This window comes from Mustelus asterias, chromosome 20 (assembly GCF_964213995.1).
Source record: "Mustelus asterias chromosome 20, sMusAst1.hap1.1, whole genome shotgun sequence".
In the NCBI taxonomy this organism is placed as follows: Eukaryota; Metazoa; Chordata; class Chondrichthyes; order Carcharhiniformes; family Triakidae; genus Mustelus; species Mustelus asterias.
In genome coordinates this window covers 6760742-7049099 of record NC_135820.1, presented here as the reverse complement: position 1 = coordinate 7049099, position 288358 = coordinate 6760742, and the positions used below count along the sequence as shown (strand labels likewise).

General features: G+C 45.6%; 1 protein-coding gene across 1 annotated transcript; it reads left to right on the top strand.

Moving 5' to 3' along the window:
- The first annotated feature begins 49636 nt into the window (after positions 1 to 49636).
- LOC144508750 (protein capicua homolog) lies at positions 49637 to 278985 on the top strand. The gene is made up of 3 exons (XM_078237060.1): positions 49637 to 49812; positions 275848 to 278703; positions 278867 to 278985. The coding sequence occupies exons 2-3, from the start codon at positions 275874 to 275876 to the stop codon at positions 278983 to 278985; spliced, it is 2949 nt and encodes a 982-aa protein (XP_078093186.1). The 5' UTR covers positions 49637 to 49812; positions 275848 to 275873.
- The last annotated feature ends 9373 nt before the right edge of the window (positions 278986 to 288358 follow it).

The window sequence follows — 288358 nt, the reverse complement described above, 5'->3', positions numbered from 1 at the left end:
GATCACTATATCAGTGTAAAGTATATTATATTAGTGTAAGGATCACTATATCAGTGTAAAGTGTAATATATTAGTGTAGAGATCACTATATCAGTGTAAAGTGTATTATATTGGTGTAGAGATCAATATATCAGTGTAAAGTGTATTATATTAGTGTAAGGATCACTATATCAGTGTAAAGTGTATTATATTAGTGTCGAGTTCACTATATCAGTGTAAAGTGTATTATATTAGTGCAGAGATCACTATATCAGTATAAAGTGTATTATATTAGTGTCAGGATCACTATATCAGTGGAAAGTGTATTATATTAGTGCAGAGAACACTATATCAGTGTAAAGTGTATTATATTAGTGTCGAGATCACTATATCAGTGTCGAGTGTATTATATTAGTGTAGAGATCACTATATCAGTGTAAGGTGTATTATATTAGTGTAAAGATCACTATATCAGTATAAAGTGTATTATTCTCGTGTAACGATCACTACATCAGTGTAAAGTGTATTATATGAGTGTAAGGATCACTATATCAGTGTAAAATGTATTATATTCGTGTAAGGATCACTATATCAGTGTAAAGTGTATCATATCAGTGTAAAGATCACCATATCAGTGTAAAGTGTATTATATTAGTGTAAAAATCACTATATCAGTGTAAAGTGTATTATCTTAGTGTAACGAACACGATATCAATGTAAAGGGTATTATATTAGTGTAGGGATGTGTATATCAGTATAAAGTGTGTTATATTAGTGTAAAGATCACTATATCAGTGTACAATGTATTATATTAGTGTAAGGATCACTATATCAGTGCAAAGTGTATTATATTAGTGTAGGGATGTGTAAATCAGTATAAAATGAATTATATTAGTGTAAAGATCACTATATCAGTGTAAGTGTATTATATTAGTATAAGGATCACTATATTAGTGTAAAGTGTATTATATTAGTGTAAAGATCACCATATCAGTGTAAAGTGTATTATATTTGTGTTGAGATCACTATATCAGTGTAAAGTGTATTATATTAGTGCAGGGATCACGATATCAGTGCAAAGTGTATTACATGAGTGTCGAGATCTCTATATCAGTGTAAAGTGTATTATATTAGTGTCGAGTTCACTATATCAGTGTACAGTGTATTACATTAGTGCAGAGATCACTATATCAGTGTAAAGTGTATTATATTAGTGTAAAGATCACTACATCAGTGTAAAGTGTATTATATTTGTGTAGAGATCACTATATCAGTGTACAGTGTACTATATTAGTGTAAGGATCACTATATCAGTGTAAAGTGTATTATATTAGTGTAAGTATCACTATATCAGTGTAAAGTGTTTTATATTAGTGTGGAGATCACTATATCAGTGTAAAGTGCATTACATTAGTGTAAGGATCACTATATCAGTGTAAAGTGTATTATATTAGTGTAGAGATCACTATATCAGTGTACAGTGTACTATATTAGTGTAAGGATCACTATATCAGTGTAAAGTGTATTATATTAGTGTAAGTATCACTATATCAGTGTAAAGTGTATTATATTAGTGTAAGGATCACTATATCAGTGTAAAGTGTATTATATTAGTGTAGGGATGTGTAAATCAGTATAAAATGTATTATATTAGTGTAAAGATCACTATATCAGTGTAAAGTGTATTATATTAGTGTAAGGATCACTATATCAGTGTAAAGTGCATTATATTAGTGTAGGGATCACTCTATCCATTTAAAGCGTATTATATTAGTGTAAAGATCACCATATCAGTGTAAAGTGTATTATATTTGTGTCGAGATCACTATATCAGTGTAAAGTGTATTATATTAGTGCAGGGATCACTATATCAGTGCAAAGTGTATTACATGAGTGTAAGGATCACCATATCAGTGTAAAGTGTATTATATTAGTGTCAGGATCACTATATCAGTGTAAAGTGTATTATATTAGTGCAGAGATCACTATATCAGTGTAAAGTGTATTATATTAGTGTAAAGATCACGATATCAGTGTAAAATGTCTTATATTAATGCAGGGGTCACCATATCAGTGTAAAGTGTGATATATGAGTGTAAGGATCACTATATCAGTGCAAAGGGTATTACATGAGTGTCAGGATCACTATATCAGTGTAAAGTGTATTATATTAGTGTCAGGATCACTATATCAGTGTAAAGTGTATTATATTAGTGCAGAGATCACTATATCAGTGTAAAGTGTATTATATTAGTGTAAGGTTCACTATATCAGTGTAAAGTGTATTATATTAGTGTCGAGACCACTATATCAGTGTAAAGTGTATTATATTATTGTAGAGATCTCTATATCAGTGTAAAGTGTATTATATTAGTGTCGAGTTCTCTATATCAGTGTAAAGTGTATTATATTAGTGTCGAGTTCACTATATCAGTGTAAAGTGTGTTATATTATTGCAGAGATCACTACGTCAGTGTAAAGTGTATTATATTAGTGTAGAGATCACTATATCAGTGTACAATGTACTATATTAGTGTAAGGATCACTATATCAGTGTAAAGTGTATTATATTAGTGTAAGTATCACTATATCAGTGTAAAGTGTATTATATTAGTGTAAGGATCACTATATCAGTGTAAAGTGTATTATATTAGTGTCGCGATCACTATATCAGTGTACAGTGTATTATATTAGTGTAAGGATCACGATATCGGTGTAAAGTGTATTATATTAGTGTAAAGTGTTTTATATTAGTGTAGTGATCACTATATCAGTGTAAAGTGTATTATATTAGTGTAAAGTGTTTTATATTAGTGTAGTGATCACTATATCAGTGTAAAGTGCATTATATTAATGTAAGGATCACTATATCAGTGTAAAGTGTATTATATTAGTGTCGCGATCACTATATCAGTGTACAGTGTATTATATTAGTGTAAGGATCAGTATATCAGTGTAAAGTGTATTATATTAGTGTAGAGATCACTATATCATTTGAATGTGTATTATATTAGTGTAAGGATCACTATATCAGTGTAAAGTGTATTACATTAGTGTAAGGATCACTATGATATCGTGATCCTTACAATAATATAATGCACATTTCACTGATATAGTGAACCTTACACTAATATAATTACACTATCAGTGTTAAGTGTATTATATTAGTGTAGAGATCACTATATCAGTGTAAAGTGTATTATATGAGTGTAAGGATCACTATATCAGTGTAAAGTGTATTACATTAGTGTAAGGATCACTATGATATAGTGATCCTTACAATAATATAATGCACATTTCACTGATATAGTGAACCTTACACTAATATAATTACACTATCAGTGTTAAGTGTATTATATTAGTGTAGAGATCACTATATCAGTGTAAAGTGTATTATATTAGTGTAAAGATCACGATATCAGTGTAAAGCTTATTATATTAGTGTAGGGATCACTATATCCATGTAAAGTTTGTCATATCAGTGTAAAGATCACCATATCAGTGTAAAGTGTATTATATTAGTGTAACGATCACGATATCAATGTAAAGTGTATTATATTAGTGTAGGGATGAGTATATCAGTATAAAGTGTATTATATTAGTGTAAAGATCACTATATCAGTGTAAAGTGTATTACATTAGTGTAAGGATCACTCTATCAGTGTAAAGTGTATTATATTAGTGTAAGGATCACCATATCAGTGTAAAGTGTATTATATTAGTGTAAAGATCAGTATATCAGTGTAAAGCTTATTATATTAGTGTAGGGATCACTATATCCGTGTAAAGTGTATCATATCAGTGTAAAGATCACCATATCAGTGTAAAGTGTATTATATTAATGCAGGGATCACTATATCAGTGTAAAGTGTATTATATTAGTGTAGAGATCACTATATCAGTGTAAAGTGTATGATATTAGATTAAGGATCACTATATCAGTGTAAAGTGTATTATATTAGTGTAAGGATGGCTATATCAGTGTAAAGTGTATTCTATTAGTGTCGAGATCACTCTATCAGTGTCGAGTGTATTACATTAGTGTAGAGATCACTATATCAGTGTAAAGTGTATTATATTAGTGCAGAGATCGCTATATCAGTGTAAAGTGTATTATATTTGTGAAAGGATCACTACATCAGTGTAAAGTGTATTATATTAGTGTAGAGATCACTATATCAGTGTACAGTGTACTATATTAGTGTAAGGATCACTATATCAGTGTAAAGTGTATTATATTAGTGTAAGTATCACTATATCAGTGTAAAGTGTATTGTATTAGTGTAAGGATCACTATATCAGTGTAAAGTGTATTATATTAGTGTAGGGATGTGTAAATCAGGATAAAATGTATTATATTAGTGTAGAGATCACTATATCAGTGTAAGGTGTACTATATTAGTGTAAGGATCACTATATCAGTGTAAAGTGTATTATATTCGTGTCGAGATCACTATATCAGTGTAAAGTGGCTTATGTTAGTGTAAGGATCACTATATCAGTGTAAAGTATATTATATTCGTGTAGAGATCACTATGTCAGTGTAAAGTGTATTATATTAGTGTAAGGATCACTATATCAGTGTAAAGTGTATTATATTAGTGTAAAGTGTATTATATTAGTGTAAAGTGTTTTATATTAGTGTAGAGATCACTATATCAGTGTAAAGTGCATTACATTAGTGTAAGGATCACTATATCAGTGTAAAGTGTATTATATTAGTGTAGAGATCACTATATCAGTGTACAGTGTACTATATTAGTGTAAGGATCACTATATCAGTGTAAAGTGTATTATATTAGTGTAGGGATGTGTAAATCAGTATAAAATGTATTATATTAGTGTAAAGATCACTATATCAGTGTAAAGTGTATTATATTAGTGTAAGGATCACTATATCAGTGTAAAGTGCATTATATTAGTGTAGGGATCACTCTATCCATTTAAAGCGTATTATATTAGTGTAAAGATCACCATATCAGTGTAAAGTGTATTATATTTGTGTCGAGATCACTATATCAGTGTAAAGTGTATTATATTAGTGCAGGGATCACTATATCAGTGCAAAGTGTATTACATGAGTGTAAGGATCACCATATCAGTGTAAAGTGTATTATATTAGTGTCAGGATCACTATATCAGTGTAAAGTGTATTATATTAGTGCAGAGATCACTATATCAGTGTAAAGTGTATTATATTAGTGTAAAGATCACGATATCAGTGTAAAATGTCTTATATTAATGCAGGGGTCACCATATCAGTGTAAAGTGTGATATATGAGTGTAAGGATCACTATATCAGTGCAAAGTGTATTACATGAGTGTCAGGATCACTATATCAGTGTAAAGTGTATTATATTAGTGTCAGGATCACTATATCAGTGTAAAGTGTATTATATTAGTGCAGAGATCACTATATCAGTGTAAAGTGTATTATATTAGTGTAAGGTTCACTATATCAGTGTAAAGTGTATTATATTAGTGTCGAGACCACTATATCAGTGTAAAGTGTATTATATTATTGTAGAGATCTCTATATCAGTGTAAAGTGTATTATATTAGTGTCGAGTTCTCTATATCAGTGTAAAGTGTATTATATTAGTGTCGAGTTCACTATATCAGTGTAAAGTGTGTTATATTATTGCAGAGATCACTACGTCAGTGTAAAGTGTATTATATTAGTGTAGAGATCACTATATCAGTGTACAATGTACTATATTAGTGTAAGGATCACTATATCAGTGTAAAGTGTATTATATTAGTGTAAGTATCACTATATCAGTGTAAAGTGTATTATATTAGTGTAAGGATCACTATATCAGTGTACAGTGTATTATATTAGTGTAAGGATCACGATATCGGTGTAAAGTGTATTATATTAGTGTAAAGTGTTTTATATTAGTGTAGTGATCACTATATCAGTGTAAAGTGTATTATATTAGTGTAAAGTGTTTTATATTAGTGTAGTGATCACTATATCAGTGTAAAGTGCATTATATTAATGTAAGGATCACTATATCAGTGTAAAGTGTATTATATTAGTGTCGCGATCACTATATCAGTGTACAGTGTATTATATTAGTGTAAGGATCACGATATCAGTGTAAAGTGTATTATATTAGTGTAAAGTGTTTTATATTAGTGTAGTGATCACTATATCAGTGTAAAGTGCATTATATTAATGTAAGGATCACTATATCAGTGTAAAGTGTATTATATTAGTGTCGCGATCACGATATCAGTGGACAGTGTATTATATTAGTGTAAGGATCAGTATATCAGTGTAAAGTGTATTATATTAGTGTAGAGATCACTATATCATTTGAATGTGTATTATATTAGTGTAAGGATCACTATATCAGTGTAAAGTGTATTACATTAGTGTAAGGATCACTATGATATAGTGATCCTTACAATAATATAATGCACATTTCACTGATATAGTGAACCTTACACTAATATAATTACACTATCAGTGTTAAGTGTATTATATTAGTGTAGAGATCACTATATCAGTGTAAAGTGTATTATATTAGTGTAAGGATCACTATATCAGTGTAAAGTGTATTACATTAGTGTAAGGATCACTATGATATAGTGATCCTTACAATAATATAATGCACATTTCACTGATATAGTGAACCTTACACTAATATAATTACACTATCAGTGTTAAGTGTATTATATTAGTGTAGAGATCACTATATCAGTGTAAAGTGTATTATATTAGTGTAAAGATCACGATATCAGTGTAAATCTTATTATATTAGTGTAGGGATCACTATATCCATGTAAAGTTTGTCATATCAGTGTAAAGATCACCATATCAGTGTAAAGTGTATTATATTAGTGTAACGATCACGATATCAATGTAAAGTGTATTATATTAGTGTAGGGATGAGTATATCAGTATAAAGTGTATTATATTAGTGTAAAGATCACTATATCAGTGTAAAGTGTATTACATTAGTGTAAGGATCACTCTATCAGTGTAAAGTGTATTATATTAGTGTAAGGATCACCATATCAGTGTAAAGTGTATTATATTAGTGTAAAGATCAGTATATCAGTGTAAAGCATATTATATTAGTGTAGGGATCACTATATCCGTGTAAAGTGTATCATATCAGTGTAAAGATCACCATATCAGTGTAAAGTGTATTATATTAATGCAGGGATCACTATATCAGTGTAAAGTGTATTATATTAGTGTAGAGATCACTATATCAGTGTAAAGTGTATGATATTAGATTAAGGATCACTATATCAGTGTAAAGTGTATTATATTAGTGTAAGGATGGCTATATCAGTGTAAAGTGTATTCTATTAGTGTCGAGATCACTCTATCAGTGTCGAGTGTATTACATTAGTGTAGAGATCACTATATCAGTGTAAAGTGTATTATATTAGTGCAGAGATCGCTATATCAGTGTAAAGTGTATTATATTTGTGTAAGGATCACTACATCAGTGTAAAGTGTATTATATTAGTGTAGAGATCACTATATCAGTGTAAGGTGTACTATATTAGTGTAAGGATCACTATATCAGTGTAAAGTGTATTATATTCGTGTAGAGATCACTACGTCAGTGTAAAGTGTATTATATTAGTGTAAGGATCACTATATCAGTGTAAAGTGTATTATATTAGTGTAAAGATCACAATATCAGTCTAAAATGTATTATATTTAGCAGGGACCACTATATCAGTGTAAAGTGTATTATATTAGTGTAAGGTTCACTATATCAGTGTAAAGTGTATTATATTAGTGTCGAGACCACTATATCAGTGTAAAGTGTATTATATTATTGTAGAGATCTCTATATCAGTGTAAAGTGTATTATATTAGTGTCGAGTTCTCTATATCAGTGTAAAGTGTATTATATTAGTGTCGAGTTCACTATATCAGTGTAAAGTGTGTTATATTATTGCAGAGATCACTACGTCAGTGTAAAGTGTATTATATTAGTGTAGAGATCACTATATCAGTGTACAATGTACTATATTAGTGTAAGGATCACTATATCAGTGTAAAGTGTATTATATTAGTGTAAGTATCACTATATCAGTGTAAAGTGTATTATATTAGTGTAAGGATCACTATATCAGTGTACAGTGTATTATATTAGTGTAAGGATCACGATATCGGTGTAAAGTGTATTATATTAGTGTAAAGTGTTTTATATTAGTGTAGTGATCACTATATCAGTGTAAAGTGTATTATATTAGTGTAAAGTGTTTTATATTAGTGTAGTGATCACTATATCAGTGTAAAGTGCATTATATTAATGTAAGGATCACTATATCAGTGTAAAGTGTATTATATTAGTGTCGCGATCACTATATCAGTGTACAGTGTATTATATTAGTGTAAGGATCACGATATCAGTGTAAAGTGTATTATATTAGTGTAAAGTGTTTTATATTAGTGTAGTGATCACTATATCAGTGTAAAGTGCATTATATTAATGTAAGGATCACTATATCAGTGTAAAGTGTATTATATTAGTGTCGCGATCACGATATCAGTGGACAGTGTATTATATTAGTGTAAGGATCAGTATATCAGTGTAAAGTGTATTATATTAGTGTAGAGATCACTATATCATTTGAATGTGTATTATATTAGTGTAAGGATCACTATATCAGTGTAAAGTGTATTACATTAGTGTAAGGATCACTATGATATAGTGATCCTTACAATAATATAATGCACATTTCACTGATATAGTGAACCTTACACTAATATAATTACACTATCAGTGTTAAGTGTATTATATTAGTGTAGAGATCACTATATCAGTGTAAAGTGTATTATATTAGTGTAAGGATCACTATATCAGTGTAAAGTGTATTACATTAGTGTAAGGATCACTATGATATAGTGATCCTTACAATAATATAATGCACATTTCACTGATATAGTGAACCTTACACTAATATAATTACACTATCAGTGTTAAGTGTATTATATTAGTGTAGAGATCACTATATCAGTGTAAAGTGTATTATATTAGTGTAAAGATCACGATATCAGTGTAAATCTTATTATATTAGTGTAGGGATCACTATATCCATGTAAAGTTTGTCATATCAGTGTAAAGATCACCATATCAGTGTAAAGTGTATTATATTAGTGTAACGATCACGATATCAATGTAAAGTGTATTATATTAGTGTAGGGATGAGTATATCAGTATAAAGTGTATTATATTAGTGTAAAGATCACTATATCAGTGTAAAGTGTATTACATTAGTGTAAGGATCACTCTATCAGTGTAAAGTGTATTATATTAGTGTAAGGATCACCATATCAGTGTAAAGTGTATTATATTAGTGTAAAGATCAGTATATCAGTGTAAAGCTTATTATATTAGTGTAGGGATCACTATATCCGTGTAAAGTGTATCATATCAGTGTAAAGATCACCATATCAGTGTAAAGTGTATTATATTAATGCAGGGATCACTATATCAGTGTAAAGTGTATTATATTAGTGTAGAGATCACTATATCAGTGTAAAGTGTATGATATTAGATTAAGGATCACTATATCAGTGTAAAGTGTATTATATTAGTGTAAGGATGGCTATATCAGTGTAAAGTGTATTCTATTAGTGTCGAGATCACTCTATCAGTGTCGAGTGTATTACATTAGTGTAGAGATCACTATATCAGTGTAAAGTGTATTATATTAGTGCAGAGATCGCTATATCAGTGTAAAGTGTATTATATTTGTGTAAGGATCACTACATCAGTGTAAAGTGTATTATATTAGTGTAGAGATCACTATATCAGTGTAAGGTGTACTATATTAGTGTAAGGATCACTATATCAGTGTAAAGTGTATTATATTCGTGTAGAGATCACTACGTCAGTGTAAAGTGTATTATATTAGTGTAAGGATCACTATATCAGTGTAAAGTGTATTATATTAGTGTAAAGATCACAATATCAGTCTAAAATGTATTATATTTAGCAGGGACCACTATATCAGTGTAAAGTGTATTATATTAGTGGAAAGATCACGATATCAGTGTAAAATGTATTATATTAATGCAGGGGTCACCATATCAGTGTAAAGTGTATTATATTAGTGTAAGGATCACTACATCAGTGTAAAGTGTATTATATTAGTGCAGAGATCACTATATCAGTGTAAAGTGTATTATATTAGTGTAAGGATCACTATATCAGTGTAAAGTGTATTATATTAGTGTCGAGATCACTATATCAGTGTAAAGTGTATTATATTATTGTAGAGATCTCTATATCAGTGTAAAGTGTATTATATTAGTGTCGAGATCTCTATATCAGTGTAAAGTGTGTTATATTAGTGTCGAGTTCACTATATCAGTGTAAAGTGTATTATATTAGTGCAGAGATCACTATATCAGTGTAAAGTGTACTATATTAGTGTAAGGATCACTACATCAGTGTAAAGTGTATTATATTAGTGTAGAGATCACTATATCAGTGTAAGGCGTACTATATTAGTGTAAGGATCACTATATCAGTGTAAAGTGTATTATTTTTGTGTCGAGATCACTATATCAGTGTAAAATGTATTATATTAGTGTAAGGATCACTATATCAGTGTAAAATGTGTTATATTAGTGTCGAGTTCACTATATCAGTGTAAAGTGTATTATATTAGTGCAGAGATCACTATATCAGTGTAAAGTGTACTATATTAGTGTAAGGATCACTACATCAGTGTAAAGTGTATTATATTAGTGTAAGGCGTACTATATTAGTGTAAGGATCACTATATCATTTGAATGTGTATTATATTAGTGTAAGGATCACTATATCAGTGTAAAGTGTATTACATTAGTGTAAGGATCACTATGATATCGTGATCCTTACAATAATATAATGCACATTTCACTGATATAGTGAACCTTACACTAATATAATTACACTATCAGTGTTAAGTGTATTATATTAGTGTAGAGATCACTATATCAGTGTAAAGTGTATTATATTAGTGTAAGGATCACTATATCAGTGTAAAGTGTTTTACATTAGTGTAAGGATCACTATGATATAGTGATCCTTACAATAATATAATGCACATTTCACTGATATAGTGAACCTTACACTAATATAATTACACTATCAGTGTTAAGTGTATTATATTAGTGTAGAGATCACTATATCAGTGTAAAGTGTATTATATTAGTGTAAAGATCACGATATCAGTGTAAAGCTTATTATATTAGTGTAGGGATCACTATATCCATGTAAAGTTTGTCATATCAGTGTAAAGATCACCATATCAGTGTAAAGTGTATTATATTAGTGTAACGATCACGATATCAATGTAAAGTGTATTATATTAGTGTAGGGATGAGTATATCAGTATAAAGTGTATTATATTAGTGTAAAGATCACTATATCAGTGTAAAGTGTATTACATTAGTGTAAGGATCACTCTATCAGTGTAAAGTGTATTATATTAGTGTAAGGATCACCATATCAGTGTAAAGTGTATTATATTAGTGTAAAGATCAGTATATCAGTGTAAAGCTTATTATATTAGTGTAGGGATCACTATATCCGTGTAAAGTGTATCATATCAGTGTAAAGATCACCATATCAGTGTAAAGTGTATTATATTAATGCAGGGATCACTATATCAGTGTAAAGTGTATTATATTAGTGTAGAGATCACTATATCAGTGTAAAGTGTATGATATTAGATTAAGGATCACTATATCAGTGTAAAGTGTATTATATTAGTGTAAGGATGGCTATATCAGTGTAAAGTATATTCTATTAGTGTCGAGATCACTCTATCAGTGTCGAGTGTATTACATTAGTGTAGAGATCACTATATCAGTGTAAAGTGTATTATATTAGTGCAGAGATCGCTATATCAGTGTAAAGTGTATTATATTTGTGTAAGGATCACTACATCAGTGTAAAGTGTATTATATTAGTGTAGAGATCACTATATCAGTGTAAGGTGTACTATATTAGTGTAAGGATCACTATATCAGTGTAAAGTGTATTATATTCGTGTAGAGATCACTACGTCAGTGTAAAGTGTATTATATTAGTGTAAGGATCACTATATCAGTGTAAAGTGTATTATATTAGTGTAAAGATCACAATATCAGTCTAAAATGTATTATATTTAGCAGGGACCACTATATCAGTGTAAAGTGTATTATATTAGTGTAAAGATCACGATATCAGTGTAAAATGTATTATATTAATGCAGGGGTCACCATATCAGTGTAAAGTGTATTATATGAGTGTAAGGATAACTATATCAGTGCGAAGTGTATTACATGAGTGTAAGGATCACTATATCAGTGTAAAGTGTATTATATTAGTCTCAGGATCACTATATCAGTGTAAAGTGTATTATATTAGTGCAGAGATCACTATATCAGTGTAAAGTGTATTATATTAGTGTAAGGATCACTATATCAGTGTAAAGTGTATTATATTAGTGTCGAGATCACTATATCAGTGTAAAGTGTATTATATTATTGTAGAGATCTCTATATCAGTGTAAAGTGTATTATATTAGTGTCGAGATCTCTATATCAGTGTAAAGTGTGTTATATTAGTGTCGAGTTCACTATATCAGTGTAAAGTGTATTATATTAGTGCAGAGATCACTATATCAGTGTAAAGTGTACTATATTAGTGTAAGGATCACTACATCAGTGTAAAGTGTATTATATTAGTGTAGAGATCACTATATCAGTGTAAGGCGTACTATATTAGTGTAAGGATCACTATATCAGTGTAAAGTGTATTATTTTTGTGTCGAGATCACTATATCAGTGTAAAATGTATTATATTAGTGTAAGGATCACTATATCAGTGTAAAATGTGTTATATTAGTGTCGAGTTCACTATATCAGTGTAAAGTGTATTATATTAGTGCAGAGATCACTATATCAGTGTAAAGTGTACTATATTAGTGTAAGGATCACTACATCAGTGTAAAGTGTATTATATTAGTGTAGAGATCACTATATCAGTGTAAGGCGTACTATATTAGTGTAAGGATCACTATATCAGTGTAAAGTGTATTATTTTTGTGTCGAGATCACTATATCAGTGTAAAATGTATTATATTAGTGTAAGGATCACTATATCAGTGTAAAGTGTATTATATTAGTGTAAGGATCACTATGACATAGTGATCCTTACAATAATATAATGCACATTACACTGATATAGTGAACCTTACACTAATATAATTACACTATCAGTGTTAAGTGTATTATATTAGTGTAAGGATCACTCTATCAGTGTAAAGTGTATTATATTAGTGTAAGGATCACCATATCAGTGTAAAGTGTATTATATTAGTGTAGAGATCACTATATCAGTGTAAAGTGTGTTATATTAGTGTAAAGATCAGTATATCAGTGTAAAGCTTATTATATTAGTGTAGGGATCACTATATCCGTGGAAAGTGTATCATATCAGTGTAAAGATCACCATATCAGTGTAAAGTGTATTATATTAGTGTAACGATCACGATATCAATGTAAAGTGTATTATATTAGTGTAGGGATGAGTATATCAGTATAAAGTGTATTATATTAGTGTAAAGATCACTATATCAGTGTAAAGTGTATTATATTAGTGTAGAGATCACTATATCAGTGTAAAGTGTATTATATTAGTGTAAAGATCAGTATATCAGTGTAAAGCTTATTATATTAGTGTAGGGATCACTATATCAGTGTAAAGTGTATTATATTGGTGTAGAGATCAATATATCAGTGTAAAGTGTATTATATTAGTGTAAGGATCACTATATCAGTGTAAAGCGAATTATATTAGTGTAAGGATCACTATAACAGTGTAAAGTGTATTATATTGGTGTGAGGATCACTATATCAGTGTAAAGAGTATTATATTAGTGTAACGATCACTATATGAGTGTAAAGTGTATTATATTAGTGCAAGTATCACTATATGAGTGTAAAGTGTATTATATTGGTGTGAGGATCACTATATCAGTGTAAAGAGTATTATATTAGTGTAAGGATCGCTATATCAGTGTAAAGTGTATTATATTGGTGTGAGGATCACTATATCAGTGTAAAGAGTATGTTAGTGTAAGGATCACTATATCAGTGTAAAGTGCATTATATGAGTGTAAGGATCACTATATCAGTGTAAAGTGTATTATATTAGTGTAGAGATCACTATATCAGTGTAAAGTATATTATATTAGTGTAAGGATCACTATATCAGTGTAAAGTGTAATATATTAGTGTAGAGATCACTATATCAGTGTAAAGTGTATTATATTGGTGTCGAGATCAATATATCAGTGTAAAGTGTATTATATTAGTGTAAGGATCACTTTATCAGTGTAAAGTGTATTATATTAGTGTCGAGTTCACTATATCAGTGTAAAGTGTATTATATTAGTGCAGAGATCACTATATCAGTATAAAGTGTATTATATTAGTGTCAGGATCACTATATCAGTGTAAAGTGTATTATATTAGTGCAGAGAACACTATATCAGTGTAAAGTGTATTATATTAGTGTCGAGATCACTATATCAGTGTCGAGTGTATTATATTAGTGTAGAGATCACTATATCAGTGTAAGGTGTATTATATTAGTGTAAAGATCACTATATCAGTATAAAGTGTAGTATTCTCGTGTAAGGATCACTACATCAGTGTAAAGTGTATTATATTCGTGTAAGGATCACTATATCAGTGTAAAATGTATTATATTCGTGTAAGGATCACTATATCAGTGTAAAGTGTATCATATCAGTGTAAAGATCACCATATCAGTGTAAAGTGTATTATATTAGTGTAAAAATCACTATATCAGTGTAAAGTGTATTATCTTAGTGTAACGATCACGATATCAATGTAAAGGGTATTATATTAGTGTAGGGATGTGTATATCAGTATAAAGTGTGTTATATTAGTGTAAAGATCACTATATCAGTGTAAAATGTATTATATTAGTGTAAGGATCACTATATCCGTGCAAAGTGTATTATATTAGTGTAGGGATGTGTAAATCAGTATAAAATGTATTATATTAGTGTAAAGATCACTATATCAGTGTAAGTGTATTATATTAGTATAAGGATCACTATATTAGTGTAAAGTGTATTATATTAGTGTAAAGATCACCATATCAGTGTAAAGTGTATTATATTTGTGTTGAGATCACTATATCAGTGTAAAGTGTATTATATTAGTGCAGGGATCACTATACCAGTGCAAAGTGTATTACATGAGTGTCGAGATCTCTATATCAGTGTAAAGTGTATTATATTAGTGTCGAGTTCACTATATCAGTGTACAGTGTATTATATTAGTGCAGAGATCACTATATCAGTGTAAAGTGTATTATATTAGTGTAAAGATCACTACATCAGTGTAAAGTGTATTATATTTGTGTAGAGATCACTATATCAGTGTACAGTGTACTATATTAGTGTAAGGATCACTATATCAGTGTAAAGTGTATTATATTAGTGTAAGTATCACTATATCAGTGTAAAGTGTATTGTATTAGTGTAAGGATCACTATATCAGTGTAAAGTGTATTATATTAGTGTAGGGATGTGTAAATCAGTATAAAATGTATTATATTAGTGTAGAGATCACTATATCAGTGTAAGGTGTACTATATTAGTGTAAGGATCACTATATCAGTGTAAAGTGTATTATATTCGTGTCGAGATCACTATATCAGTGTAAAGTGGCTTATGTTAGTGTAAGGATCACTATATCAGTGTAAAGTATATTATATTCGTGTAGAGATCACTATGTCAGTGTAAAGTGTATTATATTAGTGTAAGGATCACTATATCAGTGTAAAGTGTATTATATTAGTGTAAAGTGTATTATATTAGTGTAAAGTGTTTTATATTAGTGTGGAGATCACTATATCAGTGTAAAGTGCATTACATTAGTGTAAGGATCACTATATCAGTGTAAAGTGTATTATATTAGTGTAAAGTGTATTATATTAGTGTAAAGTGTTTTATATTAGTGTAGAGATCACTATATCAGTGTAAAGTGCATTACATTAGTGTAAGGATCACTATATCAGTGTAAAGTGTATTATATTAGTGTAGAGATCACTATATCAGTGTACAGTGTACTATATTAGTGTAAGGATCACTATATCAGTGTAAAGTGTATTATATTAGTGTAAGTATCACTATATCAGTGTAAAGTGTATTATATTAGTGTAAGGATCACTATATCAGTGTAAAGTGTATTATATTAGTGTAGGGATGTGTAAATCAGTATAAAATGTATTATATTAGTGTAAAGATCACTATATCAGTGTAAAGTGTATTATATTAGTGTAAGGATCACTATATCAGTGTAAAGTGCATTATATTAGTGTAGGGATCACTCTATCCATTTAAAGCGTATTATATTAGTGTAAAGATCACCATATCAGTGTAAAGTGTATTATATTTGTGTCGAGATCACTATATCAGTGTAAAGTGTATTATATTAGTGCAGGGATCACTATATCAGTGCAAAGTGTATTACATGAGTGTAAGGATCACCATATCAGTGTAAAGTGTATTATATTAGTGTCAGGATCACTATATCAGTGTAAAGTGTATTATATTAGTGCAGAGATCACTATATCAGTGTAAAGTGTATTATATTAGTGTAAAGATCACGATATCAGTGTAAAATGTCTTATATTAATGCAGGGGTCACCATATCAGTGTAAAGTGTGATATATGAGTGTAAGGATCACTATATCAGTGCAAAGTGTATTACATGAGTGTCAGGATCACTATATCAGTGTAAAGTGTATTATATTAGTGTCAGGATCACTATATCAGTGTAAAGTGTATTATATTAGTGCAGAGATCACTATATCAGTGTAAAGTGTATTATATTAGTGTAAGGTTCACTATATCAGTGTAAAGTGTATTATATTAGTGTCGAGACCACTATATCAGTGTAAAGTGTATTATATTATTGTAGAGATCTCTATATCAGTGTAAAGTGTATTATATTAGTTTCGAGTTCACTATATCAGTGTAAAGTGTGTTATATTATTGCAGAGATCACTACGTCAGTGTAAAGTGTATTATATTAGTGTAGAGATCACTATATCAGTGTACAATGTACTATATTAGTGTAAGGATCACTATATCAGTGTAAAGTGTATTATATTAGTGTAAGTATCACTATATCAGTGTAAAGTGTATTATATTAGTGTAAGGATCACTATATCAGTGTAAAGTGTATTATATTAGTGTCGCGATCACTATATCAGTGTACAGTGTATTATATTAGTGTAAGGATCACGATATCAGTGTAAAGTGTATTATATTAGTGTAAAGTGTTTTATATTAGTGTAGTGATCACTATATCAGTGTAAAGTGCATTATATTAATGTAAGGATCACTATATCAGTGTAAAGTGTATTATATTAGTGTCGCGATCACTATATCAGTGTACAGTGTATTATATTAGTGTAAGGATCAGTATATCAGTGTAAAGTGTATTATATTAGTGTAGAGATCACTATATCATTTGAATGTGTATTATATTAGTGTAAGGATCACTATATCAGTGTAAAGTGTATTACATTAGTGTAAGGATCACTATGATATAGTGATCCTTACAATAATATAATGCACATTTCACTGATATAGTGAACCTTACACTAATATAATTACACTATCAGTGTTAAGTGTATTATATTAGTGTAGAGATCACTATATCAGTGTAAAGTGTATTATATTAGTGTAAGGATCACTATATCAGTGTAAAGTGTATTACATTAGTGTAAGGATCACTATGATATAGTGATCCTTACAATAATATAATGCACATTTCACTGATATAGTGAACCTTACACTAATATAATTACACTATCAGTGTTAAGTGTATTATATTAGTGTAGAGATCACTATATCAGTGTAAAGTGTATTATATTAGTGTAAAGATCACGATATCAGTGTAAAGCTTATTATATTAGTGTAGGGATCACTATATCCATGTAAAGTTTGTCATATCAGTGTAAAGATCACCATATCAGTGTAAAGTGTATTATATTAGTGTAACGATCACGATATCAATGTAAAGTGTATTATATTAGTGTAGGGATGAGTATATCAGTATAATGTGTATTATATTAGTGTAAAGATCACTATATCAGTGTAAAGTGTATTACATTAGTGTAAGGATCACTCTATCAGTGTAAAGTGTATTATATTAGTGTAAGGATCACCATATCAGTGTAAAGTGTATTATATTAGTGTAAAGATCAGTATATCAGTGTAAAGCTTATTATATTAGTGTAGGGATCACTATATCCGTGTAAAGTGTATCATATCAGTGTAAAGATCACCATATCAGTGTAAAGTGTATTATATTAATGCAGGGATCACTATATCAGTGTAAAGTGTATTATATTAGTGTAGAGATCACTATATCAGTGTAAAGTGTATGATATTAGATTAAGGATCACTATATCAGTGTAAAGTGTATTATATTAGTGTAAGGATGGCTATATCAGTGTAAAGTGTATTATATTAGTGTCGAGATCACTCTATCAGTGTCGAGTGTATTACATTAGTGTAGAGATCACTATATCAGTGTAAAGTGTATTATATTAGTGCAGAGATCGCTATATCAGTGTAAAGTGTATTATATTTGTGTAAGGATCACTACATCAGTGTAAAGTGTATTATATTAGTGTAGAGATCACTATATCAGTGTAAGGTGTACTATATTAGTGTAAGGATCACTATATCAGTGTAAAGTGTATTATATTCGTGTAGAGATCACTACGTCAGTGTAAAGTGTATTATATTAGTGTAAGGATCACTATATCAGTGTAAAGTGTATTATATTAGTGTAAAGATCACAATATCAGTCTAAAATGTATTATATTTAGCAGGGACCACTATATCAGTGTAAAGTGTATTATATTAGTGTAAAGATCACGATATCAGTGTAAAATGTATTATATTAATGCAGGGGTCACCATATCAGTGTAAAGTGTATTATATGAGTGTAAGGATAACTATATCAGTGCGAAGTGTATTACATGAGTGTAAGGATCACTATATCAGTGTAAAGTGTATTATATTAGTCTCAGGATCACTATATCAGTGTAAAGTGTATTATATTAGTGCAGAGATCACTATATCAGTGTAAAGTGTATTATATTAGTGTAAGGATCACTATATCAGTGTAAAGTGTATTATATTAGTGTCGAGATCACTATATCAGTGTAAAGTGTATTATATTATTGTAGAGATCTCTATATCAGTGTAAAGTGTATTATATTAGTGTCGAGATCTCTATATCAGTGTAAAGTGTGTTATATTAGTGTCGAGTTCACTATATCAGTGTAAAGTGTATTATATTAGTGCAGAGATCACTATATCAATGTAAAGTGTACTATATTAGTGTAAGGATCACTACATCAGTGTAAAGTGTATTATATTAGTGTAGAGATCACTATATCAGTGTAAGGCGTACTATATTAGTGTAAGGATCACTATATCAGTGTAAAGTGTATTATTTTTGTGTCGAGATCACTATATCAGTGTAAAATGTATTATATTAGTGTAAGGATCACTATATCAGTGTAAAGTGTATTATATTAGTGTAAGGATCACTATGATATAGTGATCCTCACAATAATATAATGCACATTACACTGATATAGTGAACCTTACACTAATATAATTACACTATCAGTGTAAAGTGTATTATATTAGTGTAAGGATCACTCTATCAGTGTAAAGTGTATTATATTAGTGTAAGGATCACCATATCAGTGTAAAGTGTATTATATTAGTGTAGAGATCACTATATCAGTGTAAAGTGTATTATATTAGTGTAAAGATCAGTATATCAGTGTAAAGCTTATTATATTAGTGTAGGGATCACTATATCCGTGTAAAGTGTATCATATCAGTGTAAAGATCACCATATCAGTGTAAAGTGTATTATATTAGTGTAACGATCACGATATCAATGTAAAGTGTATTATATTAGTGTAAAGATCACTATATCAGTGTAAAGTGTATTATATTAGTGTAAGGATCACCATATCAGTGTAAAGTGTATTATATTAGTGTAGAGATCACTATATCAGTGTAAAGTGTATTATATTAGTGTAAAGATCAGTATATCAGTGTAAAGCTTATTATATTAGTGCAGGGATCACTATATCCGTGTAAAGTGTATCATATCAGTGTAAAGATCACCATATCAGTGTAAAGTGTATCATATCAGTGTAAAGATCACCATATCAGTGTAAAGTGTATTATATTAGTGTAACGATCACGATATCAATGTAAAGTGTATTATATTAGTGTAAAGATCACTATATCAGTGTAAAGTGTATTATATTAGTGTAAGGATCACTCTATCAGTGTAAAGTGTATTATATTAGTGTAAGGATCACCATATCAGTGTAAAGTGTATTATATTAGTGTAGAGATCACTATATCAGTGTAAAGTGTATTATATTAGTGTAAAGATCAGTATATCAGTGTAAAGCTTATTATATTAGTGTAGGGATCACTATATCAGTGTAAAGTGTATTATATTGGTGTAGAGATCAATATATCAGTGTAAAGTGTATTATATTAGTGTAAGGATCACTATATCAGTGTAAAGTGTATTCTATTAGTGTAGAGATTACTGTATCAGTGTAAAGTGTATTATATTGGTGTGAGCATCACTATATCAGTGTAAAGTATATTATATTCGTGTAAGGATCACTATATGAGTGTAAAGTGTATTATATTAGTGCAAGTATCACTATATGAGTGTAAAGTGTATTATATTAGTGCAAGTATCACTATATGAGTGTAAAGTGTATTATATTGGTGTGAGGATCACTATATCAGTGTAAAGAGTATTATATTAGTGTAAGGATCGCTATATCAGTGTAAAGTGTATTATATTGGTGTGAGGATCACTATATCAGTGTAAAGAGTATATTAGTGTAAGGATCACTATATCAGTGTAAAGTGCATTATATTAGTGTAAGGATCACTATATCAGTGTAAAGTGTATTATATTAGTGTAGAGATCACTATATCAGTGTACAGTGTACTATATTAGTGTAAGGATCACTATATCAGTGTAAAGTGTATTATATTAGTGTAAGTATCACTATATCAGTGTAAAGTGTATTATATTAGTGTAAGGATCACTATATCAGTGTAAAGTGTATTATATTAGTGTAGAGATCACTATATCAGTGTAAAGTGTATTATATTAGTGTAAGGATCACTATATCAGTGTAAAGTATATTATATTAGTGTAAGGATCACTATATCAGTGTAAAGTGTATTATATTAGTGTTAGGATCACTATGTCAGTGTAAAGTGTATTATGTTCGTGTAAGGATCACTCTATCAGTGTAAAGTGTATTATATTAGTGTCGAGATCACTGTATCAGTGTAAAGTATATTATATTAGTGTAAGGATCACTATATCAGTGTAAAGCGTAATATATTAGTGTAGAGATCACTATATCAGTGTAAAGTGTATTGTATTGGTGTAGAGATCAATATATCAGTGTAAAGTGTATTATATTAGTGTAAGGATCACTATATCAGTGTAAAGTGTATTATATTAGTGTAGAGATCACTATATCAGTGTAAAGTGTATTATATTGGTGTGAGCATCACTATATCAGTGTAAAGTATATTATATTCGTGTAAGGATCACTATATGAGTGTAAAGTGTATTATATTAGTGCAAGTATCACTATATGAGTGTAAAGTGAATTATATTAGTGTAAGGATCACTATATCAGTGTAAAGTGTATTATATTGGTGTGAGGATCACTATATCAGTGTAAAGAGTATTATATTAGTGTAAGGATCACTATATGAGTGTAAAGTGTATTATATTAGTGCAAGTATCACAACATGAGTGTAAAGTGTATTATATTGGTGTGAGGATCACTATATCAGTCTAAAGAGTATTATATTAGTGTAAGGATCACTATATCAGTGTAAAGCTTATTATGTTAGTGTAGGGATCACTATATCCATGTAAAGTTTGTCATATCAGTGTAAAGATCACCATATCAGTGTAAAGTGTATTATATTAGTGTAACGATCACGATATCAATGTAAAGTGTATTATATTAGTGTAGGGATGAGTATATCAGTATAATGTGTATTATATTAGTGTAAAGATCACTATATCAGTGTAAAGTGTATTACATTAGTGTAAGGATCACTCTATCAGTGTAAAGTGTATTATATTAGTGTAAGGATCACCATATCAGTGTAAAGTGTATTATATTAGTGTAAAGATCAGTATATCAGTGTAAAGCTTATTATATTAGTGTAGGGATCACTATATCCGTGTAAAGTGTATCATATCAGTGTAAAGATCACCATATCAGTGTAAAGTGTATTATATTAATGCAGGGATCACTATATCAGTGTAAAGTGTATTATATTAGTGTAGAGATCACTATATCAGTGTAAAGTGTATGATATTAGATTAAGGATCACTATATCAGTGTAAAGTGTATTATATTAGTGTAAGGATGGCTATATCAGTGTAAAGTGTATTATATTAGTGTCGAGATCACTCTATCAGTGTCGAGTGTATTACATTAGTGTAGAGATCACTATATCAGTGTAAAGTGTATTATATTAGTGCAGAGATCGCTATATCAGTGTAAAGTGTATTATATTTGTGTAAGGATCACTACATCAGTGTAAAGTGTATTATATTAGTGTAGAGATCACTATATCAGTGTAAGGTGTACTATATTAGTGTAAGGATCACTATATCAGTGTAAAGTGTATTATATTCGTGTAGAGATCACTACGTCAGTGTAAAGTGTATTATATTAGTGTAAGGATCACTATATCAGTGTAAAGTGTATTATATTAGTGTAAAGATCACAATATCAGTCTAAAATGTATTATATTTAGCAGGGACCACTATATCAGTGTAAAGTGTATTATATTAGTGTAAAGATCACGATATCAGTGTAAAATGTATTATATTAATGCAGGGGTCACCATATCAGTGTAAAGTGTATTATATGAGTGTAAGGATAACTATATCAGTGCGAAGTGTATTACATGAGTGTAAGGATCACTATATCAGTGTAAAGTGTATTATATTAGTCTCAGGATCACTATATCAGTGTAAAGTGTATTATATTAGTGCAGAGATCACTATATCAGTGTAAAGTGTATTATATTAGTGTAAGGATCACTATATCAGTGTAAAGTGTATTATATTAGTGTCGAGATCACTATATCAGTGTAAAGTGTATTATATTATTGTAGAGATCTCTATATCAGTGTAAAGTGTATTATATTAGTGTCGAGATCTCTATATCAGTGTAAAGTGTGTTATATTAGTGTCGAGTTCACTATATCAGTGTAAAGTGTATTATATTAGTGCAGAGATCACTATATCAATGTAAAGTGTACTATATTAGTGTAAGGATCACTACATCAGTGTAAAGTGTATTATATTAGTGTAGAGATCACTATATCAGTGTAAGGCGTACTATATTAGTGTAAGGATCACTATATCAGTGTAAAGTGTATTATTTTTGTGTCGAGATCACTATATCAGTGTAAAATGTATTATATTAGTGTAAGGATCACTATATCAGTGTAAAGTGTATTATATTAGTGTAAGGATCACTATGATATAGTGATCCTCACAATAATATAATGCACATTACACTGATATAGTGAACCTTACACTAATATAATTACACTATCAGTGTAAAGTGTATTATATTAGTGTAAGGATCACTCTATCAGTGTAAAGTGTATTATATTAGTGTAAGGATCACCATATCAGTGTAAAGTGTATTATATTAGTGTAGAGATCACTATATCAGTGTAAAGTGTATTATATTAGTGTAAAGATCAGTATATCAGTGTAAAGCTTATTATATTAGTGTAGGGATCACTATATCCGTGTAAAGTGTATCATATCAGTGTAAAGATCACCATATCAGTGTAAAGTGTATTATATTAGTGTAACGATCACGATATCAATGTAAAGTGTATTATATTAGTGTAAAGATCACTATATCAGTGTAAAGTGTATTATATTAGTGTAAGGATCACCATATCAGTGTAAAGTGTATTATATTAGTGTAGAGATCACTATATCAGTGTAAAGTGTATTATATTAGTGTAAAGATCAGTATATCAGTGTAAAGCTTATTATATTAGTGCAGGGATCACTATATCCGTGTAAAGTGTATCATATCAGTGTAAAGATCACCATATCAGTGTAAAGTGTATCATATCAGTGTAAAGATCACCATATCAGTGTAAAGTGTATTATATTAGTGTAACGATCACGATATCAATGTAAAGTGTATTATATTAGTGTAAAGATCACTATATCAGTGTAAAGTGTATTATATTAGTGTAAGGATCACTCTATCAGTGTAAAGTGTATTATATTAGTGTAAGGATCACCATATCAGAGTAAAGTGTATTATATTAGTGTAGAGATCACTATATCAGTGTAAAGTGTATTATATTAGTGTAAAGATCAGTATATCAGTGTAAAGCTTATTATATTAGTGTAGGGATCACTATATCAGTGTAAAGTGTATTATATTGGTGTAGAGATCAATATATCAGTGTAAAGTGTATTATATTAGTGTAAGGATCACTATATCAGTGTAAAGTGTATTCTATTAGTGTAGAGATTACTGTATCAGTGTAAAGTGTATTATATTGGTGTGAGCATCACTATATCAGTGTAAAGTATATTATATTCGTGTAAGGATCACTATATGAGTGTAAAGTGTATTATATTAGTGCAAGTATCACTATATGAGTGTAAAGTGTATTATATTAGTGCAAGTATCACTATATGAGTGTAAAGTGTATTATATTGGTGTGAGGATCACTATATCAGTGTAAAGAGTATTATATTAGTGTAAGGATCGCTATATCAGTGTAAAGTGTATTATATTGGTGTGAGGATCACTATATCAGTGTAAAGAGTATATTAGTGTAAGGATCACTATATCAGTGTAAAGTGCATTATATTAGTGTAAGGATCACTATATCAGTGTAAAGTGTATTATATTAGTGTAGAGATCACTATATCAGTGTACAGTGTACTATATTAGTGTAAGGATCACTATATCAGTGTAAAGTGTATTATATTAGTGTAAGTATCACTATATCAGTGTAAAGTGTATTATATTAGTGTAAGGATCACTATATCAGTGTAAAGTGTATTATATTAGTGTAGAGATCACTATATCAGTGTAAAGTGTATTATATTAGTGTAAGGATCACTATATCAGTGTAAAGTATATTATATTAGTGTAAGGATCACTATATCAGTGTAAAGTGTATTATATTAGTGTTAGGATCACTATGTCAGTGTAAAGTGTATTATGTTCGTGTAAGGATCACTCTATCAGTGTAAAGTGTATTATATTAGTGTCGAGATCACTGTATCAGTGTAAAGTATATTATATTAGTGTAAGGATCACTATATCAGTGTAAAGCGTAATATATTAGTGTAGAGATCACTATATCAGTGTAAAGTGTATTGTATTGGTGTAGAGATCAATATATCAGTGTAAAGTGTATTATATTAGTGTAAGGATCACTATATCAGTGTAAAGTGTATTATATTAGTGTAGAGATCACTATATCAGTGTAAAGTGTATTATATTGGTGTGAGCATCACTATATCAGTGTAAAGTATATTATATTCGTGTAAGGATCACTATATGAGTGTAAAGTGTATTATATTAGTGCAAGTATCACTATATGAGTGTAAAGTGAATTATATTAGTGTAAGGATCACTATATCAGTGTAAAGTGTATTATCTTGGTGTGAGGATCACTATATCAGTGTAAAGAGTATTATATTAGTGTAAGGATCACTATATGAGTGTAAAGTGTATTATATTAGTGCAAGTATCACAACATGAGTGTAAAGTGTATTATATTGGTGTGAGGATCACTATATCAGTCTAAAGAATATTATATTAGTGTAAGGATCACTATATCAGTGTAAAGTGTATTATATTGGTGTGAGGATCACTATATCAGTGCAAAGAGTATATTAGTGTAAGGATCACTATATCAGTGTAAAGTGTATTATATTGGTGTGAGGATCACTATATTAGTGCAAAGAGTATATTAGTGTAAGGATCACTATATCAGTGTAAAGTGTATTATATTGGTGTGAGGATCACTATATCAGTGTAAAGAGTATTATATTAGTGTAAGGATCACTATATGAGTGTAAAGTGTATTATATTAGTGCAAGTATCACAACATGAGTGTAAAGTGTATTATATTGGTGTGAGGATCACTATATCAGTCTAAAGAGTATTATATTAGTGTAAGGATCACTATATCAGTGTAAAGTGTATTATATTGGTGTGAGGATCACTATATCAGTGCAAAGAGTATATTAGTGTAAGGATCACTATATCAGTGTAAAGTGTATTATATTGGTGTGAGGATCAGTATATTAGTGCAAAGAGTATATTAGTGTAAGGATCACTATATCAGTGTAAAGTGCATTATATTAATGTAAGGATCACTATATCAGTGTAAAGTGTATTATATTAGTGTCGCGATCACTATATCAGTGTACAGTGTATTATATTAGTGTAAGGATCACGATATCAGTGTAAAGTGTATTATATTAGTGTAAAGTGTTTTATATTAGTGTAGTGATCACTATATCAGTGTAAAGTGCATTATATTAATGTAAGGATCACTATATCAGTGTAAAGTGTATTATATTAGTGTCGCGATCACGATATCAGTGGACAGTGTATTATATTAGTGTAAGGATCAGTATATCAGTGTAAAGTGTATTATATTAGTGTAGAGATCACTATATCATTTGAATGTGTATTATATTAGTGTAAGGATCACTATATCAGTGTAAAGTGTATTACATTAGTGTAAGGATCACTATGATATAGTGATCCTTACAATAATATAATGCACATTTCACTGATATAGTGAACCTTACACTAATATAATTACACTATCAGTGTTAAGTGTATTATATTAGTGTAGAGATCACTATATCAGTGTAAAGTGTATTATATTAGTGTAAGGATCACTATATCAGTGTAAAGTGTATTACATTAGTGTAAGGATCACTATGATATAGTGATCCTTACAATAATATAATGCACATTTCACTGATATAGTGAACCTTACACTAATATAATTACACTATCAGTGTTAAGTGTATTATATTAGTGTAGAGATCACTATATCAGTGTAAAGTGTATTATATTAGTGTAAAGATCACGATATCAGTGTAAATCTTATTATATTAGTGTAGGGATCACTATATCCATGTAAAGTTTGTCATATCAGTGTAAAGATCACCATATCAGTGTAAAGTGTATTATATTAGTGTAACGATCACGATATCAATGTAAAGTGTATTATATTAGTGTAGGGATGAGTATATCAGTATAAAGTGTATTATATTAGTGTAAAGATCACTATATCAGTGTAAAGTGTATTACATTAGTGTAAGGATCACTCTATCAGTGTAAAGTGTATTATATTAGTGTAAGGATCACCATATCAGTGTAAAGTGTATTATATTAGTGTAAAGATCAGTATATCAGTGTAAAGCTTATTATATTAGTGTAGGGATCACTATATCCGTGTAAAGTGTATCATATCAGTGTAAAGATCACCATATCAGTGTAAAGTGTATTATATTAATGCAGGGATCACTATATCAGTGTAAAGTGTATTATATTAGTGTAGAGATCACTATATCAGTGTAAAGTGTATGATATTAGATTAAGGATCACTATATCAGTGTAAAGTGTATTATATTAGTGTAAGGATGGCTATATCAGTGTAAAGTGTATTCTATTAGTGTCGAGATCACTCTATCAGTGTCGAGTGTATTACATTAGTGTAGAGATCACTATATCAGTGTAAAGTGTATTATATTAGTGCAGAGATCGCTATATCAGTGTAAAGTGTATTATATTTGTGTAAGGATCACTACATCAGTGTAAAGTGTATTATATTAGTGTAGAGATCACTATATCAGTGTAAGGTGTACTATATTAGTGTAAGGATCACTATATCAGTGTAAAGTGTATTATATTCGTGTAGAGATCACTACGTCAGTGTAAAGTGTATTATATTAGTGTAAGGATCACTATATCAGTGTAAAGTGTATTATATTAGTGTAAAGATCACAATATCAGTCTAAAATGTATTATATTTAGCAGGGACCACTATATCAGTGTAAAGTGTATTATATTAGTGGAAAGATCACGATATCAGTGTAAAATGTATTATATTAATGCAGGGGTCACCATATCAGTGTAAAGTGTATTATATTAGTGTAAGGATCACTACATCAGTGTAAAGTGTATTATATTAGTGCAGAGATCACTATATCAGTGTAAAGTGTATTATATTAGTGTAAGGATCACTATATCAGTGTAAAGTGTATTATATTAGTGTCGAGATCACTATATCAGTGTAAAGTGTATTATATTATTGTAGAGATCTCTATATCAGTGTAAAGTGTATTATATTAGTGTCGAGATCTCTATATCAGTGTAAAGTGTGTTATATTAGTGTCGAGTTCACTATATCAGTGTAAAGTGTATTATATTAGTGCAGAGATCACTATATCAGTGTAAAGTGTACTATATTAGTGTAAGGATCACTACATCAGTGTAAAGTGTATTATATTAGTGTAGAGATCACTATATCAGTGTAAGGCGTACTATATTAGTGTAAGGATCACTATATCAGTGTAAAGTGTATTATTTTTGTGTCGAGATCACTATATCAGTGTAAAATGTATTATATTAGTGTAAGGATCACTATATCAGTGTAAAATGTGTTATATTAGTGTCGAGTTCACTATATCAGTGTAAAGTGTATTATATTAGTGCAGAGATCACTATATCAGTGTAAAGTGTACTATATTAGTGTAAGGATCACTACATCAGTGTAAAGTGTATTATATTAGTGTAAGGCGTACTATATTAGTGTAAGGATCACTATATCATTTGAATGTGTATTATATTAGTGTAAGGATCACTATATCAGTGTAAAGTGTATTACATTAGTGTAAGGATCACTATGATATCGTGATCCTTACAATAATATAATGCACATTTCACTGATATAGTGAACCTTACACTAATATAATTACACTATCAGTGTTAAGTGTATTATATTAGTGTAGAGATCACTATATCAGTGTAAAGTGTATTATATTAGTGTAAGGATCACTATATCAGTGTAAAGTGTTTTACATTAGTGTAAGGATCACTATGATATAGTGATCCTTACAATAATATAATGCACATTTCACTGATATAGTGAACCTTACACTAATATAATTACACTATCAGTGTTAAGTGTATTATATTAGTGTAGAGATCACTATATCAGTGTAAAGTGTATTATATTAGTGTAAAGATCACGATATCAGTGTAAAGCTTATTATATTAGTGTAGGGATCACTATATCCATGTAAAGTTTGTCATATCAGTGTAAAGATCACCATATCAGTGTAAAGTGTATTATATTAGTGTAACGATCACGATATCAATGTAAAGTGTATTATATTAGTGTAGGGATGAGTATATCAGTATAAAGTGTATTATATTAGTGTAAAGATCACTATATCAGTGTAAAGTGTATTACATTAGTGTAAGGATCACTCTATCAGTGTAAAGTGTATTATATTAGTGTAAGGATCACCATATCAGTGTAAAGTGTATTATATTAGTGTAAAGATCAGTATATCAGTGTAAAGCTTATTATATTAGTGTAGGGATCACTATATCCGTGTAAAGTGTATCATATCAGTGTAAAGATCACCATATCAGTGTAAAGTGTATTATATTAATGCAGGGATCACTATATCAGTGTAAAGTGTATTATATTAGTGTAGAGATCACTATATCAGTGTAAAGTGTATGATATTAGATTAAGGATCACTATATCAGTGTAAAGTGTATTATATTAGTGTAAGGATGGCTATATCAGTGTAAAGTATATTCTATTAGTGTCGAGATCACTCTATCAGTGTCGAGTGTATTACATTAGTGTAGAGATCACTATATCAGTGTAAAGTGTATTATATTAGTGCAGAGATCGCTATATCAGTGTAAAGTGTATTATATTTGTGTAAGGATCACTACATCAGTGTAAAGTGTATTATATTAGTGTAGAGATCACTATATCAGTGTAAGGTGTACTATATTAGTGTAAGGATCACTATATCAGTGTAAAGTGTATTATATTCGTGTAGAGATCACTACGTCAGTGTAAAGTGTATTATATTAGTGTAAGGATCACTATATCAGTGTAAAGTGTATTATATTAGTGTAAAGATCACAATATCAGTCTAAAATGTATTATATTTAGCAGGGACCACTATATCAGTGTAAAGTGTATTATATTAGTGTAAAGATCACGATATCAGTGTAAAATGTATTATATTAATGCAGGGGTCACCATATCAGTGTAAAGTGTATTATATGAGTGTAAGGATAACTATATCAGTGCGAAGTGTATTACATGAGTGTAAGGATCACTATATCAGTGTAAAGTGTATTATATTAGTCTCAGGATCACTATATCAGTGTAAAGTGTATTATATTAGTGCAGAGATCACTATATCAGTGTAAAGTGTATTATATTAGTGTAAGGATCACTATATCAGTGTAAAGTGTATTATATTAGTGTCGAGATCACTATATCAGTGTAAAGTGTATTATATTATTGTAGAGATCTCTATATCAGTGTAAAGTGTATTATATTAGTGTCGAGATCTCTATATCAGTGTAAAGTGTGTTATATTAGTGTCGAGTTCACTATATCAGTGTAAAGTGTATTATATTAGTGCAGAGATCACTATATCAGTGTAAAGTGTACTATATTAGTGTAAGGATCACTACATCAGTGTAAAGTGTATTATATTAGTGTAGAGATCACTATATCAGTGTAAGGCGTACTATATTAGTGTAAGGATCACTATATCAGTGTAAAGTGTATTATTTTTGTGTCGAGATCACTATATCAGTGTAAAATGTATTATATTAGTGTAAGGATCACTATATCAGTGTAAAATGTGTTATATTAGTGTCGAGTTCACTATATCAGTGTAAAGTGTATTATATTAGTGCAGAGATCACTATATCAGTGTAAAGTGTACTATATTAGTGTAAGGATCACTACATCAGTGTAAAGTGTATTATATTAGTGTAGAGATCACTATATCAGTGTAAGGCGTACTATATTAGTGTAAGGATCACTATATCAGTGTAAAGTGTATTATTTTTGTGTCGAGATCACTATATCAGTGTAAAATGTATTATATTAGTGTAAGGATCACTATATCAGTGTAAAGTGTATTATATTAGTGTAAGGATCACTATGATATAGTGATCCTTACAATAATATAATGCACATTACACTGATATAGTGAACCTTACACTAATATAATTACACTATCAGTGTTAAGTGTATTATATTAGTGTAAGGATCACTCTATCAGTGTAAAGTGTATTATATTAGTGTAAGGATCACCATATCAGTGTAAAGTGTATTATATTAGTGTAGAGATCACTATATCAGTGTAAAGTGTGTTATATTAGTGTAAAGATCAGTATATCAGTGTAAAGCTTATTATATTAGTGTAGGGATCACTATATCCGTGGAAAGTGTATCATATCAGTGTAAAGATCACCATATCAGTGTAAAGTGTATTATATTAGTGTAACGATCACGATATCAATGTAAAGTGTATTATATTAGTGTAGGGATGAGTATATCAGTATAAAGTGTATTATATTAGTGTAAAGATCACTATATCAGTGTAAAGTGTATTATATTAGTGTAGAGATCACTATATCAGTGTAAAGTGTATTATATTAGTGTAAAGATCAGTATATCAGTGTAAAGCTTATTATATTAGTGTAGGGATCACTATATCAGTGTAAAGTGTATTATATTGGTGTAGAGATCAATATATCAGTGTAAAGTGTATTATATTAGTGTAAGGATCACTATATCAGTGTAAAGCGAATTATATTAGTGTAAGGATCACTATAACAGTGTAAAGTGTATTATATTGGTGTGAGGATCACTATATCAGTGTAAAGAGTATTATATTAGTGTAACGATCACTATATGAGTGTAAAGTGTATTATATTAGTGCAAGTATCACTATATGAGTGTAAAGTGTATTATATTGGTGTGAGGATCACTATATCAGTGTAAAGAGTATTATATTAGTGTAAGGATCGCTATATCAGTGTAAAGTGTATTATATTGGTGTGAGGATCACTATATCAGTGTAAAGAGTATATTAGTGTAAGGATCACTATATCAGTGTAAAGTGCATTATATGAGTGTAAGGATCACTATATCAGTGTAAAGTGTATTATATTAGTGTAGAGATCACTATATCAGTGTAAAGTATATTATATTAGTGTAAGGATCACTATATCAGTGTAAAGTGTAATATATTAGTGTAGAGATCACTATATCAGTGTAAAGTGTATTATATTGGTGTCGAGATCAATATATCAGTGTAAAGTGTATTATATTAGTGTAAGGATCACTTTATCAGTGTAAAGTGTATTATATTAGTGTCGAGTTCACTATATCAGTGTAAAGTGTATTATATTAGTGCAGAGATCACTATATCAGTATAAAGTGTATTATATTAGTGTCAGGATCACTATATCAGTGTAAAGTGTATTATAGTAGTGCAGAGAACACTATATCAGTGTAAAGTGTATTATATTAGTGTCGAGATCACTATATCAGTGTCGAGTGTATTATATTAGTGTAGAGATCACTATATCAGTGTAAGGTGTATTATATTAGTGTAAAGATCACTATATCAGTATAAAGTGTATTATTCTCGTGTAAGGATCACTACATCAGTGTAAAGTGTATTATATTCGTGTAAGGATCACTATATCAGTGTAAAATGTATTATATTCGTGTAAGGATCACTATATCAGTGTAAAGTGTATCATATCAGTGTAAAGATCACCATATCAGTGTAAAGTGTATTATATTAGTGTAAAAATCACTATATCAGTGTAAAGTGTATTATCTTAGTGTAACGATCACGATATCAATGTAAAGGGTATTATATTAGTGTAGGGATGTGTATATCAGTATAAAGTGTGTTATATTAGTGTAAAGATCACTATATCAGTGTAAAATGTATTATATTAGTGTAAGGATCACTATATCCGTGCAAAGTGTATTATATTAGTGTAGGGATGTGTAAATCAGTATAAAATGTATTATATTAGTGTAAAGATCACTATATCAGTGTAAGTGTATTATATTAGTATAAGGATCACTATATTAGTGTAAAGTGTATTATATTAGTGTAAAGATCACCATATCAGTGTAAAGTGTATTATATTTGTGTTGAGATCACTATATCAGTGTAAAGTGTATTATATTAGTGCAGGGATCACTATACCAGTGCAAAGTGTATTACATGAGTGTCGAGATCTCTATATCAGTGTAAAGTGTATTATATTAGTGTCGAGTTCACTATATCAGTGTACAGTGTATTATATTAGTGCAGAGATCACTATATCAGTGTAAAGTGTATTATATTAGTGTAAAGATCACTACATCAGTGTAAAGTGTATTATATTTGTGTAGAGATCACTATATCAGTGTACAGTGTACTATATTAGTGTAAGGATCACTATATCAGTGTAAAGTGTATTATATTAGTGTAAGTATCACTATATCAGTGTAAAGTGTATTGTATTAGTGTAAGGATCACTATATCAGTGTAAAGTGTATTATATTAGTGTAGGGATGTGTAAATCAGTATAAAATGTATTATATTAGTGTAGAGATCACTATATCAGTGTAAGGTGTACTATATTAGTGTAAGGATCACTATATCAGTGTAAAGTGTATTATATTCGTGTCGAGATCACTATATCAGTGTAAAGTGGCTTATGTTAGTGTAAGGATCACTATATCAGTGTAAAGTATATTATATTCGTGTAGAGATCACTATGTCAGTGTAAAGTGTATTATATTAGTGTAAGGATCACTATATCAGTGTAAAGTGTATTATATTAGTGTAAAGTGTATTATATTAGTGTAAAGTGTTTTATATTAGTGTGGAGATCACTATATCAGTGTAAAGTGCATTACATTAGTGTAAGGATCACTATATCAGTGTAAAGTGTATTATATTAGTGTAAAGTGTATTATATTAGTGTAAAGTGTTTTATATTAGTGTAGAGATCACTATATCAGTGTAAAGTGCATTACATTAGTGTAAGGATCACTATATCAGTGTAAAGTGTATTATATTAGTGTAGAGATCACTATATCAGTGTACAGTGTACTATATTAGTGTAAGGATCACTATATCAGTGTAAAGTGTATTATATTAGTGTAAGTATCACTATATCAGTGTAAAGTGTATTATATTAGTGTAAGGATCACTATATCAGTGTAAAGTGTATTATATTAGTGTAGGGATGTGTAAATCAGTATAAAATGTATTATATTAGTGTAAAGATCACTATATCAGTGTAAAGTGTATTATATTAGTGTAAGGATCACTATATCAGTGTAAAGTGCATTATATTAGTGTAGGGATCACTCTATCCATTTAAAGCGTATTATATTAGTGTAAAGATCACCATATCAGTGTAAAGTGTATTATATTTGTGTCGAGATCACTATATCAGTGTAAAGTGTATTATATTAGTGCAGGGATCACTATATCAGTGCAAAGTGTATTACATGAGTGTAAGGATCACCATATCAGTGTAAAGTGTATTATATTAGTGTCAGGATCACTATATCAGTGTAAAGTGTATTATATTAGTGCAGAGATCACTATATCAGTGTAAAGTGTATTATATTAGTGTAAAGATCACGATATCAGTGTAAAATGTCTTATATTAATGCAGGGGTCACCATATCAGTGTAAAGTGTGATATATGAGTGTAAGGATCACTATATCAGTGCAAAGTGTATTACATGAGTGTCAGGATCACTATATCAGTGTAAAGTGTATTATATTAGTGTCAGGATCACTATATCAGTGTAAAGTGTATTATATTAGTGCAGAGATCACTATATCAGTGTAAAGTGTATTATATTAGTGTAAGGTTCACTATATCAGTGTAAAGTGTATTATATTAGTGTCGAGACCACTATATCAGTGTAAAGTGTATTATATTATTGTAGAGATCTCTATATCAGTGTAAAGTGTATTATATTAGTTTCGAGTTCACTATATCAGTGTAAAGTGTGTTATATTATTGCAGAGATCACTACGTCAGTGTAAAGTGTATTATATTAGTGTAGAGATCACTATATCAGTGTACAATGTACTATATTAGTGTAAGGATCACTATATCAGTGTAAAGTGTATTATATTAGTGTAAATATCACTATATCAGTGTAAAGTGTATTATATTAGTGTAAGGATCACTATATCAGTGTAAAGTGTATTATATTAGTGTCGCGATCACTATATCAGTGTACAGTGTATTATATTAGTGTAAGGATCACGATATCAGTGTAAAGTGTATTATATTAGTGTAAAGTGTTTTATATTAGTGTAGTGATCACTATATCAGTGTAAAGTGCATTATATTAATGTAAGGATCACTATATCAGTGTAAAGTGTATTATATTAGTGTCGCGATCACTATATCAGTGTACAGTGTATTATATTAGTGTAAGGATCAGTATATCAGTGTAAAGTGTATTATATTAGTGTAGAGATCACTATATCATTTGAATGTGTATTATATTAGTGTAAGGATCACTATATCAGTGTAAAGTGTATTACATTAGTGTAAGGATCACTATGATATAGTGATCCTTACAATAATATAATGCACATTTCACTGATATAGTGAACCTTACACTAATATAATTACACTATCAGTGTTAAGTGTATTATATTAGTGTAGAGATCACTATATCAGTGTAAAGTGTATTATATTAGTGTAAGGATCACTATATCAGTGTAAAGTGTATTACATTAGTGTAAGGATCACTATGATATAGTGATCCTTACAATAATATAATGCACATTTCACTGATATAGTGAACCTTACACTAATATAATTACACTATCAGTGTTAAGTGTATTATATTAGTGTAGAGATCACTATATCAGTGTAAAGTGTATTATATTAGTGTAAAGATCACGATATCAGTGTAAAGCTTATTATATTAGTGTAGGGATCACTATATCCATGTAAAGTTTGTCATATCAGTGTAAAGATCACCATATCAGTGTAAAGTGTATTATATTAGTGTAACGATCACGATATCAATGTAAAGTGTATTATATTAGTGTAGGGATGAGTATATCAGTATAATGTGTATTATATTAGTGTAAAGATCACTATATCAGTGTAAAGTGTATTACATTAGTGTAAGGATCACTCTATCAGTGTAAAGTGTATTATATTAGTGTAAGGATCACCATATCAGTGTAAAGTGTATTATATTAGTGTAAAGATCAGTATATCAGTGTAAAGCTTATTATATTAGTGTAGGGATCACTATATCCGTGTAAAGTGTATCATATCAGTGTAAAGATCACCATATCAGTGTAAAGTGTATTATATTAATGCAGGGATCACTATATCAGTGTAAAGTGTATTATATTAGTGTAGAGATCACTATATCAGTGTAAAGTGTATGATATTAGATTAAGGATCACTATATCAGTGTAAAGTGTATTATATTAGTGTAAGGATGGCTATATCAGTGTAAAGTGTATTATATTAGTGTCGAGATCACTCTATCAGTGTCGAGTGTATTACATTAGTGTAGAGATCACTATATCAGTGTAAAGTGTATTATATTAGTGCAGAGATCGCTATATCAGTGTAAAGTGTATTATATTTGTGTAAGGATCACTACATCAGTGTAAAGTGTATTATATTAGTGTAGAGATCACTATATCAGTGTAAGGTGTACTATATTAGTGTAAGGATCACTATATCAGTGTAAAGTGTATTATATTCGTGTAGAGATCACTACGTCAGTGTAAAGTGTATTATATTAGTGTAAGGATCACTATATCAGTGTAAAGTGTATTATATTAGTGTAAAGATCACAATATCAGTCTAAAATGTATTATATTTAGCAGGGACCACTATATCAGTGTAAAGTGTATTATATTAGTGTAAAGATCACGATATCAGTGTAAAATGTATTATATTAATGCAGGGGTCACCATATCAGTGTAAAGTGTATTATATGAGTGTAAGGATAACTATATCAGTGCGAAGTGTATTACATGAGTGTAAGGATCACTATATCAGTGTAAAGTGTATTATATTAGTCTCAGGATCACTATATCAGTGTAAAGTGTATTATATTAGTGCAGAGATCACTATATCAGTGTAAAGTGTATTATATTAGTGTAAGGATCACTATATCAGTGTAAAGTGTATTATATTAGTGTCGAGATCACTATATCAGTGTAAAGTGTATTATATTATTGTAGAGATCTCTATATCAGTGTAAAGTGTATTATATTAGTGTCGAGATCTCTATATCAGTGTAAAGTGTGTTATATTAGTGTCGAGTTCACTATATCAGTGTAAAGTGTATTATATTAGTGCAGAGATCACTATATCAATGTAAAGTGTACTATATTAGTGTAAGGATCACTACATCAGTGTAAAGTGTATTATATTAGTGTAGAGATCACTATATCAGTGTAAGGCGTACTATATTAGTGTAAGGATCACTATATCAGTGTAAAGTGTATTATTTTTGTGTCGAGATCACTATATCAGTGTAAAATGTATTATATTAGTGTAAGGATCACTATATCAGTGTAAAGTGTATTATATTAGTGTAAGGATCACTATGATATAGTGATCCTCACAATAATATAATGCACATTACACTGATATAGTGAACCTTACACTAATATAATTACACTATCAGTGTAAAGTGTATTATATTAGTGTAAGGATCACTCTATCAGTGTAAAGTGTATTATATTAGTGTAAGGATCACCATATCAGTGTAAAGTGTATTATATTAGTGTAGAGATCACTATATCAGTGTAAAGTGTATTATATTAGTGTAAAGATCAGTATATCAGTGTAAAGCTTATTATATTAGTGTAGGGATCACTATATCCGTGTAAAGTGTATCATATCAGTGTAAAGATCACCATATCAGTGTAAAGTGTATTATATTAGTGTAACGATCACGATATCAATGTAAAGTGTATTATATTAGTGTAAAGATCACTATATCAGTGTAAAGTGTATTATATTAGTGTAAGGATCACCATATCAGTGTAAAGTGTATTATATTAGTGTAGAGATCACTATATCAGTGTAAAGTGTATTATATTAGTGTAAAGATCAGTATATCAGTGTAAAGCTTATTATATTAGTGCAGGGATCACTATATCCGTGTAAAGTGTATCATATCAGTGTAAAGATCACCATATCAGTGTAAAGTGTATCATATCAGTGTAAAGATCACCATATCAGTGTAAAGTGTATTATATTAGTGTAACGATCACGATATCAATGTAAAGTGTATTATATTAGTGTAAAGATCACTATATCAGTGTAAAGTGTATTATATTAGTGTAAGGATCACTCTATCAGTGTAAAGTGTATTATATTAGTGTAAGGATCACCATATCAGTGTAAAGTGTATTATATTAGTGTAGAGATCACTATATCAGTGTAAAGTGTATTATATTAGTGTAAAGATCAGTATATCAGTGTAAAGCTTATTATATTAGTGTAGGGATCACTATATCAGTGTAAAGTGTATTATATTGGTGTAGAGATCAATATATCAGTGTAAAGTGTATTATATTAGTGTAAGGATCACTATATCAGTGTAAAGTGTATTCTATTAGTGTAGAGATTACTGTATCAGTGTAAAGTGTATTATATTGGTGTGAGCATCACTATATCAGTGTAAAGTATATTATATTCGTGTAAGGATCACTATATGAGTGTAAAGTGTATTATATTAGTGCAAGTATCACTATATGAGTGTAAAGTGTATTATATTAGTGCAAGTATCACTATATGAGTGTAAAGTGTATTATATTGGTGTGAGGATCACTATATCAGTGTAAAGAGTATTATATTAGTGTAAGGATCGCTATATCAGTGTAAAGTGTATTATATTGGTGTGAGGATCACTATATCAGTGTAAAGAGTATATTAGTGTAAGGATCACTATATCAGTGTAAAGTGCATTATATTAGTGTAAGGATCACTATATCAGTGTAAAGTGTATTATATTAGTGTAGAGATCACTATATCAGTGTACAGTGTACGATATTAGTGTAAGGATCACTATATCAGTGTAAAGTGTATTATATTAGTGTAAGTATCACTATATCAGTGTAAAGTGTATTATATTAGTGTAAGGATCACTATATCAGTGTAAAGTGTATTATATTAGTGTAGAGATCACTATATCAGTGTAAAGTGTATTATATTAGTGTAAGGATCACTATATCAGTGTAAAGTATATTATATTAGTGTAAGGATCACTATATCAGTGTAAAGTGTATTATATTAGTGTTAGGATCACTATGTCAGTGTAAAGTGTATTATGTTCGTGTAAGGATCACTCTATCAGTGTAAAGTGTATTATATTAGTGTCGAGATCACTGTATCAGTGTAAAGTATATTATATTAGTGTAAGGATCACTATATCAGTGTAAAGCGTAATATATTAGTGTAGAGATCACTATATCAGTGTAAAGTGTATTGTATTGGTGTAGAGATCAATATATCAGTGTAAAGTGTATTATATTAGTGTAAGGATCACTATATCAGTGTAAAGTGTATTATATTAGTGTAGAGATCACTATATCAGTGTAAAGTGTATTATATTGGTGTGAGCATCACTATATCAGTGTAAAGTATATTATATTCGTGTAAGGATCACTATATGAGTGTAAAGTGTATTATATTAGTGCAAGTATCACTATATGAGTGTAAAGTGAATTATATTAGTGTAAGGATCACTATATCAGTGTAAAGTGTATTATATTGGTGTGAGGATCACTATATCAGTGTAAAGAGTATTATATTAGTGTAAGGATCACTATATGAGTGTAAAGTGTATTATATTAGTGCAAGTATCACAACATGAGTGTAAAGTGTATTATATTGGTGTGAGGATCACTATATCAGTCTAAAGAGTATTATATTAGTGTAAGGATCACTATATCAGTGTAAAGCTTATTATGTTAGTGTAGGGATCACTATATCCATGTAAAGTTTGTCATATCAGTGTAAAGATCACCATATCAGTGTAAAGTGTATTATATTAGTGTAACGATCACGATATCAATGTAAAGTGTATTATATTAGTGTAGGGATGAGTATATCAGTATAATGTGTATTATATTAGTGTAAAGATCACTATATCAGTGTAAAGTGTATTACATTAGTGTAAGGATCACTCTATCAGTGTAAAGTGTATTATATTAGTGTAAGGATCACCATATCAGTGTAAAGTGTATTATATTAGTGTAAAGATCAGTATATCAGTGTAAAGCTTATTATATTAGTGTAGGGATCACTATATCCGTGTAAAGTGTATCATATCAGTGTAAAGATCACCATATCAGTGTAAAGTGTATTATATTAATGCAGGGATCACTATATCAGTGTAAAGTGTATTATATTAGTGTAGAGATCACTATATCAGTGTAAAGTGTATGATATTAGATTAAGGATCACTATATCAGTGTAAAGTGTATTATATTAGTGTAAGGATGGCTATATCAGTGTAAAGTGTATTATATTAGTGTCGAGATCACTCTATCAGTGTCGAGTGTATTACATTAGTGTAGAGATCACTATATCAGTGTAAAGTGTATTATATTAGTGCAGAGATCGCTATATCAGTGTAAAGTGTATTATATTTGTGTAAGGATCACTACATCAGTGTAAAGTGTATTATATTAGTGTAGAGATCACTATATCAGTGTAAGGTGTACTATATTAGTGTAAGGATCACTATATCAGTGTAAAGTGTATTATATTCGTGTAGAGATCACTACGTCAGTGTAAAGTGTATTATATTAGTGTAAGGATCACTATATCAGTGTAAAGTGTATTATATTAGTGTAAAGATCACAATATCAGTCTAAAATGTATTATATTTAGCAGGGACCACTATATCAGTGTAAAGTGTATTATATTAGTGTAAAGATCACGATATCAGTGTAAAATGTATTATATTAATGCAGGGGTCACCATATCAGTGTAAAGTGTATTATATGAGTGTAAGGATAACTATATCAGTGCGAAGTGTATTACATGAGTGTAAGGATCACTATATCAGTGTAAAGTGTATTATATTAGTCTCAGGATCACTATATCAGTGTAAAGTGTATTATATTAGTGCAGAGATCACTATATCAGTGTAAAGTGTATTATATTAGTGTAAGGATCACTATATCAGTGTAAAGTGTATTATATTAGTGTCGAGATCACTATATCAGTGTAAAGTGTATTATATTATTGTAGAGATCTCTATATCAGTGTAAAGTGTATTATATTAGTGTCGAGATCTCTATATCAGTGTAAAGTGTGTTATATTAGTGTCGAGTTCACTATATCAGTGTAAAGTGTATTATATTAGTGCAGAGATCACTATATCAATGTAAAGTGTACTATATTAGTGTAAGGATCACTACATCAGTGTAAAGTGTATTATATTAGTGTAGAGATCACTATATCAGTGTAAGGCGTACTATATTAGTGTAAGGATCACTATATCAGTGTAAAGTGTATTATTTTTGTGTCGAGATCACTATATCAGTGTAAAATGTATTATATTAGTGTAAGGATCACTATATCAGTGTAAAGTGTATTATATTAGTGTAAGGATCACTATGATATAGTGATCCTCACAATAATATAATGCACATTACACTGATATAGTGAACCTTACACTAATATAATTACACTATCAGTGTAAAGTGTATTATATTAGTGTAAGGATCACTCTATCAGTGTAAAGTGTATTATATTAGTGTAAGGATCACCATATCAGTGTAAAGTGTATTATATTAGTGTAGAGATCACTATATCAGTGTAAAGTGTATTATATTAGTGTAAAGATCAGTATATCAGTGTAAAGCTTATTATATTAGTGTAGGGATCACTATATCCGTGTAAAGTGTATCATATCAGTGTAAAGATCACCATATCAGTGTAAAGTGTATTATATTAGTGTAACGATCACGATATCAATGTAAAGTGTATTATATTAGTGTAAAGATCACTATATCAGTGTAAAGTGTATTATATTAGTGTAAGGATCACCATATCAGTGTAAAGTGTATTATATTAGTGTAGAGATCACTATATCAGTGTAAAGTGTATTATATTAGTGTAAAGATCAGTATATCAGTGTAAAGCTTATTATATTAGTGCAGGGATCACTATATCCGTGTAAAGTGTATCATATCAGTGTAAAGATCACCATATCAGTGTAAAGTGTATCATATCAGTGTAAAGATCACCATATCAGTGTAAAGTGTATTATATTAGTGTAACGATCACGATATCAATGTAAAGTGTATTATATTAGTGTAAAGATCACTATATCAGTGTAAAGTGTATTATATTAGTGTAAGGATCACTCTATCAGTGTAAAGTGTATTATATTAGTGTAAGGATCACCATATCAGTGTAAAGTGTATTATATTAGTGTAGAGATCACTATATCAGTGTAAAGTGTATTATATTAGTGTAAAGATCAGTATATCAGTGTAAAGCTTATTATATTAGTGTAGGGATCACTATATCAGTGTAAAGTGTATTATATTGGTGTAGAGATCAATATATCAGTGTAAAGTGTATTATATTAGTGTAAGGATCACTATATCAGTGTAAAGTGTATTCTATTAGTGTAGAGATTACTGTATCAGTGTAAAGTGTATTATATTGGTGTGAGCATCACTATATCAGTGTAAAGTATATTATATTCGTGTAAGGATCACTATATGAGTGTAAAGTGTATTATATTAGTGCAAGTATCACTATATGAGTGTAAAGTGTATTATATTAGTGCAAGTATCACTATATGAGTGTAAAGTGTATTATATTGGTGTGAGGATCACTATATCAGTGTAAAGAGTATTATATTAGTGTAAGGATCGCTATATCAGTGTAAAGTGTATTATATTGGTGTGAGGATCACTATATCAGTGTAAAGAGTATATTAGTGTAAGGATCACTATATCAGTGTAAAGTGCATTATATTAGTGTAAGGATCACTATATCAGTGTAAAGTGTATTATATTAGTGTAGAGATCACTATATCAGTGTACAGTGTACTATATTAGTGTAAGGATCACTATATCAGTGTAAAGTGTATTATATTAGTGTAAGTATCACTATATCAGTGTAAAGTGTATTATATTAGTGTAAGGATCACTATATCAGTGTAAAGTGTATTATATTAGTGTAGAGATCACTATATCAGTGTAAAGTGTATTATATTAGTGTAAGGATCACTATATCAGTGTAAAGTATATTATATTAGTGTAAGGATCACTATATCAGTGTAAAGTGTATTATATTAGTGTTAGGATCACTATGTCAGTGTAAAGTGTATTATGTTCGTGTAAGGATCACTCTATCAGTGTAAAGTGTATTATATTAGTGTCGAGATCACTGTATCAGTGTAAAGTATATTATATTAGTGTAAGGATCACTATATCAGTGTAAAGCGTAATATATTAGTGTAGAGATCACTATATCAGTGTAAAGTGTATTGTATTGGTGTAGAGATCAATATATCAGTGTAAAGTGTATTATATTAGTGTAAGGATCACTATATCAGTGTAAAGTGTATTATATTAGTGTAGAGATCACTATATCAGTGTAAAGTGTATTATATTGGTGTGAGCATCACTATATCAGTGTAAAGTATATTATATTCGTGTAAGGATCACTATATGAGTGTAAAGTGTATTATATTAGTGCAAGTATCACTATATGAGTGTAAAGTGAATTATATTAGTGTAAGGATCACTATATCAGTGTAAAGTGTATTATATTGGTGTGAGGATCACTATATCAGTGTAAAGAGTATTATATTAGTGTAAGGATCACTATATGAGTGTAAAGTGTATTATATTAGTGCAAGTATCACAACATGAGTGTAAAGTGTATTATATTGGTGTGAGGATCACTATATCAGTCTAAAGAGTATTATATTAGTGTAAGGATCACTATATCAGTGTAAAGTGTATTATATTGGTGTGAGGATCACTATATCAGTGCAAAGAGTATATTAGTGTAAGGATCACTATATCAGTGTAAAGTGTATTATATTGGTGTGAGGATCACTATATTAGTGCAAAGAGTATATTAGTGTAAGGATCACTATATGAGTGTAAAGTGTATTATATTAGTGCAAGTATCACAACATGAGTGTAAAGTGTATTATATTGGTGTGAGGATCACTATATCAGTCTAAAGAGTATTATATTAGTGTAAGGATCACTATATCAGTGTAAAGTGTATTATATTGGTGTGAGGATCACTATATCAGTGCAAAGAGTATATTAGTGTAAGGATCACTATATCAGTGTAAAGTGTATTATATTGGTGTGAGGATCACTATATTAGTGCAAAGAGTATATTAGTGTAAGGATCACTATATCAGTGTAAAGTGTATTATATTGGTGTGAGGATCACTATATCAGTGTAAAGTGTATTATATTAGTGTAGGGATGAGTATATCAGTATAATGTGTATTATATTAGTGTAAAGATCACTATATCAGTGTAAAGTGTATTACATTAGTGTAAGGATCACTCTATCAGTGTAAAGTGTATTATATTAGTGTAAGGATCACCATATCAGTGTAAAGTGTATTATATTAGTGTAAAGATCAGTATATCAGTGTAAAGCTTATTATATTAGTGTAGGGATCACTATATCCGTGTAAAGTGTATCATATCAGTGTAAAGATCACCATATCAGTGTAAAGTGTATTATATTAATGCAGGGATCACTATATCAGTGTAAAGTGTATTATATTAGTGTAGAGATCACTATATCAGTGTAAAGTGTATGATATTAGATTAAGGATCACTATATCAGTGTAAAGTGTATTATATTAGTGTAAGGATGGCTATATCAGTGTAAAGTGTATTATATTAGTGTCGAGATCACTCTATCAGTGTCGAGTGTATTACATTAGTGTAGAGATCACTATATCAGTGTAAAGTGTATTATATTAGTGCAGAGATCGCTATATCAGTGTAAAGTGTATTATATTTGTGTAAGGATCACTACATCAGTGTAAAGTGTATTATATTAGTGTAGAGATCACTATATCAGTGTAAGGTGTACTATATTAGTGTAAGGATCACTATATCAGTGTAAAGTGTATTATATTCGTGTAGAGATCACTACGTCAGTGTAAAGTGTATTATATTAGTGTAAGGATCACTATATCAGTGTAAAGTGTATTATATTAGTGTAAAGATCACAATATCAGTCTAAAATGTATTATATTTAGCAGGGACCACTATATCAGTGTAAAGTGTATTATATTAGTGTAAAGATCACGATATCAGTGTAAAATGTATTATATTAATGCAGGGGTCACCATATCAGTGTAAAGTGTATTATATGAGTGTAAGGATAACTATATCAGTGCGAAGTGTATTACATGAGTGTAAGGATCACTATATCAGTGTAAAGTGTATTATATTAGTCTCAGGATCACTATATCAGTGTAAAGTGTATTATATTAGTGCAGAGATCACTATATCAGTGTAAAGTGTATTATATTAGTGTAAGGATCACTATATCAGTGTAAAGTGTATTATATTAGTGTCGAGATCACTATATCAGTGTAAAGTGTATTATATTATTGTAGAGATCTCTATATCAGTGTAAAGTGTATTATATTAGTGTCGAGATCTCTATATCAGTGTAAAGTGTGTTATATTAGTGTCGAGTTCACTATATCAGTGTAAAGTGTATTATATTAGTGCAGAGATCACTATATCAATGTAAAGTGTACTATATTAGTGTAAGGATCACTACATCAGTGTAAAGTGTATTATATTAGTGTAGAGATCACTATATCAGTGTAAGGCGTACTATATTAGTGTAAGGATCACTATATCAGTGTAAAGTGTATTATTTTTGTGTCGAGATCACTATATCAGTGTAAAATGTATTATATTAGTGTAAGGATCACTATATCAGTGTAAAGTGTATTATATTAGTGTAAGGATCACTATGATATAGTGATCCTCACAATAATATAATGCACATTACACTGATATAGTGAACCTTACACTAATATAATTACACTATCAGTGTAAAGTGTATTATATTAGTGTAAGGATCACTCTATCAGTGTAAAGTGTATTATATTAGTGTAAGGATCACCATATCAGTGTAAAGTGTATTATATTAGTGTAGAGATCACTATATCAGTGTAAAGTGTATTATATTAGTGTAAAGATCAGTATATCAGTGTAAAGGTTATTATATTAGTGTAGGGATCACTATATCCGTGTAAAGTGTATCATATCAGTGTAAAGATCACCATATCAGTGTAAAGTGTATTATATTAGTGTAACGATCACGATATCAATGTAAAGTGTATTATATTAGTGTAAAGATCACTATATCAGTGTAAAGTGTATTATATTAGTGTAAGGATCACCATATCAGTGTAAAGTGTATTATATTAGTGTAGAGATCACTATATCAGTGTAAAGTGTATTATATTAGTGTAAAGATCAGTATATCAGTGTAAAGCTTATTATATTAGTGCAGGGATCACTATATCCGTGTAAAGTGTATCATATCAGTGTAAAGATCACCATATCAGTGTAAAGTGTATCATATCAGTGTAAAGATCACCATATCAGTGTAAAGTGTATTATATTAGTGTAACGATCACGATATCAATGTAAAGTGTATTATATTAGTGTAAAGATCACTATATCAGTGTAAAGTGTATTATATTAGTGTAAGGATCACTCTATCAGTGTAAAGTGTATTATATTAGTGTAAGGATCACCATATCAGTGTAAAGTGTATTATATTAGTGTAGAGATCACTATATCAGTGTAAAGTGTATTATATTAGTGTAAAGATCAGTATATCAGTGTAAAGCTTATTATATTAGTGTAGGGATCACTATATCAGTGTAAAGTGTATTATATTGGTGTAGAGATCAATATATCAGTGTAAAGTGTATTATATTAGTGTAAGGATCACTATATCAGTGTAAAGTGTATTCTATTAGTGTAGAGATTACTGTATCAGTGTAAAGTGTATTATATTGGTGTGAGCATCACTATATCAGTGTAAAGTATATTATATTCGTGTAAGGATCACTATATGAGTGTAAAGTGTATTATATTAGTGCAAGTATCACTATATGAGTGTAAAGTGTATTATATTAGTGCAAGTATCACTATATGAGTGTAAAGTGTATTATATTGGTGTGAGGATCACTATATCAGTGTAAAGAGTATTATATTAGTGTAAGGATCGCTATATCAGTGTAAAGTGTATTATATTGGTGTGAGGATCACTATATCAGTGTAAAGAGTATATTAGTGTAAGGATCACTATATCAGTGTAAAGTGCATTATATTAGTGTAAGGATCACTATATCAGTGTAAAGTGTATTATATTAGTGTAGAGATCACTATATCAGTGTACAGTGTACTATATTAGTGTAAGGATCACTATATCAGTGTAAAGTGTATTATATTAGTGTAAGTATCACTATATCAGTGTAAAGTGTATTATATTAGTGTAAGGATCACTATATCAGTGTAAAGTGTATTATATTAGTGTAGAGATCACTATATCAGTGTAAAGTGTATTATATTAGTGTAAGGATCACTATATCAGTGTAAAGTATATTATATTAGTGTAAGGATCACTATATCAGTGTAAAGTGTATTATATTAGTGTTAGGATCACTATGTCAGTGTAAAGTGTATTATGTTCGTGTAAGGATCACTCTATCAGTGTAAAGTGTATTATATTAGTGTCGAGATCACTGTATCAGTGTAAAGTATATTATATTAGTGTAAGGATCACTATATCAGTGTAAAGCGTAATATATTAGTGTAGAGATCACTATATCAGTGTAAAGTGTATTGTATTGGTGTAGAGATCAATATATCAGTGTAAAGTGTATTATATTAGTGTAAGGATCACTATATCAGTGTAAAGTGTATTATATTAGTGTAGAGATCACTATATCAGTGTAAAGTGTATTATATTGGTGTGAGCATCACTATATCAGTGTAAAGTATATTATATTCGTGTAAGGATCACTATATGAGTGTAAAGTGTATTATATTAGTGCAAGTATCACTATATGAGTGTAAAGTGAATTATATTAGTGTAAGGATCACTATATCAGTGTTATTATATTAGTGTAAGGATCACTATATCAGTGTAAAGTGTATTATATTGGTGTGAGGATCACTATGTCAGTGTAAAGTGTATTATATTGGTGTGAGGATCACTATGTCAGTGTCCTGTCTGAGTTGCCTCACACCCTGCGCTGCAGAGAGCCGGCCCTCTGCACCCTGACGTCACGGGCTGGCTCTGAATCCCTCCCCCCCGGACTTTCCCAACCCGGAGACTGAGCGCTGACCTCAGCAGCGCTGCGCTGCTATTGGGTGAGCCCCGCGGGTCCCGGCCAATGAGGCTGCGGGGGTGTGGGGGTGCCCTCCCATTGGCTAACACCCGGCGCCTGGCAACCGCTCGCGCTTCCTCTGTCGGGTGACGTCACCTGGCAACTGGGGCCGCCGTCACGGGAACCGGCGGATGGGCGGGGCGCGGGCCGCTGATTGGCTCAGCCTTGTTGCTAGGCCCTGTGGCCGGCTCAATCAGCGAGTGCGGAGCAGGTCAAAGGCGAGAGCATTAAAAAAAATTGGGGAAAGAGGGGAGGAGGATTCATAATAAGTCGCCCGGAACCGACGTGAAGTGATGTAAGATGCCATTCCCTCCCTTTCCCTCACTCACTAGCTTCTCTCCCGGCGGGGGGAGGGGGATGTTCTAGTGTTTTCTCTCCCGAGGAGATGGAGGCCCGGTGCACGCCGGGAGTTGTAGTGCTGCGCCTCGAGTTGCATCCGGGGGTCTCTCCGTTTGTGACGTAATGACGGGACTCCAACCCCCGGCATCCCCTGCACATTCCGGCGCCTCCTCCTTCCCCGGCAGCTGTGCGCAGGCGCGGAGGCCAGCAGGTAAACAAGTGCTAACGGCCACGCCCCTCCACCTACTAGTGCTGTCTGATTGGTCTGAGCGCCGGCCCCGCCCCCTCCGTAGTGCTCTCTGATTGGTGTCAGCGCCGGCTTTCCCCCCCCCTCACACCTTGATCCCATTGGCCGGGGTGTGGGGCTGCCGCCTTTCTCCATTGGCTACAACCGCCTGTCAGTCAGTGCGGGCATTGCCCCCTTGCGTCTCTCTGATTGGTTTAGTTCGCCGGAGGTCCCGCCCACCCTCGCCCCATTGGTCGGCCGACGGGGATGCCCCCCTCCCCCATTGGTCAGGGCGTCCTGTCAGTCAGGGGCGGGGGGAGCCCGGGGATTGGTCGGCGCCCCAGCTGGGCCAGTTCCATTCACCATTTTGGAGCCTGGGCTTCCCACAGTGAGAGAGAGAGAGAGAGGGGCAGGGGCAGAGAGTGAGTGTGTGGGGGGAGCCTGACAGAGTACAGCCGCTGTGGACAACTGGCAGCACCAACACCCCCCACCCACCAACACCCAGCCCCCAACACCAACCACACAGCCCGGTGAGTACCTGTCAGCCTGGTCAAAGCCAGCCTTACTCAGCACTACTACGGGGGGGGGGGGGGGGGAGGCTGGCACTACTACTGTGGGGGGGGGAGAGGCTGGCACTACTACAGGGGGGGAGGCTGACACTGCAGAGGGGGGAGGCTGGCACTACTACAGGAGGGGGGGGGGGGGGAGGCTGGCACTACTACAGGGGGGAGGCTGGCACTACCATGGGGGAGGCTGGCACTACAGGGGGGGGGAGAGGCTGGCACTACAGGGGGGGAGAGGCTGGCACTACAGGGGGGGGAGAGGCTGGCACTACAGGGGGGGGAGAGGCTGGCACTACAGGGGGGGGAGAGGCTGGCACTACAGGGGGGGAGAGGCTGGCACTACAGGGGGGGAGGCTGGCACTACAGGGGGGGAGGCTGGCACTACAGGGGGGGGAGGCTGGCACTACAGGGGGGGGAGGCTGGCACTACAGGGGGGGAGGCTGGCACTACCATGGGGGAGGCTGGCACTACCATGGGGGAGGCTGGCACTACCATGGGGGAGGCTGGCACTACCATGGGGGGGAGGCTGGCACTACCATGGGGGAGAGGCTGGCACTACCATGGGGGAGAGGCTGGCACTACCATGGGGGAGAGGCTGGCACTACCATGGGGGAGAGGCTGGCACTACCATGGGGGAGAGGCTGGCACTACCATGGGGGAGAGGCTGGCACTACCATGGGGGAGAGGCTGGCACTACTGAGGGCGGAGGCTGGCACTACCGGGGGGAGAGGCTGGCACTACAGGGGGGGGGAGAGGCTGGCACTACAGGGGGGGGAGAGGCTGGCACTACAGGGGGGGGAGAGGCTGGCACTACAGGGGGGGAGGCTGGCACTACAGGGGGAGGCTGGCACTACAGGGGGAGGCTGGCACTACAGGGGGAGGCTGGCACTACAGGGGGAGGCTGGCACTACAGGGGGAGGCTGGCACTACAGGGGGAGGCTGGCACTACCATGGGGGAGGCTGGCACTACCATGGGGGAGGCTGGCACTACCATGGGGGAGGCTGGCACTACCATGGGGGAGGCTGGCACTACCATGGGGGAGGCTGGCACTACCATGGGGGAGGCTGGCACTACCATGAGGGAGGCTGGCACTACCATGGGGGAGGCTGGCACTACCATGGGGGAGGGTGGCACTACCATGGGGGAGGCTGGCACTACAGGGGGGCGGAGGCTGGCACTACTACACGGGGGCGGAGGCTGGCACTACTGGGGGCGAGGCTGGCACTACTGGGAGGGTAGGCTGGCACTACTGGGGAGATAGGCTGGCACTACTGGGGGGGTAGGCTGGCACTACTGGGGGGTAGGCTGGCACTACTGGGGGGTAGGCTGGCACTACTGGGGGAGTAGGCTGGCACTACTGGGGGAGTAGGCTGGCACTACTGGGGGGTAGGCTGGCACTACTGGGGGGTAGGATGGCACTACTGGGGCGTAGGCTGGCACTACTGGGGGGGAAGGCTGGCACTACTGGGGGGGAAGGCTGGCACTACTGGGGGGGAAGGCTGGCACTACCGGGGGGAGGCTGGCACTACCATGAGGGAGGCTGGCACTACTGGGGGGTAGGCTGGCACTACTGGGGGGTAGGCTGGCACTACTGGGGGCGAGGCTGGCACTACTGGGGGCGAGGCTGGCACTACTGGGGGCGAGGCTGGCACTACTGGGGGGTAGGCTGGCACGACTGGGGGCGAGGCTGGCACTACCATGGGCGAGGCTGGAACTGCAGAGGGGGGAGGCTGGCACTAATATGGGGGGGGAGAGGCTGGCACTACAGGGGCGGAGTCTGGCACTACTACAGGGACGGAGGTTGGCGCCACGACGGGGGGAGGCTGACATGCCCGGGAGAAGCTGGCAGCACCGTTGGGGAGACTGCATGACTCCGGGGCAGAGACTGGCACTGCGGGGGCAAACTGGCACACAGTACAGAGGTGGAATGGCACAGTGGTTCGCGTTGTTTCCTCACGGCACCAGGGACCCGGGTTCAATTCTGACCTTGGGTCACTGTCTGTGTGGAGTTTTGCACATTCTTCCCGTGTCTGTGGGGTTTTCCAACTGGTGCTCCGGTTTCCCCTCTCAGTCTGAAAACCATGTTGGTTAGGGTGCATTGGCAGTGCTAAATTCTTCCTCAGTGTACCCGAACAGGTGCTGGAGTGTGGCGACGCGGGGATTTTCACAGTAACTTCATTGCAGTGTTAATGTAAGCCGACTTGTGACACTAATAAATAAACTTAAAACTTTTTATTTCCTACACCTTGGGAGCCTCGTACTATAGGGGCAAACTGACACGTACTATGGGGGCAAACCGACAGGTGCTATAGGGGCAAACTGACACGTACGATGGGGGCAAACCGACATGTACAACAGGGGCAAACTGACACGTACTATAGGGGCAAACTGTCACGTACAACAGGGGCAAACTGACACGTACTATAGGGGCAAACTGACACGAACTATAGGGGCAAACTGACACGTACTATAGGGGCAAACTGACACGTACTATAGGGGCAAACTGACACGTACTATAGGGACAAACTGACACGTCCTATAGGGGCAAACTGACACGTACTATAGGGGCAAACTGACACGTACTATAGGGGCAAACTGACACGTGCTATAGGGGCAAACCGACACGTACTATGGGGGAAAACCTGACACATACTATAGGGGCAAACTGACACGTCCTATAGGGGCAAACTGACACGTCCTATAGGGGCAAACTGAAACGTACTATAGGGGCAAACTGACACGTGCTATAGGGGCAAACTGACACATACTATGGGGGAAAACCTGACACAAACTATAGGGGCAAACTGACGTATACTGTAGGGGCAAACTGACACGTCCTATAGGGGCAAACTGACACGTCCTATAGGGGCAAACTGGCACGTACTATAGGGGCAAACTGACACGTACTATAGGGGCAAACTGACAGGTACTATAGGGGCAAACTGACAGGTACTATAGGGGCAAACTGACAGGTACTATAGGGGCAAACTGACACGTACTATAGGGGCAAAATGACACGTACTATAGGGGCAAACTGACACGTACTATAGGGGCAAACTGACACGTACTATAGGGGCAAACTGGCACGTACTATAGGGGCAAACTGATACGTACTATAGGGGCAAACTGACAGGTACTATAGGGGCAAACTGACAGGTACTATAGGGGCAAACTGACACGTACTATAGGGGCAAACTGACACGTACTATAGGGGCAAACTGACACGTACTATAGGAGCAAACTGACACGTACTATAGGGGCACACCGACACGTACTATGGGGGAAAACCTGACACATACTATAGGGGCAAACTGACGCGTCCTATAGGGGCAAACTGACACGTGCTATAGGGGCAAACCGACACGTACTATGGGGGAAAACCTGACACATACTACAGGGGCAAACTGACGCGTCCTATAGGGGCAAACTGACACGTCCTATAGGGGCAAACTGACGCGTCCTATAGGGGCAAACTGACACATCCTATAGGGGCAAACTGACACGTCCTATACAGGCAAACTGACACGTCCTATAGGGGCAAACTGACGCGTCCTATAGGGGCAAACTGACACGTCCTATAGGGGCAAACTGACACGTCCTATACGGGCAAACTGACACGTACTATAGGGGCAAACTGACACATACTATCGGGGCAAACTGACACGTACTATAGGGGCAAACTGACACGTACGATAGGGGCAAACTGACACGTACTATAGGGGCAAACTGACACGTACTATAGGGGCAAACTGACACGTACTATAGGGGCAAACTGACACGTACTATAGGGGCAAACTGACACATACTATAGGGGCAAACAGACACGTACTATAGGGGCAAACTGACACGTACTATAGGGGCAAACTGACACGTACTATAGGGGCAAACTGACACGTACTATAGGGACAAACTGACACGTCCTATAGGGGCAAACTGACACGTACTATAGGGGCAAACTGACACGTACTATAGGGGCAAACTGACACGTGCTATAGGGGCAAACCGACACGTACTATGGGGGAAAACCTGACACATACTATAGGGGCAAACTGACACGTCCTATAGGGGCAAACTGACACGTCCTATAGGGGCAAACTGAAACGTACTATAGGGGCAAACTGACACGTGCTATAGGGGCAAACTGACACGTACTATGGGGGAAAACCTGACACAAACTATAGGGGCAAACTGACGTATACTGCAGGGGCAAACTGACACGTCCTATAGGGGCAAACTGACACGTCCTATAGGGGCAAACTGGCACGTACTATAGGGGCAAACTGACACGTACTATAGGGGCAAACTGACAGGTACTATAGGGGCAAACTGACAGGTACTATAGGGGCAAACTGACAGGTACTATAGGGGCAAACTGACACGTGCTATAGGGGCAAAATGACACGTACTATAGGGGCACACTGACACGTACTATAGGGGCAAACTGACACGTACTATAGGGGCAAACTGGCACGTACTATAGGGGCAAACTGATACGTACTATAGGGGCAAACTGACAGGTACTATAGGGGCAAACTGACAGGTACTATAGGGGCAAACTGACACGTACTATAGGGGCAAACTGACACGTACTATAGGGGCAAACTGACACGTACTATAGGAGCAAACTGACACGTACTATAGGGGCAAACCGACACGTACTATGGGGGAAAACCTGACACATACTATAGGGGCAAACTGACGCGTCCTATAGGGGCAAACTGACACGTGCTATAGGGGCAAACCGACACGTACTATGGGGGAAAACCTGACACATACTACAGGGGCAAACTGACACATCCTATAGGGGCAAACTGACACGTCCTATACGGGCAAACTGACACGTCCTATAGGGGCAAACAGACGCGTCCTATAGGGGCAAACTGACACGTCCTATAGGGGCAAACTGACACGTCCTATACGGGCAAACTGACACGTACGATAGGGGCAAACTGACACGTACTATAGGGGCGAACTGACACGTACTATAGGGGCAAACTGACACGTACTATAGGGGCAAACTGACACATACTATAGGGGCAAACAGACACGTACTATAGGGGCAAACTGACACGTACTATAGGGGCAAACTGACACGTACTATAGGGGCAAACTGACACGTATGATAGGGGCAAACTGACACGTACTATAGGGGCAAACTGACACGTACTACCGGGGCAAACTGACAAGTACTATAGGGGCAACCTGACACGTATTATAGGGGCAAACCGACACGTCCAATAGGGGCAAACTGACACGTACTATAGGGGCAAACTGACACGTACGATAGGAGCAAACTGACACGTACTATAGGGGCAAACTGACACGTGCTATAGGGACAAACTGACACGTACTATAGGGGCAAACTGACACGGATTATAGGAGCAAACTGAAACGTACTATAGGGGCAAACTGACACGTACTATAGGGGCAAACTGACACGTACTATAGGGGCAAACTGACACGTACTATAGGGGCAAACTGACACGTACTATAGGGGCAAACTGACACGTACTATAGGGGCAAACTGACACGTGCTATAGGGGCAAACTGACACGTGCTATAGGGGCAAACTGACACGTACTATAGGGGCAAACGGACACGTACTGTAGGGGCAAACTGACACGTGCTATAGCGGCAAACTGACCCGTTCTATAGGAGCAAACTGACACGTACTATAGGGGCAAACTGACACGAACTATAGGGGCAAACTGACACTTACTATAGGGGCAAACTGACACGTACTATAGGGGGAAACTGAAACGCACTATACGGGCAAACTGACACGTACTATAGGGACAAACTGACACGTACGACACGGTCAAACTGACACGTACTATAGGGGTAAACCGACACGTACTATAGGGGCTAATTGACACGTACTATGGGGCAAACTGACACGTACTGTCGGGGCAAACTGACGTGCTATAGGGGAAAATGACGTGCTATTGGGGCAAACTGACACGTACCATAGGTGCAAACTGACACGTACCATAGGGGCAAACTGACACGTACAACAGGGGCAAACTGACACGTACTATAGGGGCAAACTGAAACGTACTATAGGGGCAAACTGACACGTACTATAGGGGCAAACTGACACGTACAATAGGGGCAAAGTGACACGTACTACAGGGGCAAACTGACACGTGCTATAGGGGCAAACTGACACGTGCTATAGGGGCAAACTGACACGTACTATAGGGGCAAACTGACACGTACTATAGGGACAAACGGACACGCACTATAGGAGCAAACTGACACGTACTATAGGGGCAAACTGACAAGTACTATAGGGGCAAACGGACCCGTACTATAGGGGCAAACTGAAACGTACTATAGGGGCAAACTGACACGTACTATAGGGGCAAACTGACACGTACTATAGGGGCAAACTGACACTTCATTTAGGGGCAAACTGACCCGTACTATAGGGGCAAACTGACACGTACGATAGGGGCAAACTGACACGTACTATAGGGGCAAACTGAAACGTACTATCGGGGCAAACTGACACGTACTATAGGGGCAAACTGACACGTACTATAGGGGCAAACTGACACGTACTATAGGGGCAAACTGACACGTGCTATAGGGGCAAACTGACACATACTATACGGGCAAACAGACACGTACGAGAGGGGCAAACTGACACGTACTATAGGGGCAAACTGACACGTACTATAGGGGCAAACTGACACGTATGATAGGGGCAAACTGACACGTACTATAGGGACAACCCGACACGTACTATAGGGGCAAACTGACCGGTACTATAGGGGCCAACTGAAACGTCCTATAGGGGCAAACTGACACGTACTATAGGGGTAAACCGACACGTACTATAGGGGCTTATTGACACGTACTATAGGGACAAACTGACACGTACTATAGGGGCAAATGGACACGTACTATAGGGGCAAACTGACACGTACTGTAGGGGCAAACTGACACGTACTATAGGGGCAAACTGACACATACTATCGGGGCCAACTGACACGTACTATAGGGGCAAACTGACACGTACTATAGGGGCAAATTGACACGTACTATAGGAGCAAACTGACGCGTACTATAGCGGTAAACTGGCACGTACTACAGGAACAAACTGACACGTACTATCGGGGCAAACTGACGCGTACTATAGCGGTAAACTGGCACGTTCTATAGGAACAAACTGACACGTACTATAGGGGCACACTGACACGTACTACCGGGGCAAACTGACAAGTACTATAGGGGCAACCTGACACGTATTATAGGGGCAAACCGACACGTCCAATAGGGGCAAACTGACACGTACTATAGGGGCAAACTGACACGTACGATAGGAGCAAACTGACACGTACTATAGGGGCAAACTGACACGTGCTATAGGGGCAAACTGACGTGCTATAGGGACAAACTGACACGTACTATAGGGGCAAACTGACACGTATTATAGGAGCAAACTGACACGTACTATAGGGGCAAACTGACACGTGCTATAGGGGCAAACTGACACGTATTATAGGAGCAAACTGACACGTACTATAGGGGCAAACTGACACGTACTATAGGGGCAAACGGACACGTACTGTAGGGGCAAACTGACACGTATTATAGGAGCAAACTGACACGTACTATAGGGGCAAACTGACACGTATTATAGGAGCAAACTGACACGTACTATAGGGGCAAACTGACACGTATTATAGGAGCAAACTGACACGTACTATACGGGCAAACTGACACGTACTATAGGGGCAAACGGACACGTACTGTAGGGGCAAACTGACACGTGCTATAGCGGCAAACTGACCCGTACTATAGGAGCAAACTGACACGTACTATAGGGGCAAACTGACACGTACTATAGGGGCAAACTGACACGGACTATAGGGGCAAACTGACACGTCCTATAGGGGCAAACTGACACGAACTATAGGGGCAAACTGACACTTACTATAGGGGCAAACTGACACGTACTATAGGGGGAAACTGAAACGTACTACACGGTCAAACTGACACGTACTATAGGGGTAAACCGACACGTACTATCGGGGCTAATTGACACGTACTATGGGGCAAACGGACACGTACTGTCGGGGCAAACTGACGTGCTAAAGGGGAAAATGACATGTGCGATTGGGGCAAACTGACACGTACCATAGGGGCAAACTGACACGTACAACAGGGGCAAACTGACACGTACTATAGGGGCAAACTGACACGTACTATAGGGGCAAACTGACACGTTCAATAGGGGCAAAGTGACACGTACTATAGGAGCAAACTGACACGTACTACAGGGGCAAACTGACACGTGCTATAGGAGCAAACTGACACGTACGATAGGGGCAAACGGACCCGTACTATAGGGGCAAACTGAAACGTACTATAGGGGCAAACTGACACGTACTATAGGGGCAAACTGACACGTACTATAGGGGCAAACTGACACGTGCTATAGGGGCAAACTGACACGTACTATAGGAGCAAACTGACACGTACTGTAGGGGCAAACTGACACGTACTATAGGGGCAAACTGACACGTACTATAGGGGCAAACTGACACGTACTAGAGGAGCAAACTGACACGTACTATAGGGGCAAACTGACACGTACGATAGGAGCAAACTGACACGTACTATAGGGGCAAACTGAAACGTACAATCGGGGCAAACTGACAGGTATTATAGGGGCAAACTGAAACGTACTATACGGGCAAACTGACACGTACTATAGGGACAAACTGACACGTACTAGACGGTCAAACTGACACGTACTCTAGGGGGTAATTGACACGTACTATAGGGGCTAATTGACACGTACTATGGGGCAAATTGACACGTACTATAGGGGCAAACTGACGTGCTATAGGGGCAAACTGACATGTGCTATTGGGGCACACTGACACGTACTATAGGGGCAAACTGACACGTACTATAGGGGCAAACTGACAAGTACAACAGGGGCAAAGTGACACGTACTACAGGGGCAAACAGACACGTACTATAGGGGCAAACTCACACGTACTATAGGGGCAAACTGACACGTACTATAGGGGCAAACTGACACGTTCAACAGGGGCAAACTGACACGTACTATAGGGGCAAACTGACACGTACTATAGGAGCAAACTGACACGTACTATAGGGGCAAACTGACACGTACTATAGGGGCAAACTGACACGGACTATAGTAGCAAACTGACACGTACTATCGGGGGAAACTGACACGTACTATAGGAGCAAACTGACACGTACTATCGGGGGAAACTGACACATACAAGAGGAGCAAACTGACACGTACTATCGGGGGAAACTGACACGTACTATAGGGGCAAACTGACACGTACTATAGGGGCAAACTGACACGTACTATAGGAGCAAACTGACACGTACTATAGGGGCAAACTGAAACGTACTATAGGGGTAAACTGAAACGTACTATACGGGCAAACTGACACGTACTATAGGAGCAAACTGACAGGTACTATAGGGGAAAACTGACACGGACTATAGGGGCAAACTGACACGGACTATAGGAGCAAACTGACAGGTCCTATAGGGGCCAACTGAAACGTACTATAGGGACAAACCGACACGTACTATAGGGGCAAACTGACCGGTACTATAGGGGCCAACTGAAACGTACTATAGGGGCAAACTGACACGGACTATAGGGGTAAACCGACACGTACTATAGGGGCTAATTGACACGTACTATAGGGACAAACTGACACGTACTATAGGGGCAAATGGACACATACTATAGGGGCAAACTGACACGTACTGTAGGGGCAAACTGACACGTACTATAGGGGCAAACGGACACGTACTATAGGGGCAAACTGACACGTACTATGGGAGCAAACTGACAGGTACTAGAGGGACAAACTGACACGTGCTATAGGGGAAAACTGACACGTACTATCGGGGCAAACTGACGCGTACTATCGCGGCAAACTGGCACGTACTATAGGAACAAACTGACACGTACTATAGGGGCAAACTGACACGTGCTATAGGGGCAAACTGACACGTATTATAGGAGCAAACTGACACGTACTATAGGGGCAAACTGACACGTGCTATAGGGGCAAACGGACAGGTACTATAGGAGCAAACTGACACGTACTATAGGGGCAAACTGACACGTACTATAGGGGCAAACGGACACGTACTGTAGGAGCAAACTGACACGTGCTATAGGGGCAAACTGACACGTGCTATAGGGGCAAACTGACACGTACTATAGGGGCAAACTGACACGTACTATAGGGGCAAACGGACACGTACTGTAGGAGCAAACTGACACGTACTATAGGGGCAAACTGACACGTGCTATAGGGACAAACTGACACGTACTATAGGGACAAACTGACACGTACTATAGGGACAAACTGACACGTACTATTGGGGCAAACTGACACGTACTATAGGGGCAAACTGACACTTACTATAGAGGCAAACTGACACGTACTATAGGGACAAACTGACACGTACTATAGGGGCAAACTGACACGTACTATAGGGGCAAACTGACACGTACTATAGGGACAAACTGACACGTACTATAGGGGCAAACTGACACGTACTATAGGGACAAACTGACACGAACTATAGGGGCAAACTGACACTTACTATAGAGGCAAACTGACACGTACTATAGGGACAAACTGACACGTACTATAGGGACAAACTGACACGTATTATAGGAGCAAACTGACACGTACTATAGGGGCAAACTGACACGTACTATAGGGGCAAACTGACACGTAGTATAGGGGCAAACTGACACGTACGATAGGGGCAAACTGACACGTACTATAGGGACAAACTGACACGAACTATAGGGGCAAACTGACACTTACTATAGAGGCAAACTGACACGTACTATAGGGACAAACTGACACGTACTATAGGGACAAACTGACACGTATTATAGGAGCAAACTGACACGTACTATAGGGACAAACTGACACGTACTATAGGGGCAAACTGACACGTACTATAGGGACAAACTGACACGAACTATAGGGGCAAACTGACACTTACTATAGAGGCAAACTGACACGTACTATAGGGACAAACTGACACGTACTATAGGGACAAACTGACACGTATTATAGGAGCAAACTGACACGTACTATAGGGGCAAACTGACACGTACTATAGGGGCAAACTGACACGTAGTATAGGGGCAAACTGACACGTACGATAGGGGCAAACTGACACGTACTATAGGGGCAAACTGACAGGTACTATAGGGGCAAACTGACACGTACTATAGGGACAAACTGACACGAACTATAGGGGCAAACTGACACTTACTATAGAGGCAAACTGACACGTACTATAGGGACAAACTGACACGTACTATAGGGACAAACTGACACGTATTATAGGAGCAAACTGACACGTACTATAGGGGCAAACTGAAACGTACGATACGGGCAAACTGACACGTACTATAGGGACAAACTGACACGGACTATACGGTCAAACTGACACGTTCTATAGGGGTAAACCGACACGTACTATAGGGGCTAATTGACACGTTCTATGGGGCAAACTGACACGTACTGTAGCGGCAAACTGATGTGCTATAGGGGAAAATGACATGTGCTATTGGGGCAAACTGACACGTACCATAGGGGCAAACTGACACGTACCATAGGGGCAAACTGACACGTACAACAGGGGCAAACTGACACGTACTATAGGGGCAAACTGAAACGTACTATAGGGGCAAACTGACACGTACTATAGGGGCAAACTGACACGTACAATAGGGGCAAAGTGACACGTACTACAGGGGCAAACTGACACGTGCTATAGGGGCAAACTGACACGTGCTATAGGGGCAAACTGACACGTACTATAGGGGCAAACTGACACGTACTATAGGGACAAACGGACACGCACTATAGGAGCAAACTGACACGTACTATAGGGGCAAACTGACAAGTACTATAGGGGCAAACGGACCCGTACTATAGGGGCAAACTGAAACGTACTATAGGGGCAAACTGACACGTACTATAGGGGCAAACTGACACGTACTATAGGGGCAAACTGACACTTCATTTTGGGGCAAACTGACCCGTACTATAGGGGCAAACTGACACGTACGATAGGGGCAAACTGACACGTACTATAGGGGCAAACTGAAACGTACTATCGGGGCAAACTGACACGTACTATAGGGGCAAACTGACACGTACTATAGGGGCAAACTGACACGTACTATTGGGGCAAACTGACACGTACTATAGGGGCAAACTGACACATACTATACGGGCAAACAGACACGTACGAGAGGGGCTAACTGACACGTACTATAGGGGCAAACTGACACGTACTATAGGGACAAACTGACACGTATGATAGGGGCAAACTGACACGTACTATAGGGACAACCCGACACGTACTATAGGGGCAAACTGACCGGTACTATAGGGGCCAACTGAAACGTCCTATAGGGGCAAACTGACACGTACTATAGGGGTAAACCGACACGTACTATAGGGACTTATTGACACGTACTATAGGGACAAACTGACACGTACTATAGGGGCAAATGGACACGTACTATAGGGGCAAACTGACACGTACTGTAGGGGCAAACTGACACGTACTATAGGGGCAAACTGACACATACTATCGGGGCAAACTGACACGTACTATAGGGGCAAACTGACACGTACTATAGGGGCAAATTGACACGTACTATAGGAGCAAACTGACGCGTACTATAGCGGTAAACTGGCACGTACTACAGGAACAAACTGACACGTACTATCGGGGCAAACTGACGCGTACTATAGCGGTAAACTGGCACGTTCTATAGGAACAAACTGACACGTACTATAGGGGCAAACTGACACGTACTACCGGGGCAAACTGACAAGTACTATAGGGGCAACCTGACACGTATTATAGGGGCAAACCGACACGTCCAATAGGGGCAAACTGACACGTACTATAGGGGCAAACTGACACGTACGATAGGAGCAAACTGACACGTACTATAGGGGCAAACTGACACGTGCTATAGGGGCAAACTGACATGTGCTATAGGGACAAACTGACACGTACTATAGGGGCAAACTGACACGTATTACAGGAGCAAACTGACACGTACTATAGGGGCAAACTGACACGTGCTATAGGGGCAAACTGACACGTATTATAGGAGCAAACTGACACGTACTATAGGGGCAAACTGACACGTACTATAGGGGCAAACGGACACGTACTGTAGGGGCAAACTGACACGTATTATAGGAGCAAACTGACACGTACTATAGGGGCAAACTGACACGTATTATAGGAGCAAACTGACACGTACTATAGGGGCAAACTGACACGTATTATAGGAGCAAACTGACACGTACTATAGGGGCAAACTGACACGTACTATAGGGGCAAACGGACACGTACTGTAGGGGCAAACTGACACGTGCTATAGCGGCCAACTGACCCGTACTATAGGAGCAAACTGACACGTACTATAGGGGCAAACTGACACGTACTATAGGGGCAAACTGACACGTACTATAGGGGCAAACTGACACGTCCTATAGGGGCAAACTGACACGAACTATAGGGGCAAACTGACACTTACTATAGGGGCAAACTGACACGTACTATAGGGGGAAACTGAAACGTACTACACGGTCAAACTGACACGTACTATAGGGGTAAACCGACACGTACTATCGGGGCTAATTGACACGTACTATGGGGCAAACTGACACGTACTGTCGGGGCAAACTGACGTGCTATAGGGGAAAATGACATGTGCGATTGGGGCAAACTGACACGTACCATAGGGGCAAACTGACACGTACAACAGGGGCAAACTGACACGTACTATAGGGGCAAACTGACACGTACTATAGGGGCAAACTGACACGTTCAATAGGGGCAAAGTGACACGTACTATAGGAGCAAACTGACACGTACTACAGGGGCAAACTGACACGTGCTATAGGAGCAAACTGACACGTACGATAGGGGCAAACGGACCCGTACTATAGGGGCAAACTGAAACGTACTATAGGGGCAAACTGACACGTACTATAGGGGCAAACTGACACGTACTATAGGGGCAAACTGACACGTACGATAGGAGCAAACTGACACGTACTATAGGGGCAAACTGAAACGTACAATCGGGGCAAACTGACAGGTATTATAGGGGCAAACTGAAACGTACTATACGGGCAAACTGACACGTACTATAGGGACAAACTGACACGTACTAGACGGTCAAACTGACACGTACTCTAGGGGGTAATTGACACGTACTATAGGGGCTAATTGACACGTACTATGGGGCAAATTGACACGTACTATAGGGGCAAACTGACGTGCTATAGGGGCAAACTGACATGTACTATAGGGGCAAACTGACACGTACTATAGGGGCAAACTGACAAGTACAACAGGGGCAAAGTGACAAGTACTACAGGGGCAAACAGACACGTACTATAGGGGCAAACTCACACGTACTATAGGGGCAAACTGACACGTACTATAGGGGCAAACTGACACGTACAACAGGGGCAAACTGACACGTACTATAGGGGCAAACTGACACGTACTATAGGAGCAAACTGACACGTACTATAGGGGCAAACTGACACGTACTATAGGGGCAAACTGACACGGACTATAGTAGCAAACTGACACGGACTATCGGGGGAAACTGACACGTACTATAGGAGCAAACTGACACGTACTATCGGGGGAAACTGACACATACAAGAGGAGCAAACTGACACGTTCTATCGGGGGAAACTGACACGTACGAGAGGGGCAAACTGACACGTACTATAGGGGCAAACTGACACGTACTATAGGGGCAAACTGAAACGTACTATAGGGGTAAACTGAAACGTACTATACGGGCAAACTGACACGTACTATAGGAGCAGACTGACAGGTACTATAGGGGAAAACTGACACGGACTATAGGGGCAAACTGACACGGACTATAGGAGCAAACTGACAGGTCCTATAGGGGCCAACTGAAACGTACTATAGGGACAAACCGACACGTACTATAGGGGCAAACTGACCGGTACTATAGGGGCCAACTGAAACGTACTATAGGGGCAAACTGACACGGACTATAGGGGTAAACCGACACGTACTACAGGGGCTAATTGACACGTACTATAGGGACAAACTGACACGTACTATAGGGGCAAATGGACACATACTATAGGGGCAAACTGACACGTACTGTAGGGGCAAACTGACACGTACTATAGGGGCAAACGGACACGTACTATAGGGGCAAACTGACACGTACTATAGGGACAAACTGACAGGTACTAGAGGGACAAACTGACACGTGCTATAGGGGAAAACTGACACGTCCTATCGGGGCAAACTGACGCGTACTATCGCGGCAAACTGGCACGTACTAGAGGAACAAACTGACACGTACTATAGGGGCAAACTGACACGTGCTATAGGGGCAAACTGACACGTATTATAGGAGCAAACTGACACGTACTATAGGGGCAAACTGACACGTGCTATAGGGGCAAACGGACAGGTACTATAGGAGCAAACTGACACGTACTATAGGGGCAAACTGACACGTACTATAGGGGCAAACGGACACGTACTGTAGGAGCAAACTGACACGTGCTATAGGGGCAAACTGACACGTGCTATAGGGGCAAACTGACACGTACTATAGGGGCAAACTGACACGTACTATAGGGGCAAACGGACACGTACTGTAGGAGCAAACTGACACGTACTATAGGGGCAAACTGACACGTGCTATTGGGACAAACTGACACGTACTATAGGGACAAACTGACACGTACTATAGGGACAAACTGACACGTACTATTGGGGCAAACTGACACGTACTATAGGGGCAAACTGACACTTACTATAGAGGCAAACTGACACGTACTATAGGGACAAACTGACACGTACTATAGGGGCAAACTGACACGTACTATAGGGGCAAACTGACACGTACTATAGGGACAAACTGACACTTACTATAGGGGCAAACTGACACGTACTATAGGGACAAACTGACACGAACTATAGGGGCAAACTGACACTTACTATAGGGGCAAACTGACACGTACTATAGGGACAAACTGACACGTACTATAGGGGCAAACTGACACGTACTATAGGGACAAACTGACACGAACTATAGGGGCAAACTGACACTTACTATAGAGGCAAACTGACACGTACTATAGGGACAAACTGACACGTACTATAGGGACAAACTGACACGTATTATAGGAGCAAACTGACACGTACTATAGGGGCAAACTGACACGTAGTATAGGGGCAAACTGACACGTACGATAGGAGCAAACTGACACGTACTATAGGGGCAAACTGACACGTACTATAGGGGCAAACTGACACGTACTATAGGGACAAACTGACACGAACTATAGGGGCAAACTGACACTTACTAAAGAGGCAAACTGACACGTACTATAGGGACAAACTGACACGTACTATAGGGACAAACTGACACGTATTATAGGAGCAAACTGACACGTACTATAGGGGCAAACTGAAACGTACGATACGGGCAAACTGACACGTACTATAGGGACAAACTGACACGGACTACACGGTCAAACTGACACGTTCTATAGGGGTAAACCGACACGTACTATAGGGGCTAATTGACACGTTCTATGGGGCAAACTGACACGTACTGTAGCGGCAAACTGATGTGCTATAGGGGAAAATGACATGTGCTATTGGGGCAAACTGACACGTACCATAGGGGCAAACAGACACGTACCATAGGGGCAAACTGACACGTACCATAGGGGCAAACGGACACGTACTATAGGGACAAACGGACACGTACTATAGGAGCAAACTGACACGTACTATAGGGGCAAACTGACACGTACTATAAGGGCAAACTGACACGTACTATAGGGGCAAACTGACACGTACTATAGGGGCAAACTCACACGTACTATAGGGGCAAACTGACACGTACTATAGGGGCAAACTGACACGTACTATAGGGGCAAACTGACACGTACTATAGGGGCAAACTGACACGTACTATAGGAGCAAACTGACACGTACTATAGGGGCAAACGGACACGTACTATAGGGGCAAACTGACACGTACTATAGGAGCATACTGACACGTACTATAGGGGGAAACTGAAACGTACTATACGGGCAAACTGACACGTACTATAGGGGCAAACTGACACGTATTATAGGTGCAAACTGACACGTACTCTTGGGGCAAACTGACACGTGCTATAGGGACAAACTGACACGTACTATAGGGGCAAACTGACACGTACTATAGGGGCAAACTGACACGTACTATAGGGGCAAACTCACACGTATTATAGGAGCAAACTGACACGTACTATAGGGGCAAACTGACACGTGCTATAGGGGCAAACTGACACGTACTATAGGGGCAAACGGACACGTACTATAGGGACAAACTGACACGTACTATAGGGGCAAACTGACACGTATTATAGGAGCAAACTGACACGTACTATAGGGGCAAACTGACACGTGCTATAGGGGCAAACTGACACGTACTATAGGGGCAAACTGACACGTACTGTAGGGACAAACTGACACTATAGGAGCAAACTGACACGTACTATAGGGACAAACTGACACTTACTATAGGGACAAACTGGCACTTACTATAGGGGCAAACTGACACGTACTATAGGGGCAAACTGACACGTACTATAGGGGCAAACTGACACGTACTATAGGAGCAAACTGACACGTACTATAGGGGCAAACTGACACGTACTATAGGAGCAAACTGACACGTACTATAGAGGCAAACTGACACGTACTATAGGGGCAAACTGACACTTACTATAGGAGCAAACTGACACGTACGATAGGGGCAAACTGACACGTACTATAGGGGCAAACTGACAAGTACTATAGGAGCAAACTGACACGTACTATAGGGGCAAACTGACACGTACTATAGGGGCAAACTGACACTTACTATCGGAGCAAACTGACACGTACTATAGGGGCAAACTGACACGTACTATAGCGGCAAACTGACCCGTACTATAGGAGCAAACTGACACGTACTATAGGGGCAAACTGACACGTACTATAGGGGCAAACTGACACGTACTATAGGGGCAAACTGACACGTCCTATAGGGGCAAACTGACACGAACTATAGGGGCAAACTGACACTTACTATAGGAGCAAACTGACACGTACGAAAGGGACAAACTGACACGTACTACACGGTCAAACTGACACGTACTATAGGTGTAAACCGACACGTACTATAGGGGCTAATTGACACGTACTGTCGGGGCAAACTGACGTGCTATAGGGGAAAATGACATGTGCTATTGGGGCAAACTGACACGTACCATAGGGGCAAACTGACACGTACCATAGGGGCAAACTGACACGTACAACAGGGGCAAACTGACACGTACTATAGGGGCAAACTGACACGTACTATAGGGGCAAACTGACACGTACAATAGGGGCAAAGTGACACGTACTACAGGGGCAAACTGACACGTGCTATCGGGGCAAACTGACACGTGCTATAGGGGCAAACTGACACGTGCTATAGGGGCAAACCGACACGTACTATAGGGACAAACTGACACGTACTATAGGGACAAACGGACACGTACTATAGGAGCAATCTGACACGTACTATAGGGGCAAACGGACCCGTACTTTCGGGGCAAACTGAAACGTACTATAGGGGCAAACTGACACGTACTATAGGGGCAAACTGACACGTACTATAGGGGCAAACTGACACGTGCTATAGGAGCAAACTGACACGTACTATAGGGACAAACGGACACGTACTATAGGAGCAATCTGACACGTACTATAGGGGCAAACGGACCCGTACTATAGGGGCAAACTGAAACGTACTATAGGGGCAAACTGACACGTACTATAGGGGCAAACTGACACGTACTATAGGGGCAAACTGACACGTACTATAGGGGCAAACTGACACGTACTATAGGGGCAAACTGACACGTACTATAGGGGCAAACTGACACGTACTATAGGAGCAAACTGACACGTACTATAGGGGCAAACTGACACGTACGATAGGAGCAAACTGACACGTACTATAGGGGCAAACTGAAACGTACAATCGGGGCAAACTGACAGGTATTATAGGGGCAAACTGAAACGTACTATACGGGCAAACTGACACGTACTATAGGGACAAACTGACACGTACTCCACGGTCAAACTGACACGTACTATAGGGGGTAATTGACACGTACTATAGGGGCTAATTGACACGTACCATGGGGCAAATTGACAAGTACAACAGGGGCAAAGTGACACGTACTACAGGGGCAAACAGACACGTACAATAGGGGCAAACTGACACGTACTATAGGGGCAAACTGACACGTACTATAGGGGCAAACTGACACGTACTATAGGGGCAAACTGACACGTACTATAGGGGCAAACTGACACGTACTATAGGGGCAAACTGACACGTACTATAGGAGCAAACTGACATGTACTATCGGGGGAAACTGACACATACTATAGGAGCAAACTGACACGTACTATCGGGGGAAACTGACACGTACTATAGGGGCAAACTGACACGTACTATAGGGGCAAACTGACACGTACTATAGGGGCAAACTGACACGTACTATAGGAGCAAACTGACACGTACTATAGGAGCAAACTGACAGGTACTATAGGGGAAAACTGACACGTACTATAGGGGCAAACTGACACGTACTATAGGAGCAAACTGAAACGTACTATAGGGGTAAACTGAAACGTACTATACGGGCAAACTGACACGTACTATAGGAGCAAACTGACAGGTACTATAGGGGAAAACTGACACGGACTATAGGGGCAAACTGACACGGACTATAGGAGCAAACTGACAGGTCCTATAGGGGCCAACTGAAACGTACTATAGGGACATACCGACACGTACTATAGGGGCAAACTGACCGGTACTATAGGGGCCAACTGAAACGTACTATAGGGGCTAATTGACACGTACTATAGGGACAAACTGACACGTACTATAGGGGCAAATGGACACATACTATAGGGGCAAACTGACACGTACTGTAGGGGCAAACTGACACGTACTATAGGGGCAAACGGACACGTACTATAGGGGCAAACTGACACGTACTATCGGGGCAAACTGACGCGTACTATCGCGGCAAACTGGCACGTACTATAGGAACAAACTGACACGTACTATAGGGGCAAACTGACACGTGCTATAGGGGCAAACTGACACGTATTATAGGAGCAAACTGACACGTACTATAGGGGCAAACTGACACGTGCTATAGGGGCAAACGGACAGGTACTATAGGAGCAAACTGACACGTACTATAGGGGCAAACTGACACGTACTATAGGGGCAAACGGACACGTACTGTAGGAGCAAACTGACACGTGCTATAGGGGCAAACTGACACGTGCTATAGGGGCAAACTGACACGTACTATAGGGGCAAACTGACACGTACTATAGGGGCAAACGGACACGTACTGTAGGAGCAAACTGACACGTACTATAGGGGCAAACTGACACGTGCTATAGGGACAAACTGACACGTACTATAGGGACAAACTGACACGTACTATAGGGACAAACTGACACGTACTATTGGGGCAAACTGACACGTACTATAGGGGCAAACTGACACTTACTATAGAGGCAAACTGACACGTACTATAGGGACAAACTGACACGTACTATAGGGGCAAACTGACACGTACTATAGGGGCAAACTGACACGTACTATAGGGACAAACTGACACGTACTATAGGGGCAAACTGACACGTACTATAGGGACAAACTGACACGAACTATAGGGGCAAACTGACACTTACTATAGGGGCAAACTGACACGTACTATAGGGACAAACTGACACGTACTATAGGGGCAAACTGACACGTACTATAGGGACAAACTGACACGAACTATAGGGGCAAACTGACACTTACTATAGAGGCAAACTGACACGTACTATAGGGACAAACTGACACGTACTATAGGGACAAACTGACACGTATTATAGGAGCAAACTGACACGTACTATAGGGGCAAACTGACACGTACTATAGGGGCAAACTGACACGTACTATAGGGGCAAACTGACACGTACGATAGGAGCAAACTGACACGTACTATAGGGGCAAACTGACACGTACTATAGGGGCAAACTGACACGTACTATAGGGACAAACTGACACGAACTATAGGGGCAAACTGACACTTACTATAGAGGCAAACTGACACGTACTATAGGGACCAACTGACACGTACTATAGGGACAAACTGACACGTATTATAGGAGCAAACTGACACGTACTATAGGGGCAAACTGAAACGTACGATACGGGCAAACTGACACGTACTATAGGGACAAACTGACACGGACTACACGGTCAAACTGACACGTTCTATAGGGGTAAACCGACACGTAGTATAGGGGCTAATTGACACGTTCTATGGGGCACACTGACACGTACTGTAGCGGCAAACTGATGTGCTATAGGGGAAAATGACATGTGCTATTGGGGCAAACTGACACGTACCATAGGGGCAAACTGACACGTACCATAGGGGCAAACTGACACGTACCATAGGGGCAAACTGACACGTACTATAGGGACAAACGGACACGTACCATAGGAGCAAACTGACACGTACTATAGGGGCAAACTGACACGTACTATAAGGGCAAACTGACACGTACTATAGGGGCAAACTGACACGTACTATAGGGGCAAACTGACACGTACTATCGGGGCAAACTGACACGTACTATAGGGGCAAACTGACACGTACTATAGGGGCAAACTGACACGTACTATAGGAGCAAACTGACACGTACTATGGGGGCAAACGGACACGTACTATAGGGGCAAACTGACACGTACTATAGGAGCAAACTGACACGTACTATAGGGGGAAACTGAAACGTACTATACGGGCAAACTGACACGTACTATAGGGGCAAACCGACACGTATTATAGGAGCAAACTGACACGGACTCTTGGGGCAAACTGACACGTGCTATAGGGACAAACTGACACGTACTATAGGGGCAAACTGACACGTACTATAGGGGCAAACTGACACGTACTATAGGGGCAAACTCACACGTATTATAGGAGCAAACTGACACGTACTATAGGGGCAAACCGACACGTGCTATAGGGGCAAACTGACACGTACTATAGGGGCAAACGGACACGTACTATAGGGACAAACTGACACGTACTATAGGGGCAAACTGACACGTATTATAGGAGCAAACTGACACGTACTATAGGGGCAAACTGACACGTGCTATAGGGGCAAACTGACACGTACTATAGGGGCAAACTGACACGTACTGTAGGGACAAACTGACACTTACTATAGGAGCAAACTGACACGTACTATAGGGACAAACTGACACTTACTATAGGGACAAACTGACACTTACTATAGGGGCAAACTGACACGTACTATAGGGGCAAATTGACACGTACTATAGGGGCAAACTGACACGTACTATAGGAGCAAACTGACACGTACTATAGGGGCAAACTGACACGTACTATAGGAGCAAACTGACACGTACTATAGGGGCAAACTGACACGTACTATAGGGGCAAACTGACACTTACTATAGGAGCAAACTGACACGTACGATAGGGGCAAACTGACACGTACTATAGGGGCAAACTGACACGTACTATAGGAGCAGACTGACACGTACTATAGGGGCAAACTGACACGTACTATAGGGGCAAACTGACACTTACGATAGGAGCAAACTGACACGTACTAGAGGGGCAAACTGACACGTACTATAGCGGCAAACTGACCCGTACTATAGGAGCAAACTGACACGTACTATAGGGGCAAACTGACACGTACTATAGGGGCAAACTGACACGTACTATAGGGGCAAACTGACACGTCCTATAGGGGCAAACTGACACGAACTATAGGGGCAAACTGACACTTACTATAGGAGCAAACTGACACGTACGAAAGGGACAAACTGACACGTACTACACGGTCAAACTGACACGTACTATAGGGGTAAACCGACACGTACTATAGGGGCTAATTGACACGTACTGTCGGGGCAAACTGACGTGCTATAGGGGAAAATGACATGTGCTATTGGGGCAAACTGACACGTCCCATAGGGGCAAACTGACACGTACCATAGGGGCAAACTGACACGTACAACAGGGGCAAACTGACACGTACTATAGGGGCAAACTGACACGTACTATAGGGGCAAACTGACACGTACAATAGGGGCAAAGTGACACGTACTACAGGGGCAAACTGACACGTGCTATAGGGGCAAACTGACACGTGCTATAGGGGCACACTGACACGTGCTATAGGGGCAAACTGACACGTACTATAGGGACAAACTGACACGTACTATAGGGACAAACGGACACGTACTATAGGAGCAAACTGACACGTACTATAGGGGCAAACGGACCCGTACTATAGGGGCAAACTGAAACGTACTATAGGGGCAAACTGACACGTACTATAGGGGCAAACTGACACGTACTATAGGGGCAAACTGACACGTACTATAGGGGCAAACTGACACGTACTATAGGGGCAAACTGACACGTACTATAGGAGCAAACTGACACGTACTATAGGGGCAAACTGACACGTACTATAGGGGCAAACTGACACGTACTATAGGGGCAAACTGACACGTACTATAGGAGCAAACTGACACGTACTATAGGGGCAAACTGACACGTACGATAGGAGCAAACTGACACGTACTATAGGGGCAAACTGAAACGTACAATCGGGGCAAACTGACAGGTATTATAGGGGCAAACTGAAACGTACTATACGGGCAAACTGACACGTACTATAGGGACAAACTGACACGTACTCCACGGTCAAACTGACACGTACTATAGGGGGTAATTGACACGTACTATAGGGGCTAATTGACACGTACCATGGGGCAAATTGACACGTACTATAGGGGCAAACTGACATGTGCTATAGGGGCACACTGACACGTACCATAGGGGCAAACTGACAAGTACAACAGGGGCAAAGTGACACGTACTACAGGGGCAAACAGACACGTACTATAGGGGCAAACTCACACGTACTATAGGGGCAAACTGACACGTACTATAGGGGCAAACTGACACGTACAATAGGGGCAAACTGACACGTACTATAGGGGCAAACTGACACGTACTAAAGGAGCAAACTGACACGTACTATAGGGGCAAACTGACACCTACTATCGGGGGAAACTGACACGTACTATAGTAGCAAACTGACACGTACTATCGGGGGAAACTGACACGTACTATAGGAGCAAACTGACATGTACTATCGGGGGAAACTGACACATACTATAGGAGCAAACTGACACGTACTATCGGGGGAAACTGACACGTACTATAGGGGCAAACTGACACGTACTATAGGGGCAAACTGACACGTACTATAGGGGCAAACTGACACGTACTATAGGAGCAAACTGACACGTACTATAGGAGCAAACTGACAGGTACTATAGGGGAAAACTGACACGGACTATAGGGGCAAACTGACACGGACTATAGGAGCAAACTGACAGGTCCCAGAGGGGCCAACTGAAACGTACCATAGGGACAAACCGACACGTACTATAGGGGCAAACAGACCGGTACTTTAGGGGCCAACTGAAACGTACTATAGGGGCAAACTGACACGGACTATCGGGGTTAACCGACACGTACTATAGGGGCTAATTGACACGTACTATAGGGACAAACTGACACGTACTATAGGGGCAAATGGACACATTCTATAGGGGCAAACTGACACGTACTGTAGGGGCAAACTGACACGTACTATAGGGGCAAACTGACACGTACTATAGGGGCAAACTGACACGTACTATAGGGGCAAACGGACACGTACTATAGGGGCAAACTGACACGTACTATGGGAGCAAACTGACAGGTACTATAGGGGCAAACTGACACGTGCTATAGGGGAAAACTGACACGTACAATCGGGGCAAACTGACGCGTACTATCGCGGCAAACTGGCACGTACTATAGGAACAAACTGACACGTACTATAGGGGCAAACTGACACGTGCTATAGGAGCAAACTGACACGTACTATAGGGGCAAACTGACACGTGCTATAGGGGCAAACTGACACGTACTATAGGGGCAAACGGACACATACTATAGGGGCAAACTGACACGTACTATAGGGGCAAACCGACACGTACTATAGGGGCAAACGGACACATACTATAGGGGCAAACTGACACGTACTATAGGGGCAAACGGACACATACTATAGGGGCAAACTGACACGTACTATAGGGGCAAACGGACACATACTATAGGGGCAAACTGACACGTACTATAGGGGCAAACTGACACGTGCTATAGGGGCAAACTGACACGTACTATAGGGGCAAACGGACACATACTATAGGGGCAAACTGACACGTACTATAGGGGCAAACTGACACGTACTATAGGGGCAAACGGACACATACTATAGGGGCAAACTGACACGTACTATAGGGGCAAACGGACACATACTATAGGGGCAAACTGACACGTACTATAGGGGCAAACGGACACATACTATAGGGGCAAACTGACACGTACTATAGGGGCAAACGGACACATACTGTAGGAGCAAACTGACACGTGCTATAGCGGCAAACTGACCCGTACTATAGGGGCAAACTGACACGTACTATAGGGGCAAACTGACACGTACTATAGGGGCAAACTGACACGTACTATAGGGGCAAACTGACACGTACTATAGGGGCAAACTGACACGTACTATAGGGGCAAACTGACACGTACTATAGGGGCAAACTGACACGTACTATAGGGGCAAACTGACACGTACTATAGGGGCAAACGGACACATACTGTAGGAGCAAACTGACACGTACTATAGCGGCAAACTGACCCGTACTATCGGGGCAAACTGACACGTACTAAAGGGGCAAACTGACACGTACTATCGGGGCAAACTGACACGTACTATAGGGGCAAACTGATACGTACTAAAGAGGCAAACTGACACGTACTATAGGGGCAAACTGACACGTACTATCGGGGCAAACTGACACGTACTATAGGGGCAAACTGATACGTACTAAAGAGGCAAACTGACCCGTACTATCGGGGCAAACTGACACGTACTATAGGGGCAAACTGATACGTACGAAAGAGGCAAACTGACACGTACTATAGGGGCAAACTTACACGTACTATAGGGGCAAACTGACACGTATTATAGGAGCAAACTGACACGTGCTATAGGGGCAAACTGACACGAACTATAGGGGCAAACTGACACATACTATAGGAGCAAACTGACACGAACTATAGGGGCAAACTGACACATACTATAGGGGCAAACTGACACTTACTATCGGAGCAAACTGACACGTACTATAGGGGCAAACTGACACGTACTATAGGAGCAAACTGACACGTACTATAGGGGCAAACTGACACGTACTATAGGAGCAAACTGACACGTACTATAGGGGCAAACTGACACGTACTATAGGGGCAAACTGACACTTACTATAGGAGCAAACTGACACGTACGATAGGGGCAAACTGACACGTACTATAGGGGCAAACTGACACGTACTATAGGAGCAAACTGACACGTACTATAGGGGCAAACTGACACGTACTATAGGGGCAAACTGACACTTACTATAGGAGCAAACTGACACGTACTAGAGGGGCAAACTGACACGTACTATAGCGGCAAACTGACCCGTACTATAGGAGCAAACTGACACGTACTATAGGGGCAAACTGACACGTACTATAGGGGCAAACTGACACGTACTATAGGGGCAAACTGACACGTCCTAGAGGGGCAAACTGACACGAACTATAGGGGCAAACTGACACTTACTATAGGAGCAAACTGACACGTACGAAAGGGACAAACTGACACGTACTACACGGTCAAACTGACACGTACTATAGGGGTAAACCGACACGTACTATAGGGGCTAATTGACACGTACTGTCGGGGCAAACTGACGTGCTATAGGGGAAAATGACATGTGCTATTGGGGCAAACTGACACGTACCATAGGGGCAAACTGACACGTACCATAGGGGCAAACTGACACGTACAACAGGGGCAAACTGACACGTACTATAGGGGCAAACTGACACGTACTATAGGGGCAAACTGACACGTACAATAGGGGCAAAGTGACACGTACTACAGGGGCAAACTGACACGTGCTATAGGGGCAAACTGACACGTGCTATAGGGGCACACTGACACGTGCTATAGGGGCAAACTGACACGTACTATAGGGACAAACTGACACGTACTATAGGGACAAACGGACACGTACTATAGGAGCAAACTGACACGTACTATAGGGGCAAACGGACCCGTACTATAGGGGCAAACTGAAACGTACTATAGGGGCAAACTGACACGTACTATAGGGGCAAACTGACACGTACTATAGGGGCAAACTGACACGTACTATAGGGGCAAACTGACACGTACTATAGGGGCAAACTGACACGTACTATAGGAGCAAACTGACATGTACTATCGGGGGAAACTGACACATACTATAGGAGCAAACTGACACGTACTATCGGGGGAAACTGACACGTACTATAGGGGCAAACTGACACGTACTATAGGGGCAAACTGACACGTACTATAGGGGCAAACTGACACGTACTATAGGAGCAAACTGACACGTACTATAGGAGCAAACTGACACGTACTATAGGGGAAAACTGACACGGACTATAGGGGCAAACTGACACGGACTATAGGAGCAAACTGACAGGTCCCAGAGGGGCCAACTGAAACGTACCATAGGGACAAACCGACACGTACTATAGGGGCAAACAGACCGGTACTTTAGGGGCCAAGTGAAACGTACTATAGGGGCAAACTGACACGGACTATCGGGGTTAACCGACACGTACTATAGGGGCTAATTGACACGTACTATAGGGACAAACTGACACGTACTATAGGGGCAAATGGACACATTCTATAGGGGCAAACTGACACATACTGTAGGGGCAAACTGACACGTACTATAGGGGCAAACTGACACGTACTATAGGGGCAAACTGACACGTACTATAGGGGCAAACGGACACGTACTATAGGGGCAAACTGACACGTACTATGGGAGCAAACTGACAGGTACTATAGGGGCAAACTGACACGTGCTATAGGGGAAAACTGACACGTACAATCGGGGCAAACTGACGCGTACTATCGCGGCAAACTGGCACGTACTATAGGAACAAACTGACACGTACTATAGGGGCAAACTGACACGTGCTATAGGAGCAAACTGACACGTACTATAGGGGCAAACTGACACGTGCTATAGGGGCAAACTGACACGTACTATAGGGGCAAACGGACACATACTATAGGGACAAACTGACACGTACTATAGGGGCAAACCGACACGTACTATAGGGGCAAACGGACACATACTATAGGGGCAAACTGACACGTACTATAGGGGCAAACGGACACATACTATAGGGGCAAACTGACACGTACTATAGGGGCAAACGGACACATACTATAGGGGCAAACTGACACGTACTATAGGGGCAAACTGACACGTGCTATAGGGGCAAACTGACACGTACTATAGGGGCAAACGGACACATACTATAGGGGCAAACTGACACGTACTATAGGGGCAAACTGACACGTACTATAGGGGCAAACGGACACATACTATAGGGGCAAACTGACACGTACTATAGGGGCAAACGGACACATACTATAGGGGCAAACTGACACGTACTATAGGGGCAAACGGACACATACTATAGGGGCAAACTGACACGTACTATAGGGGCAAACGGACACATACTGTAGGAGCAAACTGACACGTGCTATAGCGGCAAACTGACCCGTACTATAGGGGCAAACTGACCCGTACTATAGGGGCAAACTGACCCGTACTATAGGGGCAAACTGACACGTACTATAGGGGCAAACTGACACGTACTATAGGGGCAAACTGACACGTACTATAGGGGCAAACTGACACGTACTATAGGGGCAAACTGACACGTACTATAGGGGCAAACTGACACGTACTATAGGGGCAAACGGACACATACTGTAGGAGCAAACTGACACGTACTATAGCGGCAAACTGACCCGTACTATCGGGGCAAACTGACACGTACTAAAGGGGCAAACTGACACGTACTATCGGGGCAAACTGACACGTACTATAGGGGCAAACTGATACGTACTAAAGAGGCAAACTGACACGTACTATTGGGGCAAACTGACACGTACTATCGGGGCAAACTGACACGTACTATAGGGGCAAACTGATACGTACTAAAGAGGCAAACTGACCCGTACTATCGGGGCAAACTGACACGTACTATAGGGGCAAACTGATACGTACTAAAGAGGCAAACTGACACGTACTATAGGGGCAAACTGACACGTACTATAGGGGCAAACTGACACGTATTATAGGAGCAAACTGACACGTGCTATAGGGGCAAACTGACACGAACTATAGGGGCAAACTGACACATACTATAGGAGCAAACTGACACGAACTATAGGGGCAAACTGACACATACTATAGGGGCAAACTGACACTTACTATCGGAGCAAACTGACACGTACTATAGGGGCAAACTGACACGTACTATAGGAGCAAACTGACACGTACTATAGGGGCAAACTGACACGTACTATAGGAGCAAACTGACACGTACTATAGGGGCAAACTGACACGTACTATAGGGGCAAACTGACACTTACTATAGGAGCAAACTGACACGTACGATAGGGGCAAACTGACACGTACTATAGGGGCAAACTGACACGTACTATAGGAGCAAACTGACACGTACTATAGGGGCAAACTGACACTTACTATAGGAGCAAACTGACACGTACTAGAGGGGCAAACTGACACGTACTATAGCGGCAAACTGACACGTACTATAGCGGCAAACTGACCCGTACTATAGGAGCAAACTGACACGTACTATAGGGGCAAACTGACACGTACTATAGGGGCAAACTGACACGTACTATAGGGGCAAACTGACACGTCCTATAGGGGCAAACTGACACGAACTATAGGGGCAAACTGACACTTACTATAGGAGCAAACTGACACGTACGAAAGGGACAAACTGACACGTACTACACGGTCAAACTGACACGTACTATAGGGGTAAACCGACACGTACTATAGGGGCTAATTGACACGTACTGTCGGGGCAAACTGACGTGCTATAGGGGAAAATGACATGTGCTATTGGGGCAAACTGACACGTACCATAGGGGCAAACTGACACGTACCACAGGGGCAAACTGACACGTACAACAGGGGCAAACTGACACGTACTATAGGGGCAAACTGACACGTACTATAGGGGCAAACTGACACGTACAATAGGGGCAAAGTGACACGTACTACAGGGGCAAACTGACACGTGCTATAGGGGAAAACTGACACGTGCTATAGGGGCAAACTGACACGTGCTATAGGGGCACACTGACACGTGCTATAGGGGCAAACTGACACGTACTATAGGGACAAACTGACACGTACTATAGGGACAAACGGACACGTACTATAGGAGCAAACTGACACGTACTATAGGGGCAAACGGACCCGTACTATAGGGGCAAACTGAAACGTACTATAGGGGCAAACTGACACGTACTATAGGGGCAAACTGACACGTACTATAGGGGCAAACTGACACGTACTATAGGGGCAAACTGACACGTACTATAGGGGCAAACTGACACGTACTATAGGAGCAAACTGACACGTACTATAGGGGCAAACTGACACGTACTATAGGGGCAAACTGACACGTACTATAGGGGCAAACTGACACGTACTATAGGAGCAAACTGACACGTACTATAGGGGCAAACTGACACGTACGATAGGAGCAAACTGACACGTACTATAGGGGCAAACTGAAACGTACAATCGGGGCAAACTGACAGGTATTATAGGGGCAAACTGAAACGTACTATACGGGCAAACTGACACGTACTATAGGGACAAACTGACACGTACTCCACGGTCAAACTGACACGTACTATAGGGGGTAATTGACACGTACTATAGGGGCTAATTGACACGTACCATGGGGCAAATTGACACGTACTATAGGGGCAAACTGACATGTGCTATAGGGGCACACTGACACGTACCATAGGGGCAAACTGACAAGTACAACAGGGGCAAAGTGACACGTACTACAGGGGCAAACAGACACGTACTATAGGGGCAAACTCACACGTACTATAGGGGCAAACTGACACGTACTATAGGGGCAAACTGACACGTACAATAGGGGCAAACTGACACGTACTATAGGGGCAAACTGACACGTACTATAGGAGCAATCTGACACGTACTATAGGGGCAAACTGACACCTACTATCGGGGGAAACTGACACGTACTATAGGAGCAAACTGACATGTACTATCGGGGGAAACTGACACATACTATAGGAGCAAACTGACACGTACTATCGGGGGAAACTGACACGTACTATAGGGGCAAACTGACACGTACTATAGGGGCAAACTGACACGTACTATAGGGGCAAACTGACACGTACTATAGGAGCAAACTGACACGTACTATAGGAGCAAACTGACAGGTACTATAGGGGAAAACTGACACGGACTATAGGGGCAAACTGACACGGACTATAGGAGCAAACTGACAGGTCCCAGAGGGGCCAACTGAAACGTACCATAGGGACAAACCGACACGTACTATAGGGGCAAACAGACCGGTACTTTAGGGGCCAACTGAAACGTACTATAGGGGCAAACTGACACGGACTATCGGGGTTAACCGACACGTACTATAGGGGCTAATTGACACGTACTATAGGGACAAACTGACACGTACTATAGGGGCAAATGGACACATTCTATAGGGGCAAACTGACACGTACTGTAGGGGCAAACTGACACGTACTATAGGGGCAAACTGACACGTACTATAGGGGCAAACTGACACGTACTATAGGGGCAAACGGACACGTACTATAGGGGCAAACTGACACGTGCTATAGGAGCAAACTGACACGTACTATAGGGGCAAACTGACACGTGCTATAGGGGCAAACTGACACGTACTATAGGGGCAAACGGACACATACTATAGGGGCAAACTGACACGTACTATAGGGGCAAACCGACACGTACTATAGGGGCAAACGGACACATACTATAGGGGCAAACTGACACGTACTATAGGGGCAAACGGACACATACTATAGGGGCAAACTGACACGTACTATAGGGGCAAACGGACACATACTATAGGGGCAAACTGACACGTACTATAGGGGCAAACTGACACGTGCTATAGGGGCAAACTGACACGTACTATAGGGGCAAACGGACACACACTATAGGGGCAAACTGACACGTACTATAGGGGCAAACTGACACGTACTATAGGGGCAAACGGACACATACTATAGGGGCAAACTGACACGTACTATAGGGGCAAACGGACACGTACTATAGGGGCAAACTGACACGTACTATAGGGGCAAACGGACACATACTATAGGGGCAAACTGACACGTACTATAGGGGCAAACGGACACATACTGTAGGAGCAAACTGACACGTGCTATAGCGGCAAACTGAACCGTACTATCGGGGCAAACTGACACGTACTAAAGGGGCAAACTGACACGTACTATCGGGGCAAACTGACACGTACTATCGGGGCAAACTGACACGTACTATAGGGGCAAACTGATACGTACTAAAGAGGCAAACTGACACGTACTATAGGGGCAAACTGACACGTACTATCGGGGCAAACTGACACGTACTATAGGGGCAAACTGATACGTACTAAAGAGGCAAACTGACCCGTACTATCGGGGCAAACTGACACGTACTATAGGGGCAAACCGATACGTACTAAAGAGGCAAACTGACACGTACTATAGGGGCAAACTGACACGTACGATAGGGGCAAACTGACACGTATTATAGGAGCAAACTGACACGTGCTATAGGGGCAAACTGACACGAACTATAGGGGCAAACTGACACATACTATAGGAGCAAACTGACACGAACTATAGGGGCAAACTGACACATACTATAGGGGCAAACTGACACTTACTATAGAGGCAAACTGACACGTACTATAGGGACAAACTGACACGTACTATAGGGACAAACTGAGACGTACTATAGGAGCAAACTGACAAGTACTATAGGGGCAAACTGACACGTACTATAGGGGCAAACTGACACGTACTACAGGGGCAAACTGACACGTACTACAGGGGCAAACTGACACGTCCTATAGGGGCAAACGGAAACGTACTATACGGGCAAACTGACACGTCCTATAGGGGCAAACTGAAACGTCCTATACGGGCAAACTGACACGTACTATACGGGCAAACTGACACGTACTATAGGGACAAACTGACACGTACTACACGGTCCAACTGACACGTACTATAGGGACAAACTGACACGTACTATACGGGCAAACTGACACGTACTATAGGGACAAACTGACACGTACTACACGGTCAAACTGACACGTACTATAGGGGTAAACCGACACGTACTATAGGGGCTAATTGACACGTACTATGGGGCAATCTGACACGTACTGTAGGGGCAAACTGACGTGCTATAGGGGCAAACTGACATGTGCTATTGGGGCAAACTGACACGTACCATAGGGGCTAACTGACACGTACAACAGGGGTAAACTGACACGTACTATAGGGGCAAACTGACACGTACCATAGGGGCAAACTGACACGTACTATAGGGGCAAACTGACACGTACTATAGGGGCAAACTGACACGTACAACAGGGGCAAACTGACACGTACTACAGGGGCAAACTGACACGTACTATAGGGGCAACCTGTCACGTACTATAGGGGCAAACTGACACGTACTATAGGGGCAAACGGACACGTACTATAGGGGCAAACTGACACGTACTATGGGAGCAAACTGACAGGTACTATAGGGGCAAACTGACACGTGCTATAGGGGAAAACTGACACGTACAATCGGGGCAAACTGACGCGTACTATCGCGGCAAACTGGCACGTACTATAGGAACAAACTGACACGTACTATAGGGGCAAACTGACACGTGCTATAGGAGCAAACTGACACGTACTATAGGGGCAAACGGACACGTACTATAGGAACAAACTGACACGTACTATAGGGGCAAACTGACACGTGCTATAGGAGCAAACTGACACGTACTATAGGGGCAAACTGACACGTGCTATAGGGGCAAACTGACACGTACTATAGGGGCAAACGGACACATACTATAGGGGCAAACTGACACTTACTATAGGGGCAAACTGACACGTACTATAGGGGCAAACTGACACATACTATAGGGGCAAACTGACACGTACTATAGGGGCAAACGGACACATACTATAGGGGCAAACTGACACGTACTATAGGGGCAAACTGACACGTGCTCTAGGGGCAAACTGACACGTACTATAGGGGCAAACGGACACATACTATAGGGGCAAACTGACACGTACTATAGGGGCAAACTGACACGTACTATAGGGGCAAACGGACACATACTATAGCGGCAAACTGACACGTACTATAGGGGCAAACGGACACATACTATAGGGGCAAACTGACACGTACTATAGGGGCAAACGGACACATACTATAGGGGCAAACTGACACGTACTATAGGGGCAAAATGACACGTGCTATAGGGGCAAACTGACACGTACTATAGGGGCAAACGGACACATACTATAGGGGCAAACTGACACGTACTATAGGGGCAAACTAACACGTACTATAGGGGCAAACGGACACATACTATAGGGGCAAACTGACACGTACTATAGGGGCAAACGGACACATACTATAGGGGCAAACTGACACGTACTATAGGGGCAAAAGGACACATACTATAGGGGCAAACTGACACGTACTATAGGGGCAAACCGACACATACTGTAGGAGCAAACTGACACGTGCTATAGCGGCAAACTGACCCGTACTATAGGGGCAAACTGACACGTACTATAGGGGCAAACTGACACGTACTATAGGGGCAAACTGACACGTACTATAGGGGCAAACTGACACGTACTATAGGGACAAACTGACACGTACTATAGGGGCAAACTGACACGTACTATAGGGGCAAACGGACACATACTGTAGGAGCAAACTGACACGTACTATAGCGGCAAACTGACCCGTACTATCGGGGCAAACTGACACGTACTAAGGGGCAAACTGACACGTACTATCGGGGCAAACTGACACGTACTATAGGGGCAAACTGATACGTACTAAAGAGGCAAACTGACACGTACTATAGGGGCAAACTGACACGTACTATCGGGGCAAACTGACTCGTACTATAGGGGCAAACTGATGCGTACTAAAGAGGCAAACTGACCCGTACTATCGGGGCAAACTGACACGTACTATAGGGGCAAACTGATACGTACTAAAGAGGCAAACTGACACGTACTATAGGGGCAAACTGACACGTACTATCGGGGCAAACTGACACGTACTATAGGGGCAAACTGACACGTACTAAAGAGGCAAACTGACCCGTACTATCGGGGCAAACTGACACGTACGATAGGAGCAAACTGACACGTACTATAGGGGCAAACTGACACGTACTATAGGGGCAAACTGACACGTACTATAGGGGCAAACTGACACGTACGATAGGAGCAAACTGACACGTACTATAGGGGCAAACTGAAACGTACTATAGGGGCAAACTGACACGTACTATAGGGGCAAACTGAAACGTACTATAGGGGCAAACTGACACGTACTACAGGGGCAAACTGACACGTACTGTAGGGGCAAACTGACACGTACTATAGGAGCAAACTGACACGTACTATAGGGGCAAACTGAAACGGACTATAGGGGCAAACTGACACGTACAATAGGGGCAAACTGAAACGTACTATAGGGGCAAACTGACACGTACTATAGGGGCAAACTGACACGTACTATAGGGGCAAACTGACACGTACTATAGGAGCAAACTGACACGTACTATAGGGGCAAACTGACACGTGCTATAGGGGCTAATTGACACGTACTTTAGGGACAAACTGACACGTACTATAGGGGCAAACTGACACGTACTATAGGGGCAAACTGACACGTACTGTAGGAGCAAACTGACACGTACTATCGGGGGAAACTGACACGTACTATAGGGGCAAACTGACACGGACTATAGGGGCAAACTGACACGTACTATAGGGGCAAACTGACACGTACTATAGGGGCTAATTGACACGTACTTTAGGGACAAACTGACACGTACTATAGGGGCAAAAGGACACGTACTATAGGGGCAAAAGGACACGTACTATAGGGGCAAAAGGACACGTACTATAGGGGCTAATTGACACGTACTATAGGGACAAACTGACACGGACTATGGGGGCAAAAGGACACGTACTATAGGGGCAAACTGACACGTACTACAGGGGCAAACCGACACGTACTATAGGGGCAAACTGACACGTACTATAGGGGCAAACTGACAGGTACTATAGGGGCAAACTGACACGTACTATAGGAGCAATCTGACAGGTACTATAGGGGCAAACTGACACGTGCTATAGGGGAAAACTGACACGTACTATCGGGGTGAACTGGCACGTACTATAGCGGCAAACTGGCACGTACTTTTGGAACAAACTGACACGTACTATTGGAACAAACTGACAAGTACTATAGGGGCAAACTGACACGTACGATAGGGGCAAACTGACACGTCCTATAGGGGCAAACTGACACGTACTATCGGGGCAAACTGACACGTATTATAGGAGCAAACTGACACGTACTATAGGGGCAAACTGACACGTGCTATAGGGGCCAACTGACACGAACTATAGGGGCAAACTGACACGTACTATGGGGGCAAACTGACCCGTACTATAGGGGCAAACTGACACTATAGGGGCAAACTGACACGTACTATAGGGGCAAACTGACACGTACTATAGGGGCAAACTGACACGTACTATAGGGGCAACCTGACACGTACTATCGGGGCAAACTGACACGTGCTATCGGGGCAACCTGACACGTACGATAGGGGCAAACAGACACGTACGATAGGGGCAAACTGACACGTACTATAGGGGCAAACTGACACGTACTATAGGGGCAAACTGACACGTACAATAGGGGCAAACTGACACGTACTATCGGGACAAACTGACATGTACTATAGGAGCACACTGACACGTACTATAGGGGCAAACTGACACGTACTATAGGGGCAAACTGACACGTACTATAGGGGCAAACTGACACGTACTATAGGGGCAAACTGAAACATACTATACGGGCAAACTGACACGTACTATTGGGACAAACTGACACGTACTACACGGTCAAACTGACACGTACTATAGGGGTAAACCGACACGTACTATAGGGGCTAATTGACACGTACTATGGGGCAAACTGACACGTACTGTAGGGGCAAACTGACGTGCTATAGGGGCAAACTGACATGTGCTATAGGGGCAAACTGACACGTACCATAGGGGCAAACTGACATGTACAACAGGGGCAAACTGACACGTACCATAGGGGCAAACTGACACGTACCATAGGGGCAAACTGACACGTACTATAGGGGCAAACTGACACGTACAACAGGGGCAAAGTGACACGTACTACAGCGGCAAACTGACACGTGCTATAGGGGCAAACTGACACGTACTATAGGGGCAAACTGACACGTACTATAGGGACAAACGGACACGTACTATAGGAGCAAACTGACACGTACTATAGGGGCAAACTGACACGTACTATAGGAGCAAACTGACACGTACTATAGGGACAAACTGACACGTACTATAGGGGCAAACGGACACGCATTATAGGGGCAAACTGACACTTACTATAGGGGCAAACAGACACGTACTATTGGGGCAAACTGACACTTACTATAGGGGCAAACTGACACGTACTATAGGGGCAAACTGACACGTACTATAGGGGCAAACTGACACGTACTATAGGGACAAACTGACACGTCCTATAGGGGCAAACTGAAACGTACTATACGGGCAAACTGACACGTCCTATAGGGGCAAACTGAAACGTACTATACGGGCAAACTGACACGTACTATAGGGGCAAACTGACACGTACTATAGGGGCAAACTGACACGTACTATAGGGACAAACTGACACGTCCTATAGGGGCAAACTGAAACGTACTATACGGGCAAACTGACACGTCCTATAGGGGCACACTGAAACGTACTATACGGGCAAACTGACATGTACTATAGGGACAAACTGACACGTACTACACGGTCAAACTGACACGTACGAGAGGGGTAAACCGACACGTACTATAGGGGCTAATTGACACGTCCTATGGGGCAAACTGACACGTACTGTAGGGGCAAACTGACGTGCTATAGGGGCAAACTGACATGTGCTATTGGGGCAAACTGACACGTACCATAGGGGCTAACTGACACGTACAACAGGGGCAAACTGACACGTACTATAGGGGCAAACTGACACGTACTATAGGGGCAAACTGACACGTACTATAGGGGCAAACTGACACGTACAACAGGGGCAAACTGACACGTACAACAGGGGCAAACTGACACGTACTACAGGGGCAAACTGACACGTGCTATAGGGGCAAACTGACACGTGCTATAGGGGCAAACTGACACGTACTATAGGGGCAAACTGACACGTACTATAGGGGCAAACTGACACGTTCTATAGGGAGAAACGGACACGTAGTATAGTAGCAAACTGACACGTACTATAGGGGCAAACTGACAAGTACGATAGGGGCAAACGGACACGTACTATAGGGGCAAACTGACACGTGCTATAGGGGCAAACCGACACGTACTATGGGGGAAAACCTGACACATACTATAGGGGCAAACAGACGTATACTGTAGGGGCAAACTGACACGTCCTATAGGGGCAAACTGACACGTCCTATAGGGGCAAACTGACACGTCCTATAGGGGCAAACTGACACGTACTATAGGGGCAAACTGACACGTACTGTAGGGGCAAACTGACACGTACGATAGGGGCAAACTGACACGTACTATAGGGGCAAACTGAAACGTACTATCGGGGCAAACTTACATGTATTATAGGGGCAAACTGAAACGTACTATCGGGGCAAACTGACACGTACTATAGGGGCAAACTGACACGTACTATAGGGGCAAACTGACACGTACTATCGGGGCAAACTGACACGTACTATAGGGGCAAACTGACACGTACTATAGGGGCAAACTGACACGTACCATAGGGGCAAACTGACACGGACTATAGGAGCAAACTGACACGTACTATAGGAGCAAACTGACACTATAGGGGCAAACTGACACGTACTATAGGGACAAACGGACACGTACTATAGGAGCAAACTGACACGTACTATAGGGGCAAACTGACACGTACTATAGGAGCAAACTGACACGTACTATAGGGACAAACTGACACGTACTATAGGGGCAAACGGACACGTACTATAGGGGTAAACTGACACTTACTATAGGGGCAAACTGACACGTACTATAGGGGCAAACTGACACATACTATAGGGGCAAACTGACACTTACTATAGGGGCAAACTGACACGTACTATAGGGGCAAACTGACACGTACTATAGGGGCAAACTGACACGTACTATAGGGGCAAACTGACACGTACTTTCGGGACAAACTGACACGTACTATAGGGGCAAACTGACACTTACTATAGGGGCAAACTGACACGTACTATAGGGGCAAACTGACACGTACTATAGGGGCAAACTGACACGTACTATAGGGGCAAACTGACACGTACTATAGGGGCAAACTGACACGTACTATAGGGGCAAACTGACACGTCCTATAGGGGCAAACTGAAACGTACTATACGGGCAAACTGACACGTACTATAGGGACAAACTGACACGTACTACACGGTCAAACTGACACGTACTATAGGGGTAAACCGACACGTACTATAGGGGCTAAATGACACGTACTATGGGGCAAACTGACACGTACTGTAGGGGCAAACTGACGTGCTATAGGGGCAAACTGACATGTGCTATTGGGGCAAACTGACACGTACAACAGGGGCAAACTGACACGTACAACAGGGGCAAACTGACACGTACTACAGGGGCAAACTGACACGTGCTATAGGGGCAAACTGACACGTGCTATAGGGGCAAACTGACACGTACTATAGGGGCAAACTGACACGTACTATAGGGGCAAACTGACACGTTCTATAGGGACAAACGGACACGTCGTATAGTAGCAAACTGACACGTACTATAGGGGCAAACAGACACGAACTATAGGGGCAAACTGACACGTACTATAGGGGCAAACTGACACGTACTATAGGGGCAAACTGACACTATAGGGGCAAACTGACACTATAGGGGCAAACTGACACGTACTATTGGGGCAAACTGACACGTACTATAGGGGCAAACTGACACGTACTATAGGGGCAACCTGACACGTACTATCGGGGCAAACTGACACGTACTATAGGGGCAACCTGACACGTACTATAGGGGCAAACTGACACGTACTATAGGGGCAAACTGACACGTACTATAGGGGCAAACTGACACGTACTATAGGGGCAAACTGACACGTACTATAGGGACAAACTGACACGTACTATAGGAGCAAACTGACACGTACTATAGGAGCAAAGTGACACTATAGGGGCAAACTGACACGTACTATAGGGACAAACGGACACGTACTATAGGAGCAAACTGACACGTACTATAGGGGCAAACTGACACGTACTATAGGAGCAAACTGACACGTACTATAGGGACAAACTGACACGTACTATAGGGGCAAACGGACACGCATTATAGGGGCAAACTGACACTTACTATAGGGGCAAACAGACACGTACTATTGGGGCAAACTGACACTTACTATAGGGGCAAACTGACACGTACTATAGGGGCAAACTGACACGTACTATAGGGGCAAACTGACACGTACTATAGGGACAAACTGACACGTCCTATAGGGGCAAACTGAAACGTCCTATACGGGCAAACTGACACGTCCTATAGGGGAAAACTGAAACGTACTATACGGGCAAACTGACACGTACTATAGGGGCAAACTGACACTTACTATAGGGGCAAACTGACACGTACTATAGGGGCAAACTGACACGTACTATAGGGGCAAACTGACACGTACTATAGGGACAAACTGACACGTCCTATAGGGGCAAACTGAAACGTACTATACGGGCAAACTGACACGTCCTATAGGGGCACACTGAAACGTACTATACGGGCAAACTGACATGTACTATAGGGACAAACTGACACGTACTACACGGTCAAACTGACACGTACGAGAGGGGTAAACCGACACGTACTATAGGGGCTAATTGACACGTCCTATGGGGCAAACTGACACGTACTGTAGGGGCAAACTGACGTGCTATAGGGGCAAACTGACATGTGCTATTGGGGCAAACTGACACGTACCATAGGGGCTAACTGACACGTACAACAGGGGCAAACTGACACGTACTATAGGGGCAAACTGACACGTACTATAGGGGCAAACTGACACGTACTATAGGGGCAAACTGACACGTACAACAGGGGCAAACTGACACGTACAACAGGGGCAAACTGACACGTACTACAGGGGCAAACTGACACGTGCTATAGGGGCAAACTGACACGTGCTATAGGGGCAAACTGACACGTACTATAGGGGCAAACTGACACGTACTATAGGGGCAAACTGACACGTTCTATAGGGAGAAACGGACACGTAGTATAGTAGCAAACTGACACGTACTATAGGGGCAAACTGACAAGTACGATAGGGGCAAACGGACACGTACTATAGGGGCAAACTGACACGTGCTATAGGGGCAAACCGACACGTACTATGGGGGAAAACCTGACACATACTATAGGGGCAAACAGACGTATACTGTAGGGGCAAACTGACACGCCCTATAGGGGCAAACTGACACGTCCTATAGGGGCAAACTGACACGTCCTATAGGGGCAAACTGACACGTACTATAGGGGCAAACTGACACGTACTGTAGGGGCAAACTGACACGTACGATAGGGGCAAACTGACACGTACTATAGGGGCAAACTGAAACGTACTATCGGGGCAAACTTACATGTATTATAGGGGCAAACTGAAACGTACTATCGGGGCAAACTGACACGTACTATAGGGGCAAACTGACACGTACTATAGGGGCAAACTGACACGTACTATCGGGGCAAACTGACACGTACTATAGGGGCAAACTGACACGTACTATAGGAGCAAACTGACACGTACTATAGGGGCAAACTGACACGTACTATAGGAGCAAACTGACACGTACTATAGGGGCAAACTGAAACGTACTATAGGGGCAAACTGACACGTACAATAGGGGCAAACTGACACGTACTATAGGGGCAAACTGACACGTACTATAGGAGCAAACTGACACGTCCTATAGGGGCAAACTGACACGTACTATAGGGGCAAACTGACACGTACTATAGGGGCAAACTGACACGTACTATAGGAGCAAACTGACACGTACTATCGGGGGAAACTGACACGTACTATAGGACCAAACTGACAGGTACTATAGGGGAAAACTGACACGGAGTATAGGGGCAAACTGACACGGAGTATAGGGGCAAACTGACACGTACTATAGGGGCAAACTGACACGTACTATAGGGGCTAATTGACACGTACTTTAGGGACAAACTGACACGTACTATAGGGGCAAAAGGACACGTACTATAGGGGCAAACTGACACGTACTATGGGGGCAAAAGGACACGTACTATAGGGGCAAACTGACACACACTATAGGGGCAAACTGACACGTACTATAGTGGCAAACTGACACGTACTATAGGGGCAAACTGACAGGTACTATAGGGGCAAAGTGACACGTACTATAGGAGCAAACTGACAGGTACTATAGGGGCAAACTGACACGTGCTATAGGGGAAAACTGACACGTACTATCGTGGCAAACTGACACGTACTATAGCGGCAAACTGGCACGTACTATAGGAACAAACTGACACGTACTAGAGGGACAAACTGACACGTACTATAGGAACAAACTGACAAGTACTATAGGGGCAACCTGACACGTACGATAGGGGCAAACTGACACGTCCAATAGGGGCAAACTGACACGTACTATCGGGGCAAACTGACACGTATTATAGGAGCAAACTGACACGTACTATAGGGGGAAACTGACACGTACTATAGGGACAAACTGACACGTACTATAGGGGCAAACTGACCCGTACTATAGGGGCAAACTGACACGTACTATAGGGGCAACCTGACACGTACTATCGGGGCAAACTGACACGTACTATAGGGGCAAACTGACCCGTACTATAGGGGCAAACTGACACTATAGGGGCAAACTGACACGTACTATAGGGGCAAACTGACACGTACTATGGGGCAAACTGACACGTACTATAGGGGCAACCTGACACGTACTATCGGGGCAAACTGACACGTACTATAGGGGCAACCTGACACGTACGATAGGGGCAAACTGACCCGTACTATAGGGGCAAACTGACACGTACTATAGGGGCAAACTGACACGTACTATAGGGGCTAACTGACTCGTACTATAGGACAAACTGACACGTACTATAGGAGCACGCTGACACGTACTATAGGGGCAAACTGACACGTACTATAGGGGCAAACTGACACGTACTATAGGGGCAAACTGACACGTACTATAGGGGCAAACTGACACGTACTATAGGGGCAAACTGACACGTCCTATAGGGGCAAACTGAAACGTACTATACGGGCAAACTGACACGTACTATAGGGACAAACTGACACGTACTACACGGTCAAACTGACACGTACTATAGGGGTACACCGACACGTACTATAGGGGCTAATTGACACGTACTATGGGGCAAACTGACACGTACTGTAGGGGCAAACTGACGTGCTATAGGGGCAAACTGACATGTGCTATAGGGGCAAACTGACACGTACCATTGGGGCAAACTGACACGTACAACAGGGGCAAACTGACACGTACTATAGGGGCAAACTGACACGTACCATAGGGGCAAACTGACACGTACTATAGGGGCAAACTGACATGTACAACAGGGGCAAAGTGACACGTACTACAGCGGCAAACTGACACGTGCTATAGGGGCAAACTGACACGTACCATAGGGGCAAACTGACACGTACTATAGGGGCAAACTGACACGTACTATAGGGGCAAACTGACACGTACTATAGGGACAAACGGACACGTACTATAGGAGCAAACTGACACGTACTATAGGGGCAAACTGACACGTACTATAGGAGCAAACTGACACGTACTATAGGGACAAACTGACACGTACTATAGGGGCAAACTGACACGTACTATCGGGGGAAACTGACACGTACGATAGGGGCAAACTGACACTATAGGGGCAAACTGACACGTACTATAGGGGCAAACTGACACTTACTATAGGGGCAAACTGACACGTACTATCGGAGCAAACTGACACGTCCTATAGGGGCAAACTGACACGTACTATAGGAGCAAACTGACACGTACTATAGGGGCAAACTGACACGTACTATAGGAGCAAACTGACACGTACTATAGGGACAAACTGACACGTACTATAGGGGCAAACGGACACGTACTATCGGGGCAAACTGACACTTACTATAGGGGCAAACTGACACGTACTATAGGGGCAAACTGACACGTACTATCGGGGCAAACTGACACTTACTATGGGGGCAAACTGACACTTACTACGGGGGCAAACTGACACGTACTACAGGGGCAAACTGACACGTACTATAGGGGCAAACTGACACGTACTATAGGGGCAAACTGACACATACTATAGGGGCAAACTGACACGTACTATAGGGACAAACTGACACGTACTATAGGGGCAAACTGACACGTACTATAGGGGCAAACTGACACGTACTACAGGGGCAAACTGACACGTACTATAGGGGCAAACTGACGTACTATAGGGGCAAACTGACACGTCCTATAGGGGCAAACTGACACGTCCTATAGGGGCAAACTGACACGTACTATAGGGGCAAACTGACACGTCCTATAGTGGCAAACTGAAACGTACTATAGGGGCAAACTGAAACGTACTATACGGGCATACTGACACGTACTATTGGGACAAACTGACACGTACCACACGGTCACACTGACACGTACTATAGGGGTAAACCGACAGGTACTATAGGGGCTAATTGACACGTACTATGGGGCAAACTGACACGTACTGTAGGGGCAAACTGACGTGCTATAGGGGCAAACTGACACGTACCATAGGGGCAAACTGACACGTACAACAGGGGCAAACTGACACATACTATAGGGGCAAACTGACACGTACCATAGGGGCAAACTGACACGTACTATAGGGGCAAACTGACACGTACAACAGGGGCAAACTGACACGTACTACAGGGGCAAACTGACACGTGCTATAGGGGCAAACTGACACGTGCTATAGGGGCAAACTGACACGTACTATAGGGGCAAACTGACACGTACTATAGGGGCAAACTGACACGTTCTATCGGGACAAACGGACACGTAGTATAGTAGCAAACTGACACGTACTATAGGGGCAAACGGACACGTACTATAGGGGCAAACTGACACGTACTATAGGGGCAAACTGACACGTACTATAGGGGCAAACTGACACGTACTATAGGGGCAAACTGACACGTACTATGGGGCAAACTGACACGTACTATTGGGGCAAACTGACACGTACTATAGGGGCAAAGTGACACGTACTATAGTGGCAACCTGACACGTACTATCGGGGCAAACTGACACGTACTATCGGGGCAAACTGACACGTACTATAGGGGCAACCTGACACGTACTATAGGGGCAAACTGACACGTACTATAGGGGCAAACTGACACGTACTATAGGGGCAAACTGACACGTACTATAGGGGCAAACTGACACGTACGAGAGGGACAAACTGACACGTACTATAGGAGCAAACTGACACGTACTATAGGAGCAAACTGACACTATCGGGGCAAACTGACACGTACTATAGGAGCAAACTGACACGTACTATGGGGACAAACTGACACGTACTATAGGGGCAAACGGACACGCACTATAGGGGCAAACTGACACGTACTATAGGGGCAAACTGACACGTACTATAGGAGCAAACTGACACGTACTATAGGGACAAACTGACACGTACTATAGGGGCAAACTGACACGTACTATAGGGGCAAACTGACACTATAGGGGCAAACTGACACGTACTATAGGGGCAAACTGACACGTACTATAGGGGCAAACTGACACGTACTATAGGGACAAACTGACACGTACTATGGGGGAAAACCTGACACATACTATAGGGGCAAACTGACGTATACTGTAGGGGCAAACTGACACGTCCTATAGGGGCAAACTGACACGTACTATAGTGGCAAACTGACACGTACTATAGGGGCGAACTGACACGTACTATAGGGGCAAACTGACACGTACTATAGGGGCAAACTGAAACGTACTATCGGGGCAAACTGACACGTATTATAGGGGCAAACTGAAACGTACTATAGGGGCAAACTGACACGTACGATAGGAGCAAACTGACACGTACGATAGGGGCAAACTGACACGTACTGTAGGGGCAAACTGACACGTACGATAGGGGCAAACTGACACGTACTATAGGGGCAAACTGAAACGTACTATCGGGGCAAACTGACACGTATTATAGGGGCAAACTGAAACGTACTATAGGGGCAAACTGACACGTACGATAGGAGCAAACTGACACGTACTATAGGGGCAAACTGACACATACTATAGGGGCAAACTGACACGTACGATAGGAGCAAACTGACACGTACTATAGGGGCAAACTGACACGTACGATAGGAGCAAACTGACACGTACTATAGGGACAAACTGACACGTACTATAGGGGCAAACTGAAACGTACAATAGGGGCAAACCGACACTTACTATAGGGGCAAACTGAAACGTACAATAGGGGCAAACTGACACGTACTATAGGGGCAAACTGACACGTACGATAGGAGCAAACTGACACGTACTATAGGGACAAACTGACACGTACTATAGGGGCAAACTGACACGTACTATAGGGGCAAACTGAAACGTACAATAGGGGCAAACTGACACTATAGGGACAAACTGACACGTACAATAGGGGCAAACTGACACTTACTATAGGGGCAAACTGACACGTACTATAGGGGCAAACTGAAACGTACTATAGGGGCAAACTGACACGTACAATAGGGGCAAACTGACACGTACGATAGGAGCAAACTGACACGTACTATAGGGACAAACTGACACGTACTATAGGGGCATACTGACACGTACAATAGGGGCAAACTGACACGTACTATAGGGGCAAACTGACACGTACTATAGGAGCAAACTGACACGTACTATAGGGGCAAACTGAAACGTACTATAGGGGCAAACTGACACGTACTATAGGGGCAAACTGACACGTACTATAGGGGCAAACTGACACGTACTATAGGGGCAAACTGACACGTACTATAGGGGCAAACTGACACGTACTATAGGAGCAAACTGACACGTACTATCGGGGGAAACTGACACGTACTATAGGACCAAACTGACAGGTACTATAGGGGAAAACTGACACGGACTATAGGGGCAAACTGACACGGACTATAGGGGCAAACTGACACGTACTATAGGGGCAAAAGGACACGTACTATAGGGGCTAATTGACACGTACTATAGGGACAAACTGACACGTACTATGGGGGCAAAAGGACACGAACTATAGGGGCAAACTGACACGTACAATAGGGGCAAACTGACACGTACTATAGGGACAAACTGACACGTACTATAGGAGCACACTGACACGTACTATAGGGGCAAACTGACACGTACTATAGGGGCAAACTGACACGTACAATAGGGGCAAACTGAAACGTACTATACGGGCAAACTGACACGTACTATAGGGACAAACTGACACGTACTACACGGTCAAACTGACACGTACTATAGGGGTAAACCGACACGTACTATAGGGGCTAATTGACACGTACTATGGGGCAAACTGACACGTACTGTAGGGGCAAACTGACGTGCTATAGGGGCAAACTGACATGTGCTATAGGGGCAAACTGACACGTACTATAGGGGCAAACTGACACGGACAACAGGGGCAAACTGACACGTACTATAGGGGCAAACTGACACGGGAGGACTTTGAATAGTGTGGAGGAGCAGAGGGATCTAGGTGTATGTGTGCATAGATCCCTGAAAGTTGGGAATCAAGTAGATAAGGTTGTTAAGAAGGCATATGGTGTCTTGGCGTTTATTGGTAGGGGGATTGAATTTAGGAGTCGTAGCGTTATGTTGCAACTGTACACAACTCTGGTGCGGCCGCACTTGGAGTACTGTGTGCAGTTCTGGTCCCCACATTACAGGAAGGATGTGGAGGCTTTGGAGAGGGTGCAGAGGAGGTTTACCAGGATGTTGCCTGGTATGGAGGGGAGATCCTATGAGGAGAGGCTGAGGGATTTGGGATTGTTTTCGCTGGAAAGGCGGCGGCTAAGAGGGGATCTTATTGAAACATATAAGATGATTAGAGGTTTGGATAGGGTGGATAGTGATAGCCTTTTTCCTCTGATGGAGAAATCCAGCACGAGGGGGCATGGCTTTAAATTGAGGGGGGGTAGTTATAGAACCGATGTCAGGGGTAGGTTCTTTACCCAGAGGGTGGTGAGGGATTGGAATGCCCTGCCAGCATCAGTAGTAAATGCGCCTAGTTTGGGGGCGTTTAAGAGATCCGTAGATAGGTTCATGGACGAAAAGAAATTGGTTTAGGTTGGAGGGTCACAGTTTTTTTTTTAACTGGTCGGTGCAACATCGTGGGCCGAAGGGCCTGTTCTGCGCTGTAATGTTCTATGTTCTATGTTCTATGTTCTATGTTCTATGTACCATAGGGGCAAACTGACACGTACTTTCGGGGCAAACTGACACGTACAACAGGGGCAAAGTGACACGTACGACAGCGGCAAACTGACACGTGCTATAGGGGCAAACTGACACGTACCATAGGGGCAAACTGACACGTACTATAGGGGCAAACTGACACGTACTATAGGGGCAAACTGACACGTACTATTGGGACAAACGGACACGTACTATAGGAGCAAACTGACACGTACTATAGGGGCAAACTGACACGTACTATAGGGGCAAACTGACACGTACTATAGGGGCAAACGGACACGTACTATAGGGGCAAACTGACACGTACTATAGGGGCAAACTGACACGTACTATAGGGGCAAACTGACACGTACTATAGGGACAAACTGACACGTACTATAGGGGCAAACTGACACGTACTATAGGGGGAAACTGACACGTACTATAGGGGCAAACTGACACTTACTATAGGGGCAAACTGACACGTACTATAGGAGCAAACTGACACGTCCGATAGGGGCAAACTGACACGTACTGTAGGGGCAAACTGACATGTACGATAGGGGCAAACTGACACGTACTATAGGGGCAAACTGAAACGTACTATCGGGGCAAACTGACACGTATTATAGGGGCAAACTGAAACGTACTATAGGGGCAAACTGACACGTACGATAGGAGCAAACTGACACGTACTATAGGGGCAAACTGACACGTACTATAGGGGCAAACTGACACGTACGATAGGAGCAAACTGACACGTACTATAGGGGCAAACTGACACGTACGATAGGAGCAAACTGACACGGACTATAGGGACAAACTGACACGTACTATAGGGGCAAACTGAAACGTACAATAGGGGCAAACTGACACTTACTATAGGGGCAAACTGAAACGTACAATAGGAGCAAACTGACACGTACTATAGGGACAAACTGACACGTACTATAGGGGCAAACTGACACGTACTATAGGGGCAAACTGAAACGTACAATAGGGGCAAACTGACACTTACTATAGGGACAAACTGACACGTACAATAGGGGCAAACTGACACTTACTATAGGGGCAAACTGACACGTACTATAGGGGCAAACTGAAACGTACTATAGGGGCAAACTGACACGTACAATAGGGGCAAACTGACACGTACGATAGGAGCAAACTGACACGTACTATAGGGACAAACTGACACGGACTATAGGGGCAAACTGACACGTACTATAGGAGCAAACTGACACGTACTATAGGGGCAAACTGAAACGTACTATAGGGGCAAACTGGCACGTACTATAGGGGCAAACTGACACGTACTATAGGGGCAAACTGACACGTACTATAGGGGCAAACTGACACGTACTATAGGGGCAAACTGACACGTACTATAGGAGCAAACTGACACGTACTATCGGGGGAAACCGACACCTACTATAGGACCAAACTGACAGGTACTATAGGGGAAAACTGACACGGACTATAGGGGCAAACTGACACGGACTATAGGGGCAAACTGACACGTACTATAGGGGCAAACTGACACGTACTATAGGGGCTAATTGACATGTACTTTAGGGACAAACTGACACGTACTATAGGGGCAAAAGGACACGTACTATAGGGGCTAATTGACACGTACTATAGGGACAAACTGACACGTACAATAGGGGCAAACTGACACGTACTATAGGGACAAACTGACACGTACTATAGGAGCACACTGACACGTACTATAGGGGCAAACTGACACGTACTATAGGGGCAAACTGACACGTACAATAGGGGCAAACTGAAACGTACTATGCGGGCAAACTGACACGTACTTTCGGGACAAACTGACACGTTCTACACGGTCAAACTGACACGTACTATAGGGGTAAACCGACACGTACTATAGGGGCTAATTGACACGTACTATGGGGCAAACTGACACGTACTATAGGGGCAAACTGAAACGTACTATAGGGGCAAACTGACACGTACAATAGGGGCAAACTGACACGTACGATAGGAGCAAACTGACACGTACTGTAGGGGCAAACTGACTTCCAAAAGGCCTTTGACAAGGTGCCTCACGGGAGACTGCTGAGTAAAATAAGGGCCCATGGTATTCGAGGCAAGGTACTAACATGGATTGACGATTGGCTGTCAGACAGAAGGCAGAGAGTTGGGATAAAAGGTTCTTTCTCAGAATGGCAACCGGTGACAAGTGGTGTCCCGCAGGGTTCAGTGTTGGGGCCACAGCTGTTCTCTTTATATATTAACGATCTAGATGACGGGACTGGGAGCATTCTGGCCAAGTTTGCCGATGATACAAAGATAGGTGGAGGGGCAGGTAGTATTGAGGAGGTGGGGAGGCTGCAGAAAGATTTAGACAGTTTAGGAGAGTGGTCCAAGAAGTGGCTGATGAAATTCAACGTGGGCAAGTGCGAGGTCGTACACTTTGGAAAAAAGAATAGAGGCATGGACTATTTTCTAAACGGTGACAAAATTCATAATGCTAAAGTGCAAAGGGACTTGGGAGTCCTAGTCCAGGATTCTCTAAAGGTAAACTTGCAGGTTGAGTCCGTAATTAAGAAAGCAAATGTAATGTTGTCATTTATCTCAAGAGGCTTGGAATACAAAAGCAGGGATGTACTTCTGAGGCTTTATAAAGCACTGGTTAGGCCCCATTTGGAGTACTGTGAGCAATTTTGGGCCCCACACCTCAGGAAGGACATACTGGCACTGGAGCGGGTCCAGCGGAGATTCACACGGATGATCCCAGGAATGGTAGGCCTGACATACGATGAACGTCTGAGGATCGTGGGATTATATTCATTGGAGTTTAGGAGGTTGAGGGGAGATCTGATAGAAACTTACAAGATAATGAACGGCTTAGATAGGATGGACGTAGGGAAGTTGTTTCCATTAACAGGGGAGACTAGGACGCGGGGGCACAGCCTTAGAATAAAAGGGAGTCACTTTAGAACAGAGATGAGGAGAAATTTCTTCAGCCAGAGAGTGGTGGGTCTGTGGAATTCATTGCCACAGAGGGCTGTGGAGGCCGAGACGTTGAGCGTCTTCAAGACAGAAATTGATAAATTCTTGATTTCTCGAGGAATTAAGGGCTATGGGGAGAGAGCGGGTAAATGGAGTTGAAATCAACCATGATTGAATGGTGGAGTGGACTCGATGGGCCGAATGGCCTTACTTCCGCTCCTATGTCTTATGGTCTTATGGTCTTATGCTATAGGGGCAAACTGACATGTGCTATAGGGGCAAACTGACACGTACCATAGGGGCAAACTGACACGTACAACAGGGGCAAACTGACACGTACTATAGGGGCAAACTGACACGTACCATAGGGGCAAACTGACACGTACTATAGGGGCAAACTGACACGTACAACAGGGGCAAAGTGACACGTACGACAGCGGCAAACTGACACGTGCTATAGGGGCAAACTGACACGTACCATAGGGGCAAACTGACACGTACTATAGGGGCAAACTGACACGTACTATAGGGGCAAACTGACACGTACTATTGGGACAAACGGACACGTACTATAGGAGCAAACTGACACGTACTATAGGGGCAAACTGACACGTACTATAGGGGCAAACTGACACGTACTATAGGGGCAAACGGACACGTACTATAGGGGCAAACTGACACGTACTATCGGGGCAAACTGACACGTACTATAGGGACAAACTGACACGTACTATAGGGGCAAACTGACACGTACTATAGGGGGAAACTGACACGTACTATAGGGGCAAACTGACACTTACTATAGGGGCAAACTGACACGTACTATAGGAGCAAACTGACACGTACTATAGGGGCAAACTGACACTTACTATAGGGGCAAACTGACACGTACTATAGGAGCAAACTGACACGTACTATAGGAGCAAACTGACACTATTGGGGCAAACTGACACGTACTATAGGGACAAACGGACACGTAGTATAGGAGCAAACTGACACGTACTATATGGGCAAACTGACACGTACTATAGGAGCAAACTGACACGTACTATAGGGACAAACTGACACGTACTATAGGGGCAAACGGACACGTACTATAGGGGCAAACTGACACTTACTATAGGGGCAAACTGACACGTACTATAGGGGCAAACTGACACATACTATAGGGGCAAACAGACACATACTATAGGGGCAAACTGACACGTACTATAGGGGCAAACTGACACGTACTATAGGGGCAAACTGACACGTACTATAGGGGCAAACTGACACGTACTTTCGGGACAAAGTGACACGTACTATAGGGGCAAACTGACACGTACTATAGGGGCAAACTGACACGTACTATAGGGGCAAACTGACACGTACTATAGGGGCAAACTGACACGTACTATAGGGGCAAACTGACACGTTCTATAGGGGCAAACTGACACGTACTATAGGGGCAAACTGACACGTCCTATAGGGGCAAACTGAAACGTACTATACGGGCAAACTGACACGTACTATAGGGACAAACTGACACGTACTACACGGTCAAACTGAAACGTACTATAGGGGTAAACCGACACGTACTCTCAGGGCTAAATGACACGTACTATGGGGCAAACTGACACGTACTGTAGGGGCAAACTGACGTGCTATTGGGGCAAACTGACATGTGCTATTGGGGCAAACTGACACGTACCATAGGGGCTAACTGACACGTACAACAGGGGCAAACTGACACGTACTATAGGGGCAAACTGACACGTACTATAGGGGCAAACTGACACGTACTATAGGGGCAAACTGACACGTACAACAGGGGCAAACTGACACGTACAACAGGGGCAAACTGACACGTACTATAGGGGCAAACTGACACGTACTATAGGGGCAAACTGACACGTTCTATAGGGACAAACGGACACGTAGTATAGTAGCAAACTGACACGTACTATAGGGGCAAACTGACAAGTACTATAGGGGCAAACGGACACGTACTATAGGGGCAAACTGACACGTACTATAGGGTCAAACTGACACGTACTATAGGAGCAAACTGACACGTACTATAGGGACAAACTGACACGTACTATAGGGGCAAACTGACACGTACTATAGGGGCAAACTGACACGTACTATAGGGGCAAACTGAAACGTACTATAGGGACAAAATGACACGTACTATAGGAGCAAACTGACACGTACTATAGGGACAAACTGACACGTACTACACGAGCAAACTGACAGGTACTATAGGGGCAAACTGACACGTGCTACTGGGGAAAACTGACAGGTGCTACTGGGGAAAACTGACACATACTATAGGGGCAAACTGAAACGTACTATAGGGGCAAACTGACACGTACTATAGGGGCAAACTGACACGTCCTATAGGGGCAAACTGACACGTCCTATAGGGGCAAACTGACACGTACTATAGGGGCAAACTGACAAGTACTATAGGGGCAAACTGACACGTACTATAGGGGCAAACTGACACGTACTATAGGGGGAAACTGACACGTACTATAGGGGCAAACTGACACGTACTATAGGGGCAAACTGACACGTGCTATAGGGGCAAACCGACACGTACTATGGGGGAAAACCTGACACATACTATAGGGGTAAACAGACGTATACTGTAGGGGCAAACTGACAGGTCCTATAGGGGCAAACTGACACGTCCTATAGGGGCAAACTGACACGTACTATAGGGGCAAACTGACACGTACTATAGGGGCAAACTGACACGTACTGTAGGGGCAAACTGACACGTACGATAGGAGCAAACTGACACGTACTATAGGGGCAAACTGACACGTACGATAGGAGCAAACTGACACGTACTATAGGGGCAAACTGAAACGTACTATAGGGGCAAACTGACACGTACAATAGGGGCAAACTGACACGTACTATAGGGGCAAACTGACACGTACTATAGGGGCAAACTGACACGTACTATAGGGGCAAACTGACACGTACTATAGGGGCAAACTGAAACGTACTATAGGGGCAAACTGACACGTACTATAGGAGCAAACTGACACGTCCTATAGGGGCAAACTGACACGTACTATAGGGGCAAACTGACACGTACTATAGGGGCAAACTGACACGTACTATAGGAGCAAACTGACACGTACTATCGGGGGAAACTGACACGTACTATAGGACCAAACTGACAGGTACTATAGGGGAAAACTGACACGGACTATAGGGGCAAACTGACACGGACTATAGGGGCAAACTGACACGTACTATAGGGGCAAACTGACACGTACTATAGGGGCTAATTGACACGTACTTTAGGGACAAACTGACACGTACTATAGGGGCAAAAGGACACGTACTATAGGGGCAAACTGACACGTACTATGGGGGCAAAAGGACACGTACTATAGGGGCAAACTGACACGTACTATAGGGGCAAACTGACACGTACTATAGGGGCAAACTGACACGTACTATAGGGGCAAACTGACAGGTACCATAGGGGCAAACTGACACGTACTATAGGAGCAAACTGACCGGTACTATAGGGGCAAACTGACACGTGCTATAGGGGAAAACTGACACGTACTATCGTGGCAAACTGACACGTACTACAGCGGCAAACTGGCACGTACTATCGGAACAAACTGACACGTACTATAGGGACAAACTGACGTACTATAGGAACAAACTGACAAGTACTCTCGGGGCAACCTGACACGTACGATAGGGGCAAACTGACACGTCCTATAGGGGCAAACTGACACGTACTATCGGGGCAAACTGACACGTATTATAGGAGCAAACTGACACGTACTATAGGGGCAAACTGACACGTGCTATAGGGGCAAACTGACACGAACTATAGGGGCAAACTGACACGTACTATAGGGGCAAACTGACCCGTACTATAGGGGCAAACTGACACTATAGGGGCAAACTGACACGTACTACAGGGGCAAACTGACACGTACTATGGGGGAAACTGACACGTACTATAGGGGCAACCTGACACGTACTATCGGGGCAAACTGACACGTACTATAGGGGCAACCTGACACGTACGATAGGGGCAAACCGACACGTACTATAGGGGCAAACTGACACGTACTATAGGGGCAAACTGACTCGTACTATAGGGACAAACTGACACGTACTATAGGAGCACACTGACACGTACTTTCAGGGCAAACTGACACGTACTATAGGGGCAAACTGACACGTACTATAGGGGCAAACTGACACGTACTATAGGGGCAAACTGACACGTACTATAGGGGCAAACTGACACGTCCTATAGGGGCAAACTGAAACGTACTATACGGGCAAACTGACACGTACTATAGGGACAAACTGACACGTACTACACGGTCAAACTGACACGTACTATAGGGGTAAACCGACACGGACTATAGGGGCTAATTGACACGTACTATGGGGCAAACTGACACGTACTGTAGGAGCAAACCGACGTGCTATAGGGGCAAACTGACATGTGCTATAGGGGCAAACTGACACGTACCATAGGGGCAAACTGACACGTACAACAGGGGCAAACTGACACGTACTATAGGGGCAAACTGACACGTACCATAGGGGCAAACTGACACGTACTATAGGGGCAAACTGACACGTGCTATAGGGGCAAACTGACACGTACTATAGGGACAAACGGACACGTACTATAGGAGCAAACTGACACGTACTATAGGGGCAAACTGACACGTACTATAGGAGCAAACTGACACGTACTATAGGGACAAACTGACACGTACTATAGGGGCAAACTGACACGTACTATAGGGGGAAACTGACACGTACTATAGGGGCAAACTGACACTTACTATAGGGGCAAACTGACACGTACTATAGGAGCAAACTGACACGTACTATAGGAGCAAACTGACACGTCCTATAGGGGCAAACTGACACGTACTATAGGGACAAACGGACACGTACTATAGGAGCAAACTGACACGTGCTATAGGGGCAAACTGACACGTACTATAGGGGCAAACTGACACTTACTATAGGGGCAAACTGACACGTACTATAGGGGCAAACTGACGCTTACTATAGGGGCAAACTGACACGTACTATAGGGGCAAACTGACACGTATTATAGGGGCAAACTGACACGTTCTATAGGGGCAAACTGACACGTACTATAGGGACAAACTGACACGTACTATAGGGGCAAACTGACACGTACTATAGGGGCAAACTGACACGTACTATAGGGGCAAACTGACACGTGCTATAGGGGCAAACTGACACGTACTATAGGGGCAAACTGACACGTCCTATAGGGGCAAACTGAAACGTACTATACGGGCATACTGACACGTACTATAGGGACAAACTGACACGTACTGCACGGTCAAACTGACACGTACTATAGGGGTAAACCGACACGTACTATAGGGGCGAATTGACACGTCCTATGGGGCAAACTGACACGTACTGTAGAGGCAAACTGACGTGCTATAGGGGCAAACTGACATGTGCTATTGGGGCAAACTGACACGTACCATAGGGGCAAACTGACACGTACAACAGGGGCAAACTGACACGTACTATAGGGGCAAACTGACACGTACCATAGGGGCAAACTGACACGTACTATAGGGGCAAACTGACACGTACAACAGGGGCAAACTGACACGTACTACAGGGGCAAACTGACACGTGCTATAGGGGCAAACTGACACGTGCTATAGGGGCAAACTGACACGTACTATAGGGGCAAACTGACACGTACTATAGGGGCAAACTGACACGTTCTATTGGGACAAACGGACACGTAGTATAGTAGCAAACTGACACGTACTATAGGGGCAAACTGACACGAACTATAGGGGCAAACTGACACGTACTATAGGGGCAAACTGACACGTACTATAGGGGCAAACTGACACGTACTATAGGGGCAAACTGACACGTACTATTGGGGCAAACTGACACGTACAATAGGGGCAAACTGACACGTACTATAGGGGCAAACTGACACGTACTATAGGGGCAAACTGACACGTACTATAGGGGCAAACTGAAACGTACTATAGGGGCAAACTGACACGTACTATAGGAGCAAACTGACACGTCCTATAGGGGCAAACTGACACGTACTATAGGGGCAAACTGACACGTACTATAGGGGCAAACTGACACGTACTATAGGAGCAAACTGACACGTACTATCGGGGGAAACTGACACGTACTATAGGACCAAACTGACAGGTACTATAGGGGAAAACTGACACGGACTATAGGGGCAAACTGACACGGACTATAGGGGCAAACTGACACGTACTATAGGGGCAAACTGACACGTACTATAGGGGCTAATTGACACGTACTTTAGGGACAAACTGACACGTACTATAGGGGCAAAAGGACACGTACTATAGGGGCAAACTGACACGTACTATGGGGGCAAAAGGACACGTACTATAGGGGCAAACTGACACGTACTATAGGGGCAAACTGACACGTACTATAGGGGCAAACTGACACGTACTATAGGGGCAAACTGACAGGTACCATAGGGGCAAACTGACACGTACTATAGGAGCAAACTGACAGGTACTATAGGGGCAAACTGACACGTGCTATAGGGGAAAACTGACACGTACTATCGTGGCAAACTGACACGTACTACAGCGGCAAACTGGCACGTACTATCGGAACAAACTGACACGTACTATAGGGACAAACTGACGTACTATAGGAACAACCTGACAAGTACTCTCGGGGCAACCTGACACGTACGATAGGGGCAAACTGACACGTCCTATAGGGGCAAACTGACACGTACTATCGGGGCAAACTGACACGTATTATAGGAGCAAACTGACACGTACTATAGGGGCAAACTGACACGTGCTATAGGGGCAAACTGACACGAACTATAGGGGCAAACTGACACGTACTATAGGGGCAAACTGACCCGTACTATAGGGGCAAACTGACACTATAGGGGCAAACTGACACGTACTACAGGGGCAAACTGACACGTACTATGGGGGAAACTGACACGTACTATAGGGGCAACCTGACACGTACTATCGGGGCAAACTGACACGTACTATAGGGGCAACCTGACACGTACGATAGGGGCAAACTGACACGTACTATAGGGGCAAACCGACACGTACTATAGGGGCAAACTGACACGTACTGTAGGGGCAAACTGACTCGTACTATAGGGACAAACTGACACGTACTATAGGAGCACACTGACACGTACTTTCAGGGCAAACTGACACGTACTATAGGGGCAAACTGACACGTACTATAGGGGCAAACTGACACGTACTATAGGGGCAAACTGACACGTACTATAGGGGCAAACTGACACGTCCTATAGGGGCAAACTGAAACGTACTATACGGGCAAACTGACACGTACTATAGGGACAAACTGACACGTACTACACGGTCAAACTGACACGTACTATAGGGGTAAACCGACACGTACTATAGGGGCTAATTGACACGTACTATGGGGCAAACTGACACGTACTGTAGGAGCAAACCGACGTGCTATCGGGGCAAACTGACATGTGCTATAGGGGCAAACTGACACGTACCATAGGGGCAAACTGACACGTACAACAGGGGCAAACTGACACGTACTATAGGGGCAAACTGACACGTACCATAGGGGCAAACTGACACGTACTATAGGGGCAAACTGACACGTGCTATAGGGGCAAACTGACACGTACTATAGGGACAAACGGACACGTACTATAGGAGCAAACTGACACGTACTATAGGGGCAAACTGACACGTACTATAGGAGCAAACTGACACGTACTATAGGGACAAACTGACACGTACTATAGGGGCAAACTGACACGTACTATAGGGGGAAACTGACACGTACTATAGGGGCAAACTGACACTTACTATAGGGGCAAACTGACACGTACTATAGGAGCAAACTGACACGTACTATAGGAGCAAACTGACACGTCCTATAGGGGCAAACTGACACGTACTATAGGGACAAACGGACACGTACTATAGGAGCAAACTGACACGTGCTATAGGGGCAAACTGACACGTACTATAGGGGCAAACTGACACTTACTATAGGGGCAAACTGACACGTACTATAGGGGCAAACTGACACTTACTATAGGGGCAAACTGACACGTACTATAGGGGCAAACTGACACGTACTATAGGGGCAAACTGACACGTTCTATAGGGGCAAACTGACACGTACTATAGGGACAAACTGACACGTACTATAGGGGCAAACTGACACGTACTATTGGGGCAAACTGACACGTACTATAGGGGCAAACTGACACGTGCTATAGGGGCAAACTGACACGTACTATAGGGGCAAACTGACACGTCCTATAGGGGCAAACTGAAACGTACTATACGGGCATACTGACACGTACTATAGGGACAAACTGACACGTACTGCACGGTCAAACTGACACGTACTATAGGGGTAAACCGACACGTACTATAGGGGCGAATTGACACGTCCTATGGGGCAAACTGACACGTACTGTAGGGGCAAACTGACGTGCTATAGGGGCAAACTGACATGTGCTATTGGGGCAAACTGACACGTACCATAGGGGCAAACTGACACGTACTATAGGGGCAAACTGACACGTACCATAGGGGCAAACTGACACGTACAACAGGGGCAAACTGACACGTACTACAGGGGCAAACTGACACGTACTACAGGGGCAAACTGACATGTGCTATTGGGGCAAACTGACACGTACTACAGCGGCAAACTGACACGTACAACAGGGGCAAACTGACACGTACTATAGGGGCAAACTGACACGTACCATAGGGGCAAACTGACACGTACTATAGGGGCAAACTGACACGTACAACAGGGGCAAACTGACACGTACTACAGGGGCAAACTGACACGTGCTATAGGGGCAAACTGACACGTGCTATAGGGGCAAACTGACACGTACTATAGGGGCAAACTGACACGTACTATAGGGGCAAACTGACACGTTCTATTGGGACAAACGGACACGTAGTATAGTAGCAAACTGACACGTACTATAGGGGCAAACTGACACGAACTATAGGGGCAAACTGACACGTACTATAGGGGCAAACTGACACGTACTATAGGGGCAAACTGACACGTACTATAGGGGCAAACTGACACGTACTATTGGGGCAAACTGACACGTACTCTCGGGGCAAACTGACACGTACTATAGGGGCAACCTGACACGTACTATCGGGGCAAACTGACACGTACTATCGGGGCAAACTGACACGTACTATAGGGGCAACCTGACACGTACTATAGGGGCAAACTGACACGTACTATAGGGGCAAACTGACACGTACTATAGGGGCAAACTGACACGTACTATAGGGGCAAACTGACACGTACTATAGGGGCAAACTGACACGTACTATAGGAGCAAACTGACACTATCGGGGCAAACTGACACGTACTATAGGAGCAAACTGACACGTACTATAGGGGCAAACTGACACGTACTATAGGAGCAAACTGACACGTACTATAGGGGCAAACTTTCACGTACTATAGGGGCAAACATCACTATAGGGGCAAACTGACACGTACTATAGGGGCAAACTGACACGTACTATAGGGGCAAACTGACACGTACTATAGGGACAAACTGACACGTACTATGGGGGAAAACCTGACACATACTATAGGGGCAAACTGACGTATACTGTAGGGGCAAACTGACACGTCCTATCGGGGCAAACTGACACGTCCTATCGGGGCAAACTGACACGTACTAGAGTGGCAAACTGACACGTACTATAGGGGCAAACTGACACGTACGATAGGGGCAAACTGACACGTACTATAGGGGCAAACTGAAACGTACTATCGGGGCAAACTGACACGTATTATAGGGGCAAACTGACACGTACTATAGGGGCAAACTGACACGTACTATAGGGGCAAACTGACACGTACGATAGGAGCAAACTGACACGTACTATAGGGGCAAACTGACACGTACTATAGGGGCAAACTGACACGTACTATAGGGGCAAACTGACACGTACGATAGGAGCAAACTGACACGTACTATAGGAGCAAACTGACACGTACTATAGGGACAAACTGACACGTACTATAGGGGCAAACTGACACGTACTATAGGGACAAACTGACACGTACTATAGGGACAAACTGACACGTACTATAGGGACAAACTGACACGTACTATAGGGGCAAACTGACACGTACTATAGGGGCAAACTGAAACGTACTATAGGGGCAAACTGACACGTACTATAGGGGCAAACTGACACGTACTATAGGAGCAAACTGACACGTACTATAGGAGCAAACTGACACGTACTATAGGGGCAAACTGAAACGTACTATAGGGGCAAACTGACACGTACTATAGGGGCAAACTGACACGTACTATAGGGGCAAACTGACACGTACTATAGGGGCAAACTGACACGTACTATAGGAGCAAACTGACACGTCCTATAGGGGCAAACTGACACGTACTATAGGGGCAAACTGACACGTACTATAGGGGCAAACTGACACGTACTATAGGAGCAAACTGACACGTACTATAGGGGCAAACTGACACGTACTATAGGGGCAAACTGAAACGTACTATAGGGACAAAATGACACGTACTATAGGAGCAAACTGACACGTACTATAGGGACAAACTGACACGTACTACACGAGCAAACTGACAGGTACTATAGGGGCAAACTGACACGTGCTACTGGGGAAAACTGACAGGTGCTACTGGGGAAAACTGACACATACTATAGGGGCAAACTGAAACGTACTATAGGGGCAAACTGACACGTACTATAGGGGCAAACTGACACGTCCTATAGGGGCAAACTGACACGTCCTATAGGGGCAAACTGACACGTACTATAGGGGCAAACTGACAAGTACTATAGGGGCAAACTGACACGTACTATAGGGGCAAACTGACACGTACTATAGGGGGAAACTGACACGTACTATAGGGGCAAACTGACACGTACTATAGGGGCAAACTGACACGTGCTATAGGGGCAAACCGACACGTACTATGGGGGAAAACCTGACACATACTATAGGGGTAAACAGACGTATACTGTAGGGGCAAACTGACAGGTCCTATAGGGGCAAACTGACACGTCCTATAGGGGCAAACTGACACGTACTATAGGGGCAAACTGACACGTACTATAGGGGCAAACTGACACGTACTGTAGGGGCAAACTGACACGTACGATAGGAGCAAACTGACACGTACTATAGGGGCAAACTGACACGTACGATAGGAGCAAACTGACACGTACTATAGGGGCAAACTGAAACGTACTATAGGGGCAAACTGACACGTACAATAGGGGCAAACTGACACGTACTATAGGGGCAAACTGACACGTACTATAGGGGCAAACTGACACGTACTATAGGGGCAAACTGAAACGTACTATAGGGGCAAACTGACACGTACTATAGGAGCAAACTGACACGTCCTATAGGGGCAAACTGACATGTACTATAGGGGCAAACTGACACGTACTATAGGGGCAAACTGACACGTACTATAGGAGCAAACTGACACGTACTATCGGGGGAAACTGACACGTACTATAGGACCAAACTGACAGGTACTATAGGGGAAAACTGACACGGACTATAGGGGCAAACTGACACGGACTATAGGGGCAAACTGACACGTACTATAGGGGCAAACTGACACGTACTATAGGGGCTAATTGACACGTACTTTAGGGACAAACTGACACGTACTATAGGGGCAAAAGGACACGTACTATAGGGGCAAACTGACACGTACTATGGGGGCAAAAGGACACGTACTATAGGGGCAAACTGACACGTACTATAGGGGCAAACTGACACGTACTATAGGGGCAAACTGACACGTACTATAGGGGCAAACTGACAGGTACCATAGGGGCAAACTGACACGTACTATAGGAGCAAACTGACAGGTACTATAGGGGCAAACTGACACGTGCTATTGGGGAAAACTGACACGTACTATCGTGGCAAACTGACACGTACTACAGCGGCAAACTGGCACGTACTATCGGAACAAACTGACACGTACTATAGGGGCAAACTGACACGTACTATAGGAGCAAACTGACACGTACTATAGGGGCAAACTTTCACGTACTATAGGGGCAAACATCACTATAGGGGCAAACTGACACGTACTATAGGGGCAAACTGACACGTACTATAGGGGCAAACTGACACGTACTATAGGGACAAACTGACACGTACTATGGGGGAAAACCTGACACATACTATAGGGGCAAACTGACGTATACTGTAGGGGCAAACTGACACGTCCTATCGGGGCAAACTGACACGTCCTATCGGGGCAAACTGACACGTACTATAGTGGCAAACTGACACGTACTATAGGGGCAAACTGACACGTACGATAGGGGCAAACTGACACGTACTATAGGGGCAAACTGAAACGTACTATCGGGGCAAACTGACACGTATTATAGGGGCAAACTGACACGTACTATAGGGGCAAACTGACACGTACTATAGGGGCAAACTGACACGTACGATAGGAGCAAACTGACACGTACTATAGGGGCAAACTGACACGTACTATAGGGGCAAACTGACACGTACTATAGGGGCAAACTGACACGTACGATAGGAGCAAACTGACACGTACTATAGGAGCAAACTGACACGTACTATAGGGACAAACTGACACGTACTATAGGGGCAAACTGACACGTACTATAGGGGCAAACTGACACGTACTATAGGGACAAACTGACACGTACTATAGGGACAAACTGACACGTACTATAGGGGCAAACTGACACGTACTATAGGGGCAAACTGAAACGTACTATAGGGGCAAACTGACACGTACTATAGGGGCAAACTGACACGTACTATAGGAGCAAACTGACACGTACTATAGGAGCAAACTGACACGTACTATAGGGGCAAACTGAAACGTACTATAGGGGCAAACTGACACGTACTATAGGGGCAAACTGACACGTACTTTCGGGGCAAACTGACACGTACTATAGGGGCAAACTGACACGTACTATAGGAGCAAACTGACACGTCCTATAGGTGCAAACTGACACGTACTATAGGGGCAAACTGACACGTACTATAGGGGCAAACTGACACGTACTATAGGAGCAAACTGACACGTACTATAGGGGCAAACTGACACGTACTATAGGGGCAAACTGAAACGTACTATAGGGACAAAATGACACGTACTATAGGAGCAAACTGACACGTACTATAGGGACAAACTGACACGTACTACACGAGCAAACTGACAGGTACTATAGGGGCAAACTGACACGTGCTACTGGGGAAAACTGACAGGTGCTACTGGGGAAAACTGACACATACTATAGGGGCAAACTGAAACGTACTATAGGGGCAAACTGACACGTACTATAGGGGCAAACTGACACGTCCTATAGGGGCAAACTGACACGTCCTATAGGGGCAAACTGACACGTACTATAGGGGCAAACTGACAAGTACTATAGGGGCAAACTGACACGTACTATAGGGGCAAACTGACACGTACTATAGGGGGAAACTGACACGTACTATAGGGGCAAACTGACACGTACTATAGGGGCAAACTGACACGTGCTATAGGGGCAAACCGACACGTACTATGGGGGAAAACCTGACACATACTATAGGGGTAAACAGACGTATACTGTAGGGGCAAACTGACAGGTCCTATAGGGGCAAACTGACACGTCCTATAGGGGCAAACTGACACGTACTATAGGGGCAAACTGACACGTACTATAGGGGCAAACTGACACGTACTGTAGGGGCAAACTGACACGTACGATAGGAGCAAACTGACACGTACTATAGGGGCAAACTGACACGTACGATAGGAGCAAACTGACACGTACTATAGGGGCAAACTGAAACGTACTATAGGGGCAAACTGACACGTACAATAGGGGCAAACTGACACGTACTATAGGGGCAAACTGACACGTACTATAGGGGCAAACTGACACGTACTATAGGGGCAAACTGAAACGTACTATAGGGGCAAACTGACACGTACTATAGGAGCAAACTGACATGTACTATCGGGGGAAACTGACACGTACTATAGGGGCAAACTGACACGTACTATAGGAGCAAACTGACACGTACTATCGGGGGAAACTGACACGTACTATAGGACCAAACTGACAGGTACTATAGGGGAAAACTGACACGGACTATAGGGGCAAACTGACACGGACTATAGGGGCAAACTGACACGTACTATAGGGGCAAACTGACACGTACTATAGGGGCTAATTGACACGTACTTTAGGGACAAACTGACACGTACTATAGGGGCAAAAGGACACGTACTATAGGGGCAAACTGACACGTACTATGGGGGCAAAAGGACACGTACTATAGGGGCAAACTGACACGTACTATAGGGGCAAACTGACACGTACTATAGGGGCAAACTGACACGTACTATAGGGGCAAACTGACAGGTACCATAGGGGCAAACTGACACGTACTATAGGAGCAAACTGACAGGTACTATAGGGGCAAACTGACACGTGCTATAGGGGAAAACTGACACGTACTATCGTGGCAAACTGACACGTACTACAGCGGCAAACTGGCACGTACTATCGGAACAAACTGACACGTACTATAGGGACAAACTGACGTACTATAGGAACAAACTGACAAGTACTCTCGGGGCAACCTGACACGTACGATAGGGGCAAACTGACACGTCCTATAGGGGCAAACTGAAACGTACTATACGGGCAAACTGACACGTACTATAGGGACAAACTGACACGTACTACACGGTCAAACTGACACGTACTATAGGGGTAAACCGACACGTACTATAGGGGCTAATTGACACGTACTATGGGGCAAACTGACACGTACTGTAGGAGCAAACCGACGTGCTATAGGGGCAAACTGACATGTGCTATAGGGGCAAACTGACACGTACCATAGGGGCAAACTGACACGTACAACAGGGGCAAACTGACACGTACTATAGGGGCAAACTGACACGTACCATAGGGGCAAACTGACACGTACTATAGGGGCAAACTGACACGTGCTATAGGGGCAAACTGACACGTACTATAGGGACAAACGGACACGTACTATAGGAGCAAACTGACACGTACTATAGGGGCAAACTGACACGTACTATAGGAGCAAACTGACACGTACTATAGGGACAAACTGACACGTACTATAGGGGCAAACTGACACGTACTATAGGGGGAAACTGACACGTACTATAGGGGCACACTGACACTTACTATAGGGGCAAACTGACACGTACTATAGGAGCAAACTGACACGTACTATAGGAGCAAACTGACACGTCCTATAGGGGCAAACTGACACGTACTATAGGGACAAACGGACACGTACTATAGGAGCAAACTGACACGTGCTATAGGGGCAAACTGACACGTACTATAGGGGCAAACTGACACTTACTATAGGGGCAAACTGACACGTACTATAGGGGCAAACTGACACTTACTATAGGGGCAAACTGACACGTACTATAGGGGCAAACTGACAAGTACTATAGGGGCAAACTGACACGTTCTATAGGGGCAAACTGACACGTACTATAGGGACAAACTGACACGTACTATAGGGGCAAACTGACACGTACTATAGGGGCAAACTGACACGTACTATAGGGGCAAACTGACACGTGCTATAGGGGCAAACTGACACGTACTATAGGGGCAAACTGACACGTCCTATAGGGGCAAACTGAAACGTACTATACGGGCATACTGACACGTACTATAGGGACAAACTGACACGTACTGCACGGTCAAACTGACACGTACTATAGGGGTAAACCGACACGTACTATAGGGGCGAATTGACACGTCCTATGGGGCAAACTGACACGTACTGTAGGGGCAAACTGACGTGCTATAGGGGCAAACTGACATGTGCTATTGGGGCAAACTGACACGTACCATAGGGGCAAACTGACACGTACAACAGGGGCAAACTGACACGTACTATAGGGGCAAACTGACACGTACCATAGGGGCAAACTGACACGTACTATAGGGGCAAACTGACACGTACAACAGGGGCAAACTGACACGTACTACAGGGGCAAACTGACACGTGCTATAGGGGCAAACTGACACGTGCTATAGGGGCAAACTGACACGTACTATAGGGGCAAACTGACACGTACTATAGGGGCAAACTGACACGTTCTATTGGGACAAACGGACACGTAGTATAGTAGCAAACTGACACGTACTATAGGGGCAAACTGACACGAACTATAGGGGCAACCTGACACGTACTATCGGTGCAAACTGACACGTACTATCGGGGCAAACTGACACGTACTATAGGGGCAACCTGACACGTACTATAGGGGCAAACTGACACGTACTATAGGGGCAAACTGACACGTACTATAGGGGCAAACTGACACGTACTATAGGGGCAAACTGACACGTACTATAGGAGCAAACTGACACTATCGGGGCAAACTGACACGTACTATAGGAGCAAACTGACACGTACTATAGGGGCAAACTGACACGTACTATAGGAGCAAACTGACACGTACTATAGGGGCAAACTTTCACGTACTATAGGGGCAAACATCACTATAGGGGCAAACTGACACGTACTATAGGGGCAAACTGACACGTACTATAGGGGCAAACTGACACGTACTATAGGGACAAACTGACACGTACTATGGGGGAAAACCTGACACATACTATAGGGGCAAACTGACGTATACTGTAGGGGCAAACTGACACGTCCTATCGGGGCAAACTGACACGTCCTATCGGGGCAAACTGACACGTACTATAGTGGCAAACTGACACGTACTATAGGGGCAAACTGACACGTACGATAGGGGCAAACTGACACGTACTATAGGGGCAAACTGAAACGTACTATCGGGGCAAACTGACACGTATTATAGGGGCAAACTGACACGTACTATAGGGGCAAACTGACACGTACTATAGGGGCAAACTGACACGTACGATAGGAGCAAACTGACACGTACTATAGGGGCAAACTGACACGTACTATAGGGGCAAACTGACACGTACTATAGGGGCAAACTGACACGTACGATAGGAGCAAACTGACACGTACTATAGGAGCAAACTGACACGTACTATAGGGACAAACTGACACGTCCTATAGGGGCAAACTGACACGTACTATAGGGGCAAACTGACACGTACTATAGGGACAAACTGACACGTACTATAGGGACAAACTGACACGTACTATAGGGGCAAACTGACACGTACTATAGGGGCAAACTGAAACGTACTATAGGGGCAAACTGACACGTACTATAGGGGCAAACTGACACGTACTATAGGAGCAAACTGACACGTACTATAGGAGCAAACTGACACGTACTATAGGGGTAAACTGAAACGTACTATAGGGGCAAACTGACACGTACTATAGGGGCAAACTAACACGTACTATAGGGGCAAACTGACACGTACTATAGGGGCAAACTGACACGTACTATAGGAGCAAACTGACACGTCCTATAGGGGCAAACTGACACGTACTATAGGGGCAAACTGACACGTACTATAGGGGCAAACTGACACGTACTATAGGAGCAAACTGACACGTACTATCGGGGGAAACTGACACGTACTATAGGACCAAACTGACAGGTACTATAGGGGAAAACTGACACGGACTATAGGGGCAAACTGACACGGACTATAGGGGCAAACTGACACGTACTATAGGGGCAAACTGACACGTACTATAGGGGCTAATTGACACGTACTTTAGGGTCAACCTGACACGTACTATAGGGGCAAAAGGACACGTACTATAGGGGCTAATTGACACGTACTATAGGGACAAACTGACACGAACTATGGGGGCAAAAGGACACGTACTATAGGGGCAAACTGACACGTACTATAGGGGCAAACTGACACGTACTATAGGGGCAAACTGACACGTACTATAGGGGCAAACTGACAGGTACAATAGGGGCAAACTGACACGTACTATCGGAGCAAACTGACAGGTACTATAGGGGCAAACTGACACGTCCTATAGGGGAAAACTGACACGTACTATCGTGGAAAACTGACACGTACTATAGCGGCAAACTGGCACGTACTATAGGAACAAACTGACACGTACTATAGGGACAAACTGACACGTACTATAGGAACAAACTGACAAGTACTATAGGGGCAACCTGACACGTACGATAGGGGCAAACTGACACGTCCTATAGGGGCAAACTGACACGTACTATCGGGGCAAACTGACACGTATTCTTGGAGCAAACTGACACGTACTATAGGGGCAAACTGACACGTGCTACAGGGGCAAATTGACACGAACTATAGGGGCAAACTGACACGTACTATAGGGGCACACTGACCCGTACTATAGGGGCAAACTGACACTATAGGGGCAAACTGACACGTACTATAGGGGCAAACTGACACGTACTATGGGGCAAACTGACACGTACTATAGGGGCAACCTGACACGTACTATCGGGGCAAACTGACACGTACGATAGGGGCAAACTGACACGTACGATAGGGGCAAACTGACACGTACTATAGGGGCAAACTGACACGTACTATAGGGGCAAACTGACACGTACTATAGGGGCAAACTGACTCGTACTATAGGGACAAACTGACACGTACTATAGGAGCAAACTGACACGTACTATAGGGGCAAACTGACACGTACTATAGGGGCAAACTGACACGTACTATAGGGGCAAACTGACACGTACTATAGGGGCAAACTGACACGTACTATAGGGGCAAACTGACACGTACTATAGGGGCAAACTGACACGTACTATAGGGGCAAACTGACACGTCCTATAGGTGCACACTGAAACGTACTATACGGGCAAACTGACACGTACTATAGGGACAAACTGACACGTACTACACGGTCAAACTGACACGTACTATAGGGGTAAACCGACACGTACTATAGGGGCTAATTGACACGTACTATGGGGCAAACTGACACGTACTGTAGGGGCAAACTGACACGTACTATCGGGGGAAACTGACACGTACTATAGTGGCAAACTGACACGTACTATAGGGGCAAACTGACACGTACGATAGGGGCAAACTGACACGTACTATAGGGGCAAACTGACACGTACTATAGGGACAAACTGACACGTACTATGGGGGAAAACCTGACACATACTATAGGGGCAAACTGACGTATACTGTAGGGGCAAACTGACACGTCCTATAGGGGGAAACTGACACGTCCTATCGGGGCAAACTGACACGTACGATAGGAGCAAACTGACACGTACTATAGGAGCAAACTGACACGTACTATAGGGACAAACTGACACGTACTATAGGGGCAAACTGACACGTACTATAGGGGCAAACTGACACGTACTATAGGGACAAACTGACAGGTACTATAGGGGTAAACCGACACGTACTATAGGGGCTAATTGACACGTACTATGGGGCAAACTGACACGTACTGTAGGGGCAAACTGACACGTACTATCGGGGGAAACTGACACGTACTATAGGACCAAACTGACAGGTACTATAGGGGAAAACTGACACGGACTATAGGGGCAAACTGACACGGACTATAGGGGCAAACTGACACGTACTATAGGGGCAAACTGACACGTACTATAGGGGCTAATTGACACGTACTTTAGGGACAAACTGACACGTACTATAGGGGCAAAAGGACACGTACTATAGGGGCAAACTGACACGTACTATGGGGGCAAAAGGACACGTACTATAGGGGCAAACTGACACGTACTATAGGGGCAAACTGACACGTACTATAGGGGCAAACTGAAACGTACTATAGGGGCAAACTGACAGGTACCATAGGGGCAAACTGACACGTACTATAGGAGCAAACTGACAGGTACTATAGGGGCAAACTGACACGTGCTATAGGGGAAAACTGACACGTACTATCGTGGCAAACTGACACGTACTACAGCGGCAATCTGGCACGTACTATCGGAACAAACTGACACGTACTATAGGGACAAACTGACGTACTATAGGAACAAACTGACAAGTACTCTCGGGGCAACCTGACACGTACGATTGGGGGAAACTGACACGTCCTATAGGGGCAAACTGACACGTACTATCGGGGCAAACTGACACGTATTATAGGAGCAAACTGACACGTACTATAGGGGCAAACTGACACGTGCTATAGGGGCAAACTGACACGAACTATAGGGGCAAACTGACACGTACTATAGGGGCAAACTGACCCGTACTATAGGGGCAAACTGACACTATAGGGGCAAACTGACAAGTACTACTGGGGCAAACTGACACGTACTATGGGGGAAACTGACACGTACTATAGGGGCAACCTGACACGTACTATCGGGGCAAACTGACACGTACTATAGGGGCAACCTGACACGTACGATAGGGGCAAACTGACACGTACTATAGGGGCAAACTGACACGTACTATAGGGGCAAACTGACACGTACTATAGGAGCAAACTGACACGTACTATAGGGGCAAACTGACACGTACTATAGGAGCAAACTGACACGTACTATAGGGACAAACTGACACGTACTATAGGGGCAAACTGACACGTACTATAGGGGGAAACTGACACGTACTATAGGGGCAAACTGACACTTACTATAGGGGCAAACTGACACGTACTATAGGAGCAAACTGACACGTACTATAGGAGCAAACTGACACGTCCTATAGGGGCAAACTGACACGTACTATAGGGACAAACGGACACGTACTATAGGAGCAAACTGACACGTGCTATAGGGGCAAACTGACACGTACTATAGGGGCAAACTGACACTTACTATAGGGGCAAACTGACACGTACTATAGGGGCAAACGGACACTTACTATAGGGGCAAACTGACACGTACTATAGGGGCAAACTGACACGTACTATAGGGGCAAACTGACACGTTCTATAGGGGCAAACTGACACGTACTATAGGGACAAACTGACACGTACTATAGGGGCAAACTGACACGTACTATAGGGGCAAACTGACACGTACTATAGGGGCAAACTGACACGTGCTATAGGGGCAAACTGACACGTACTATAGGGGCAAACTGACACGTCCTATAGGGGCAAACTGAAACGTACTATACGGGCATACTGACACGTACTATAGGGACAAACTGACACGTACTGCACGGTCAAACTGACACGTACTATAGGGGTAAACCGACACGTACTATAGGGGCGAATTGACACGTACTATGGGGCAAACTGACACGTACTGTAGGGGCAAACTGACGTGCTATAGGGGCAAACTGACATGTGCTATTGGGGCAAACTGACACGTACCATAGGGGCAAACTGACACGTACAACAGGGGCAAACTGACACGTACTATAGGGGCAAACTGACACGTACCATAGGGGCAAACTGACACGTACTATAGGGGCAAACTGACACGTACAACAGGGGCAAACTGACACGTACTACAGGGGCAAACTGACACGTGCTATAGGGGCAAACTGACACGTGCTATAGGGGCAAACTGACACGTACTATAGGGGCAAACTGACACGTACTATAGGGGCAAACTGACACGTTCTATTGGGACAAACGGACACGTAGTATAGTAGCAAACTGACACGTACTATAGGGGCAAACTGACACGAACTATAGGGGCAAACTGACACGTACTATAGGGGCAAACTGACACGTACTATAGGGGCAAACTGACACGTACTATAGGGGCAAACTGACACGTACTATTGGGGCAAACTGACACGTACTCTCGGGGCAAACTGACACGTACTATAGGGGCAACCTGACACGTACTATCGGGGCAAACTGACACGTACTATCGGGGCAAACTGACACGTACTATAGGGGCAACCTGACACGTACTATAGGGGCAAACTGACACGTACTATAGGGGCAAACTGACACGTACTATAGGGGCAAACTGACACGTACTATAGGGGCAAACTGACACGTACTATAGGAGCAAACTGACACTATCGGGGCAAACTGACACGTACTATAGGAGCAAACTGACACGTACTATAGGGGCAAACTGACACGTACTATAGGAGCAAACTGACACGTACTATAGGGGCAAACTGACACGTACTATAGGGGCAAACATCACTATAGGGGCAAACTGACACGTACTATAGGGGCAAACTGACACGTACTATAGGGGCAAACTGACACGTACTATAGGGACAAACTGACACGTACTATGGGGGAAAACCTGACACATACTATAGGGGCAAACTGACGTATACTGTAGGGGCAAACTGACACGTCCTATAGGGGCAAACTGACACGTCCTATCGGGGCAAACTGACACGCACTATAGTGGCAAACTGACACGTACTATAGGGGCAAACTGACACGTACGATAGGGGCAAACTGACACGTACTATAGGGGCAAACTGAAACGTACTATCGGGGCAAACTGACACCTATTATAGGGGCAAACTGACACGTACTATAGGGGCAAACTGACACGTACTATAGGGGCAAACTGACACGTACGATAGGAGCAAACTGACACGTACTATAGGGGCAAACTGACACGTACTATAGGGGCAAACTGACACGTACTATAGGGGCAAACTGACACGTACGATAGGAGCAAACTGACACGTACTATAGGAGCAAACTGACACGTACTATAGGGACAAACTGACACGTACTATAGGGGCAAACTGACACGTACTATAGGGGCAAACTGACACGTACTATAGGGACAAACTGACACGTACTATAGGGACAAACTGACACGTACTATAGGGGCAAACTGACACGTACTATAGGGGCAAACTGAAACGTACTATAGGGGCAAACTGACACGTACTATAGGGGCAAACTGACACGTACTATAGGAGCAAACTGACACGTACTATAGGAGCAAACTGACACGTACTATAGGGGCAAACTGAAACGTACTATAGGGGCAAACTGACACGTACTATAGGGGCAAACTAACACGTACTATAGGGGCAAACTGACACGTACTATAGGGGCAAACTGACACGTACTATAGGAGCAAACTGACACGTCCTATAGGGGCAAACTGACACGTACTATAGGGGCAAACTGACACGTACTATAGGGGCAAACTGACACGTACTATAGGAGCAAACTGACACGTACTATCGGGGGAAACTGACACGTACTATAGGACCAAACTGACAGGTACTATAGGGGAAAACTGACACGGACTATAGGGGCAAACTGACACGGACTATAGGGGCAAACTGACACGTACTATAGGGGCAAACTGACACGTACTATAGGGGCTAATTGACACGTACTTTAGGGACAACCTGACACGTACTATAGGGGCAAAAGGACACGTACTATAGGGGCTAATTGACACGTACTATAGGGACAAACTGACACGAACTATGGGGGCAAAAGGACACGTACTATAGGGGCAAACTGACACGTACTATAGGGGCAAACTGACACGTATTATAGGGGCAAACTGACACGTACTATAGGGGCAAACTGACAGGTACAATAGGGGCAAACTGACACGTACTATCGGAGCAAACTGACAGGTACTATAGGGGCAAACTGACACGTCCTATAGGGGCAAACTGACACGTACTATCGGGGCAAACTGACACGTATTCTTGGAGCAAACTGACACGTACTATAGGGGCAAACTGACACGTGCTACAGGGGCAAATTGACACGAACTATAGGGGCAAACTGACACGTACTATAGGGGCACACTGACCCGTACTATAGGGGCAAACTGACACTATAGGGGCAAACTGACACGTACTATAGGGGCAAACTGACACGTACTATGGGGCAAACTGACACGTACTATAGGGGCAACCTGACACGTACTATCGGGGCAAACTGACACGTACGATAGGGGCAAACTGACACGTACGATAGGGGCAAACTGACACGTACTATAGGGGCAAACTGACACGTACTATAGGGGCAAACTGACACGTACTATAGGGGCAAACTGACTCGTACTATAGGGACAAACTGACACGTACTATAGGAGCAAACTGAAACGTACTATAGTGGCAAACTGACACGTACTATAGGGGCAAGCTGACACGTACTATAGGGGCAAACTGACACGTGCTATAGGGGCAAACTGACACGTACTATAGAGGCAAACTGACACGTACTATAGGGGCAAACTGACACGTACTATAGGGGCAAACTGACACGTCCTATAGGTGCACACTGAAACGTACTATACGGGCAAACTGACACGTACTATAGGGACAAACTGACACGTACTACACGGTCAAACTGACACGTACTATAGGGGTAAACCGACACGTACTATAGGGGCTAATTGACACGTACTATGGGGCAAACTGACACGTACTGTAGGGGCAAACTGACGTGCTATAGGGGCAAACTGACATGTGCTATAGGGGCAAACTGACACGTACCATAGGGGCAAACTGACACGTACAACAGGGGCAAACTGACACGTACTATAGGGGCAAACTGACACGTACCATAGGGGCAAACTGACACGTACTACAGGGGCAAACTGACACGTACTACAGGGGCAAACTGACACGTACAACAGGGGCAAAGTGACACGTACTACAGCGGCAAACTGACACGTGCTATAGGGGCAAACTGACACGTACCATAGGGGCAAACTGACACGTACTATAGGGGCAAACTGACACGTACTATAGGGGCAAACTGACACGTACTATAGGGACAAACGGACACGTACTATAGGAGCAAACTGACACGTACTATAGGGGCAAACTGACACGTACTATAGGAGCAAACTGACACGTACTATAGGGATAAACTGACACGTACTATAGGGGCAAACTGACACGTACTATAGGGGCAAACTGACACGTACTATAGGGGCAAACTGACACGTACTATAGGAGCAAACTGACACGTACTATAGGAGCAAACTGACACTATAGGGGCAAACTGACACGTACTATAGGGACAACCGGACACGTACTATCGGAGCAAACTGACACGGACTCTCGGGGCAAACTGACACGTACTATAGGAGCAAACTGTCACGTACTATAGGGACAAACTGACACGTACTATAGGGGCAAACGGACACGTACAATAGGGGCAAACTGACACTTACTATAGGGGCAAACTGACACGTACTATAGGGGCAAACTGACACGTACTATAGGGGCAAACTGACACGTACTATAGGGGCAAACTGACACGTACTATAGGGGCAAACTGACACGTACTATAGGGGCAAACTGACACGTACTATTGGGGCAAACTGACACGTACTATAGGGGCAAACTGACTCGTACTATAGGGGCAAACTGAAACGTACTATAGGGACAAACTGACAGGTACTATAGGGGCAAACTTACACGTACTATGGGGGCAAAAGGACACGTACTATCGTGGCAAACTGACACGTACTATAGCGGCAAACTGGCACGTACTATCGGAACAAACTGACACGTACTATAGGGACAAACTGACACGTACTATAGGAACAAACTGACAAGTACTATAGGGGCAACCTGACACGTACGATAGGGGCAAACTGACACGTCCTATAGGGGCAAACTGACACGTACTATCGGGGCAAACTGACACGTATTATAGGAGCAAACTGACACGTACTATAGGGGCAAACTGACACGTGCTATAGGGGCAAACTGACACGAACTATAGGGGCAAACTGACACGTACTATAGGGGCAAACTGACCCGTACTATAGGGGCAAACTGACACTATAGGGGCAAACTGACACGTACTATAGGGGCAAACTGACACGTACTATGGGGCAAACTGACACGTACTATAGGGGCAACCTGACACGTACTATCGGGGCAAACTGACACGTACTATAGGGGCAACCTGACACGTACGATAGGGGCAAACTGACACGTACTATAGGGGCAAACTGACACGTACTATTGGGGCAAACTGACACGTACTATAGGGGCAAACTGACTCGGACTATAGGGACAAACTGACACGTACTATAGGAGCACACTGACACGTACTTTCGGGGCAAACTGACACGTACTAGAGGGGCAAACTGACACGTACTATAGGGGCAAACTGACACGTACTATAGGGGCAAACTGACACGTACTATAGGGGCAAACTGACACGTCCTATAGGGGCAAACTGAAACGTACTATACGGGCAAACTGACACGTACTATAGGGACAAACTGACACGTACTACACGGTCAAACTGACACGTACTATAGGGGTAAACCGACACTTACTATATGGGCTAATTGACACGTACTATGGGCCAAACTGACACGTACTGTAGGGGCAAACTGACGTGCTATAGGGGCAAACTGACATGTGCTATAGGGGCAAACTGACACGTACCATAGGGGCAAACTGACACGTACTACAGCGGCAAACTGACACGTTCGATAGGGGCAAACTGACACGTAGCATAGGGGCAAACTGACACGTACCATAGGGGCAAACTGACAAGTACTATAGGGGCAAACTGACACGTACTATAGGGACAAACGGACACGTACTATAGGAGCAAACTGACACGTACTATAGGGGCAAACTGACACGTACTATAGGAGCAAACTGACACGTACTATAGGGACAAACTGACACGTACGAAAGGGACAAACTGACACGTACTATAGGAGCAAACTGACACGTACTATAGGGGCAAACTGACACGTACTATAGGGGCAAACTGACACGTACTATAGGAGCAAACTGACACGTACTATAGGGACAAACTGACACGTACTATAGGGGCAAACGGACACGTACTATAGGGGCAAACTGACACTATACGGGCAAACTGACACGTACTATAGGGGCAAACTGACACGTACTATAGGGGCAAACTGACACTTACTATCGGGGCAAACTGACACGTACTATAGGGGCAAACTGACACGTACTATAGGGGCAAACTGACACGTACTATAGGGGCAAACTGACACGTACTAGAGGAGCAAACTGACACGTACTATAGGGGCAAACTGACACGTACTATAGGGGCAAACTGACACGTACTACAGGGGCAAACTGACACGTACTATAGGGGCAAACTGACACGTGCTATAGGGGCAAACTGACACGTACTATAGGAGCAAACTGACACGTACTATTGGGGCAAACTGACACGTACTATAGGAGCAAACTGACACGTACTATAGGGGCAAACTGGCACGTACAATCGGAGCAAACTGACACGTACTATAGGGGCAAACTGAAACGTACTATCGGGGCAAACTGACAGGTATTATAGGGGCAAACTGAAACGTACTATACGGGCAAACTGACATTTACTATAGGGACAAACTGACACGTACTACACGGTCAAACTGACACGTACTATAGGGGCTAATTGACACGTACTATAGGGGCAAAGTGACACGTACTACAGGGGCAATGTGACACGTACTATAGGGGCAAACTCACAGGTACTATAGGGGCAAACCGACACGTACTATAGGGGCTAATTGACACGTACTATGGGGCAAACTGACACGTACTGTAGGGGCAAACTGACGTGCTATAGGGGCAAACTGACATGTGCTATTGGGGCAAACTGACACGTACCATAGGGGCAAACTGACACGTACAACAGGGGCAAACTGACACGTACTATAGGGGCAAACTGACACGTACCATAGGGGCAAACTGACACGTAGTATAGTAGCAAACTGACAAGTACTATAGGGGCAAACGGACACGTACGATAGGGGCAAACTGACACGTACTATAGGAGCAAACTGACACGTACTATTGGGACAAACTGACACGTACTATAGGGGCAAACTGACACGTACTATAGGGGCAAACTGACACGTACTATAGGGGCAAACTGAAACGTACTATAGGGACAAACTGACACGTACTATAGGAGCAAACTGACACGTACTATAGGGACAAACTGACACGTACTATAGGGGCAAACTGACACGTACTATAGGGGCAAACTGACACGTACTATAGGGGCAAACTGAAACGTACTGTAGGGACAAACTGACACGTACTATCGGAGCAAACTGACACGTACTATAGGGACAAACTGACACGTCCTATGGGGGCAAAAGGACACGTACTATAGGGGCAAACTGACACGTACTATAGGGGCAAACTGACACGTACTATAGGGGCAAACTGACACGTACTATAGGGGCAAACTGACAGGTACTATAGGGGCAAACTGACACGTACTATTGGAGCAAACTGACAGGTACTATAGGGGCAAACTGACACGTGCTATAGGGGAAAACTGACACGTACTATCGTGGCAAACTGACACGTACTATAGCGGCAAACTGGCACGTACTATAGGAACAAACTGACACGTACTGTAGGGACAAACTGACACGTACTATAGGAACAAACTGACAAGTACTATCGGGGCAACCTGACACGTACGATAGGGGCAAACTGACACGTCCTATAGGGGCAAACTGACACGTACTATCGGGGCAAACTGACACGTATTATAGGAGCAAACTGACACGTACTATAGGGGCAAACTGACACGTGCTATAGGGGCAAACTGACACGAACTATAGGGGCAAACTGACACGTACTATAGGGGCAAACTGACCCGTATTATAGGGGCAAACTGACACTATAGGGGCAAACTGACACGTACGATGGGGCAAACTGACACGTACTAGAAGGGCAACCTGACACGTACTATCGGGGCAAACTGACACGTACTATAGTGGCAACCTGACACGTACGATAGGGGCAAACTGACACGTACTATAGGGGCAAACTGACACGTACTATAGGGGCAAACTGACACGTACTATAGGGGCAAACTGACTCGTACTATAGGGACAAACTGACACGTACTATAGGAGCACACTGACACGTACTATAGGGGCAAACTGACACGTACTTTAGGGGCAAACTGACACGTACTATAGGGGCAAACTGACACGTACTATAGGGGCAAACTGACACGTAATTTAGGGGCAAACTGACACGTCCTATCGGGGCAAACTGACACGTCCTATAGGGGCAAACTGAAACGTACTATACGGGCAAACTGACACGTACTATTGGGACAAACTGACACGTACTACACGGTCAAACTGACACGTACTATAGGGGTAAACCGACACGTACTATAGGGGCTAATTGACACGTACTATGGGGCAAACTGACACGTACTGTAGGGGCAAACTGACATGTGCTATAGGGGCAAACTGACACGTACCATAGGGGGAAACCGACACGTACAACAGGGGCAAAGTGACACGTACGACAGCGGCAAACTGACACGTGCGATAGGGGCAAACTGACACGTACCATAGGGGCAAACTGACACGTACCATAGGGGCAAACTGACAAGTACTATAGGGGCAAACTGACACGTACTATAGGGACAAACGGACACGTACTATAGGAGCAAACTGACACGTACTATAGGGGCAAACTGACACGTACTATAGGAGCAAACTGACACGTACTATAGGGACAAACTGACACGTACTATAGGGGCAAACTGACACGTACTATAGGGGGAAACTGACACGTACTATAGGGGCAAACTGACACTTACTATAGGGGCAAACTGACACGTACTATAGGAGCAAACTGACACGTACTATAGGAGCAAACTGACACTAGAGGGGCAAACTGACACGTACTATAGGGACAAACGGACACGTACTATAGGAGCAAACTGACACGTACTATAGGGGCAAACTGACACGTACTATAGGAGCAAACTGACACGTACTATAGGGACAAACTGACACGTACTATAGGGGCAAACGGACACGTACTATAGGGGCAAACTGACACTATAGGGGCAAACTGACACGTACTATAGGGGCAAACTGACACGTTCTATAGGGGCAAACTGACACTTACTATAGGGGCAAACTGACACGTACTATAGGGGCAAACTGACACGTACTATAGGGGCAAACTGACACGTACTATAGGGGCAAACTGACACGTACTAGAGGAACAAACTGACACGTACTATAGGGGCAAACTGACACGTACTATAGGGGCAAACTGACACGTACTATAGGGGCAAACTGACACGTACTATAGGGGCAAACTGACTCGTACTATAGGGACAAACTGACACGTACTATAGGAGCACACTGACACGTACTATAGGGGCAAACTGACACGTACTTTAGGGGCAAACTGACACGTACTATAGGGGCAAACTGACACGTACTATAGGGGCAAACTGACACGTAATTTAGGGGCAAACTGACACGTCCTATCGGGGCAAACTGACACGTCCTATAGGGGCAAACTGAAACGTACTATACGGGCAAACTGACACGTACTATTGGGACAAACTGACACGTACTACACGGTCAAACTGACACGTACTATAGGGGTAAACCGACACGTACTATAGGGGCTAATTGACACGTACTATGGGGCAAACTGACACGTACTGTAGGGGCAAACTGACATGTGCTATAGGGGCAAACTGACACGTACCATAGGGGCAAACTGACACGTACAACAGGGGCAAAGTGACACGTACGACAGCGGCAAACTGACACGTGCGATAGGGGCAAACTGACACGTACCATAGGGGCAAACTGACACGTACCATAGGGGCAAACTGACAAGTACTATAGGGGAAAACTGACACGTACTATAGGGACAAACGGACACGTACTATAGGAGCAAACTGACACGTACTATTGGGGCAAACTGACACGTACTATAGGAGCAAACTGACACGTACTATAGGGACAAACTGACACGTACTATAGGGGCAAACTGACACGTACTATAGGGGGAAACTGACACGTACTATAGGGGCAAACTGACACTTACTATAGGGGCAAACTGACACGAACTATAGGAGCAAACTGACACGTACTATAGGAGCAAACTGACACTATAGGGGCAAACTGACACGTACTATAGGGACAAACGGACACGTACTATAGGAGCAAACTGACACGTACTATAGGGGCAAACTGACACGTACTATAGGAGCAAACTGACACGTACTATAGGGACAAACTGACACGTACTATAGGGGCAAACGGACACGTACTATAGGGGCAAACTGACACTATAGGGGCAAACTGACACGTACTATAGGGGCAAACTGACACGTACTATAGGGGCAAACTGACACTTACTATAGGGGCAAACTGACACGTACTATAGGGGCAAACTGACACGTACTATAGGGGCAAACTGACACGTACTATAGGGGCAAACTGACACGTACTAGAGGAACAAACTGACACGTACTATAGGGGCAAACTGACACGTACTATAGGGGCAAACTGACACGTACTACAGGGGCAAACTGACACGTACTATAGGGGCAAACTGACACGTGCTATAGGGGCAAACTGACACGTACTATAGGAGCAAACTGACACGTACTATTGGGGCAAACTGACACGTACTATAGGAGCAAACTGACACGTACTATAGGGGCAAACTGGCACGTACAATCGGAGCAAACTGACACGTACTATAGGGGCAAACTGAAACGTACTATCGGGGCAAACTGACAGGTATTATAGGGGCAAACTGAAACGTACTATACGGGCAAACTGACATTTACTATAGGGACAAACTGACACGTACTACACGGTCAAACTGACACGTACTATAGGGGCTAATTGACACGTACTATAGGGGCTAATTGACACGTACTATGGGGCAAATTGACACGAACTATAGGGGCAAAGTGACGTGCTATAGGGGCAAACTGACATGTGCTATAGGGGCACACTGACACGTACCATAGGGGCAAACTGACACGTACTATAGGGGCAAACTGACAAGTACAACAGGGGCAAAGTGACACGTACTACAGGGGCAAAGTGACACGTACTACAGGGGCAATATGACACGTACTATAGGGGCAAACTCACACGTACTATAGGGGCAAACCGACACGTACTATAGGGGCTAATTGACACGTACTATGGGGCAAACTGACACGTACTGTAGGGGCAAACTGACGTGCTATAGGGGCAAACTGACATGTGCTATTGGGGCAAACTGACACGTACCATAGGGGCAAACTGACACGTACAACAGGGGCAAACTGACACGTACTATAGGGGCAAACTGACACGTACCATAGGGGCAAACTGACACGTACTATAGGGGCAAACTGACACGTACTATAGGGGCAAACTGACACGTACAACAGGGGCAAACGGACACGTACTATAGGGGCAAACTGACACTATAGGGGCAAACTGACACGTACTATAGGGGCAAACTGACACGTACTATAGGGGCAAACTGACACTTACTATAGGGGCAAACTGACACGTACTATAGGGGCAAACTGACACGTACTATAGGGGCAAACTGACACGTACTATAGGGGCAAACTGACACGTACTAGAGGAACAAACTGACACGTACTATAGGGACAAACTGACACGTACTATAGGGGCAAACTGACACGTACTACAGGGGCAAACTGACACGTACTATAGGGACAAACTGACACGTACTATAGGGGCAAACGGACACGTACTATAGGGGCAAACTGACACTATAGGGGCAAACTGACACGTACTATAGGGGCAAACTGACACGTTCTATAGGGGCAAACTGACACTTACTATAGGGGCAAACTGACACGTACTATAGGGGCAAACTGACACGTACTATAGGGGCAAACTGACACGTACTATAGGGGCAAACTGACACGTACTAGAGGAACAAACTGACACGTACTATAGGGGCAAACTGACACGTACTATAGGGGCAAACTGACACGTACTATAGGGGCAAACTGACACGTACTATAGGGGCAAACTGACTCGTACTATAGGGACAAACTGACACGTACTATAGGAGCACACTGACACGTACTATAGGGGCAAACTGACACGTACTTTAGGGGCAAACTGACACGTACTATAGGGGCAAACTGACACGTACTATAGGGGCAAACTGACACGTAATTTAGGGGCAAACTGACACGTCCTATCGGGGCAAACTGACACGTCCTATAGGGGCAAACTGAAACGTACTATACGGGCAAACTGACACGTACTATTGGGACAAACTGACACGTACTACACGGTCAAACTGACACGTACTATAGGGGTAAACCGACACGTACTATAGGGGCTAATTGACACGTACTATGGGGCAAACTGACACGTACTGTAGGGGCAAACTGACATGTGCTATAGGGGCAAACTGACACGTACCATAGGGGCAAACTGACACGTACAACAGGGGCAAAGTGACACGTACGACAGCGGCAAACTGACACGTGCGATAGGGGCAAACTGACACGTACCATAGGGGCAAACTGACACGTACCATAGGGGCAAACTGACAAGTACTATAGGGGAAAACTGACACGTACTATAGGGACAAACGGACACGTACTATAGGAGCAAACTGACACGTACTATTGGGGCAAACTGACACGTACTATAGGAGCAAACTGACACGTACTATAGGGACAAACTGACACGTACTATAGGGGCAAACTGACACGTACTATAGGGGGAAACTGACACGTACTATAGGGGCAAACTGACACTTACTATAGGGGCAAACTGACACGAACTATAGGAGCAAACTGACACGTACTATAGGAGCAAACTGACACTATAGGGGCAAACTGACACGTACTATAGGGACAAACGGACACGTACTATAGGAGCAAACTGACACGTACTATAGGGGCAAACTGACACGTACTATAGGAGCAAACTGACACGTACTATAGGGACAAACTGACACGTACTATAGGGGCAAACGGACACGTACTATAGGGGCAAACTGACACTATAGGGGCAAACTGACACGTACTATAGGGGCAAACTGACACGTACTATAGGGGCAAACTGACACTTACTATAGGGGCAAACTGACACGTACTATAGGGGCAAACTGACACGTACTATAGGGGCAAACTGACACGTACTATAGGGGCAAACTGACACGTACTAGAGGAACAAACTGACACGTACTATAGGGGCAAACTGACACGTACTATAGGGGCAAACTGACACGTACTACAGGGGCAAACTGACACGTACTATAGGGGCAAACTGACACGTGCTATAGGGGCAAACTGACACGTACTATAGGAGCAAACTGACACGTACTATTGGGGCAAACTGACACGTACTATAGGAGCAAACTGACACGTACTATAGGGGCAAACTGGCACGTACAATCGGAGCAAACTGACACGTACTATAGGGGCAAACTGAAACGTACTATCGGGGCAAACTGACAGGTATTATAGGGGCAAACTGAAACGTACTATACGGGCAAACTGACATTTACTATAGGGACAAACTGACACGTACTACACGGTCAAACTGACACGTACTATAGGGGCTAATTGACACGTACTATAGGGGCTAATTGACACGTACTATGGGGCAAATTGACACGAACTATAGGGGCAAAGTGACGTGCTATAGGGGCAAACTGACATGTGCTATAGGGGCACACTGACACGTACCATAGGGGCAAACTGACACGTACTATAGGGGCAAACTGACAAGTACAACAGGGGCAAAGTGACACGTACTACAGGGGCAAAGTGACACGTACTACAGGGGCAATGTGACACGTACTATAGGGGCAAACTCACACGTACTATAGGGGCAAACCGACACGTACTATAGGGGCTAATTGACACGTACTATGGGGCAAACTGACACGTACTGTAGGGGCAAACTGACGTGCTATAGGGGCAAACTGACATGTGCTATTGGGGCAAACTGACACGTACCATAGGGGCAAACTGACACGTACAACAGGGGCAAACTGACACGTACTATAGGGGCAAACTGACACGTACCATAGGGGCAAACTGACACGTACTATAGGGGCAAACTGACACGTACTATAGGGGCAAACTGACACGTACAACAGGGGCAAACGGACACGTACTATAGGGGCAAACTGACACTATAGGGGCAAACTGACACGTACTATAGGGGCAAACTGACACGTACTATAGGGGCAAACTGACACTTACTATAGGGGCAAACTGACACGTACTATAGGGGCAAACTGACACGTACTATAGGGGCAAACTGACACGTACTATAGGGGCAAACTGACACGTACTAGAGGAACAAACTGACACGTACTATAGGGGCAAACTGACACGTACTATAGGGGCAAACTGACACGTACTACAGGGGCAAACTGACACGTACTATAGGGGCAAACTGACACGTGCTATAGGGGCAAACTGACACGTACTATAGGAGCAAACTGACACGTACTATTGGGGCAAACTGACACGTACTATTGGAGCAAACTGACACGTACTATAGGGGCAAACTGGCACGTACAATCGGAGCAAACTGACACGTACTATCGGGGCAAACTGAAACGTACTATCGGGGCAAACTGACAGGTATTATAGGGGCAAACTGAAACGTACTATACGGGCAAACTGACATTTACTATAGGGACAAACTGACACGTACTACACGGTCAAACTGACACGTACTATAGGGGCTAATTGACACGTACTATAGGGGCTAATTGACACGTACTATGGGGCAAATTGACACGTACTATAGGGGCAAACTGACATGTGCTATAGGGGCACACTGACACGTACCATAGGGGCAAACTGACACGTACTATAGGGGCAAACTGACACGTACAACAGGGGCAAAGTGACACGTACTACAGGGGCAAAGTGACACGTACTACAGGGGCAATGTGACACGTACTATAGGGGCAAACTCACACGTACTATAGGGGCAAACCGACACGTACTATAGGGGCTAATTGACACGTACTATGGGGCAAACTGACACGTACTGTAGGGGCAAACTGACGTGCTATAGGGGCAAACTGACATGTGCTATTGGGGCAATCTGACACGTACCATAGGGGCAAACTGACACGTACAACAGGGGCAAACTGACACGTACTATAGGGGCAAACTGACACGTACCATAGGGGCAAACTGACACGTACTATAGGGGCAAACTGACACGTACTATAGGGGCAAACTGACACGTACAACAGGGGCAAACTGACACGTACAACAGGGGCAAACTGAAACGTACTATAGGGACAAACTGACACGTACTATAGGAGCAAACTGACACGTACTATAGGGACAAACTGACACGTACTATAGGGGCAAACTGACACGTTCTATAGGGACAAACGGACACGTAGTATAGTAGCAAACTGACAAGTACTATAGGGGCAAACGGACACGTACGATAGGGGCAAACTGACACGTACTATAGGAGCAAACTGACACGTACTATTGGGACAAACTGACACGTACTATAGGGGCAAACTGACACGTACTATAGGGGCAAACTGACACGTACTATAGGGGCAAACTGAAACGTACTATAGGGACAAACTGACACGTACTATAGGAGCAAACTGACACGTACTATAGGGACAAACTGACACGTACTATAGGGGCAAACTGACACGTACTATAGGGGCAAACTGACACGTACTATAGGGGCAAACTGAAACGTACTGTAGGGACAAACTGACACGTACTATCGGAGCAAACTGACACGTACTATAGAGACAAACTGACACGTACTATGGGGGCAAAAGGACACGTACTATAGGGGCAAACTGACACGTACTATAGGGGCAAACTGACACGTACTATAGGGGCAAACTGACACGTACTATAGGGGCAAACTGACAGGTACTATAGGGGCAAACTGACACGTACTATAGGAGCAAACTGACAGGTACTATAGGGGCAAACTGACACGTGATATAGGGGAAAACTGACACGTACTATCGTGGCAAACTGACACGTACTATAGCGGCAAACTGGCACGTACTATAGGAACAAACTGACACGTACTATAGGGACAAACTGACACGTACTATAGGAACAAACTGACAAGTACTATCGGGGCAACCTGACACGTACGATAGGGGCAAACTGACACGTCCTATAGGGGCAAACTGACACGTACTATCGGGGCAAACTGACACGTATTATAGGAGCAAACTGACACGTACTATAGGGGCAAACTGACACGTGCTATAGGGGCAAACTGACACGAACTATAGGGGCAAACTGACACGTACTATAGGGGCAAACTGACCCGTACTATAGGGGCAAACTGACACTATAGGGGCAAACTGACACGTACTATAGGGGCAAACTGACACGTACTATGGGGCAAACTGACACGTACTATAGGGGCAACCTGACACGTACTATCGGGGCAAACTGACACGTACTATAGTGGCAACCTGACACGTACGATAGGGGCAAACTGACACGTACTATAGGGGCAAACTGACACGTACTATAGGGGCAAACTGACACGTACTATAGGGGCAAACTGACTCGTACTATAGGGACAAACTGACACGTACTATAGGAGCACACTGACACGTACTATAGGGGCAAACTGACACGTACTTTAGGGGCAAACTGACACGTACTATAGGGGCAAACTGACACGTACTATAGGGGCAAACTGACCCGTACTATAGGGGCAAACTGACACGTCCTATCGGGGCAAACTGACACGTCCTATAGGGGCAAACTGAAACGTACTATACGGGCAAACTGACACGTACTATTGGGACAAACTGACACGTACTACACGGTCAAACTGACACGTACTATAGGGGTAAACCGACACGTACTATAGGGGCTAATTGACACGTACTATGGGGCAAACTGACACGTACTGTAGGGGCAAACTGACATGTGCTATAGGGGCAAACTGACACGTACCATAGGGGCAAACTGACACGTACAACAGGGGCAAACTGACACGTACTATAGGGGCAAACTGACCCGTACCATAGGGGCAAACTGACACGTACTATCGGGGCAAACTGACACGTACAAGAGGGGCAAAGTGACACGTACGACAGCGGCAAACTGACACGTGCTATAGGGGCAAACTGACACGTACCATAGGGGCAAACTGACACGTACTATAGGGGCAAACTGACACGTACTATAGGGGCAAACTGACACGTACTATAGGGACAAACGGACACGTACTATAGGAGCAAACTGACACGTACTATAGGGGCAAACTGACACGTACTATAGGGACAAACTGACTCGTACTACACGGTCAAACTGACACGTACTATAGGGACAAACTGACACGTACGACACGGTCAAACTGACACGTACTATAGGGGTAAACCGACACGTACTATAAGGGCTAATTGACACGTACTATGGGGCAAACTGACACGTACTGTCGGGGCAAACTGACGTGCTATAGGGGAAAATGACATGTGCTATTGGGGCAAACTGACACGTACCATAGGGGCAAACTGACACGTACCATAGGGGCAAACTGACACGTACAACAGGGGCAACCTGACACGTGCTATAGGGGCAAACTGACACGTGCTATAGGGGCAAACTGACACGTGCTATAGGGGCAAACTGACACGTACTATAGGAGCAAACTGACACGTACTATAGGGGCAAACTGACACGTACTATAGGAGCAAACTGACACGTACTATAGGGGCAAACTGGCACGTACAATAGGAGCAAACTGACACGTACTATAGGGGCAAACTGAAACGTACTATCGGGGCAAACTGACAGGTATTATAGGGGCAAACTGAAACGTACTATACGGGCAAACTGACATTTACTATAGGGACAAACTGACACGTACTATAGGGGCAAACTGACACGTACTATAGGGGCAAACTGACACGTACCATAGGGGCAAACTGACACGTACTATAGGGGCAAACTGACACGTACAACAGGGGCAAAGTGACACGTACTACAGCGGCAAACTGACACGTGCTATAGGGGCAAACTGACACGTACTATAGGGGCAAACTGACACGTACTATAGGGGCAAACTGACACGTACTATAGGGACAAACGGACACGTACTATAGGAGCAAACTGAAACGTACTACAGGGGCAAACTGACACGTACTTTCGGGACAAACGGACACGTACTATAGGAGCAAACTGAAACGTACTATAGAGGCAAACTGTCACGTACTATAGGGACAAACTGACACGTGCTATAGGGGCAAACTGACACGTACCATAGGGGCAAACTGACACGTACTATAGGGGCAAACTGACACGTACTATAGGGGCAAACTGACACGTACTATAGGGACAAACGGACACGTACTATAGGACCAAACTGAAACGTACTACAGGGGCAAACTGACACGTACTATAGGGACAAACGGACACGTACTATAGTGGCAAACTGACACGTACTATAGGGGCAAACTGACACGTACTACACGGTCAAACTGACACGTACTATAGGGGTAAGCCGACACGTACTATAGGGGCTAATTCACACGTACTATGGGGCAAACTGACACGTACTGTAGGGGCAAACTGACATGTGCTATAGGGGCAAACTGACACGTACCATAGGGGCAAACTGACACGTACAACAGGGGCAAACTGACACGTACTATAGGGGCAAACTGACACGTACCATAGGGGCAAACTGACACGTACTATAGGGGCAAACTGACACGTACAACAGGGGCAACGTGACACGTACTACAGCGGCAAACTGACACGTGCTATAGGGGCAAACTGACACGTACCATAGGGGCAAACTGACACGTACTATAGGGGCAAACTGACACGTACTATAGGGGCAAACTGACACGTACTATAGGGACAAAGGGACACGTACTATAGGGACAAAGGGACACGTACTATAGGAGCAAACTGACACGTACTATAGGGGCAAACTGACACGTACTACACGGTCAAACTGACACGTATTATAGGGACAAACTGACACGTACGACACGGTCAAACTGACACGTACTATAGGGGTAAACCGACACGTACTATAGGGGCTAATTGACACGTACTATGGGGCAAACTGACACGTACTGTCGGGGCAAACTGACGTGCTATAGGGGAAAATGACATGTGCTATTGGGGCAAACTGACACGTACCATAGGGGCAAACTGACACGTACCATAGGGGCAAACTGACACGTACAACAGGGGCAAACTGACACGTACTATAGGGGCAAACTGACACGTACTATTGGGGCTAACTGACACGTACTATAGGGGCAAACTGACACGTACTATAGGGGCAACCTGACACGTACTATCGGGGCAAACTGACACGTACTATAGGGGCAACCTGACACGTACTATAGGGGCAACCTGACACGTACTATAGGGGCAAACTGACACGTACTATAGGGGCAAACTGACACGTACTATAGGGGCAAACTGACACGTACTATAGGGGCAAACTGACACGTACTATAGGGGCAAACTGACACGTACTATAGGGGCAAACTGACACGTACTATAGGGGCAAACTGACACGTACTATAGGAGCAAACTGACACGTACTATAGGGGCAAACTGACACGTACTATAGGGGCAAACTGACACGTACTATAGGGGCAAACTGACACGTACTATAGGAGCAAACTGACACGTACTATAGGAGCAAACTGACACGTACTATAGGGGCAAACTGACACGTCCTATAGGGGCAAACTGACACGTACTCTAGGGGCAAACTGACACGTACTATAGGGGCAAACTGACACGTACTTTAGGGGCAAACTGACACGTACTATAGGGGCAAACTGACACGTACTATAGGGGCAAACTGACACGTACTATAGGGGCAAACTGACATGTACTATAGGGGCAAACTGACACGTACTATAGGGGCAAACTGACACGTACTATAGGGGCAAACTGACACGTACTATAGGGGCAACCTGACACCTACTATCGGGGCAAACTGACACGTACCATAGGGGCAAACTGACACGTACTATAGGAGCAAACTGACACTATAGGGGCAAACTGACACGTACTATAGGGGCAAACTGACACGTACTATAGGGGCAAACTGACACGTACTATAGGGGCAAACTGACACGTACTATAGGGGCAAACTGACACGTACTATAGGGGCAAACTGACACGTCCTATAGGGGCAAACTGAAACGTACTATACGGGCAAACTGACACGTACTATAGGGACAAACTGACACGTACTACACGGTCAAACTGACACGTACTATAGGGGTAAACCGACACATACTATAGGGGCAAACTGACACGTACTATAGGGGCAAACTGACACGTACTGTAGGGGCCAACTGACGTGCTCGAGGGGCAAACTGACATGTGCTATTGGGCCAAACTGACACGTACCATAGGGGCAAACTGACACGTGCAACAGGGGCAAACTGACACGTACTATAGGGGCAAACTGACACGTACCATAGGGGCAAACTGACACGTGCTCTCGGGGCAAACTGACACGTACTATAGGGGCAAACTGACACGTACTATAGGGGCAAACTGACACGTACTATAGGGGCAAACTGACACGTTCTTTAGGGACAAACGGACACGTAGTATAGTAGCAAACTGACACGTACTATAGGGGCAAACTGATAAGTACTATAGGGGCAAACGGACACGTACTATAGGGGCAAACTGACACGTACTATAGGGACAAACTGACACGTACTATAGGAGCAAACTGACACGTACTATAGGGACAAACTGACACGTACTATAGAGGCAAACTGACACGGACTATAGGGGCAAACTGACACGTCCTATAGGGGCAAACTGAAACGTACTACAGGGACAAACTGACACGTACTCTAGGAGCAAACTGACACGTACTATAGGGACAAACTGACACGTTCTACACGGTCAAACTGACACGTACTATCGGGGTAAATTGACACGTACTATAGGAGCAAACTGACAGGTACTATAGGGGCAAACTGACACGTACTATAGGGGCAAACTGACACGTACTATAGGGGCAAACTGACACGTACTATAGGAGCAAACTGACACGTACTATAGGGACAAACGGACACGTACTATAGGAGCAAACTGAAACGTACTACAGGGGCAAACTGACACGTACTATAGGGACAAACGGACACGTACCATAGGAGCAAACTGAAACGTACTACAGGGGCAAACTGACACGTACTATCGGGACAAACGGACACGTACTATAGGGGCAAACTGACACGTACTATAGGGGCAAACTGACACGTACTATAGGAGCAAACTGACACGTACTACACGGTCATACTGACACGTACTATGGGGACAAACTGACACGTACGACACGGTCAAACTGACACGTACTATAGGGACAAACTGACACGTACTATAGGGGCAAACTGACACGTACTATAGGGGCAAACTGACACGTACTATAGGGGCAAACTGACACGTACTACACGGTCAAACTGACACGTTCTATAGGGACAAACTGACACGTACGACACGGTCAAACTGACACGTACTATAGGGACAAACTGACACGTACTGTAGGGACAAACTGACACGTACGACACGGTCAAACTGATACGTACTATAGGGACACACTGACACGTACTATAGGGGCAAACTGACACGTACTATAGGGGCAAACTGACACGTACTATAGGGACAAACGGACACGTACTATAGGAGCAAACTGAAACGTACTACAGGGGCAAACTGACACGTACTATAGGGACAAACGGACACGTACTCTTGGAGCAAACTGAAACGTACTATAGAGGCAAACTGACACGTACTATAGGAGCAAACTGACACGTACTATAGGGACAAACTGACACGTACGACACAGTCAAACTGACACGTACTATAGGGGTAAACTGACACGTACTATAGGGACAAACTGACACGTACGACACGGTCAAACTGACACGTACTATAGGGGCTAACTGACACGTACTATAGGGGCAAACTGACACGTACTATAGGGGCAAACTGACACGTACTACACGGTCAAACTGACACGTACTATAGGGACAAACTGACACGTACGACACGGTCAAACTGACACGTACTATAGGGACAAACTGACACGTACTATCGGGACAAACTGACACGTACTAAAGGGGCAAACTGACACCTACTATAGGGGCAAACTGACACGTACTAGAGGGGCAAACTGACACGTACTTTCGGAGCAAACTGACACGTACTATAGGGACAAACGGACACGTACTATAGGAGCAAACTGAAACGTACTACAGGGGCAAACTGACACGTACTATAGGGACAAATGGACACGTACTATAGGAGCAAACTGAAACGTACTATAGAGGCAAACTGACACGTACTATAGGAGCAAACTGACACGTACTACACGGTCAAACTGACACGTACTGTAGGGACAAACTGACACGTACGACACGGTCAAACTGACACGTACTGTAGGGACAAACGGACACGTACGACACGTTCAAACTGACACGTACTATAGGGGCTAATTGACACGTACTATAGGGGCTAATTGACACGTACGACACGGTCAAACTGACACGTACTATAGGGGCTAATTGACACGTACTATGGGGCTAATTGACACGTACTATCGGGGTACACTGACACGTACCATAGGGGCTAATTGACACGTACTATGGGGCAAACTGACACGTACTGTCGGGGCAAACTGACACGTACTATAGGGGCAAACTGACACGTACTATAGGGGCAAACTGACACGTACTATGGGGCAAACTGACACGTACCATAGGGGCAAACTGACACGTACAACAGGGGCAAACTGACACGTACTGTCGGGGCAAACTGACACGTACTATCGGGGCAAACTGAAACGTACTATAGGGGCAAACTGACACGTACAACAGGGGCAAACTGACACGTACCATAGGGGCAAACTGACACGTACAACAGGGGCAAACTGACACGTACTATCGGGGCAAACTGACACGTACTATAGGGGCAAACTGACACGTACTATCGGGGCAAACTGACACGTGCTCTAGGGGAAAATGACGTGCTATTGGGGCAAACTGACACGTACCATCGGGGCAAACTGACACGTACCATAGGGGCAAACTGACACGTACCATAGGGGCAAACTGACACGTACTATAGGTGCAAACTGACACGTACTATCGGGGCAAACTGACACGTACTATAGGGGCAAACTGACACGTACTATAGGGGCAAACTGACACGTACAATAGGGGCAAAGTGACACGTACTACAGGGGCATACTGACACGTGCTATAGGAACAAACTGACACGTACTATAGGGACAAACTGACACGTGCTATAGGAACAAACTGACAAGTACTATAGGGGCAACCTGACACGTACGATAGGGGCAAACTGACACGTACTATAGGGGCAAACTGACACGTACTATAGGGGCAAACTGACACGTACTATAGGGGCAAACTGACACGTACTACACGGTCAAACTGACACGTACTATAGGGACAAACTGACACGTACGACACGGTCAAACTGACACGTACTATAGGGACAAACTGACACGTACTGTAGGGACAAACTGACACGTACGACACGGTCAAACTGACACGTTCGATAGGGACAAACTGACACGTACTATAGGGACACACTGACACGTACTATAGGGGCAAACTGACACGTACTATAGGGGCAAACTGACACGTACTATAGGGGCAAACTGACACGTACTATAGGGACAAACGGACACGTACTATAGGAGCAAACTGAAACGTACTACAGGGGCAAACTGACACGTACTATAGGGACAAACGGACACGTACTATAGGAGCAAACTGAAACGTACTATAGAGGCAAACTGACACGTACTATAGGAGCAAACTGACACGTAGTACACGGTCAAACTGACACGTACTATAGGGACAAACTGACACGTACGACACAGTCAAACTGACACGTACTATAGGGGTAAACCGACACGTACTATAGGGACAAACTGACACGTACGACACGGTCAAACTGACACGTACTATAGGGGCTAACTGACACGTACTATAGGGGCAAACTGACACGTACTATAGGGGCAAACTGACACGTACTACACGGTCAAACTGACACGTACTATAGGGGCAAACTGACACGTACTATAGGGGCAAACTGACACGTACTATAGGGGCAAACTGACACGTTCTTTAGGGACAAACGGACACGTAGTATAGTAGCAAACTGACACGTACTATAGGGGCAAACTGATAAGTACTATAGGGGCAAACGGACACGTACTATAGGGGCAAACTGACACGTACTATAGGGACAAACTGACACGTACTATAGGAGCAAACTGACACGTACTATAGGGACAAACGGACACGTACTATAGGACCAAACTGAAACGTACTACAGGGGCAAACTGACACGTACTATAGGGACAAACGGACACGTACTATAGTGGCAAACTGACACGTACTATAGGGGCAAACTGACACGTACTACACGGTCAAACTGACACGTACTATAGGGGTAAACCGACACGTACTATAGGGGCTAATTCACACGTACTATGGGGCAAACTGACACGTACTGTAGGGGCAAACTGACATGTGCTATAGGGGCAAACTGACACGTACCATAGGGGCAAACTGACACGTACAACAGGGGCAAACTGACACGTACTATAGGGGCAAACTGACACGTACCATAGGGGCAAACTGACACGTACTATAGGGGCAAACTGACACGTACAACAGGGGCAACGTGACACGTACTACAGCGGCAAACTGACACGTGCTATAGGGGCAAACTGACACGTACCATAGGGGCAAACTGACACGTACTATAGGGGCAAACTGACACGTACTATAGGGGCAAACTGACACGTACTATAGGGACAAAGGGACACGTACTATAGGGACAAAGGGACACGTACTATAGGAGCAAACTGACACGTACTATAGGGGCAAACTGACACGTACTACACGGTCAAACTGACACGTATTATAGGGACAAACTGACACGTACGACACGGTCAAACTGACACGTACTATAGGGGTAAACCGACACGTACTATAGGGGCTAATTGACACGTACTATGGGGCAAACTGACACGTACTGTCGGGGCAAACTGACGTGCTATAGGGGAAAATGACATGTGCTATTGGGGCAAACTGACACGTACCATAGGGGCAAACTGACACGTACCATAGGGGCAAACTGACACGTACAACAGGGGCAAACTGACACGTACTATAGGGGCAAACTGACACGTACTATTGGGGCTAACTGACACGTACTATAGGGGCAAACTGACACGTACTATAGGGGCAACCTGACACGTACTATCGGGGCAAACTGACACGTACTATAGGGGCAACCTGACACGTACTATAGGGGCAACCTGACACGTACTATAGGGGCAAACTGACACGTACTATAGGGGCAAACTGACACGTACTATAGGGGCAAACTGACACGTACTATAGGGGCAAACTGACACGTACTATAGGGGCAAACTGACACGTACTATAGGGGCAAACTGACACGTACTATAGGGGCAAACTGACACGTACTATAGGAGCAAACTGACACGTACTATAGGGGCAAACTGACACGTACTATAGGGGCAAACTGACACGTACTATAGGGGCAAACTGACACGTACTATAGGAGCAAACTGACACGTACTATAGGAGCAAACTGACACGTACTATAGGGGCAAACTGACACGTCCTATAGGGGCAAACTGACACGTACTCTAGGGGCAAACTGACACGTACTATAGGGGCAAACTGACACGTACTTTAGGGGCAAACTGACACGTACTATAGGGGCAAACTGACACGTACTATAGGGGCAAACTGACACGTACTATAGGGGCAAACTGACATGTACTATAGGGGCAAACTGACACGTACTATAGGGGCAAACTGACACGTACTATAGGGGCAAACTGACACGTACTATAGGGGCAACCTGACACCTACTATCGGGGCAAACTGACACGTACCATAGGGGCAAACTGACACGTACTATAGGAGCAAACTGACACTATAGGGGCAAACTGACACGTACTATAGGGGCAAACTGACACGTACTATAGGGGCAAACTGACACGTACTATAGGGGCAAACTGACACGTACTATAGGGGCAAACTGACACGTACTATAGGGGCAAACTGACACGTCCTATAGGGGCAAACTGAAACGTACTATACGGGCAAACTGACACGTACTATAGGGACAAACTGACACGTACTACACGGTCAAACTGACACGTACTATAGGGGTAAACCGACACATACTATAGGGGCTAATTGACACGTACTATGGGGCAAACTGACACGTACTATAGGGGCAAACTGACACGTACTATAGGGGCAAACTGACACGTCCTATAGGGGCAAACTGAAACGTACTATACGGGCAAACTGACACGTACTATAGGGACAAACTGACACGTACTACACGGTCAAACTGACACGTACTATAGGGGTAAACCGACACATACTATAGGGGCTAATTGACACGTACTATAGGAGCAAACTGACACGTACTACACGGTCAAACTGACACGTACTATAGGGACAAACTGACACGTACGACACGGTCAAACTGACACGTACTGTAGGGACAAACGGACACGTACGACACGTTCAAACTGACACGTACTATAGGGGCTAATTGACACGTACTATAGGGGCTAATTGACACGTACGACACGGTCAAACTGACACGTACTATAGGGGCTAATTGACACGTACTATGGGGCTAATTGACACGTACTATCGGGGTACACTGACACGTACCATAGGGGCTAATTGACACGTACTATGGGGCAAACTGACACGTACTGTCGGGGCAAACTGACACGTACTATAGGGGCAAACTGACACGTACTATAGGGGCAAACTGACACGTACTATGGGGCAAACTGACACGTACCATAGGGGCAAACTGACACGTACAACAGGGGCAAACTGACACGTACTGTCGGGGCAAACTGACACGTACTATCGGGGCAAACTGAAACGTACTATAGGGGCAAACTGACACGTACAACAGGGGCAAACTGACACGTACCATAGGGGCAAACTGACACGTACAACAGGGGCAAACTGACACGTACTATCGGGGCAAACTGACACGTACTATAGGGGCAAACTGACACGTACTATCGGGGCAAACTGACACGTGCTCTAGGGGAAAATGACATGTGCTATTGGGGCAAACTGACACGTACCATCGGGGCAAACTGACACGTACCATAGGGGCAAACTGACACGTACCATAGGGGCAAACTGACACGTACTATAGGTGCAAACTGACACGTACTATCGGGGCAAACTGACACGTACTATAGGGGCAAACTGACACGTACTATAGGGGCAAACTGACACGTACAATAGGGGCAAAGTGACACGTACTACAGGGGCATACTGACACGTGCTATAGGGGCAAACTGACACGTGCTATAGGGGCAAACTGACACGTACTATAGGAACAAACTGACACGTACTATAGGGACAAACTGACACGTGCTATAGGAACAAACTGACAAGTACTATAGGGGCAACCTGACACGTACGATAGGGGCAAACTGACACGTACTATAGGGGCAAACTGACACGTACTATAGGGGCAAACTGACACGTACTATAGGGGCAAACTGACACGTACTACACGGTCAAACTGACACGTACTATAGGGACAAACTGACACGTACGACACGGTCAAACTGACACGTACTATAGGGACAAACTGACACGTACTGTAGGGACAAACTGACACGTACGACACGGTCAAACTGACACGTTCGATAGGGACAAACTGACACGTACTATAGGGACACACTGACACGTACTATAGGGGCAAACTGACACGTACTATAGGGGCAAACTGACACGTACTATAGGGACAAACGGACACGTACTATAGGAGCAAACTGAAACGTACTACAGGGGCAAACTGACACGTACTATAGGGACAAACGGACACGTACTATAGGAGCAAACTGAAACGTACTATAGAGGCAAACTGACAAGTACTATAGGAGCAAACTGACACGTAGTACACGGTCAAACTGACACGTACTATAGGGACAAACTGACACGTACGACACAGTCAAACTGACACGTACTATAGGGGTAAACCGACACGTACTATAGGGACAAACTGACACGTACGACACGGTCAAACTGACACGTACTATAGGGGCTAACTGACACGTACTATAGGGGCAAACTGACACGTACTATAGGGGCAAACTGACACGTACTACACGGTCAAACTGACACGTACTATAGGGGCAAACTGACACGTACTATAGGGGCAAACTGACACGTACTATAGGGGCAAACTGACACGTTCTTTAGGGACAAACGGACACGTAGTATAGTAGCAAACTGACACGTACTATAGGGGCAAACTGATAAGTACTATAGGGGCAAACGGACACGTACTATAGGGGCAAACTGACACGTACTATAGGGACAAACTGACACGTACTATAGGAGCAAACTGACACGTACTATAGGGACAAACTGACACGTACTATAGAGGCAAACTGACACGGACTATAGGGGCAAACTGACACGTCCTATAGGGGCAAACTGAAACGTACTACAGGGACAAACTGACACGTACTCTAGGAGCAAACTGACACGTACTATAGGGACAAACTGACACGTTCTACACGGTCAAACTGACACGTACTATCGGGGTAAATTGACACGTACTATAGGAGCAAACTGACAGGTACTATAGGGGCAAACTGACACGTACTATAGGGGCAAACTGACACGTACTATAGGGGCAAACTGACACGTACTATAGGAGCAAACTGACACGTACTATAGGGACAAACGGACACGTACTATAGGAGCAAACTGAAACGTACTACAGGGGCAAACTGACACGTACTATAGGGACAAACGGACACGTACCATAGGAGCAAACTGAAACGTACTACAGGGGCAAACTGACACGTACTATCGGGACAAACGGACACGTACTATAGGGGCAAACTGACACGTACTATAGGGGCAAACTGACACGTACTATAGGAGCAAACTGACACGTACTACACGGTCATACTGACACGTACTATGGGGACAAACTGACACGTACGACACGGTCAAACTGACACGTACTATAGGGACAAACTGACACGTACTATAGGGGCAAACTGACACGTACTATAGGGGCAAACTGACACGTACTATAGGGGCAAACTGACACGTACTACACGGTCAAACTGACACGTTCTATAGGGACAAACTGACACGTACGACACGGTCAAACTGACACGTACTATAGGGACAAACTGACACGTACTGTAGGGACAAACTGACACGTACGACACGGTCAAACTGATACGTACTATAGGGACACACTGACACGTACTATAGGGGCAAACTGACACGTACTATAGGGGCAAACTGACACGTACTATAGGGACAAACGGACACGTACTATAGGAGCAAACTGAAACGTACTACAGGGGCAAACTGACACGTACTATAGGGACAAACGGACACGTACTCTTGGAGCAAACTGAAACGTACTATAGAGGCAAACTGACACGTACTATAGGAGCAAACTGACACGTAGTACACGGTCAAACTGACACGTACTATAGGGACAAACTGACACGTACGACACAGTCAAACTGACACGTACTATAGGGGTAAACCGACACGTACTATAGGGACAAACTGACACGTACGACACGGTCAAACTGACACGTACTATAGGGGCTAACTGACACGTACTATAGGGGCAAACTGACACGTACTATAGGGGCAAACTGACACGTACTACACGGTCAAACTGACACGTACTATAGGGACAAACTGACACGTACGACACGGTCAAACTGACACGTACTATAGGGACAAACTGACACGTACTATCGGGACAAACTGACACGTACTAAAGGGGCAAACTGACACCTACTATAGGGGCAAACTGACACGTACTAGAGGGGCAAACTGACACGTACTTTCGGAGCAAACTGACACGTACTATAGGGACAAACGGACACGTACTATAGGAGCAAACTGAAACGTACTACAGGGGCAAACTGACACGTACTATAGGGACAAATGGACACGTACTATAGGAGCAAACTGAAACGTACTATAGAGGCAAACTGACACGTACTATAGGAGCAAACTGACACGTACTACACGGTCAAACTGACACGTACTATAGGGACAAACTGACACGTACGACACGGTCAAACTGACACGTACTGTAGGGACAAACGGACACGTACGACACGTTCAAACTGACACGTACTATAGGGGCTAATTGACACGTACTATAGGGGCTAATTGACACGTACGACACGGTCAAACTGACACGTACTATAGGGGCTAATTGACACGTACTATGGGGCTAATTGACACGTACTATCGGGGTAAACTGACACGTACCATAGGGGCTAATTGACACGTACTATGGGGCAAACTGACACGTACTGTCGGGGCAAACTGACACGTACTATAGGGGCAAACTGACACGTACTATAGGGGCAAACTGACACGTACTATGGGGCAAACTGACACGTACCATAGGGGCAAACTGACACGTACAACAGGGGCAAACTGACACGTACTGTCGGGGCAAACTGACACGTACTATCGGGGCAAACTGAAACGTACTATAGGGGCAAACTGACACGTACAACAGGGGCAAACTGACACGTACCATAGGGGCAAACTGACACGTACAACAGGGGCAAACTGACACGTACTATCGGGGCAAACTGACACGTACTATAGGGGCAAACTGACACGTACTATCGGGGCAAACTGACACGTGCTCTAGGGGAAAATGACATGTGCTATTGGGGCAAACTGACACGTACCATCGGGGCAAACTGACACGTACCATAGGGGCAAACTGACACGTACCATAGGGGCAAACTGACACGTACTATAGGTGCAAACTGACACGTACTATCGGGGCAAACTGACACGTACTATAGGGGCAAACTGACACGTACTATAGGGGCAAACTGACACGTACAATAGGGGCAAAGTGACACGTACTACAGGGGCATACTGACACGTGCTATAGGGGCAAACTGACACGTGCTATAGGGGCAAACTGACACGTACTATAGGAACAAACTGACACGTACTATAGGGACAAACTGACACGTGCTATAGGAACAAACTGACAAGTACTATAGGGGCAACCTGACACGTACGATAGGGGCAAACTGACACGTACTATAGGGGCAAACTGACACGTACTATAGGGGCAAACTGACACGTACTATAGGGGCAAACTGACACGTACTACACGGTCAAACTGACACGTACTATAGGGACAAACTGACACGTACGACACGGTCAAACTGACACGTACTATAGGGACAAACTGACACGTACTGTAGGGACAAACTGACACGTACGACACGGTCAAACTGACACGTTCGATAGGGACAAACTGACACGTACTATAGGGACACACTGACACGTACTATAGGGGCAAACTGACACGTACTATAGGGGCAAACTGACACGTACTATAGGGACAAACGGACACGTACTATAGGAGCAAACTGAAACGTACTACAGGGGCAAACTGACACGTACTATAGGGACAAACGGACACGTACTATAGGAGCAAACTGAAACGTACTATAGAGGCAAACTGACACGTACTATAGGAGCAAACTGACACGTAGTACACGGTCAAACTGACACGTACTATCGGGACAAACTGACACGTACGACACAGTCAAACTGACACGTACTATAGGGGTAAACCGACACGTACTATAGGGACAAACTGACACGTACGACACGGTCAAACTGACACGTACTATAGGGGCTAACTGACACGTACTATAGGGGCAAACTGACACGTACTATAGGGGCAAACTGACACGTACTACACGGTCAAACTGACACGTACTATAGGGACAAACTGACACGTACGACACGGTCAAACTGACACGTACTATAGGGACAAACTGACACGTACTATCGGGACAAACTGACACGTACTAAAGGGGCAAACTGACACCTACTATAGGGGCAAACTGACACGTACTAGAGGGGCAAACTGACACGTACTTTCGGAGCAAACTGACACGTACTATAGGGACAAACGGACACGTACTATAGGAGCAAACTGAAACGTACTACAGGGGCAAACTGACACGTACTATAGGGACAAATGGACACGTACTATAGGAGCAAACTGAAACGTACTATAGAGGCAAACTGACACGTACTATAGGAGCAAACTGACACGTACTACACGGTCAAACTGACACGTACTATAGGGACAAACTGACACGTACGACACGGTCAAACTGACACGTACTGTAGGGACAAACGGACACGTACGACACGGTCAAACTGACACGTACTATAGGGGCTAATTGACACGTACTATAGGGGCTAATTGACACGTACGACACGGTCAAACTGACACGTACTATAGGGGCTAATTGACACGTACTATGGGGCTAATTGACACGTACTATCGGGGTAAACTGACACGTACCATAGGGGCTAATTGACACGTACTATGGGGCAAACTGACACGTACTGTCGGGGCAAACTGACACGTACTATAGGGGCAAACTGACACGTACTATAGGGGCAAACTGACACGTACTATAGGGGCAAACTGACACGTACTATGGGGCAAACTGACACATACTGTCGGGGCAAACTGACACGTACAACAGGGGCAAACTGAAACGTACTATAGGGGCAAACTGACACGTACCATAGGGGCAAACTGACACGTACCATAGGGGCAAACTGACACGTAGAACAGGGGCAAACTGACACGTACTATCGGGGCAAACTGACACGTACTATAGGGGCAAACTGACACGTACTATCGGGGCAAACTGACACGTGCTATAGGGGAAAATGACATGTGCTATTGGGGCAAACTGACACGTACCATCGGGGCAAACTGACACGTACCATCGGGGCAAACTGACACGTACCATAGGGGCAAACTGACACGTACTATAGGTGCAAACTGACACGTACTATCGGGGCAAACTGACACGTACTATAGGGGCAAACTGACACGTACTATAGGGGCAAACTGACACGTACAATAGGGGCAAAGTGACACGTACTACAGGGGCAAACTGACACGTGCTATAGGGGCAAACTGACACGTGCTATAGGGGCAAACTGACACGTACTATAGGAACAAACTGACACGTACTATAGGGACAAACTGACACGTACTATAGGAACAAACTGACAAGTACTATCGGGGCAACCTGACACGTACGATAGGGGCAAACTGACACGTACTATAGGGGCAAACTGACACGTGCTATTGGGGCAAACTGACACGAACTATAGGGGCAAACTGACACGTACTATAGGGGCAAACTGACCCGTACTATAGGGGCAAACTGACACTATAGGGGCAAACTGACACGTACTATAGGGGCAAACTGACACGTACTATGGGGCAAACTGACACGTACTATCGGGGCAAACTGACACGTACTATAGGGGCAACCTGACACGTACGATAGGGGCAAACTGACACGTACTATAGGGGCAAACTGACACGTACTATAGGGGCAAACTGACACGTACTATAGGGGCAAACTGACACGTACTATAGGGGCAAACTGACTCGTACTATAGGGACAAACTGACACGTACTATAGGAGCACACTGACACGTACTATAGGGGCAAACTGACACGTACTATAGGGGCAAACTGACACGTACTATAGGGGCAAACTGACACGTACTATAGGGGCAAACTCACACGTACTATACGGGCAAACTGACACGTACTATAGGGACAAACTGACACGTACTACACGGTCAAACTGACACGTACTATAGGGGTAAACCGACACGTACTATAGGGGCTAATTGACACGTACTATGGGGCAAACTGACACGTACTGTAGGGGCAAACTGACGTGCTATAGGGGCAAACTGACATGTGCTATAGGGGCAAACTGACACGTACCATAGGGGCAAACTGACACGTACAACAGGGGCAAACTGACACGTACTATAGGGGCAAACTGACACGTACTATAGGGGCAAACTGACACGTACTATAGGGACAAACTGACACGTACTATAGGGGCAAACTGACACGTACTATAGGGGCAAACTGACACGTACTATAGGGACAAACGGACACGTACGATAGGAGCAAACTGAAACGTACTACAGGGGCAAACTGACACGTACTATAGGGACAAACGGACACGTACTATAGGAGCAAACTGAAACGTACTATAGAGGCAAACTGACACGTACTATAGGAGCAAACTGACACGTACGACACGGTCAAACTGACACGTACTATAGGGACAAACTGACACGTACGACACAGTCAAACTGACACGTACTATAGGGGTAAACCGACACGTACTATAGGGACAAACTGACACGTACGACACGGTCAAACTGACACGTACTATAGGGGCTAACTGACACGTACTATAGGGGCAAACTGACACGTACTATAGGGGCAGACTGACACGTACTACACGGTCAAACTGACACGTACTATAGGGACAAACTGACACGTACGACACGGTCAAACTGACACGTACTATAGGGACAAACTGACACGTACTATAGGGACAAACTGACACGTACTACACGGTCAAACTGACACGTACTATAGGGACAAACTGACACGTACGACACGGTCAAACTGACACGTACAATAGGGACAAACTGACACGTACTATAGGGACAAACTGACACGTACTATAGGGGCACACTGACACGTACTATAGGGGCAAACTGACACGTACAATAGGGGCAAAGTGACACGTACTACAGGGGCATACTGACACGTGCTATAGGGGCAAACTGACACGTGCTATAGGGGCAAACTGACACGTACTATAGGAACAAACTGACACGTACTATAGGGACAAACTGACACGTGCTATAGGAACAAACTGACAAGTACTATAGGGGCAACCTGACACGTACGATAGGGGCAAACTGACACGTACTATAGGGGCAAACTGACACGTACTATAGGGGCAAACTGACACGTACTATAGGGGCAAACTGACACGTACTACACGGTCAAACTGACACGTACTATAGGGACAAACTGACACGTACGACACGGTCAAACTGACACGTACTATAGGGACAAACTGACACGTACTGTAGGGACAAACTGACACGTACGACACGGTCAAACTGACACGTTCGATAGGGACAAACTGACACGTACTATAGGGACACACTGACACGTACTATAGGGGCAAACTGACACGTACTATAGGGGCAAACTGACACGTACTATAGGGACAAACGGACACGTACTATAGGAGCAAACTGAAACGTACTACAGGGGCAAACTGACACGTACTATAGGGACAAACGGACACGTACTATAGGAGCAAACTGAAACGTACTATAGAGGCAAACTGACACGTACTATAGGAGCAAACTGACACGTAGTACACGGTCAAACTGACACGTACTATAGGGACAAACTGACACGTACGACACAGTCAAACTGACACGTACTATAGGGGTAAACCGACACGTACTATAGGGACAAACTGACACGTACGACACGGTCAAACTGACACGTACTATAGGGGCTAACTGACACGTACTATAGGGGCAAACTGACACGTACTATAGGGGCAAACTGACACGTACTACACGGTCAAACTGACACGTACTATAGGGACAAACTGACACGTACGACACGGTCAAACTGACACGTACTATAGGGACAAACTGACACGTACTATCGGGACAAACTGACACGTACTAAAGGGGCAAACTGACACCTACTATAGGGGCAAACTGACACGTACTAGAGGGGCAAACTGACACGTACTTTCGGAGCAAACTGACACGTACTATAGGGACAAACGGACACGTACTATAGGAGCAAACTGAAACGTACTACAGGGGCAAACTGACACGTACTATAGGGACAAATGGACACGTACTATAGGAGCAAACTGAAACGTACTATAGAGGCAAACTGACACGTACTATAGGAGCAAACTGACACGTACTACACGGTCAAACTGACACGTACTATAGGGACAAACTGACACGTACGACACGGTCAAACTGACACGTACTGTAGGGACAAACGGACACGTACGACACGGTCAAACTGACACGTACTATAGGGGCTAATTGACACGTACTATAGGGGCTAATTGACACGTACGACACGGTCAAACTGACACGTACTATAGGGGCTAATTGACACGTACTATGGGGCTAATTGACACGTACTATCGGGGTAAACTGACACGTACCATAGGGGCTAATTGACACGTACTATGGGGCAAACTGACACGTACTGTCGGGGCAAACTGACACGTACTATAGGGGCAAACTGACACGTACTATAGGGGCAAACTGACACGTACTATAGGGGCAAACTGACACGTACTATGGGGCAAACTGACACGTACCATAGGGGCAAACTGACACATACTGTCGGGGCAAACTGACACGTACTGTCGGGGCAAACTGACACGTACTATAGGGGCAAACTGAAACGTACTATAGGGGCAAACTGACACGTACCATAGGGGCAAACTGACACGTACCATAGGGGCAAACTGACACGTACAACAGGGGCAAACTGACACGTACTATCGGGGCAAACTGACACGTACTATAGGGGCAAACTGACACGTACTATCGGGGCAAACTGACACGTGCTATAGGGGAAAATGACATGTGCTATTGGGGCAAACTGACACGTACCATCGGGGCAAACTGACACGTACCATAGGGGCAAACTGACACGTACCATAGGGGCAAACTGACACGTACTATAGGTGCAAACTGACACGTACTATCGGGGCAAACTGACACGTACTATAGGGGCAAACTGACACGTACTATAGGGGCAAACTGACACGTACAATAGGGGCAAAGTGACACGTACTACAGGGGCAAACTGACACGTGCTATAGGGGCAAACTGACACGTGCTATAGGGGCAAACTGACACGTACTATAGGAACAAACTGACACGTACTATAGGGACAAACTGACACGTACTATAGGAACAAACTGACAAGTACTATCGGGGCAACCTGACACGTACGATAGGGGCAAACTGACACGTACTATAGGGGCAAACTGACACGTGCTATTGGGGCAAACTGACACGAACTATAGGGGCAAACTGACACGTACTATAGGGGCAAACTGACCCGTACTATAGGGGCAAACTGACACTATAGGGGCAAACTGACACGTACTATAGGGGCAAACTGACACGTACTATGGGGCAAACTGACACGTACTATCGGGGCAAACTGACACGTATTATAGGGGCAACCTGACACGTACGATAGGGGCAAACTGACACGTACTATAGGGGCAAACTGACACGTACTATAGGGGCAAACTGACACGTACTATAGGGGCAAACTGACTCGTACTATAGGGACAAACTGACACGTACTATAGGAGCACACTGACACGTACTATAGGGGCAAACTGACACGTACTATAGGGGCAAACTGACACGTACTATAGGGGCAAACTGACACGTACTATAGGGGCAAACTGACACGTACTATACGGGCAAACTGACACGTACTATAGGGACAAACTGACACGTACTACACGGTCAAACTGACACGTACTATAGGGGTAAACCGACACGTACTATAGGGGCTAATTGACACGTACTATGGGGCAAACTGACACGTACTGTAGGGGCAAACTGACGTGCTATAGGGGCAAACTGACATGTGCTATAGGGGCAAACTGACACGTACCATAGGGGCAAACTGACACGTACAACAGGGGCAAACTGACACGTACTATAGGGGCAAACTGACACGTACTATAGGGGCAAACTGACACGTACTATAGGGACAAACTGACACGTACTATAGGGGCAAACTGACACGTCCTATAGGGGCAAACTGACACGTACTATAGGGACAAACGGACACGTACGATAGGAGCAAACTGAAACGTACTACAGGGGCAAACTGACACGTACTATAGGGACAAACGGACACGTACTATAGGAGCAAACTGAAACGTACTATAGAGGCAAACTGACACGTACTATAGGAGCAAACTGACACGTACGACACGGTCAAACTGACACGTACTATAGGGACAAACTGACACGTACGACACAGTCAAACTGACACGTACTATAGGGGTAAACCGACACGTACTATAGGGACAAACTGACACGTACGACACGGTCAAACTGACACGTACTATAGGGGCTAACTGACACGTACTATAGGGGCAAACTGACACGTACTATAGGGGCAGACTGACACGTACTACACGGTCAAACTGACACGTACTATAGGGACAAACTGACACGTACGACACGGTCAAACTGACACGTACTATAGGGACAAACTGACACGTACTATAGGGACAAACTGACACGTACTACACGGTCAAACTGACACGTACTATAGGGACAAACTGACACGTACGACACGGTCAAACTGACACGTACAATAGGGACAAACTGACACGTACTATAGGGACAAACTGACACGTACTATAGGGGCACACTGACACGTACTATAGGGGCAAACTGACACGTACTATAGGGGCAAACTGACACGTACTTTCGGAGCAAACTGACACGTACTATAGGGACAAACGGACACGTACTATAGGAGCAAACTGAAACGTACTACTGGGGCAAACTGACACGTACTATAGGGACAAACGGACACGTACTATAGGAGCAAACTGAAACGTACTATAGAGGCAAACTTACACGTACTATAGGAGCAAACTGACACGTACTACACGGTCAAACTGACACGTACTATAGGGACAAACTGACACGTACGACACGGTCAAACTGACACGTACTTTCGGGGCTAATTGACACGTACTATAGGGGCTAATTGATACGTACGACACGGTCAAACTGACACGTACTATAGGGGCTAATTGACACGTACTATGGGGCTAATTGACACGTACTATCGGGGTAAACTGACACGTACCATAGGGGCTAATTGACACGTACTATGGGGCAAACTGACACGTACTGTCGGGGCAAACTGACACGTACTATAGGGGCAAACTGACACGTACTATAGGGGCAAACTGACACGTACCATAGGGGCAAACTGACACGTACAACAGGGGCAAACTGACACGTACTGTCGGGGCAAACTGACACGTACTATAGGGACAAACTGACACGTACTACACGGTCAAACTGACACGTACTATAGGGACAAACTGACACGTACGACACGGTCAAACTGACACGTACAATAGGGACAAACTGACACGTACTATAGGGACAAACTGACACGTAGTATAGGGGCACACTGACACGTACTATAGGGGCAAACTGACACGTACTATAGGGGCAAACTGACACGTACTTTCGGAGCAAACTGACACGTACTATAGGGACAAACGGACACGTACTATAGGAGCAAACTGAAACGTACTACTGGGGCAAACTGACACGTACTATAGGGACAAACGGACACGTACTATAGGAGCAAACTGAAACGTACTATAGAGGCAAACTTACACGTACTATAGGAGCAAACTGACACGTACTACACGGTCAAACTGACACGTACTATAGGGACAAACGGACACGTACGACACGGTCAAACTGACACGTACTTTCGGGGCTAATTGACACGTACTATAGGGGCTAATTGACACGTACGACGCGGTCAAACTGACACGTACTATAGGGGCTAATTGACACGTACTATGGGGCTAATTGACACGTACTATCGGGGTAAACTGACACGTACCATAGGGGCTAATTGACACGTACTATGGGGCAAACTGACACGTACTGTCGGGGCAAACTGACACGTACTATAGGGGCAAACTGACACGTACTATAGGGGCAAACTGACACGTACCATAGGGGCAAACTGACACGTACAACAGGGGCAAACTGACACGTACTGTCGGGGCAAACTGACACGTACTATAGGGGCAAACTGAAACGTACTATAGGGGCAAACTGACACGTACAACAGGGGCAAACTGACACGTACTATCGGGGCAAACTGACACGTACCATAGGGGCAAACTGACACGTACAACAGGGGCAAACTGACACGTACTATCGGGGCAAACTGACACGTGCTATAGGGGAAAATGACATGTGCTATTGGGGCAAACTGACACGTACCATCGGGGCAAACTGACACGTACCATAGGGGCAAACTGACACGTACCATAGGGGCAAACTGACACGTACTATAGAGGCAAACTGACACGTACTATCGGGGCAAACTGACACGTACTATCGGGGCAAACTGACACGTACTATAGGGGCAAACTGACACGTACTATAGGGGCAAACTGACACGTACAATAGGGGCAAAGTGACACGTACTACAGGGGCAAACTGACACGTGCTATAGGGGCAAACTGACACGTGCTATAGGGGCAAACTGACACGTACTATAGGAACAAACTAACACGTACTATAGGGACAAACTGACACGTACTATAGGAACAAACTGACAAGTACTCTTGGGGCAACCTGACACGTACGATAGGGGCAAACTGACACGTCCTGTAGGGGCAAACTGACACGTACAACAGGGGCAAACTGACACGTACTGTCGGGGCAAACTGACACGTACTATAGGGGCAAACTGAAACGTACTATAGGGGCAAACTGACACGTACAACAGGGGCAAACTGAAACGTACTATAGGGGCAAACTGACACGTACAACAGGGGCAAACTGACACGTACTATCGGGGCAAACTGACACGTACCATAGGGGCAAACTGACACGTACAACAGGGGCAAACTGACACGTACTATCGGGGCAAACTGACACGTGCTATAGGGGAAAATGACATGTGCTATTGGGGCAAACTGACACGTACCATCGGGGCAAACTGACACGTACCATAGGGGCAAACTGACACGTACCATAGGGGCAAACTGACACGTACTATAGAGGCAAACTGACACGTACTATCGGGGCAAACTGACACGTACTATCGGGGCAAACTGACACGTACTATAGGGGCAAACTGACACGTACTATAGGGGCAAACTGACACGTACAATAGGGGCAAAGTGACACGTACTACAGGGGCAAACTGACACGTGCTATAGGGGCAAACTGACACGTGCTATAGGGGCAAACTGACACGTACTATAGGAACAAACTAACACGTACTATAGGGACAAACTGACACGTACTATAGGAACAAACTGACAAGTACTCTTGGGGCAACCTGACACGTACGATAGGGGCAAACTGACACGTCCTGTAGGGGCAAACTGACACGTACTATCGGGGCAAACTGACACGTATTATAGGAGCAAACTGACACGTACTATAGGGGCAAACTGACACGTGCTATAGGGGCAAACTGACACGAACTATAGGGGCAAACTGACACGTACTATAGGGGCAAACTGACCCGTACTATAGGGGCAAACTGACACTATAGGGGCAAACTGACACGTACTATAGGGGCAAACTGACACGTACTATGGGGCAAACTGACACGTACTATAGGGGCAACCTGACACGTACTATCGGGGCAAACTGACACGTACTATAGGGGCAACCTGACACGTACGATAGGGGCAAACTGACACGTACTATAGGGGCAAACTGACACGTACTATAGGGGCAAACTGACACGTACTATAGGGGCAAACTGACTCGTATTATAGGGACAAACTGACACGTACTATAGGAGCACACTGACACGTACTATAGGGGCAAACTGACACGTACTATAGGGGCAAACTGACACGTACTATAGGGGCAAACTGACACGTACTATAGGGGCAAACTGACACGTACTATACGGGCAAACTGACACGTACTATAGGGACAAACTGACACGTACTACACGGTCAAACTGACACGTACTATAGGGGTAAACCGACACGTACTATAGGGGCTAATTGACACGTACTATGGGGCAAACTGACACGTACTGTAGGGGCAAACTGACGTGCTATAGGGGCAAACTGACATGTGCTATAGGGGCAAACTGACACGTACCATAGGGGCAAACTGACACGTACAACAGGGGCAAACTGACACGTACTATAGGGGCAAACTGACACGTACCATAGGGGCAAACTGACACGTACTATAGGGGCAAACTGACACGTACAACAGGGGCAAAGTGACACGTACTACAGCGGCAAACTGACACGTGCTATAGGGGCAAACTGACACGTACCATAGGGGCAAACTGACACGTACTATAGGGGCAAACTGACACGTACTATAGGGGCAAACTGACATGTACTATAGGGACAAACGGACACGTACTATAGGAGCAAACTGACACGTACTATAGGGGCAAACTGACACATACTATAGGAGCAAACTGACACGTACTATAGGGACAAACTGACACGTACTATAGGGGCAAACTGACACGTACTATCGGGGGAAACTGACACGTACTATAGGGGCAAACTGACACTTACTATAGGGGCAAACTGACACGTACTATAGGGGCAAACTGACACTATAGGGGCAAACTGACACTTACTATAGGGGGAAACTGACACGTACTATAGGAGCAAACTGACACATCCTATAGGAGCAAACTGACACTATAGGGGCAAACTGACACGTACTATAGGGACAAACGGACACGTACTATACGGGCAAACTGACACGTCCTATAGGGACAAACTGACACGTACTATACGGGCAAACTGACACGTACTATAGGGACAAACTGACACGTACGACACGGTCAAACTGACACGTACTATAGGGGTAAACCGACACGTACTATAGGGGCTAATTGACACGTACTATGGGGCAAACTGACACGTACTATAGGAGCAAACTGACACGTACGACACGGTCAAACTGACACGTACTATAGGGACAAACTGACACGTACGACACAGTCAAACTGACACGTACTATAGGGGTAAACCGACACGTACTATAGGGACAAACTGACACGTACGACACGGTCAAACTTACACGTACTATAGGGGCGAACTGACACGTACTATAGGGGCAAACTGACACGTACTATAGGGGCAAACTGACACGTACTACACGGTCAAACTGACACGTACTATAGGGACAAACTGACACGTACGACACGGTCAAACTGACACGTACTATAGGGACAAACTGACACGTCCTATAGGGACAAACTGACACGTACTACACGGTCAAACTGACACGTACTATAGGGACAAACTGACACGTACGACACGGTCAAACTGACACGTACTATAGGGACAAACTGACACGTACTATAGGGACAAACTGACACGTACTATTGGGGCACACTGACACGTACTATAGGGGCAAACTGACACGTACTATAGGGGCAAACTGACACGTACTTTCGGAGCAAACTGACACGTACTATAGGGACAAACGGACACGTACTATAGGAGCAAACTGAAACGTACCACAGGGGCAAACTGACACGTACTATAGGGACAAACGGACACGTACTATAGGAGCAAACTGAAACGTACTATAGAGGCAAACTTACACGTAGTATAGGAGCAAACTGACACGTACTACACGGTCAAACTGACACGTACTATAGGGACAAACTGACACGAACGACACGGTCAAACTGACACGTACTGTAGGGACAAACGGACACGTACGACACGGTCAAACTGACACGTACTTTCGGGGCTAATTGACACGTACTATAGGGGCTAATTGACACGTACGACACGGTCAAACTGACACGTACTATAGGGGCTAATTGACACGTACTATGGGGCTAATTGACACGTACTATCGGGGTAAACTGACACGTACCATAGGGGCTAATTGACACGTACTATGGGGCAAACTGACACGTACTGTCGGGGCAAACTGACACGTACTATAGGGGCAAACTGACACGTACTATGGGGCAAACTGACACGTACTATGGGGCAAACTGACACGTACCATAGGGGCAAACTGACACGTACAACAGGGGCAAACTGACACGTACTGTCGGGGCAAACTGACACGTACTATAGGGGCAAACTGAAACGTACTATAGGGGCAAACTGACACGTACAACAGGGGCAAACTGACACGTACTATCGGGGCAAACTGACACGTACCATAGGGGCAAACTGACACGTACAACAGGGGCAAACTGACACGTACTATCGGGGCAAACTGACACGTACTATAGGGGCAAACTGACACGTACTATCGGGGCAAACTGACACGTGCTATAGGGGAAAATGACATGTGCTATTGGGGCAAACTGACACGTACCATCGGGGCAAACTGACACGTACCATAGGGGCAAACTGACACGTACCATAGGGGCAAACTGACACGTACTATAGAGGCAAACTGACACGTACTATCGGGGCAAACTGACACGTACTATCGGGGCAAACTGACACGTACTATAGGGGCAAACTGACACGTACTATAGGGGCAAACTGACACGTACAATAGGGGCAAAGTGACACGTACTACAGGGGCAAACTGACACGTGCTATAGGGGCAAACTGACACGTGCTATAGGGGCAAACTGACACGTACTATAGGGGCAAACTGACACGTACTATAGGGGCAAACTGACACGTACTATAGGGACAAACGGACACGTACTATAGGAGCAAACTGACACGTACTATAGGGGCAAACTGACACGTCCTGTAGGGGCAAACTGACACGTACTATAGGGACAAACTGACACGTACTATAGGGGCAAACTGACACGTACTATCGGGGGAAACTGACACGTACTATAGGGGCAAACTGACACTTACTATAGGGGCAAACTGACACGTACTATAGGGGCAAACTGACACTATAGGGGCAAACTGACACTTACTATTGGGGGAAACTGACACGTACTATAGGAGCAAACTGACACATCCTATAGGAGCAAACTGACACTATAGGGGCAAACTGACACGTACTATAGGGACAAACGGACACGTACTATACGGGCAAACTGACACGTCCTGTAGGGACAAACTGACACGTACTATACGGGCAAACTGACACGTACTATAGGGACAAACTGACACGTACGACACGGTCAAACTGACACGTACTATAGGGGTAAACCGACACGTACTATAGGGGCTAATTGACACGTACTATGGGGCAAACTGACACGTACTATAGGAGCAAACTGACACGTACGACACGGTCAAACTGACACGTACTATAGGGACAAACTGACACGTACGACACAGTCAAACTGACACGTACTATAGGGGTAAACCGACACGTACTATAGGGACAAACTGACACGTACGACACGGTCAAACTGACACGTACTATAGGGGCTAACTGACACGTACTATAGGGGCAAACTGACACGTACTATAGGGGCAAACTGACACGTACTACACGGTCAAACTGACACGTACTATAGGGACAAACTGACACGTACGACACGGTCAAACTGACACGTACTATTGGGACAAACTGACACGTACTATAGGGACAAACTGACACGTACTACACGGTCAAACTGACACGTACTATAGGGACAAACTGACACGTACGACACGGTCAAACTGACACGTACTATAGGGACAAACTGACACGTACTATAGGGACAAACTGACACGTACTATAGGGGCACACTGACACGTACTATAGGGGCAAACTGACACGTACTATAGGGGCAAACTGACACGTACCTTCGGAGCAAACTGACACGTACTATAGGGACAAACGGACACGTACTATAGGAGCAAACTGAAACGTACTACAGGGGCAAACTGACACGTACTATAGGGACAAACGGACACGTACTATAGGAGCAAACTGAAACGTACTATAGAGGCAAACTTACACGTAGTATAGGAGCAAACTGACACGTACTACACGGTCAAACTGACACGTACTATAGGGACAAACTGACACGAACGACACGGTCAAACTGACACGTACTGTAGGGACAAACGGACACGTACGACACGGTCAAACTGACACGTACTTTCGGGGCTAATTGACACGTACTATAGGGGCTAATTGACACGTACGACACGGTCAAACTGACACATACTATAGGGGCTAATTGACACGTACTATGGGGCTAATTGACACGTACTATCGGGGTAAACTGACACGTACCATAGGGGCTAATTGACACGTACTATGGGGCAAACTGACACGTACTGTCGGGGCAAACTGACACGTACTATAGGGGCAAACTGACACGTACTATAGGGGCAAACTGACACGTACTATGGGGCAAACTGACACGTACCATAGGGGCAAACTGACACGTACAACAGGGGCAAACTGACACGTACTGTCGGGGCAAACTGACACGTACTATAGGGGCAAACTGAAACGTACTATAGGGGCAAACTGACACGTACAACAGGGGCAAACTGACACGTACTATCGGGGCAAACTGACACGTACCATAGGGGCAAACTGACACGTACAACAGGGGCAAACTGACACGTACTATCGGGGCAAACTGACACGTACTATAGGGGCAAACTGACACGTACTATCGGGGCAAACTGACACGTGCTATAGGGGAAAATGACATGTGCTATTGGGGCAAACTGACACGTACCATCGGGGCAAACTGACACGTACCATAGGGGCAAACTGACACGTACCATAGGGGCAAACTGACACGTACTATAGAGGCAAACTGACACGTACTATCGGGGCAAACTGACACGTACTATCGGGGCAAACTGACACGTACTATAGGGGCAAACTGACACGTACTATAGGGGCAAACTGACACGTACAATAGGGGCAAAGTGACACGTACTACAAGGGCAAACTGACACGTGCTATAGGGGCAAACTGACACGTGCTATAGGGGCAAACTGACACGTACTATAGGAACAAACTGACACGTACTATAGGGACAAACTGACACGTACTATAGGAACAAACTGACAAGTACTATAGGGGCAACCTGACACGTACGATAGGGGCAAACTGACACGTCCTGTAGGGGCAAACTGACACGTACTATCGGGGCAAACTGACACGTATTATAGGAGCAAACTGACACGTACTATAGGGGCAAACTGACACGTACTATAGGGGCAAACTGACACGTGCTATAGGGGCAAACTGACACCAACTATAGGGGCAAACTGACACGTACTGTAGGGGCAAACTGACCCGTACTATAGGGGCAAACTGACACTATAGGGGCAAACTGACACGTACTATAGGGGCAAACTGACACGTACTATGGGGCAAACTGACACGTACTATAGGGGCAACCTGACACGTACTATCGGGGCAAACTGACACGTACTATAGGGGCAACCTGACACGTACGATAGGGGCAAACTGACACGTACTATAGGGGCAAACTGACACGTACTATAGGGGCAAACTGACACGTACTATAGGGGCAAACTGACTCGTACTATAGGGACAAACTGACACGTACTATAGGAGCACACTGACACGTACTATAGGGGCAAACTGACACGTACTATAGGGGCAAACTGACACGTACTATAGGGGCAAACTGACACGTACTATAGGGGCAAACTGACACGTACTATACGGGCAAACTGACACGTACTATAGGGACAAACTGACACGTACTACACGGTCAAACTGACACGTACTACACGGTCAAACTGACACGTACTATAGGGGTAAACCGACACGTACTATAGGGGCTAATTGACACGTACTATGGGGCAAACTGACACGTACTGTAGGGGCAAACTGACGTGCTATAGGGGCAAACTGACATGTGCTATAGGGGCAAACTGACACGTACCATAGGGGCAAACTGACACGTACAACAGGGGCAAACTGACACGTACTATAGGGGCAAACTGACACGTACCATAGGGGCAAACTGACACGTACTATAGGGGCAAACTGACACGTACAACAGGGGCAAAGTGACACGTACTACAGCGGCAAACTGACACGTGCTATAGGGGCAAACTGACACGTACCTTCGGAGCAAACTGACACGTACTATAGGGACAAACGGACACGTACTATAGGAGCAAACTGAAACGTACTACAGGGGCAAACTGACACGTACTATAGGGACAAACGGACACGTACTATAGGAGCAAACTGAAACGTACTATAGAGGCAAACTTACACGTAGTATAGGAGCAAACTGACACGTACTACACGGTCAAACTGACACGTACTATAGGGACAAACTGACACGAACGACACGGTCAAACTGACACGTACTGTAGGGACAAACGGACACGTACGACACGGTCAAACTGACACGTACTTTCGGGGCTAATTGACACGTACTATAGGGGCTAATTGACACGTACGACACGGTCAAACTGACACATACTATAGGGGCTAATTGACACGTACTATGGGGCTAATTGACACGTACTATCGGGGTAAACTGACACGTACCATAGGGGCTAATTGACACGTACTATGGGGCAAACTGACACGTACTGTCGGGGCAAACTGACACGTACTATAGGGGCAAACTGACACGTACTATAGGGGCAAACTGACACGTACTATGGGGCAAACTGACACGTACCATAGGGGCAAACTGACACGTACAACAGGGGCAAACTGACACGTACTGTCGGGGCAAACTGACACGTACTATAGGGGCAAACTGAAACGGACTATAGGGGCAAACTGACATGTACAACAGGGGCAAACTGACACGTACTATCGGGGCAAACCGACACGTACCATAGGGGCAAACTGACACGTACAACAGGGGCAAACTGACACGTACTATCGGGGCAAACTGACACGTACTATAGGGGCAAACTGACACGTACTATCGGGGCAAACTGACACGTGCTATAGGGGAAAATGACATGTGCTATTGGGGCAAACTGACACGTACCATCGGGGCAAACTGACACGTACCATAGGGGCAAACTGACACGTACCATAGGGGCAAACTGACACGTACTATAGAGGCAAACTGACACGTACTATCGGGGCAAACTGACACGTACTATCGGGGCAAACTGACACGTACTATAGGGGCAAACTGACACGTACTATAGGGGCAAACTGACACGTACAATAGGGGCAAAGTGACACGTACTACAAGGGCAAACTGACACGTGCTATAGGGGCAAACTGACACGTACTATAGGGGCAAACTGACACTATAGGGGCAAACTGACACTTACTATAGGGGCAAACTGACACGTACTATAGGAGCAAACTGACACATCCTATAGGAGCAAACTGACACTATAGGGGCAAACTGACACGTCCTATAGGGACAAACGGACACGTACTATACGGGCAAACTGACACGTACTATAGGGACAAACGGACACGTACTATACGGGCAAACTGACACGTACTATAGGGACAAACTGACACGTACGACACGGTCAAACTGACACGTACTATAGGGGTAAACCGACACGTACTATAGGGGCTAATTGACACGTACTATGGGGCAAACTGACACGTACTATAGGAGCAAACTGACACGTACTATAGGGGCAAACTGACACGTACTGTCGGGGCAAACTGACGTGCTATAGGGGAAAATGACGTGCTATTGGGGCAAACTGACACGTACTTTCGGGGCAAACTGACACGTACTATAGGGACAAACTGACACGTACTATAGGGACAAACTGACACGTACTATAGGAGCAAACTGACACGTACTATAGGGACAAACTGACACGTACTATGGGGGCAAAAGGACACGTACAATAGGGGCAAACTGACACGTACTATAGGGGCAAACTGACACGTACTATAGGGGCAAACTGACACGTACTATAGGGGCAAACTGACAGGTACTATAGGGGCAAACTGACACGTACTATAGGAGCAAACTGACAGGTACTATCGGGGCAAACTGACACGTGCTATAGGGGAAAACTGACACGTACTATCGTGGCAAACTGACACGTACTATAGCGGCAAACTGACACGTACTATAGGGGCAAACTGACACGTACTATAGCGGCAAACTGACACGTACTATAGGGGCAAACTGACACGTACTTTTGGGGCAAACTGACACGTACCATAGGGGCAAACTGACACGTACAACAGGGGCAAACTGACACGTACTGTCGGGGCAAACTGACACGTACTGTCGGGGCAAACTGAAACGTACTATAGGGGCAAACTGACACGTACAACAGGGGCAAACTGACACGTACTATCGGGGCAAACTGACACGTACCATAGGGGCAAACTGACACGTTCAACAGGGGCAAACTGACACGTACTATCGGGGCAAACTGACACGTACTATAGGGGCAAACTGACACGTACTATCGGGGCAAACTGACACGTGCTATAGGGGAAAATGACATGTGCTATTGGGGCAAACTGACACGTACCATCGGGGCAAACTGACACGTACCATAGGGGCAAACTGACACGTACCATAGGGGCAAACTGACACGTACTATAGGGGCAAACTGACACGTACAACAGGGGCAAACTGACACGTACTATCGGGGCAAACTGACACGTACTATAGGGGCAAACTGACACGTACTATAGGGGCAAACTGACACGTACAATAGGGGCAAAGTGACACGTACTACAGGGGCAAACTGACACGTGCTATAGGGGCAAACTGACACGTGCTATAGGGGCAAACTGACACGTACTATAGGAACAAACTGACACGTACTATAGGGACGAACTGACACGTACTATAGTAACAAACTGACAAGTACTATAGGGGCAACCTGACACGTACGATAGGGGCAAACTGACACGTCCTGTAGGGGCAAACTGACACGTACTATCGGGGCAAACTGACACGTATTATAGGAGCAAACTGACACGTACTATAGGGGCAAACTGACACGTGCTATAGGGGCAAACTGACACGAACTATAGGGGCAAACTGTCACGTACTATAGGGGCAAACTGACCCGTACTATAGGGGCAAACTGACACTATAGGGGCAAACTGACACGTACTATAGGGGCAAACTGACACGTACAACAGGGGCAAACTGACACGTACTATCGGGGCAAACTGACACGTACTATAGGGGCAAACTGACACGTACTATCGGGGCAAACTGACACGTGCTATAGGGGAAAATGACATGTGCTATTGGGGCAAACTGACACGTACCATCGGGGCAAACTGACACGTACCATAGGGGCAAACTGACACGTACCATAGGGGCAAACTGACACGTACTATAGAGGCAAACTGACACGTACTATCGGGGCAAACTGACACGTACTATCGGGGCAAACTGACACGTACTATAGGGGCAAACTGACACGTACTATAGGGGCAAAGTGACACGTACAATAGGGGCAAAGTGACACGTACTACAGGGGCAAACTGACACGTGCTATAGGGGCAAACTGACACGTGCTATAGGGGCAAACTGACACGTACTATAGGAACAAACTGACACGTACTATAGGGACAAACTGACACGTACTATAGGAACAAACTGACAAGTACTATAGGGGCAACCTGACACGTACGATAGGGGCAAACTGAAAAGTCCTGTACGGGCAAACTGACACGTACTATCGGGGCAAACTGACACGTATTATAGGAGCAAACTGACACGTACTATAGGGGCAAACTGACACGTGCTATAGGGGCAAACTGACACGAACTATAGGGGCAAACTGACACGTACTATAGGGGCAAACTGACCCGTACTATAGGGGCAAACTGACACTATAGGGGCAAACTGACACGTACTATAGGGGCAAACTGACACGTACTATGGGGCAAACTGACACGTACTATAGGGGCAACCTGACACGTACTATCGGGGCAAACTGACACGTACTATAGGGGCAACCTGACACGTACGATAGGGGCAAACTGACACGTACTATAGGGGCAAACTGACACGTACTATAGGGGCAAACTGACACGTACTATAGGGGCAAACTGACTCGTACTATAGGGACAAACTGACACGTACTATAGGAGCACACTGACACGTACTATAGGGGCAAACTGACACGTACTATAGGGGCAAACTGACACGTACTATTGGGGCAAACTGACACGTCCTATAGGGGCAAACTGACACCTACTATACGGGCAAACTGACACGTACTATAGGGACAAACTGACACGTACTACACGGTCAAACTGACACGTACTATAGGGGTAAACCGACACGTACTATAGGGGCTAATTGACACGTACTATGGGGCAAACTGACACGTACTGTAGGGGCAAACTGACGTGCTATAGGGGCAAACTGACATGTGCTATAGGGGCAAACTGACACGTACCATAGGGGCAAACTGACACGTACAACAGGGGCAAACTGACACGTACTTTCGGGGCAAACTGACACGTACCATAGGGGCAAACTGACACGTACTATAGGGGCAAACTGACACGTACAACAGGGGCAAAGTGACACGTACTACAGCGGCAAACTGACACGTGCTATAGGGGCAAACTGACACGTACCATAGGGGCAAACTGACACGAACTATAGGGGCAAACTGACACGTACTATAGGGGCAAACGGACACGTACTATAGGGACAAACGGACACGTACTATAGGAGCAAACTGACACGTACTATAGGGGCAAACTGACACATACTATAGGAGCAAACTGACACGTACTATAGGGACAAACTGACACGTACTATAGGGACAAACTGACACGTACTATCGGGGGAAACTGACACGTACTATAGGGGCAAACTGACACTTACTATAGGGGCAAACCGACACGTACTATAGGGGCAAACTGACACTATAGGGGCAAACTGACACTTACTATAGGGGCAAACTGACACGTACTATAGGAGCAAACTGACACATCCTATAGGAGCAAACTGACACTATAGGGGCAAACTGACACGTCCTATAGGGACAAACGGACACGTACTATACGGGCAAACTGACACGTACTATAGGGACAAACGGACACGTACTATACGGGCAAACTGACACGTACTATAGGGACAAACTGACACGTACGACACGGTCAAACTGACACGTACTATAGGGGTAAACCGACACGTACTATAGGGGCTAATTGACACGTACTATGGGGCAAACTGACACGTACTATAGGAGCAAACTGACACGTACTATAGGGGCAAACTGACACGTACTGTCGGGGCAAACTGACGTGCTATAGGGGAAAATGACGTGCTATTGGGGCAAACTGACACGTACTTTCGGGGCAAACTGACACGTACTATAGGGACAAACTGACACGTACTATAGGAGCAAACTGACACGTACTATAGGGACAAACTGACACGTACTATGGGGGCAAAAGGACACGTACAATAGGGGCAAACTGACACGTACTATAGGGGCAAACTGACACGTACTATAGGGGCAAACTGACACGTACTATAGGGGCAAACTGACACGTGCTATAGGGGAAAACTGACACGTACTATCGTGGCAAACTGACACGTACTATAGCGGCAAACTGAGACGTACTATAGGGGCAAACTGAAACGTACTAGAGGGACAAACTGACACGTACTATAGGGGCAAACTGACACGTACTATAGGGGCAAACTGACACGTACTTTTGGGGCAAACTGACACGTACCATAGGGGCAAACTGACACGTACAACAGGGGCAAACTGACACGTACTGTCGGGGCAAACTGACACGTACTATAGGGGCAAACTGAAACGTACTATAGGGGCAAACTGACACGTACAACAGGGGCAAACTGACACGTACTATCGGGGCAAACTGACACGTACCATAGGGGCAAACTGACACGTACAACAGGGGCAAACTGACACGTACTATCGGGGCAAACTGACACGTACTATAGGGGCAAACTGACAGGTACTATAGGGGCAAACTGACACGTACTATAGGAGCAAACTGACAGGTACTATCGGGGCAAACTGACACGTGCTACAGGGGAAAACTGACACGTACTATCGTGGCAAACTGACACGTACTATAGCGGCAAACTGACACGTACTATAGGGGCAAACTGAAACGTACTAGAGGGACAAACTGACACGTACTATAGGGGCAAACTGACACGTACTATAGGGGCAAACTGACACGTACTTTTGGGGCAAACTGACACGTACCATAGGGGCAAACTGACACGTACAACAGGGGCAAACTGACACGTACTGTCGGGGCAAACTGACACGTACTATAGGGGCAAACTGAAACGTACTATAGGGGCAAACTGACACGTACAACAGGGGCAAACTGACACGTACTATCGGGGCAAACTGACACGTACCATAGGGGCAAACTGACACGTACAACAGGGGCAAACTGACACGTACTATCGGGGCAAACTGACACGTACTATAGGGGCAAACTGACACGTACTATCGGGGCAAACTGACACGTGCTATAGGGGAAAATGACATGTGCTATTGGGGCAAACTGACACGTACCATCGGGGCAAACTGACACGTACCATAGGGGCAAACTGACACGTACCATAGGGGCAAACTGACACGTACTATAGGGGCAAACTGACACGTACAACAGGGGCAAACTGACACGTACTATCGGGGCAAACTGACACGTACTAGAGGGGCAAACTGACACGTACTATAGGGGCAAACTGACACGTACAATAGGGGCAAAGTGACACGTACTACAGGGGCAAACTGACACGTGCTATAGGGGCAAACTGACACGTGCTATAGGGGCAAACTGACACGTACTATAGGAACAAACTGACACGTACTATAGGGACAAACTGACACGTACTATAGGAACAAACTGACAAGTACTATAGGGGCAACCTGACACGTACGATAGGGGCAAACTGACACGTGCTGTAGGGGCAAACTGACACGTACTATCGGGGCAAACTGACACGTATTATAGGAGCAAACTGACACGTACTATAGGGGCAAACTGACACGTGCTATAGGGGCAAACTGACACGAACTATAGGGGCAAACTGACACGTACTATAGGGGCAAACTGACCCGTACTATAGGGGCAAACTGACACTATAGGGGCAAACTGACACGTACTATAGGGGCAAACTGACACGTACTATGGGGCAAACTGACACGTACTATAGGGGCAACCTGACACGTACTATCGGGGCAAACTGACACGTACTATAGGGGCAACCTGACACGTACGATAGGGGCAAACTGACACGTACTATAGGGGCAAACTGACACGTACTATAGGGGCAAACTGACACGTACTATAGGGGCAAACTGACTCGTACTATAGGGACAAACTGACACGTACTATAGGAGCACACTGACACGTACTATAGGGGCAAACTGACACGTACTATAGGGGCAAACTGACACGTACTATAGGGGCAAACTGACACGTACTATAGGGGCAAACTGACACGTACTATACGGGCAAACTGACACGTACTATAGGGACAAACTGACACGTACTACACGGTCAAACTGACACGTACTATAGGGGTAAACCGACACGTACTATAGGGGCTAATTGACACGTACTATGGGGCAAACTGACACGTACTGTAGGGGCAAACTGACGTGCTATAGGGGCAAACTGACATGTGCTATAGGGGCAAACTGACACGTACCATAGGGGCAAACTGACACGTACAACAGGGGCAAACTGACACGTACTATAGGGGCAAACTGACACGTACCATAGGGGCAAACTGACACGTACTATAGGGGCAAACTGACACGTACAACAGGGGCAAAGTGACACGTACTACAGCGGCAAACTGACACGTGCTATAGGGGCAAACTGACACGTACCATAGGGGCAAACTGACACGTACTATAGGGGCAAACTGACACGTACTATAGGGGCAAACGGACACGTACTATAGGAGCAAACTGACACGTACTATAGGGGCAAACTGACACATACTATAGGAGCCAACTGACACGTACTATAGGGACAAACCGACACGTACTCTCGGGGCAAACTGACACGTACTATCGGGGGAAACTGACACGTACTATAGGGGCAAACTGACACTTACTATAGGGGCAAACTGACACGTACTATAGGGGCAAACTGACACTATAGGGGCAAACTGACACGTACTATAGGAGCAAACTGACACGTCCTATAGGAGCAAACTGACACTATAGGGGCAAACTGACACGTACTATAGGGACAAACGGACACGTACTATACGGGCAAACTGACACGAACTATAGGGACAAACTGACACGTACTATACGGGCAAACTGACACGTACTATAGGGGCAAACTGACACTATAGGGGCAAACTGACACTTACTATAGGGGCAAACTGACACGTACTATAGGAGCAAACTGACACATCCTATAGGAGCAAACTGACACTATAGGGGCAAACTGACACGTCCTATAGGGACAAACGGACACGTACTATACGGGCAAACTGACACGTACTATAGGGACAAACGGACACGTACTATACGGGCAAACTGACACGTACTATAGGGACAAACTGACACGTACGACACGGTCAAACTGACACGTACTATAGGGGTAAACCGACACGTACTATAGGGGCTAATTGACACGTACTATGGGGCAAACTGACACGTACTATAGGAGCAAACTGACACGTACTATAGGGGCAAACTGACACGTACTGTCGGGGCAAACTGACGTGCTATAGGGGAAAATGACGTGCTATTGGGGCAAACTGACACGTACTTTCGGGGCAAACTGACACGTACTATAGGGACAAACTGACACGTACTATAGGAGCAAACTGACACGTACTATAGGGACAAACTGACACGTACTATGGGGGCAAAAGGACACGTACAATAGGGGCAAACTGACACGTACTATAGGGGCAAACTGACACGTACTATAGGGGCAAACTGACACGTACTATAGGGGCAAACTGACAGGTACTATAGGGGCAAACTGACACGTACTATAGGAGCAAACTGACAGGTACTATCGGGGCAAACTGACACGTGCTATAGGGGAAAACTGACACGTACTATCGTGGCAAACTGACACGTACTATAGCGGCAAACTGAGACGTACTATAGGGGCAAACTGAAACGTACTAGAGGGACAAACTGACACGTACTATAGGGGCAAACTGACACGTACTATAGGGGCAAACTGACACGTACTTTTGGGGCAAACTGACACGTACCATAGGGGCAAACTGACACGTACAACAGGGGCAAACTGACACGTACTGTCGGGGCAAACTGACACGTACTATAGGGGCAAACTGAAACGTACTATAGGGGCAAACTGACACGTACAACAGGGGCAAACTGACACGTACTGTCGGGGCAAACTGACACGTACTATAGGGGCAAACTGAAACGTACTATAGGGGCAAACTGACACGTACAACAGGGGCAAACTGACACGTACCATAGGGGCAAACTGACACATACAACAGGGGCAAACTGACACGTACTATAGGGGCAAACTGACCCGTACTATAGGAGCAAACTGACAGGTACTATCGGGGCAAACTGACACGTGCGTTAGGGGAAAACTGAAACGTACTATCGTGGCAAACTGACACGTACTATAGCGGCAAACTGACACGTACTATAGGGGCAAACTGAAACGTACTAGAGGGACAAACTGACACGTACTATAGGAGCAAACTGACACGTACTATAGGGACAAACTGACACTTACTATCGGGGTAAATTGACACGTACTATTGGAGCAAACTGACAGGTACTATAGGGGCAAACTGACACGTGCTACTGGGGAAAACTGACACGTGCTACTGGGGAAAACTGACACGTACTATAGGGGCAAACTGAAACGTACTATAGGGGCAAACTGACACGTACTATAGGGGCAAACTGACAAGTGCTATAGGGGCAAACCGACACGTACTATGGGGGAAAACCTGACACATACTATAGGGGCAAACTGACGTATACTGTAGGGGCAAACTGACACGTCCTATAGGGGCAAACTGACACGTCCTATAGGGGCAAACTGACACGTCCTATAGGGGCAAACTGACACGTACTATAGGGGCAAACTGACACGTACTATAGGGGCAAACTGACAGGTACTATAGGGGCAAACTGACACGTACTATAGGAACAAACTGACAAGTACTATAGGGGCAACCTGACACGTACGATAGGGGCAAACTGACACGTACTATCGGGGCAAACTGACACGTATTATAGGAGCAAACTGACACGTACTATAGGGGCAAACTGACACGAACTATAGGGGCAAACTGACACGTACTATAGGGGCAAACTGACCCGTACTATAGGGGCAAACTGACACGAACTATAGGGGCAATTTGACACGTACTATAGGGGCAAACTGACCCGTACTATAGGGGCAAACTGACACTTTCGGGGCAAACTGACACGTACTATAGGGGCAAACTGACACGTACTATGGGGCAAACTGACACGTACTATAGGGGCAACCTGACCCGTACTATCGGGGCAAACTGACACGTACTATAGGGGCAACCTGACACGTACGATAGGGGCAAACTGACACGTACTATAGGGGCAAACTGACACGTACTATAGGGGCAAACTGACACGTACAATAGGGGCAAACTGACTCGTACTATAGGGACAAACTGACACGTACTATAGGAGCACACTGACACGTACTATAGGGGCAAACTGACACGTACTATAGGGGCAAACTGACACGTACTATAGGGGCAAACTGACACGTACTATAGGGGCAAACTGACACGTACTATAGGGGCAAACTGACACGTCCTATAGGGGCAAACTGAAACGTACTATACGGGCAAACTGACACGTACTATAGGGACAAACTGACACGTACTACACGGTCAAACTGACACGTACTATAGGGGTAAACCGACACGTACTATAGGGGCTAATTGACACGTACTATGGGGCAAACTGACACGTACTGTAGGGGCAAACTGACGTGCTATAGGGGCAAACTGACATGTGCTATAGGGGCAAACTGACACGTACCATAGGGGCAAACTGACACGTACAACAGGGGCAAACTGACACGTACTATAGGGGCAAACTGACACGTACCATAGGGGCAAACTGACACGTACTATAGGGGCAAACTGACACGTACAACAGGGGCAAAGTGACACGTACTACAGCGGCAAACTGACACGTGCTATAGGGGCAAACTGACACGTACCATAGGGGCAAACTGACACGTACTATAGGGGCAAACTGACACGTACTTTCGGAGCAAACTGACACGTACTATAGGGACAAACGGACACGTACTATAGGAGCAAACTGAAACGTACTACAGGGGCAAACTGACACGTACTATAGGGACAAACGGACACGTACTATAGGAGCAAACTGAAACGTACTATAGAGGCAAACTGACACGTACTGGAGGAGCAAACTGACACGTACTACACGGTCAAACTGACACGTACTATAGGGACAAACTGACACGTACGACACGGTCAAACTGACACGTACTGTAGGGACAAACGGACACGTACGACACGGTCAAACTGAGACGTACTATAGGGGCTAATTGACACGTACTATAGGGGCTAATTGACACGTACGACACGGTCAAACTGACACGTACTATAGGGGCTAATTGACACGTACTATGGGGCTAATTGACACGTACTATCGGGGTAAACTGACACGTACTATAGGGGCTAATTGACACGTACTATGGGGCAAACTGACACGTACTGTCGGGGCAAACTGACACGTACTATAGGGGCAAACTGACACGTACTATAGGGGCAAACTGACACGTACTATGGGGCAAACTGACACGTACCATAGGGGCAAACTGACACGTACAACAGGGGCAAACTGACACGTACTGTCGGGGCAAACTGACACGTACTATAGGGGCAAACTGAAACGTACTATAGGGGCAAACTGACACGTACAACAGGGGCAAACTGACACGTACTATCGGGGCAAACTGACACGTACCATAGGGTCAAACTGACACGTACAACAGGGGCAAACTGACACGTACTATCGGGGCAAACTGACACGTACTATCGGGGCAAACTGACACGTACTATCGGGGCAAACTGACACGTGCTATAGGGGAAAATGACATGTGCTATTGGGGAAAACTGACACGTACCATCGGGGCAAACTGACACGTACCATAGGGGCAAACTGACACGTACCATAGGGGCAAACTGACACGTACTATAGGGGCAAACTGACACGTACAACAGGGGCAAACCGACACGTACTATCGGGGCAAACTGACACGTACTATAGGGGCAAACTGACACGTACTATAGGGGCAAACTGACACGTACAATAGGGGCAAAGTGACACGTACTACAGGGGCAAACTGACACGTACTATAGGAACAAACTGACAAGTACTATAGGGGCAACCTGACACGTACGATAGGGGCAAACTGACACGTACTATCGGGGCAAACTGACACGTATTATAGGAGCAAACTAACACGTACTATAGGGGCAAACTGACACGTGCTATAGGGGCAAACTGACACGAACTATAGGGGCAAACTGACACGAACTATAGGGGCAAACTGACCCGTACTATAGGGGCAAACTGACACTATAGGGGCAAACTGACACGTACTATAGGGGCAAACTGACACGTACTATAGGGGCAAACTGACACGTACTATGGGGCAAACTGACACGTACCATAGGGGCAAACTGACACGTACAACAGGGGCAAACTGACACGTACTGTCGGGGCAAACTGACACGTACTATAGGGGCAAACTGAAACGTACTATAGGGGCAAACTGACACGTACAACAGGGGCAAACTGACACGTACTATCGGGGCAAACTGACACGTACCATAGGGGCAAACTGACACGTACAACAGGGGCAAACCGACACGTACTATAGGGGCAAACTGACACGTACCATCGGGGCAAACTGACACGTACTATAGGGGCAAACTGACACGTACAACAGGGGCAAAGTGACACGTACTACAGCGGCAAACTGACACGTGCTATAGGGGCAAACTGACACGTACCATAGGGGCAAACTGACACGTACTATAGGGGCAAACTGACACGTACTATAGGGGCAAACTGACACGTACTATAGGGACAAACGGACACGTACTATAGGAGCAAACTGACACGTACTATAGGGGCAAACTGACACATACTATAGGAGCCAACTGACACGTACTATAGGGACAAACTGACACGTACTATAGGGGCAAACTGACACGTACTATCGGGGGAAACTGACACGTACTATAGGGGCAAACTGACACTTACTATAGGGGCAAACTGACACGTACTATAGGGGCAAACTGACACTATAGGGGCAAACTGACACGTACTATAGGAGCAAACTGACACGTCCTATAGGAGCAAACTGACACTATAGGGGCAAACTGACACGAACTATAGGGACAAACTGACACGTACTATACGGGCAAACTGACACGTACTATAGGGACAAACTGACACGTACGACACGGTCAAACTGACACGTACTATAGGGGTAAACCGACACGTACTATAGGGGCTAATTGACACGTACTATGGGGCAAACTGACACGTACTATAGGAGCAAACTGACACGTACTATAGGGGCAAACTGACACGTACTGTCGGGGCAAACTGACGTGCTATAGGGGAAAATGACGTGCTATTGGGGCAAACTGACACGTACATTCGGGGCAAACTGACACGTACTATGGGGGCAAAAGGACACGTACAATAGGGGCAAACTGACACGTACTATAGGGGCAAACTGACACGTACTATAGGGGCAAACTGACACGTACTATAGGGGCAAACTGACACGTACTATAGGGGCAAACTGACACGTACTATAGGAGCAAACTGACAGGTACTATCGGGGCAAACTGACACGTGCTTTAGGGGAAAACTGACACGTACTATCGTGGCAAACTGACACGTACTATAGCGGCAAACTGACACGTACTATAGGGGCAAACTGACACGTACTATAGGGGCAAACTGACACGTACTATAGGGGCAAACTGACACGTACTATAGGGACAAACTGACACGTACTACACGGTCAAACTGACACTTACTATCGGGGTAAATTGACACGTACTATAGGAGCAAACTGACAGGTACTATAGGGGCAAACTGACACGTGCTACTGGGGAAAACTGACACGTGCTACTGGGGAGAACTGACACGTACTATAGGGGCAAACTGAAACGTACTATAGGGGCAAACTGACACGTACTATAGGGGCAAACTGACACGTGCTATAGGGGCAAACCGACACGTACTATGGGGGAAAACCTGACACATACTATAGGGGCAAACTGACGTATACTGTAGGGGCAAACTGACACGTCCTATAGGGGCAAACTGACACGTCCTATAGGGGCAAACTGACACGTCCTATAGGGGCAAACTGACACGTACTATAGGGGCAAACTGACACGTACTATAGGGGCAAACTGACAGGTACTATAGGGGCAAACTGACACGTACTATCGGAACAAACTGACAAGTACTATAGGGACAACCTGACACGTACGATAGGGGCAAACTGACACGTACTATCGGGGCAAACTGACACGTATTATAGGAGCAAACTGACACGTACTATAGGGGCAAACTGACACGAACTATAGGGGCAAACTGACACGTACTATAGGGGCAAACTGACCCGTACTATAGGGGCAAACTGACACTTTCGGGGCAAACTGACACATACTATAGGGGCAAACTGACACGTGCTATAGGGGCAAACTGACACGAACTATAGGGGCAATTTGACACGTTCTATAGGGGCAAACTGACCCGTACTATAGGGGCAAACTGACACTTTCGGGGCAAACTGACACGTACTATAGGGGCAAACTGACACGTACTATGGGGCAAACTGACACGTACTATAGGGGCAACCTGACCCGTACTATCGGGGCAAACTGACACGTACTATAGGGGCAACCTGACACGTACGATAGGGGCAAACTGACACGTACTATAGGGGCAAACTGACACGTACTATAGGGGCAAACTGACACGTACAATAGGGGCAAACTGACTCGTACTATAGGGACAAACTGACACGTACTATAGGAGCACACTGACACGTACTATAGGGGCAAACTGACACGTACTATAGGGGCAAACTGACACGTACTATAGGGGCAAACTGACACGTACTATAGGGGCAAACTGACACGTACTATAGGGGCAAACTGACACGTCCTATAGGGGCAAACTGAAACGTACTATACGGGCAAACTGACACGTACTATAGGGACAAACTGACACGTACTACACGGTCAAACTGACACGTACTATAGGGGTAAACCGACACGTACTATAGGGGCTAATTGACACGTACTATGGGGCAAACTGACACGTACTGTAGGGGCAAACTGACACGTCCTATAGGGGCAAACTGAAACGTACTATACGGGCAAACTGACACGTACTATAGGGACAAACTGACACGTACTACACGGTCAAACTGACACGTACTATAGGGGTAAACCGACACGTACTATAGGGGCTAATTGACACGTACTATGGGGCAAACTGACACGTACTGTAGGGGCAAACTGACGTGCTATAGGGGCAAACTGACATGTGCTATAGGGGCAAACTGACACGTACCATAGGGGCAAACTGACACGTACAACAGGGGCAAACTGACACGTACTATAGGGGCAAACTGACACGTACCATAGGGGCAAACTGACACGTACTATAGGGGCAAACTGACACGTACAACAGGGGCAAAGTGACACGTACTACAGCGGCAAACTGACACGTGCTATAGGGGCAAACTGACACGTACCATAGGGGCAAACTGACACGTACTATAGGGGCAAACTGACACGTACTTTCGGAGCAAACTGACACGTACTATAGGGACAAACGGACACGTACTATAGGAGCAAACTGAAACGTACTACAGGGGCAAACTGACACGTACTATAGGGACAAACGGACACGTACTATAGGAGCAAACTGAAACGTACTATAGAGGCAAACTGACACGTACTATAGGAGCAAACTGACACGTACTACACGGTCAAACTGACACGTACTATAGGGACAAACTGACACGTACGACACGGTCAAACTGACACGTACTGTAGGGACAAACGGACACGTACGACACGGTCAAACTGACACGTACTATAGGGGCTAATTGACACGTACTATAGGGGCTAATTGACACGTACGACACGGTCAAACTGACACGTACTATAGGGGCTAATTGACACGTACTATGGGGCTAATTGACACGTACTATCGGGGTAAACTGACACGTACTATAGGGGCTAATTGACACGTACTATGGGGCAAACTGACACGTACTGTCGGGGCAAACTGACACGTACTATAGGGGCAAACTGACACGTACTATAGGGGCAAACTGACACGTACTATGGGGCAAACTGACACGTACCATAGGGGCAAACTGACACGTACAACAGGGGCAAACTGACACGTACTGTCGGGGCAAACTGACACGTACTATCGGGGCAAACTGAAACGTACTATAGGGGCAAACTGACACGTACAACAGGGGCAAACTGACACGTACTATCGGGGCAAACTGACACGTACCATAGGGTCAAACTGACACGTACAACAGGGGCAAACTGACACGTACTATCGGGGCAAACTGACACGTACTATAGGGGCAAACTGACACGTACTATCGGGGCAAACTGACACGTGCTATAGGGGAAAATGACATGTGCTATTGGGGAAAACTGACACGTACCATCGGGGCAAACTGACACGTACCATAGGGGCAAACTGACACGTACCATAGGGGCAAACTGACACGTACTATAGGGGCAAACTGACACGTACAACAGGGGCAAACCGACACGTACTATCGGGGCAAACTGACACGTACTATAGGGGCAAACTGACACGTACTATAGGGGCAAACTGACACGTACAATAGGGGCAAAGTGACACGTACTACAGGGGCAAACTGACACGTGCTATAGGGGCAAACTGACACGTGCTATAGGGGCAAACTGACACGTACTATAGGAACAAACTGACACGTACTATAGGGACAAACTGACACGTACTATAGGAACAAACTGACAAGTACTATAGGGGCAACCTGACACGTACGATAGGGGCAAACTGACACGTCCTGTAGGGGCAAAGTGACACGTACTATCGGGGCAAACTGACACGTATTATAGGAGCAAACTGACACGTACTATAGGGGCAAACTGACACGTGCTATAGGGGCAAACTGACACGAACTATAGGGGCAAACTGACACGTACTCTCGGGGCAAACTGACCCGTACTATAGGGGCAAACTGACACTATAGGGGCAAACTGACACGTACTATAGGGGCAAACTGACACGTACTATAGGGGCAAACTGACACGTACTATGGGGCAAACTGACACGTACCATAGGGGCAAACTGACACGTACAACAGGGGCAAACTGACACGTACTATCGGGGCAAACTGACACGTACTATCGGGGCAAACTGACACGTGCTATAGGGGAAAATGACATGTGCTATTGGGGCAAACTGACACGTACAATCGGGTCAAACTGTCACGTACCATAGGGGCAAACTGACACGTACCATAGGGGCAAACTGACACGTACTATAGGGGCAAACTGACACGTACAACAGGGGCAAACTGACACGTACTATCGGGGCAAACTGACACGTACTAGAGGGGCAAACTGACATGTACTATAGGGGCAAACTGACACGTACAATAGGGGCAAAGTGACACGTACTACAGGGGCAAACTGACACGTGCTATAGGGGCAAACTGACACGTGCTATAGGGGCAAACTGACACGTACTATAGGAACAAACTGACACGTACTATAGGGACAAACTGACACGTACTATAGGAACAAACTGACAAGTACTATAGGGGCAACCTGACACGTACGATAGGGGCAAACTGACACGTCCTGTAGGGGCAAACTGACACGTACTATCGGGGCAAACTGACACGTATTATAGGAGCAAACTGACACGTACTATAGGGGCAAACTGACACGTGCTATAGGGGCAAACTGACAGGAACTATAGGGGCAAACTGACACGTACTATAGGGGCAAACTGACCCGTACTATAGGGGCAAACTGACACTATAGGGGCAAACTGACACGTACTATAGGGGCAAACTGACACGTACTATGGGGCAAACTGACACGTACTATAGGGGCAACCTGACACGTACTATCGGGGCAAACTGACACGTACTATAGGGGCAACCTGACACGTACGATAGGGGCAAACTGACACGTACTGTAGGGGCAAACTGACACGTACTATAGGGGCAAACTGACACGTACTATAGGGGCAAACTGACTCGTACTATAGGGACAAACTGACACGTACTATAGGAGCACACTGACACGTACTATAGGGGCAAACTGACACGTACTATAGGGGCAAACTCACACGTACTATAGGGGCAAACTGACACGTACTATAGGGGCAAACTGACACGTACTATACGGGCAAACTGACACGTACTATAGGGACAAACTGACACGTACTACACGGTCAAACTGACACGTACTATAGGGGTAAACCGACACGTACTATAGGGGCTAATTGACACGTACTATGGGGCAAACTGACACGTACTGTAGGGGCAAACTGACGTGCTATAGGGGCAAACTGACATGTGCTATAGGGGCAAACTGACACGTACCATAGGGGCAAACTGACACGTACAACAGGGGCAAACTGACACGTACTATAGGGGCAAACTGACACGTACCATAGGGGCAAACTGACACGTACTATAGGGGCAAACTGACACGTACAACAGGGGCAAAGTGACACGTACTACTGCGGCAAACTGACACGTGCTATAGGGGCAAACTGACACGTACCATAGGGGCAAACTGACACGTACTATAGGGGCAAACTGACACGTACTATAGGGGCAAACTGACACGTACTATAGGGACAAACGGACACGGACTATAGGAACAAACTGACACGTACTGTCGGGGCAAACTGACACGTACTATAGGGGCAAACTGACACGTACTATCGGGGCAAACTGACACGTACTATAGCGACAAACTGACGCGTACTATAGGGGCAAACGGACACGTACTATAGGGGCAAACTGACACTTACTATAGGGGCAAACTGACTTGTACTATAGGGGCAAACTGACACGTACTATTGGGGCAAACTGACACGTACTATAGGAGCAAACTGACACGTACTATAGGAGCAAACTGAAACGTACTACAGGGGCAAACTGACACGTACTATAGGGACAAACGGACACGTACTATAGGAGCAAACTGAAACGTACTATAGAGGCAAACTGACACGTACTATAGGAGCAAACTGACACGTACTACACGGTCAAACTGACACGTACTATAGGGACAAACTGACACGTACGACACGGTCAAACTGACACGTACTGTAGGGACAAACGGACACGTACGACACGGTCAAACTGACACGTACTATAGGGGCTAATTGACACGTACTATAGGGGCTAATTGACACGTACGACACGGTCAAACTGACACGTACTATAGGGGCTAATTGACACGTACTATGGGGCTAATTGACACGTACTATCGGGGTAAACTGACACGTACTATAGGGGCTAATTGACACGTACTATGGGGCAAACTGACACGTACTGTCGGGGCAAACTGACACGTACTATAGGGGCAAACTGACACGTACTATAGGGGCAAACTGACACGTACTATGGGGCAAACTGACACGTACCATAGGGGCAAACTGACACGTACAACAGGGGCAAACTGACACGTACTGTCGGGGCAAACTGACACGTACTATCGGGGCAAACTGAAACGTACTATAGGGGCAAACTGACACGTACAACAGGGGCAAACTGACACGTACTATCGGGGCAAACTGACACGTACCATAGGGTCAAACTGACACGTACAACAGGGGCAAACTGACACGTACTATCGGGGCAAACTGACACGTACTATAGGGGCAAACTGACACGTACTATCGGGGCAAACTGACACGTGCTATAGGGGAAAATGACATGTGCTATTGGGGAAAACTGACACGTACCATCGGGGCAAACTGACACGTACCATAGGGGCAAACTGACACGTACCATAGGGGCAAACTGACACGTACTATAGGGGCAAACTGACACGTACAACAGGGGCAAACCGACACGTACTATCGGGGCAAACTGACACGTACTATAGGGGCAAACTGACACGTACTGTAGGGGCAAACTGACACGTACAATAGGGGCAAAGTGACACGTACTACAGGGGCAAACTGACACGTGCTATAGGGGCAAACTGACACGTGCTATAGGGGCAAACTGACACGTACTATAGGAACAAACTGACACGTACTATAGGGACAAACTGACACGTACTATAGGAACAAACTGACAAGTACTATAGGGGCAACCTGACACGTACGATAGGGGCAAACTGACACGTCCTGTAGGGGCAAAGTGACACGTACTATCGGGGCAAACTGACACGTATTATAGGAGCAAACTGACACGTACTATAGGGGCAAACTGACACGTGCTATAGGGGCAAACTGACACGAACTATAGGGGCAAACTGACACGTACTCTCGGGGCAAACTGACCCGTACTATAGGGGCAAACTGACACTATAGGGGCAAACTGACACGTACTATAGGGGCAAACTGACACGTACTATAGGGGCAAACTGACACGTACTATGGGGCAAACTGACACGTACCATAGGGGCAAACTGACACGTACAACAGGGGCAAACTGACACGTACTATCGGGGCAAACTGACACGTACTATCGGGGCAAACTGACACGTGCTATAGGGGAAAATGACATGTGCTATTGGGGCAAACTGACACGTACAATCGGGTCAAACTGTCACGTACCATAGGGGCAAACTGACACGTACCATAGGGGCAAACTGACACGTACTATAGGGGCAAACTGACACGTACAACAGGGGCAAACTGACACGTACTATCGGGGCAAACTGACACGTACTAGAGGGGCAAACTGACATGTACTATAGGGGCAAACTGACACGTACAATAGGGGCAAAGTGACACGTACTACAGGGGCAAACTGACACGTGCTATAGGGGCAAACTGACACGTGCTATAGGGGCAAACTGACACGTACTATAGGAACAAACTGACACGTACTATAGGGACAAACTGACACGTACTATAGGAACAAACTGACAAGTACTATAGGGGCAACCTGACACGTACGATAGGGGCAAACTGACACGTCCTGTAGGGGCAAACTGACACGTACTATCGGGGCAAACTGACACGTATTATAGGAGCAAACTGACACGTACTATAGGGGCAAACTGACACGTGCTATAGGGGCAAACTGACAGGAACTATAGGGGCAAACTGACACGTACTATAGGGGCAAACTGACCCGTACTATAGGGGCAAACTGACACTATAGGGGCAAACTGACACGTACTATAGGGGCAAACTGACACGTACTATGGGGCAAACTGACACGTACTATAGGGGCAACCTGACACGTACTATCGGGGCAAACTGACACGTACTATAGGGGCAACCTGACACGTACGATAGGGGCAAACTGACACGTACTGTAGGGGCAAACTGACACGTACTATAGGGGCAAACTGACACGTACTATAGGGGCAAACTGACTCGTACTATAGGGACAAACTGACACGTACTATAGGAGCACACTGACACGTACTATAGGGGCAAACTGACACGTACTATAGGGGCAAACTCACACGTACTATAGGGGCAAACTGACACGTACTATAGGGGCAAACTGACACGTACTATACGGGCAAACTGACACGTACTATAGGGACAAACTGACACGTACTACACGGTCAAACTGACACGTACTATAGGGGTAAACCGACACGTACTATAGGGGCTAATTGACACGTACTATGGGGCAAACTGACACGTACTGTAGGGGCAAACTGACGTGCTATAGGGGCAAACTGACATGTGCTATAGGGGCAAACTGACACGTACCATAGGGGCAAACTGACACGTACAACAGGGGCAAACTGACACGTACTATAGGGGCAAACTGACACGTACCATAGGGGCAAACTGACACGTACTATAGGGGCAAACTGACACGTACAACAGGGGCAAAGTGACACGTACTACTGCGGCAAACTGACACGTGCTATAGGGGCAAACTGACACGTACCATAGGGGCAAACTGACACGTACTATAGGGGCAAACTGACACGTACTATAGGGGCAAACTGACACGTACTATAGGGACAAACGGACACGGACTATAGGAACAAACTGACACGCACTATAGGGGCAAACTGACACATACTATAGGAGCAAACTGACACGTACTATAGGGACAAACTGACACGTACTATAGGGGCAAACTGACACGTACTATAGGGGCAAACTGACACGTACTATAGGGGGAAACTGACACTATAGGGGCAAACTGACACGTACTCTAGGGACAAACTGACACGTACGACACGGTCAAACTGACACGTACAAGAGGGGTAAACCGACACGTACTATTGGGGCAAACTGACACGTACTATAGGAGCAAACTGACACGTACTATTGGGGCAAACTGACACGTACTGTCGGGGCAAACTGACACGTACTATAGGGGCAAACTGACACGTACTATCGGGGCAAACTGACACGTACTATAGCGACAAACTGACGCGTACTATAGGGGCAAACGGACACGTACTATAGGGGCAAACTGACACGTACTATAGGGGCAAACTGACACGTACTATAGGGGCAAACTGACACGTACTATAGGGGCAAACTGACACGTACTATAGGGGCAAACTGACACGTACTATCGGGACAAACTGACACGTACTATAGGGGCAAACTGACACGTACTATAGGGGCAAACTGTCACGTACTATAGGGGCAAACTGACACGTACTATAGGGGCAAACTGACACGTACTATAGGGGCAAACTGACACGTCCTATAGGGGCAAACTGAAACGTACAATACGGGCAAACTGACACGTACTATAGGGACAAACTGACACGTACTACACGGTCAAACTGACGCGTACTCTTGGGGTAAACCGACACGTACTATAGGGGCTAATTGACACGTACTATGGGGCAAACTGACACGTACTATAGGGGCAAACTGACGTGCTATGGGGCAAACTGACATGTTCTATTGGGGCAAACTGACACGTACCATAGGGGCAAACTGACACGTACAACAGGGCAAACTGACACGTACTATAGGGGCAAACTGACACGTACCATAGGGGCAAACTGACACGTACTATAGGGGCAAACTGACACGTACAACAGGGGCAAACTGACACGTACTACAGGGGCAAACTGACACGTGCTATAGGGGCAAACTGACACGTGCTATAGGGGCAAACTGACACGTACTATAGGGGCAAACTGACACGTACTATAGCGGCAAACTGACACGTTCTATAGGGGCAAACGGACACGTAGTATAGTAGTAAACTGACACGTACTGCAGGGGCAAACTGACACGAACTATAGGGGCAAACTGACACGTACTATAGGGGCAAACTGACACTATAGGGGCAAACTGACACTATAGGGGCAAACTGACACGTACTATTGGGGCAAACTGACACGTACTATAGGGGCAAACTGACACGTACTATAGGGGCAAACTGACACGTACTATAGGGGCAAACTGACACGTACTATAGGGGCAAACTGACACGTACTATAGGAGCAAACTGACACGTACTATAGGAGCAAACTGACACGTACTATAGGGGCAAACTGACACGTCCTATAGGGGCAAACTGACACGTACTATAGGGGCAAACTGACACGTACTATAGGGGCAAACTGACACGTACTATAGGGGCAAACTGACACGTACTATAGGGGCAAACTGACACGTACTATAGGGGCAAACTGACACGTACTCTCGGGGCAAACTGACACGTACTGTCGGGGCAAACTGACACGTACTATAGGGGCAAACTGACACGTACTATCGGGGCACACTGACACGTACTATAGCGACAAACTGACGCGTACTATAGGGGCAAACGGACACGTACTATAGGGGCAAACTGACACTTACTATAGGGGCAAACTGACTTGTACTATAGGGGCAAACTGACACGTACTATTGGGGCAAACTGACACTTACTATAGGGGCAAACTGACACGTACTATAGGGGCAAACTGACACGTACTATAGGGGCAAACTGACACGTACTATAGGGGCAAACTGACACGTACTATCGGGACAAACTGACACGTACTATAGGGGCAAACTGACACGTACTATAGGGGCAAACTGACACGTACTATAGGGGCAAACTGACACGTGCTATAGGGGCAAACTGACAGGAACTATAGGGGCAAACTGACACGTACTATAGGGGCAAACTGACCCGTACTATAGGGGCAAACTGACACTATAGGGGCAAACTGACACGTACTATAGGGGCAAACTGACACGTACTATGGGGCAAACTGACACGTACTATAGGGGCAACCTGACACGTACTATCGGGGCAAACTGACACGTACTATAGGGGCAACCTGACACGTACGATAGGGGCAAACTGACACGTACTGTAGGGGCAAACTGACACGTACTATAGGGGCAAACTGACACGTACTATAGGGGCAAACTGACTCGTACTATAGGGACAAACTGACACGTACTATAGGAGCACACTGACACGTACTATAGGGGCAAACTGACACGTACTATAGGGGCAAACTCACACGTACTATAGGGGCAAACTGACACGTACTATAGGGGCAAACTGACACGTACTATACGGGCAAACTGACACGTACTATAGGGACAAACTGACACGTACTACACGGTCAAACTGACACGTACTATAGGGGTAAACCGACACGTACTATAGGGGCTAATTGACACGTACTATGGGGCAAACTGACACGTACTGTAGGGGCAAACTGACGTGCTATAGGGGCAAACTGACATGTGCTATAGGGGCAAACTGACACGTACCATAGGGGCAAACTGACACGTACAACAGGGGCAAACTGACACGTACTATAGGGGCAAACTGACACGTACCATAGGGGCAAACTGACACGTACTATAGGGGCAAACTGACACGTACAACAGGGGCAAAGTGACACGTACTACTGCGGCAAACTGACACGTGCTATAGGGGCAAACTGACACGTACCATAGGGGCAAACTGACACGTACTATAGGGGCAAACTGACACGTACTATAGGGGCAAACTGACACGTACTATAGGGACAAACGGACACGGACTATAGGAACAAACTGACACGCACTATAGGGGCAAACTGACACATACTATAGGAGCAAACTGACACGTACTATAGGGACAAACTGACACGTACTATAGGGGCAAACTGACACGTACTATAGGGGCAAACTGACACGTACTATAGGGGGAAACTGACACTATAGGGGCAAACTGACACGTACTCTAGGGACAAACTGACACGTACGACACGGTCAAACTGACACGTACTATAGGGGTAAACCGACACGTACTATTGGGGCAAACTGACACGTACTATAGGAGCAAACTGACACGTACTATTGGGGCAAACTGACACGTACTGTCGGGGCAAACTGACACGTACTATAGGGGCAAACTGACACGTACTATCGGGGCAAACTGACACGTACTATAGCGACAAACTGACGCGTACTATAGGGGCAAACGGACACGTACTATAGGGGCAAACTGACACTTACTATAGGGGCAAACTGACTTGTACTATAGGGGCAAACTGACACGTACTATTGGGGCAAACTGACACTTACTATAGGGGCAAACTGACACGTACTATAGGGGCAAACTGACACGTACTATAGGGGCAAACTGACACGTACTATAGGGGCAAACTGACACGTACTATCGGGACAAACTGACACGTACTATAGGGGCAAACTGACACGTACTATAGGGGCAAACTGTCACGTACTATAGGGGCAAACTGACACGTACTATAGGGGCAAACTGACACGTACTATAGGGGCAAACTGACACGTACTATAGGGGCAAACTGACACGTCCTATAGGGGCAAACTGAAACGTACAATACGGGCAAACTGACACGTACTATAGGGACAAACTGACACGTACTACACGGTCAAACTGACGCGTACTCTTGGGGTAAACCGACACGTACTATAGGGGCTAATTGACACGTACTATGGGGCAAACTGACACGTACTATAGGGGCAAACTGACGTGCTATGGGGCAAACTGACATGTTCTATTGGGGCAAACTGACACGTACCATAGGGGCAAACTGACACGTACAACAGGGGCAAACTGACACGTACTATAGGGGCAAACTGACACGTACCATAGGGGCAAACTGACACGTACTATAGGGGCAAACTGACACGTACAACAGGGGCAAACTGACACGTACTACAGGGGCAAACTGACACGTGCTATAGGGGCAAACTGACACGTGCTATAGGGGCAAACTGACACGTACTATAGGGGCAAACTGACACGTACTATAGCGGCAAACTGACACGTTCTATAGGGGCAAACGGACACGTAGTATAGTAGCAAACTGACACGTACTGCAGGGGCAAACTGACACGAACTATAGGGGCAAACTGACACGTACTATAGGGGCAAACTGACACTATAGGGGCAAACTGACACTATAGGGGCAAACTGACACGTACTATTGGGGCAAACTGACACGTACTATAGGGGCAAACTGACACGTACTATAGGGGCAAACTGACACGTACTATAGGGGCAAACTGACACGTACTATAGGGGCCAACTGACACGTACTATAGGAGCAAACTGACACGTACTATAGGAGCAAACTGACACGTACTATAGGGGCAAACTGACACGTCCTATAGGGGCAAACTGACACGTACTATAGGGGCAAACTGACACGTACTATAGGGGCAAACTGACACGTACTATAGGGGCAAACTGACACGTACTATGGGGGCAAACTGACACGTACTATAGGGGCAAACTGACACGTACTATAGGGGCAAACTGACACGTACTCTCGGGGCAAACTGACACGTACTGTCGGGGCAAACTGACACGTACTATAGGGGCAAACTGACACGTACTATCGGGGCACACTGACACGTACTATAGCGACAAACTGACGCGTACTATAGGGGCAAACGGACACGTACTATAGGGGCAAACTGACACTTACTATAGGGGCAAACTGACTTGTACTATAGGGGCAAACTGACACGTACTATTGGGGCAAACTGACACTTACTATAGGGGCAAACTGACACGTACTATAGGGGCAAACTGACACGTACTATATGGGCAAACTGACACGTACTATAGGGGCAAACTGACACGTACTATCGGGACAAACTGACACGTACTATAGGGGCAAACTGACACGTACTATAGGGGCAAACTGACACGTACTATAGGGGCAAACTGACACGTACTATCGGGGCAAACTGACACGTACTATAGGGGCAAACTGACACGTCCTATAGGGGCAAACTGAAACGTACAATACGGGCAAACTGACACGTACTATAGGGACAAACTGACACGTACTACACGGTCAAACTGACACGTACTATAGGGGTAAACCGACACGTACTATAGGGGCTAATTGACACGTACTATGGGGCAAACTGACACGTACTATAGGGGCAAACTGACGTGCTATAGGGGCAAACTGACATGTTCTATTGGGGCAAACTGACACGTACCATAGGGGCAAACTGACACGTGCAACAGGGGCAAACTGACACGTACTATAGGGGCAAACTGACACGTACTACAGGGGCAAACTGACACGTGCTATAGGGGCAAACTGACACGTGCTATAGGGGCAAACTGACACGTACTATAGGGGCAAACTGACACGTACTATAGCGGCAAACTGACACGTTCTATAGGGGCAAACGGACACGTAGTATAGTAGCAAACTGACACGTACTGCAGGGGCAAACTGACACGAACTATAGGGGCAAACTGACACGTACTATAGGGGCAAACTGACACTATAGGGGCAAACTGACACTATAGGGGCAAACTGACACGTACTATTGGGGCTAACTGACACGTACTATTGGGGCAAACTGACACGTACTATAGGGGCAACCTGGCACGTACTATCGGGGCAAACTGACACGTACTATAGGGGCAACCTGACACGTACTATAGGGGCAAACTGACACGTACTACAGGGGCAAACTGACACGTACTATAGGGGCAAACTGACACGTACTATAGGGGCAAACTGACACGTACTATAGGGGCAAACTGACACGTACTATAGGGGCAAACTGACACGTACTATAGGGGCAAACTGACACGTACTATAGGAGTAAACTGACACGTACTATAGGAGCAAACTGACACGTACTATAGGGGCAAACTGACACGTCCTATAGGGGCAAACTGACACGTACTATAGGGGCAAACTGACACGTACTATAGGGGCAAACTGACACGTACTATAGGGGCAAACTGACACGTACTATAGGGGCAAACTGACAAGTACTATAGGGGCAAACTGACACGTACTATAGGGGCAAACTGACACGTACTATAGGGGCAAACTGACACGTACTATAGGGGCAAACTGACACGTACTATAGGAGCAAACTGACACTATAGGGGCAAACTGACACGTACTATAGGGGCAAACTGACACGTACTATACGGGCAAACTGACACGTACTGTAGGGACAAACTGACACGTACTACACGGTCAAACTGACACGTACTATAGGGGTAAACCGACACGTACTATAGGGGCTAATTGACACGTACTATGGGGCAAACTGACACGTACTGTAGGGGCCAACTGACGTGCTATAGGGGCAAACTGACATGTGCTATTGGGGCAAACTGACACGTACCATAGGGGCAAACTGACACGTACAACAGGGGCAAACTGACACGTACTATAGGGGCAAACTGACACGTACCATAGGGGCAAACTGACACGTACTATAGGGGCAAACTGACACGTACTATAGGGGCAAACTGACACGTACTATAGGGGCAAACTGACACGTTCTATAGGGACAAACGGACACGTAGTATAGTAGCAAACTGACACGTACTACAGGGGCAAACGGACACGTACTATAGGGGCAAACTGACACGGACAATAGGGACAAACTGACACGTACTATAGGAGCAAACTGACACGTACTATAGGGACAAACTGACACGTACTATCGGGGCAAACTGACACGTACGATAGGGGCAAACTGACACGAACTATAGGGGCAAACTGACACGTACAACAGGGGCAAACTGACACGTACTACAGGGGCAAACTGACACGTGCTATAGGGGCAAACTGACACGTGCTATAGGGGCAAACTGACACGTACTATAGGGGCAAACTGACACGTACTATAGCGGCAAACTGACACGTTCTATAGGGGCAAACGGACACGTAGTATAGTAGCAAACTGACACGTACTGCAGGGGCAAACTGACACGAACTATAGGGGCAAACTGACACGTACTATAGGGGCAAACTGACACTATAGGGGCAAACTGACACTATAGGGGCAAACTGACACGTACTATTGGGGCAAACTGACACGTACTATAGGGGCAAACTGACACGTACTATAGGGGCAAACTGACACGTACTGTAGGGGCAAACTGACACGTACTATACGGGCAAACTGACACGTACTATAGGAGCAAACTGACACGTACTATAGGAGCAAACTGACACGTACTATAGGGGCAAACTGACACGTCCTATAGGGGCAAACTGACACGTACTATAGGGGCAAACTGACACGTACTATAGGGGCAAACTGACACGTACTATAGGGGCAAACTGACACGTACTATGGGGGCAAACTGACACGTACTATAGGGGCAAACTGACACGTACTATAGGGGCAAACTGACACGTACTCTCGGGGCAAACTGACACGTACTGTCGGGGCAAACTGACACGTACTATAGGGGCAAACTGACACGTACTATCGGGGCACACTGACACGTACTATAGCGACAAACTGACGCGTACTATAGGGGCAAACGGACACGTACTATAGGGGCAAACTGACACTTACTATAGGGGCAAACTGACTTGTACTATAGGGGCAAACTGACACGTACTATTGGGGCAAACTGACACTTACTATAGGGGCAAACTGACACGTACTATAGGGGCAAACTGACACGTACTATATGGGCAAACTGACACGTACTATAGGGGCAAACTGACACGTACTATCGGGACAAACTGACACGTACTATAGGGGCAAACTGACACGTACTATAGGGGCAAACTGACACGTACTATAGGGGCAAACTGACACGTACTATCGGGGCAAACTGACACGTACTATAGGGGCAAACTGACACGTCCTATAGGGGCAAACTGAAACGTACAATACGGGCAAACTGACACGTACTATAGGGACAAACTGACACGTACTACACGGTCAAACTGACACGTACTATAGGGGTAAACCGACACGTACTATAGGGGCTAATTGACACGTACTATGGGGCAAACTGACACGTACTATAGGGGCAAACTGACGTGCTATAGGGGCAAACTGACATGTTCTATTGGGGCAAACTGACACGTACCATAGGGGCAAACTGACACGTGCAACAGGGGCAAACTGACACGTACTATAGGGGCAAACTGACACGTACTACAGGGGCAAACTGACACGTGCTATAGGGGCAAACTGACACGTGCTATAGGGGCAAACTGACACGTACTATAGGGGCAAACTGACACGTACTATAGCGGCAAACTGACACGTTCTATAGGGGCAAACGGACACGTAGTATAGTAGCAAACTGACACGTACTGCAGGGGCAAACTGACACGAACTATAGGGGCAAACTGACACGTACTATAGGGGCAAACTGACACTATAGGGGCAAACTGACACTATAGGGGCAAACTGACACGTACTATTGGGGCAAACTGACACTTACTATAGGGGCAAACTGACACGTACTATAGGGGCAAACTGACACGTACTATATGGGCAAACTGACACGTACTATAGGGGCAACCTGGCACGTACTATCGGGGCAAACTGACACGTACTATAGGGGCAACCTGACACGTACTATAGGGGCAAACTGACACGTACTACAGGGGCAAACTGACACGTACTATAGGGGCAAACTGACACGTACTATAGGGGCAAACTGACACGTACTATAGGGGCAAACTGACACGTACTATAGGGGCAAACTGACACGTACTATAGGGGCAAACTGACACGTACTATAGGAGTAAACTGACACGTACTATAGGAGCAAACTGACACGTACTATAGGGGCAAACTGACACGTCCTATAGGGGCAAACTGACACGTACTATAGGGGCAAACTGACACGTACTATAGGGGCAAACTGACACGTACTATAGGGGCAAACTGACACGTACTATAGGGGCAAACTGACAAGTACTATAGGGGCAAACTGACACGTACTATAGGGGCAAACTGACACGTACTATAGGGGCAAACTGACACGTACTATAGGGGCAAACTGGCACGTACTATAGGAGCAAACTGACACTATAGGGGCAAACTGACACGTACTATAGGGGCAAACTGACACGTACTATAGGGGCAAAGTGACACGTACTATAGGGGCAAACTGACACGTACTATAGGGGCAAACTGACACGTACTATAGGGGCAAACTGACACGTACTATCGGGGCAAACTGACACGTACTATACGGGCAAACTGACACGTACTGTAGGGACAAACTGACACGTACTACACGGTCAAACTGACACGTACTATAGGGGTAAACCGACACGTACTATAGGGGCTAATTGACACGTACTATGGGGCAAACTGACACGTACTGTAGGGGCCAACTGACGTGCTATAGGGGCAAACTGACATGTGCTATTGGGGCAAACTGACACGTACCATAGGGGCAAACTGACACGTACAACAGGGGCAAACTGACACGTACTATAGGGGCAAACTGACACGTACCATAGGGGCAAACTGACACGTACTATAGGGGCAAACTGACACGTACTATAGGGGCAAACTGACACGTACTATAGGGGCAAACTGACACGTTCTATAGGGACAAACGGACACGTAGTATAGTAGCAAACTGACACGTACTACAGGGGCAAACGGACACGTACTATAGGGGCAAACTGACACGGACAATAGGGACAAACTGACACGTACTATAGGAGCAAACTGACACGTACTATAGGGACAAACTGACACGTACTATCGGGGCAAACTGACACGTACGATAGGGGCAAACTGACACGAACTATAGGGGCAAACTGACACGTACTATAGGGGCAAACTGAAACGTACTATAGGGACAAACTGACACGTACTATAGGAGCAAACTGACACGTACTACACGGTCAAACTGACACGTACTATCGGGGCTAATTGACACGTACTATAGGGGCAAACTGACACGTACTATAGGGGCAAACTGACACGTGCTATAGGGGCAAACCGACACGTACTATGGGGGAAAACCTGACACATACTATAGGGGCAAACTGACGTACACTGTAGGGGCAAACTGACACGTCCTATAGGGGCAAACTGACACGTCCTATAGGGGCAAACTGTGACGTACTCTAGGGGCAAACTGACACGTACTATGGGGGCAAACTGACACGTACTATAGGGGCAAACTGACACGTCCTATAGGGGCAAACTGACACGTCCTATAGGGGCAAACTGAGACGTACTATAGGGGCAAACTGACACGTACTATGGGGGCAAACTGACACGTACTATAGGGGCAAACTGACACGTACTATAGGGGCAAACTGACACGTACTATAGGGGGAAACTGACACGGACTATAGGGGCAAACTGACACGTACTATAGGGGCAAACTGACACGTGCTATAGGGGCAAACTGACACGTACTATAGGGACAAACTGACACGTACTACAGGGGCAAACTGACACGTACTATAGGGGGAAACTGACACGTACTATAGGGGCAAACTGACACGTACTTTTGGGGCAAACTGACACGTACTATAGGGGCAACCTGACACGTGCTATAGGGGCAAACTGACACGTACTCTAGGGGCAAACTGACACTTACTATAGGGGCAAACTGACACGTACTATAGGGGCAAACTGACACGTCCTATAGGGGCAAACTGACACGTACTATAGGGGCAAACTGACACGTACTATAGGGGCAAACTGACACGTACTATAGGGGCAAACTGACACGTACTATAGGGGCAAACTGACACGTACTATAGGGGCAAACTGACACGTACTATAGGGGCAAACTGACACGTACTCTCGGGGCAAACTGACACGTACTGTCGGGGCAAACTGACACGTACTATAGGGGCAAACTGACACGTACTATCGGGGCAAACTGACACGTACTATAGCGACAAACTGACGCGTACTATAGGGGCAAACGGACACGTACTATAGGGGCAAACTGACACTTACTATAGGGGCAAACTGACTTGTACTATAGGGGCAAACTGACACGTACTATTGGGGCAAACTGACACTTACTATAGGGGCAAACTGACACGTACTATAGGGGCAAACTGACACGTACTATAGGGGCAAACTGACACGTACTATAGGGGCAAACTGACACGTACTATCGGGACAAACTGACACGTACTATAGGGGCAAACTGACACGTACTATAGGGGCAAACTGACACGTACTATAGGGGCAAACTGACACGTACTATCGGGGCAAACTGACACGTACTATCGGGGCAAACTGACACGTACTATAGGGGCAAACTGACACGTCCTATAGGGGCAAACTGAAACGTACAATACGGGCAAACTGACACGTACTATAGGGACAAACTGACACGTACTACACGGTCAAACTGACACGTACTATAGGGGTAAACCGACACGTACTATAGGGGCTAATTGACACGTACTATGGGGCAAACTGACACGTACTATAGGGGCAAACTGACGTGCTATAGGGGCAAACTGACATGTTCTATTGGGGCAAACTGACACGTACCATAGGGGCAAACTGACACGTGCAACAGGGGCAAACTGACACGTACTATAGGGGCAAACTGACACGTACTACAGGGGCAAACTGACACGTGCTATAGGGGCAAACTGACACGTGCTATAGGGGCAAACTGACACGTACTATAGGGGCAAACTGACACGTACTATAGCGGCAAACTGACACGTTCTATAGGGGCAAACGGACACGTAGTATAGTAGCAAACTGACACGTACTGCAGGGGCAAACTGACACGAACTATAGGGGCAAACTGACACGTACTATAGGGGCAAACTGACACTATAGGGGCAAACTGACACTATAGGGGCAAACTGACACGTACTATTGGGGCTAACTGACACGTACTATAGGGGCAAACTGACACGTACTATAGGGGCAACCTGACACGTACTATCGGGGCAAACTGACACGTACTATAGGGGCAACCTGACACGTACTATAGGGGCAACCTGACACGTACTATAGGGGCAAACTGACACGTACTATAGGGGCAAACTGACACGTACTATAGGGGCAAACTGACACGTACTATAGGGGCAAACTGACACGTACTATAGGGGCAAACTGACACGTACTATAGGGGCAAACTGACACGTACTATAGGGGCAAACTGACACGTACTATAGGGGCAAACTGACACGTACTATAGGGGCAAACTGACACGTACTATAGGAGTAAACTGACACGTACTATAGGAGCAAACTGACACGTACTATAGGGGCAAACTGACACGTCCTATAGGGGCAAACTGACACGTACTATAGGGGCAAACTGACACGTACTATAGGGGCAAACTGACACGTACTATAGGGGCAAACTGACACGTACTATAGGGGCACACTGACAAGTACTATAGGGGCAAACTGACACGTACTATAGGGGCAAACTGACACGTACTATAGGGGCAAACTGACACGTACTGTAGGGACAAACGGACACGTACTATAGGAGCAAACTGACACGTACTATAGGGGCAAACTGACACGTACTATAGGGGCAAACTGACACGTACTATAGGAGCAAACTGACACTATAGGGGCAAACTGACACGTACTATAGGGGCAAACTGACACGTACTATAGGGGCAAAGTGACACGTACTATAGGGGCAAACTGACACGTGCTATAGGGGCAAACCGACACGTACTATGGGGGAAAACCTGACACATACTATAGGGGCAAACTGACACGTCCTATAGGGGCAAACTGACACGTACTATAGGGGCAAACTGACACGTCCTATAGGGGCAAACTGACACGTACTATAGGGGCTAATTGACACGTACTATGGGGCAAACTGACACGTACTGTAGGGGCCAACTGACGTGCTATAGGGGCAAACTGACATGTGCTATTGGGGCAAACTGACACGTACCATAGGGGCAAACTGACACGTACAACAGGGGCAAACTGACACGTACTATAGGGGCAAACTGACACGTACCATAGGGGCAAACTGACACGTACTATAGGGGCAAACTGACACGTACTATAGGGGCAAACTGACACGTACTATAGGGGCAAACTGACACGTTCTATAGGGACAAACGGACACGTAGTATAGTAGCAAACTGACACGTACTACAGGGGCAAACGGACACGTACTATAGGGGCAAACTGACACGGACAATAGGGACAAACTGACACGTACTATAGGAGCAAACTGACACGTACTATAGGGACAAACTGACACGTACTATCGGGGCAAACTGACACGTACTATAGGGGCAAACTGACACGTACTATAGGGGCAAACTGACACGTACTATAGGGGCAAACTGAAACGTACTATAGGGACAAACTGACACGTACTATAGGAGCAAACTGACACGTACTACACGGTCAAACTGACACGTACTATCGGGGCTAATTGACACGTACTATAGGGGCAAACTGACACGTACTATAGGGGCAAACTGACACGTGCTATAGGGGCAAACCGACACGTACTATGGGGGAAAACCTGACACATACTATAGGGGCAAACTGACGTATACTGTAGGGGCAAACTGACACGTCCTATAGGGGCAAACTGACACGTCCTATAGGGGCAAACTGTGACGTACTCTAGGGGCAAACTGACACGTACTATGGGGGCAAACTGACACGTACTATAGGGGCAAACTGACACGTCCTATAGGGGCAAACTGACACGTCCTATAGGGGCAAACTGAGACGTACTATAGGGGCAAACTGACACGTACTATGGGGGCAAACTGACACGTACTATAGGGGCAAACTGACACGTACTATAGGGGCAAACTGACACGTACTATAGGGGCAAACTGACACGTACTATAGGGGGAAACTGACACGGACTATAGGGGCAAACTGACACGTACTATAGGGGCAAACTGACACGTGCTATAGGGGCAAACTGACACGTACTATAGGGACAAACTGACACGTACTACAGGGGCAAACTGACACGTACTATAGGGGGAAACTGACACGTACTATAGGGGCAAACTGACACGTACTTTTGGGGCAAACTGACACGTACTATAGGGGCAACCTGACACGTGCTATAGGGGCAAACTGACACGAACTCTAGGGGCAAACTGACACTTATTATAGGGGCAAACTGACACGTACTATAGGGGCAAACTGACACGTACTATAGGGACAAACTGACACGTACTATAGGGACAAACTGACACGTACTACACGGTCAAACTGACACGTACTATAGGGGTAAACCGACACGTACTATAGGGGCTAATTGACACGTACTATGGGGCAAACTGACACGTACTATAGGGGCAAACTGACGTGCTATAGGGGCAAACTGACATGTTCTATTGGGGCAAACTGACACGTACAATAGGGGCAAACTGACACGTGCAACAGGGGCAAACTGACACGTACTATAGGGGCAAACTGACACGTACTACAGGGGCAAACTGACACGTGCTATGGGGGCAAACTGACACGTGCTATAGGGGCAAACTGACACGTACTATAGGGGCAAACTGACACGTACTATAGTGGCAAACTGACACGTTCTATAGGGGCAAACGGACACGTAGTATAGTAGCAAACTGACACGTACTGCAGGGGCAAACTGACACGAACTATAGGGGCAAACTGACACGTACTATAGGGGCAAACTGACACTATAGGGGCAAACTGACACTATAGGGGCAAACTGACACGTACTATTGGGGCTAACTGACACGTACTATAGGGGCAAACTGACACGTACTATAGGGGCAACCTGACACGTACTATCGGGGCAAACTGACACGTACTATAGGGGCAACCTGACACGTACTATAGGGGCAACCTGACACGTACTATAGGGGCAAACTGACACGTACTATAGGGGCAAACTGACACGTACTATAGGGGCAAACTGACACGTACTATAGGGGCAAACTGACACGTACTATAGGGGCAAACTGACACGTACTATAGGGGCAAACTGACACGTACTATAGGGGCAAACTGACACGTACTATAGGGGCAAACTGACACGTACTATAGGGGCAAACTGACACGTACTATAGGAGTAAACTGACACGTACTATAGGAGCAAACTGACACGTACTATAGGGGCAAACTGACACGTCCTATAGGGGCAAACTGACACGTACTATAGGGGCAAACTGACACGTACTATAGGGGCAAACTGACACGTACTATAGGGGCAAACTGACACGTACTATAGGGGCAAACTGACAAGTACTATAGGGGCAAACTGACACGTACTATAGGGGCAAACTGACACGTACTATAGGGGCAAACTGACACGTACTGTAGGGACAAACGGACACGTACTATAGGAGCAAACTGACACGTACTATAGGGGAAAACTGACACGTACTATAGGGGCAAACTGACACGTACTATAGGAGCAAACTGACACTATAGGGGCAAACTGACACGTACTATAGGGGCAAACTGACACGTACTATAGGGGCAAAGTGACACGTACTATAGGGGCAAACTGACACGTACTATAGGGGCAAACTGACACGTACTATAGGGGCAAACTGACACGTACTATCGGGGCAAACTGACACGTACTATACGGGCAAACTGACACGTACTGTAGGGACAAACTGACACGTACTACACGGTCAAACTGACACGTACTATAGGGGTAAACCGACACGTACTATAGGGGCTAATTGACACGTACTATGGGGCAAACTGACACGTACTGTAGGGGCCAACTGACGTGCTATAGGGGCAAACTGACATGTGCTATTGGGGCAAACTGACACGTACCATAGGGGCAAACTGACACGTACAACAGGGGCAAACTGACACGTACTATAGGGGCAAACTGACACGTACCATAGGGGCAAACTGACACGTACTATAGGGGCAAACTGACACGTACTATAGGGGCAAACTGACACGTACTATAGGGGCAAACTGACACGTTCTATAGGGACAAACGGACACGTAGTATAGTAGCAAACTGACACGTACTACAGGGGCAAACGGACACGTACTATAGGGGCAAACTGACACGGACAATAGGGACAAACTGACACGTACTATAGGAGCAAACTGACACGTACTATAGGGACAAACTGACACGTACTATCGGGGCAAACTGACACGTACTATAGGGGCAAACTGACACGTACTATAGGGGCAAACTGACACGTACTATAGGGGCAAACTGAAACGTACTATAGGGACAAACTGACACGTACTATAGGAGCAAACTGACACGTACTACACGGTCAAACTGACACGTACTATCGGGGCTAATTGACACGTACTATAGGGGCAAACTGACACGTACTATAGGGGCAAACTGACACGTGCTCTAGGGGCAAACCGACACGTACTATGGGGGAAAACCTGACACATACTATAGGGGCAAACTGACGTATACTGTAGGGGCAAACTGACACGTCCTATAGGGGCAAACTGACACGTCCTATAGGGGCAAACTGTGACGTACTCTCGGGGCAAACTGACACGTACTATGGGGGCAAACTGACACGTACTATAGGGGCAAACTGACACGTCCTATAGGGGCAAACTGACACGTCCTATAGGGGCAAACTGAGACGTACTATAGGGGCAAACTGACACGTACTATGGGGGCAAACTGACACGTACTATAGGGGCAAACTGACACGTACTATAGGGGCAAACTGACACGTACTATAGGGGGAAACTGACACGGACTATAGGGGCAAACTGACACGTACTATAGGGGCAAACTGACACGTGCTATAGGGGCAAACTGACACGTACTATAGGGACAAACTGACACGTACTACAGGGGCAAACTGACACGTACTATAGGGGGAAACTGACACGTACTATAGGGGCAAACCGACACGTACTGTAGGGGCTAATTGACACGTACTATGGGGCAAACTGACACGTACTGTAGGGGCAAACTGACGTGCTATAGGGGCAAACTGACAAGTGCTATTGGGGCAAACTGACACGTACCATAGGGGCAAACTGACACGTACAACAGGGGCAAACTGACACGTACTATAGGGGCAAACTGACACGTACCATAGGGGCAAACTGACACGTACTATAGGGGCAAACTGACACGTACTATAGGGGCAAACTGACACGTTCTATTGGGACAAACGGACACGTACTCTAGGGGCAAACTGACAAGTACTATAGGGACAAACGGACACGTATTATAGGGGCAATCTGACACGTACTATAGGGACAAACTGACACGTACTATAGGAGCAAACTGACGCGTACTATAGGGACAAACTGACACGTACTATAGGGGCAAACTGACACGTACTATAGGGGCAAACTGACACGTACAATAGGGGCAAAGTGACACGTGCTATCGGGGCAAACTGACACGTACTATAGGGGCAAACTGACACGTTCTATTGGGACAAACGGACACGTACTCTAGGGGCAAACTGACAAGTACTATAGGGACAAACGGACACGTATTATAGGGGCAATCTGACACGTACTATAGGGACAAACTGACACGTACTATAGGAGCAAACTGACGCGTACTATAGGGACAAACTGACACGTACTATAGGGGCAAACTGACACGTACTATAGGGGCAAACTGACACGGACTATAGGGGCAAACTGAAACGTACTATAGGGACAAACTGACACGTACTATAGGGACAAACTGACACGTACTACACGGTCACACTGACACTTACTATCGGGGTAAATTGACACGTACTATAGGAGCAAACTGACAGGTACTATAGGGGCAAACTGACACGTGCTACTGGGGAAAACTGACACGTACTATAGGGGCAAACTGAAACGTTATATAGGGGCAAACTGACATGTACTATAGGGGCAAACTGACACGTCCTATAGGGGCAAACTGACACGTACTATAGGGGCAAACTGACACGTACTATAGGGGCAAACTGACACGTACTATAGGGGCAAACTGACACGTACTATAGGGGCAAACTGACACGTACTATAGGGGCAAACTGACACGTACTATAGGGGGAAACTGACACGTACTATGGGGGCAAACTGACACGTACTATAGGGGCAAACTGACACGTGCTATAGGGGCAAACTGACACGAACTATAGGGGCAAACTGACACTTAGTATAGGGGCAAACTGACACGTACTATAGGGGCAAACTGACACGTACTATAGGGACAAACTGACACGTACTATAGGAGCAAACTGACACGTACTATAGGGGCAAACTGACACGTGCAATAGGGGCAAACTGACACGTACTATAGGGGCAAACGGACACGTACTGTAGGGGCAAACTGACACGTGCTATAGCGGCAAACTGGCACATAGTACAGGGGCAAACTGACACGTACTATAGGGGCAAACTGACACGTACTATAGGGGCAAACTGACACGTCCTATAGGGGCAAACTGACACGTACGATAGGAGCAAACTGACACGTACTGTAGGGGGAAACTGAAACGTAATATAGGGGCAAACTGACACGTACGATAGGGGCAAACTGACACGTACTATAGGGGCAAACTGATACGTACTAAAGAGGCAAACTGACACATATCATAGGGGCAAACTGACACGTACTATAGGGGCAAACTGACACGTCCTATAGGGGCAAACTGACACGTACGATAGGAGCAAACTGACACGTACTATAGGGGGAAACTGACACGTACTATAGGGACAAACAGACACGTACGACACGGTCAAACTGACACGTACTATAGGGGTAAACCGACACGTACTATAGGGGCTAATTGACACGTACTATGGGGCAAACTGACACGTACTGTCGGGGCAAACTGACGTGCTATAGGGGAAATTGACATGTGCTATTGGGGCAAACTGACACGTACCATAGGGGCAAACTGACACGTACCATAGGGGCAAACTGACACGTACAACACGGGCAAACTGACACGTACTATAGGGACAAACTGACACGTACTGCAGGGGCAAACTGACACGTACTATAGGGGCAAACTGACACGTACTATAGGGGCAAACTGACACGTACAATAGGGGCAAAGTGACACGTACTACAGGGGCAAACTGACACGTGCTATAGGGGCAAACTGACACGTGCTATAGGGGCAAACTGACACGTGCTATAGGGGCAAACTGACACGTACTATAGGAGCAAACTGACAGGTCCTATAGGGGCAACCTGACACGTACTATAGGGGCAAACTGACACGTACTATAGGGGCAAACTAACACGTGCTATAGGAGCAAACTGACACGTACTATAGGGGCAAACTGGCACGTACAATAGGAGCAAACTGACACGTACTATAGGGGCAAACTGAAACGTACTATCGGGGCAAACTGACAGGTATTATAGGGGCAAACTGAAACGTACTATACGGGCAAACTGACATTTACTATAGGGACAAACTGACACGTACTGCACGGTCAAACTGACACGTACTATTTGGGCTAATTGACACGTACTATAGGGGCAAACTGACACGTACTATAGGGGCAAACTGACACGTGACATAGGGGCAAAGTGACGTGCTATAGGGGCAAACTGACATGTGCTATAGGGGCACACTGACACGTACCATAGGGGCAAACTGACACGTACTATAGGGGCAAACCGACACGTACTATAGGGGCTAATTGACACGTACTATGGGGCAAACTGACACGTACTGTAGGGGCAAACTGACGTGCTATAGGGGCAAACTGACAAGTGCTATTGGGGCAAACTGACACGTACCATAGGGGCAAACTGACACGTACAACAGGGGCAAACTGACACGTACTATAGGGGCAAACTGACACGTACCAGAGGGGCAAACTGACACGTACTCTAGGGGCAAACTGACACGTACTATAGGGGCAAACTGACACGTACAACAGGGGCAAACTGACACGTACTACAGGGGCAAACTGACACGTGCTATAGGGGCAAACTGACACGTGCTTTTGGGGCAAACTGACACTTACTATAGGGGCAAACTGACACGTTCTATTGGGACAAACGGACACGTACTATAGGGGCAAACTGACACGTACTATAGGGGCAAACTGACAAGTACTCTAGGGACAAACTGACACGTACTATAGGAGCAAACTGACACGTACTATAGGGACAAACTGACACGTACTATAGGGGCAAACTGACACGTACGATAGGGGCAAACTGACACGTACTATAGGGACAAACTGACACGTACTATAGGAGCAAACTGACACGTACTATAGGGACAAACTGACACGTACTATAGGGGCAAACTGACACGTACTATAGGGGCAAACTGAAACGTACTATTGGGACAAACTGACACGTACTATAGGGACAAACTGACACGTACTACACGGTCAAACTGACACTTACTATCGGGGTAAATTGACACGTACTCTAGGAGCAAACTGACAGGTACTATAGGGGCAAACTGACACGTGCTACTGGGGAAAACTGACACGTGCTACTGGGGAAAACTGACACGTACTATAGGGGCAAACTGAAACGTACTATAGGGGCAAACTGACATGTACTATAGGGGCAAACTGACACGTCCTATAGGGGCAAACTGACACGTACTATAGGGGCAAACTGACACGTACTATAGGGGCAAACTGACACGTACTATAGGGGCAAACTGACACGTACTATAGGGGGAAACTGACACGTACTATAGGGGCAAACTGACACGTACTATAGGGGCAAACTGACACGTACTATAGGGGCAAACTGACACGTACGATAGGGGCAAACTGACACGTACTAAAGGGGCAAACTGACACGTACTATAGGGGCAAACTGATACGTACTAAAGAGGCAAACTGACACATATTATAGGGGCAAACTGACACGTACTAAAGGGGCAAACTGACACGTACTATAGGGGCAAACTGACACGTCCTATAGGGGCAAACTGACACGTACGATAGGAGCAAACTGACACGTACTATAGGGGGAAAACTGAAACGTACTATACGGGCAAACTGACACGTACTATAGGGACAAACTGACACGTACTACACGGTCAAACTGACACGTACTATAGGGGTAAACCGACACGTACTATAGGGGCTAATTGACACGTACTATGGGGCAAACTGACACGTACTGTCGGGGCAAACTGACGTGCTATAGGGGAAAATGACATGTGCTATTGGGGCAAACTGACACGTACCATAGGGGCAAACTGACACGTACCATAGGGGCAAACTGACACGTACAACAGGGGCAAACTGACACGTACGATAGGGGCAAACTGACACGTACTAAAGGGGCAAACTGACACGTACTATCGGGACAAACTGACACGTACTATAGGGGCAAACTGACACGTACTATAGGGGCAAACTGACACGTACTATAGGGGCAAACTGACACGTACAATAGAGGCAAAGTGACACGTACGACAGGGGCAAACTGACCCGTGCTATAGGGGCAAACTGACACGTGCTATAGGGGCAAACTGACACGTGCTATAGGGGCAAACTGACACGGACTATAGGAGCAAACTGACAGGTACTATAGGGGCTAACTGACACGTACTATAGGGGCAAACTGACACGTACTATAGGGGCAAACTGACACGTGCTATAGGAGCAAACTGACACGTACTATAGGGGCAAACTGGCACGTACAATAGGAGCAAACTGACACGTACTATAGGGGCAAACTGAAACGTCCCATCGGGGCAAACTGACAGGTATTATAGGGGCAAACTGAAACGTACTATACGGGCAAACTGCCATTTCCTATCGGGACAAACTGACACGTACTACACGGTCAAACTGACACGTACTATAGGGGCTAATTGACACGTACTATAGGGGCAAACTGACACGTACTATAGGGGCAAACTGACACGTGCTATCGGGGCAAACCGACACGTACTATGGGGGAAAACCTGACACATACTATAGGGGCAAACTGACGTATACTGTAGGGGCAAACTGACACGTCCTATAGGGGCAAACTGACACGTCCTATAGGGGCAAACTGAGACGTACTCTAGGGGCAAACTGACACGTACTATAGGGGCAAACTGACACGTACTATGGGGGCAAACTGACACGTACTATAGGGGCAAACTGACACGTACTATAGGGGCAAACTGACACGTACTATAGGGGGAAACTGACACGGACTATAGGGGCAAACTGACACGTACTATAGGGGCAAACTGACACGTGCTATAGGGGCAAACTGACACGTACTATAGGGACAAACTGAAACGTACTATACGGGCAAACTGACATTTACTATAGGGACAAACTGACACGTACTGTAGGAGCAAACTGACACGTACTATAGGGGCAAACTGACACGTACTATAGGGGCAAACTGACACGTACTATAGGGGCAAACTGACACGTACTATAGGGACAAACTGAAACGTACTATAGGGGCAAACTGACACGTACTATAGGGGCAAACTGACACGTACTATAGGGACAAACTGACACGTACAATAGGGGCAAACTGACACGTACTATAGGGGCAAACTGACACGTACTATAGGGGCAAACTGACACGTACTATAGGGGCAAACTGACACGTACAATAGGGGCAAACTGACACGTACTATAGGGACAAACTGACACGTACTATAGGGGCAAACTGACACGTACTATAGGGGCAAACGGACACGTACTATAGGGGCAAACTGACACGTACTATAGGGGCAAACTGACACGTAGTATAGGGGCAAACTGACACGTACAATAGGGGCAAACTGATACGTACTATAGGGGCAAACTGACACGTACTATAGGGGCAAACTGACACGTACTATAGGGGCAAACTGACACGTACAATAGGGGCAAACTGACACGTACTATAGGGACAAACTGACACATACAATAGGGGCAAACTGACACGTACTATAGGGGCAAACTGACACGTACTATAGGGGCAAACTGACACGTACTATAGGGGCAAACTGACACGTACTATAGGGGCAAACTGACACGTACTATAGGGGCAAACTGACACGTACTATAGGGGCAAACTGAAACGTACCATACGGGCAAACTGACATTTACTATAGGGACAAACTGACACGTACTATAGGGGCAAACTGACACGTACTAGAGGGGCAAACTGACACGTACTATAGGGACAAACTGACAAGTACTACACGGTCAAACTGACACGTACTGTAGGAGCAAACTGACACGTACTATAGGAGCAAACTGACACGTACTATAGGGGCAAACTGACACGTACTATAGGGGCAAACTGACACGTACTATAGGGGCAAACTGACACGTACTATAGGGGCAAACTGGCACGTACAATAGGAGCAAACTGACACGTACTATAGGGGCAAACTGAAACGTACTATCGGGGCAAACTGACAGGTATTATAGGGGCAAACTGAAACGTACTATACGGGCAAACTGACATTTACTATAGGGACAAACTGACACGTACTACACGGTCAAACTGACACGTACTATAGGGGCTAATTGACACGTACTATAGGGGCTAATTGACATGTACTATAGGGGCAAATTGACACGTACTATAGGGGCAAAGTGACGTGCTATAGGGGCAAACTGACATGTGCTATAGGGGCACACTGACACGTACCATAGGGGCAAACTGACACGTACTATAGGGGCAAACTGACAAGTACAACAGGGGCAAAGTGACACGTACTACAGGGGCAAAGTGACACGTACTATAGGGGCAAACTCACACGTACTATAGGGGCAAACCGACACGTACTATAGGGGCTAATTGACACGTACTATGGGGCAAACTGACACGTACTGTAGGGGCAAACTGACGTGCTACAGGGGCAAACTGACAAGTGCTATTGGGGCAAACTGACACGTACCATAGGGGCAAACTGACACGTACAACAGGGGCAAACTGACACGTACTATAGGGGCAAACTGACACGTACCATAGGGGCAAACTGACACGTACTATCGGGGCAAACTGACACGTACTATAGGGGCAAACTGACACGTACAACAGGGGCAAACTGACACGTACTACAGGGGCAAACTGACACGTGCTATAGGGGCAAACTGACACGTGCTATAGGGGCAAACTGACACGTACTATAGGGACAAACGGACACGTAGTATAGTAGCAAACTGACACGTACTATAGGGGCAAACTGACAAGTACTATAGGGGCAAACGGACACGTACTATAGGGGCAAACTGACACGTACTATAGGGACAAACTGACACGTACTATAGGAGCAAACTGACACGTACTATAGGGACAAACTGACACGTACTATAGGGACAAACTGACACGTACTATAGGGGCAAACTGACACGTACTATAGGGGCAAACTGAAACGTACTATAGGGACAAACTGACACGGACTATAGGGACAAACTGACACGTACTACACGGTCAAACTGACACTTACTATCGGGGTAAATTGACACGTACTATAGGAGCAAACTGACAGGTACTATAGGGGCAAACTGACACGTGCTACTGGGGAAAACTGACACGTGCTACTGGGGAAAACTGACACGTCCTATAGGGGCAAACTGAAACGTACTATAGGGGCAAACTGACATGTACTATAGGGGCAAACTGACACGTACTATAGGGGCAAACTGACACGGACTATAGGGGCAAACTGACACGTACTATAGGGGCAAACTGACACGTACTATAGGGGCAAACTGACACGTACTATAGGGGCAAACTGACACGTACTATAGGGGCAAACTGACACGTACTATAGGGGCAAACTGACACGTGCTATAGGGGCACACTGACACGAACTATAGGGGCAAACTGACACTTAGTATAGGGGCAAACTGACACGTACTTTAGGGGCAAACAGACACGTACTATAGGGACAGACTGACACGTACTATAGGAGCAAACTGATACGTACTATAGGGGCAAACTGACACGTGCAATAGGGGCAAACTGACACGTACTATAGGGGCAAACGGACACGTACTGTAGGGGCAAACTGACACGTGCTATAGCGGCAAACTGGCACATAGTACAGGGGCAAACTGACACGTACTAAAGGGGCAAACTGACACGTACTATAGGGGCAAACTGATACGTACTAAAGAGGCAAACTGACACGTATTATAGGGGCAAACTGACACGTACTATAGGGGCAAACTGACACGTCCTATAGGGGCAAACTGACACGTACGATAGGAGCAAACTGACACGTACTAAAGGGGCAACCTGACACGTACTATAGGGGCAAACTGATACGTACTAAAGGGGCAAACTGACACGTACTATAGGGGCAAACTGATACGTACTAAAGAGGCAAACTGACACATATTATAGGGGCAAACTGACACGTACCATAGGGGCAAACTGACACGTCCTATAGGGGCAAACTGACACGTACTATAGGGGGAAAACTGAAACGTACTATACGGGCAAACTGACACGTACTATAGGGACAAACTGACACGTACGACACGGTCAAACTGACACGTACTATAGGGGTAAACCGACACGTACCATAGGGGCAAACTGACACGTACAACAGGGGCAAACTGACACATACTATAGGGGCAAACTGACACATACTATAGGGGCAAACTGACACGTACTATAGGGGCAAAGTGACACGTACTACAGGGGCAAACTGACACGTGCTATAGGGGCAAACTGACACGTGCTATTGGGGCAAACTGACACGTGCTATAGGGGCAAACTGACACGTACTATAGGAGCAAACTGACAGGTACTATAGGGGCAAACTGACACGTACTATAGGGGCAAACTGACACGTACTATAGGGGCAAACTGACACGTGCTATAGGAGCAAACTGACACGTACTATAGGGGCAAACTGGCACGTACAATAGGAGCAAACTGACACGTACTATAGGGGCAAACTGACACGTACTATAGGGGCAAACTGAAACGTACTATCGGGGCAAACTGACAGGTATTATAGGGGCAAACTGAAACGTACTATACGGGCAAACTGACATTTACTATAGGGACAAACTGACACGTACTACACGGTCAAACTGACACGTACTATAGGGGCTAATTGACACGTACTATAGGGGCTAATTGACACGTACTATGGGGCAAATTGACACGTACTATAGGGGCAAAGTGACGTGCTATAGGGGCAAACTGACATGTGCTATAGGGGCACACTGACACGTACCATAGGGGCAAACTCACACGGACTATAGGGGGAAACTGACACGTACTATAGGGGCAAACTGACACGTACAATAGGGGCAAACTGACACGTACTATAGGAGCAAACTGACACATACTATCGGGGGAAACTGACACGTACTATAGGAGCAAACTGACACGTACTATCGGGGGACACTGACACGTACTATAGGAGCCAACTGACACGTACTATCGGGGGAAACTGACACGTACTATAGGGGCAACCTGACACGTACTAGAGGAGCAAACTGACACGTACTATAGGGGCAAACTGAAACGTACTATCGGGGTAAACTGAAACGTACTATAGGGGCAAACTGACACGTACTATAGGGGAAACTGACACGTACTATTGGGGCAAACTGTCACGTCCTATTGGGGCAAACTGACACGTACTATAGAGGCAAACTGGCACATAGTACAGGGGCAAACTGACACCGACTAAAGGGGCAGACTGACACGTACTATAGGGGCAAACTGACACGTACTAAAGGGGAAAACTGACACGTACTATAGGGGCAAACTGACACGTACTATAGGAACAAACTGACACGTACTATAGGGGCAAACTGACACGTACTATCGGGGCAGACTGACACGTACTAGAGGGGCAAACTGACACGTACTATAGGGACAAACTGACACGTACTATTGGGCCAAACTGACACGTGCTGAAGGGGAAAACTGACACGTACTATCGGGGCCAGCGGACGCGTAATATAGGGGCAAACTGACAGGTACTTTAGGGGCAAACTGACACGTACTATAGGGGCAAACTGACACGTACAATAGGGGCAAACTGACACGTACTATAGGGACAAACTGACACGTACTATAGGGGCAAACTGACCGGTACTATAGGGCCAAACTGACATGCACTATCGGTGCAAACTGGCACATACTACAGGGGCAAACTGTCACGTACTAAAGGGGCAAACTGACACGTACTATAGGGGCCAACGGACGCGTAATATCGGGGCAAACTGACAGGTACTATAGGGGCAAACTGACACGTACTATAGGGGCAAACTGACAGGGACTATAGGGGCAAACTGACAGGTACTATAGGGGCAAACTGACACGTACTATAGGTGCAAACTGACACGTACTAAAGAGGCAAACTGACACGTACTATAGGGGCAAATTGACACGTACTATAGGGGCAAACTGACACGTACTATAGGGGCAAACTGACAGGTACTATCGGGGCAAACTGACACGTACTATCGGGGCAAACTGACACGTTCTATAGGTGCAAACTGACACGTACTATAGGGGCAAACTGACACGTACTATAGGGGCAAACTGACACGTACTAAAGAGGCAAACTGACACGTACTATAGACGCAAACTGACACGTACTATAGGGGCAAACTGACACATACTATAGGGGCAAACTGTCACGTACTTTAGGGGCAAACTGACACGTACAATTGGGGCAAACTGACACGTACTATAGGGGCAAACTGACACGTACAATTGGGGCAAACTGACACGTACCATAGGGGCAAACTGTCACGTACTTTAGGGGCAAACTGACACGTACTATTGGGGCAAACTGACACGTACTATAGGGACAAACTGACACGTACTATAGGGGCAAACTGACACGTACAACAGGGGCAAACTGACACGTACTATAGGGGCAAACTGACACGTACCATAGGGGCAAACTGACACGTACTATAGGGGCAAACTGACACGTACTATAGGGGGAAACTGACACGGACTATAGGGGCAAACTGACACGTACTATAGGGGCAAACTGACACGTGCTATAGGGGCAAACTGACACGTACTATAGGGACAAACTGAAACGTACTATACGGGCAAACTGACATTTACTATAGGGACAAACTGACACGTACTGTAGGAGCAAACTGACACGTACTATAGGGGCAAACTGACACGTACTATAGGGGCAAACTGACACGTACTATAGGGGCAAACTGACACGTACTATAGGGACAAACTGAAACGTACTATAGGGGCAAACTGACACGTACTATAGGGGCAAACTGACACGTACTATAGGGACAAACTGACACGTACAATAGGGGCAAACTGACACGTACTATAGGGGCAAACTGACACGTACTATAGGGGCAAACTGACACGTACTATAGGGGCAAACTGACACGTACAATAGGGGCAAACTGACACGTACTATAGGGACAAACTGACACGTACTATAGGGGCAAACTGACACGTACTATAGGGGCAAACTGACACGTACAATAGGGGCAAACTGACACGTACTATAGGGACAAACTGACACGTACAATAGGGGCAAACTGACACGTACTATAGGGGCAAACTGACACGTACTATAGGGGCAAACTGACACGTACTATAGGGGCAAACTGACACGTACTATAGGGGCAAACTGACACGTACTATAGGGGCAAACTGACACGTACTATAGGGGCAAACTGAAACGTACTATACGGGCAAACTGACATTTACTATAGGGACAAACTGACACGTACTATAGGGGCAAACTGACACGTACTAGAGGGGCAAACTGACACGTACTATAGGGACAAACTGACACGTACTACACGGTCAAACTGACACGTACTGTAGGAGCAAACTGACACGTACTATAGGAGCAAACTGACACGTACTATAGGGGCAAACTGACACGTACTATAGGGGCAAACTGACACGTCCTATAGGGGCAAACTGACACGTACGATAGGAGCAAACTGACACGTACTAAAGGGGCAACCTGACACGTACTATAGGGGCAAACTGATACGTACTAAAGGGGCAAACTGACACGTACTATAGGGGCAAACTGATACGTACTAAAGAGGCAAACTGACACATATTATAGGGGAAAACTGAAACGTACTATACGGGCAAACTGACACGTACTATAGGGACAAACTGACACGTACGACACGGTCAAACTGACACGTACTATAGGGGTAAACCGACACGTACCATAGGGGCAAACTGACACGTACAACAGGGGCAAACTGACACATACTATAGGGGCAAACTGACACGTACTATAGGGGCAAAGTGACACGTACTACAGGGGCAAACTGACACGTGCTATAGGGGCAAACTGACACGTGCTATTGGGGCAAACTGACACGTGCTATAGGGGCAAACTGACACGTACTATAGGAGCAAACTGACAGGTACTATAGGGGCAAACTGACACGTACTATAGGGGCAAACTGACACGTACTATAGGGGCAAACTGACACGTGCTATAGGAGCAAACTGACACGTACTATAGGGGCAAACTGGCACGTACAATAGGAGCAAACTGACACGTACTATAGGGGCAAACTGACACGTACTATAGGGGCAAACTGAAACGTACTATCGGGGCAAACTGACAGGTATTATAGGGGCAAACTGAAACGTACTATACGGGCAAACTGACATTTACTATAGGGACAAACTGACACGTACTACACGGTCAAACTGACACGTACTATAGGGGCTAATTGACACGTACTATAGGGGCTAATTGACACGTACTATGGGGCAGATTGACACGTACTATAGGGGCAAGGTGACGTGCTATAGGGGCAAACTGACATGTGCTATAGGGGCACACTGACACGTACCATAGGGGCAAACTCACACGTACTATAGGGGCAAACTGACACGTACTATAGGGGCAAACTGACACGTACAATAGGGGCAAACTGACACGTACTATAGGAGCAAACTGACACATACTATCGGGGGAAACTGACACGTACTATAGGAGCAAACTGACACGTACTATCGGGGGACACTGACACGTACTATAGGAGCCAACTGACACGTACTATCGGGGGAAACTGACAAGTACTATAGGGGCAACCTGACACGTACTAGAGGAGCAAACTGACACGTACTATAGGGGCAAACTGAAACGTACTATAGGGGTAAACTGAAACGTACTATAGGGGCAAACTGACACGTACTATAGGGGAAACTGACACGTACTATTGGGGCAAACTGTCACGTCCTATTGGGGCAAACTGACACGTACTATAGAGGCAAACTGGCACATAGTACAGGGGCAAACTGACACCGACTAAAGGGGCAGACTGACACGTACTATAGGGGCAAACTGACACGTACTAAAGGGGAAAACTGACACGTACTTTCGGGGCAAACTGACACGTACTATAGGAACAAACTGACACGTACTATAGGGGCAAACTGACACGTACTATCGGGGCAGACTGACACGTACTAGAGGGGCAAACTGACACGTACTATAGGGACAAACTGACACGTACTATTGGGCCAAACTGACACGTACTATCGGTGCAAACTGGCACATACTATAGGGGTAAACTGACACGTACTATAGGGGCAAACTGACATGTACTATCGGTGCAAACAGGCACATACTATTGGGTCAAACTGACACGTGCTGAAGGGGAAAACTGACACGTACTATCGGGGCCAGCGGACGCGTAATATAGGGGCAAACTGACAGGTACTTTAGGGGCAAACTGACACGTACTATAGGGGCAAACTGACACGTACAATAGGGGCAAACTGACACGTACTATAGGGACAAACTGACACGTACTATAGGGGCAAACTGACCGGTACTATAGGGCCAAACTGACATGCACTATCGGTGCAAACTGGCACATACTACAGGGGCAAACTGACACGTACTAAAGGGGCAAACTGACACGTACTATAGGGGCCAACGGACGCGTAATATCGGGGCAAACTGACAGGTACTATAGGGGCAAACTGACACGTACTATAGGGGCAAACTGACAGGGACTATAGGGGCAAACTGACAGGTACTATAGGGGCAAACTGACACGTACTATAGGTGCAAACTGACACGTACTAAAGAGGCAAACTGACACGTACTATAGGGGCAAATTGACACGTACTATAGGGGCAAACTGACACGTACTATAGGGGCAAACTGACAGGTACTATCGGGGCAAACTGACACGTACTATCGGGGCAAACTGACACGTTCTATAGGTGCAAACTGACACGTACTATAGGGGCAAACTGACACGTACTAAAGAGGCAAACTGACACGTACTATAGACGCAAACTGACACGTACTATAGGGGCAAACTGACACGTACTATAGGGGCAAACTGTCACGTACTTTAGGGGCAAACTGACACGTACAATTGGGGCAAACTGACACGTACTATAGGGGCAAACTGACACGTACAATTGGGGCAAACTGACACGTACCATAGGGGCAAACTGTCACGTACTTTAGGGGCAAACTGACACGTACTATTGGGGCAAACTGACACGTCCTATAGGGACAAACTGACACGTACTATAGGGGCAAACTGACACGTACAACAGGGGCAAACTGACACGTACTATAGGGGCAAACTGACACGTACCATAGGGGCAAACTGACACGTACCATAGGGGCAAACAGACACCTACAACAGGGGCAAAGTGACACGGACTATAGGGGCAAACTGACACGTGCTATAGGGGCAAACTGACACGTGCTATAGGGGCAAACTGACACGTACTATAGGGGCAAACTAACACGTACTATAGGGACAACCGGACACGTACTATAGGAGCAAACGGACACGTACTATAGGGGCAAACTGACAAGTACCATAGGGGCAAACGGACACGTACTATAGGGGCAAACTGACACGTACTATAGGGGCAAACTGACACGTACTATAGGGGCAAACTGACACGTACTATAGGGGCAAACTGACACGTACTATAGGGGCAAACTGAAACGTACAATGGGGCAAACTGACACGTACTATAGGAGCAAACTGACACGTACTCTCGGGACAAACTGTCACGTACTACACGGTCAAACTGACACGTACTATAGGGGTAAACCGACACGCACTACAGGGGTTAATTGACACGGACTATAGGAGCAAACTGACAGGTACTATAGGGGCAAACTGACACGTGCTATTGGGGAAAACTGACACGTACTATAGGGGAAAACTGACACGTACTATAGGGGCAAACTGACACGTACTATAGGGGGAAACTGACACGTACTATAGGGGGAAACTGACACGTACTACAGGGGCAAACTGACACGTACTACAGGGGCAAACTGACACGTACTGCAGGGGCAAACTGACACGTACTATAGGGGCAAACTGACATGTACTCTAGGGGCAAACTGACACGTACTATCGGGGCAAACTGACACGTACTATAGGGGGAAACTGACACATACTACAGGGGCAACTGACACGTACTACAGGGGCACACTGACACGTACTACAGGGGCAAACTGAAACGTACTACAGGGGCAAACTGACACGTGCTATAGGGGCAAACTGACACGTACTATAGGGGGAAACTGAAACGTACTACAGGGGCAAACTGGCAGGTACTATAGGTGCAAACGGACACGTACTATAGGGGCAAACTGACATGTACTATAGGGGCAAACTGACACGTACTATAGGGGCAAACTGACACGTACTCTAGGGGCAAACTGACACGTACTATAGGGGCAAACTAACACGTACTATAGGGGGAAACTGACACGTACTACAGGGGCAAACTGAAACGTACTATAGGGGCAAACTGACACGTACAACAGGGGCAAACTGACACGTACTATAGGGGCAAACTGACACGTACCATAGGGGCAAACTGACACGTACCATAGGGGCAAACAGACACCTACAACAGGGGCAAAGTGACACGTACTACAGGGGCAAACTGACACGTGCTATAGGGGCAAACTGACACGTGCTATAGGGGCAAACTGACACGTACTATAGGGGCAAACTAACACGTACTATAGGGACAACCGGACACGTACTATAGGAGCAAACGGACACGTACTATAGGGGCAAACTGACAAGTACCATAGGGGCAAACGGACACGTACTATAGGGGCAAACTGACACGTACTATAGGGGCAAACTGACACGTACTATAGGGGCAAACTGACACGTACTATAGGGGCAAACTGACACGTACTATAGGGGCAAACTGAAACGTACAATGGGGCAAACTGACACGTACTATAGGAGCAAACTGACACGTACTCTCGGGACAAACTGTCACGTACTATAGGGGTAAACCGACACGCACTACAGGGGTTAATTGACACGGACTATAGGAGCAAACTGACAGGTACTATTGGGGCAAACTGACACGTGCTATTGGGGAAAACTGACACGTACTATAGGGGAAAACTGACACGTACTATAGGGGCAAACTGACACGTACTATAGGGGGAAACTGACACGTACTATAGGGGGAAACTGACACGTACTACAGGGGCAAACTGACACGTACTACAGGGGCAAACTGACACGTACTGCAGGGGCAAACTGACACGTACTATAGGGGCAAACTGACATGTGCTATAGGGGCAAACTGACACGCACTATAGGGGGAAACTGAAACGTACTACAGGGGCAAACTGGCAGGTACTATAGGTGCAAACTGACACGTACTATAGGGGCAAACTGACATGTACTATAGGGGCAAACTGACACGTACTATAGGGGCAAACTGACACGTACTCTAGGGGCAAACTGACACGTACTATAGGGGCAAACTAACACGTACTATAGGGGGAAACTGACACGTACTACAGGGGCAAACTGAAACGTACTACAGGGGCAAACTGACAGGTACTATAGGTGCAAACTGACACGTACTATAGGGGCAAACTGACACGTACTATAGGGCCAACTGACACGTACTAGAGGGGGAAACTGACACGTACTACAGGGGCAAACTGACACGTACTACAGGGGCAAACTGACACGTACTACAGGGGCAAACTGAAACGTACTACAGGGCCAAACCGACACGTACCATGGGGGAAAACCTGACACATACTATCGGGGCAAACTGACGTATACTGTAGGGGCAAACTGACACGTCCTATAGGGGCAAACTGACACGTACTATAGGGGCAAACTGACACGTACTCTAGGGGCAAACTGACACGTACTATAGGGGCAAACTGACACGTTCTATAGGGGCAAACTGACACGTACTATAGGGGCAAACTCACACGTACTATAGGGGCAAACTGACACGTACTATAGGGGCAAACTGACACGTACTACAGGGGCACACTGAAACGTACTACAGGGGCAAAGTGACAGGTACTATAGGTGCAAACTGACACGTGCTATAGGGGCAAACTGACATGTACTATCGGGCCAACTGACACGTACTATAGGGGGAAACTGACACGTACTACAGGGGCAACTGACACGTACTACAGGGGCAAACTGACACGTACTACAGGGGCAAACTGAAACGTACTACAGGGCCAAACCGACACGTACCATGGGGGAAAACCTGACACATACTATCGGGGCAAACTGACGTATACTGTAGGGGCAAACTGACACGTCTTATAGGGGCAAACTGACACGTACTATAGGGGCAAACTGACACGTACTATAGGGGCAAACTGACACGTACTATAGGGGCAAACTGACACGTACTATAGGGGCAAACTGACACGTTCTATAGGGGCAAACTGACACGTACTATAGGGGCAAACTCACACGTACTATAGGGGCAAACTGACACGTGCTATAGGGGCAAACCGACACGTACTATGGGGGAAAACCTGACACATACTATAGGGGCACACTGACGTATACTGTAGGGGCAAACCGACACGTACTATAGGGGGAAACTGACACGTACTATAGGGGGAAACTGACACGTACTACAGGGGCAAACTGACACGTACTACAGGGGCAAACTGACACGTACTGCAGGGGCAAACTGACACGTACTATAGGGGCAAACTGACATGTACTATAGGGGCAAACTGACACGTACTATCGGGGCAAACTGACACGTACTATAGGGGGAAACTGACACACACTACAGGGGCAACTGACACGTACTACAGGGGCAAACTGACACGTACTACAGGGGCAAACTGAAACGTACTACAGGGGCAAACTGACACGTGCTATAGGGGCAAACTGACACGTCCTATAGGGGGAAACTGAAACGTACTACAGGGGCAAACTGACAAGTACCATAGGGGCAAACGGACACGTACTATAGGGGCAAACTGACACGTACTATAGGGGCAAACTGACACGTACTATAGGGGCAAACTGACACGTACTATAGGGGCAAACTGACACGTACTATAGGGGCAAACTGAAACGTACAATGGGGCAAACTGACACGTACTATAGGAGCAAACTGACACGTACTCTCGGGACAAACTGTCACGTACTACACGGTCAAACTGACACGTACTATAGGGGTAAACCGACACGCACTACAGGGGTTAATTGACACGGACTATAGGAGCAAACTGACAGGTACTATAGGGGCAAACTGACACGTGCTATTGGGGAAAACTGACACGTACTATAGGGGAAAACTGACACGTACTATAGGGGCAAACTGACACGTACTATAGGGGGAAACTGACACGTACTATAGGGGGAAACTGACACGTACTACAGGGGCAAACTGACACGTACTACAGGGGCAAACTGACACGTACTGCAGGGGCAAACTGACACGTACTATAGGGGCAAACTGACATGTACTCTAGGGGCAAACTGACACGTACTATCGGGGCAAACTGACACGTACTATAGGGGGAAACTGACACATACTACAGGGGCAACTGACACGTACTACAGGGGCACACTGACACGTACTACAGGGGCAAACTGAAACGTACTACAGGGGCAAACTGACACGTGCTATAGGGGCAAACTGACACGTACTATAGGGGGAAACTGAAACGTACTACAGGGGCAAACTGGCAGGTACTATAGGTGCAAACGGACACGTACTATAGGGGCAAACTGACATGTACTATAGGGGCAAACTGACACGTACTATAGGGGCAAACTGACACGTACTCTAGGGGCAAACTGACACGTACTATAGGGGCAAACTAACACGTACTATAGGGGGAAACTGACACGTACTACAGGGGCAAACTGAAACGTACTATAGGGGCAAACTGACACGTACAACAGGGGCAAACTGACACGTACTATAGGGGCAAACTGACACGTACCATAGGGGCAAACTGACACGTACCATAGGGGCAAACAGACACCTACAACAGGGGCAAAGTGACACGTACTACAGGGGCAAACTGACACGTGCTATAGGGGCAAACTGACACGTGCTATAGGGGCAAACTGACACGTACTATAGGGGCAAACTAACACGTACTATAGGGACAACCGGACACGTACTATAGGAGCAAACGGACACGTACTATAGGGGCAAACTGACAAGTACCATAGGGGCAAACGGACACGTACTATAGGGGCAAACTGACACGTACTATAGGGGCAAACTGACACGTACTATAGGGGCAAACTGACACGTACTATAGGGGCAAACTGACACGTACTATAGGGGCAAACTGAAACGTACAATGGGGCAAACTGACACGTACTATAGGAGCAAACTGACACGTACTCTCGGGACAAACCGTCACGTACTATAGGGGTAAACCGACACGCACTACAGGGGTTAATTGACACGGACTATAGGAGCAAACTGACAGGTACTATAGGGGCAAACTGACACGTGCTATTGGGGAAAACTGACACGTACTATAGGGGAAAACTGACACGTACTATAGGGGCAAACTGACACGTACTATAGGGGGAAACTGACACGTACTATAGGGGGAAACTGACACGTACTACAGGGGCAAACTGACACGTACTACAGGGGCAAACTGACACGTACTGCAGGGGCAAACTGACACGTACTATAGGGGCAAACTGACATGTGCTATAGGGGCAAACTGACACGCACTATAGGGGGAAACTGAAACGTACTACAGGGGCAAACTGGCAGGTACTATAGGTGCAAACTGACACGTACTATAGGGGCAAACTGACATGTACTATAGGGGCAAACTGACACGTACTATAGGGGCAAACTGACACGTACTCTAGGGGCAAACTGACACGTACTATAGGGGCAAACTAACACGTACTATAGGGGGAAACTGACACGTACTACAGGGGCAAACTGAAACGTACTACAGGGGCAAACTGACAGGTACTATAGGTGCAAACTGACACGTACTATAGGGGCAAACTGACACGTACTATAGGGCCAACTGACACGTACTAGAGGGGGAAACTGACACGTACTACAGGGGCAAACTGACACGTACTACAGGGGCAAACTGACACGTACTACAGGGGCAAACTGAAACGTACTACAGGGCCAAACCGACACGTACCATGGGGGAAAACCTGACACATACTATCGGGGCAAACTGACGTATACTGTAGGGGCAAACTGACACGTCCTATAGGGGCAAACTGACACGTACTATAGGGGCAAACTGACACGTACTCTAGGGGCAAACTGACACGTACTATAGGGGCAAACTGACACGTTCTATAGGGGCAAACTGACACGTACTATAGGGGCAAACTCACACGTACTATAGGGGCAAACTGACACGTACTATAGGGGCAAACTGACACGTACTACAGGGGCACACTGAAACGTACTACAGGGGCAAAGTGACAGGTACTATAGGTGCAAACTGACACGTGCTATAGGGGCAAACTGACATGTACTATCGGGCCAACTGACACGTACTATAGGGGGAAACTGACACGTACTACAGGGGCAAACTGACACGTACTACAGGGGCAAACTGAAACGTACTACAGGGCCAAGCCGACACGTACCATGGGGGAAAACCTGACACATACTATCGGGGCAAACTGACGTATACTGTAGGGGCAAACTGACACGTCCTATAGGGGCAAACTGACACGTACTATAGGGGCAAACTGACACGTACTATAGGGGCAAACTGACACGTACTATAGGGGCAAACTGACACGTACTATAGGGGCAAACTGACACGTTCTATAGGGGCAAACTGACACGTACTATAGGGGCAAACTCACACGTACTATAGGGGCAAACTGACACGTGCTATAGGGGCAAACCGACACGTACTATGGGGGAAAACCTGACACATACTATTGGGGCACACTGACGTATACTGTAGGGGCAAACCGACACGTACTATAGGGGGAAACTGACACGTACTATAGGGGGAAACTGACACGTACTACAGGGGCAAACTGACACGTACTACAGGGGCAAACTGACACGTACTGCAGGGGCAAACTGACACGTACTATAGGGGCAAACTGACATGTACTATAGGGGCAAACTGACACGTACTATCGGGGCAAACTGACACGTACTATAGGGGGAAACTGACACACACTACAGGGGCAACTGACACGTACTACAGGGGCAAACTGACACGTACTACAGGGGCAAACTGAAACGTACTACAGGGGCAAACTGACACGTGCTATAGGGGCAAACTGACACGTCCTATAGGGGGAAACTGAAACGTACTACAGGGGCAAACTGACAGGTACTATAGGTGCAAACTGACACGTACTATAGGGGCAAACTGACATGTACTATAGGGGCAAACTGACACGTACTATAGGGGCAAACTGACACGTACTATAGGGGCAAACTGACACGTACTATAGGGGCAAACTGACACGTACTATAGGGGGAAACTGACACGTACTACAGGGGCAAACTGAAACGTACTACAGGGGCAAACTGACAGGTACTATAGGTGCAAACTGACACGTACTATAGGGGCAAACTGACACGTACCATAGGGGCCAACTGACACGTACTATAGGGGGAAACTGACACGTACTACAGGGGCAACTGACACGTACTACAGGGGCAAACTGACACGTACTACAGGGGCAAACTGAAACGTACTACAGGGCCAAACCGACACGTACCATGGGGGAAAACCTGACACATACTATCGGGGCAAACTGACGTATACTGTAGGGGCAAACTGACACGTCCTATAGGGGCAAACTGACACGTACTATAGGGGCAAACTGACACGTACTATAGGGGCAAACTGACACGTACTATAGGGGCAAACTGACACGTTCTATAGGGGCAAACTGACACGTACTATAGGGGCAAACTCACACGTACTATAGGGGCAAACTGACACGTACTATAGGGGCAAACTGACACGTACTACAGGGGCACACTGAAACGTCCTACAGGGGCAAACTGACAGGTACGATAGGTGCAAACTGACACGTACTATAGGGGCAACCTGACACGTACTATAGGGCCAACTGACACGTACTAGAGGGGGAAACTGACACGTACTACAGGGGCAACTGACACGTACTACAGGGGCAAACTGACACGTACTACAGGGGCAAACTGAAACGTACTACAGGGCCAAACCGACACGTACCATGGGGGAAAACCTGACACATACTATCGGGGCAAACTGACGTATACTGTAGGGGCAAACTGACACGTCCTATAGGGGCAAACTGACACGTACTATAGGGGCAAACTGACACGTACTATAGGGGCAAACTGACACGTACTATAGGGGCAAACTGACACGTACTATAGGGGCAAACTGACACGTTCTATAGGGGCAAACTGACACGGACTATAGGGGCAAACTCACACGTACTATAGGGGCAAACTGACACGTGCTATAGGGGCAAACCGACACGTACTATGGGGGAAAACCTGACACATACTATAGGGGCACACTGACGTATACTGTAGGGGCAAACTGACACGTCCTGTAGGGGCAAACTGACACGTCCTATAGGGGGAAACTGACACGTACTATAGGGCAAACTGACAGGTACTATAGGGGCAAACTGACACGTCCTGTAGGGGCAAACTGACACGTCCTATAGGGGGAAACTGACACGTACAAGAGGGCAAACTGACAGGTACTATAGGGGCAAACTGACACATACTATCGGGGCAAACTGACACGTACTATAGGGGCAAACTGACACATACTATAGGGGCAAACTGACACGTACCATAGGTGCAAACTGACACGTACGATAGGGGCAAACTGACACGTACTTTTGGGGCAAACTGAAACGTACTATCGGGGCAAACTGACACGTATTATAGGGGCAAACTGAAACGTACTATGCGGGCAAACTGACATGTACTATCGGGACAAACTGTCATGTACTTTAGGGGCAAACTGACACGTACTATCGGGGCAAACTGACACGTACGATCGGGGCAAACTGACACGTACTATCGGGGCAAACGGACACGTATTTTCAGGGCACGCTGGCACATAGTACAGGGGCAAACTGACACGTACTAAAGGGGAAGACTGACACGTACCATCGGGGCCAACGGACGCGTAATATAGGGGCAAACTGACACGTACTATAGGGACAAACCGACACGTACTATAGGGGCAAACTGACCGGTACTATAGGGGCAAACTGACAGGTGCTATAGGGGCAAACTGACACGTACTATAGGGGCAAACTGACAGGTACTATAGGGGCAAACTGACACATACTATAGGGGCAAACTGACACGTACTATAGGGGGAAACTGACACGTACTATTGGGGCAAACTGTCACGTACTATTGGGGCAAACTGACACGTACTATAGAGGCAAACTGGCACATAGTACAGGGGCAAACTGACACCGACTAAAGGGGCAAACTGACACGTACTATAGGGGCAAACTGACACGTACTAAGGGGGAAACCTGACACGTACTATAGGGGCAAACTGACACGTACTATAGGAACAAACTGACACGTACTATAGGGGCAAACTGACACGTACTATCGGGGCAAACTGACACGTACTGTAGGGGCAAACTGACACGTACTATAGGGACAAACTGACACGTACTATTGGGCCAAACTGACACGTACTATCGGTGCAAACTGGCACATACTATAGGGGTAAACTGACACGTACTATAGGGGCAAACTGACATGTACTATCGGTGCAAACAGGCACATACTCTAGGGGCAAACTGACACGTGCTGAAGGGGATAACTGTCACGTACTATCGGGGCCAACGGACGCGTAATATAGGGGCAAACTGACACGTACTATAGGGACAAACTGACACGTACTATAGGGGCAAACTGACCGGTACTATAGGGCCAAACTGACATGTACTATCGGTGCAAACTGGCACATACTACAGGGGCAAACTGACACGTACTAAAGGGGCAAACTGACACGTACTATAGGGGCCAACGGACGTGTAATATAGGGGCAAACTGACACGTACTATAGGGGCAAACTGACACGTACTAAAGAGGCAAACTGACACGTACTAAAGGGGCAAACTGACACGTACTATAGGTGCAAACTGATACGTGCTATAGGGGCAAATGGACACGTACTGTAGGGGCAAACTGACACGTACTAAAGAGGCAAACTGACACGTACTATAGGGGCAAATTGACACGTACTATAGGGGCAAACTGACACGTACTATAGGGGCAAACTGACAGGTACTATAGGGGCAAACTGACAGGTACTATCGGGGCAAACTGACACGTACTATCGGGGCAAACTGACACGTTCTATAGGGGCAAACTGACACGTATTATAGCGGCAAACTGACACATACTATAGGGGCAAACTGACAGGTACTATAGGGGCAAACTGACAGGTACTATCGGGGCAAACTGACACGTACTATAGGGGCAAACTGACACGTGCTATTGGGGAAAACTGACACGTACTATAGGGGCAAACTGACACGTACAATTGGGGCAAACTGACACGTACCATAGGGGCAAACTGTCACGTACTTTAGGGGCAAACTGACACGTACTATTGGGGCAAACTGACACGTACTATAGGGACAAACTGACACGTACTATAGGGGCAAACTGACACGTACTAAAGGGGAAAACTGACACGTACTATAGGGGCAAACTGACACATACTGTAGGGGCAAACGGACGTGCTATAGGGGCAAACTGACACGTACCATAGGGGCAAACTGACACGTACCATAGGGACAAACTGACACCTACAACAGGGGCAAAGTGACACGTACTACAGGGGCAAACTGACACGTGCTATAGGGGCAAACTGACACGTGCTCTAGGGGCAAACTGACACGTACTATAGGGGCAAACTAACACGTACTATAGGGACAAACGGACACGTACTATAGGAGCAAACGGACACGTACTATAGGGGCAAACTGACAAGTACCATAGGGGCAAACGTACACGTACTATAGGGGCAAACTGACACGTACTATAGGGGCAAACTGACACGTACTATAGGGGCAAACTGACACGTACTATCGGGGCGAACTGACACGTACTATAGGGGCAAACTGACACGTACTATAGGGGCAAACTGACACGTACTATGGGGCAAACTGACACGTACTATAGGAGCAAACTGACACGTACTACAGGGACATACTGACACGTACTACACGGTCAAACTGACACGTACTATAGGGGTAAACCGACACGGACTACAGGGGTTAATTGACACGTAGTATAGGAGCAAACTGACAGGTACTATAGGGGCAAACTGACACGTGCTATTGGGGAAAACTGACACGTACGATAGGGGCAAACTGACACGTACTATAGGGGCAAACTGACACGTACTATAGGGGGAAACTGACACGTACTACAGGGGCAAACTGACACGTACTACAGGGGCAAACTGACACGTACTGCAGGGGCAAACTGACACGTCCTATCGGGGCAAACTGACACGTACTATAGGGGCAAACTGACACGTACTATCGGGGCAAACTGACACGTACTATAGGGGGATACTGACACATACAACAGGGGCAACTGACACGTACTACAGGGGCAAACTGACACGTACTACAGGGGCAAACTGAAACGTACTACAGGGGCAAACTGACACGTACTATAGGGGCCAACGGACGCGTAATATAGGGGCAAACTGACACGTACTATAGGGGCAAACTGACAGGTACTATAGGGGCAAACTGACACGTACTATAGGTGCAAACTGACACGTACTAAAGAGGCAAACTGACACGTACTAAAGGGGCAAACTGACACGTACTATAGGTGCAAACTGATACGTGCTATAGGGGCAAATGGACACGTACTGTAGGGGCAAACTGACACGTACTAAAGAGGCAAACTGACACGTACTATAGGGGCAAATTGACACGTACTATAGGGGCAAACTGACACGTACTATAGGGGCAAACTGACAGGTACTATAGGGGCAAACTGACAGGTACTATCGGGGCAAACTGACACGTACTATAGGTGCAAACTGATACGTGCTATAGGGGCAAATGGACACGTACTGTAGGGGCAAACTGACACGTACTAAAGAGGCAAACTGACACGTACTATAGGGGCAAATTGACACGTACTATAGGGGCAAACATTCACATACTATAGGGGCAAACTGACAGGTACTATAGGGGCAAACTGACACGTGCTATTGGGGAAAACTGACACGTACTATAGGGGCAAACTGACACGTACAATTGGGGCAAACTGACACGTACCATAGGGGCAAACTGTCACGTACTTTAGGGGCAAACTGACACGTACTATTGGGGCAAACTGACACGTACTATAGGGACAAACTGACACGTACTATAGGGGCAAACTGACACGTACTAAAGGGGAAAACTGACACGTACTATAGGGGCAAACTGACACGTACTGTAGGGGCAAACGGACGTGCTATAGGGGCAAACTGACATGTGCTATAGGGGCAAACTGACACGTACCATAGGGGCAAACTGACACGTACCATAGGGGCAAACTGACACGTACAACAGGGGCAAACTGACACGTACTATAGGGGCAAACTGACACGTACCATAGGGGCAAACTGACACGTACCATAGGGGCAAACTGACACCTACAACAGGGGCAAAGTGACACGTACTACAGGGGCAAACTGACACGTGCTATAGGGGCAAACTGACACGTGCTCTAGGGGCAAACTGACACGTACTATAGGGGCAAACTAACACGTACTATAGGGACAAACGGACACGTACTATAGGAGCAAACGGACACGTACTATAGGGGCAAACTGACAAGTACCATCGGGGCAAACGTACACGTACTATAGGGGCAAACTGACACGTACTATAGGGGCAAACTGACACGTACTATAGGGGCAAACTGACACGTACTATAGGGGCAAACTGACACGTACTATAGGGGCAAACTGACACGTACTATAGGGGCAAACTGACACGTACTATGGGGCAAACTGACACGTACTATAGGAGCAAACTGACACGTACTACAGGGACATACTGACACGTACTACACGGTCAAACTGACACGTACTATAGGGGCAAACTGACACGTACTATGGGGCAAACTGACACGTACTATAGGGGCAAACTGACACGTACTATCGGGGCAAACTGACACGTACTATAGGGGGAAACTGACACATACAACAGGGGCAACTGACACGTACTACAGGGGCAAACTGACACGTACTACAGGGGCAAACTGAAACGTACTACAGGGGCAAACTGACACGTGCAATAGGGGCAAACTGACACGTACTATAGGGGGAAACTGAAACGTACTACAGGGGCAAACTGACAGGTACTATAGGTGCAAACTGACACGTACTATAGGGGCAAACTGACACGTACTATAGGGGCAAACTGACACGTACTATAGGGGCAAACTGACACGTACTATAGGGGCAAACTGACACGTACTATAGGGGCAAACTGACACGTACTACAGGGGCAAACTGAAACGTACTACAGGGGCAAACTGACAGGTACTATTGGGGCAAACTGAAACGTACTACAGGGGCAAACTGACACGTACTACAGGGGCAAACTGAAACGTACTACAGGGGCAAACTGACAGGTACTATAGGGCCGACTGACACGTACTATAGGGGGAAACTGACACGTACTACAGGGGCAAACTGACACGTACTACAGGGGCAACTGACACGTACTACAGGGGCAAACTGACACGTACTACAGGGGCAAACTGAAACGTACTACAGGGCCAAACCGACACGTACTATGGGGGAAAGCCTGACACATACTATAGGGGCAAACTGACGTATACTGTAGGGGCAAACTGACATGTTCTATAGGGGCAAACTGACACGTCCTATAGGAACAAACTGACACGTACTATAGGGGCAAACTGACACGTACTATAGGGGCAAACTGACAAGTACTATAGGGGCAAACTGACACGTACTATAGGGGCAAACTGACACGCACTAGAGGGGCAAACTGACATGTACTATAGGGGCAAACTGACACGTACTATAGGGGCAAACTGACACGTACTATAGGGGCAAACTGACACGTACTATAGGGGCAAACTGACACGTGCTATAGGGGCAAACCGACACGTACTATGGGGGAAAACCTGACACACACTTTCGGGGCACACTGACGTATACTGTAGGGGCAAACTGACACGTCCTGTAGGGGCAAACTGACACGTCCTATAGGGGGAAACTGACACGTACTATAGGGCAAACTGACAGGTACTATAGGGGCAAACTGACACATACTATCGGGGCAAACTGACACGTACTATAGGGGCAAACTGACACGTACTATAGGGGCAAACTGACACGTACCATAGGGGCAAACTGACACGTACGATAGGGGCAAACTGACACGTACTATAGGGGCAAACTGAAACGTACCATAGGGGCAAACTGACACGTACAACAGGGGCAAACTGACACGTCCTATAGGGGGAAACTGACACGTACTATAGGGCAAACTGACAGGTACTATAGGGGCAAACTGACACATACTATCGGGGCAAACTGACACGTACTATAGGGGCAAACTGACACGTACTATCGGGGCGAACTGACACGTACTATAGGGGCAAACTGACACGTACTATAGGGGCAAACTGACACGTACTATGGGGCAAACTGACACGTACTATAGGAGCAAACTGACACGTACTACAGGGACATACTGACACGTACTACACGGTCAAACTGACACGTACTATAGGGGTAAACCGACACGGACTACAGGGGTTAATTGACACGTAGTATAGGAGCAAACTGACAGGTACTATAGGGGCAAACTGACACGTGCTATTGGGGAAAACTGACACGTACGATAGGGGAAAACTGACACGTACCATAGGGGCAAACTGTCACGTACTTTAGGGGCAAACTGACACGTACTATTGGGGCAAACTGACACGTACTATAGGGACAAACTGACACGTACTATAGGGGCAAACTGACACGTACTAAAGGGGAAAACTGACACGTACTATAGGGGCAAACTGACACGTACTGTAGGGGCAAACGGACGTGCTATAGGGGCAAACTGACATGTGCTATAGGGGCAAACTGACACGTACCATAGGGGCAAACTGACACGTACCATAGGGGCAAACTGACACGTACAACAGGGGCAAACTGACACGTACTATAGGGGCAAACTGACACGTACCATAGGGGCAAACTGACACGTACCATAGGGGCAAACTGACACCTACAACAGGGGCAAAGTGACACGTACTACAGGGGCAAACTGACACGTACTATAGGGGCAAACTGACACGTACTATAGGGGCAAACTGACACGTACTATAGGGGCAAACTGACACGTACTATAGGGGCAAACTGACACGTACTATGGGGCAAACTGACACGTACTATAGGAGCAAACTGACACGTACTACAGGGACATACTGACACATACTACACGGTCAAACTGACACGTACTATAGGGGCAAACTGACACGTACTATGGGGCAAACTGACACGTACTATAGGGGCAAACTGACACGTACTATCGGGGCAAACTGACACGTACTATAGGGGGAAACTGACACATACAACAGGGGCAACTGACACGTACTACAGGGGCAAACTGACACGTACTACAGGGGCAAACTGAAACGTACTACAGGGGCAAACTGACACGTGCAATAGGGGCAAACTGACACGTACTATAGGGGGAAACTGAAACGTACTACAGGGGCAAACTGACAGGTACTATAGGTGCAAACTGACACGTACTATAGGGGCAAACTGACACGTACTATAGGGGCAAACTGACACGTACTATAGGGGCAAACTGACACGTACTATAGGGGCAAACTGACACGTACTACAGGGGCAAACTGAAACGTACTACAGGGGCAAACTGACAGGTACTATTGGGGCAAACTGAAACGTACTACAGGGGCAAACTGACACGTACTACAGGGGCAAACTGAAACGTACTACAGGGGCAAACTGACAGGTACTATAGGGCCGACTGACACGTACTATAGGGGGAAACTGACACGTACTACAGGGGCAAACTGACACGTACTACAGGGGCAACTGACACGTACTACAGGGGCAAACTGACACGTACTACAGGGGCAAACTGAAACGTACTACAGGGCCAAACCGACACGTACTATGGGGGAAAGCCTGACACATACTATAGGGGCAAACTGACGTATACTGTAGGGGCAAACTGACATGTTCTATAGGGGCAAACTGACACGTCCTATAGGAACAAACTGACACGTACTATAGGGGCAAACTGACACGTACTATAGGGGCAAACTGACAAGTACTATAGGGGCAAACTGACACGTACTATAGGGGCAAACTGACACGCACTAGAGGGGCAAACTGACATGTACTATAGGGGCAAACTGACACGTACTATAGGGGCAAACTGACACGTACTTTAGGGGCAAACTCACACGTACTATCGGGGCAAACTGACACGTGCTATAGGGGCAAACCGACACGTACTATGGGGGAAAACCTGACACATACTTTCGGGGCACACTGACGTATACTGTAGGGGAAAACTGACACGTCCTGTAGGGGCAAACTGACACGTCCTATAGGGGGAAACTGACACGTACTATAGGGCAAACTGACAGGTACTATAGGGGCAAACTGACACATACTATCGGGGCAAACTGACACGTACTATAGGGGCAAACTGACACGTACTATAGGGGCAAACTGACACGTACCATAGGGGCAAACTGACACGTACGATAGGGGCAAACTGACACGTACTATAGGGGCAAACTGAAACGTACCATAGGGGCAAACTGACACGTACAACAGGGGCAAACTGACACGTCCTATAGGGGGAAACTGACACGTACTTTTGGGCAAACTGACAGGTACTATAGGGGCAAACTGACACATACTATCGGGGCAAACTGACACGTACTATAGGGGCAAACTGACACGTACTATCGGGGCGAACTGACACGTACTATAGGGGCAAACTGACACGTACTATAGGGGCAAACTGACACGTACTATGGGGCAAACTGACACGTACTATAGGAGCAAACTGACACGTACTACAGGGACATACTGACACGTACTACACGGTCAAACTGACACGTACTATAGGGGTAAACCGACACGGACTACAGGGGTTAATTGACACGTAGTATAGGAGCAAACTGACAGGTACTATAGGGGCAAACTGACACGTGCTATTGGGGAAAACTGACACGTACGATAGGGGAAAACTGACACGTACTATAGGGGCAAACTGACACGTACTATAGGGGCAAACTGACACGTACTATAGGGGGAAACTGACACGTACTACAGGGGCAAACTGACACGTACTACAGGGGCAAACTGACACGTACTGCAGGGGCAAACTGACACGTCCTATCGGGGCAAACTGACACGTACTATAGGGGCAAACTGACACGTACTATCGGGGCAAACTGACACGTACTATAGGGGGATACTGACACATACAAAGGGGCAACTGACACGTACTCCAGGGGCAAACTGACACGTACTACAGGGGCAAACTGAAACGTACTACAGGGGCAAACTGACACGTACTATAGGGGCCAACGGACGCGTAATATAGGGGCAAACTGACACGTACTATAGGGGCAAACTGACAGGTACTATAGGGGCAAACTGACACGTACTATAGGTGCAAACTGACACGTACTAAAGAGGCAAACTGACACGTACTAAAGGGGCAAACTGACACGTACTATAGGTGCAAACTGATACGTGCTATAGGGGCAAATGGACACGTACTGTAGGGGCAAACTGACACGTACTAAAGAGGCAAACTGACACGTACTATAGGGGCAAATTGACACGTACTATAGGGGCAAACTGACACGTACTATAGGGGCAAACTGACAGGTACTATCGGGGCAAACTGACACGTACTATCGGGGCAAACTGACACGTTCGAGAGGGGCAAACTGACACGTATTATAGGGGCAAACTGACACATACTATAGGGGCAAACTGACAGGTACTATAGGGGCAAACTGACACGTGCTATTGGGGAAAACTGACACGTACTATAGGGGCAAACTGACACGTACAATTGGGGCAAACTGACACGTACCATAGGGGCAAACTGTCACGTACTTTAGGGGCAAACTGACACGTACTATTGGGGCAAACTGACACGTACTATAGGGACAAACTGACACGTACTATAGGGGCAAACTGACACGTACTAAAGGGGAAAACTGACACGTACTATAGGGGCAAACTGACACGTACTGTAGGGGCAAACGGACGTGCTATAGGGGCAAACTGACATGTGCTATAGGGGCAAACTGACACGTACCATAGGGGCAAACTGACACGTACCATAGGGGCAAACTGACACGTACAACAGGGGCAAACTGACACGTACTATAGGGGCAAACTGACACGTACCATAGGGGCAAACTGACACGTACCATAGGGGCAAACTGACACCTACAACAGGGGCAAAGTGACACGTACTACAGGGGCAAACTGACACGTGCTATAGGGGCAAACTGACACGTGCTCTAGGGGCAAACTGACACGTACTATAGGGGCAAACTAACACGTACTATAGGGACAAACGGACACGTACTATAGGAGCAAACGGACACGTACTATAGGGGCAAACTGACAAGTACCATAGGGGCAAACGTACACGTACTATAGGGGCAAACTGACACGTACTATAGGGGCAAACTGACACGTACTATAGGGGCAAACTGACACGTACTATAGGGGCAAACTGACACGTACTATAGGGGCAAACTGACACGTACTATAGGGGCAAACTGACACGTACTATGGGGCAAACTGACACGTACTATAGGAGCAAACTGACACGTACTACAGGGACATACTGACACGTACTACACGGTCAAACTGACACGTACTATAGGGGCAAACTGACACGTACTATGGGGCAAACTGACACATACTATAGGGGCAAACTGACACGTACTATAGGGGGAAACTGACACATACAACAGGGGCAACTGACACGTACTACAGGGGCAAACTGACACGTACTACAGGGGCAAACTGAAACGTACTACAGGGGCAAACTGACACGTGCAATAGGGGCAAACTGACACGTACTGTAGGGGGAAACTGAAACGTACTACAGGGGCAAACTGACAGGTACTATAGGTGCAAACTGACACGTACTATAGGGGCAAATGGACACGTACTGTAGGGGCAAACTGACACGTACTAAAGAGGCAAACTGACACGTACTATAGGGGCAAATTGACACGTACTATAGGGGCAAACTGACACGTACTATAGGGGCAAACTGACAGGTACTATAGGGGCAAACTGACAGGTACTATCGGGGCAAACTGACACGTACTATCGGGGCAAACTGACACGTTCTATAGGGGCAAACTGACACGTATTATAGGGGCAAACTGACACATACTATAGGGGCAAACTGACAGGTACTATAGGGGCAAACTGACACGTGCTATTGGGGAAAACTGACACGTACTATAGGGGCAAACTGACACGTACAATTGGGGCAAACTGACACGTACCATAGGGGCAAACTGTCACGTACTTTAGGGGCAAACTGACACGTACTATTGGGGCAAACTGACACGTACTATAGGGACAAACTGACACGTACTATAGGGGCAAACTGACACGTACTAAAGGGGAAAACTGACACGTACTATAGGGGCAAACTGACACGTACTGTAGGGGCAAACGGACGTGCTATAGGGGCAAACTGACATGTGCTATAGGGGCAAACTGACACGTACCATAGGGGCAAACTGACACGTACCATAGGGGCAAACTGACACGTACAACAGGGGCAAACTGACACGTACTATAGGGGCAAACTGACACGTACCATAGGGGCAAACTGACACGTACCATAGGGGCAAACTGACACCTACAACAGAGGCAAAGTGACACGTACTACAGGGGCAAACTGACACGTGCTATAGGGGCAAACTGACACGTGCTCTAGGGGCAAACTGACACGTACTATAGGGGCAAACTAACACGTACTATAGGGACAAACGGACACGTACTATAGGAGCAAACGGACACGTACTATAGGGGCAAACTGACAAGTACCATAGGGGCAAACGTACACGTACTATAGGGGCAAACTGACACGTACTATAGGGGCAAACTGACACGTACTATAGGGGCAAACTGACACGTACTATAGGGGCAAACTGACACGTACTATAGGGGCAAACTGACACGTACTATTGGGGCAAACTGACACGTACTATGGGGCAAACTGACACGTACTATAGGAGCAAACTGACACGTACTACAGGGACATACTGACACGTACTACACGGTCAAACTGACACGTACTATAGGGGCAAACTGACACGTACTATGGGGCAAACTGACACGTACTATAGGGGCAAACTGACACGTACTATCGGGGCAAACTGACACGTACTATAGGGGGAAACTGACACATACAACAGGGGCAACTGACACGTACTACAGGGGCAAACTGACACGTACTACAGGGGCAAACTGAAACGTACTACAGGGGCAAACTGACACGTGCAATAGGGGCAAACTGACACGTACTATAGGGGGAAACTGAAACGTACTACAGGGGCAAACTGACAGGTACTATAGGTGCAAACTGACACGTACTATAGGGGCAAACTGACACGTACTATAGGGGCAAACTGACACGTACTATAGGGGCAAACTGACACGTACTATAGGGGCAAACTGACACGTACTATAGGGGCAAACTGACACGTACTATAGGGGGAAACTGAAACGTACTATAGGGACAAACTGACACGTACTACAGGGGCAAACTGACACGTACTACAGGGGCAAACTGAAACGTACTACAGGGGCAAACTGACAGGTACTATTGGGGCAAACTGAAACGTACTACAGGGGCAAACTGACACGTATTACAGGGGCAAACTGAAACGTACTACAGGGGCAAACTGACAGGTACTATAGGGCCGACTGACACGTACTATAGGGGGAAACTGACACGTACTACAGGGGCAAACTGACACGTACTACAGGGGCAACTGACACGTACTACAGGGGCAAACTGACACGTACTACAGGGGCAAACTGAAACGTACTACAGGGCCAAACCGACACGTACTATGGGGGAAAACCTGACACATACTATAGGGGCAAACTGACGTATACTGTAGGGGCAAACTGACATGTTCTATAGGGGCAAACGGACACGTCCTATAGGAACAAACTGACACGTACTATAGGGGCAAACTGACACGTACTATAGGGGCAAACTGACAAGTACTATAGGGGCAAACTGACACGTACTATAGGGGCAAACTGACACGTACTATAGGGGCAAACTGACATGTACTATAGGGGCAAACTGACACGTACTATAGGGGCAAACTGACACGTACTATAGGGGCAAACTCACACGTACTATCGGGGCAAACTGACACGTGCTATAGGGGCATACCGACACGTACTATGGGGGAAAACCTGACACACACTTTCGGGGCACACTGACGTATACTGTAGGGGCAAACTGACACGTCCTGTAGGGGCAAACTGACACGTCCTATAGGGGGAAACTGACACGTACTATAGGGCAAACTGACAGGTACTATAGGGGCAAACTGACACATACTATCGGGGCAAACTGACACGTACTATAGGGGCAAACTGACACGTACTATAGGGGCAAACTGACACGTACCATAGGGGCAAACTGACACGTACGATAGGGGCAAACTGACACGTACTATAGGGGCAAACTGAAACGTACTATCGGGGCAAACTGACACGTATTATAGGGGCATACTGAAACGTACTTTCCGGGCAAACTGACATGTACTATCGGGACAAACTGTCACGTACTTTAGGGGCAAACTGACACGTACTATCGGGGCAAACTGACACGTACGATCGGGGCAAACTGACACGTACTATAGGGGCAAACTGACACGTATTATAAGGGCAAGCTGGCACATAGTACAGGGGCAAACTGACACGTACTAAAGGGGAAGACTGACACGTACCATCGGGGCCAACGGACGCGTAATATAGGGGCAAACTGACACGTACTATAGGGACAAACTGACACGTACTATCGGGGCAAACTGACACGTTCTATAGGGGCAAACTGACACGTATTCTCGGGGCAAACTGACACATACTATAGGGGCAAACTGACAGGTACTATAGGGGCAAACTGACACGTGCTATTGGGGAAAACTGACACGTACTATAGGGGCAAACTGACACGTACAATTGGGGCAAACTGACACGTACCATAGGGGCAAACTGTCACGTACATTTGGGGCAAACTGACACGTACTATTGGGGCAAACTGACACGTACTATAGGGACAAACTGACACGTACTATAGGGGCAAACTGACACGTACAACAGGGGCAAACTGACACGTACTATAGGGGCAAACTGACACGTACCATAGGGGCAAACTGACACGTACTATAGGAGCAAACTGACACGTACTACAGGGACATACTGACACGTACTACACGGTCAAACTGACACGTACTATAGGGGTAAACCGACACGGACTACAGGGGTTAATTGACACGTAGTATAGGAGCAAACTGACAGGTACTATAGGGGCAAACTGACACGTGCTATTGGGGAAAACTGACACGTACGATAGGGGAAAACTGACACGTACTATAGGGGCAAACTGACACGTACTATAGGGGCAAACTGACACGTACTATAGGGGGAAACTGACACGTACTACAGGGGCAAACTGACACGTACTACAGGGGCAAACTGACACGTACTGCAGGGGCAAACTGACACGTCCTATCGGGGCAAACTGACACGTACTATAGGGGCAAACTGACACGTACTATCGGGGCAAACTGACACGTACTATAGGGGGATACTGACACATACAACAGGGGCAACTGACACGTACTACAGGGGCAAACTGACACGTACTACAGGGGCAAACTGACACGTACTATAGGGGCCAACGGACGCGTAATATAGGGGCAAACTGACACGTACTATAGGGGCAAACTGACAGGTACTATAGGGGCAAACTGACACGTACTATAGGTGCAAACTGACACGTACTAAAGAGGCAAACTGACACGTACTAAAGGGGCAAACTGACACGTACTATAGGTGCAAACTGATACGTGCTATAGGGGCAAATGGACACGTACTGTAGGGGCAAACTGACACGTACTAAAGAGGCAAACTGACACGTACTATAGGGGCAAATTGACACGTACTATAGGGGCAAACTGACACGTACTATAGGGGCAAACTGACAGGTACTATAGGGGCAAACTGACAGGTACTATCGGGGCAAACTGACACGTACTATCGGGGCAAACTGACACGTTCGAGAGGGGCAAACTGACACGTATTATAGGGGCAAACTGACATACTATAGGGGCAAACTGACAGGTACTATAGGGGCAAACTGACACGTGCTATTGGGGAAAACTGACACGTACTATAGGGGCAAACTGACACGTACAATTGGGGCAAACTGACACGTACCATAGGGGCAAACTGTCACGTACTTTAGGGGCAAACTGACACGTACTATTGGGGCAAACTGACACGTACTATAGGGACAAACTGACACGTACTATAGGGGCAAACTGACACGTACTAAAGGGGAAAACTGACACGTACTATAGGGGCAAACTGACACGTACTGTAGGGGCAAACGGACGTGCTATAGGGGCAAACTGACGTGCTATAGGGGCAAACTGACACGTACCATAGGGGCAAACTGACACGTACCATAGGGGCAAACTGACACGTACAACAGGGGCAAACTGACACGTACTATAGGGGCAAACTGACACGTACCATAGGGGCAAACTGACACGTACCATAGGGGCAAACTGACACCTACAACAGGGGCAAAGTGACACGTACTACAGGGGCAAACTGACACGTGCTATAGGGGCAAACTGACACGTGCTCTAGGGACAAACGGACACGTACTATAGGAGCAAACGGACACGTACTATAGGGGCAAACTGACAAGTACCATAGGGGCAAACGTACACGTACTATAGGGGCAAACTGACACGTACTATAGGGGCAAACTGACACGTACTATAGGGGCAAACTGACACGTACTATAGGGGCAAACTGACACGTACTATAGGGGCAAACTGACACGTACTATAGGGGCAAACTGACACGTACTATGGGGCAAACTGACACGTACTATAGGAGCAAACTGACACGTACTACAGGGACATACTGACACGTACTACACGGTCAAACTGACACGTACTATAGGGGCAAACTGACACGTACTATGGGGCAAACTGACACGTACTATAGGGGCAAACTGACACGTACTCTCGGGGCAAACTGACACGTACTATAGGGGGAAACTGACACATACAACAGGGGCAACTGACACGTACTACAGGGGCAAACTGACACGTACTACAGGGGCAAACTGAAACGTACTACAGGGGCAAACTGACACGTGCAATAGGGGCAAACTGACACGTACTGTAGGGGGAAACTGAAACGTACTACAGGGGCAAACTGACAGGTACTATAGGTGCAAACTGACACGTACTATAGGGGCAAATGGACACGTACTGTAGGGGCAAACTGACACGTACTAAAGAGGCAAACTGACACGTACTATAGGGGCAAATTGACACGTACTATAGGGGCAAACTGACACGTACTATAGGGGCAAACTGACAGGTACTATAGGGGCAAACTGACAGGTACTATCGGGGCAAACTGACACGTACTATCGGGGCAAACTGACACGTTCTATAGGGGCAAACTGACACGTATTATAGGGGCAAACTGACACATACTATAGGGGCAAACTGACAGGTACTATAGGGGCAAACTGACACGTGCTATTGGGGAAAACTGACACGTACTATAGGGGCAAACTGACACGTACAATTGGGGCAAACTGACACGTACCATAGGGGCAAACTGTCACGTACTTTAGGGGCAAACTGACACGTACTATTGGGGCAAACTGACACGTACTATAGGGACAAACTGACACGTACTATAGGGGCAAACTGACACGTACTAAAGGGGAAAACTGACACGTACTATAGGGGCAAACTGACACGTACTGTAGGGGCAAACGGACGTGCTATAGGGGCAAACTGACATGTGCTATAGGGGCAAACTGACACGTACCATAGGGGCAAACTGACACGTACCATAGGGGCAAACTGACACGTACAACAGGGGCAAACTGACACGTACTATAGGGGCAAACTGACACGTACCATAGGGGCAAACTGACACGTACCATAGGGGCAAACTGACACCTACAACAGAGGCAAAGTGACACGTACTACAGGGGCAAACTGACACGTGCTATAGGGGCAAACTGACACGTGCTCTAGGGGCAAACTGACACGTACTATAGGGGCAAACTAACACGTACTATAGGGACAAACGGACACGTACTATAGGAGCAAACGGACACGTACTATAGGGGCAAACTGACAAGTACCATAGGGGCAAACGTACACGTACTATAGGGGCAAACTGACACGTACTATAGGGGCAAACTGACACGTACTATAGGGGCAAACTGACACGTACTATAGGGGCAAACTGACACGTACTATAGGGGCAAACTGACACGTACTATTGGGGCAAACTGACACGTACTATGGGGCAAACTGACACGTACTATAGGAGCAAACTGACACGTACTACAGGGACATACTGACACGTACTACACGGTCAAACTGACACGTACTATAGGGGCAAACTGACACGTACTATGGGGCAAACTGACACGTACTATGGGGCAAACTGACACGTACTATCGGGGCAAACTGACACGTACTATAGGGGGAAACTGACACATACAACAGGGGCAACTGACACGTACTACAGGGGCAAACTGACACGTACTACAGGGGCAAACTGAAACGTACTACAGGGGCAAACTGACACGTGCAATAGGGGCAAACTGACACGTACTATAGGGGGAAACTGAAACGTACTACAGGGGCAAACTGACAGGTACTATAGGTGCAAACTGACACGTACTATAGGGGCAAACTGACACGTACTATAGGGGCAAACTGACACGTACTATAGGGGCAAACTGACACGTACTATAGGGGCAAACTGACACGTACTATAGGGGCAAACTGACACGTACTATAGGGGGAAACTGAAACGTACTATAGGGACAAACTGACACGTACTACAGGGGCAAACTGACACGTACTACAGGGGCAAACTGAAACGTACTACAGGGGCAAACTGACAGGTACTATTGGGGCAAACTGAAACGTACTACAGGGGCAAACTGACACGTATTACAGGGGCAAACTGAAACGTACTACAGGGGCAAACTGACAGGTACTATAGGGCCGACTGACACGTACTATAGGGGGAAACTGACACGTACTACAGGGGCAAACTGACACGTACTACAGGGGCAACTGACACGTACTACAGGGGCAAACTGACACGTACTACAGGGGCAAACTGAAACGTACTACAGGGCCAAACCGACACGTACTATGGGGGAAAACCTGACACATACTATAGGGGCAAACTGACGTATACTGTAGGGGCAAACTGACATGTTCTATAGGGGCAAACGGACACGTCCTATAGGAACAAACTGACACGTACTATAGGGGCAAACTGACACGTACTATAGGGGCAAACTGACAAGTACTATAGGGGCAAACTGACACGTACTATAGGGGCAAACTGACACGTACTATAGGGGCAAACTGACATGTACTATAGGGGCAAACTGACACGTACTATAGGGGCAAACTGACACGTACTATAGGGGCAAACTCACACGTACTATCGGGGCAAACTGACACGTGCTATAGGGGCAAACCGACACGTACTATGGGGGAAAACCTGACACACACTTTCGGGGCACACTGACGTATACTGTAGGGGCAAACTGACACGTCCTGTAGGGGCAAACTGACACGTCCTATAGGGGGAAACTGACACGTACTATAGGGCAAACTGACAGGTACTATAGGGGCAAACTGACACATACTATCGGGGCAAACTGACACGTACTATAGGGGCAAACTGACACGTACTATAGGGGCAAACTGACACGTACCATAGGGGCAAACTGACACGTACGATAGGGGCAAACTGACACGTACTATAGGGGCAAACTGAAACGTACTATCGGGGCAAACTGACACGTATTATAGGGGCATACTGAAACGTACTTTCCGGGCAAACTGACATGTACTATCGGGACAAACTGTCACGTACTTTAGGGGCAAACTGACACGTACTATCGGGGCAAACTGACACGTACGATCGGGGCAAACTGACACGTACTATAGGGGCAAACTGACACGTATTATAAGGGCAAGCTGGCACATAGTACAGGGGCAAACTGACACGTACTAAAGGGGAAGACTGACACGTACCATCGGGGCCAACGGACGCGTAATATAGGGGCAAACTGACACGTACTATAGGGACAAACTGACACGTACTATCGGGGCAAACTGACACGTTCTATAGGGGCAAACTGACACGTATTCTCGGGGCAAACTGACACATACTATAGGGGCAAACTGACAGGTACTATAGGGGCAAACTGACACGTGCTATTGGGGAAAACTGACACGTACTATAGGGGCAAACTGACACGTACAATTGGGGCAAACTGACACGTACCATAGGGGCAAACTGTCACGTACTTTAGGGGCAAACTGACACGTACTATTGGGGCAAACTGACACGTACTATAGGGACAAACTGACACGTACTATAGGGGCAAACTGACACGTACTAAAGGGGAAAACTGACACGTACTATAGGGGCAAACTGACACGTACTGTAGGGGCAAATGGACGTGCTATAGGGGCAAACTGACATGTGCTATAGGGGCAAACTGACACGTACCATAGGGGCAAACTGACACGTACCATAGGGGCAAACTGACACGTACAACAGGGGCAAACTGACACGTACTATAGGGGCAAACTGACACGTACCATAGGGGCAAACTGACACGTACCATAGGGGCAAACTGACACCTACAACAGGGGCAAAGTGACACGTACTACAGGGGCAAACTGACACGTGCTATAGGGGCAAACTGACACGTGCTCTAGGGGCAAACTGACACGTACTATAGGGGCAAACTAACACGTACTATAGGGACAAACGGACACGTACTATAGGAGCAAACGGACACGTACTATAGGGGCAAACTGACAAGTACCATAGGGGCAAACGTACACGTACTATAGGGGCAAACTGACACGTACTATAGGAGCAAACTGACACGTACTACAGGGACATACTGACACGTACTACACGGTCAAACTGACACGTACTATAGGGGCAAACTGACACGTACTATGGGGCAAACTGACACGTACTATAGGGGCAAACTGACACGTACTATCGGGGCAAACTGACACGTACTATAGGGGGAAACTGACACATACAACAGGGGCAACTGACACGTACTACAGGGGCAAACTGACACGTACTACAGGGGCAAACTGAAACGTACTACAGGGGCAAACTGACACGTGCAATAGGGGCAAACTGACACGTACTATAGGGGGAAACTGAAACGTACTACAGGGGCAAACTGACAGGTACTATAGGTGCAAACTGACACGTACTATAGGGGCAAACTGACACGTACTATAGGGGCAAACTGACACGTACTATAGGGGCAAACTGACACGTACTATAGGGGCAAACTGACACGTACTATAGGGGCAAACTGACACGTACTATAGGGGGAAACTGAAACGTACTATAGGGACAAACTGACACGTACTACAGGGGCAAACTGACACGTACTACAGGGGCAAACTGAAACGTACTACAGGGGCAAACTGACAGGTACTATTGGGGCAAACTGAAACGTACTCCAGGGGCAAACTGACACGTACTACAGGGGCAAACTGAAACGTACTACAGGGGCAAACTGACAGGTACTATAGGGCCGACTGACACGTACTATAGGGGGAAACTGACACGTACTACAGGGGCAAACTGACACGTACTACAGGGGCAACTGACACGTACTACAGGGGCAAACTGACACGTACTACAGGGGCAAACTGAAACGTACTACAGGGCCAAACCGACACGTACTATGGGGGAAAACCTGACACATACTATAGGGGCAAACTGACGTATACTGTAGGGGCAAACTGACATGTTCTATAGGGGCAAACTGACACGTCCTATAGGAACAAACTGACACGTACTATAGGGGCAAACTGACACGTACTATAGGGGCAAACTGACAAGTACTATAGGGGCAAACTGACACGTACTATAGGGGCAAACTGACACGTACTATAGGGGCAAACTGACATGTACTATAGGGGCAAACTGACACGTACTATAGGGGCAAACTGACACGTACTATAGGGGCAAACTCACACGTACTATCGGGGCAAACTGACACGTGCTATAGGGGCAAACCGACACGTACTATGGGGGAAAACCTGACACATACTTTCGGGGCACACTGACGTATACTGTAGGGGCAAACTGACACGTCCTGTAGGGGCAAACTGACACGTCCTATAGGGGGAAACTGACACGTACTATAGGGCAAACTGACAGGTACTATAGGGGCAAACTGACACATACTATCGGGGCAAACTGACACGTACTATAGGGGCAAACTGACACGTACTATAGGGGCAAACTGACACGTACCATAGGGGCAAACTGACACGTACGATAGGGGCAAACTGACACGTACTATAGGGGCAAACTGAAACGTACTATCGGGGCAAACTGACACGTATTATAGGGGCATACTGAAACGTACTTTCCGGGCAAACTGACATGTACTATCGGGACAAACTGTCACGTACTTTAGGGGCAAACTGACACGTACTATCGGGGCAAACTGACACGTACGATCGGGGCAAACTGACACGTACTATAGGGGCAAACTGACACGTATTATAAGGGCAAGCTGGCACATAGTACAGGGGCAAACTGACACGTACTAAAGGGGAAGACTGACACGTACCATCGGGGCCAACGGACGCGTAATATAGGGGCAAACTGACACGTACTATAGGGACAAACCGACACGTACTATCGGGGCAAACTGACCGGTACTATAGGGGCAAACTGACAGGTGCTATAGGGGCAAACTGACACGTACTATAGGGGCAAACTGACACGTACTATTGGGGCAAACTGTCACGTACTATTGGGGCAAACTGACACGTACTATAGAGGCAAACTGGCACATAGTACAGGGGCAAACTGACACCGACTAAAGGGGCAAACTGACACGTACTATAGGGGCAAACTGACACGTCCTAAGGGGGAAAACTGACACGTACTATAGGGGCAAACTGACACGTACTATAGGAACAAACTGACACGTACTATAGGGGCAAACTGACACGTACTATCGGGGCAAACTGACACGTACTATCGGGGCAAACTGACACGTACTATAGGGGCAAACTGACACGTACTATAGGGGCAAACTGACACGTACTATTGGGCCAAACTGACACGTACTATTGGGCCAAACTGACACGTACTATCGGTGCAAACTGACATGTACTATCGGTGCAAACAGGCACATACTATAGGGGCAAACTGACACGTGCTGAAGGGGATTACTGACACGTACTATCGGGGCCAACGGACGCGTAATATAGGGGCAAACTGACACGTACTATAGGGACAAACTGACACGTACTATAGGGGCAAACTGACCGGTACTATAGGGCCAAACTGACATGTACTATCGGTGCAAACTGGCACATACTACAGGGGCAAACTGACACGTACTAAAGGGGCAAACTGACACGTACTATAGGGGCCAACGGACGCGTAATATCGGGGCAAACTGACAGGTACTATAGGGGCAAACTGACACGTACTATAGGGGCAAACTGACAGGTACTACAGGGGCAAACTGACACGTACTATAGGTGCAAACTGACACGTACTAAAGAGGCAAACTGACACGTACTAAAGGGGCAAACTGACACGTACTATAGGTGCAACCTGATACGTACTATAGGGGCAAATGGACACGTACTGTAGGGGCAAACTGACACGTACTAAAGAGGCCAACTGACACGTACTATAGGGGCAAATTGACACGTACTATAGGGGCAAACTGACACGTAATATAGGGGCAAACTGACAGGTACTATAGGGGCAAACTGACAGGTACTATCGGGGCAAACTGACACGTACTATCGGGGCAAACTGACACGTACTAAAGAGGCAAACTGACACGTACTATAGGGGCAAATTGACACGTACCATAGGGGCAAACTGACACGTACCATAGGGGCAAACTGACACCTACAACAGGGGCAAAGTGACACGTACTACAGGGGCAAACTGACACGTGCTATAGGGGCAAACTGACACGTGCTCTAGGGGCAAACTGACACGTACTATAGGGGCAAACTAACACGTACTATAGGGACAAACGGACACGTACTATAGGAGCAAACGGACACGTACTATAGGGGCAAACTGACAAGTACCATAGGGGCAAACGTACACGTACTATAGGGGCAAACTGACACGTACTATAGGGGCAAACTGACACGTACTATAGGGGCAAACTGACACGTACTATAGGGGCAAACTGACACGTACTATAGGGGCAAACTGACACGTACTATAGGGGCAAACTGACACGTACTATGGGGCAAACTGACACGTACTATAGGGGCAAACTGACACATACAACAGGGGCAACTGACACGTACTACAGGGGCAAACTGACACGTACTACAGGGGCAAACTGAAACGTACTACAGGGGCAAACTGACACGTGCAATAGGGGCAAACTGACACGTACTATAGGGGGAAACTGAAACGTACTACAGGGGCAAACTGACAGGTACTATAGGTGCAAACTGACACGTACTATAGGGGCAAACTGACACGTACTATAGGGGCAAACTGACACGTACTATAGGGGCAAACTGACACGTACTATAGGGGCAAACTGACACGTACTATAGGGGCAAACTGACACGTACTACAGGGGCAAACTGACACGTACTACAGGGGCAAACTGAAACGTACTACAGGGGCAAACTGACAGGTACTATAGGGCCGACTGACACGTACTATAGGGGGAAACTGACACGTACTACAGGGGCAAACTGACACGTACTACAGGGGCAACTGACACGTACTACAGGGGCAAACTGACACGTACTACAGGGGCAAACTGAAACGTACTACAGGGCCAAACCGACACGTACTATGGGGGAAAACCTGACACATACTATAGGGGCAAACTGACGTATACTGTAGGGGCAAACTGACATGTTCTATAGGGGCAAACTGACACGTCCTATAGGAACAAACTGACACGTACTATAGGGGCAAACTGACACGTACTATAGGGGCAAACTGACACATACTATCGGGGCAAACTGACATGTACTATAGGGGCAAACTGACACGTACTATAGGGGCAAACTGACACGTACCATAGGGGCAAACTGACACGTACGATAGGGGCAAACTGACACGTACTATAGGGGCAAACTGAAACGTACTATCGGGGCAAACTGACACGTATTATAGGGGCATACTGAAACGTACTTTCCGGGCAAACTGACATGTACTATCGGGACAAACTGTCACGTACTTTAGGGGCAAACTGACACGTACTATCGGGGCAAACTGACACGTACGATCGGGGCAAACTGACACGTACTATAGGGGCAAACTGACACGTATTATAAGGGCAAGCTGGCACATAGTACAGGGGCAAACTGACACGTACTAAAGGGGAAGACTGACACGTACCATCGGGGCCAACGGACGCGTAATATAGGGGCAAACTGACACGTACTATAGGGACAAACCGACACGTACTATCGGGGCAAACTGACCGGTACTATAGGGGCAAACTGACAGGTGCTATAGGGGCAAACTGACACGTACTATAGGGGCAAACTGACACGTACTATTGGGGCAAACTGTCACGTACTATTGGGGCAAACTGACACGTACTATAGAGGCAAACTGGCACATAGTACAGGGGCAAACTGACACCGACTAAAGGGGCAAACTGACACGTACTATAGGGGCAAACTGACACGTCCTAAGGGGGAAAACTGACACGTACTATAGGGGCAAACTGACACGTACTATAGGAACAAACTGACACGTACTATAGGGGCAAACTGACACGTACTATCGGGGCAAACTGACACGTACTATCGGGGCAAACTGACACGTACTATAGGGGCAAACTGACACGTACTATAGGGGCAAACTGACACGTACTATTGGGCCAAACTGACACGTACTATTGGGCCAAACTGACACGTACTATCGGTGCAAACTGGCACATACTATAGGGGTAAACTGACACGTACTATAGGGGCAAACTGACATGTACTATCGGTGCAAACAGGCACATACTATAGGGGCAAACTGACACGTGCTGAAGGGGATTACTGACACGTACTATCGGGGCCAACGGACGCGTAATATAGGGGCAAACTGACACGTACTATAGGGACAAACTGACACGTACTATAGGGGCAAACTGACCGGTACTATAGGGCCAAACTGACATGTACTATCGGTGCAAACTGGCACATACTACAGGGGCAAACTGACACGTACTAAAGGGGCAAACTGACACGTACTATAGGGGCCAACGGACGCGTAATATCGGGGCAAACTGACAGGTACTATAGGGGCAAACTGACACGTACTATAGGGGCAAACTGACACGTACTATAGGGGCAAACTGACACGTACTAAAGAGGCAAACTGACACGTACTAAAGGGGCAAACTGACACGTACTATAGGTGCAACCTGATACGTACTATAGGGGCAAATGGACACGTACTGTAGGGGCAAACTGACACGTACTAAAGAGGCCAACTGACACGTACTATAGGTGCAAATTGACACGTACTATAGGGGCAAACTGACACGTAATATAGGGGCAAACTGACAGGTACTATAGGGGCAAACTGACACGTACTATCGGGGCAAACTGACACGTACTATCGGGGCAAACTGACACGTTCTATAGGGGCAAACTGACACGTACTATAGGGGCAAACTGACACGTACTATAGGGGCAAACTGACACGTACTATAGGGGCAAACTGACACGTACTAAAGAGGCAAACTGACACGTACTATAGAGGCAAACTGACACGTACTATAGGGGCAAACTGACACGTACTATAGGGGCAAACTGACACGTACTATAGGGGCAAACTGACACGTACTATAGGGACAAACTGACACGTACTATAGGGGCAAACTGACACGTACTATAGGGGCAAACTGACACGTACTATAGGGGCAAACTGACACGTACTATAGGGGCAAACTGACACGTACTATAGGGGCAAACTGACACGTACTATAGGGGCAAACTGACACGTACTATAGGGGCAAACTGACATGTCCTATAGTGGCAAACTGTCACGTACTATTGGGGAAACTGACACGTACTGTAGGGGCAAACTGTCACATACTATTGGGGCAAACTGACACGTACTATAGGGGCAAACTGTCACGTACCATAGGGGCAAACTGTCACGTACTATTGGGGCAAACTGACACGTACTATATGGGCAAACTGACACGTACTATATGGGCAAACTGACACGTAGTATATGGGCAAACTGTCACGTACTATAGGGGCAAACTGACACGTCCTGTAGGGGCAAACTGTCACGTACTATTGGGGCAAACTGACACGTACTATTGGGGCAAACTGTCACGTACTATTGGGGCAAACTGACACATACTATAGGGGCAAACTGACACGTACCATAGGGGCAAACTGACACGTACTATAGGGGCAAACTGACACGTACCATAGGGGCAAACTGACACGTACTATAGGGGCAAACTGACACGTACAACAGGGGCAAAGTGACACGTACTACAGGGGCAAACTGACACGTGCTATAGGGGCAAACTGACACGTACTATAGGGGCAAACTGACACGTACTATAGGGGCAAACTAACACGTACTATAGGGACAAACGGACACGTACTATAGGGGCAAACTGACAAGTACCATAGGGGCAAACGGACACGTAGTATAGGGGCAAACTGACACGTACTATAGGGGCAAACTGACACGTACTATAGGGGCAAACTGACACGTACTATAGGGGCAAACTGAAACGTACTATGGGGCAAACTGACACGTACTATAGGGGCAAACTGACACGTACTATAGGAGCAAACTGACACGTACTATAGGGACAAACTGACACGTACTACACGGTCAAACTGACACGTACTATAGGGGTAAACCGACACGTACTACAGGGGTTAATTGACACGTACTATAGGAGCAAACTGACAGGTACTATAGGGGCAAACTGACACGTACTATAGGGGGAAACTGACACGTACTATAGGGGGAAACTGACACGTACTATAGGGGCAAACTGTCACGTACTATAGGGGGAAACTGACACGTACTATAGGGGGAAACTGACAGGTACTACAGGGGCAAACTGACACGTACTACAGGGGCAAACTGACACGTACTGCAGGGGCAAACTGACACGTACTATAGGGGCAAACTGACACGTACTATAGGGGCAAACTGACACGTACTATAGGGGCAAACTGACACGTACTATAGGGGCAAACTGACACGTACTATAGGGGGAAACTGACACGTACTACAGGGGCAACTGACACGTACTACAGGGGCAAACTGACACGTACTACAGGGGCAAACTGAAACGTACTACAGGGGCAAACTGACACGTGCTATAGGGCCAAACCGACACGTACTATGGGGGAAAACCTGACACATACTATAGGGGCAAACTGACGTATACTGTAGGGGCAAACTGACACGTCCTATAGGGGCAAACTGACACGTACTATAGGGGTAAACCGACACGTACTACAGGGGTTAATTGACACGTACTATAGGAGCAAACTGACAGGTACTATAGGGGCAAACTGACACGTACTATAGGGGGAAACTGACACGTACTATAGGGGGAAACTGACACGTACTATAGGGGCAAACTGACACGTACTATAGGGGGAAACTGACACGTACTATAGGGGGAAACTGACAGGTACTACAGGGGCAAACTGACACGTACTACAGGGGCAAACTGACACGTACTGCAGGGGCAAACTGACACGTACTATAGGGGCAAACTGACACGCACTATAGGGGCAAACTGACACGTACTATAGGGGCAAACTGACACGTACTATAGGGGCAAACTGACACGTACTATAGGGGCAAACTGACACGTACTATAGGGGCAAACTGACACGTAATATAGGGCAAACTGACACGTACTATAGGGGCAAACTGACACGTACTATAGGGGCAAACTGACACGTACTATAGGGGCAAACTCACATGTACTATAGGGGCAAACTGACACGTGCTATAGGGGCAAACCGACACGTACTTTGGGGGAAAACCTGACACATACTATAGGGGCACACTGACGTATACTGTAGGGGCAAACTGACACGTCCTGTAGGGGCAAACTGACACGTCCTATAGGGGCAAACTGACACGTACTATAGGGCAAACTGACAGGTACTATAGGGGCAAACTGACACGTTTTATCGGGGCAAACTGACACGTACTATAGGGGCAAACTGACACGTACTATAGGGACAAACCGACACGTACTATATGGGCAAACTGTCACGTACTATTGGGGCAAACTGACACGTACTATAGAGGCAAACTGACACCTACTATAGGGGCAAACTGACACGTCCTGTAGGGGCAAACTGTCACGTACTATTGGGGCAAACTGACATGTACTATTGGGGCAAACTGTCACGTCCTGTACGGGCAAACTGTCACGTACTATTGGGGCAAACTGTCACGTACTATTGGGGCAAACTGACACGTCCCGTAGGGGCAAACTGACACCTACTAAAGGGGCAAACTGACACGTACTGTAGGGGCAAACTGTCACATACTATTGGGGCAAACTGACACGTACTATAGGGGCAAACTGTCACGTACCATAGGGGCAAACTGTCACGTACTATTGGGGCAAACTGACACGTACTATATGGGCAAACTGACACGTACTATATGGGCAAACTGACACGTAGTATATGGGCAAACTGTCACGTACTATAGGGGCAAACTGACACGTCCTGTAGGGGCAAACTGTCACGTACTATTGGGGCAAACTGACACGTACTATTGGGGCAAACTGTCACGTACTATTGGGGCAAACTGACACATACTATAGGGGCAAACTGACACGTACCATAGGGGCAAACTGACACGTACTATAGGGGCAAACTGACACGTACCATAGGGGCAAACTGACACGTACTATAGGGGCAAACTGACACGTACAACAGGGGCAAAGTGACACGTACTACAGGGGCAAACTGACACGTGCTATAGGGGCAAACTGACACGTGCTATAGGGGCAAACTGACACGTACTATAGGGGCAAACTGACACGTACTATAGGGGCAAACTAACACGTACTATAGGGACAAACGGACACGTACTATAGGGGCAAACTGACAAGTACCATAGGGGCAAACGGACACGTAGTATAGGGGCAAACTGACACGTACTATAGGGGCAAACTGACACGTACTATAGGGGCAAACTGACACGTACTATAGGGGCAAACTGAAACGTACTATGGGGCAAACTGACACGTACTATAGGGGCAAACTGACACGTACTATAGGAGCAAACTGACACGGACTATAGGGACAAACTGACACGTACTACACGGTCAAACTGACACGTACTATAGGGGTAAACCGACACGTACTACAGGGGTTAATTGACACGTACTATAGGAGCAAACTGACAGGTACTATAGGGGCAAACTGACACGTACTATAGGGGGAAACTGACACGTACTATCGGGGGAAACTGACACGTACTATAGGGGCAAACTGACACGTACTATAGGGGGAAACTGACACGTACTATAGGGGGAAACTGACAGGTACTACAGGGGCAAACTGACACGTACTACAGGGGCAAACTGACACGTACTGCAGGGTCAAACTGACACGTACTATAGGGGCAAACTGACACGTACTATAGGGGCAAACTGACACGTACTATAGGGGCAAACTGACACGTACTATAGGGGCAAACTGACACGTACTATAGGGGGAAACTGACACGTACTACAGGGGCAACTGACACGTACTACAGGGGCAAACTGACACGTACTACAGGGGCAAACTGAAACGTACTACAGGGGCAAACTGACACGTGCTATAGGGCCAAACCGACACGTACTATGGGGGAAAACCTGACACATACTATAGGGGCAAACTGACGTATACTGTAGGGGCAAACTGACACGTCCTATAGGGGCAAACTGACACGTACTATAGGGGTAAACCGACACGTACTACAGGGGTTAATTGACACGTACTATAGGAGCAAACTGACAGGTACTATAGGGGCAAACTGACACGTACTATAGGGGGAAACTGACACGTACTATAGGGGCAAACTGACACGTACTATAGGGGGAAACTGACACGTCCTATAGGGGGAAACTGACAGGTACTACAGGGGCAAACTGACACGTACTACAGGGGCAAACTGACATGTCCTGCAGGGGCAAACTGACACGTACTATAGGGGCAAACTGACACGTACTATAGGGGCAAACTGACACGTACTATAGGGGCAAACTGACACGTACTATAGGGGTAAACTGACACGTACTATAGGGGCAAACTGACACGTACTATAGGGGCAAACTGACACGTACTATAGGGGCAAACTGACACGTACTATAGGGGCAAACTGACACGTACTATAGGGGCAAACTGACACGTACTATAGGGGCAAACTCACATGTACTATAGGGGCAAACTGACACGTGCTATAGGGGCAAACCGACACGTACTATGGGGGAAAACCTGACACATACTATAGGGGCACACTGACGTATACTGTAGGGGCAAACTGACACGTCCTGTAGGGGCAAACTGACACGTCCTATAGGGGCAAACTGACACGTACTATAGGGCAAACTGACAGGTACTATAGGGGCAAACTGACACGTTTTATCGGGGCAAACTGACACGTACTATAGGGGCAAACTGTCACGTACTATTGGGGCAAACTGACATGTACTATTGGGGCAAACTGTCACGTCCTGTAGGGGCAAACTGTCACGTACTATTGGGGCAAACTGTCACGTACTATTGGGGCAAACTGACACGTCCCGTAGGGGCAAACTGACACCTACTAAAGGGGCAAACTGACACGTACTATAGGGGCAAACTTACAGGTACTATAGGGGCAAACTGACAGGTGCTATAGGGGCAAACTGACAGGTACGATAGGGGCAAACTGACACGTACTATGGGTGCAAACTGGCACATACTATAGGGGCAAACTGACAGGTACTATAGGGGCAAACTGACACGTACTATAGGGGCAAACTGACACGTACTATAGGGGCAAACCGACAGGTACTATAGGGGCAAACTGACAGGTACTATAGGGGCAAACTGACACGTACTATAGGTGCAAACTGACACGTACTAAAGAGGCAAACTGACCCGTACTAAAGGGGCAAACTGACACGTACTATAGGTGCAAACTGACACGTACTATAGGGGCAAACTGACACGTACTAAAGAGGCAAACTGACACGTACTATAGAGGCAAACTGACACGTACTGTAGGGGCAAACTGACACGTACTATAGGGGCAAACTGACACGTACTATAGGGACAAACTGACACGTACTATAGGGGCAAACTGACACGTACTATAGGGGCAAACTGACACGTACTATAGGGGCAAACTGACACGTACTATAGGGGCAAACTGACACGTACTATAGGGGCAAACTGACACGTACTATAGGGGCAAACTGACACGTACTATAGGGGCAAACTGTCACGTACTATTGGGGAAACTGACACGTACTGTAGGGGCAAACTGACACGTACTATATGGGCAAACTGACACGTACTATTTGGGCAAACTGTCACGTGCTATAGGGGCAAACTGACACGTCCTGTCGGGGCAAACTGTCACGTACTATTGGGGCAAACTGACATGTACTATTGGGGCAAACTGTCACGTACTATTGGGGCAAACTGACACATACTATAGGGGCAAACTGACACGTACCATAGGGGCAAACTGACACGTACTATAGGGGCAAACTGACACGTACCATAGGGGCAAACTGACACGTACCATAGGGGCAAACTGACACGTACTATAGGGGCAAACTGACACGTACTATTGGGGCAAACTGACACGTACTATCGGGGCAAACTGACACGTACTATAGGGGCAAACTGACACGTACTATGGGGCAAACTGACACGTACTATAGGAGCAAACTGACACGTACTACAGGGACATACTGACACGTACTACACGGTCAAACTGACACGTACTATAGGGGTAAACCGACACGGACTACAGGGGTTAATTGACACGTAGTATAGGAGCAAACTGACAGGTACTATAGGGACAAACTGACACGTGCTATTGGGGAAAACTGACACGTACGATAGGGGAAAACTGACACGTACTATAGGGGCAAACTGACACGTCCTATAGGGGCAAACTGACACGTACTATAGGGGGAAACTGACACGTATTACAGGGGCAAACTGACACGTACTACAGGGGCAAACTGACACGTACTGCAGGGGCAAACTGACACGTCCTATCGGGGCAAACTGACACGTACTATAGGGGCAAACTGACACGTACTATCGGGGCAAACTGACACGTACTATAGGGGGAAACTGACACATACAACAGGGGCAACTGACACGTACTACAGGGGCAAACTGACACGTACTACAGGGGCAAACTGAAACGTACTACAGGGGCAAACTGACACGTGCAATAGGGGCAAACTGACACGTACTATAGGGGGAAACTGAAACGTACTACAGGGGCAAACTGACAGGTACTATAGGTGCAAACTGACACGTACTATAGGGGCAAACTGACACGTACTATAGGGGCAAACTGACACGTACTATAGGGGCAAACTGACACGTACTATAGGGGCAAACTGACACGTACTATACGGGCAAACTGACCGGCACTATAGGGGCAAACTGACAGGTACTATAGGGGCAAACTGACACGTACTATAGGGGCAAACTGACACGTCCTGTAGGGGCAAACTGACACGTACTATAGGGGCAAACTGACACGTACTATAGGGGCAAACTGACACGTACTCTAGGGACAAACTGACACATAGTACAGGGGCAAACTGACACGTACTTTTGGGGCAAACTGACAGGTACTATAGGGGCAAACTGACACGTACTAAAGAGGCAAACTGACACGTACTAAATGGACAAACTGAGACGTACTATAGGGGCAAACGGACACGTACTGTAGGGGCAAACTGACAGGTACTATAGGGGCAAACTGACAGGTACTATAGGGGCAAACTGACACGTACTAAAGAGGCAAACTGACACGTACTAAATGGACAAACTGAGACGTACTATAGGGGCAAACGGACACGTACTGTAGGGGCAAACTCACACGTACTATAGGGGCAAACTGACACGTATTAAAGAGGCAAACTGACACGGACTATAGAGGCAAACTGATATGTACTATAGGGGCAAACGGACACGTACTATAGGGGCAAACGGACACGTACTATAGGGGCAAACTGACACGTGCTATAAGGGCAAACTGACACGTACTCCAGGGGAGAACTGACACGTACTATCTGGGCAAACTGACACGTATTCCAGGGGAAAACTGACACGTACTATAGGGGCAATATGACACATGCTATAGGGGCAAACTGACACGTGCTATAAGGGCAAACTGACACGTACTATAGGTGCAAACTGGCACTTTCTGTAGGGGCAAACCGACGCATGCTATAGGGGCAAACTGACACACCCTTCCCTATCTCTGTAACCCCCTCCAGCCCCTCCACCGCTCAATTTCTCTGTAACCTTCTTCAGCCCCTACAACCTTCCCTCATTCTGTAACCACCTCCTGCTCCTACAATTCTCCCTATCTCTGTAACCTCCACCGGCCCTGACACCCTCCCTGTCTCTGTAACCACCTCCAGCCCCTACAACCTTCCCTATCTCTGTAACCTCCTCCAGCCCATACAACCTTCCCTATCTCTCTAACCTATAACAGCCCCTAAAACCCTCCCTATTTCTGTAACCTTCCACAACCCCACAACCCTCCCTATCTCTGTCACCTCCTCCAGTCCCTACAACCCTCCCCATCTCTGTAGCCTCCTCCAGCCCCTACAACCCTCCCCATCTCTGTAGCCTCCTCCAGCCCCTACAACCCTCCCTATCTCTGTAACCTTCTCCAGCCCCTACAACCTTCCCTATCTCTGTAACCTCCAACAGCCCATACAACCTTTTCTATCTCTGTAACCTCCCCCAGCCCCTACAACCCTCCCTATCTCTGTAACCTCCCCCAGCCTCTACAACCCTCCCTATCTCTGTAACCTCCCCCAGCCTCTACAACCCTCCCTATCTCTGTAACCTCCTCCAGCCCCTACAACCCTCCCTATCTCTGTAACCTGCTCCAGCCCTGACAACCTTCAGTGATGTTATGACCTTCTAATGCTGGCCTCTCATGTGTCCAATTGCGGCCAAGCTTTCAGCTGCTGAGCGAGGGTCCGATCTCTGGAATACCACCCCCCCCACCCCTCTCCTACTCTCAACTCCCATTCCTTCCATTAGAACTCCTCAAACCCTACCAGTGTAGAACCATAGAATCTCTTCGGTGCAGAAGGAGGGCATTCCGCCCATCTAGTCTACACCGACCCTCCGACAGAGCATCTATCCCTGTTCGGCCCGAGCCCCGTTATCCCATGTATTTACCACAATAATCCCCCTCGCCTACACACCATTGAATCCTAAGGGGCAATTTAACATGGTCAGTCCACCTAACCTACATATGGACTGTGGGAGGAAACCAGAGCACCCGGAGGAAACCCACAGAGACGCGGGGGGAATATGCAGACTCCACACTGTCAGTCGCCTGAGGCCGGAATCGAACCCGAGTCCCTGGTGCTGTGAGGTAGCAGTGCTAACCACTGTGCCACCGTGCTGCAAGTTTGGTGAAGCTTTTGATTCTGTGACCTCACATCACAGTGAAATCTGAGCCAGAATATAATATTCCCGTGAGGAACAATATGATGTTCTGTTGCTGAAACAGGGCGATAGAAAGATAAGTTCTTCCTGGCCCTGCCGTGGGGTACCCCGGAAATGCGAATGCCCTCACAGAGTGCTCCTTCAATCCGCTGAGGAGAATGTTCTAGTATCACAACCCTGCAGCACCCGGAATGCCCACGGCTCCACCAGAACGTGCTCTCCTGAGTGTGAAACGACTGCAGAAACAGAGAGAGTCCCGCACGAGAGCTGGTGGAACTCCCCACGGTGGGAAACATCTTCTCTGCAAGAACCAGATCACCTGGGCTCCAGACGAGTGGCTACAAGCCTCTCACTGTGTAACACTGGGGTACAGCACTAGTGGGTACAGGTCTGTCACTGTATAACACTGGGATACACACTGGCGGGTACAGGTCTGTCACTGTGTAACACTGGGGTACAGTACTGATGGGGATGGGTCTGTCACTGTCTTACGTTGGGCACAGTAATGGTGGGGAAGGGTGTGTCATTGTATGACAATGGGGTACAGTACTGGTGGGGACTTGTCTGTCACTGTATAACACTGGGGTACAGTACTGGTGGGGACTTGTCTGTCACTGTATAACACTGGGGTACAGTACTGGTGGGGACGGGTCTGTCACTGTATAACACTGGGGTACAGTACTGGTGGGGACTTGTCTGTCACTGTATAACACTGGGGTACAGTACTGGTGGGGACTTGTCTGTCACTGTATAACACTGGGGTACAGTACTGGTGGGGACTTGTCTGTCACTGTATAACACTGGGGTACAGTACTGGTGGGGACTTGTCTGTCACTGTATAACACTGGGGTGCAGTACTGGTGGGGACTTGTCTGTCACTGTATAACACTGGGGAACAGTACTGGTGGGGATGGGTCTGTCACTGTATAACACTGGGATACAGTACTGGTGGGGACTTGTCTGTCACTGGGGCGGCACGGTAGCACAGTGGTCAGCACTGTTGCTTCACAGCTCCAGGGTCCCGGGTTCGATTCCCGGCTCGGGTCACTGTCTGTGTGGAGTTTGCATGTTCTCCTCGTGTCTGCGTGGGTTTCCTCCGGGTGCTCTGGTTTCCTCCCACAGTCCAAAGATATGCGGGTTAGGTTGATTGGCCAGGTTAAAAATTGCCCCTTAGAGTCCTGAGATGCATAGGTTAGAGGGATTAGCGGGTAAATATGTGGGGGTAGGGCCTGGGTGGGAATGTGGTCGGTGCGGACTCGATGGGCCGAATGGCCTCCTTCTGCACTGTAGGGTTTCTATGATTTCTATGATTTCTATGTATAACACTGGGGAACAGTACTGGTGGGGATGGGTCTGTCACTGTATACCACTGGGATACAGTACTTGTGGGGATGGGTCTGTCACTGTATAACACTGGGGTACAGTGGTGGGGACGGGTCTGTCACTGTATAACACTGGGGTACAGTACTGGTGGGGACGGGTCTGTCACTGTATAACACTGGGGTACAGTACTGGTGGGGACAGGTCTATCACTGTGTAAGTGGTGGCAGAATGGGTCTGTCACTGTATAATACTGGGGTACAGTACTGGTGGGGACAGGTCTATCACTGTGTAAGACTGAGGTACAGTACTGGAGGGGATGGGTCTGTCACTGTATAACACTGGGGTGCAGCACTGGTGGGTATAGGTCTGTCACTGTATAACACTGGGGTACAGTACTGGTGGGGACGGGTCTGTCACTGTATAACACAGGTACAGTACTGGTGGGGACGGGTCTGTTACCGTATAACACTGGGATACAGTACTGGTGGTACAGGTCTGTCATTGGATAATACTGCGATACAGAAGAGTTGAGGATGGGTCTGTCACTGCATATCACTGGAGTACAGTCCTGATGGGGACAGGTCTGTCACTGTATAACACTGGGGTACAGTACTGGTGGGGACAGGTCCGTCACTATAACACTGGGATACAGTACTGGCAGGTTCAGGTCTGTCACTGTATAACACTGGGGTATAGTACTGATGGGAACAGGTCTGTCACTGTATAACACTGAGGTATGATACTGGTGGGGACAGGCCTATCACTGTATAACACCGGGGTACAGTATTTTTTGGGACAAGTGTGTCATTGTTGTTATGAAGCGGAAGTGGACCCCCTTCCGAGAACTAAACCTAACCACTCAAAGCGGAGTACCCTCGCCTCTAAACCTGTTGAAGTGAGTGTGAAGTGGTACGATCTGTTCTTCAGTAACTTATCGTAGTTACATCAAAATAAGTAACTGACACTCTCTATAAAGTCAACAAGTAATAATTTATTTATCTCACTAACAGTGAACGAGTTAACTAAACGGAATAGAACTGAATTAACAAACTGTATAAAAAATGATTCTTCTGGAATGCTGTTTAATACAATTCCCATTTATTAACAAAAAATGGAATTTTAATCACTCTGTAAATTACAACCAGGTTTTGTGTCCTCCCGAATATTATGGGCCTTCTCTGTTGATTCTTGCTAGATGAGGCTTTAAGCTGAAAGCTATGAGCTGTGGCAGGTGGCAGTTCCTCTGCCCTCTGTCGCACTGCCCCTTCCTTTTATACCTGTGATGACATATCAATATCCTCCACAATAGGATTAGTCCTAAGTTACCAAAACCATTGGATTTAAATTTAATAGATTCTTGGTATCTAAGTGTCTAATTCAAATTGATCTTTGAAATTCAAATAACTCAAATGCCTGAAAGCCTATTGCCTTGGTAACCCTGCTACTTGGCCTTCGATACAAATGTTCCATTTTAGGCATTCGATCCAGATAAGTCTTAAATGTCACTGACATGTCTCCCTCAACCCCCTCAGTTGGCAGTTACATCTTCTGTGTAAAAAAAACCTCCCCTGCATAGCTCCACTGAACCTTTCCCCCCTTACCTTGAACTTGTAATTGTCATTTCTGGGAAAAAGCTTCCAACTGTTCACCTTATCTATGCCCCACATAATTTTATAAGCTTCTATCAGGTCGCCCCCTCAGCCTCCAGTGAGAACAATCCCAGTTTATTCAATCTATCATCACAGCTAATACCCTCCATACCAGGCAACATCCTGGTAAACGTTTTTTGCACTCTCTCCACGTCCTTCTGGTAGCGTGGTGACCAGAATTGGACACAGTATTCCAAATGTGGCCTTAGCAACGTTTTATACAACTGTAACAACAGCCAACTGTTATGCTCGATGCCCCGGCCGATGAAGGCAAACATGCCATATGCTTTCTTCAACACCTTTTTCACCTGTGCTGCCACGTTTAAGGATCTGTGGACCTGCACTCCCAGATCTCTGTGTGTCCATGCTCCTGATGCTTCTGCCATTTATTTTATATCCCCCACCTAAATCTATCAAAATGCATCATCTCGCATTTGTCCGGATTAAATTCCATCTGCCATTTCTCCACCCAATTTTCCAGCCTATCGATATCCTGTTGTATTCTCTGACAATCTTCATCACTATCCGCAACTCCAGCAATCTTAATATCATCCACAAGCTTGCTAATAAGACCAGCTACGTTTTCTTCCCAGTCATTTATATACACTGCAAACAACGAAGATCCCAGCACAGATCTCTGCAGATGATCTGGACAGGTTGGGTGAATGGGCAAATCAATGGCAGATGCAATATAATTTGGATAAGTGTGAGGTTATTCACTTTGGAAGCAAACACAAGAAGGCAGATTACTACCTGAATGGCTGTAAATTGGGAGAGGGGAGTGTGCAGCGGGACCTGGGTGGCCTTGTGCACCAGTCACTGAAGGTAAGCATGCAGGTGCAGCAGGTGGTAAAGAAGGCAAATGGTATGTTGGCCTACATTGCGAGAGGTTTCGAGTACAGGAGCAGGGATGTGTTGTTCCAATTATACAGGGCCTTGGTGAGGCCACACCGAGAGTATTGTGTGCAGTTCTGCTCTCCTTTTCTGAGGAAGGATATTCTCGCTCTCGAGGGAGCGCAGCGAAGGTTTACCAGGCTGATTCCGGGGATGGCGGGACTGATGTATGAGGAGAGATTGACTAGGTTAGGATTGTTTTCGCTGGAGTCCAGACCAATGAGGGGGGATCTCATAGAGACTTATAAAATTCTAACAGGACTAGGCAGGGTAGATGCAGGGAGTATATTCCCGATGGTGGGGGAGTCCAGAACCAGGGGTCACAGTCTGAGGATTCAGGATAGACCATTTAGGACAGAGGTGAGGAGACATTTCTTCACCCAAAGAGTGGTGAGCCTGTGGAATTCATTACCACAGGAAGTAGTTGATGCCAAAACATTGAATGTATTCAAGAGGCAGCTGGATATAGCACTTGGGGTGAATGGGATCAAAGGTTATGGGGAGAAAGCAGGACCAGGCTATTGAGTTGGATGATCAGCCATGATGGTGATGAATGCGGAGCAGGCTTGAAGGGCCAAATGGCCTCCTCCTGCCCCTATCTTCTATGTTTCTGTGTAACACCACTAATTACAGATCTCCATTCAGAAAAACGCCCTTCCACCGCTACCCTCTGTCTTTGTGGCCAAACCAGTTCTGAATCCATCTAGCTAGTTCACCGCTGATCCCGTGCGATTTAATCTTTTGCACCAGCCTGCCATGAGGGACCTTGTCAAATGCTTTCCTCAAGTCCATGTAGACAACATCCCAGCCCTTCGCTCATCAATCATTTTTGTCACCTCCTCAGAAACCTCAATCAGATTAGTGAGACATGACCTCCCTTGTACAAAACATGCTGTCTGCTGCAAAGACCATTCAGTTCCAAATGTGTACAGATACTATCCCTAAGAATCCTCTCCAACGGTTTCATTATCACTGACGTTAAGCTCACTGGCCTATAATTGCCTGGGTTATTTTTGCTACCCTTCTTAAATAATGGGACAAGATTGACAATCCTCTGGGACCTCACCTGTGGCCAACGAGGAAATAAAAATTCTGTTAGGGGCCCAGCAATATTCTGAGGTACGCTAGTGGCAGGTTCAGGACTGTCACTGTGTAACATTGGGGTACAGTACTGGTGAGGACAGGTCTGCCACTGTATGAAACTGGGTTACATCACTGGTGATGCAGATACAGAGTGATGCTCGCTCTACACTGTCCCCATCAAACACTGTAAGAAGTTTAACAACACCAGGTTAAAGTCCAACAGGTTTATTTGGTAGCAAAAACCACACATCTCCACATCATGACTCCCATCAAACACTCCCAGGACAGTTCCAGCACAGGTTTAGATGCAGAGTACAGGTACAGCACGGGGTTAGATACGGAGTAAAGCTCCCTCCACACTGTCCCCATCAAACATTCCCAGGACAGGTACAGCACAGGGTTAGATACAGAGTAAAGCTCCCTCTACACTGCTCCCATCAAACACTCCCAGGACAGGTACAGCACGGGGTTTAGATACAGAGTAAAGCTCCCTCTACACTGTCCCCATCAAACACTCCCAGGACAAGTACAGCACGGGGTTAGATACAGAGTAAAGCTCCCTCTACACTGTCCCCTTCAAACACTCCCAGGACAGGTACAGCACGGGGTTAGATACAGAGTAAAGCTCCCTCTACACTGTCCCCATCAAACACTCCCAGGACAGGTACAGCACGGGGTTTCTCCATGTGCTGCAGCTGAGATGATAAAATTGCCATTTGTACAGTGACTCCGCTGTGTTGAGCTATTTCACCTTTTCCACAGCGGTCGAAATGAGTGAGTGATCAATCTATGGAACAGCCACCCTCGGGAGATGGTGCAAGCAGTTAGGATCGATCCGTTCAAATGGAAATTGCAATGGATTGTTCTCAGATAACACTTTGTGTTACTGTGTGCGAGTCACTTCAGACACACTGTCTGCTGAGTGCAACATGACTTTGGAGGAGCAGGTGGCTTTTAACCTCCAATTCCTCTCCACCACTGGGGGTTTTACTCCCCTCATGTCTGGCTCTCTTGTAGACTAACTGATAGAGATTGATTGCTGTGATTTAGTCAACAACTCCATTATCGTTGTGGTGTGTGACTGCCAGAAGGTGAACTGCGTCTTTTATCAGTCACCAATTTCTGCCCTTTCTGCGCATTGCTGAAGTTTGCACTGAGCTCAGTGGCTAGCAGTCTCTCTATGTCTCTCTCTCTCTCACACTCTCTCTCTCTCATGCTCTATTTTCTCTCTCTCTTGCATGCTCTCTCTCTCCCTATTTTTCTCTCTCTATCTCTCCAACCTCTCTATTAAGGGGAGGCAGTGGCCTAGTGGTATTATCTCTAGATTATTCATCCGCTAATGTTCTGGGGACCCGGGTTCGAATCCCGTCACAGCAGGTAGTTGAAACTGAATTCAATAAAACATATCTGGAATTAAGAATCTACTGATGACTATGAAACCATTGTCAATTGGGTGTCACAGTGGTTAGCACTATTCAATTCTGGCCTCGGGTCACTGTCTGTGTGGAGTCTACAGGTTCTCCCCGTGTCTGCGTGGGTTTCCTCTGGGTGCTCCGGTTTCCTCCCACGCTCCAAAGATGTGCAGGTTAGGTGGATTGGCCATGCTGAATTGCCCCTTAGTGTCAGGGGGATTAGCAGGGTAAATATGTGAGGTTACGGGAATAGGGCCTGGGTGGCATTGTGGTCGGTGTAGACTCGATGGGCCGAATGGCCTTCTCCGGCACTGTAGGGATTCTATGATATCCCTATTTTTCTCCCTCTGTCTCTCCAACCTCTTCATAAATTAAATGTTCCATCCCCAAGGCAGCATCCTAGTGAATCTGCTCTGCACCCCCTCCAGTGTAATCACATCCTTCCTAGAATGTGGCGACCAGAACTGCACACAGTACTCCAGCTGTGGCCTCACTAAAGTTCTGTACAACTGCAATATGACTGCCCTACTTTTGTAATCCATGCCTAGATTGATAAAGGCAAGTGTCCCATGTGCCTTTTTCAGCACCCTATTAACATACCCCTTCAGAGATCTGTGGACAAACATGCCAAGGTCCCTTTGTTCCACTGAACTTCCGAGTGACCTACAATTCATTGAATACTTACTCCGTCCAAAGTGTATCACCTCACACTTGTCAGGATAAATTCCATCTGCCACTTATCTGTCCATTTGACCATTCCATCAATATCTTCTTGTAGCCCAAAACATTGAGCCTCATCCTTAACCACCCGGCCAATCTTTGTGTCATCTGCAAATTTACTAATCCCCCCCCGCCCCTCCCCCCTCCACATAGTCATCAATGTCATAGGGGACCCAGTACAGTGGTGCACCACTGGACATTGGCTTCCAGTCACTAAAGCAGCTTTCTGTCATCACCCTTAGTCTCCTGCAGCTGAGTCAATTTTGAATCCACTTTATCAAATTATCCTGCATTTACCTTCTTTACAAGTTGAAACCGATATAAGCTGCATCGACTGCACTCCCCTCATCTACACACCAGGCTTGATTCCTGGGATGGCAGGTCTGTCACCTGAGGAGAGACTAACTCAGTTAGATTTGTATTTATTGGAGTTTAGAAGAGTGATCACATAGAAACTTATAAAATTCCACCAGGATTAGACACGATAAGAAAGAATGTTCCCAATGGTGGGGGAGTCCAGAACTGTGTAACAGGCTGGAGAAGGGGCAGAGTGGCCTCCTCCTGTTCCTGTGTAACAGGCTGGAGAAGGGGCTGAATGGCCTCCTCCTGTTCCTGTGGAGAAGGGGCTAAATGATGACTGGGGCAGCTTGGTGACCGATGAGCCGGGGGACTAGCGAGCTGGGGGGCTGGTGGTGAGTGGGGCGGGTTGGTGAGTGGAAGGGAGGTGGGGAGGGGGGCTGATGAAGTGGGGGGGGAGGGGGGCTGACGAGCAGGGGAGATTGGCGAGCCGGGGGGGGGGGCTGGTGAGCAAGATGACTGGCAAGCAGGGGACTGGTGGTGAGTGGGGAGGCTGGTGAACGGAGGGGCGCTTGTGGCGTGCGCAGCGGGGGCTGGTGAGCGGGAGGGGGCTGGCGAGCGGGGGTGCTGGCGAGCGGGGGGGGCTGGCGAGCGGGGGGGGGCTGGCGAGCGGGGGGGCTGGTGAGCGGGAGGGGGCTGGCGAGCGGGGGGGTGGCTGGCGAGTGGGGGGGTGCTGGCGAGCAGGGGGCTGGCGAGCCGGGGGGGCTGGCGAGTGGGGGGGGGGGGCTGGCGGGGGGGGGGGGCTGGCGAGCGGGGGGGCTGGCGAGTTGGGGGGGGGGCTGGCGAGCGGGGGGGCTGGTGAGCGGGAGGGGGCTGGCGAGCGGGGGGGTGGCTGGCGAGTGGGGGGGTGCTGGCGAGCAGGGGGCTGGCGAGCCGGGGGGGCTGGCGAGCCGGGGGGGCTGGCGAGTGGGGGGGGGGCTGGCGAGCGGGGGGGCTGGCGAGCCGGGGGGACTGGCGAGCGGGGTGACTCAGTGACTGGCGGCTCGGTGACTGATTGGATTGTTTCTTGTGTTCCTGTCTGCAGGCTCCACACCTGACCTAAAATGAACAATGAAGTCCGCCAGGAAGCCGAGCGCCACGGGCAGCAGCAGGTCCCCACCCGCTGGCCGGCAGAGGGGCCTCAAGCGCAGGCATGGAGAGCTGGGAGCTGAGATGGCCAGCACGGGCCAACAGGCCCAGGGGGCGCCCACTGTCACCACCACCACAACCAGGAGGGCCCAGAGCAAGCTGGAGGGGCGGCCCAGCCAGGGCAAGGGCCAGGGGTCACCCGCCAAGGAGGGCAGAGGCCAGGTGGAGGGCAGGAGCCAGTCGGGGCGTGTCAGAGAGGCCGAGGTGGGCGGCCCGCCCCGGGAGGAGGGGAGGGCGGCCTGCGAGGGGGGCAAGGCCGAGGGGACATCCAACCGCAAGACAGCCACCTTCAAGTCCCGGGCGCCCCGCAAGAAGCTAGTGGAGGAGCTGTCAGGGGCCGAGGGGCGGGAGGATTCCAGCAGCAACAGCAGCGAGGGCTCGGGGCTGAGTGGCCCATCCCAGGCCACCCCCGAGGAGGCCCCCGGGCCAGCTGACGGGCCCTGCCCCAGCCTCAGCTCCTCGGGTACCGAGACGGCCAGCGAGCACTCGGCCGACTGCGAGGAGGACGAGGCGGAGGGGCTCCCCCAGGCTGCCCAAGCCCTGGCCACTCAGCGGGTGCTGGTGCGCCGCAGTGGTGCTTTCCGGCCCGGCACTCTGAGGCACTGCCGCCGCCACTGCCGGGACCTGGCCGTGCAGTTTGACGGCGACCGGATGGTCACCTACTTCGAGGGGGCCTGGGGAGGTGAGGGGGAGCTCAGCGTGCTGCTGGACCTGCCCCCCTCCCCCTCCAGCTTGGCCCCGGGCACCCGGGTCTGTGCCCGCACCAGCCCGCACCAGCCGGCCTTCCGGGACGGCACGCTAGCCGAGATCGGGCAGGGAGCTACCCCCTACAGGGTCCTCTTCGACCGGGCTGGACAGCACCAGGAGGTGGAGGAGCAGACGGAGGAGGAGGCCTGGGTGCCGCTCGACGACCTGCGGCTCCTACGGGCACCCTGGCACCCGGAGGTGGCAGTGCCAGCCGCCCGGCCGGAGAGAAGCCCCACGCCCCCGGGTCACCCTCTGGCTGGCCCTCCCCCTCCGCCCCGGCAGCCCGAGGATGCTGAGGTGCTGACGCTGAGCCTCAACATGGGCGGGGGCCGGCAGGAGGGGCTGGTGGGCGGGGGCCTGCGGGGCGTTGGCCTCCTGCCTTCCTCGCCCGCCCCTCCGCCCCCCCAGCTGCCGCCCCAGCCCCAGCCGGTGGCGGTGGCGGGACCCCCCCCGGAGGGCAGTGGGGGGGGTGGGGGTAGCACCAGCAGCAGTGTGTCGCTGGACAGCCGGCTGACGCCCAGCTCCCGCTCCCGCACCCCCCTGGCGCCTGCGGGCACGGCGGCCGCTGCCGCTGCCCAGCACAAGTACAAGAAGGGCGACGTGGTCTGCACGCCCAACGGCATCCGCAAGAAGTTCAACGGCAAGCAGTGGCGGCGGCTCTGCTCCCGCGACGGCTGCATGAAGGAGTCGCAGCGACGCGGCTACTGCTCGCGGCACCTCTCCATGCGCACCAAGGAGCTGGAGGTGGCGTCGGACGGGCGGGCCAGCGGCCTCCGGGAGGGCAGCTCCGAGTTCGACTGGGATGACACGTCCCGGGACAGTGAGGCCAGCAGCGCTCGCACCGACCCCCACCCCCGCCTGCTGGCCGCCTCCGACCTCTCCAGCTTCAACTCGGACGAGTGCGACGCGGCCAACATGCTGGTGTCGCTGGGTAGCTCGCGCTCGGGCACGCCCGGCTTCTCGCCCGTCTCCAACCAGTCGCCCTTCTCGCCCGCCCCCTCGCCCTCCCCCTCACCCCTCTTCGGCTTCCGCCCGGCCAGCTTCAGCCCCATCACCGCCTCGCCCGTCATTCAGCGAGCGTCCTGCTCCTCCTCCTCCTCATCCTCACGCCACCGGCACGCCAGCACGCCCAAGCTGGGCGTCCTGACGCCCGAGATGGTGCACCATCACCAACAGCAGCAGCAGCGGGAACGCCACTCCTCCGGCATCCAGCCCACCTTCCAGACCAGCCTGACGTTCACTGTGCCCATGAGCCCGGGCAAGACCAGGGGCAAGGCCGACTGGACCCACAGCAGCATTGCCTCTGTCACCGCCGCCGGGGCCACGGCCGGTGACTACCACAAGAGTGACAGCGTGGACTCGGGGGTGGAGTCGGTGCCCCACACCCCCACCCCCTCCGTATCTGCCGGCTTCCAGGCCGTCTCCCCCCCAGCGGGGCCCTTTCCCCGCTCCCGCCAGCCCTCGCCCCTGCTACTGACTCCACCTGCCGCCATGACCTCTGACCCCATGGCGGCCAGCCCCTCGGTGCGGCGCGTGCCCGCTGCCCAGCGCGACTCGCCCGTTATCGTGCGCAACCCTGACGTGCCGCTGCTGCCCGCCCGCTTCACCGAGCGGCCGCTGGGCGGGGGGGAGGTTGGTGCCCGTGGGATGGGAGGAGGAGGAGGCGGAGTAGCGGGAGGGGGCAGCCCCCGGGCGGCCAAAGTGGGGGGCGTCAAGGAACATCACCGCCACCCGGCCTCCAGCGGCAAGGCGCCGCTCCAGGCCCCTGTGCCCATCAATGCCAACCGTATCTCGGGCATGGCCCGTGCCCCCTCCCCCGGCCAGCCGGCCGGGGGGCTGGGCATGGCCGCCGGCTTGGCCCCTTCCCGTCAGGAGCCGCCCATCCAGCCCGTAGCCTTCCACCCCTCGCCGGCCGCCCTGCTCCCCGTCATCGTCCCCTCGCAGCTTGGAGAGTTCAACCACCCGGCTCCGAAGAAGGAGGTCATCATGGCGCGACCCGGAACAGGTACTGACACTCCATCTTCTCTCTCTGCCTGTGGGTAAAATATAATGACAATGGGGGAGGGCGCTTTTCATTGACTGTTCACCTTGTGCTGGGTGGGGGGAGGGTGGGGGGAGGGGGCATTGAAAGTCACGTGTAATCTGCAAATGTTGATGTTTTCATGAAGTGATCACACTGAGAGCTTTGCGCAGTTTTGTGAAGGGGGCACCGCGCCTCGCCAACCAGGCCAGGTTTTCCGAGCAGGCCACTCACGCGGTGGACAGGGCAATCTCTATGGATGTTTAAGTAAGGACTTCCAGAAGGCATTGGAGGCAGTTCCACATGAGAAAAGATCAGAATCGCTGGATTGGCCCGGGAATGAGTTCGAAGGGAGGGCTTCAAGGGTCGAGACAGTTGGTATCCACTTAAAATGGTAGCAAAGGAGGACCAAGGGACTGATTGAGAAGGGGAAAATAGAGTATGAAAGTAAGCTGGCAGGGAACATAATCAGCACGCCTTTCGGACTGTGGGAGAAAACTGGAAACCACGCAGACACAGGGAGAACATGCAGACTCCGCACAAACAGTGACCCAAGCCGGAATTGAACCCAGGTCCCTTGTGCTGTGAGGCGGCAGTGCCGCTGTGCCGCCCTGTGAATGTAGGCCTCTTACAGTCAGAAAAGGGAGAAGTCAAAACGGGAATCAAAGAAGTGGCTGAGGAACTAAATTCGTACCTTGTTTCAGAAAACATGAATAACGTACCTGAACTTTTGAGAGAAACATGTTTTAGTGAGGAGCTGAAGGGAATCAGCATTGGTAGAGAAATGGTTTTGGGGAAATTGATGGGATTGAAGGTGGACAAATCTCCAGGCACTGATCAACTTCATCCCAGAGTACTTGAGGAAGGGCCCTGGAAATGATAGATTAATTGGTGGTCATTTTCCAAAATTCTTTGGACTCTGGACTGGTTCCGACGGATTGGAGGGTAGCTAATGTAAGCACACTACTCAAAAAAGGAGGTAGAGAGAAAACAAGGAACGCTAGACCAGTGAGCCTAACGTCAGTACTGGGGAAGTTGCGAGAGTCCATTATTAAGGATTTCATAGCTCAGCATTTGGAAGGCAGTGGTATAATCAGACAAAGTCAGTGTGGATTTACAAAAGGGAAATCATGCTTGACAAATCTTTTGGAATTCTTTGAGGCTAGATAGTAGAGTTGTCCGAGGAAAACCAATGGATGTGGTTTATTTAGACTTTCAGAAGGCTTTCGACAAGGTCTCACATTACAGTCTACGATATAAAGTTAAAGTACATGGGATTACGGTTTGTGCCTTGAGATAAATCGAAAGCTGATTAGCAGACAGGAAGCAAAGAGTTGGCATAAGTGGATATTTTTCTGATTGGTAGTCAGTGACTAGTGCGGTTCCACAGGGATCTGCGCTAGGACCCCAACTGTTCACGTTATATATTAGGAAGAGGGATATGAATATATTATCTCCAAATTTGCAGATGATAAAAATTGGATGGAAGGGTGAGCTGTGAGAAGGATGCAGAGGTGCTTCAGCATGATTTGGACAGGCTGAGTGTGTGGGCATTTGCATGGCAGATGCAGTATAATGTGGATAAATGGGAGGTTATCCACTTTGATAGCAATAATAGGAAGACAGATTATTATTTGAATGGGTGTAAATTCAGCGAGACCTTGGTGTCCTCGTGCATCAGTCGCTGAAAGTAAGCGCGCAGGTATAGCAGGTGGTAAAGAAGGCAAATGGTATGTTGGTCTTCATAGCAGGAGGATTAGAGTATAGGAATAGGGATGTTACCCCAATTGTACAGGGCACTGGTGAGGTCACACCTGGGGTATTGTGTGCAGTTTTGGTGTCCTCATCTGAGGAAGGATGTCCTTGCTGTAGAGGGAGCACAGTGAAGGTTTACCAGGCTGATTCCTGGGATGGCAGGTCTGTCATATGAGGAGAGACTTAGTGGGTTAGGATTGTGTTCACTAGAGATTAGAAGAGTGAGGGGGGGTCTCATAGAATAACTGATACCCGGGAGTGAGTTACAGACTGGAATCTAATTGAGGGGTTCGGGGTGGTTTATATATAGAATAACAGATACCCGGGAGTGAGTTACAGACTGGAATCTAATCGAGGGGTTCGGGGTGGTTTATATATAGAATAACAGGTACCTGGGAGTGAGTTACAGACTGGAATCTAATCGAGCGGTCAGGGGTGGTTTATATATAGAATAACAGATACCCGGGAGTGAGTTACAGACTGGAATCTAATCGAGGGGTTCGGGGTGGTTTATATATAGAATAACAGATACCTGGGAGTGAGTTACAGACTGGAATCTAATCGAGGGGTTCAGGGTGGTTTATATAGAGAATAACTGATAGCGGGAGTGAGTTACAGACTGGAATCTAATCAAGCGGTCAGGGGTGGTTTATATAGAGAATAACTGATACCCGGGAGTGAGTTACAGACTGGAATCTAATCGAGGAGTTCGGGGTGGTTTATATATAGAATAACTGATAGCGGGAGTGAGTTACAGACTGGAATCTAATCAAGCGGTCAGGGGTGGTTTATATAGAGAATAACTGATACCCGGGAGTGAGTTACAGACTGGAATCTAATCGAGGGGTTTGGGGTGGTTTATATTGGAGAATAACAGATACCCGAGAGTGAGTTACAGACTGGAATCTAATCGAGGGGTTTGGGGTGGTTTATATTGGAGAATAACAGATACCCGAGAGTGAGTTACAGACTGGAATCTAATCGAGGAGTTCGGGGTGGTTTATATATAGAATAACAGGTACCTGGGAGTGAGTTACAGACTGGAATCTAATCGAGGGGCTCGGGGTGGTTTATATTTAGAATAACAGGTACCCAGGAGTGAGTTACAGACTGGAATCGAATCGAGGGGTTCAGGGTGGTTTACATATAGAATAACAGATACCCAGGAGTGAGTTACAGACTGGAATCTAATCGAGGGGCTCGGGGTGGTTTATATTTAGAATAACAGATACCCAGGAGTGAGTTACAGACTGGAATCCAATCGAGGAGTTCGGGGTGGTTTATATAGAGAATAACTGATATCCGGGAGTGAGTTACAGACTGGAATTTAATCGAGGGGTTTGGGATGGTTTATATAGAGAATAACAGATGCCCGGGAGTGAGTTACAGACTGGAATCTAATCGAGCGGTTTGGGGTGGTTTATATAGAGAATAACTGATACCCGGGAGTGAGTTACAGACTGGAATCTAATCGAGTGGTCAGGGGTGGTTTATATTTTTTTATTCAATTGTGGGACATGGGCATCACCACCATTTATTGCACGTCCCTTGTTGTCCTTGAGAAGGTGGTGGTGAGCTGCCTTCTTGAAACGCTGCAGTCCATGTGCTGTGGGCTGAACAATAGTGCTGTTAGGGAGGGAGTTCCAGGATTTTGATCCAGCGTAAGAACTGCCACTATATTTCCAAGGCAGGACGGTGAGTGGCTTGGAGGGGAACTTGCAGGTGGTGGTGTTCCCATATATCTGCTGCCCTTGTCCTTCGAGAGGGAAGTGGTCATGGATTTGGAAGGTGCCGACTAAGGATCTTTGATGAGTTGCTGCAGTGCATCGTGTAGATAGTACACACTGCTGCTACTGAGCGTCGGTGGTGGAGAGAATGGATGATTGTGGATGTGGTGCCAGTCAAACGGACGACTTTATCCTGGATGGTGTTGGGCTCCTTGAGTGTTGTTGGAGCTGCAGCCATCCAGACACAAGGGGAATATTCCATCACATTCTTGACTTGTGCCTTGTAGATAGATGGTGGACAGGCTATTGGGATTCAGGAGGTGAGTTACTCACCGCAGGATTCCCAACCTCTGACTTGCTCTGGTAGCCACTGTGTTTATGTGGCGAGTCCAGTTGAGTTCTGGTCGAGAGTAACCTGAAGGATGTTGACAGTGGGGGATTCAGTGATGATAACACCATTGAATGTCAGGGGCGGTGGTCAGATTGTATAGAATAACAGACACCCAGCAGTGAGTTACAGACTGGAATCTAATCGAGGGTTCAGGGTGGTTTATATTCAGAATAACAGACACCCAGCAGTGAGTTACAGACTGGAATCTAATCGAGGGTTCAGGGTGGTTTATATTTAGAATAACAGACACCCAGCAGTGAGTTACAGACTGGAATCTAATCGAGGGTTCAGGGTGGTTTATATTTAGAATAACAGACACCCAGCAGTGAGTTACAGACTGGAATCTAATTGAGGGGTTCGGGGTGGTTTATATAGAATAACAGATACCCGGGAGTGAGTTACAGACTGGAATCTAATCGAGGGGTTCGGAGTGGTTTATATATAGAATAACAGACACCCAGCAGCGAGTTACAGACTGGAATCTAATCGAGGGGTTCGGGGTGGTTTATATATAGAATAACAGACACCCAGCAGCGAGTTACAGACTGGAATCTAATCAAGGGGCTCGGGGTGGTTTATATAGAGAATAACAGACACCCAGCAGTGAGTTACAGACTGGAATCTAATCAAGGGGCTCGGGGTGGTTTATATAGAGAATAACAGATACCCAGCAGTGAGTTACAGTCTGGAATCTAATCGAGGGTTTCAGGGTGGTTTATATAAAGAATAACAGATGCCCGGGAGTGAGTCACAGACTGGAATCTAATCGAGGGGTTCTGGGTGGTTTATATATAGAATAACAGACACCCAGCAGTGAGTTACAGACTGGAATCTAATCAAGGGGTTCGGGATGGTGGACATACCAAATAACAGATACCCGGGAGTGAGTTTCAGACTGGAATCAAATTGAGGGGTTTGTGACATTTATATGGAAGGTAACAGATTTGCAGAGTAGTTTGACTGTGTGTGATAGAGGTGGCCCCTTTAAGCTGAGTGTATTGTGTGCGCTGGCTGGCTTTGGATGGAGCTGGGCTGCTGGGCGGAGCAGCGCTCTGTGCTGAGATTACTGTGTGAGGAGTGAGAATGAGAAGCAAGCTGTGTGATAACAGCACCGTGACCAACCAGCACCCTCCGTGAAATCTCTCCATCTGGATGCACTTTCCATTTATAGCTCGGCTGAGGTACAGCCGTGAGTTCTGCCTCAGCCAGGCTCCCTGGGAGCTGAGATCAAAGCGGAGTCGAGTGACGCACAATCCATCTCAACCTCTGAATACCTCCTTTCTGATTTCACAGCCATGGACCATGTGCGCCAGAGAGCACGGAAACTCCTGCACGGATTAAAATGGCCCCATCCCGCATGATCTTCAGCCTCTGTCTGACCTCTGACCCCCCCCCCCCATTGTAATCAGGGGTGTCGGTCCCCACCCCAGGACTGAACCGCTGGCCCAGGGTGATCTCTCTTCACCCCCACTCCAATCACTCAGTATTCTGGGGATTCAGTCAAGTGTCAGTAACCACGCTGCGAAGGGGACAGCTGAGGGATAGTCCAAGGTTGCCAATCTTTCGGGACATGCCCCAGGCCACGGCCTAGTTAGGATGGACAAGACACTGACCAACAGCGGGGGAGCTGGGCGGGCATTGTGGAAGTTGTCAAGTCAGTGAACACATTCTCTCCACGCGCCCTGCGAGCGAGTCCCACATTCTCCCCACTCCCTGTGGGAGCGAGTCAAACATTATCCCCACTCCCTGTGGGAGCGAGTCCCACATTCTCCCCACTCCCTGTGGGAGTGAGTCCCACATTCTCCCCACTCTCTGTGGGAGCGAGTCCCACATTCTCCCCACTCCCTGTGGGAGTGAGTCCCACATTCTCCCCACTCTCTGTGGGAGTGAGTCCCACATTCTCCCCACTCCCTGTGGGAGCGAGTCCCACATTCTCCCACTCCCTGTGGGAGCGAGTCCCACATTCTCCCACTCCCTGTGGGAGCGAGTCCCACATTCTCCCCACTCTCTGTGGGAGCGAGTCCCACATTCTCCCCACTCCCTGTGGGAGTGAGTCCCACATTCTCCCCACTCCCTGTGGGAGCGAGTCCCACATTCTCCCACTCCCTGTGGGAGCGAGTCCCACATATTCCCCACTCCCTGTGGGAGCGAGTCCCACATTCTCCCCACTCCCTGTGGGAGCGAGTCCCACATTCTCCCACTCCCTGTGGGAGCGAGTCCCACATTCTCCCTGCTGCCTGCATTAGGATATTTCTCCTGAATTCCCTATGGGATTTATTAGTGATTCTCTTGAATTGATGGCCGCTAATTCTGGCCTTGCCCACAAGTGGAAACATCTTCTCTCTGTCAACTTTATCAAACATTTGTATAATTTATCAACTTCCAGTGGGCCAGTCCTCAGCGCTCTGGCCTGTTCAGTCTTTCCTGATGTGTATAATCTCTCCGTTCTGCTTTCCATTTGCTAAATCTTTTGGGCAGCTTGTTTGGGTGCGTCTGAATCCTCTTTTGGAAAGGGTAACCTGAGCTGTACCCACCAGTTCTCCCAGTGAGGTTAGGCGTGAAATACAACAAGAAAAATGCTGGATAAACTCCGCAGCTCTGACAGTATTGATGTAGACAGAGGCAGAGTTAATGTTTCGAGCCAATATGACCTGTCTTCTGTCGAGTTTACACAGCAACCTCCTGTTTTTATTTCAGATTCCCAGCATCTGCAGCATTTTGCTTTTGTTTTAGCTGTATGTGTGTGCACGGTGTGGAAATCCCTCTGGGCAGCATGGTGGCACAGTGACGAGCACTACTGCCTCCTCGGTTCAATTCTGGCCCCGGGTCACTGTCTGTGTGGAGTTTGCACGTTCTCCCTGTGTCTGTGTGGGTTTCCTCCGGGTGCTCCAGTTTCCTCCCCACACACCAAAGATGTGCAAATTAGGTGGATTGGCCATGCTAAATTGACCTTTAGTGTCAGGGGGCTGGCAGGGTAGATACATAGGGTTACAGAGATCGGGCCAGGGTGGGATTGTGGTCGGTACAGACTCGATGGGGCGAATGGTCTCCTTCTGCACTGTAGGTATTCGATGCTGTGCGCTGGGATGTGGAGTGTAGTGTTGTATGAGAGATGGAAATGATTTGATTTGATTTATTATTGTCACATGAATTGGTATTGTTAAAAGGCAGAGGTTAATCCCTTTTACCTTGCTTCGTAATGTGGTAAAAGGATTTGGGAAGGTGTTAACTGTTCTACATTAATGTTTGGATGTTCATTAATATAAACCCCTGACACTCGCTTTGCGTGAATAATTAACAACTTATTTTGTTTCACCAACCGGAACTTTAACTAAACAAGTAACATATGAATTGAAGGAAGGTTCGACTGAAATGCTGTTCAAATAAATACAAGGAACCTTCAGTACCTTGTAATAATGACACCAGGATTTTAGTCACTGTCAAAAAATATATATAACCAGGCTTTCGGGAGCTTTTGGAGTTTTTTCTGGTGATTTCTCTGTGAGGTCTTTGCGATTTGATAGCCTGTTGTTAGATAGGTGGAGAATTCTCTTCAGAGATAGTTCTTTAGCTGGCAGAGTGCAGAACCACTCTGGAGTTGGCCTTCTATTCTGGCTGGCTCTCCATTGAACTCGACTGAAATGCAGTTAGGTAGCTGAGTTCCTGACCTATCCATTCCCTGTAACCGTGTTGTCTCAGGTTGCCAACAACAGCAAATTCAAATTTGATAAGTTCCTTTTAGCTGAGTCTTTAAATGATAGGCTATTGGCTGAGTGTCTTCTTTAAACTCTCAGGCTGTCAAAATGCAAAAACCTACAGAGCCTGTTACCTAGGCAACCCTGATGTTTTGGTCTCTGCAACAAATGTTGCCATCTGTGTACTCTGTATGCCTGCATTTTAAGCATCCCAGCATTGAACTCAAAGCCAGCTTTTAAAGGGACTGCATACTGTTCTCCTTTGAGTATTTTACATTCTTTACAAACATTCTCTACATCTTTACAAACTCAACCTCACAACAGTCGACAGTGAAAAGTATTGTTTCTTGCGCACTAGACAGACAAAGCATACCGTTCATAGCAAAGGAAATGAGAGAGTGCAGAATGTAGTGTTACAGTCATAGCTGGGGTGGAGAGAAAGATCAACTTAATATAAGGTAGGTCCATGCAAAAGTCTGATGGCAGCAGGGAAGAAGCTGTTCTGAGCCGGTTGGTACGTGACCTCAGACTTTTGTATCTTTTTCCCGAAGGAAGAAGGTGGAAGAGAGAATGTCCGGGGTGCATGGGGTCCTTGATTATGCTGGCTGCTTTGCCGAGGCAGCGGGAAATGTAGACAGAGTCAATGGATGGGAGGCTGGTTTGCGTGATGGATTGGGCTACATTCACAACCTTTTGTAGTTCCTTGTGGTCGGGGGCAGAGCAGGAGCCATACCAAGCTGTGATACAACAGAAAGAATGCTTTCTATGGTGCATCTGTAAAAGTTGGTGAGAGTCGTAGCTGACATGCCAAATTTCCTTAGTCTTCTGAGAAAGTCGAGGCACTGGTGGGCTTTCTGAATGCTGGTCAGGTCTGCCATCTTTGTGTCCCTGGCTTGAATGAGATTGTTGAGATGGAGCAGTGCCAGCACGGGTGGGGTCATGGGGATGGGACTGTGGGGTCCCCCGTTCTGAGGCAGCAGTGGCCGCTGTGGGGAGCTGGGACAGCTTCCCGACAGGCCGCTCGAAAGCCTGGCGAGTTGGCATTTATTTTCTCTATTGATGGGCATGTCCTCACGGACTGCGCTCTCTGGCCCAACTGTTGCTGTTTAAAAACAAGCCCAGGAATCCGAGGTTTCCATTGTTTCCAGCGGCTGTGGAAACCCGGACTTCGTATTAAATTCCTCACCCAGCCCATCGAAACAACTCAAGTTCCGTCCATGACCAACGGTTCTCTCTCCCCGCCCCCCATGGGGAGTTAGGTCACTAAATTCAACTGATTTTGATTTTAGAGGGTTTGTGGCGGTTGACTATTCGACTGCATGGGGCAGCAGCATCTGTCCTTTTGCTCCCTCCCCAGCGCAGCTGTTGCAATGCTCACCTGACCGGCCTGCCCCCTTCCACTCTGCTAAAACCTCTGCTCCCGTGTCCTAATTCACACCAGGACCTCTTCCACATCAGCCGCTCTGCTCACTCATCCACACTGACTCCTGGACCAACAACACTTTCAAATTCGCATCCTCATCTTCTCGTTGCTGTGCAACCTCACCCCTCCCTAACTCTGTAACCTCCTCCAGCCCCTACAACCCTCCCTAACTCTGTAACCTCCTCCAGCCCCTACAACCCTCTCTATCTCTGTAACCACCTCCAGTCCCTACAACCCTCTCTATCTCTGTAACCTCCTCCAGCCCCTACAACCCTCTCTATCTCTGTAACCACCTCCAGCCCCTACAACCCTCCCTATTTCTGTAACCTCCTCCAGCCCCTACAACCCTCTCTATCTCTGTAACCACCTCCAGTCCCTACAACCCTCCCTAACTCTGTAACCTCCTCCAGCCCCTACAACCCTCTCTATCTCTGTAACCACCTCCAGCCCCTACAACCCTCCCTAACTCTGTAACCTCCTCCTGCCCCTACAACCCTCCCTATCTCTGTAACCACCTCCAGCCCCTACAACCCTCCCTATCTCTGTAACTACCTCCAGCCCCTACGATCCTCCCTTTCTCTGTACCCCCTCTCGCCCCTGCAACCCTCTTAATCTCTATAAGCCCCTCCAGCTTCTATACCCCTCTCTA

What these genes read in the sequence shown, in the direction of transcription:
- LOC144508750 (XM_078237060.1), top strand. Translation starts at nt 275,874, where the DNA reads ATGAAGTCCGCCAGGAAGCCGAGCGCCACGGGCAGCAGCAGGTCCCCA. An exon ending in CATGGCGCGACCCGGAACAG is followed by an intron (nt 278,704 to 278,866) that starts GTACTGACACTC and finishes GTTTTCATGAAG; the next exon opens with TGATCACACTGAGAGCTTTG.